The 288,358-nt window shown below is 36.8% G+C and overlaps 1 protein-coding gene and 1 pseudogene across 5 annotated transcripts; both read right to left on the bottom strand.

The window, feature by feature from the left end:
* Positions 1 to 71,058: 71,058 nt before the first annotated feature.
* ALCAM (activated leukocyte cell adhesion molecule) lies at positions 71,059 to 281,208 on the bottom strand. 5 transcript variants are annotated; one of them, XM_004769104.3, is made up of 16 exons: positions 280,613 to 281,207; positions 234,622 to 234,714; positions 128,071 to 128,171; positions 124,022 to 124,241; positions 117,628 to 117,692; positions 116,317 to 116,404; positions 115,682 to 115,864; positions 105,533 to 105,660; positions 103,803 to 103,935; positions 99,737 to 99,849; positions 97,527 to 97,662; positions 97,286 to 97,419; positions 94,278 to 94,410; positions 92,394 to 92,432; positions 91,984 to 92,101; positions 71,059 to 71,174 (listed from the first exon to the last, which is right to left on the bottom strand). In XM_004769104.3, the coding sequence occupies exons 1-16, from the start codon at positions 280,683 to 280,685 to the stop codon at positions 71,087 to 71,089; spliced, it is 1,845 nt and encodes a 614-aa protein (XP_004769161.1). In that variant the 5' UTR covers positions 280,686 to 281,207; the 3' UTR covers positions 71,059 to 71,086. The 5 variants fall into 5 exon arrangements, with proteins under 5 accessions (XP_004769161.1, XP_004769162.1, XP_004769163.1 ...); XM_013064868.2 differs by lacking the exon at positions 71,059 to 71,174 and adding an exon at positions 83,865 to 86,606 and having other exon boundaries at positions 280,613 to 281,208; XM_004769105.3 differs by lacking the exon at positions 92,394 to 92,432 and having other exon boundaries at positions 280,613 to 281,208.
* Positions 275,639 to 275,778, bottom strand: LOC123394662 (annotated as a pseudogene).
* Positions 281,209 to 288,358: the final 7,150 nt, after the last annotated feature.

Raw genomic sequence — 288,358 nt, 5'->3', positions numbered from 1 at the left:
ATGTGTATAAATACCTATTTGTTACTGTGTATGTGAAAAAAGAAAAGAAAAAAAATTACAGGACAGCATACCATCTCTCCACAAAAGCAAAGCAGATACTTGGTCGATTCAGTGAAAAGCCAATAAAGCAGGGAAGGGGAACAAATAAATATTCTCACAGGTTAAATCAAAAGCAGCTGTTTCATTGTGAAGCTCCAACATGTAACACAGAAGCACTTTTGGCCACCAAGCTATTAATCTCTGAGAGGCTATAAACTTGTGTTAAGGACGCCGCAAATCCAGCTTGAATATACTTTGCTTTCCACATTAATGGCATGTAAGGGCACTTAGGTCTCTCGTCATCACTTCAGTGCCTTGAGGAGACCAATGTTCTCACTCTCTTCTCAGAGGACCACTACACCACGTCCGTGCGTGACTTGTCAATCCTTTGTGGGATTAACCCCTTAAATTAAATTCACTTGGAGCTGAAGATTGGAACGAGAGCACTTGTTTCCCTTTAGAGATCATACGCTAGCATTCCACCTGGAAAGTGCACAAGTATGCAAAAGTATTCAAACCCTCCAGTATTGATTAAGATCTGTTCTGATAGGACTACGGAGATTCAAACTGCGCTTTCCTCAGGAGAATGGTCAGGATTTGATAAAACATTAGTGATAGAATTCTAAATCACAGCGTAGATTAGATATACCAGTGGTCAGACTCTGTTTTATGTTCTTTAAACTCTACCATCCTAAGATTTTACCTCATGCCCAAATTTCTTCATCTACAATGAAAAATATATGCCACAGGGTACTGTGAAAATCTACACTCAGTTTAAAGGACTTTCAATGGTTACAGTGATAGTCTCTACATTTTTTAAAAAATATTTATATTATTAAATTCTTAACATATTTTACAAAGATCAAGAACTGGGACTCTCTTTCATTGTTTACAGGCTCATTTTTCCCCAATTTCCCTAATGCATGGTTTTCATATATAGTTTCATCTCATCCAAGTTCTCAGCAGTTCTAAAATCGTGTGTGTGTGTGTGTGTGTGTGTGTGTGTGTGTGTTTAAGGGAGAACGGCCCCCAGAAAGAATTGTTCACCCATTCTTCACCCAGAAGTCATTATACCATGATATCACCATGTTGTTCGCCCCTAACTTCAGAAGTCATTAGTCCATGATATCATTCTACTATTAACGTCTTGTCATATAAAGACCCAGGAGAAATGTTAATCAAATTGGTGACTGTCAGTTTGGTTTTTGACCCATATAAACAAGTCATATTATCTCTCTGGGCCCATTTCTGCATCTACAACATATCAAGTGTAGACTGAATTTTTCTATAGATTATTTCAGTTCTAAATCTATACAGAAGGAGAACACCAAGATGGCAATATAAACGGCCTCTGAGTCTCCCTATTCCCATTGATGCACTGATTATGCCATTACACATGGCTCATTTTTCTCTGGGAGAATTCCAAAAACTAGATAAGTTATTCCTATAGAGCAGACAACTGAGAAAATACCTAAATACCTACATCTAAACAGGTAGGACAAGCTAAGATGCATTCTTGCCATAAACCCCACACCAGTCATAGCATCATGCAATTCAGAGGGAACCCTTACCCTGTAGCTTTACCCTGAAGAGTAAAGGAGTTGGTAAAAGGGGACAAACTTTTAGTTATGAGGAAGGCCTGAGGATCTAATGTGACAACATTTGGTAATAATGAATTGTATAATTAAAATTTGCTAGAACTTCAGTGGTCTTATCAAAAATAAGGTAAATATGTGAGGCATGGCTGTGTTAATTGTAGGAACCCTTTCATAGTGTCTATAGCAAATAATCACACTGTACACTTAAAATATACAACTCTGTTTGTCAGTTATACCTCAAACCTGACAAAAATAGAGATGTGAAAATGTAAATCTAATGGGGGGGCAAATATTCTATATAAACTACTTCATCTCTTGATCAGAATTGTGAAGACAATCAAACCTTATATTTATTTGAGGTTAAAAGCTTGCATTTCCTTTCCACGAGAGGACTCTTAGGGCTATCTTAATGACACATGAGTCATACATACCTACATCCGATTGTTGGTACCCCATGAATGATAACGCAGAAGCAATATGTGTGAAGCTTCTTTAGATGAGGGTATAATTTCAGTGGAACTCCAGTAATGTAGGAATTTGAAAGCCAACAAAGTTTAAGACAGAATTTCTGGGAGACTTCTGCATCAGCTTTCAGCTCACTGTGCTGCTGTCTTTGGTATATTATTAGGGAGATTAACTTTAAGCACTTACTGGTTTAGTTCTGAGCAAGATGACTGACCTGTGTTTCCATCAGGGCAGTGGGTTTGCTATAAATCCCCAAGTCTTAAAATCTGGAAGCCTAGAGATAAGCAGCCGCTAAGGGCTTTACATTCACTCGTGTTATCTGAAGACACCCACAGCACACACTACAAAACCTACCCACTTGAAGAAACCTTTAAAGCCCATGTGCTAAATGTGAACTTACTTGAGTCATTACTGATGAGCTATTTTCATCGATGGGTAGACCTGGAAGGGCCCTCAAGAGCTCACTGTGTTCATCTTCCTGACCTCATTGCTTTGTCCTTGTCATCCTAAGAGATACACACACCACGTGCAAGCCAGACCCGAGCTTGCCTGGATTTCTATCGCTATTCTTGGTCATTTCGTAATATTCCTTCCACCTTTAAAGGGGTGTTCAAAGCACTCAACATTAGTTATGTAAATTGAAAACAAAGAAACATTGACATATTGCAAGACTATCCAACACTGAGGTCATATGCAAATTTTCCATATCTATTTAGACACAATTAAGTTTCCCTTAAATTAAAATAGATATTCTGGCTACCTATAATTCAGATATTGTCAGTGGTGGTGTTCAAACTTCAGCACAAGCTAGGAGTACAACACGGTGCCAGCTACAATCCCATGCTTCATGTTTGCAAATACAACTTCTACTGCTGAGGGCCCCAAAGAATTTCTTCTCTCAAAAATACCTACCTTAGGGACTCACTGTCTAATGGGATGAAATGTGTGCATTAGCCTAACAAAATTCCATAAAGATCTTTACTGGAAAACTTTGTTAGAGACAAATTATCATAAATTATTTCTATTAATTTTATAGATAGATACACAGAAAGAAATTGGGGATATGCAGTTCAAAACTGGTTTAATGGAAGAATACCCTTCAATTCTAGCTGTGTCATCATTGATGATTCTTCACATGACAGTGAGAAAGATAAGGCACTATAAGTGACCTTGTCTCCTTGGCTACACAGAAAAATGGTAGTACATCTCTCATTTATTGAAAAGAACTTGGGAAAAATTAAGTAAGCATGATCTTTTGAAAGTTCTGAAAAGGTGACTCAAGACCAATTAATAATAACATATTGAAAGATACATTACTTTGACCACTGCGAATGAGTGCACCAGTGCGCAGTTAGTAATTCTGTCTCTAAAGTGAAGAAAGGGGGCTTTCTTTTTTTTTTGCAAGCCATTTCCTCATTTGAGGCATCCTCCCTCCCCTGAAATTAATCAGCACGCAGCAAATCTGCTCTTTAGTCAGTGTTAAAATTGTGGCTGCCTGCTGTGCCTGCCGTCTTGACACAGCAATTACAGTGCAAGAACAAGACATTATTATCAATCTCTAGATGCTGAAACAGTGACATCCACCAAAAAAGAGAGTAAATCAGAGGAAATGGAAGAAAAAGACAGAGAGACAACTGCAGAGAGGGGAAGGGAACTGGGGAATGCAAGAAACAGAGATAAAACAAAGCTCTAGAGGAGAATAAAGATATTAAAAGAACAGAGAAAATATGGCACCCCAAATCCACTGCTGGATCACATTTTATTTTCAACAGGGACATCTGTCAGATTCAGCATACCTGATTAGCATTAGCAAATAAAACTTAATAGAACTCGCGAAGTAGGATGTGAGTCTGCGGTTTATCGTCCACCGTTAGAGATTTGAGATGAGAAGAGGACGAGTTTCAAGGGAAAAATGTCAAGTAGGGAAGGTCGTTTGGGAAGATCTGTCAGTTCTTTCCATGTAATTAAACATACTGAGTGTTTACTTGATGTCCCATATTATATAAAATAATGGAAATGAAACACTGTCCTTACCTCAAGAGTTCATGGTGTGGGGCTAAGGTGGGACACAGTCATAACTAGTTAGAATAGCATGAGTCAGGTATCTGTTTCTAAGTGTGAACAGCCTCCTTCCTGCTGCAGATAGGCGGATAGGCACTCTCAGAGCATCTACCGTCACCCATCTCACAAAGCTAGAGGTCCTTTTAACACTACTCTTATTGACAATCCCTCATGCTCTGGAATTTTCTTTGTTAGTGCTCATGTCCAAGAACATTGATGGAAATTTCTGCAGAACCACTGCTCTCTAACGACATGAAAGAAACTCATGAATATAATCTAGACATTAAACACAGGGATTTTGGAGTCAGGCAACATGTAATTAAATTGCTGGACTGCATACTTCCATCACCTTTGACAAGTTACTTATCCTAAGTATTTTTATCTGTAAAATAAAGGCTGTTGGATATACTTCACAGCATTGTTAAAAGGATTAAATGAGCACATAATAAACACTTAAAATGTTAACTTTACCCTGGGGCAAATAATACATTATATGTTAATAAAAATTAAAAATTAAAAAATGTGTGCTCTCTTCGGCAGCACATATACTAAAAAATTTTAAAATGTTAACTTTAATTTCCTAATATGGGGTTGTATTAGTTTTCCAGGGCTTCCATAACAAAATTCCCAGACGAGGTGGCTTAAACAACTGAAATGTACTTTTGCACACTTCTGGAGGCTGATAGTTCAAGATTGAGGTACCACCAGGCTTTGTTTCTTGTTTTGCAAATAGCTGTCCTCTTGCTGTTTCCTCACAGTGTCTTCCCTCTGTGCACACGTGATCCTGGGGACTCCGTGTGTCCAAACTTCCTCTCTTGTACATAGAGCAGTCAGAGTGGATTATATCCCACCCACAAGACCTTATTTTACCTTATCACCTCTTTAAAGGCCCCATCTTCAAACACAATCGCATTCCCAGGTACTAGGAGTTAATGACCTCAACATAGGAATTTTGGGAGGGACACAATTCAGTCCATAACAGGGAGACTAACATGCTGAAAGTAAATTGATACACAAACACATTAACACCTGTGCAACTTCATCCTAGAAAATCTAGAAATTTTTTCACCCCAAGTGCTCCATCATGTGCCCTCCCAATCAACACTACCTTCTCTTCAAGAAATAACCATTATTTTAACTTCTTTTAGGATAAATTCTGCCTGTCTTTGAACTTCATATAAATGAAATCATACAGTGTGTATTCTATTGTGTTTGGCTTATTTTATTTAACAATATATCTATAAAATACATCCAAATACTTCTACCTAGCACTAGGTTCTTCTTTTCAGTTGCTATATGGGAATATAATTTGTTCATTGATCTCATTTGGATTATTTTCTGTTTGGGAGTATTATGAATAAAGCTGTTACAAACATTCATATGTCTCTTAGTGAACGTATGCATTCATTCCTCTTGAGTGAATTTGGTTATTCAGAGTTACATTGCTTAATTTACAAACAAATGAAATTTTCTAGGTAGTTTTCCTTCTTTTAATTTCAGTGTACTTAGAAAACATACTCTGAATAATTTTGATTCTTTGAAATTTGGCTATATTTGCTTTGATGCCAGTGTATACACTATTTTTATGAATATTCCATGTGTACTTGAAAAGAATATTTGCAGTTACGTAGTACAATGCTCTTTAATTCTAACTGATGCCAATGAAGTCAAGTTGTTTAGTCCTCTGTTTTCATATTTTATACATAGTTACTCATCTTTTGATCATTAAAATCTTTAGCTAATTATGTTTTTTCTAGTTTCCTTTTTGTTTTATTAACTTCACGTAGCCTGCAGCTATGGTATTAAATGCATATCAGTTTGGGCTGTTACAGATTCCTATTGAATTGACTTTTATCATTATGAAATGTCCCTCTCTCTGATAATATTTTTTTCTTAAAAAATACTTTCATATATCAATAAAGCCACACACACTGTCTTTTGGTTAACATGTTCATGGTACACTCTAAAAAATACTTTGCCTTCAGGGGCCCCTGAGTGGGTCAGTCAGTTCAGCATCTGATTCTTGATTTTGCCTCAGGTCATGATCTCAGGCTTGTGAGATCTATCCCTGTGTCAAGCACAGCACTGGGCATGGAACCTGCTTACGATTCTCTCTCTCCCTCTCTGTGCTCCTCCCCTCTCCTCTCTCCTTCCCATGTGAGTACTCTCTCTCTCTAAAATAAATAAATCTTTTTAAAAAGTAAAAACCATTCTTTTTCCACATAAAGATTAGCTCATCTAAATATATAGTTATCTTATTAGCCAGTGTGGCTATCTTTGTCTTTTAATTGGAGTGTTTACTCCAGAGAATTATAATTACTCATATCCTTAAATTTAAGTCTGTGGTCTTGCTGTTTGTCTCCATATGGTTTTGTTTATGTGCTTGTTTTCTTCCCTTTCTTTGCATAAATAAAACTTTTCAAAATTATTCCAATTTTTCTTCCATTATCAGCTTTTAATACAATCTTTTACTAGTCTATTGGTAGTTAACAAAAATAATTTAGAGATTACAATACACATCTTTTACAACTATTGAATATTTAAGATTAAATTTATCTGCCTTAAAACTGAATTTCTCAGGGCACCTGGGTGGTTCAGTTGTTAAGCATCTACCTTTGGCTCAGGTCATGATCCCAGGGTCCTGGGATCAAGCCCTGTGTCAGGCTCCCCACTCTGCCGGGAGCCTGCTTCTCCCTCTCTCTCTGTCTGATGCTACCTCTGCTTGTGCTCATTCTCTGTCAAATAAATAAGTCAAACCTTTGAGAAAAATATTGACTTTGTCTTTGACTTGCTTTTATAAAGTCCAGGTATCAACTATTTTTTTGAACATATTAATTGCATTCATTTTAAAAATTCTTTCCTGAAAATACAAATCTATTTTTAAAAGTATTTAGAGGTCAGGTGGATGACTTATTCTTTTGAAGAGTAGTTTTAGTCTTTAATAGGCCTGGCCTATTTGGGTTTTGTTCTTCCCCCTAGGATATGATCTTTCAGGGTGGGCCTCAGGGAATGCCTAAGTGTTTACCAGGCCCCTCTACTTGAACAGAATTTGAGCATCCATCTGTATCTCCCATGTAGCACTGAAATCTCTATTCGGCTCTTCAAACTCTAGGAGCTGCTATCTTCTGGGTTTTGTAAAACCTTTCTGTATGTTTGTGTAGTTTAGAAGTCACTAACCTGAAGGGAAATTAGACATGGATTTTTATCCTCCCTTCTTTATGGCTCCATTCTCTCTGGGACTTTCACTCCTCTGGCAGGCCTGGTGTCTTTCTTTTCAACCAGGTTAAATCAGTGCTTTTTGTCTGTGCTCTTTTCCCCTGCTTAGTTGCTCTCCAATGTTGTCACCATCACTGCTGTCATCAATTTCATCATCATCATCATCAACACATACACACACACACACACACACACACATTTCTTTTTATTGACCAGTGGGCTGATTTAATATCACCTACTCTGCGATGAGCAGAACAGGTACTTACTGTTGGTCTATTATCTTTAATATATGAGTGTAATTCTCTCTAGTTTAGACTTGAAGTTTAATAGTAGGTAGACTTTCTTGTTCTGGTTAAATAGTGTTAATGAGTGTGAATTTCTGATACTAAGGCAATTCTCAGGGAAATTCTTAGTGCTTCTGGGAATAATATAGACAGATATGACTACGGGGATAGTGTTCAGGTGGAACACGAAATAGCTTCTCACTAATCATATATCTAGGGTTTTAAGAATGTGTACAGCCAAGAGAAAGAATGAGTAATGAACTGGAAAGAGCAGGGGGTTGGTAATTATGTGGAAAATGCATGTCAGATAAAGTCCATAAAGTAAATTAAACATCCATAGAGTACCCATGTATTAGGTATTATACTAAACACAGCAGAACTGAAGGATATTTATTTTGGGACATGTGGACCCAAAAGTTAATTATACTTTTGAGAAAAAAAGATTAAATGGAGAATTATACAAATTGAAGTGCTATGTAGTGTTTAAAATAGCAACAAGACTTCTGAAAAATGTACAAAGTAGAATGTATATATTGAACCTAAATTTATCTCCATATAAAATAAGAAAAAGAACAAAACAAGCAGCATATTTAGTTTCAATTATCAACAGAATAAAAATCTTAAATCTCTGCACCTTACAAAAACTAAATAGGGCCAAATTGCACTTTACCACATAGGGTGACATGAGTTTTCATGCCCTAAATAAAAAGATTATGGTTCAAATGGGAGTTTCTCCATTTTTCTTTTTGTCCTGTTATCAAATTATAGGGCTAGTTGGATGCTGGTTAGCAACATTTTAGACTTGGAGGGTCCCAAGAGGGTTTCAGGACATGTCATTTGAAGTAGGATTAAGACTTAATTCCACTTATCCGTGGCTGTACCACAGATTTGCTAAATCATAATCTCAAATTATTTTCACCAAGCTCAAAAAGTGTTTCTGACAGAACCAGGTTTACAAACCAGTGTTTTAAACTAACAGTTATATTTTATCACTTTTTAATTTGTGCAGTGCATTCAAAAACTAAATATAAAATACCCCTGCAGGTTCAACATCAGTAAAATATTTTACAAAAAAAAAAAAAAAATGTAGTGAGTATATTCCTTCCAAGTGAAATAGATAATTTCAAAGATTAAAGAAAAGTTAGGAAATCTTTCTTGCTCATTATGGCTCTCATTTTTTTTTAAAGATTTTATTTATTTATTTGACAGAGATCACAAGTAGGCAGAGGGCAGGCAGAGAGAGAGGAAGAAGCAGGCTCCCTGCTGAGCAGAGAGTATGGCTTTCATTTTTATATGAGATTCTTATGAGAAGAATTTTCATTTTTGATGCTTTAGAAAATAATATAGAATTTCTGGTCAGGCAATATAACTGCCTAAGGAACTGAAATATTTTCCTCCTAAAAGTAAATAGAGATGCTGAACACAATAAATATTTGGAATTCATAACAGAACTTGCAAGAAAGAAAAGAAAATCTCAAGGTGCAAAAAACAAATAGTGAACTGAAAACCAAGGTAGTAAACATGTGAACTTTAGTTGTCACTGCCCAAGGGGCTGTTATTCTGAGTCACGGAGGGGAGTCTTTCATTAAGCTCATGCAAAGAGAGTAGACAGGGCCATGGGCCCTTACAAAGTAGGAGCTAGAACTCCTACATAAAACTAGAATCTCAAAGGGCCAAATACTCAGCAAAAGGCAGATTAGAAAAGTCTGCACGTAACACAACGACTTGAAAAGAAAATTCATTCACATGTCTCAGCTGAGACTCTAGAGAGAAAACAAGTATCCCTTGCAAATTTGAAAAGCCTTTTTTAATCCCTCATATTTAGATATTGAAATGACAGTACCTTTGAAATGATAGAGTATAATCTTTAAAGAAAAAAAGCACAAAATATATGTATTTGTTGAGGTGAAACAAAAACTAAAAACCACAAAGGTAAAAAAAAATAAAATAAAAATTTTAATAAGGACCAATTAGACATCTAGAAACAGAGACCAAACAACTGAAGATGGAGCTGACACACTACTGGGAAATTCTTACAGGCTGTGGAAGAGAAAGCAAGTGCAGTAGAAAGACAGGTCCCCTACAAACGTATAGGTAGACTAATAGAAAATTTTGACTTCTGTTTCAAGCAGAGACGACAACAAGAACATGACTTAGCCTCCTAACATAAATAAGACTGTTTGGAAAAAACAACTGTTTTCAGACATTGGGCAACAGGCAGTTTCCACACGATGGATACATCCAGAGAGACACTCAAAAGTATGTGGCCTCTTACGCAGTTCTGAAATTGGAGCTCAATGGCCAGGGAGATCAATGCAGATGAAATTTGTAGACAGAGTACCAGAAATGGAGAAAGCCAGAAGAAAAAGTGCCTCAGATATCTGTATTGGCTTCTTTTTGAGTCTTTACTTAGGCCTATGCCATCCACACATAGAGTATAACGGCAAACAGGAGTAAAGAATAACCAAGGAGCTTTAAGGAGAGCGATTGCCAGTGCGCACAGTGGGTAAGGGGTTATTTGAGTAGAAAGAGCCAGAGTGGAAAGTCCTCAGTGATCATTAAAAGTAAAAGGAAGCCCAACGGTCTTCCAAGTTAGACAACAAAATCCAGACCTTCAACAAAGTAATCAGCATAATGTCCAGCATCTTTTCAAAATTACTAGAAATGGGAAGAAGCAAGAAAATGTAACTAATAGCCAGAAGAAAATTCATTCAGTGGAATCAGATACAGAAATGTCAGGGAGGATTGAACAAGTATAAAAGTATTTTACAGTAGCTATAATTTTGCTTATTTTTGCATTTAAAGGGAAATACGGATAAAATTAGAGAAATGTTAGACATTATCTGTTTGGGGGAAGACCTTTTGAAAGGAGATATTAAAACCAGAAAACGTAAGGTATATAGTATGTGTATATGTATGTGGATGGACACACACATAACTGTACTATTTTCCCTTCCCATTTTCAGAACTATATGAGGAATAAGGTTCCTGAGATGATCAAAAGATCATTTTTATTACTGTATAGTTGGTTAGGGAATATAACTTTATTCCTCAGCCATTTTGCTCTCCATCATGTGAGATACTGGCTCAAAGAGTCTGTGCCCCTATGCGGGAACTTGGGACAAGGAGAATGAAAGTTCTCAACAGAAATTCATAAATCTGATGACATATAATAATATAAACAATCACAGACAACAAAAAGATATCTTCAGCGTATGTAACTAGGGACATTATTCCCAAATTGCCACAATATATTTTCTCTACTTGGTTTCAGATTATAACTCTTGTGCCTGTGGCAAGAAAGTAGCTGAACTTTTCTGGAGGTCCTCACCTTGACTCCCTGAGGAACAGAGTAGTCTATATTTTCTTCCCAGTTCCTTTTTCATCTCACTACTTCACAACTGTCTTCCTCAGATCATCCAGTTATCTTCTTTGATTTCTCCAGTGAGGGAAAGAGGACAGGAGACACAGATCTTTTTGTTTGTTTGTAACTGATTCTACCACAATTTCCAACGAGTATGAATAAGTAAGTATCTTTAAAAATCTGCAAAAACACCTTCTAAAATACTACCACCTTAGGGTAGTAAAATAATGTTTTATTCTTAATTCCCCTCCCCAGATTCCTTTATTTCCATCAATAGAGACCAAGAAGGACCCTCATTTTCCACCAGCTACGGTTCTTATGGGATTATATTTAATCAATGACTTCTCTCTACTGTTGCAGCCATTTACCTACACATTCCCTTCTTAGTATGTTAAGTCCTACATAGATAAAATTCTCTCTCTCACTACTGCTGCTGTAAATCTTAGTGACTTTAATATTTAGGTTGATGATTCTTCCAACACTCTGATCTTCTTTGGATCCGTTATCTACCTCAGCTATTCATCCTAACTTTGTCATTGCCTACAAATAAAACCTCCATAGTCTCAATTTCATTTAGAATGTTCTCTGACCATCATCTCCCTCTAGTAACGTATCTCCTGATCCCTCAACCCTACCAGAACCTCTAATCTTCTGATCCTACCACCTTTTCCTTCTCTCTCATACTCTTGATGGCCTTTCTCATTCCATAGCTAAATTCTAGGCCAACCATTATAATCCCTTCATTGAACTCATTGTCCATTCCTTTACCCTTCTCTTAGCATATTTTCTAGGCCATGCTAAACCCTGATTAAACTTAAACCCTGGTTAAATCAAATTCTCTGCTACTCCATGCTTATAGCATACCGCCAAACACAGCAAGAGAAAAATACAAACATGCTGACTGGTCTCACTTTAAAATCATGACCACAAACCTCAAGAGGCCTTTAACACTAGCCAGAAACCCTACCACATCTACTCTGGCCATTTATTCTCACTGTTGTCTAGATAATTACTTTACATACTTCTTTTTCTCCTCAAAGATCCCAAACCTCCTGCCTGAGGAGACAGGAGACAACTCTCAGTTGATAATTTCTCTTCCACTTCAGTGAAAAAATGAGAAACGTCAGCCAATCAGTAAAAACTCCCTAAGATTCCTACTACCATTTCTACCTACCTATGAGCATCTGCACTCTTAGACTCTGCCTCCCCACCTGACAACATAAGAGAGCTCCCTTTGCCCCTATGTGAAGTCCACCCCTCTTGCCAGTGGTGAAGTATGGAGCAAGAGCACAAATGAAAGCCCATTCTGTGTGTGTGTGTGTGTGTGTGTGTGTGTGTGTATGGTATGGATACACATATATACATTATATAGTGTGTCTGTCTATCTAAAAATGGTGGTGAGGAAGATACCAATATAAATAAAAAAGGAAATTTAAGTGTAAAAGATAAGATACTTATAGTAAGAAAAAGTAGCCACAGACTTATTAAACATATGCTATGTCCCAAGCACTGGGCTAAGGTTTTACTTATATCATCACATTTACTACAAAAAGTAATGCATGTAAGGAAACTGAGACTTTGAGCACCTAGATAACTTGCCCAAATCACACAGCTACCCACACACAGAAACCCACACAGAGTGGGTTTTCCCCAATGATGATCTGACCCCAAAGCCCATGCTGTAGTCACTGTGCTATAAGAGAAAAACACCATTATCTCCTGAGTGGAGGGCCCTAATGAATTTTCTAGACAGTCTCATTTCCAGATGGTGCTTTGTAATGCATAGCTTCATGACATTGAAGCAGGACCTGATGTGTGGTTTGGCTTTGCTGGGGCCTCCTGGGGTTCACCCCCTGTCCAGTGTGGCATGGCTGTCTTTTGCTAAAGTCCTGCCTGGACGGGCCCCAGGGGCAGCAGTATTTCAATTATAGGTGCGCTGATTCCTAGGTGTGTGTTTTCTAATCAGGTATAAAGTGCTCTGGGATTCCTCCAAATGAACAGTAGCCTGTAAGTGTAATTTGCTGTTTCACTTGCCCTACGGTCAAGGAATTAGCTCAAGCGCCTGAATCAAACATCACTGCCTAGACTTCTAACCATCTCTCATCACTAAACAGTAGTAGCTTCAACTACACAGAACAGGTATCCTAACATAGTTCAGTCTGCCACCAGGGTGAGTCAAAGCTGCACCTAAGTGACACTTCCTCCACCCTGCTGGAAAGCTGGAGGTCCGTTGAGGTGCTAGATCCCCATCTTGAAGGTTCTTCAGAACTGATTATAAACCTCTCCTTCCATGTGCAGTGACATCAGGTTGGTAGCTTCACTTTAGGAATTACATCAGGAGAATTCACACTCTGAACACAAATCCTACAAGTCAAGGCTTCCCCTGCTTCTAGAGCTATTTTTACCATCTCACCACTGTAGAAGTCCCAAAATTTTGTAAGTGTCTCCGGTCCTGCCAGAAGGAATGTTATATATGAAGTATAGGACAATTAATGTAAAGGTCTATGGTCAATGTTCCTATTTATGAAATAGGGAACTCTAGCCAGGCTCATTCTTGTGGATGCACCAAAACAGGTGCCGGGAATGAACTCAGTGCCCTTCAGAGCAGTCCTTTCTCAGTCTACTGGCCTTGTACTTCCGGGGTACAGACAGAGGTGGAATCACTGTCAGAATGAGGGCCAGATATCTTAACAATCTATAACAGAAATTGTAGGATCTTAACAACACAAGACTCCACATATAACTCAAGGCTGCAGGGCAGGTCCTTAGCAAAAAGTCTTCACAAGGTGGTCTCCACTCCAGAAAATTTTTTCTTTTGTTTCTCATGAGAACACTTAAATTCTGTCTCTCAGCAAATTTCAATTACGCAATACAATCTTACCAACTGTAGTCACTATGTTACAATCAGATCCTCAGAATGAATTTATAAATGCAAGTTTGCACCCCTTTATCAACATCTCCCTACTTCTACCCCATTCCCACCCTGAAGCCCTGGAAACCTCCATTCTATTCTCTGTTTCTATGAGTATGCTATTTTGGGGCATTTTGTTTTTTGTTTTTGTTGGATTCTAAATGTAATTGACATTTTTCAGGACTTCCCTTTCTCTCTCTGGCTTATTTTACTTGGCATAATGGCCACCAAATTCATTCCTAATATCACAAATAACAGGCCTTTATTATTTTTTGAGGCTGAAAAATACTCCATTGTGTGTGTATACATACACTCTATTGTGTGTGTATGTATACACACAATGGAGTGTATATATAACATTTTCTTTATCCATTCAATAACTGATGAGCACTTAGATTGTTGCATAACTTGGATATTGTTGATAATATTGATAATGTTGCAATGAACATAGGAGTTATTTTAGTAATTTCATTTCTTTTGGATATATACCCAGAAGTATAAGTGGTGGCTTTACTTTTACTTATTTGAGGAAACTACATATTGCTTTTCATATTGGCTGTACCATTTTATATTCCTGCCAACAGTGCATAAGTGTTCCCTTTTCGTTACATCCTGTCAACATTTGTTATCTCTCGTCATTTTTATAATAGCCATTCTAAAATATGTGAGGCAATATCTCCTTGTGGTTTTGACTTGCATTTCTCTAATGATTAGCGATGTTGAATATCTTTTCATGTACTTGCTGGCCATCTGTAGGTCTTCTTCAGAAAAAATTTTTCAGGCCCTTGGCCAATTCTTTAAATTAAATAGCTTTCTTGCTATTGAATTGTAGGAGTTCCTTGCTTATTTTGGATATTAACCTCTTATCAGAAAAGAGGTTTGCAAATATTGTTTTCCCATGTGGTAAGCTCTCTTTTCATTTTACTGATAGTTTCCTGTGCTGTACAGAAACTTTTTATGTTGATTTTTGCTTTAGTTGCCTTCACTTTTGGTGTCAAATGCAAAAAGTCATTGCCAAGACCAATGACAATGATCCTACCCCCCCCCCCCGTTTTCTCTCAAGAATTTTATAGTTTCAGGTCTTATGTTCAAGTCTTTAATCCATTTTGAGTTTATTATTTATGACATAAGATAGGGGTCCAGCTTCATTCTTTTGCATGTGGATAGCCAGTTTTCATAACACCATTTATTGTAGGATTACCTTTCCCCATTGTAAATTCTTGGGGCCTTTGTCAATAATTAATTGATTACATATGCATGGATTAGCTTCTAGGAATCTCTGTTCTATTACACTGGCTTTTTTTTTAAATGCTTACACTGTTTATTACTATAGTTTTATAATATACTTTGAAATCAAGATATGTGATGCCTTTGGCTTTGTTCTTTCTCAAAATAGCTTTGGTTAGTTGAGGTCTTTGTGATTCCATTAAGACTTTAGGATTTTTTTTTTTAAACTTCTGTGAAAAATGTCATTGAAATTTTGATAGGCATTGCATTGAATCTGTAGATTGCTTGGCTAGCATGAACATTTAAACAATATTAGTTCACCAATCCATGAGCATAAAATATCTTTCCATTTATTTGTGTCTTCATTTCACTTTCATCAATATTTTTAGGTTTATGTGCACAGATCTCTTATCTCTGTTGAATTTGTTCTTATTCCCTTTGATGCTACTGTAAATAGAGTTTCTTAATTTCTCTTTCTGATAGTTCTTTGTTGGTGTATAAAAATAGCTAATTTTTGTTATATTAATTTTGTATTCTGCAACTTTACTGAATTTGTTTATTGCTCTAACAGGTTTTTGGTGGAGTCTTTAGGGTTTTTAATACATATAACATCTACAAACAAACAATTTTACTCCTTCTTTCCAATTTGGGTGCCTTTTATTTCTTTTTCTTGACTGATTACTGTAGCTAGGACTTTCCAGCACTGTGCTGAATAGAAATGGTTAGAGTGTGCATTCTTGTCTTATTCCTGATCTTAGAGGAAAAGCTTTCAGGCTTTCACCTTTGAGTATGATGTTAGATGTGAGTCTGTCATATATGGCCTTCATTATGTTGAGATACATCACTCTGTATCTAATTTGTTGAGTTTTTATCATGAAAAGATGTTGAATTTTGTCAAATGTTTTTTCTGTTTCTATTGAGACCATCATATAATTTTTATCCTTCATTTTGTTGATGTTATATATCAGATTTACTGATTTATGTTTGTTGAAACATCCTTGCATTCCAGGGATAAATCTCATCTGATCATGGTATATTATCCTTTTAATGTACTGCTGATTTTTTTTTATAATATTTTGTTGAGAAAATTTTCATCTATGTTCATTAAGGATACTGGCCTGTAATTTTCTTTCCCTGTGGTGCTTTGTCTGGCTTTAGTATTGTGGTAATGCTGGCCTCATAAAATGGCTTAAGAAGTGTTCTCTTTTTGGGGAGAGTGTTTAAGAAGGATGGAATTAATTTTTCTTGAAACATGGTAGAATCCATCAGTAAAGCCATCTGGTCCTGTCTTCCGTTTGTTGGGAGATTTCTGATTACAGATTCAATCTCCTTACTATTAATGGGCCTGCTCAGATTTTCTCTTTTTTAATGATTCAGACTTGATGACTTGTATGTTTTTATGAATTTATCTCATTCTTCTTGGTTATTAATTTGATGGCATAAAATTGTTCCTAGTAGTTTAGATCCTTATTATCTCTTATTACCAGTTTCAATGTCTCCTCCTTTATTTCTGATTTTCATACTTCTGATTTCAGTTTTTTCCCCCACCTTTAGGTTGTCCAGATGAACATTTACCTTCTCAAAAACAAACAAATGAACAAAAACAGTTTAGTTTAATTGATCTTTTTTTTATTTCTTTCTTATTTCTATTTCATTTATTTCCACTCTGATCTTTGTTATTCTCTCCCCTCTACTAACTTTGGCCTTGTTTTCTTCTTTTTAAGTTTTTTGATATTGAAAGTTAGGTTGTTTGAGATATTTCCTTTTTCTTAAGATAAGCATTTATTACTATAAACTTTCCTCTTAGAACTGCTTTTGCTATATCCTTTAAGTTTGATAATGTTGTGCTTCCATTTCCATTTATCTCAAGATATTCAATTTCCTTTTTGATTTTTTCTTTGACCAACCAGTTGTTCAAAAGTTGTTGTTTAATCTCCACAGATTTGTGAATTTTCCAGTTTTCCTCCTATAAATGATTTCTAGTTTCATACTATTGTGATAGGGAGGTGCTTGACAGGATTTCAATCTTCTTACATTTATTGTGACTTGTTTTTTGGCTAATATATGATCCCAAGTTCTCTGATCATTTATTTTGCTTGCTCTTGTCTGTCATGGAGTCTCTCTGTAGAATTTTTCAGTTAAATTACTATTTTCTTTAGTTCTATAATTTGTTTGGTATTTTAAAATATGTTTCCATGTTGAAATTCTTTTTTTTTTTTAAGATTTTATTTATTTATTTGTCAGAGAGAGAGAGAGAGAGTGAGCACTGGCAGATGGAGGCAGAGGGAGAAGCAGGCTCCCTGCCGAGCAAGGAGCCCAATGTGAGACTTGATCCCAGAATGCTGGGATCATGACCTGAGCCCAAGGCAGCTGCTTAACTAACTGAGCCATCCAAATGTCCCCCATGTTGAAATTCTGACTTTGTTCATGTATTAATCTCCTTACCTCGGTGATTATTTTTATGGACCATTATTTTGAATTCTTTATTAAATGAGTCACCTATCTCTCTTATTAAGCCTCGTTTCTAGAAATTCATCTTGCTTAAAACATATTTTAATTTTTCAGCTTTTATTAACACTATAGGTTTTTGCACATTAGATAAAACAGGCACTTCTATATTAACAGACTGCCCTCTTATAGACAAACCTCATCAAATCAGCTCAGATTGAGTTCCTCAAACCTTTGTTATTGAAGCAGCTGTCATCTTTGTTATTAGTGGCATCTAGAAGCTGAGGACATGCAAGACCTGTCAGTTTTCCAAAGGTGTGGGAAATGCCCATATGCCTGTTCAGGTTCCAGGATGACTACTAATTGCCTGACCCTTCCTCTTTCTGTTGTAGACTAAATAGAAGTTCAACTTTCAGACAGCTGGGAAAGTCAGGAGATTAGATATGTAGTCTAGCCACCATCAGGGAGAAATTTGGAGCTGGGTGATAGATTTGCCTATGCACTCCATGTCGAGCCAAAGAGAAGACTCTGAATTTGCTTTTGTGCCCAAATAGAACTGCTTCTTTGTTTTCTTTCACCTCTGGAGGCACATGAATGCCAATGCAGTCAGATCACAGCACTCGATGATTTGTGAGCCAGTGAGAGTTGGGTGACAGCCATAAGACTTGGGGTGTAAGACATGTACACAAGCCACTTGCAGGGAGTGACTGGACACTTGGTTTTATTTTTAGAGCAAATTGGTGGAAAACAGCAAGGAATATGCCCACCAGCTCTATCTTGTTCCTAGGAGGATCCCAGTCTTCACTTGTAGAGATGATAAGCCAGAACCTTAGGCAGCATCTGGGAAAGCATACAGTCATATCTCTTCCAGGGAGAAACTGGGAGGTGGAAATTTTAGCCTACTCCATCTGTGCTTAGTTCACGGAGGACAGCTACAAGAATTTTTTGTTTGCCCATTTGAAAATTGCTTTTTTGTTTTTATTATGGTCATATAGGACTTTTGAAGGCTGAGTCCTGCTGGGTATTGGTGCTAGGAGACTTGAAGGTCTGTTCCTCAGGTGGCTGTTTCGGAAGTTGAAGCACAAGATGTGTGGACAAGCTCATTGAAGGGAGAAGGTGGAATCTTGGTTTTATTGTTACACCAAGCTAGAAGTAAAGGCAAAAAATGGCAAATGCACACTGGCATTTGAGGCATTGACAGGATCATAGTCAACACCTATATGCAGGCTCATTAGAAACCAGACCTTCATGTAGCAGCTTATAAATTATTCAGTCAAATACCTTCCAAAGACTTCCAAATGGCTGTTTTTGCCTACTCCCTCTGCACTGAGTCCTGAAGGGAAATAGCCTCAGCCAGTGCTCATGGGCCCACTAACAACTGCTTCTTTGTTTCCTATGGTTCTGTGGTACTCATGTATGCAAACTCCACTGGGTTTCAGAGGTGGGTATTTGGGGGCCCATTTCTCAGGTGTCAGCCTTAAAAGTTGAGGCTGTACATTGAGCAATGTATAGAATTGTCAACTTGCTATGTTGTATACCTAAAACTAATGCTATATGTCAACTATACTTCAACAAAATAAATAGTTTTGAAAATTGGGTGCTCTAGATGTATGGTCCAACACTTTGCTCCTCAAGGAGAAGCTGGCAGTTGAGGTTTGCCTCTCAATTTTATGGCACTGTAGCAGGAGTGGAGTTTTTGGTGAGACTATATCTTAGCCCTTTTCTTATTCTGATGTGAATTTTTCTCAGTTGCTTAATATAGAAGTCACTCAGCTTGTTTCTGGATTTTTCACAGAGGGAACTTGATAAAGATGAGTGCAGTGTGTATAGCTGTATATTTTGGATGTCCATGGAAGGAAGGAAATTTAGGATCTTCCTATTTTGCCATCTTTTCCAGTTTTGATAAAAATTCAGTAAGGGGTCACTCAACCTCCAATCCACCATTCCATTACTGTGAGATGGGAAAGGACTCTATCTTCCAGAGTTCCTTGCAACTTAGATTCTTTACCTGAATTCAATTCTACCTGTTGGATGGACTAGTTTTAGATTTAGAAGACTTAAGAGAGAATGTTAAGAAGTAAGGTTTAAATGTCTATTCTCTTCATTAAAAATAGAGCTACCCTATGACCCTGCAATTTCACTATTGGGTACTTACCCCAAAGATACAGATGCAGTGAAAAGAAGGGCCATATGTACCCCAATGTTCATAGCAGCAATGGCCACAGTCACCAAACTATGGAAAGAACCAAGATGCCCTTCAACGGACGAATGGATAAAGAAGATATGGTCCATATATACAATGGAGTATTATGCCTCCATCAGAAAGAATGAATACCCAACTTTTATATCAACATGAACGAGACTGGAAGAGATTATGCTGAGTGAAATAAGTCAAACAGAGAGAGTCAATTATCATATGGTTTCACTTACTTGTGGAGCATAAGGAATAACACAGAGGACGTTGGGAGATGGAGAGGAGAAGTGAGTTGGGGGAAATTGGAGGGGGAGACAAACCATGAGAGACTGTGGACTCTGAGAAACAAACTGAGGGTTCTGGAGGGGAGTTTGGTGAGCTTGGGGTTCTGGGGGTTTGGTGAGCTTGGTGGTGGGTATTAAGGAGGGCATGTACTGCATAGAGCACTGGATGTGGTGCATAAACAATGAATTTTGGAACACTGGGAAAAACAGTTCTATTCTCTTCTTCTTATTATTTCCAAATCCTGAATCAGAGCCCCCAGAGTATTATGTACTTATTGCGCTAGTGTTAGCCTACAGTGAATTAACGCTCTCGTGAGTCAGTCCTATATATATCTAGAAATCATTTCTATAGACAAAATACAGAATATACATCTTAAGCCCTTCAAATGCTGTTCTGACCACCTAATTTCTGAATTAAACTTTTTCTTCTGAATATAAGTGGTTTCTATTTCCAGCACTAATAAAATATTTGAAGCAGGAAGTTAACACTGGAGAATGGATTTCTGAGGTTCTCTTACCTAGTTTGGATTAAAGGCAATAATGGTGTAATACTGTTGGAAAATGGAACACACAAAATAGACTGAATGAAATGACAAAAAAAGTTAAAATTATCATCCAATATCAACAGGAATAAAGGTTAGGCTTTGTTAGAACAAAATAGCTTTCTAAAACGGGTCTTGATAAAGATGACTATAGTGACTATAAATTGGACTGACAGCTTATTACACAGATGTAGATGAAGAATGGGGAAGAGAAAGAGAAAGAGGAAAATAAGAAGGGAGAAAAGAAGGAGAAAAAAGAGAAGGAGACACAGAGAGAAAGAGAGAACAAAGGATAGAGGAGAGAGGGAATGTCAAAGAAAATGAAATCAAGGTTTAAATTCTTAGTTTAAAGTATTATCAAGAACCAAGAGTCCAACCTAAAATGATATCTTATCAGGATGATAAAGCTAAAAATCAAAGGCACAATCTGATCATGTAGGCTGAATTAAATAGAGATGGAGGTAGAGTGTCATCAAGCCTCTTATGTAATTTAGTGCAATTTTTCATAAAAGATTGAATTCTTACCATTGGAATGAATATACTTAGGTGGATTCAAAGGACTCTGAGTTCTCATGTCTAGTCCTCCCATATTGGCAGAAGCAGCCCTTCATTCCTGTCTTATAAGGCTGATTTCCTTTGTTTAGAGATCCTGTGAGTCCTCAGATGAAGTGTTCACCTTGCAAGCAAAAACCAAGTTTAATAAAAATAATTAAAAAAAAATCTTCTCATGATAGTGACTCAGACTTACTGCTTCTCAGGATAGTCAGATCCCACATGCCTAGAGGATGCAAGCAAATTCCAACATGGAATGGGAAAGTTGTACAGCAGAGTGGATTTCTACAAAGAATGGATTTTAAAGGTCCTAAAGAAAAAAGGACCATATTTTTATATTAAGTCAAATTTATCAACATGTATACATTCACCAGAGATTTTGAATTCAGTGTGCTAGCTCAAATATCTGGGAGTGCTCTGACCCAAGACTGGCTTATATAGAATGATATAAACATTCCAGAACATTCTTATATTTACAAAAAGAGCAATATAAAAGCTCAGGAACATAGTAATGAAGGAGTAGATTTATTATGTATAGCTTACTCATTCAAACAGTAATTATGTCTATAGGAGGAACTGGAAAACACACTGCTCACCAAAGCACTAAGTAATGCATAAGGCAGAACAGCACCAGATTATTATTAAATAGTAGATAAGTTATCCCTTGTGGACTCACACACTGAGGTGGGAAATGCTGCTATATAATGGCCCAACTTATTTCACTGATGGATCAAAGAATTATGATTTTATGTGTGAGGTTTCCCAATTCAGACATAAAGACACATAGAGATTAACAGTGAAGAAATGGAAAAGGATCTGCCATACAAATATAGCAGGTAGAAAAATCGGGATAGCAATACTTAAACAAAATACACAGACTTTAAAATCAAGACTATAATAAGAGACAAGGAAGGACATTACATAATGATAAAGGGGATTCAACAAGAGAATATAACAGTTTTAAATATCTACGCTTCCAATACTGGAGCAACTAAATATATAAAGCAAAGATTTGACATAAAGGCAAAAATTGACAGTACTACAATAATAGAGGACTTTAACAACCCAGTTACATCAATAGACAGACCATCCAGGCAGAATATCAACAAGGAAACAGTGTCTTTGAATGACACGTTTACCAGATGGACTTCACAAATATATATAGAACATTCAATCCAAAACCAAACAGAATAAAATTCCTTCCAAGAGCACCTAAAAGTCTCCAGAATAGATTTCATGTTAGACCATAAAACAAGTCCCCAAAAAGTTTTTAAAAAATGGAATCATATCATGTATCTTTTCTGACTACTCTGATATGAAACTAAAAATTAATCAGAAAATAAAAACTGGGAAAAATACAAACATGTGGAGGCTAAACTATATGCTACTAAATAGTTATGGATCAAGAAAAATCAAAGAGGAAATTTAAAAAAAATACATGGAGGCAAATGAAAATGAAATACAATGGTCCAAAATCTTTGTGATGCAGCAAAAATAGTTCTAAGAGGGAATATTATAGCAATATAAGCCTACCTCAACTAATAAGAAAAAGCTCAAATAAACAATCTAACTTCATACCTAATATAGCTAGAAAAAGAATAACAACTAAAACTCAAGGTTCATAGAAAGAAAGAAACAATAAAACCAGAGCAGAAATAACTGAAAGAGACTAAATAACAGGAAAGACTAATTTAAAGATCTGGTTCTTTGAAGAGACAAAATTGATAAAGTTTTAGCCATATTAATCAAGAAAAAAGACATAAAATGAGCTATGAAAGAGGAGAAATAACACCACCATAGAAATACAAAGGATTATAAGAGAATACTACAAAAAAAAATTTCTGCCAACAGTTTGGACAACCCATCATAAATGGATAAAATCCTAGAAACTGTCTCCTGAAACCGATTCAGGAGTAAATACAAAATCTGAACAGACCAATTATTGGTAACAAAACTGAATCAGTAATCAAAAAATCTCCCAAACAGAAGTCCAGGACCAGATGGCTTCAGAGGTGAATTCTACCAAACATTTAAAGAATAATTATTTATTTTTCTCCTCAAATGATTTTTAAAAAAGGAAGAGAAAAGCAAGCATCCAAATATATTCTACATGGCCAGCATTACCCTGATAGCAGCACTGGACAAATACACACACACAAAACCACCTTAAGGCTAATATCCATGATGAACATAGATACAAAATCCTCAATAAGTTATTAGCAAATGGCATTCATCAATGCATTTAAAAAGATTTTTCATGACAATCAAGTGTGATTTATTCTGGAATTCAAGGGTTCAATATTTGCAAATCTATCATGATACACCCCATCAACAAATAAAAAAGGATAGCAATCTTATGATCATCTCAGTAGATGCAGAAAGAACATTTCACAAAATTCAACATCTGCTCATGATAAAAATTCTCCACAAAATACATTTAGAGGGAGGAAGGGAGATGGCAAAGGAGTAGCAAACTGAGATATCATTAGGTCCCAGGAGTTCAGCTAGATAGCTATCAAGCCATTCTGAACACCTACAAACTCAATAAGAGATAGAAGAGAAGAAGAGCAGCAACTCTAGGAACAGAAAATCGACCACTTTCTGGAAGGTAGGACATGCGGAGAAATGAAACTGAAGCGACAGAATGATAGACCATGGAGGGAGGGGCTAGCTCCTGGGAAACCATGAAGCAGCAGAGCACAAAATCAGAACTTTTAGAAGTCTGCTCCACTGAGGGACATTGCTCCAGAGGCTAATTGGGGGTGGCGCCCTTGAGGGGACAGTGTGGTCTCAGAACCGGAGGGGTCACAGAAAGATGGAGATGGCTGAATGTGGCAGAGATGCCAGGTATTGGAGCAGGGAAGGTGACTACAGAGATGGGGCTGAGCGGTGAACTCCCAGCTTGGGGTTACCTTAAACCGTGATCCAAGGCAAAGTCGGGACACTGCTCTTCAAGCAGGGACCCCACAAGGGGCAGATCTGGAGACACCCCCTCCTTCCTCCTCTTGGAGGAGTGGAGTGGGAGCATGTGGAAGGAATATACCAGGTTTGGAGACTCTAAATGGGACCATGTGCCAGAGACAGAAACACTTGGTAACAGGCCGGGTGAGCTCAGAGTGCAGCTGGAAACCAGGGAGATGGGAGGGACTGATGGCTTTTCTCTGAAGGTGCCCTGAAGAGTGGGGTCCTGAGCTCTGGGCTCCTCTGGGTCAGAGATTAAGAGGCTGCCATTTTCATTCTCGTCCTCCAAAGCTATATGGAAAGCATTCAGGGAACGAAAGCTTCCAAGAGCAAAACTGAGCACATTACTTAGCCTGGCCCCTGGCAAGGGTAGTGAAATCCACCTTGGGCAAAGACACTTGAGGATCACTGCAACATGCCTCTCCCCCAGAAGATCAGCAAGAACATCCAGCCAAGACCAACAAGAACTTATCAAAAAGAATGGCAGAATTCAAGAGCTAGGAGAAAGCAATACATAGAATTCATAGCTTTTTGCCATGATCCTTTAGTCTTGCAGTGTTAAATTTTTTTAATTTTATTTTTTTCTTATTCCATTTTTTTAACTTTTCACTCTTTTAATGTTTTTAAACTATTTTATCTTAACAGTATCTTTTTTAAAAAAACTTTTAAATTTTTCATTGTTATGGTCATATTTTATCCCTTCATTGTATTTAACCTTATTTTTTGTATACTTATAGTTTTTTTTCTTTGAAATTTTGGGATACAGGGCACCTGGGTGGCTCAGTTGGATAAGCAACTGCCTTCATCTCAGGTCATGATCCTGGAGTTCCAGAATCCAGTCCCACGTCAGGCTCTCTGCTCGGCAGGGAGTCTGCTTCTCCTGCTGATATCTCTCCTCTCATGCTCTCTCTTTCTCTCATTCTCTCCCTCACACTCTCAAATAAATAAATAAAATCTTTTTAAAAAAATGAGAGGATACAATTTCTTCTAATAGATCAAAATATACCTTAAATCTAGCACATGACTTTGTTCTACTCTCCAGCCTAATCACATTCTCTCCTCTTTTTTCTTTTTCCAACCAAATTATCTTATCAATTCCTTTTTAAAAATCTTCTTTTAAATTTTCATCTTTACAGTCATATTCCATCTCTTCATCATGTTTACCCTTATTTTTATATATATATATATATATATATATATATATATATATATATATAAGTTTTACTTTCTTTAAAATTTTGGGAGGAAGTTTCTTCTAAGAGACCAGAATACACCCAAAATCAAGGGGGTGGCTCTGTTTTATTCACCAGTCATATATATTTTTTTTTCATATTTTTCTTTTTTATTTCTATTTTTCCCCCTTTCTTCTCCCCCCAGTTTCAGGTCTCTTCTGATTTGGTTAGCATGTATTTTTCTAGGGTCTTCCCACTCTTTTAGTATTTTATTCTCTCGTTCATATATTCTTATCTGGGTAAAATGACAAGTCGAAAAAACTCACCACACAAAAAAAGAATAAAAGACAGTACTGATGGCTAGAGACCTGGTTGATATGGACATTGATAATATGTCAGATCTAGAGTTCAGGATGATGATTCTCAAGGTCCTAGCTGGACTCAAAAAAGGCATGGGGGATTTTAGAGAAACCCTTTCTGGAGAAATAAAAGAACTAAAATCTAACAAAGTTGAAATTTAAAAAGATATTAATGAGGTGTAATTAAAAAAATGGCGTAATTAAAAAAAAAATCCTTACTGCTAGGATAAGTGAGGCAGAAGAGGGAATTAGTGATATAGAAGACCAAATAATAGAGAATAAAGAAGCTGAGCCAAAGAGAGACAACTACTGGACCATGAGGGTAGAATTCAAGAGAGAAGTGATACTGTAAGATGAAATAATATTAGAATAATTGGGATTCCAGGAGAAGAAAAAGAGAGATGGGCAGAAGGTATATTGAAGCAAATTATAGTAGAGAATGTCCCTAATATGGCAAAGGGAACAAAAATCAAAATCCAAAAGGCACAGAGAACCTCCCTCAAAATCAATAAAAATAAGTCCACACTCCATCATCTAAAGTAAAACTTAAAAGTCTCAGTGACAAAGAGAAAATCCTGAAAGTAGCTTGGGACAAAAAGTGTGTAACATACAATGATAGGAATATTAGATTGGCAACAGACTTATCCACAGAGACCTGGCAGGCCAGAAAGGACTGGCATGATAAATTCAGAGCACTAAATGAGAAAAATATGCAGCCAAGAATACTACATCCAGCTATGCTATCAGTGAAAATAGGAGAGATAAAAAGCTTCCAGGACAAACAAAACATTAAAAGAATTTGCACACACCAAACCAGCCCTACAGGAAATATTAATAGGGGTCCTCTAAGTAAAGAGAGAACCTAAAAATAATAGACTAGAAAGGAACAGAAACAATATACAGTAACAGTCACCTTACAGGCAATACAATGGCACTAAATTTATATCTCTCAATAGATTGGGCTAAATGTCCCAATCAAAAGACACAGGGTATCAGAATGGATAAAAAAAACAAGGGCCATCAATATGCTGTCTACAAGAAACTCATTTTAGACCCAAAGACACCTCCAAATTTGAGGGGGTGGAAAACAATTTACCATGCTAATGGACATCAGAAGAAAGCTGGGGTGGCAATCCCTATATCAGATAAACTAGATTTTAAGCCAAAGACAATAATAAGAGATGAGGAAGAACACTATATAATACTTAAAGGGTCTGTCCAACAAGAAGAGCTAACAATTTTAAATTGTTGGGAGAAGCCAATTATATAAACCAATTAATAACAAAATCAAAGAAACACATTGACAATAATACAATAATAGTAGGGGACTTTAACACCCCCCTCACTGAAGTGGACAGATCATCCAAGCAAAAGATCAACAAGGAAATAAAGGCCTTAAATGACACACTGGACCAGATGGACATCACAGATATATTCAGAACATTCCAACCCAAAGCAACAGAATACACATTCTTCTCTAGTGCACAAGGAACATTCTCCAGAATAGATCACATCCTGGGTCACAAATCAGGTGCAACTGGTACCAAAAGATTGGGATCATTCCCCGCATATTTTCGACCACAATGCTCTGAAGCTAGAACTCAATCACAAGAGAAACATTGGAAAGAACTCAAATACATGGAGGCTAAAGAGCATCCTACTAAAGAATGAATGAGTCAACCAGGAAATTACAGAAGAATTGAAAAAATTCATGGAAACAAATGAAAATGAAAACACAATGGTTCAAAATCTGTGGGACACAGCAAGGGCGGTCCTGAGAGGAAAGTATATAGTGATACAAGCCTTTCTCAAGTAACAAGAAAGGTTTCAAGTACACAACCTAACCCTACACCTAAAGGAGCTGGAGAAAGAACAGCAAAGAAAGCCTAAACCCACCAGGAGAAGAGAAATAATAAAGATCAGAGCAGAAATCAATGAAATAGAAACCAAAAGAACAGTAGAACAAATCAACAAAACTAGGAGCTGGTTCTTTGAAAAAACTAGTAAGATTGATAAACTCCTGGTCAGATTTATCAAAAAGAAAAGAGAGGGACGCCTGGGTGGCTCAGTGGGTTAAGCCGCTGCCTTCGGCTCAGGTCATGATCTCAGGGTCCTGGGATCGAGTCCCGCATCGGGCTCTCTGCTCGGCGGGGAGCCTGCTTCCCTCTCTCTCTCTCTGCCTGCCTCTCTGCCTGCTTGTGATCTCTCTCTGTCAAATAAATAAATAAAATCTTTGAAAAAAAAAAAGGAAAAAAAAAAAGAAAAGAGAAAGGACCCAAGTTAATAAAATCATGGATGAAAGAGGAGAGATCACGGCCAATACCAAAGACATATAAAAAATTATAAGAACATATTATGAGCAAATATACAACAGCAAATTTGACAATCTGGAAGAAATGGATGCATTCCTAGAGATGTGTAAACTACCAAAACGGAACCAGGAAGAAATAGAAAACCTGAACAGATCCATAACCAGTAAGGAGATTGAAGCATTCATGAAAAATCTCCCAACAAACAAGAGCCCAGGGCCAGAGGGCTTTCCAAGGGAATTCTACCAAACATTCAAAGAAGAAATAATACCTATTATCCTGAAGCCATTTCAAATGATTGAAACAGAAGAAAAATTTTCAGACTCTTTCTATGAAGCCAGCATTACCTGATCCCCAAACAAGGCAAAGATCCCACCAAAAAGGAGAATTTCAAACCAATATCCCTGGTGAATATGGATGCCAAGATTCTCAACAAGATCCTAGCTAATAGGCTCCAACTGTACATTAAAAAGATTATCCACCATGACCAGGTTGGATTTATTCATGGGATGCAAGGGTGGTTCAACATTCACAAGTCAATCAATGTGTTAGAACAAATCAATAAGAGAAGAGAGAAGAATTACATGGTCCTCTCAATTGATGTAGAAAAAGCATTCAACAAAATACAGCATCCATTCCTGATTAAAATGATTCAAAGTATAGGGATAAATGGAACATTCCTCAACTTCATAAAATCTATTTATGAAAAACCCACAGCAAATATCATCCTCAATGAAGAAAAGCTGACAGCCTTCCCTTTGAGATCAGGAACATGACAAGGATGTCCACTCTTGTCACTATTGTTCAACAGGGTACTAGAAGTCCTAGCAACAGCAATCAGACAGCAAAAAGAAATAAAAGGTATACAAATTGACAAAGAAGAAATCAAATTCTCTCTCTTCACAGATGACATGATACTTTACATGGGAAACCCAAAAGACTCCACCCCCAAACTAACAGAACTCATATAGCAATTCAGTAATGTGGCAGGGTACAAAATCAACGTACAGAAATCAGTTGCTTTCTTATACACTAACAATGAAAATATAGAAAGGGAAACTAGAGAATCTATTCCAATTACTATAGTATCAAGAACCATAAGATACCTGGGAATAAACCTAAACAAAGAGGTAAATGATCTGTACTCGAAGAACTACAGAATACTCATGAGATAAGTTGAAGAAGACACCAAAAGATGGAAGAGCATTTCATGCTAATGGATCAGAAGAAAAAATATTGTTAAAATGTCTCTAATGCCTAGAGCCATCTATACTTTCAATGCCATCCAGATCAAAATACCACCAGCATTTTTCAAAGAGCTGGAGCAAACAATCCTAAAATTTGTATGGAACCAGAAGAGACCCTGAACTGCTAAGGAAATGTTGAAAAAGAAAAACAAAACTGGGGGCATCACATTGCCTGATTTCAAGCTTTACTACAAAGGTGTGAACACCAAGACAGCATGGTACTGGTATAAAAACAGACACATAGACCAGTGAAACAGAGTAGAGAGCCCAGATGTGGACCCACAACTCTATGGTAAATAATCTTCAACAAAGCAGGAAAAAATATACAGTGAAAAAAGATAGTCTCTTCAATAAATGGTGCTGGGAAAATTGGACAGCTATGTGTAGAATGAAACTCAACCATTCTTTTACACCATGCACAAAGATAAACTCGAAGTGGATAAAATACCTAAACATGAGGCAGGAATCTATCAAAATCCTGGAGGAGAACATAGGCAGTAACCTCTTTGACATCAGCCACACCAACTTCTTTGAGGATTTGTCTCCAAAGGCAAAGGAAACAAAAGCAAAATTGAATTTTGGGGACTTCATCAAGATCAAAAGCTTCTGCACATAAAGGAAACAGTTGACAAAACAAAGAGGCAGCCCATGTAATGGGAGAAGATATTCACAAATGACACTACAGAAAAGGGGCTGATATCCAGGATCAATAAAGAACTCCTCAAACTCAACACACACAAAACAGACAGTTATATCAAAAAAGGGGCAGAAGACATAAACAGACACTTCTCCAAAGAAGACATAAAAATGGCTAACAGACACATGACAAAAATGTTCATCATCACTAGCCATCAGGGAGATCCAAGTCAAAACCACATTGAGATACCACTTTACACCAGTGAGAATTGCCAAAATTAACAAGACAGTAAACAATATGTGTTGGAGAGGATGTGGAGAAAGGGGAACCCTTTTACACTGTTGGTGGGAATGCAAGTTGGGGCAGCCACTTTGGAAAAGAGTATGAAGACTCCTTAAGAAATTAAAAATAGAGCTACCCTCTGACCCTGCAATTGCACAACTGGATATTTACCCCAAAGATACAGATGTAGTGAAAAGAAGGGCCATATGTACCCTAATGTTCATAGCAGCAATGGCCACAGTCACCAAACTGTGGAAAGAACCAAGATGCCCTTCAATGGACGAATGGATAAAGAAGATATGGTCCATATATATGATGCCTCCATCAGAAAGGATGAATACCCAACTTTTGTTTCAACACGGACAGGACTGGAAGAGATTATGCTGAGTGAAATAAGTCAAACAGAGAGAGTCAATTATCATATGATTTCACTTACTTATGGAGCATAAGAAATAACACGGAACACACTGGGAGATGGAGAGGAGAAGTGAGTTGGGGGAAATTGGAAAGGGAGACAAACCATGAGAGACTGTGGACTCTGAGAAACAAACTGAGGGTTTTAGAGGAAGGTGTGGAGGGTGGGGTAAGCCTAGTGGAGGGTATTATGGAGGGCACATACTGCATGGAGTCCTGGCTGTGGTGCATAAATAATAAATTTTGAAACACTGAAAAAAATTAAATTAAATTTTAAAAAATGAAGTCTCTCCTGCCAGTTTTCATTAAAAAAAAAAAAAAAAAAAGGACAGTATGGTCCAGGCACAAAACCAGACACATAGATCAATGGAACAGAATAGAGAGCCCTGAAATGGACCCACAACTCTATGGTCAACTAATCAACAAAGCAGGAAAAAATGTCCAATGGAAAAAAGACAGTCTCTTCAACAAATGGTGTTGGGAAAATTGGACAGCCACATGGAAAAGAATGAAACTGGACCATTTCCTTACACCACACACAAAAATAGACTCAAAATGGATGAAGGACCTCAATGTGAGAAAGGAATCCATCAAAATCCTTGAGGAGAACACAGGCAGCAACCTCTTCAATCTCAGCCGCAGCAACATCTTCCTAGGAACAACGTCAAAGGCAAGGGAAGCAAGGGCAAAAATGAACTATTGGGATTTCAACAAGATCAAAAGCTTTTGCACAGCAAAGGAAACAGTTAACAAAATCAAAAGACAACTGACAGAATGGGAGAAGATATTTGCAAACGACATATCAGATAAAGGACTAGTGTCCAGAATCTATAAAGAACTTAGCAAACTCAACACCCAAAGAACAAATAATCCAATCAAGAAATGAGCAGAGGACATGAACAGACATTTCTGCAAAGAAGGCATCCAGATGGCCAACAGACACATGAAAAAGTGCTCCATATCACTCGGCATCAGGGAAATACAAATCAAAACCACAATGAGATATCACCTCACACCAGTCAGAATGGCTAAAATAAACAAATCAGGAAATGACAGATGCTGGCGAGGATGCGGAGAAAGGGGAACCCTCCTACACTGTTGGTGGGAATGCAAGCTGGTGCAGCCACTCTGGAAAACAGCATGGAGTTTCCTCAAAATGTTGAAAATAGAACTGCTCTATGACCCAGAAATTGCACTACTGGGTATTTACCCTAAAGATACAAACGTAGTGATCCAAAGGGGCACGTGCACCCGAATGTTTATAGCAGCAATGTCCACAATAGCCAAACTATGGAAAGAACCTAGATGTCCATCAACAGATGAATGGATCAAGAAGATGTGGTATATATACACAATGAAATACTATGCAGTCATCAAAAGAAATGAAATCTTGCCATTTGCGACAACATGGATGGAACTAGAGCGTATCATGCTTAGCAAAATAAGTCAAGCAGAGAAAGACAACTATCATATGATCTCCCTGATATGAGGAAGTGGTGATGCAACATGGGGGCTTAAGTGGGTAGAAGAAGAATCAATGAAACAAGATGGGATTGGGAGGGAGACAAACCATAAGTGACTCTTAATCTCACAAAAACAAACTGAGGGTTGCTGGGGGGAGGGGGTTTGGGAGAAGGGGGTGGGATTATGGACATTGGGGAGGGTATGTGCTTTGGTGAGTGCTGTGAAGTGTGTAAACCTGGTGATTCACAGACCTGTACCCCTGGGGATAAAAATATATGTTTATAAAAAATAAAAAATTAAAAAAAAAAAAAGAACTACCATATGATCCAGTATTTCAACTTCTTGGTATATATCCTAGGGAACCAAAAACACTAAGTCAGAAATATATTTGCACTCATATCTTCATAGCAGCAACATTAATACTATAGTCAACCATGGAAACAGCCCAAGTTTCCATCAAGGGATGAATGGATATAGAAGTTGTGGTATATATACACAATGGAATATTATTCAGCCATAAAAAATGAGAAAATCCTACCATCTGTGGCAATATGGATGGAACTTAGGGCATTATGTTAGGTGAATAAGACAGAAAGTTAAATACTATATATTTCACTTATATGTGGAATCTAAATGAACAAACAAAAACACCAATAAACAAACTCATAGGAAAAAGAGATCAGACTTGTTAGCAGAAGGTGAGATTGGAGGAAAGTGGTCAAAAGGTACAAAATTCCAGTTGTAAGATAAATAAGTAGTTGGGATATAAAGTACAACACAATGACTATAGCTGACATGACAATATGATATGTAGGAAACTTGTTAAAGGTCAATCTTAAGAGTTCACATCATAAGAATTTCTTTGTTGTTGTTGGGGCACCTGGTCAACCATCTGACTCTGTTTCAGCTCATGTCATGATCTTGGGATTGTGAGATCAAAACTTGCATCTGGCTCCATCCTCAGCAGGGGGTCTTCCTGGGATTCTCTCTCTCTCTCCCTGTCCCTCTGCTTTCCCCTTTCCCCAACTCTAAAATAAATAACTTTTTTTAAAAAGAATTTCTTCTTTTTATTATATCTATAAAAGATGAATGTCCCCTGAGTCAACTATGGTAATCATCTCACAATATATGTAAATGAAACCATTATGGTGTACACTTTAAACTTACATAGTGATTGTGTCAATTATTTTTCAATAAAACTGGCGTGGTGGGAGAGCAAAATTGAGGTGTCCCTGAGTTAGAAGCAATTCTACCTCGGACTATAGTTAGCTCCTACTTGAGAGTTGACAGCTTGCTGGCTTGCCTTATAGATTTCAGACTTTCTGGCCCCCATAATCAGGGAAGCCAATTCCTTGAATCTCTCCTCTCCTACTGTTTTCACAGAGGACAAAAATCACAGGAACCAATAAGCATGAATGCTGTAATAGAAATCAAGTCCAGATTGTTAATCAAAATGCTTTAATAATTGGGAATCATTGGCAGTGGCTTAAAATATTTGGGCAAAGTCTGTTGTTACATAGGTTTTTGTAAAGCAAAACAACAAAAAAAGCAAATAAAGCTATCAAACTATAGATCTGGCCAGTGTACATGTAACTTGAATTGCTATCACTACAATGAAGTGTCAGTGCCTTTCACCTACTTCTTAGACCTGTTTTATTTAGAGATCTTTGAATCAAGAGATAACACGTTCCTTTGACATTGTCACAAGTATATAATACAAAGTTTCTTTACAGTATTCTGCCAAAAGATCCTGCTCTGCTTCTCATTACTAGAGTTACCATCAACTAGAAAAGGGCAATATTCAGACACTGGTTCTGGGGGTTAGAACTCCACTATGAGAAAAGTCAAACTGTTGGCTTAGGAAGTGGAGTCAGGAGAGAAGTAAAATTTCAGCCCGAGTCTATATCAGATAGGCCTAGTGACATTGCAAATACACTCAGTTAATTTTGTTTCTGAATGAAATATATATATATGTATATATATATATATACATATATATAATCATATTTTAAATTATAACTAGCAGAATCCCAATATTGACTCACAGACCATTGGATTGAAGGGTATTAAAATAGAAGGAGCATATTTGAAGCCCATGAAATAATTCTCGTCCACTAAACAAAATAATGAATCCTAGGGAAATTTTAGAAATGAGTACCAACATCAATACCTTGATAAGATATAAGGGTGATATGATTAATTAAACTGTATCCCCCAAAAAGATACATTGATGTCCTAACAGCCAGTATCTCAGAATGTGACCTTATTTGGAAATAAGTTTGTTGCAGATATAATTAGTTAAATTAAGATGGCATCCTACTAGTATAGGGTGGGTCTGTCATCCAATATGACTGGTGTCCCTTTAAAAAGGGGAAAGAGAGGGCGCCTGGGTGGCTCAGTGGTTTAAGCCGCTGCCTTCGGCTCAGGTCATGATCTCAGGGTCCTGGGATCGGGCTCCCTGGGATCGGGTCCCGCATCGGGCTCTCTGCTCGGCAGAGAGCCTGCTTCCCTCTCTCTCTCTCTCTGCCTGTCTCTCCATCTACTTGTGATTTCTCTCTGTCAAATAAATAAATAAAATCTTTAAAAATAAATAAATAAATAAAAATTAAAAAAAAATAAAATAAAATAAAAAGGGGAAAGAGAGACAGAAAAGAGAAAGCCATGTTAAGATGCAGGCACACAGAGGGCGAATGCCATGTTACCATGCAGGCAGAGATTGGAGTGAAGCATCTGCAAGCTGAGGAATGTTAAGGATCAATGGCCAACAGAAGTTAGAAAGAAGCCAAGAAGATTCTGCTCTACAGATTTCAGAGTAAGTATGGCCCTACCAACCTTGATTTTGGACTCCTAGCTCCCAGGACTGTGCAATGGTAAAATTCCTATTGTTTTTTTCACCACTCAGTTTATGGCACTTTATTATAGTAGACCTATGAGTGGTAGTGTTCCTTTCACATCTTCACTTAACTTCCTTGTTTCATCATTGAAAAATGTAGACAGGTCTTCAAGAATGACATTGGAATATCCTAACAAGTTAAGCGGAAACTTCAGTTGGAGCTGACTTACCAGCCATGAACACTTGAGGCAAATCAACAAAGCCTGTAGTAATGGGTATGAAGTTATCGAGATGGCAAATAATTTTTTTTGAAATTTTATTTATTTATTTGGCAGAGGTCACAAGTAGGCAGAGAGGCAGGCAGAGAGAGAGAGAGAGAGAGAGAGAAGGAAGCAGGCTCCCTGCTGAGCAGAGACCCTGATGCAGGACTCGATCCCAGGACCCTGGTATCATGACCTGAGCTGAAGGCAGAGGCTTTAACCCACTGAACCACCCAGGCGCCCCAGCAAATCATTTTTTAATAATAAACCAAGACTATCAGAATCCATTTGCTTTCATCCTGCAGAGCCAATGGTATTTTTTTAATAGTCTTAATCCATCTGTTAATTTTATGGTTCTCTATCAGAGGTCAGTCCACAGGGATTTTCCCAGAACATTACACCATCCACTACATTAAAGGTATCATGCATATTGGACCAGGTGAGAATACACATATCTCAGGAAGAAACATGCATACAAGATACTGGCAGGTAAACCCCAACAAAATTCAAGGACATGTCAGTTCAGTGAAATTTCTGGATGTCCAGTTTTCAGGCATGTTATAGCCTTCAAAGAATGACAATTGCTGCACCATGTTCTACCAACCACAGAGAAAAATTTAAACATTTAATGGGCCTCGGATTTTGAAAGCAACAGATATTATATCTGGATCTGCTGCTCTGACCATTCATCACATAACGTGCAACTTTCGATATGGCCTACTGAAGGCCCCACAGCTGTCCTAGGTTGCCTTACAAGCACTCTATCACTTGAGGCTTAACAGCCAGTTGACCTAATGGTGCTTAAATTTCCCGTGGGCTATTGGAATGCTAAATGGAGCCTGCCACAAACCTCCATTTGAGTGTTTCAGAGTTTTGAGCAGTAAAACACTCTGTTCAGCAACCGTGGACGCATAGTTTGAGATTTAGCTATGGATTTGAGATCCAGCTCTGGTTTGTTTCTGGTCCTGGTAGACAATGAAGAAGTCAATCGTCACAGAACAAGTGACCAGGAACTTGAACTACCCACCTTACCTGAGGTGTCATCTATTCCACTAAGCCATATTTGAACATGTGTGACAGCAGCCCATTGTCCAGTGGCAGTGCTATGTAGGGGATCTAGCTCAAGTAGCTCCTAACAGCACAAGAAATTTGCATAAGCAGGCGACTGATCCTTACAACGTGCTTCAACCTGGGGTACCAATTTCCTTTCTCTCAACCAACATTTTTGTTCCATGAGAAAGTTTCCAATGACAGGTTGACTGAAGAATCAAAGCTGGCAACCTGCTTTACTGATGCCTCTTTGAAGATTCGGGAGATTTGTCCCTTCATTGTTATGTCTCTTGGTAGACTTGTGCTGGAGTAGGAATTGTTTATATTTTTATATTTTAAAAACAACAGAGGGGCACCTGGGTGGCTCAGTGGGTTAAAGCCTCTGCCTTCGGCTCAAGTCATGGCTTCAGGGTCCTGTGATCAAGCCCCACATTGGGCTCTCTGCTCAGCAGGAAGCCTGCTTCCTCCTCTCTCTCTGCCTGCCTCTCTGCCAACTTGTGATATCTATCAAATAAATAAATAAAATCTTTAAAAAAATACAGAGAATCCCTTCTCAGAGTTCTAATTTGAGCCATAAAATACACATATAAACTGATCACTAACTTCTGCTTTAAAGATAATATTTTGAATTTGTTTCTATACTTGAAGATGGGAGAGCTAACATTAAGATGCTTGACTTTATCAAATTCATAGAGCACTCACAATGCTTAAGAAGTCAGAGACATGTGGGAGAATATCAACCTTGGAATAAAAGCTTAAAATCAAAATATGAAATGAAAATCATCAGGAGAAAATAAGAGGGATGCAGAAGTTAAGCCAAATGCCACAAGATGTTCAAAGTACACAAGGGCAGTTTGGCAGATTCACAGCTGTCTTGAGGGTAAAATAAAGGGAGCTGCATGACAAAGTAGAGTTGACTGGGGATAAAAAACAAACAAATAAACAAAAAAACAAAAGTATGCAAAGAACTTATGAGAGGTTTTTCAGAAGAGAACAGGCAGGCAAGTATTTGAAATCTGGGGTTAGGTTGGATAGGACTATGTTTACTAATAAAGAGAATACTTGCAGAAGTCTTCAAACCTTCCCAAAAGAACTGAACTTCTAAACATTTTCTTTAAAAAAAAATAAAAACAAAAAACTATGAATTCTTTCTGGGATCCTGATATTTAAGATATATAAAAGCAAAGACACTCTGATTGAATGGGAGCAATGTTAGAAGCTGAGGGCTCCCTTGCTTGGCTCCTCTCCACCCTTAAGCTGCCCCTGGTTTGAAAACCATCAGTGTTTATTCAGGGTTTTATTGAGATCAAGATCGCAGCTGCATTTAAAAAAAAATAATATTGACTTTAAATGGAAGACAACCTAATTTTCCCCCAAAATGTATCTGAAAACTATAAAAAATGGTAGTTATTAGTTTCTCTCCTATAGTTTTGACAACTTTTGAGGTTATAAAACTGTCTCCTGACTCATTTTTTGCAGTCTCAAAAAGGTCTCAGTGTGATTCGAGAAGCACAGAGTCATATGAATGCTTAAAAAAAAGGGATAAAATGTTTGTTTACCAATTATAGCTGGGCCCCATGGGGACTTAAATGTCTTATCCTACACCTACCTTGAAGCAGAAATCAACACTTCAGTAAAACCTGTAGCCGTTTCTAAGCCTTTGTGAAATTAAATTTGCTTTGGGGGATTCCATAAAGATTTTGTAGAAAGGAAGAGAGGGGGCTACATTTGCATGCCACACAAAAATACTTAATATAATTCCGTATTAGACAACTCAGTTCTACCTTCATTTGTAGTCATGTCATTTCCCCCCCACCCTTCTAGAATCCAGCTTTTTGAGCTCTCTTGGCTTCCTCCCTTCCCCTCATCCCTACCCTCCCGTCTTGCTAGATTTTGACCTTTTCTTTTTCCCTTTGGTACAGAGCAACTGAACAGTCATTCCCAGCCTAACCATTTGCTCAGCAAGGAATACAACCTGCCTATACTCCATTCCTCTGAGAAGTCAGTAAACAGCTGACTAGTTTTCCATCACAATTTTTTCTATCATATTTCTAACTTTGCTTCACATAATTAATGTAGCAAATTTCCACTGACAACAAGTTACGGGGTTTTTTTCTATCTTATTTTATAACCCTATCTCTATCTATGGCCTGTCCATGACATATTATGGCAAACTTTCTAATATTGTATAGATTGGTCAGGAAAGACTAGATGATGTTGCAACAACACAGAAATCCAAAATTTCAGTGAGAGGAAAAAAAATCACAATCTATATTTCTTTCATTCTACTTATCTAGTGTGAGTCAGCTGGGGTTTTGTGCCTTTTTACCATACTCTGGAACCCAGTCTGATGAAGAAACCAGTATCTCAAACACCAGCAGCCACGCTGGCAGAGGGAAGGAGAGCTCTGTTAAGGGGGAAGGGGAGGCTCTGAGGGCAGTAATTGAATGCTTAGGCTCAGAAGTGACATGGCTCTTCTTTTCATACCTCATCACCTGTCCACTAAGGGGCCAAAAAGCACATGAGTCTATGTACTCAGAAGGTGGGAAGCCAGAAATACTTGTAAATATCACTAATGATTACCACATTGTGTTAGTAATTTCCCAACCCACCTCTCATTTTCCTCCTCCACAAAATGCAGACGTCTAGTCCTAAGGTTTTGGCACTATCTGTCCCTCACCCACTTATTTCTTGCAATGATGCATTGCAAAAACACTTTTTTTCCTACTCTGCCATCCATATTACTTCCTTTTTCACTTCTCAATCTCCAGTTTCCTTTTTCTAGGTAATATTAACAAAATATTTTAACCCTGAGGTTGAAATGTGGAATTTTGCCAAATTTACTCCAAAATGTGGTTTGAAAGTTTTCCTTAATGTCAATTGTCAGAAAATAACCAGCAGATGCTTTGTCTCTTCTCTTCAACTATTCCAAGGAATAAGACCTAGCCAGATAAAGATTTTAGATAGAAAACAAAATTAATCTTTGTCACTTGCATCAGTTAGCCTATTTGGGAAGGAGCAGTAGTAATTCATGACTGGGTTATAGCTGATTTTTTTTTTTAAGATTTTATTTATTTATTTGACAGAGAGATCACAAGTAGGCAGAGAGGCAGGCAGAAAGAGAGGAGGAAGCAGGCTCCCGCTGAGCAGGGAGCCGGAGGCAGGGCTTAATCCCAGGACCCTGGGATCATGACCTGAGCTGAAGGCAGAGGCTTTAACCCACTGAGCCACCCAGGTGCCCCTATAGCTGATTAAAAAAAAAAAAATCCTACTTAGAATATAGGTAATTGGAGGCTGGTATAATTTATTTCCTTTTATCTTGGCATCTAATGCTGATTTGCATATAGTAGATGGTTCTAATTTCAGTTAAACCATACGATAATACACTGGTCAGTTGCTTTTTTTTTTTTTAAAGACTTTTTTTAAGATTGTATTTATTTATTTGACAGAGAGAGAGAGAGAGAGATCACAAGTAGGCAGAGAGGCAGGCAGAGTGAGGGGGAAGCAGGCTCCCTGCTGAGCAGAGAGCCTGATGCAGGGCTCAATCCCAGGACCCTGAAACCATGACCTGAGCTGAAGGCAGAGGCTTAACCCACTGAGCCACCTAGGTGCCCCTGATCAGTTGCTTCTTAGAAATGTTTCAGTAGGCCAGAAGCAAGGACTTTTTTTTTCTTTTGCAACGACCCCTTATTTGCAATTACTGCTAATACTCTAAAGCATAAAATGCACTTTCACATAGAACTTTATACTTAATTGTCACAACTGTACAAGTGTGTAGTATTTTGTCACATTTTAAGGTACAGGAACAGATTCTCAGATGAATTTAATTACCTTCCCAATTGTAAGTGACAAGAGTTGTCAGATAAACCTGCAACAGGAGCTGTTTTCTCAATATAAATCCAGTATTTTTTTCCATTCATCTATTTGTGAAGATTTTTTTTATCTAGGTCAATATTTTTATTTTATTTATATTTATATTTTTATTTATTTTTATTTTTTATAAACATATAATATATTTTTTCCCCAGGGGTACAGGTCTGTGAATCACCATATTTGTGAAGATTCTTGAAGCCAGACATTGGTTAAGATCAAGCTCAGCTGCATAGACCAACAAGAGCAGTAGCAGTATTCGAAGGGTCATTTTACTTATTTCTCTGTCGGAAGGTGGGAAATCTTGAGCTGCTATGGTACTCTAGGGAATCACTAGGGACCAAGATTTTATATTCCTTCCCTCACCCTCCCAGAACATGGCCATGATCCATTCTCCATACCACCTTAAAGCCTGAGAGCACTGCCGGGTTTCCAGTGTTTCTAACCATCATAACTTCATCGAGGGTAATAGGGAGAATGGCAGAATCATGCTCAAAATGAGTGCTTCCTGCATTTCTCAAGAAACAAGAAAGGTCTCAAATACACAAACAAACCCTACACCTAAAGGATCTGGAGGAAGAAGAGCAAAGAAAGCCTAAACCCAGAGGGAGAAGAGAAATAATAAAGATTAGAGCAGAAATCAATGAAATAGAAACCAAAAAAACGGTAGATCAGATCAATGAAACTAGGAGATGGTTCTTTGAAAGAATCAGTAAGATTGATAAACCCCTGGTCAGATTTATCAAAAAGAAAAGAGAAAGGACCCAAATAAACAAAATCATTAATGAAAGAGGAGAGATCACAATCAACACTGAAGAAATGAAGAAATACAAATAATTATAAGAACATATTATAAGCAACTATATGCCAACAAATTAGGCAATCTGGAAGAAACATATTCATTCCTAGAGATGTATAAACTACCAAAACTGAACCAGGAAGAAATTTTAAAAACCTGAACAGGCCCATAACCAGCAAGGAATTGAGCAGTAATAAAAAAAAATCTCATCTCCCAACAAATAAGAGCCCAGGGCCAGATGGCTTCCCAAGAGATTCTACCAAATATTTAAAGAAGAATTAATACCTATTCTTCTGAAGCTGTTTCAAAGAATTGAAATGGAAGGAATACTTTAAACCCCTTTCTATAAGGACAGTATTACTTTGATTCTGAAACCAAACAAAACCACACCAAAAAGGAGAATTACAGATCAATATCCCTGATGAACATGGATGCAAAAATTCTCAACAAAATACTAGTCAATAGGATCCAACAGTGCATTAAATGAATTATCACCATGACCAAGTAGGATTTATTTCTGGGCTACAAGGTTGGTTCAATATCTGCAAATCAATCAATGTGACACACTACATAAATAAAACAAATAATCCTCTCAATAGATGCAGAAAAAAAATTGACAAAATATAGCATCCTTTCTTGATTGAAACTCTTCACAGTGTAAGGATAGAGGGTACATACCTCAATTTCACAAAATCATCTCTGAAAAGCCCACAGTGAATATCATTCTCAATGGGGAAAAACTGAGAGCTTTTCCACTAAGGTCAGGAGCACAGCAGGGATGTCCACTCTCACCACTTCTATTCAACACAGTACTAGAAGTCCTAGTTTAGCAATCAAACAACAAAAATAAATAAAAGGTATCTGAAACAGCAAGGAAGAAATCAAACTCTCAATTTTCACAGCTGACATGATACTCTAGGTGGAAAACCCAAAAGACTTCACCCCCCAAATAGCTAGAATTCATACAGAAAATCAGTAAAGTGTCAGGATAGCAAACCAATGCACAGAAATGAGTTGAATTTCTGTAGACCAACAATGAGACAGAAGAAGGAGAAATTAAGGAATCATTCCCATTTACAATTGCACCCAAACCCACAAGATACCTAGGCATAAACCTAATGAAAGAGGCAAACGATCTGTGCTTGGAAAACTATAGCACACTCATGAAAGAAAGAAGACAGAAAAAAATGGACAAATGTTCCATGTTCATGGATTGGAAGAACAAATATTGTTAAAATGTCTATGCTAACTAGAGCAATCTACACATTCAATGCAATCTCTATCAAAATACCATCAACTTTTTTTCGCAGAGCTAGAACAAATAAATAATCCTAAAATTTTTATGGAACCAGAAAACCCAAACTGGTGACATCACAGTTCCAGACTTCAAGATCTATTACAAAGTGGTGATCATCAAGACACTATGGTACTGGCACAAAAACAGACACATAGATCAACGGGACAGAATACAGAGCCCAGAAATGGACCCACAACTCTATGGTCAACTAATCTTTGACAAAGCAGGAAAGAACAGCCAATGGAAAAAAGTCTCTTCAACAAATGGTGTTGGGAAAATTGGAAAGCCAAATGTAGAAGAATGAAACTGGACCATTTCCTTATACCATATACAAAAATAGACTCAAAATGGATGAAAGACCTCAATGTGAGAAAGGAATCCATCAAAATCCTAGAGGAGAATAAGCAGCAACCTCTTCAACCTCAGCCACAGTAAATTCCTGCTAAACACTCTCCAAAGGCAAGAGAAACAAAGGCAAAAATGAACTATTGGAACTTCATGAAGATAAACTTTTGCACAACAAAGGAAACAGTCAACAAAACCAAAAGACAACTGACAGGATGGGAGAAGATATTTACAAATGACGTATCAGATAAAGGGCTAGTATCCAAAATCTATAAAGTACTTAACAAACTCAACACCTAAAGAACAAATAATCCAATCAAGAAATGGGCAGAAGACATGAACAGACATTTCTGCAAAGAAATCCAGATGGCCAACAGACACATAAAAAAGTACATAACATCACTTGGCATCAGGGAAATACAAATCAAAACCTCAGTAAGATACCACCTCACACCAGTCAGAATGACTAAAATTAACAAGTCAGGAAACAACAGATGTTGGCAGGATGTGGAGAAAGGGGAACCCTCCTACACTGTTGGTGGGAATGCAACACAGTACAGCCACTCTGGTAAACAGTAAAGAGGTTCCTCAAAGTGGAAAATAGAGCTACCCTACACCCAGCAATTGCACTACTGGGTATTTTCCCCAAAGATACAAATGTAGTGATCCAAAGGGGCCCATGTACCCCAATGTTTATAGCAGCAATGTCAACAATAGCCAAACTATGGAAAGAGTCCAGATGGCTATCAACAGATAAATGGATAAAGATGTGTATATATATATATATATATATATATATATATATATAGTCTTTCTCTGATTGACTTATTTCACTTAGTATAATACCCTCCAGTTCCATCCATGTCATTGCAAATGGCAAGATTTCATTCTTCTTGATGGCGGCACAATATTCCCTTACATGTGTGTGTGTGTGTGTATGGAGGGTATTATACTAAGAGAAATAAGTCAATCAGAGAAAGACAATTATGATCTCACAAAAACGTGGAATTTAAGAAACAAGGCAGAGGATCACAGGGAAAAAGAGGGAAAGATGAATCAAGATGAAATCAGAGAGGGAGACAAACCGTAAGAGACTCTAAATCATAGGAAACAAACTGCAGGTTGCTGGAGGATGGAGAGGTGGAGGGATGGGGTGACTGGGTGATGGACATGGGGGAGGGTATGTGTTGTAATGAGCCCTGGGTATAAGACTGATGAATCACAGACCTGGACCCCTGAAACAAATAATACATTATATGTTAATAAATTGAATTTAAATTTATTTAAAAATGAGTGCTTCCCAACTCAGATCTTTTTCTTTTTTAAAGATTTATTTATTTATTTATTTATTTGAGAGAGAGAGAGAGATCACAAATAGACAGAGACAGGCAGAGAAAGCGGGGGGAAGCAGACTCCCTGCTGAGCAGAGAGCCCAATGCAGTGCTCGATCCCAGGACCCTGAGATCATGACCTGAGCCGAAGGCAGAGGCTTAACCCACTGAGCCACCCAGGCGCTCCCCAACTCAGATCTTTTTAGGAAACATTCTCTGAAGTCCCCAACATTTCCACCCACATTTCACTGATCAGAACTTAGCATGTGACCACATCTCATGCTAGGGGCTATTGGGAAATCTGGAGACTATATTCTTTCATTCTGAGAGTCAGTAAACCCAAGGGAAAAGTCAGGGACTTGTCACTAAGGAGGACAGGAAGAACAGATGTTTCAGAAGACAATGGCAGTTTCTGCTACAATTGCGTAGTCGATTTCAGTTGGAATTCTCTCACCATCTTCAGCCTCTGGTAAATAATAACTAAGAATTAAGATGAATTGGTGGTATGGCATTTTATCACTTCAGAGATGTCCCTCTCCACATACCCTCTCACATGTGTCTTACTGTCAACAGAATAAAATTGGGGAGTAGAAATTATTATTACTTGTCAACAGTCATAACAGCTCCTGATTCTGCTTGCCTTAGTTTGTCAAAGGCTTGCAGGAACCCCATGACCCAAGCCACTCCATAGGCAGGACGGAGCTCCATACCCTGCCATGCTTGGACACAACAGCTTATTTTATTTGCTCAGCAATTCAAAAAAATTTCTTGAGTGCCTAAGGCCAATGACTGTACTGGGCCCTAAGAATAGTTGCATTTTTATGGGTCACTTGTGACAGGAAATTATATAAAATACCAGAAGTGCTGATTGTGAAGGGAAGTAGACGAGGGCATGGGTTAAGGGTGTGTCTGTGGGGAATAGGGGACATTGTAGAATCTAAAATCACATTCTGGGATAGGGGATATTTGAATGGCTCCATAGTTGAAGCATACGCATACATGCCCATGGGCATACACAAAGGAAGGACATTCCCGTGGGAGGAGATTTAGGATTAGGGTATTCTCAGACCCAATTTCTGATCCAGTGACCCAAGGGCTGGACTTCCATTAATTAGGTTACCTTATCACCAACACAATTCTCTTTATCTGCCTGTTAAATGTCTACAAAGTTCTCTGTCATCAGGTTCAGTCTACTTGCCAGGACACCACATTTGTCCTTGCTGGACTTTCTTGACATTTCAAAGGCTATCTTTTGAAAACACCAGTTGTCATTTGCTACCTTTCACTATGCTCTTGTGCTGCCATGTCCCACCTGCCTCATTAGTCTCCCTCACCCTGTGTCTGAGTCTGACTTCTTAAAATCTGTCCCCACCCAAAGTGTCTGTTTTCTCATTACAAACCTTTCTACGCTATTAAGTTACTTATCTTCTGATTTTGTCCTAAAGTTGGCCTCTGGGATAACACATAGTATGCATTTTAAGCCTTCTTGTGTCTGTACTTTTAGATAGTAACTTACAATTGCTTTGAAGTATTTATTTCCAGACATGCAGAGATCTTCTAATATAAGCATCTATGTGCATGCAAAAAATTGATCAGTATGATTAAAGAAGTCCCATGAAAATGTTCTTATAGTTCTATGCTTCTTCTATGAATAAAATGAAACCAATATTTCACCAGTATCTTGGTGTTTGCGGATTTTTACATTTATGAATTATTTAAAACTCCATGAATAAATGGATAAATGTTCCATTCTGCTATCTTCTCCACTACAATCTCCTTAACACCATTTTTTCCTGATGATCATCCAAAGTTTTGATCCTCATTATCTCTTCTATAGACTAAAGGCAATCACTTTTTAGATAATCTCATTGTTCATAGTCTCTAATTCTCACTTATCTTAAAATAGACTAGTTCATATTTAGGAGATCATTGCTATGTTAATTCCACTAGATAACAGACCACCCCAAAACCTAGTGATTTAAAATACAACCATCTGTTTAGTTGATAGACTGAGTCAGCTGAGTGGCTTCTCTGGTCTGATCTCTCCTCTGTTTGAAGTCAGATGGCAAATAAGTTTGTGGCTGAACGGCTTAGGATGATGGCCTCACTGGCTGTCAGCCATGACTACCAGGGACAATTGAACTTCATGTCTCATTTATAGATTAGTCTAGGCTTCCTCACATGGCCATTGCAAGCTTCTAAGATCAGCAGGTAGGTAAGTCCCAATTTGTGTTTGTCAGGCTTCCTAATGACCATAATCCACAACCAGTCAATGATCAAGCCTGGCTTTGGGGGAGTAGAGAAATAGACAAGGTCTTGCTGGGAGGAGGTGCAAAGTCACACTGAAAAGGGATTTGTACTGAGTGTTTATAGCGGCCTTATCATGATTATAAAAAAAAAAATTGGAAGCAACCAAAGTGTCCTTTAATAGATAGATACACGAAATGTGGTATATATTCATATAGTGGAGTGTTCTTTGGTGATGAAAAAGAATTGAACTATCAAACCACAAAAAGACATGGGGAAATGTAAATGCATATTACTAAGTGAAAGAAGCTAGTCTGAAAAGGCTATATACTGTGTGGTTCTAATATGGGATATTCTTGAAAAGGTGAAACTAGAGACAGTAAAAAGAAATCAATAAATACCATAAGTTTTCAAGAAAAGGAAAAGAATTAGTGCAACACAAGGTTTTTAGGGCAATGAAACCATTCTGGAGGACACAAATGGTGGATAAAGGATATGCATTTATTAAAACCCATAGAATGCATAAATAGAGTGAACCCTAATTTGAACTATGGATTTCAGGTAATAGTGATTGCCAATACTGGTCCTGTCCCAATACACATACAACACTAATGACGCCATTAATTAGGAGAAACCATGTGTGTGTGTGAGTAGAGGAAGTGAGAGGAAAAGGAAAAATTGTTGCTTCTGCACATTTTTTTTTTAAATCTAAATGCTTCAAAAAAATTTTTTTTAGGAAAGGGTGGTGTGCATAGAGAAATGAGAAGAATTCATGATTGCTTTTACAATCTACCACATGTCAAAGACCATTCAAAATCTGCCAAATCTTACCCTCCAGATTTATCTCAATTCATTTCCCCAGGCCATCTCGTTCAATGGCCTAGAAACCCCCCAACAGTTTCCACAAATACAACTGCATCTCTACCCCCAGGTGCATTTTCTGATGTTCTTCTCTTAGCCTGGGGCTCCAACCTCCCCTTTTCTCTGTACTGAAGTTCTTTTCATTTTTTTTTTAAAGATTTTATTTATTTGTCAGAGAGATAGAGAGAGCACAGGTAGGCAGAGTGACAGATAGAGGCAGAGGGAGAAGCAGGCTCCCTGCAGAGCAAGGAGCCCTATGTGGGACTCGATCCCAGGATGCTGGGATCATGACCTGAGCGGAAGGCAGCCACTTAACTGACTGGGCCACCCAGGTGTAGAGAGAGCACAGGTAGGCAGAGTGACAGATAGAGGCAGAGGGAGAAGCAGGCTCCCTGCAGAGCAAGGAGCCCTATGTGGGACTCGATCCCAGGATGCTGGGATCATGACCTGAGCGGAAGGCAGCCGCTTAACTGACTGGGCCACCCAGGTGTCCCAGTTCTTTTTATTTCTTTACCAGACTTTTACTTTCCCCACGATTTGTGCCCATATCCTTCAGCCAAAAAGAATCCCTTCTTTTGGGGCGCCTGGGTGGCTCAGTGGGCTAAAGCCTCTGCCTTTGGTTCAGGTCATGATCCCAGGGTCCTGGGATCGAGCTCCGCATCAGGCTCTCTTCTCAGCAGGGAGCCTGCTTCCTCCTCTCTCTCTAAAAAAAAAGAATCCCTTCTTTTGCATTCCAACCACACCTTGCAAGCGGATTATTGATCCTGTTAGCCTTCTATTATGCTCAGTTTTCACATCTGTTTCTAAATATGGGCTAGTCCTTTGTCTTAATTTTCTTTGATTCAACTATAATGCTAAGTACAGTGTAACGCACATAATTGGAACTGAGTAAATGTCAATTGGAAATAGTAATTAAGTATGGAAGAGATCTGATAATTTAATCATGACCGTTGTTTTCTTGCTTTTGTTTTCCCTAAGTAGTTTGGATTTCCTGGTCTTCTTTCACAGCTAATGACCCAAATGCCATTCCACTTGTAAAATATAAAGAAGAATATAGGAAGAAAGTTATTAAATTATACAAATGATAATAGCAAATGATTTCACATAAAGTATGTAGTAAAAAGCAGAATCAGATCTATGGCATATAAAGAATGGCACATTTAACTTATGGACTGTGAAAGAAAATATATACAAATTATTAGCTTTTAGAGCCAGATTTCTACTATAATCAACAATTCTAATATTATAAACATTGCATTAGATATTATTTCATATGAATTTGGTAGTACTGCACCATTTAGGGGAAAATTTTTTCTTTATTACTATGATAACTAGAAACAGTAGGGATTTGAGTTTCTCAATTTAATTGACAAGCAGATTGCCTTTGCCAAGTATTGAGCTCTAATGGTCTAAGGTCTGCTCACTTTTCAACATCATTTCTGTGCAATTGAAATAAAATGATCAATTAGTCTTTTAAGCACAGCATCTGTGTTTTGAGGGCAAGTTGAGAACGGAAGTAAAAATCGATTTTGTGGATGAGTCTCAGAGGAGTACTGGCTCATTCCCTTCTGGAAAGTTCCCATCTCTGAGCAGAAGGCAGCTGCTAGAATTAGGGCAGAAGTGTAAGATATGTGTACATTTACTGCATCACCTATGGTGAAGTTTTAAACTGGTAACAACTGACATAACTGAATTTGAATCTAAAGCTCTATTAGGTGAGAAAGACATAAGTGACCTAAAGAGTCATGCCCACTAAGCGTTACACACCTGGAAGGGAAAGAAAGCCAGGACCCTGACTGCATGAGGGACCTAACACTGCTTCCAGGAGAGGTGAGCAGGATTGTGATAGGAATGGAAGAGGAGGAATCTCCATTGATGGGAAACTGTCTTCTCCACAACTAGGTAGCATCTTCACATGATGCCCTCGGTTTTGTAACCTGTTCTTGTCAGTACAAAAGCTTGTAGGAATGGGTTTAGTGGGTACTAGTTAGAAAACAGCTCTCAGAAATACACGCATTTTAAAGTATATACATAGGACTGAGAATAAGTCGTAATCCGCAGTATCAAGAATCTTAGGTTAAAGCACGTATCCCAGAATATAGGAAAAAGTAAAACCATAATATGTATAGACCCAACAATCAATGTCTCATGTAACATAAGACACAGCAAGTTGGAAAAGCTCCATGGATTCACTGACACCTCAAATTCTAGTTAAAAAGATGCTCTTGGGGCGCCCAGGTGGCTCAGTGGGTTAAGCCGCTGCCTTCGGCTCAGGTCATGATCTCAGGGTCCTGGGATCAAGTCCCACATTGGACTCCCTGCTCAGCAGGGAGCCTGCTTCCTTTCCTCTCTCTCTCTGCCTGCCTCTTGCCTGCTTGTGATCTCTCTCTGTCAAATTAATAAATAAAATCTTAAAAAAAAAAACATTAAAAAGATGCTCTCCTCTTGTTTAGTTTTCAGGGATGGAGCTTAGAGCTCATCAGATCCATTCCATTGCTACCAACAGCAGCCCAAGTCCTGGGTAACCCATCCCCTTCCAAACACATGTCTTGAATCTTAAAAAAATTCTTTACCACATTTCGTTGTTTTGACTGTTAAATGAACACCTCTTGATAAAATGCCTAGCCCACGGAAACCTCATAAAAAGTGTACTGCTGTTCCCACCGCCACTGCGGCCGGGAGTGGGGGAAGGGGGGAGTTCCACGGCAACACATCGTCTACACGTGAACAGCCTTGCATCCTGGGGCGGTGGTGGTCTAATGCAGAGAGCCGATTTTGGAATCCTATCAGCCTGGGTTTGAAATCACTGTCAACCAAAAGGGTTTGGCTCACTTGCTTAACCTTCCTGAATCTCCACTTCTTCCTCTGTAAAATGGGGCAGTAACACTGACCTCTGGATTGTTATAAGGAAGTGATGGAAGTAGGAAGACGGAGGGGATTAATAAGCGGCCGTGCCTTTTGCCATTTCCTCCTAAACCTCCCCTGTGGGAGACACTACTCCAAACAAGAGGTCGCAGCTTTGGAATAAGTGGGTGGTAGCCCCAGACGTTCCTTCCTGCTCGGAGTGATTGATGGAAACCCGTTATCTCTCCCGGAGCAGCAGCCGCCGTTGACGGCCACACAAGTGCTCCCTGAATGTGCCGTTAGCAGATAGGGATGCTTGATTGCCCACATCAGCTGACCGTTTCTCTGAAGCAGTGAGAGACCAAATAGATTGTGTGAACCCGCGCTGCCAACCAACTCAGAATACGGTCCTGGATGGATACGAGGGCAAACACCTCCTTAACTACTCCATTTCCACCAACTTCGCTTGCTTACGCCGCCGCCCTGAAATTCCATTCATTATAATGGCACCCCTAAAATGTCCCAGTATTTTTCTTTTTGCAAGTGTTTATTTAAATTCCAGTTAGTTAACATCCTAAAATGCCCCGCTTTGGGTGTTTATCTCTAAAGCCAGTTCGATCCCTAAATGTGTTTTGCAAGTTTCCTTCCAGCCACTCTCTAGTTTTAAGCGATTGTATTGCTTTTTATCTTCTTCCACAATCCTCTCTCCCGCTATTTCCCACCCAGATGGTGGCCGTGAGGTTTGAAGTGATCACAAATGTGAGTCTGGAACTGGTCCTTCTCCAGAGGCAGAGTGGTCTTGGAGGAAGGGCGTGAGTTTTACAGGATGATACAGTCCTTACCATCTTTCTGTATAGGACTGAGTCGGTTAAACCTCACTTCTCTCAGCTGTGCAACGAAGACAATAAACATCAATTCTTTACCGGCATGCACTCAGTGAATTTATGAAGGGAGAAAGCCAGCACAATAATGTTCACTTTTCTAATGCTCTCTTTTTTTTTTTATACACAGATTTGCCCAGTCTATCTTCTTGCTCCACATTCTGTTAGAAAAGCTTTCTCTAAACCCAGTGTCCACTGCAACTAGCCTTGTCACAACTCCAAAGCAGCAGTGGGCCAAGGGCTGTGGACACAAGTCCAGCGTCTGGTTCTAAATCTTTAGTGCTCGGTGGTGGGGCTGGAAGAATGGAAGCTTCCTGGGAAGGAGAAGTACTGGACTGCGCTGGTCCCGCCTTCTGGGGGACCGCAGGTGGCCTGGCCTGACAAGAACATTTTCTGGGCACCTCATGGGCTCAAAACAGCTGATTAGGCTCCACGAGGGATGACAAAGGAAGATGGGCCTCCTGCCTGGCTGCTCCGCCCGCCAACTGCTTTAGAAGTCCGAGAGCAGGCGAGTCAAGGTTAGCTGGAAGGATGTCACACCACAATGTGTTCTACTCGAGAGGAGCTAATTTTAAGCTGCCAAGTATTCTGCTAGCAAAGAAAATATGCATTCCTGGAGTAAGGGAATTGGGAGTAAACCAGATCCAGTGCCCCCAGGGGGACTTGTAAATCACAGAGCTTCTGAACAACCTGAAAACCCCACTGAGAACAGAGAGCGTATATATACGCCAGTCACAAAGGAGCACAGAAGCCTTTTGGCAAACCCAGGGAAGGTAGATTCTGCGAGGTTGGCTCAGAGAGAGGACAGAAATGTAGGACAGCACTTAAGGCACAGCCAGCCACTAAGCCAAAGGTCCTCCTGTTGTCGTGACTCAGTCCTTCTTAAGTTTTCCGATTTGTCCTCTGAGGCTATTGCCCTATCAAAAGGCCAATCTCTTCTCTCACTAGAGAGGGGCTGGGGAGGGCAGGGAAGGGTTGCAGAGGCCGCAGGCACAGGCTTGTTTAGCCCTGCTGGGGCTTCACTGGCAGGCCTGAGCAGCCCTGGCGGGAGCAGGCTGTTCCACTTGAGATAACGTGGAGTGTGATTCCCCTGCTGTCTCAATTATTTGTAAAATGCAAACTTGCAAGGGCTGATTCCTGTGCTTGTATTTAGGGAAACAAAAACAAAAACAAAAAACCCAAGCCCTCCCACCCAGTCCTGGGTTTTATTCTCACAGTCCTCTTCTGTGGGTTTCACTCTGCACCAGGAGAACTAGATTCTTACAGAAATGAAATCGAAGTGGGAAGATTAATCTAGGTGGGTTACTTGGCAGTAATTTTATACCAACGTTTGAAGGTGGACGTGTGACAGACATTTCTAATTATTTATAATGACATTTTTATTACTCTCGCTCTTTTCTCCTAAAGATTTTTTCTGAATTCGGCGTGCTGTAGAATTCTATTGCTAGTCATCACAGCTTGTTTAAAAATGGGGTGAGGTGATATGCAAATAAGCAATCTAAAACTCTTCTTTTATAGGTATATTTTATACATATATCCATTACTTTTATACTGGCAAGAGAACACACTTTCCTGTTTCAGTTAAATCACATGTAAAGGCAAATTTCAGTGTCATAACTTAATAATTAAAACAACCAATAGTCAATACTACTTAAAGCAATGTTAGTATGGGAGAAGGAACTCCGGATTGAAGTGAAAATACTAGGTTTAGCTTAGCTGTACCACTTTAGAAAATATTATTTAACCTTGCTAGCTCCCATGTCTTTAGATATAAAACAAGGGTGATGTCTCCTTGACTGAATTGTGGTAATAAGAGCTGAATGTGATCAAGTGCATGAAAGCCACCAGGGGAAAGAGATTGCTCTTTAGTGTTTTCTTGGATAAATTGCATAGAGAGACATAGAGTGGCATAGAGTTGGCAGAACCAAAGGACGGTTTTGAACAAAGGTTCATATTTGAGGATAAGGTTCCAAAGATGGCCTCCTATAGGAAGCCCATGAATCCCCTAAAACGATGTACAAAACTTCTGAGCATCCATGTATGTTAGGATTCTCTGGGTTGCGGGAGATGGAAACCAAACCCATACCAGCTTATCCAAAGGGGAGCTTGAAACAAGTACAGGTGGAAGGCTGGGTACCTTGGGAACAGGTGAAAAGAAGGCTCGGAATATGGCTCAAGTGTTCACTCTACTTAGTGGATCTGTTTCTTCCTTTGTGGGTATTATTCTCATGTATACGGCTGACTGGCCTCTTCAAAAACACATTAGAAGCCATGGATTCAGGAGATTACATCACCCATAGTAGAGAGAGACTGAATGGTCTCTCTCTCCCCACAAGTTGAGAACTCCCAGGAAAGGGCTCGGTCCTTTCAAGCTAGATCATTCTAGCTTGATCAGAACCAATCACTAAGACCAAGAAGCAGAGTATTTAAGGCACTGGTGGGGACTACATTATGTCAGCCCAGGGGAAAAAATTTTCCCAGGGGAAGAGAGGTCTTGGTGTGTTTCTGGGGAAATAAAATTCACATATATGGAATATTTTGTGGGAATTCTTTTTCAGATTTCTAAATGTTTTCATTCACCATAGAAGAAACACAGATGTGTAGACTTAAGAATTAAAAGGAGATTTCCTCTTGTGGAGGTATCTTTTGACATGTTTTCTTAAAGAAACCCAATGTTTCTCTAAGTATATAAAAAGTTTTTATTTAACTTCAGTCATAGGATTAAAAAATGAATGGGAAGTATTAGTAATCTTCATCTCAACAAATTACTGATATTCTAATTGAAGTGTAAAGACTTTAAGTAATTCTCAGTGTGGAACTTAGGCTCTCAAAACGGCTTATACCTGTAAATAGATGTTAATTTAACACAACAAGTATTTGAATACTTATTATGTATCAGATTTGGCCTAGACAATGTCGAAATAGAGCTGACAAATTAGGGAAAACATCCTTAGTATTTGTGATGGTTAGTTTTATGTGTCAATTTGGCTAGGTTATGGTGTCCAGTTGTTTGTCAAACATCACTCTGGAGGTTGCTGTGAAGGTATTTTTTAGGTGTGATTAACATTTAAGTCAGGAGACTGAATAAGTCAATTAACCTCTGATGTGGGGAGCCTCATACAATCAGCGGAAGGCCTTAAGAGCAAAGACAGTTTTCTTAAAGAAGCAATTCTGCCTCAGGACTGCAGCATAGGAACCTTACCTGTTTCCAGCCTACAAACTGTGGCAACATTAACTCTTCCATGAATCTCCAGCCTGCTTCGTAGATTTCAGACTTTCAGAACCCTTACAATCATGTGAGCCAATTTCTTAAAGTAAGTCTTTCTCTCCACAGCTATCCATACCCAACTGGTTTTGTTTCTCTAGAGAATATCAATTAATACAAGATCCCCAAAATAGAAGTGTCTAAAATTGAGAAGAAAAAGCGAACAACACAAGGATAAAATGAGCCAAAGTACAGCCAAACTACATCCTCCAATTTGCCTACCTTCACATGGACCTTGCCCAGCTGCTGAAGCCCTATGGAGAAATTAGAACTGTAAAGGCCAGGGAGGGGTACCATTTATACCTGGGCTGGTGGTGGTGACGGGTGGGGCGGGGGCAGGCAGAAGCAGCACATCATGCCAATGCGCCTGCTCAAGATTAAGGAGGAGGTGTGGCCCATGGAGAAGCCTGAGGTGGTGAAGACGCACCTGCCTGTTGTAATCATCCTGCTGGACTTGGTGAGCAAATAGTTGTCATCTGCAAGAGCAAGAGCCTCAGTCTGGTGAAAATCAAGCCCGAGATGACTGGCCAAATCTGGGCAAATTCTCCATCACCTATAAGCCCAGGCCACTCACTTGTCTTGCATCTTCCCCATCAAGTAGCCTGCTGGGCCAAGAAAATCACGGACTCCCTATGCCCACCTGTTCATGCCAGCCCCCCAAAAGTGACTATACTATACCTATTCACAGAAAAAAAAAATCTGACAAAAGATATTTCATATTTCATGTTTCTTGACATTAGAGAATTTGCATTAAAACTAAATTCAGATGTATTTCTTGCATATCATACCACTTGATTGTGGAAAAACATGACTTATGCATTTCTGGGGGAATAAAAAAATGATACTACTCTGTGGAGGGGTTCCTTTGACTCGGCAATTTCAATTCTAGGAATATATTCCAAATATACATTGGTAAAAATCATGAAGTGGAGTGTGCACAAGACTATGTATTGAAGGTTCGTTAGGAATATCAAAAAAATGTGAACAATGGAAGTATTCACCCAAAGGGGATTGATTGAGTCAGCCATGGTGCAATCACAGAATGGAGTACAGTGTAGCTGTAAAAAGGAGGAGGCTGATCTCTACATACATGCATGGAGTGGTTGCCAGCATGCATTGTCAGATGAAAAAAGGCAGAATACTATTTAGTATATGCTATATTCTGTGTAAGTGCAGGAAATATGAAGATGTAAACTTATATATGTGTGTGTATATGTATGTATCTATCTGGAATAGATACTGTTACATGTATTTATTTATATTTTCAAAAAGAAACAATGGAAGGATAACTTTAAAAATTCACTAATAATAACTACCTATCAGGAAGGAAGCACATGGGGTAGTGGAGGAGATAGGATTAAAATATGAACTTGTGGGGGAATCTGGGTAGCTCAGTGGGTTAAAGCCTCTGCCTTCGGCCCAGGTCATGATCCCAGGGTCCTGGGAGCAGAGATCCTGATCTGGGGCTCTCTGCTCTCCAGAGAGCCTGCTTCCTCCTCTCTCTCTGCCTGCCTCTCTGCCTACTTGTGATCTCTGTCTGTCAAATAAATAAATAAAAATCTAAAAAAAAAATGAACTTGTGTTATAATTTTGACATTGGTGCCATATGAATGTTTTATGTAGCTGAGAAAAAATATACTAAATAGGAGGAAAAAATTTAAATTGAAAATGAACTGAGGGGTGCCTGGGTGGCTCAGTTGTTAAGCATCTGCCTTCGGTTATGGACCGAAGGTCGTGGACCCAGGATCCTGGGTTCAAGCCTCACATTGAGTTCCCTGGTAGGTGGGAAGCCTGCTTTTCCCTCTCCCACAGCCCCTCTGCTTGTATTCTCTCTCTTGCTGTCTCTCTCTCTCTGTCAAATAAATAAATAAAATCTTAGAAAAAAAAAAGAAAATGAACTGAAACAACTTATGTCAACTGTTGATTATATAACAACACAGAGACAAAATTACTTAAGGTCAAAAAAAGCTTCAAGTGACTACTTATTTTAAAAATACAACAGTTATATTTAAGATAAAAAAAAAAAAAACAGGTAGTTTATGTAGTGAAAGAAGGAGTTTTTCAGTATGAAAAGGAAAAAAGAGTGCCTGACTGGCTCAGTCAATAGAGCATGCAACTCTTGATCTTGGGGTTGTGAGGTCAAGCCCCACATTGGGCATAGAGCTTACTTAAAGGGGCGCCTGGGTGGCTCAGTGGGTTAAGCCGCTGCCTTCGGCTCAGGTCATGATCTCAGGGTCCTGGGATGGAGTCCCGCGTCGGGCTCTCTGCTCAGCAGGGAGCCTGCTTCCCTCTCTCTCTCTGGCTGCTTCTCTGCCTACTTGTGATCTCTCTCTGTCAAATTAATAAATAAAAGCTTAAAAAAAAAAAAGGGAAACCAGAGAAAAAAGTACCTATATAAAGTACACCAAAAGAAATAAAAGCCTGCTATCTTAAATTTGAATTGGAAACTCATTTTTTTCTCTTACAAAGTATACTTATTTCCTGACTCTGCCACAGAAAAGGTCTAGCAGCAATAAGAACTCATGTGGTCTGTAAGTGTGATTTTCCACTGAGACATTCTAGGGCTCTTCATGAGATAGCTGACTTCAGCTCAACCTGGGGCAGAAATCAGAAAGATGAAATTGGGACATCTTATTCTGATAGGATATAAGGAATTTATCCAGACCAATGGTTTCATATCAAAAGAAAACAGGGAAAAAAAAAGAAAAAGAAAAAGAAAACAGAAACCAAATGGAAAAGGTTCCCTCCCACTGACCTAAATTAGGACAGTGTATCAAAAAGAATAATGACTACCATGAATTGGAGCGTACAAAATACGTAAGAATCTATGAGCTTATTAAAATTCTTAGGAATACTCCTTGGTCACCATTTGGAATTCATTAGACCTAGTTTCTCTAAAAACTGATCAAGGAAGAACTAGATATCTGTTCTTCCATTCCTGTGGAGACCTTATTTTAGGGTAACCAAGTAATTAATGTGTGAACATTCTTCTCTATAGAAGAATCTCCTCTGATACATGCAGAAAGAATAATAGAATTAGAAAATGGTTATTTTACAACCATTAATTTATCACTGGAACTGAGAAAAGATTAGCAGTGGACGTTCCACCATTTGTTAAATTTCAATAGAAAACCTGGTGATAAGCACCTTGAACCCAAACCTCATCATCACTAAAGGACTACCACATAACAAATATTGGCGAGGATGTAGAAAAATTGCTACCCTTGTGGGTATATAAATGGCACAGCCACTGTGGGAAACAGTATGGGGATTCTTCAGAAAGTTAAAAATAGGGCTATTCTATGCTCCAGCAACTTCACTTCTGGGTATGTACTCAAAAGAATTAAGATCAGGGACTTGAAGATATATTTGTACACCCATGTTTATAGCAACATTATTCACAATGGTTGAAATTTGGAAGCAACCCTGGTGGTCATTAATCAATGAATAGATAAAATGTGGTATTAATATACAGTGGAATATTATTCAGTCATAAAGAAGGAAATTCTGACATCCTGCTACAAAACGGATGAAACTTGAGAACATTATAAGGGAAATAAGCCAGTCACAAAAAGACAAATAGTGTATTATTTCTCTTATATAAGGTACTTAGAATAGTCAAAACCATAAAGACAGAATGGATAATAGTAGGGGTTGGAGGTTGGGGGAAGAATGGGGAGATGTTGTACAATTTTATGAGATGGACAGAGTTGTGGGAATGGATAGTGATGATGACCTCATAACATTTAATACCACTAAACTTAAAAATGCTTAAAAATGACTAAGACGGTAAATTTGATGTTATGTATATTTACCATAATGTTTTAAAAAGTGAGACTACCAGATATGTGCCTCCCAGTGTGAGACAAAAGAAACTACATATCACAGCCTTTAAGAGACATTTGCCTAATTAATTGCACCTACATCTACTCAAGCATCCAAATTTAACTACCAATTTACAGGGAGTACAGGGCAACAAATGAGTTGGATTTGGAATGATAAGCAGGATTTGATAGTATGACAGGAGGTGGGGGGAGGAAAGCATTAGATGCACGCACTAAACCACAGGAGCAAAGAAGGAGCAAGTAGTTCCCACGGGCAATAATAGGCATTGAGCTGTATTCTGGAAGACCTTGAAAGTCCGGCCGTGAGATGTATAGACACGAGCAAATAAAAATAATGGCAAATGCTTATGAATGCTTTCTAGAGACCAGGCGCTGGGTTTCTTGCACTCGTTTACTTCCCATAACAGTCTTTTTTTGTGGGAGGCATTATTTTTATTGTTTCACAGATGAAGAGCCTGAGTCTTAAGAAAGGTTAAATTACTTCCCTCGAGGACACCCAAGTCCTTACAAGTAGGGAAGTTTCCAAAGGTTCAATGTCATTGTTTTCTTAACTGTAGAATAGCAAATTCATGGACGAGTATTGCTTATATTGCTCTAGCTCATGTAAATCACTCTGTGATTTGTCCTTGGCTTATTTATTTATCGCAAACTATATTTCATTGATTCAAATGCTACCCATTTTAAGACTTATAATTATTTTATGTACCAGGAAAGAAAAATGCTGTCAATTATACTATAGCACAATGCTTTATCATTTAGAATTTTTATTTGCTACCTTCTGAAGGAATTCCTATAGTATTATTTAGACATTCATTTTGAATTATATATCACTATACATAAATCAATAATATTAGCAAACTATGTTGGCTAGGAGGTCCTAAAATTTCTTACCAGACTAAGAAGTAATTTTCCACATTGCTCTTCAATTCAGTCATCAAGGTCTCTGTTTGTCCACACATTTTCCTTTGTGTCTTCAAGAACCAAAATAAAATCAAAGTCCTTTGGTGCTGGACTTTTAAGTCCGTTTGGGCTGTATCATTTTAAGTCAATGATACAGAGGTAGCCTACCTCTGAGTTCCATTTGGAATTTATTCAACCCATTTGGTTCCTACCTTTCCTACCTCCTCCTGCAATTCTTTGTATCCTGCGGGTTCAAAGAATGTTTCTGATTTTCCTCCAATGTCCTGAAATTTAATTCTGTCAGTTTCAATGCTGATGTTTTTCACATTTTCTTATAAAATGACAACTGTGTCATGATTGCTGCCAGGCGAAGTAAGGCGTCATTGGGCATAACTTAGATCTTGATTACAGAGATGTTAGATTGTGAGAAAGCAAAATGCAGGACTTGGGTTTGCTGAATATGGTAGTTACATAAAAAAGACTCCCTTGACGGCATGCGCTTAGGGAGACAGATTCTAATAAGAGCAGCTAGTTGAGTGTCTGGCTTTCAATCCTGTCTTTCATGACTTACCTGTTGTGTGTCCAGCGGCCGTCTATTGCCTTCTGTCCCTGTCCTCCCACTGCCCTCCCTTCCCCCCTCCTCTGCGTGTTTATTGAGTATTGATCATGAACGGGACATGAGTATGGGTGCTCAGAAGTCATTAGAAACTGAAATGAGGATCTCAGCTTTATGCAGTTTGATTTTGGTCTTAAAGAAGAGGAGCATTTGATAATCACAGGGGAGGGAAAGACATTTTGGATGAATGGACTATCACAAGTAAGTCAACAAAGTTGAAATAAAGATGTATTTTTTTCACCACTGCCAGTGTAGGCTCCTTAGAAATTACTTTTCTAACCTTCAAATTCTTTATTTGCATATAGCATAAATTGTGTGTGTGTGTGTGTGTGTGTGTGTGTGTACGCGCATGAGTTTTTGTATGAGTGTACGGCGCTTTAAAAATCACAATATGGATGGAGTCATTCTCTACAGAACGTCACGTATTCTTCAAGGTGAAGAAGAAAAACTTCTGCCTAAAATGATGATCAGTGAAATGCAAAAAGGGCAACAGCATGGAAAATGAAACATAAATGACATTTATAAAGTGATCTTGGTTATATTTCTCTAAGGTGTTGTTTGCAGCCTAGATGACCCTCTGATTTAGCACAGGAGTTCTTGGTTAACTACGTTGCCTTTGGAGTTCCTCTGCTGTCATTCATGTGCATTATAGATTTTATTTTTCCTCCCTTAAATCCACAGAGAATATGTATCATTCCCAAATGCACACAGTCATTTTTGAATTTGAAATATTTCCTTGGATTCTTCCTATCCGAACAAATCTATTATTTTGTACAGGGAATATTTTTCCTTTGCTTGATATCACAGACTAAGGAGCATATCACTTTCAGCAATTTAAATTTAAATGAATCAGTGTGCTCGACTTGATTTGCGTCTGCTCCTTCACAGCCACATAACAGTAGTTTGCATTAATCAAATTAATAGTAAAGGGGTTAAAATTGCTAGCTTCTAAGGGAGGGACATGTCAGCGGTATTAAAAGTTGAATTTGGAATGATCGTCCTTGCATGTTAATTATTAGCTGCCTGAGATGCTGAGGAAACTCAAGAAAATGGCACTCTAACCATGTGTTACTTTAATTCTGGAGAAGATCCTTTAAAGGATGAATTACATTGCAATGTACTTTTAATCAGACCATGAATTAATTTACATCAATGACCCCAAATCCTTTAAATCTACGATCACTGGCAGTAATTGGAAGGATTCTATGAGGCCGCTTAAAAAGTTTCCTATCAGGACAAACAGAAGATGGATTCGTTTACAAAATCGGATTTGTAATTGTTTACAATAGAAAGCTCATCTCATTAGATGTAGTGGTGATCAGATAATTTGCGTCATTCTGTATTTGGCAGTGCGTGTGTAAGACCCACAAAAAGGGAGAAAAGTGAAATGAGATTACCCCTAACATAGTTCTTGCCTACAAACACCTGGTTGCTTCCAAGAGCCTAAACAATCCATTTATGGACTCCGCAGTGCAAATGATCGTTTTTCCTTATTAAGCTGAGGTACACACGTTATAAAAGAGGAAAAATTAGCAATTGTCTTGGTCATTGTATTGTCCACTCAATAACTCTCAGTCTACAGAAGCAGATACTCAAAAGGAAAAAAACTTATTTTGTAGTTTCCTACAAACTACAAAGGTAGGAAGGTTTCTTACTTGCCGATGGCCTTAAGGTCTCCGGCTTCAGGGGATATTTAAAGCTGTTTGTTTCAAGTTTTTATTACGATGAGCTTCTCTCCACCATAACGTCCCAGGCCACAGAGGGGCAACAGGCTGAGATACAAAGGCAGCAAGTAGCTAAACTGACGGAACCGAAAGAGGCGGTGTGACCTCCGACAGCACCCCATCCACCGTACCTACACGGGGCCATGTCTGCGCACATTCTTGCTAACTGCGGCAGAAAAGGACAAAATAAGATGAACGCTGTATGTGGACTGCCCGCTCCACAGAAGGCACTGTGGTCCCGTTGCTTTTGTCACACCCTGACCCGGCCATCTACTCCGTCGGCGAGGGTTTTGGTGTGATGTTCAAGGCCTCGCGGCTAATAAATTGCAGATCCCATTTGGAAATCCATGTAAGGTCTACTCGTTTCTGAAGACTGTAATTTTTCCATTAAACCAACAAGCACACTTGTCCCTCAAAAATGTCTTATGCCATTTGGGGGACACAAAAAAACAAAGTACCCCCCTCTGTGCTCACACCACTATACCTGCTCCATTGCACCCAGGATGCAGTGGATAGCCAGCACTTGCATGGCTTGCAGGAAGATTGGGTGAGGGTGTATGTGTAGGTGTGTTTAATAACATCTCCCTGATTGTTTTGTAAGTAGCCCCATCCATATTTCCTTCTCCTTACACTGAAACTTCCTATTGAGCAATTGCATAGGTCTAAAGAATTTATGCCTAAAATGTGAAAACATAAGAAATAGGTTAATGAGGACGCCTGGGTGGCTCAGTGGGTTAAAGCCTCTGCCTTTGGCTCAGGTCATGATCTCAAGGTCCTGGGATTGAGCCCCGCCTGCATCAGGCTCTCTGCTCAGCAAGGAGCCTGCTTCCTCCTCTCTCTCTCTCTCTCTCTCTCTCTCTCTCGGCCTACGTCTCTGCCTACTTGTGACCTCTGTCAAATAAATAAATAAAATCTAAAAAAAAAAAAAAAGAGAGAAATAGGTTAACGAAAGCAGTGAGAAAATTTCTGCTTTCTTTTAGGTTGTTGCCCATGATCTTTTAGATTCACTTTCCCATTTAGTGCCTCAGCACCTGAGAGCCTGCTGATTTGTATGACTGTCCTAATGACCAATGACATGAATTACTGAAAACCTAATTAGGCCTTTTGAGCTGAGAATATTTTTAAAGAGACTCTGACATTTGTGAGGAATGTGGTGTCAGTGGAATATCCAGTCTGAATATAATTCCTAATTTGGGGAAAGGTATTGGCATGTAATTATGTGGGCATACAGAAAGAGCAATTACAAGAACCTGTCTTGAATGCTGAACTTTCACAACAATGAAAAAGGACAAATGCAGACCAGAGCCAGACAGAACACATAATGTGTCCCATCTGCCAAGAGACTTGTGTATGATTCATAGAGTTAAGAAAGATCTCCAAATAGCTACCTGGCAGTACTACAAACAATTCTTACATGTCAACACCGAAGTATACGTAATAGCATATAGAGGGTCTGGGGGTCCTGGGTAGTGAATGCTGGCCCCAGGGAGCTCTGGAAAGAGAGAAACATTTCCAAAGCACTGAAGTCTAATTGTCACAGCTCTAATAAAATGTGTCTGGCTTTTTGTGGAAGGACTGTTCTTGATATTATCCTGACCTAATAAGCCAACAAGGAAACTCAGTTGCCCCTGAAGAGGTATGCCAGTTATCTCTTGTTGCCTAAAAACATTATCAAAACTCAGTGGCTTACATCCTGCTCTGTGTGTCCTCAACCTCCTTCTGGTATTAAGAGGCTTGCCTTAACTTGTCCCTCTCACAGCAATGACTGAGCAATGACAGCGTAAGAGGGCAAGAAGAAACATGGTAGGCCACTCAAAGCATAGTCTCCTAACTACAGAAGTGTCACTTCCACATGATTTTATTGGCTTTTATTTTATGTGGCTGAACCTAATGTCAGGGGTGGAAAAAATACGGTCTGACATTTTGTGGGGAAAACTGCAAAGACATATGCGAAGTGTATGGAGACAGGTTAAGGGCAGAGAATTAGGATATCTAACACAACAAACAGACCACAAAAGATACAGGAACAGGATGTTTTTTGCAAAAACATTTAACTTTAGGAAGCATCTTCTCACATATAGAGTGGGATGGAAGGAGAGGGCCCATACTGTGCTACAGCTTGAGTGGCTTCTAAGAAGAAAATATGAGCCAAGGACAAAATCAAAGACTGTGTGAACTGTGACTGACATGCTTCATCACACAAAGTCATCTTTGAACAAAAGGTCAGTTAGTTGTAATTACTGACATAGGTGCTTTTTTTCTGAAAACTTAAGTCCTGGGGAACCGAATCATAAATAAACAGCACTCTGTGTCATTCAATTTTCCAAACTTTCAAGGCTCCGGTCAGGTCCATCATTTCTTTTTTAAAAGATTTATTTATTTATTTAATTGACAGAGATCATAAGGAGGCAGAGCAACAGGCAGAGAGAGAGAGAGGGAAGCAGGTTTCCCGCTGAGCAAAGAGCCTGATGCGGGGCCCGATCCCAGGACCCTGAGACCATGCCCTGAGCCGAAGGCAGAGGCTTAACCCCCTGAGCCACCCAGGTGCCCCTGGTCCATCATTTCTAAATTGTAATGTACACTATTTTGGTAAAGCCCATTTGACTTTGCTCCCAACTACTGGGATCAAATGCTTGGAAAATCATTTTAAAGGAGAAATTGAGAAGCAGATTTCCTAACCCCCAACCTGTATCTACATACACACCCTACTTCCAACAGTAAGAGTAGGACACAATGGAGCTGAACCAGCAGAAAGTGCCTCCCTGCCAGTTTCTCTTCAGTGTTATGCCAAGAGTCACTGGGCAATGGTACTGAAGGGATTCATGTAAATTTTACTCCATCTATTTTGCAGAAATTCCACAAAGACAACAACAGCATTAGTATCGATAAATCTGCACAACCCTCTGATTGCACACATTGCATTACCATCAGGACAAGAAAAAATATAATGAGTTCCGTGGTGTTAACTGTGAACTACATAGTTAATATTTTAAAAACTTAATTACATTTTATTACATTTAAGAAAAATTAAAAGAATGAGAGTGGGGTGTCTGGGTGGCTCAGTTGGTTAAGCCTCCTATTCTTAATTTCAGTTCAGGTTATGATCCCAGGGTTGTGAGATCGAGCCCCATACCCTGTAGAGCTCTGTGTTCAGCAAAGAGTTTCCTTGAGATTCTCCTCTCTTTCCCTCTCCCTCTGTCCCACCCCCTCTAAAATAATGAAAGAGTAACAATGACACTACTGACAACTATTTAATTGTATTTATCTGGAAACATACTAGTTAGGAACATGGGGTAAGGGCTATCTGTTGCTCTTGTGGTGTTGCCAATGTGACCAAAAACCCATCATCTTTTAAATAGCTTATACACAACTATTATGTAGGAAAAACAAAGCTCTCTAAATTAAGAAAAGTCACAGAAGATTACTCCCGCAAATGAACTTGCTAATGTTTTTAAAAATAATCTATGCTCTTGGAATCAAATTCTACAATAGGTAATGTCTATTTGACTTTTGATACAAAGACTATTTTAAAGTTTTTGATGAATAAGCTAATCAATCTAAGAACAAGTAACTTAGTGTTATTGCCAACAATGTAGAAACCAAAATTTTCTGAGTAAATTGAGTTTTTAGTAACAGTTCAGCATCCAAGGAATGACTCTTATATTTAGACATAAACCTCTCCTTAACAGAAATATTCCATTTCCTTAACGAGCCATTCCAAGGAGAGTGCTGTGAATCAATTTCCAAGCAGTAACTACATCTTATTTCACTAATAATGTGGTTTTCTTACTGATGAGAATTCAAAGAACATATAGGACTGTGCAAATTGTAAGTATTATTTCTGTGGAAATGAACATCTCAGGTGGTATATGAATCAAACCATCAATTTAAATTGCTAATTGAAGCTCAATTTATCCTGACATACCTGGGAGAAAATAATCAGAAAAAAAAATTTGCAGGAGAAGTTGAGATTTCATTTTGATTATCTCACAAATAGTCCAAATTGAGTTGTTGCCAGCTTCTAATGGCACATTTTATCAAATGCTATACCTTCTGGAGACCACAGCTTCTGCTCTCTGATAATGCAAATTGTCCCAAAGAATCTACTAATTTATTTCAAGTCTCTGTGATGTCGAGACCCTCATTTATTTCTCTGTAGTATAGACTTTATACAATTAAGTTCACTCATACAAATTTCATTGCAACTGTTGAGTGCACTATGTGCTACTGTACCTGTTTGTTACACTTATGAGTGCCTGTCATCAAATATCATGATTATTTTAACCGCCTAGCTGCTATTTAAAAAAATTTTGTAGTCCTTCAGAAAAATCGGATAGAAGAGCCCACAAGGCGTGCACACCCATGCACATACATACACATAAGTAACTGACATCTTTTCTCTCATTCAGCTGCTCGGCCATCACAAGGTGAAACCTTCTCCAGAGCTAGCTAATAAAAAGGAACAAGATAGATAACTGGAGAACGGAATCTGCTTTTGGTGCTGTATGCCGGCGGCCTCATTCTCCAATGCCTATTTGTGCATCTGAGGAGCATTTATAAGGGAAAATGAGAGAAGAACAGATTTGGGGAAGAAAATTAGATTACAATAAGGATGATGACTAGGTGAAGACAGCATGCTTGGGAAAAAGGAGCTTCTTTTCTGACTTCGTATTTCCCCAATACAATGTGTTTTTAAAATATTTTTTATGAGGAGCCCCTGGGTGACCTAGTGGGTTAAGTATCTGCCTTTGGCTCGGGCCATGATCCCAGGTTCCTGGTCAGCGGGGAGTCTGCTTCTCCCTCACTTTCTCCCTCCAGTTCCCCCAGCTTGTGCTCTCCCTCCTTCTCTCAAATACAGTCATATTACTTTACATATGATTGACATTCGTTACTTAAGGGAATCAAGTAGGTCATTTAATATAAATCTATCTTTTTGGTACCCTCCCCAAGCACAGAGGGAGGTTTGTTCTTCTAATAGAGATAATAAACAATACAGCGACTAGCACTTGGACTTGAGCATAGGTCTTGCTTCAATCGCCCCCCGACTGTGATCGCAGATAAAGTTACTTTGTCTTCATCTGTAAAAGGGAGACAGTGCCTCCTGTGGCAGGATGTTGAGTGGATCAAAATGAAACCATGTAAATAAGACATGAACAAAACACCTGTCTCATAGTACGTAGTGTATGACAGAAATATGTGTATGCTTAAAAATGTAATGTGACCCTTTCATCACATGTATATGTGCAATGTATGTCACAACACCTTTAAACAGATGCTTTAAACATACACATATATAATTATGTCTAATAAAACATCCAATCACCCAAATACAGTTGAAAAATTATGTATTGGCCTATTATATGATTTGAACATCTGAGAATAATTCTTTAAAGATGATATAACCCTTTCATGTATCGGTATTTCCCAATTTTGCATTTTATGAAAAGACGCATTTATTAAAGAAATGTGGGGACTACAGTAGACTAGGACGAGCATGACCTTTAGAATCAGGTGAGGTTTAATATCCAACTTACCAAATAAATGTATTTGAGAGTTATGGAACCTCTCTAAGCTTTAGTTTTCAGCTATTAACTGGGAGACTATTTAATACTATTTACAACTATTAAGGATTAAATAAGATAATGTAGGGATGGCCCTAGTACACAATATTGGCTCAATAAATATTGATCTCTTCCTCTGAGGTATACACGGCTGGCTTTATCTTATTTTGAAGGGAAAGCATTTTTATGAAAGTTCATGCCTAGGTAATTCCAAAGGGCAAGCTGAATGGTGTGTTAATGGTGGAAGTGAAGAAATAGGAGTGTCCTCTTAATTAAGTTTCTAGGACAGCCACATGTGAAACCCACGAAAGTACACTCCTACCACTGAAGACAGAAACACATACATTACAGAACCAATCACTGTTGAAATCTAGATAAGGGGGTCTGCCAATTTAAGATAAGGGGGTCCGCCTGACATAATAGGAAGGCGCAGGTGATTTTATTTTGCTGCATTCCCTGCCCGGAGCTATGAAGAGTCACAGTGAGTTTTGGCCCCTCTTTAATAAAGACAACGGCTTTCTACACATAGACAGCCTAGTTTAGACAAAAAGAAGACGACTATGAGAGAGATGTGAAGACGTATTTCATTTTTATTATCTTTTAGGCATAGACGGGTATGTTAATCCATTTCCACATACAATTCCTGTAATCACAGATAGGAAGTGAAACTTGAACTGGCAAAACCTGTCTCCTTGTTGCCAAAGAGTTAAGCTGGAGAGATGCAACCTCAGAAGTTGTGGATTGTGCATTATCTTCCTTCCCAGCCTCGATGTGCGTCCGGCTGCCATTACGTAAATAAACCGCTTTTTATTCAGGCATTGATTCAACAGTGATAATGCTGTCCGCTTTTTCCCTGGCAAACTTTCTGCTTTCCGTCCAGAGCTCTGAGTTTTGAAGGTTCTGCTCTCTAGGTTCTGACAGCTGATTCTGGACTTAGTTAACTATAGCAAGTGGAAGCCAAGAAATAATTGTAGTATTACCCTCTCTGTTGTGACATTGCTTCTTTCTGTAAATATATCTTAGGAGTTAGACTTTGAATCTTTGATCTCCCACACCAAAAGAAAAAAGAAAAAATATTTAAAGGGAAGTAACTTCATTTTAGTGTTCATGGTTTATTGTGGAAAGCAGGTGTTTAAAAATTTTAGAATTTCTTTAACAAAATTCTAAAGAGAAAAGAAAAAAAAAGAAATCACAGTATTTACAGAGATAACAGAATGGCTGAGCCATGCAGAACAAATAACTTTGGTTTTTCCCCTTTCACTTTGGTTTAAATATTGACCAAGTTTCAATTTTTTTCCTGCCAAATAAAACTTCAATAAATCTAAGTTTAGAGGCAAAGTAACATATTTTCTTTTCCCCCATAATATTTTATACAGCATTGAGTCTAATAGGATATTTTATGTATTTAATCCATATCAATGCACTACAGGAAGCTTTTATTAAACTGAGTCACTACTGCTCAGAACAATAAACAGTTTACTAAATGTACAATTAACATGTGTTTCTAAATAATGCAGAAGTGGCCAAATATTATTCCCAATCTCCTTCTGACTTTATCTTCCATTTATTTTAATTGCCTTCATAATTTTGTATCCCATCAGTCTAAAAAAACAAACACCAGTTTTCCTTTTCCTCCGAAAGAATAGTTTTTTACCTGGAAATCTGATGTTCATTTTTTTTTTTTCCCCTGTAAAGTTACGTAAATCCTGGGACAAAAATGGCTGTGCAGAGTTCTCCCAGAAACCAGGCTTCTGCTTGAAAGAGCAAAGTTTAAAAGTCTAGTCACAAGTAGCTATTGGCCTTTATCCAGTCTACTTCAAAAAGTTTCCAATTTATACTACCACCCTAAAAAGTTCCTCAAGCATAAAACATGTTTATAAAGTTACAAATTTGAATGTAACTAAAGATACATAGACATTTTATTATTACACTTTCATGTACTGCTTGATAAATTATGTACCAGTTAAAAACACTAAATTATCTCAAGGTGCATTCAGTATCTGTAGCGTAGTTAACAAAAACACACACGAAAAAAATATATATTCTATATTCTGTGGAAAATAACACAGCTTTGATAATGACCACTGTTAAAAATCTCCAATTCTGACTGATATCTTTTTTAAAGGAAATAGGTATAATTTTAAGGCAGTGGATAACCCAAAGGATTTAACACCAATTTTTAATTAGTGATTTACATTGTGATCTGTGAAAATGGGAATGTTCTCCATGATTTTTCCAAATGGTCTCTCACACATTGTTTTTTTTTTCTTTTGACAGAAAATAATTTATTAGCAGGTGTCTCTAAAGGTAAGTGCTACCCAAATTCTGTGTTATGTCTTGTTTAGAATAGGCAAAATTGTCAGTTTGGGAGTACCATTACTGTGTATCTGCGTCCATATGCATGTGTGACTTACTTCCAAGAGTCACCGGGTGGCGCATGCGCAGAATCAATTCATCTGCAGCTTATCAGGCTGACTCTGCCTCTCCCTCCCTTGTGATAATAAATCACAGCTTTCGAATAGAACAATGTGTGCGTCCCCAGTCTTCGCAAGCTGCCACCTTTGGGATTTAGGTGCTTGCGAGAAAATTTGGGGGCATTACCGATAGCAATCAGAATCAGAAATGTACCTGCTCAGATTACCCATATAAACAATTGAAATAAAAACATTACATTATACATCAGATTAACAGCAACTCCCAGAACAAAGCTTACAGTGTATAAAAATAGCTACGTAAAAAATTTACATAAAAGGCAAACCAAAAAGAAATCCTCAGTGCAGACATTTACAGAAAAAAAAAAATCAAACCAAACACAATATATGACCTATTATCATGGCTGCCAAAACTTGTTTTTGTTTGTAATTTCATTTCATTGTTTTACTTGAGATAATTCTCTAAAATCCTGTGACAGCTTGGTAGAATGAACTGCTTAATACTTGAACCATGAATTGCTGTCAATGTCTTTGTATATGTATTAAATACAATCCACGTTCATGCTTCAATTGGTCTATATAGTTTTTTTCTCTGAAATGATGAAAAAAAACACAATTTAGTTAAGTTACCATAGTGATCATTTTTCACCATCAACAGATGCTTTGTACTAAAAGTGTTAGAAATTATGTTACAGGAGCCTTTCATAAACCCATCTGTAGTCTCAGGCATTGTTGTAGCTCTTCTACAGATAATTTTTTGGAGTTGCTGAGTGTCTTTATTTTTGTGAAAATTGCTGAATTCATATGAAGATTAGAGGGTTTTTCAGGAAAATATTTCATTCTGTAGGTTTTGTCTTTAAGCTTAATTTTTCTTTGAAAATTCACTCTATCTAATTTTGAAGAAAATAGAAGGCAAAATCTATGTTTAAAAAGGACTGAGGAATAAACTCTACAGAGGCAGGAAAAAAAAAATAATCAGGCAGGGATGTTGCCTACTTGGCCTCCAATGGACAGCAGGATGAGGGGAAGGAACCAAATTCTTACTTCTTTCACCCAATCCATTTGAGGTCCTGGTTTTCAGATTTTAAAAATTTCTTATTGCAATTATTCTTTTTTTTTTTTTTTCCTGTGTGCATCCTTCCAATTATAATTCTTTCCCATACTTCCTCCCTTGGGTGACCCACTCAAATCGTTACTTGTGCTTTACTTATAATGAACCAAAGTTTCACTGTGGTTGTTGGGGATTTTTACATCAAAGGAGCAAGCTACAGCAACAGTTATTCTCAAAGACACACAAAATCATTTGTTCAAATGGCTTCTCTTTTTGGTTGGCTCAAGAGAACATAAATAAAAATGAAAAGCTCAAAATCCAAGTGGCAATACCATGGAAGGCTTCTTTCTCAGACTGTCTTTAAAAATAATACTCATATAGCTATTACATATAAATATATGCAATATATGTAGCATTAATATATACATTATACACATACATATATGTGCACATGTAGATACATATATGGCAACACACATATAATATACATACTATCTGCAGAAGTGTTTAAGGGTCTACACAAATTTGTTAGGCTTCTCAGGAAAATAGTCTGAGAAATGGCTGCATATATACACGGACACCTGTAAGTATTAAATCCCTAGATTAAAATTTTTATATTTAAAAGTTACTCTAATTGCTTTTTAAAATAAATTTGAAGTAATAGAATTAGCTCTCATCCAAGCAAAATATCAATTTATAAAATTAAGCTTCTTTGCGCTCAGCAAAATTTTTGGCCTTAGAATACAAAATGCTAATTGAATGTTACAATCTCAAGATTGACTTTAATTATTCAGAGGATAATGGTTATTTTTTGGAGGTTGGGGAGACCGTTGAGATTCCATTCTAATGAGAACACCTTTCTGACTTACCACAAAGTGTCCTCTGGAGGAACTCTCCTCCTGTTTTGAAAGCTGCAATTCTGTAGTGACTTAATGTCAAGGTTTTACCTTTTCTCTCGTGGGATATGTGACATTCGCCTGGGAATTACTTCTAGAAACCTCACACAGCCTACCCACCTGGACAACAATTAGAACAGTTTCTCTCTTAGGCTTCTGTTTTGTGATTGTTTTCTTCTAACTTTTTGTTTTCCTCCAGATTACCAAGGTCCTTGTTAACATGTTTTGATGCAGTCCTGTAGGAAGATTAAATAAATATCATTATGTTGACACATGTGAATTTAACCTTGTTTTTCTTCTTAATTTTAGGGTTCACATAATGTATCTCTGAAAAGCAAACATTTTACATCTAATACAGGCAGACCACTATAGCGAACAATTCCACAGCGGTGAGCCTCGACTGGAACAGAACACATTCCAGTGCAATTACCTTGGTAGCGGAGTTGCATTAAATATATGGTAGGAGAAAAAGCAATTGATTATTCTGAACACAGATGATACATACTTGGTCGCGTTGTGTTTTTGTCTGGGTTATTTTTCTCTCTACTTTCTGGGAAGTAATTATCATTTAATAATCAAAATGTTCCTTTTGGGTAAAAACATGCTGCAAAATTTTTCCGAGGGAGTTTTATTAGGGCGTTTCCCTTTTAACATTCCCTATTATGTATCCAGATTGAACTAATGTCCTATATCTTGGTTTATCAATTGTTTCATCAAATAAAATTATTTATTTATTTATTTGACAGAGAAAGCAAGAAAGAAAAGTGCATGCACAAGCAGGGGGAGAGGGAGGAAGCAGGCTCCCATGGAGCAAGAAGCCTGACGTGGGACTCGATCCCTGGACCCTGAGTTCATGACCTGAGCCAAAGGCAGACGTTTCACCCACTGAGCCACCCAGGTGCCCCTGTTTTATCAAATAAATCAAACGCAAGATTAGAAAGTGATGCAAGTTTATGACAGAACTTTGGCAGCAGAAGCTAGAGCACCTCTAACATCGTGGTTCTCAAACTGCGTCCCTAGACCGGCAGTATTAGCACCCCCTGGGGACAGGACGGAAGTGCAAACTGAGGCCCGCCACAGAACAGTGAAAACAAAAACTCTGGGGAGAGGACCAGCAGCCTGATTAACAAGACCTCCCGGTGGCTCTGGAGCAAGCCACGATTTGAAAACCAGTGCCCAAGTGGGTGCCACGGTTCCACATGACTGGGTTCTATCTTTTAAAAGCTGAGATCAGCTATATCCCGTGGTTTGGGGATGACTCAGGAGAAATCCTGACTGTATTGCAAAAGGATGCATTGGAGTTCTTGGGTGAAACTCTCGGTTAAGTGTCTGACTCTTGGTTTTGGCTCAGGGTCTTAGGAGTTGCAAGATTGAGACCCGGCACTGGGCTCCACACTCTCCGCTGTCTACTTCAGATTCTCTCTCCCTCTTTTTCGGTCTCTAAAATAAATAAGTAACTCTTAAAAAAAAAAAAAGCGTACCATTTCCTTCCTTCCTTCCCTGCCTTCCTCCCTGTTATACGCATGTCAGTGGAGCTGCCCGGATATGGTACTTCAAGTTAATTATTACTGCCATATAATCCCTAGTAATATTACTATCTTAATATATATATATATATATATATATATATATATACACACACACACACACATACACACACATATATTTATCTCCAGATGTGTTGAGGAAGCTGAGGAGAAAACTCCATTTTTCCCTTAAAAGTATTTTTACTATTTAAAAAAATCTTTTTTTACTAATTTCCCCCTAAAAGTATTTCTATTATTGAAATAGAATTCCTTAACTCATTTGCTAAGAATCACAGCTTTACTAGAAAGAGATAAGTAATGGTATATGATATATGTACAAGTGAGATAAAGACATATGGCTTATTTAAATTGGGACACTCGTTATATTTAGCACAAGTTTAATTTGTGATTTAAAAATTCTTAGTTTAGCTTAAACTGCAGCCTTCTAAGTCCATTCATAAGGCAGGAGAGCAAGTCCAAACTCTGCCAACATGACTAAGTGCTAAAATGTGTAACAGAATTTTACAACAGACATTTAAAAATGTAAATAAGACATGCTGTAAGTTTCATTTTATGTCTTGACTTATATCATATTATCACATAAATATTTTCCATCTTGCAGTAAAATGGTACACCACGGTGAATACAACTTCCTTCCTTATCATAAGTATCTTCCAGGCAAAAGCAAGAATGAAGTAGATGGCATCGCTCTCTCTCCCATATATTTTATATGAAAATATATAGTACATAATAAAATACATAGAAAATAATTTCCTATGTAAAGTATAAGATACATATGCTGTCTACATTATATGTATCATATTATGTGTATCACAGATCATTTGAGGTTTAGTCTCTTTGGCTAACAAATTACTTAATGATAACATAAAGTTTTAGTAACTTCAACCATAAAATGGACGGATGGTGAATTAGGATGTTCTCTAAGGACTCTTTACAGAGCTTTGACTTTCTATGATCTATGAATCATTTTCTTTTTAAAAATAAATCTGTGAATCCTTTGGAGGTGCCTGGGTGGCTCGGTCAGTTAAAGTGGTTGCCTTTGGCTCAGGTCACGAGCCCAGGGTCCTGGGATAGACCCCAACATTGGGCTCTCTGCGCAGCAGGGTGTCTGCTTCTCCTTCTCCCTCTGCCTGCAGCTTCCCCTGCTTGTCTATCAAATAAATAAATAAATAAAAATCATTAGAATAAAATAAAATAAAATAAAATGAATCCTTTAAAATATGGTTTCGTTGGGGGTGCCTACGTGGTGCAGTTGGTTAAGTGTCCTACCCTTGGTTTAGGCTCAGGTTGTGCTCTCAGAATTAAGATACTGAACCCTGTGTTGGGCTCCATGCTCAGCGTGGAGCCTGCTTCAGATTCTCTCTTTCCCTCTCCCTCTGCCCTTCCCCATCGTACTCAGGAGTACACACACTCTCTCTTTCTGTCAAGTAAATAAATCTTTAAATAAAATAAAAAGTCTGATCGAAGACTAACATCCATACAAGATAATGTATCTATCATAAGCATACAATTCAATGAATTTTCAAAAAGTGGATGCTTGAATGTCACCAGTACCCAGCTCAAGAAACAGAAGAGTTGCAGATGCAGAAGTACCCCCGTTATGCTCCTTTCCAGTCACGACCACCTCTCCAATGGTTACCACAATCCTGAAGTCTCACAAGAAAGCTTTACCTGTCCTTTTAATTTGTATATAAATGGAGTCATACCACATGTATTCATTCCTGTCCACTTGTCATTTAACTCAAACTAATGTTTGTGACCTTCACAGACAATGTTGATTGTAGCTTTAGGTTGTTTGTTCTCATTGCTACAGAGCTTATGATTGGGTAAACACATGATGATTTATTTCCTTATTTTACTCGTGATGGGCATTCTTGTTCTTTGCAGTGTATTACTTATACATAAGTTAGATCTTCCTTATGTGCCCCATGTTTCTTATCTCTCATGTGTCTTACTTATTCTTTTTTCCTTTCTGCCCTTCAGTCTAAGTGTTTTCTATTGATCTGTATTACAGCTTACTTCTTTTGAGTTCTGCTATGGCTAGTTTGCTTTTACTTTTTTATATTTTAAAAGATTTTATTTACTGATTTGTCAGAGAGAGAGAGAGCACAAGCAAGGAGAGTGGCAGACAGAGGGAGAGGCAGACTCCCAACTGAACATGGACCCCAACGCCGGGTTCAATCCCAGGACCCTGAGATCTGACCTGAGTCAAAACCAAGAGTCGGCCACTTAACCAACTGCACACCCCAACAATCTGCTTTTAAATTCACCCACCAGAGGCCTATTTTCTAATACTATATTTTTCTGGTCTAAATGTCAATTTGATTTTAAGTTATTTAGAAACATAATTTAATTCTTTTTCATTCATCTCCTTTGTCTTTTCTTCCACATTCAATATATTATCTATAGTTACTTTAATGTCCTTGTCTATTTATTAACTACAAAGTCCAAATCATGCATGGGTCTGCTTGTCTACTTTTTCTCTTGATTATTGATTATATTTTCTTGACTATTTTCACAGTTAGTCCTTTTCATCTCCCAGGACACCATCTATATAAATGAACTAGAGCAATGCCACAAAATGTCATTTTCCATCACTTAAGGTTTCTCTTCTCCTTTGTTAAGCAGATAGGGTGGGGACCAATCCAGTTCAGGATAGGCTTGAACTAGGTTAAGGCTCAGTTGCAGTTTTAGTAAGAGTCTACCTTTGGTTCACCCCTGTTCCTAAGGCTTGGCCCTCTTAGGCTTCTGATTAAGATACTGGTATGTCTCCCCTTCTTCAATCCTTCTACACAGGAAGATCCAGCTCTTCCCTTTGGAGAGTCTCCACCCAGATCTCAAGCCATCTGTCCCACGACAGTTCAAGATGTAGCCAAACTCTTTCATCTCCTTGACTTGAGAATAAACTCCTTGAGAATAAACACTATGCTTTATTTCTATTTTACCAACAGCATATAATATACTGACTGAATATGGCAGGCAACCAAAGGACATTTTTTTTATTGAATTGAATTAACTGACCTCATTACATCTCATATGCATTTCCTTATGATACTAGTGTTCACCAATATAAAGTCCATACATACCCAGCTGCTTTTTTACAGAAGGTAAAATAGAGAATACTATGTTGAAATGACAGTACTTGAGTGATTCCTTAGTCCAGTCATTTCCAATAAAACTGAATAATTATATACAGAATCACATACCTTGATTATTCTAATAGCTTCTAACTACGTATTCTAATAAATACTTATATATTCTAATAAATATCCAGAAATACGTGTTTTTATAAATCAGTAAGCTATCGTGATCATCAAGGGAAGCCACATGAGTCTCAAAGCATCTTCTCTCTTTTCCTTTTATTCTCCTTGCCTTCTCTCACCTCTCTGATTTTTCCTCCGTCTCTAGACTTTTCCTTTCACTATCTCTCTTTTTTAAAAGATTTTATTTATTTATTTGACTGAGAGAGACACAGCGAGAGAGGGAATACAAGCAGGGGGGTGGGAGAGAGGGAGGCAGGCTTCTCTCTGAGCAGGGAGCCCAATGAGGGGCTCGATCCCAGGACCCTAGGATCATGACCTGAGCCGAGGCAGATGCTTAACAACTGAGCCACCCGGGCGCCCCAACTATCTCTCTCTCTTGCTCTTTCTTCTTTCAAACGCATTTCATTAACCACTGTTCTTTGCCTTTAACGTGAAAATTCCAACTTGTTTGGAGCCACTAGTTAGAATGACATAAAAAGGTCAATATTCTATATGCATATTCTAAAAAGGAAAATTTTTTAGGTTTTTAAATTTAAAAATTTAGCAATGTAACAAATCAATTTTGAAATTTTGATTTTTTTCAACTTTCTTTGTACCATATGACAAGAAAAAAGTTATGTTAAGGTTGAGGACATAATGATTTCACAACTTTGAAATAAAGTATGGACTAGTAGATGCTCTGGTACCATTAATCAAAAAAAAACACTTGTTAATCCTTACATTATATAACAATTATAAACTCTCAGAAAAATAAAGAATAAACTATTCGACTGCACTTGAGAGTGGCAAAAAGAAAGTAGAAAGTGAAGGAAATTTGATCCTTATACTAAGTGAGCTCTACTTTTAATTTTTCTTCAAAAGTCACTTCCCAGCTGGTGAGACATTGGCTAACTATAATAAATACTAAAAATAAAGAGGAAAAATCTCAGAAAGAAGAGAGCCCCAGAGTGGTGAGAATCCCAAACATGAATTTAAACCACAATAAACACCTTGGATGATCCCTAAACCATGTGTGTAGAGGAGAAAAATTTCACTTAGCCAAGCAGAAAGCAACAGCTGGAAAGCTTAAAGATGTGACATAGACTTTACTACTATCTACACAAAGAAACATAGTTTGGAGTTCAATTGCACCAAACGAAAGTCTTTAATCTTTCTCAGAAAAGCCAACCAAAGACCATGTGCAGAGTCTAGTATTCAACCAAGACAGTCATGCCATATAAAATGTAGGTGTCACCTTCACAAAATTAAGGAAATCAGCCAGAAATTTAATTGTCTGCTGGGAAAAACAATCCATATCCTTTAGAAGAATACAATGGAACACAGAATCTCTACAACATATCAACCCCAAAAGATGAATATATAATTCTTAAAGAAGTTATCATACATATGAAGAATAGAAAAGTGTAACACAAAGTCCAGAGCATGTCTTTGGATGACAAAGATTTCGGAAGCAGCAGGAAATAACTTCAAATCAGTTATTGTATTACGTATTTAATGACAGAAAGACAAATGTGGTGACAATGAGAGAACAGACAGAAATCCCAGTGCAAAAAAGTAAACAAAAATAATTCTACCACTTAAAACTATAATGAATAGTTCACTGAATTGTCTTATCAGATTGGAGGTAGCAGAAGAAAGTCTCAGTGACTTGAGGACAAAAAACCCCCATAAACTGTGCGTTAAGCTGACAGGGATAGAAAGATCTTCAGCAACCTGTAGGGCAATACTGAACACTCTAATGTATGCATAATTGGAATCCCAGAAGAAGAAGCTAAAGACAATGCGGCAAAAAACATATTTGACGAAACAATGAAAAATATTCCCAGATTTACTGATGTCCGAGAAAAACACACCTAAGTATACCATAATCAAACTAACCAAAAGCAAATATAAAGAGAAGGACTTAGAAGTATTAACAGAAAATCTGCACAGAGGAACAATGACACGATTTAATCAAGGAAAAAAATGCATAGCAGAGATAACAAATCACCTTTAAAATGCTGAAAGAAAAATGTCTCAACCCAGAATTTTTTTTATTAAGTTCAATTAGCCAACATATATTACATCACTAGTTTTTGTTGTACTGTTCCATGATTCATTAGTTGTGGAAGGAGCCAAGATATAACTTCAACAGATCAATGGGTAAAGATGATGTCTTTCAGGGGTGCCTGGGTGTCTTGGTCGGTTAAGCATCTGCCTTCAACAGGTCATGATCCCAGGGTCCTGGGACAAGGTCCCACATCAGGCTCCCTGTTTAGTGCGGAGTCTACTTCTCTCTCTGTCTTTGCTCCTCCCCTCTGCTCCTCCTTTCTCTCTGGCACTTTCTCTCAAATAAACAAATAAAATCTTAAAGAAAAAAAATGATGTGTTTCACATATACAATGGAATATTACTCAGCCATCAGAAAGGACGAATACCTACCATTTGCATCAATGTGGATGGAACTGGAGGGTATTATGCTAAGTGAACTAAGTCAAGCAGAGAAAAACTGAATGGGAACACAGAATTTTATATTCAGTAAAAAGACCTTATGAATTAAGACAATAAAGACATATTAGGGGCGCCTGGGTGGCTCAGTGGGTTAAAGCCTCTGCCTTCAGCTCCGGTCATGAACCCAGGTTCCTGGGGTGGAGCACTGTATCGGGCTCTCGGCTCAGCGGGGAGCCTGCTTCCTCCTTTCTCTCTCTCTCTATGCCTGCCTCTCTGCCTACTTGTGATCTCTGTCTGTCAAGTAAATAAATTAAAAAAAAAAAAAGATATTAAATTGGATGAAGGAAAACTGGGAGAAATCCTCACTAGCAGACGTATGGTAAAAGAAGTATTAAAAAGGAACTTCTTCAGTTGAAGGGAAATGACACGATGTGGAAACTAAGATGTACAAGAATGAATACAGATTATTTCCATATGTGATAAAATTGAAGTACTATTTAACATTTTTTTATAAAGACAACCAATCATTTAATGTGAAATATACAGCATTGCACAAGACCCTTGAAACATTGTAATTTCAGGGACACCTGTGTGGCTCAGTCCATTAAGCATCTGCCTTTGGCTCAGGTCATGATCCGAAGGTCCTGGGAGAGTCCCACATTGGGCTCCTTGCTCAGCAGGAAGTCAGCTTCTCCTTCTGCCTGCCACTCCCCTGCTTGTGCTCTCCCTCTCTCTCTGACAAATAAAATCTTTAAAAAAAAAAAATTGTAATCATTTAATTTCTTCCATCCATTTTGTTATTGCTGTCATATCCATTATGACTGCATATATTACAAACCTCAGACTATAATTATGTGAAAGAAGTTTAATACATTTATAATGCTTCAAGGATTCTTGATTATTACATGAGTAGATTGTTGTAAATTAAGAACTTTTATTTTTTTTAAAGATTTTATTTATTTATTTGACAGAGAGATCACAAGTAGGCAGAGAGGCAGACAGAGAGAGGGGGAAGCAGGCTCCCTGCCGAGCAGAGAGCCTGATGTGGGGCTCGATCCCAGGACCCCAGGATCATGACCTGAGCTGAAGGCAGAGGCTTTAACCCACTGAGCCACCCAGGCGTCCAAGAGCTTTTATTATAATTCCTACAGCAACCACAATAAAAGAATATGAAGAGGTATAGTTAAAAGACCATTAGAGAAATTAAAATGTAATATTAAAACTTATATAAATAACTCAAAGCAGGAAAAGAGAACAACTAGAAAACAAATAGTGAGATGGTGGTCTTAAATGTAATTATGTCAATACTTAAGTCAAGTGTAGCTTGGCTAAATCCTCCAATTAAAAGGGACTGTCAGACTGTACAAGCAAGCAGAGTAACTAAATGCTACATTCCAGGGGTTAAATTTTTTTCTAGAAGGTACAGATAGTAAATATTTTTGGACTGGTAGGCCATATAGTTTGTGTTCCAACTCTTCAACACTGGCCTTATAGTGTGAAACAACACAAACAGTATGTAGAGAAATGAGCATGGTTGTGCTACCACTAAAACTTTATTTACAGAGTAAGGCAGCAACTCGAGAGCCATAGTTTCATTAATCGTATTGTATATGAGATATACTTTAAGTATACAGAGATAGAAAAACTAAAATAAAAGGATAGAAATTAAGGGTTGCCGGGGGGAGGGGGTTTGGGAGAAGGGGGTGGGATTATGGACATTGGGGAGGGTATGTGATTTGGTGAGTGCTGTGAAGTGTGTAAACCTGGTGATTCACAGACCTGTACCCCTGGGGATAAAAATATATGTTTATAAAAAATAAAAAATTTAAAAAAAAAAAAAAAAAAAAAAAAAAAAAAAAAAAAGGATAGAAAAAGATATACATGTAAACAGTAAGCATATGAACGCAATATAGCTATATTAACATCAGGCAATGTAAAATTCAACACAAGGAACATTATAGAAGTAACGAGAAATTTCATAGTTATAACAGGTGCAATACATAAGGCAGTCATAACAATTGTAAGCGTATGTCATTAATGAAAACATAAAACAAAAACTGACCGCCTTAAAAGGAGAAATAAATAGGCAAATACACAATCTTATTTAGAGAATGTAATGCCCCCATTTCAGAAGCTGATAGTGGACCAAAATCCCATATACACAATCATGACAAAGTAACTAGTACTGAGCTAGCACTAGTACCACAAGTGTACTAGTGAAGTGATTTCATATATTTTGGAGAAAAAAAAATCTGTTAGGATATGAAGATATAAACAAACTATTATCTACTTTAATCTAACATAGAGCTATAGAACATTGTATCCATCAACCACCTAGTATTTTTTTTCAAGTGCCCAGCTAGCATTCACCAGGTAATACCATATGGTTGCATGGTAGGCCAAAAAACAATAGGTATCAATGCATTTCAAAAGACTTAACAAAACAGAAGTCAGAGAAATGTTTGGAATTTAAAACTGTTTGGAGTTACATGACTCCAAAGAAACCACAAAGGAAATCCAAAAACATTTTGAGCTGAGTGAATATGAAAATACAACACACTGAAATTCATGGAATACAACTAACACAATGCTGAGCATAAAATTCATAATTTAAATGCTTTTGTTATGAAAGTAGGGCTAATATCAGTTATCTAAATTTTTAATTGACTTCATTAAATTAGAAAAAAAAAGAAAGTTGAGAACTCCAACTGGAAGAGAATAGTAATCCTAAGAGCAAAAAGAATGAAAATTGAATTATAAGCAATAGAAATAAAAACAAAATAAATAAGAAAGTCACTTAAAATTTTAAGAAAATGATTAATTCTTCAAAAAGACTGAGTATAATGGAACAAAATACAAATTCACAATATTAGAAAACAAAGTGTTATCACTACAGACTTGGAATTCTGGGTATTTTTTCTTTTTGCAAAAATGTCAACAACTTGAAATGAAATGGACATTTAATATCCAACAATCAATCAACATAATTTATCAGAATAAAAAATAAAAGAAAACAGTATGATTTTTTGTACAAATAATGGTGATGTAATATAGATGTAGAAAGAGCATTTGAGAAAATTCAACAGTAATTTGTGATAAAAACTCTTAGTAATCTAGGAATATTTAAAAATTTCTTTAACCTGTAAAAGGACATTGTGTAGTAAGGAATTTGGCCTTGCCCCAAAAGCAGTCCGGGCTTTGTCCTCAGTTCCGTCTGGGCTTTGTCCTCAGTTCCGGTGGAGATCATCTCTAAATAGAATACTATGAATGCAAGGAGTGGCTTTCTTTTCCTGGTGGGTCTCTTCAATCACAATTGAGAGCTTAGGCTGAGAAGATGTCTTAGGATAGGTCCATCAACACCCAATGGCCCAAGGCTGCCCACACCCGAAAGAGCAATGATATGGTTTAGAGCTTTAGGTCATGTGATATCAGCCTAATTTCTAAGGAAGGATGAGGCTGGAAATTTGAGTTTAACCATGGACAAGTAGTTAATCAGTAATGCCCTATAAACAAGCCCCAGTAAAAACTGCACAGCCAATCTCAAGTGAGTTTCTCAGACTGGCACTACTCCATGCTTTTGCCACACACCAATGCCAGCGGAGTAACAGGTCCCTGAAGACAAAGGAAACTCTGTATGTGGAATTCTCCCACACTCTGCCCTACACTTCTCTTCCTTGGCCAATATCCATTACTTGTAATGAACATAAATGTGAGTATGTTAGGTTCCAGGAAACTCTGTATTTCTAGCAATTGATCAAACCTGAGCATGGTTTTGGGAAACCCTCAATCTCAATTGGTTATCAGAAGCGAAGGTTTTCTTAAATGAACTCTAACTCTGTATCTGGACCCCTAACTCCTTCCATCTGGGGTCAGAAGTCTTGGGCAGCCATGGCAGTTGGAATGATTGTACCTAAGTCTCACACTCTGGCTAACTTTGGATAGGCACATATGAAAAACACAGAGCCACTATCATACATAATAGCAAATATTGAGCAGTTCCCTTCTAAGATTAGAAATGTAAGGATTTCAACAGTTCTGTTCAACATTGTATTGGAGGTCTCTATGAGTGCAGTAAAGTCAGAAAACGAAATATAAAAAGCATACAGAACGGAAATGAAGAAGTAAAATTATCTTTATTTTCAGATGAAATGATTATTTATATAGAAATCTATATAACAATCTATAGAATTAACAAGTGAATTTAGGATGATGGTTGTACAGATTTCAACAACAAAGTCATGTTTTTATATACTACTATAAAATATATATATACAAAATCATGTTTTTATATACTACTATAAAAATGGAAAATAAAAACTGAAAAGTAACTGCACTTATAATTGCTGCAAAGGACATAAAGCATAAGAATAAATTTTAAGACAAGTCAATATCTACATTAAAAGTTATAAAATATTGCTAAGAAAAAATGGAGAGTAAAGGAAGAGATATATGATGTTCATATATCAGAAGGCTAAATAAGAGGTCAAATTTAAGATTCCAATCTACTCAAACTGATCTGTAAATTCAAAGCAACCATAATCCCACAGAGCTCTTAATTTTTTGGTAGAAATTAGCAAGTTGCTAAAATTTATATGAAAATGCAAAGAAATAAAATTGCTAACACAAGCAGAACACCAAAGTTGAAAGACTTACATTACATTATTAATAATAGTAATACTACTATTATTATTACCATCACTACTACTACTACTACTGCTACTACAAATGTTCCAAGGCCAAAAGAAAGTCCTTTTAACATATGGTGCTAGAATCAGTTAACAACTATATGTATAGCAAAAGCAAAAATCATCCATATAAACCACCTTTATCTTAAATGTATCATATCTTCCAATGTGTAAAGTTTCTAGAAAAAGACAGGAAAATATCTTTGCCATTTAGGGATAAGCAAAGATTTTGAAGAGTGAGCACAGACAGCACCAAACATAACAGGAAAAAGTTCCTACATTTTTCATTAAAATTAAAAACTTCTGCTCATTAAAAAGACAGCATTAAGAAAAGAAAAAGAAGCCATGCCACAAACTAGGGCAAAACAGTCAGAATATATCTATAACAAAGGGCTTTTATACCGAATATGTAAAAAACTCTTACATCATTCACAAGAAAACAAATACCAGTAAAATCCTTAAGTAAAAGACCTAAATAGTCATTGCACAAAAAATGATGACCAATAAGTACACAGAGGTTAAAATCATTAGCTCTCAGAGAAATGCAAGCTAAAACCAAAATTAGATATAATTTCACACCTCTTGGAATAGCTAAATTAAACAGAATGACAAAATGTAGGCAAGGATGGAGAAGAACGGAAACTCTCAAACACAGCTGGTAGGAATTAGGAACTCAACAACTACTTTGAAAAGCTGTCTTGGCAATTTCTTATAAAAAATATCTTACCCTGTGACCTAGCAATTCCATTTCTAGATATTAACCCAAGAGAATGAAAACATATGCCCACAAGAATGCTTGTATAAGGATGTTTTTAGCCATATTATTCATAAGAGCCCAAACTGGAAACTATCCAAATGTTCATGAACAAGAGAATGGATTAAAATAATGTGACATATTCTAACAGTGGAACACTACTCAGTAATTTCAAAAAATGAAACCATTAATACATGTATCTCAGGAACATTATGTTAAATGAAAGAAGCGAGGCACAAAAGAGTACTTTCTGTATAATTCCATTTATATGAAGTTCAAGATTAGGCAAACGTAATCTCTGGTGGTAACAATCAGGATGGTGTTGCCTAAGGGAATGTGGTCGGTGGGGCTGAATAGAGAGAGTCCAAGAGAACATTCTGGGGAGAGGGGCTGCTCTAATTTGTAACTGCAGTAACGGTCACAAGGTGTATTACATTTATCAAAACAGATTTAATTGCACATTTAAGTAAGCATATTTTACCTTAATACAAGAATATTATACTGAGCAAAGCCAAAGAATATATGCCTTGTACCAGCAACTGAAAGAACCGGGCAAAATATATGGTGAAAAACTGCATACCATTTGCATTTCACTTTCTATTTACTTTCTAGGTGGGTTTATTGGTCTGGAGATGGAGAGTAGCTCCTACGGTTTCATCAGGTTGTATTAAACGGAAGGAGGAGGTATCAAGGGGAAGGGAGGCCTAGAATTACCTCTAGGGCAGCTGTATTTAGGGTAAATCACAGGATCTTTCAACACATTTGTCCAGGTGAATCAGGCTAAAGATCACTGGTCACAGTTTGGAATTACAAAAAGAAGGGGTTGTTAGGATAACAGGAAGTATTTGTAGAGTATGTTTGTTAAGCGAGAGCTGAGTAACTTCAAACGAACTGTTTTTATTTTAAAGTTTACCAAACCAAACCAAACAAAACAAAAAACCAGTCTAAGAAATGGTAAATGAAAAGCAAGTATCTCCCTTCTTTTCTTAATCCCCCTCTCCAAAATAATAACTGCTGGCACTCTCATAATGCCTTAATGTGCCAGGCAGTGTTCTAAGTGTGGCACAGATATGAAATTATTTCAGCCTTAGGATATCTCTGTATTCCAGTGAGGCTAATAAGATTGCTTGTGACACAGAGCTAGTAAGGAGCAGAGCCAGGATTAAACTTCAGGGGTCTTGCTCAGAATCCACGCACCAGGTTACACAAATATGCTAAGTATTAACCACTGTGAAATGTACTAAATTGAAACAGAGAAAGTGTGGCTGGTGGAGAAAGAGGTTATCACTGAGTAAATGTATATAAGACTTACATGAATTTATTACTTTTTTCCATTTTTATTATAGAGACCCCACTCTCTCTAGCAGGGAAAAGCCTTTAAAATTTATTCTGATTATTTTGGCTTGGTTCGGAAATTGATAAAATGTTGACTTTATGAATGTATCTTTTTTAATTTTGGAAAATTTCAGAGCTTTGAAAGAGTTACAGAGGTTAGAAATCCATCTACTAATGGAAGGGAAGACAAATGTATTTAAATCATTCTCTTTAGCAAAATTATTTTTGGGTTCATTGATTTGAAGGACAAATTTAGGCATTTATAAAAAATGAGTGCTTGGGTCAAAATTTTTATGGTTGTCCTAAACTTTCTTCATTTTTTGGCTTTTTTGTAACTTTAAATAGGAGAGAAAATTGTATCACAGAATCACAATAATGCTGGAAGAAGCCCTAGAGGTCTAATCTGTGAGTCATGGACTAAGTCTTGGTCTTAGGGTTAGTGGGCCTGGTTCATGTGTCAAGTCTAAGCCTCAAGTCCTTGGATAAATGCCTCCTCAGAAGCATGCTTGCTCATCTATGAATCGAGGATAACAGGATCTGCTAAACAGAGCTGCTGTGAGGGTCAATGTGATGGTGTCTAGGAAAGCCCCTTGTGGGTTACATAAGTTAATCAAACTGAAGGGAGCCGTGTAGCTGCTGCCCACGGGCACAGAGCTGCTAAGTAGCAGAAAGGAGTTCAAACTTAGGTCTCAACTCTTTGTAATGTGTTATTTCCATAAGTACAGTGCCTATTAAGTGTTCAACTTGCTTTCAAATAACTTTTCAGAAGATTTCCCAACTTTTTGGTGGTATTTCCCTCAATATGATAGATTTGTTTTGAGATCTCCTTTGAAGAAGGTAGGCAGGCGACTAATAATGGTGGTGTCAGCAAAGCGTGCCTTCATTTTAATACTTCGAAGTTGCTAAGACACTAGATCTTAAATGTTCTCACAGCAAAATGAGAGGACAATCCTGTGACAGGAGGGAGGTGGTAGTTAATGCTCTGGTGGGAATCATATCGTGATACATAAATGTATCAAATCAATATGTTGTGCACCTTAACCAGTGCTGTATATCAACAATATCCCAATGAAAACATAATTTCGTGGGGGATGCAGGAGACTGGCGGAGTGAAGGAGGGTGAGAGTGGCAGGCACCAGCAATACATCACCACCTTGGGAGGTTGTAACATTTGAAAAGACAGAATGTTGTAATGGAATTGTACAGTTGAAAAACAAAAACAATACCCACTTAAAATAATTCCCACATGAAAGAGTTCATAAAATCTTAGGTGTTCCAAAAGGAGGTTTATGTATAACAAATTGGAAAACCCTAGTTCTAGAGAGAGCAGGAGTGACCATTAACACTTCCTAGGTAGAGGGACATTTTCTGTGATTTCTCATTCACAGCATGCCTGGCAGATACCACAAAAGGGCACCAAGGCTACCAGTATTGAGACTGGGACTTGATCGTAGGGAATTGCCACTTTTAGCAAACTGGCCATCGATACCTATGCAGGTAATCAAGGTCATCTCCAAGAGTACAGTTATTTTTCTTTCTTCCCTGGTCACAGCTCTCCGCCGAGTAAGCCTCCTCCTGAGCCAAGCTTACTAAAGAGTTAGAGGAGAGGAGGGGTCCAGTCCCTGCATCTCAGAAGAAGAGTCGTCAGCATTTTCTGCGTTTGAAGAAGGAAAAAAAGAATAAAGCGTTGGTCTTATTATTACTGCTTTCCTTTTGAGATCCTTCGAATCTCTAAGATACTATAGGAACTCTCCACTAAAATAGGGAACTCTAAAGTCCTCAGTAAGAATTGTTAAAAACGGCCTTTCACTTAGGCCAACAGTGAATATGGGGACCATCCATTACATAAAACAAGTGGGAATTAAAATAAACACAAAAATTCTGAATATGCACAAGAACAGGATGCCACCTACACGCATTCAGCCTCAGAGTCTAAAGTGTTTCCTTAACCTGGGTAATGCTGGTATATAGCACGTAGCCTGGCTCAGAGAACAGGGAAAGAAGGGAAAGAAATGCATGTATATAGGCAGCTAGAAATTGAAAAAATTGAAAACATTTTATTTTGAAGCAAGCCCTTTCCTCTGGAAACATTTCAGGTACTATCTAGCAGGAGAGGGGAGGGTCATGGATGGCTGATTCTGCCTTTTGAGTGGCCAGTGACCTTGTGATTGACTGGATGGGGACTCTACCATTTCTACATTATCTTATTTCCCCTCTAGTTTACTCTGTTGTTTACAGTTGGATAGAATAATGGGGCATTTTCTTTTCTTCCTGCTTCTGACTGCCTGCTAAACTATGGGTAGGGAAAGAGAAAGAACCCAGAATTTGGATTATCCCAATTTCTAATACAAGGAGAGAGGCCACATCAGTCCCGCACATTAGAGCACACCCTCCCATCCCCTACACTATATTAAACGTTGACCAGCAATCAAAGTCAGAGATGAAATTTTGATTCCAAAGAAGTCTTGAGGCAGCAAAATATATTTGAAATTATATGGGATATGGAATAATATACTGCACACATTATCTTGAACAGGTTAATTTCCCAGAGACTTGGACACCGTGAAATAGGGTTAATTGCATTTAACTCATTAAACTGTTGAAGATTTGAGTTAAAAAAAATAAGAAAAAAGACTAATAGGTGCTTATGTAGTGATAAATGAGGAAGGTCAAGAAAAATGTGCTATAGATGGTGCTCAAGCACTATTTTCTCAAATTATTCAGTGGGGAGCTGATTTTCCCTCACAGGAACATATACTAAATTTCAGAGAGGTATTGACTGGAAATAGAATTCAATTAAAATCAAATTTCTTGCAAGATCTTCTTCTATGTATCAGGAGATACTAATGAGAAAAATTCCAGAAAGGCTTAATAGCGTTGTTAAGAAACAAATAATATTGTTTCCTGCAATTTCAGGCTTATAGTTAAGTCCTCTTTAGTCTTTTTTGCCAACTTAGGACCATTTCTGTTTTTTTCTGAGACAGTAGTGGAATAATACAGCATTACACAAGGCAGAACCGACAGGATATTTGTGAGTTTTAGAGTTACATAAAAATTTCATGAAAATAGTCATGAATTCCATAGTTGCAAAAGATAAATCTCTTGGTAAGTTTCTAAGATTCACACAATGTATATTTTGAGACAACAAATATCTGGTTGGCACTCACGTCCAGTTTAGTGGTAAGAAATATAGCGGTCAGGGGTCTCTTCAATGCAACCAACCTGGAAATTATGGTTTTAATAAATGCTTAAACAGGTTCACAGTTACATCATGCTGCCTTTGTATTTTTCCTTTATCTTTGGCTCTTTGAATTTTCATCATTATTATTATTATTCCATTATTTATTTCATTATTTCATTATTATTGTTATTATTATATAGTTATTGTACTACAAGATATGCAAGAGAGGATTTGAAACTCAAATAGTAAGAGGTAACATCCTGCAGAGCTAAAAACAATGTTCTGAGGATAGGATGGAGAGAAATGGAGAAAATAACAAAAAGTAATAACTGAATCAGTCCTAGTTTTTTAATGTTCTTCCATCTGTTAACAACTAGACATGAAGCAGACTTAGTCAATTCATGCTTTATGTCTGGAACTGTGAATTAATACCCTAGGTATATGGTAAATGATCAGTCATCCACTTTCATTATCAAAAAATAGCCAATGTAAAGAAAAAAGCTTCCAGTGAGAATCTGTATGATTCCAAGCAACAGAGGAATCATAAGACCTTCTCTCCAATGAATATACCAGATCACAATGCCAAGCACAACTACTAACATTTCTTGCTGCAGTTCTCCATAACTGAAATAGATATAAAAATATGGAGAGTTCATACCAATGGAATGGGGAATGCGTGTTAGCTACATATCACTAGGTATGTTAACAAATGCACTCTTAAGTTCCACCTGGACATAAAAGATTGTTTCTACCCTCTCCACTGACTTTTAAAAATGCCAATGCAAAGAACTTCCCCAAATGTTGTTTAAACCTCCCTGTTCTGTGAGTTGTATCACTGAGGCTTTTAAATAAGATTTTAACTCGTAATTTTTGTTCACAGTGTTTGTCATAATGGTGACTTACGAGATCGTTAATGGTATTATTTTGCAAGATGGTAAACATAGGAATATACATTTGGGGGAAAACTCTGGACTACATCTTTATTAATAAAACTCTCCTACCCATGTAAAATAGTGATGAATTAGCTAATGACAGTAATGAAAACCTCATACTGATTTGAAAAATTGAAGTAGAAGAATAGAAAAAAAGAAAGAATAGAAAAGAAAGTATACCACTATACCAGATCCCAAAAATGGCCTTAGCAATTCTTAACTCGAAAGTTCTTGTTATAAAAGTGCACTTACTCTGGACACAGGGATTAATAATAACTCATCTTGCAAAAATGCTGGCTTATCTCAGAGGGAAATAGCAAAGAATAACCCATCAGGAATGCAGAACACTTAGCAAATCTTAAGTTTCACAAATTTCATAAAAACACTTTAATGTTTGGGATGAGAATTGCAACTTATTATTTTGGTTACAAATAATACTAACCCTGGCAAAATGGATGCGCTTTTCAATTAAGTAACAGTTACTCAGATGAACTTTCAAGTCAGATAGTAAAATATGCACTTAATTTAATGAGGCACTTTAAAGGAACTCCATGATGTATCAACCCTTGGCCTAAAGGCACTACGAAGCCAAGTGTCCAGCATTCATTTATTCATGATTTTAATTTTGGGGCACCATATGATAACAACCAACAAAGTAACAACAAAAAAATCCTACACACACAATTTTTTCTTTTTTTATTCATAGAAGGATAAATGGCATCTAATGAGATCCTGGCAATTAGAATATGGTGATTAGGAACATTCGGGGTGTTCCAAAAATTTAGCATTTATTTGGTCATAATGTAGAAAACTCTGCTTATTTTTCAGCTCAATTCCAGGATACAGAGGAATTTCATTTTTATTCTTTTAAGAAATGAAACTACATTGGAATGCATCAGAAATCCTAAGTAAATAAAATGGAAATACCCCAGAGCCCAAGCTGTTAGATTTGTGAGTACCTTATAGTGGATTATAAAGAGAGAATAGGATTTTATTCTCTCTTTATAAGAAACTTATACAAAACTTAAAATTCTATTAAATATTAACATATTAAAAGATATTGTCTCTGGGCAACTGCTTGCCATTTCCTTTCAATCACATGGTACAGGCAGTCTTCTAAATTTTCCACAGAAACCACGGACACAAGCCCACATGAAGTATTGGTAGGTAAAATGTTCACTGAGAAAAAGAACACATTTGTCACCAAGCGACAGGGTGATGGAGGAGTGAGGTGCTGAGATCAGATGTGACAGCACCCCAGTGTAAGAGTGGATGGGTTCAACTACAATACACACCAGGAACAGGTTTCTACCTTACATGACTGAAACACGGAGAAAAAGGCACAGTGTGAGAAAATCAGACCTAGTGATTAAGCACACAGATGCTAAAACAGCACTATCTGAAATAAAATACAACTTCGACCCTTGTGAACCAAGTAACCTTAAGCAAGTCATTTAATCATTCTCCGCCTTCATTCTTTCAAATGTAAAATACGAGTAATAACAGTATCTACTTCAGAGATGAGCTGCAGGATCAAAACAGAGCTCAAAAAAAAAAAAATTAAAAATAAATTAAAAAAAATTTTTAAAAACCAACCAAACAAACAAACAAAAAAAACCAGAGCTCAATATGTGCTCGTACGATGTGACCTTGAAAATTTCTGAGCTATCGCTTTTACTTTCGAATATTACTTTCTTTACTGAAATTGCTTTCTTTTCGGAGTAAGATCATGGGTCTTATTGAGTCTGCTTTTTCTTTTGATTTTCTTTAAAGTTAACTTACCTGACTTGGTGAAAGGGGTGGTGATATCAGACATCAAGAAATTACAAAATTAAGTCCAAAGTTGCCACTCGCTATCCACATCCCCTTGCGAAAATCAATTTCCTCAGGTTTGAAACCAATGGTATACCGCAGAATCACTAAGGAAACTTTAAACATGCAAATGCTAGGACCCCAACTCTACCCACTCACAACCAAATCTGGGGTCAAGGCTAGGGTGATGAGGAATATTAGGCATGTGTTTATGTCAAGAATCATCACTGGTTAATCAGATTTTCATTATAAACCATGGTTAGTTAATTTGTAAAGTTGGTTGCACCTGTATTATTTATGACTAATAATTTTTTTTTTTAAGACTTTATTTATTTGACAGAGAGGGAGAGAAAGAGCACACAAGCAGGGGGTGCGGCAGGCAGAGGGAAAGCTCTCTGCTGAGCAGGGAGACCGATGTGGGACTCAATCCCAGGACCTGAGCCCAAGGCAGATGCTTTACAAACTGAGCCACCCAGGGGCCCCTACAACTAATAATTTTTAATCTAAACACCATCCAAGTATTTTTTAAAGAAGTCCTGGTTATTTTGTCTAATTTTCTTTTTAAACTGCAGACAAAATGATGACAAATTTTTCTTTTTTTCCTGATTTAGATCCTTTCATGGACCAATGTGACTTAACTAGAGCAGAGAAGTGACAAGATAATACTACCTCAATGACAGTTTCCCTGTTGGCCAGACCCATCACCGCAGACACCTGGCCATTCCCGCAGGAGGGACTAACCACTTTTAATTCATCTCCACCATCCTCAGCCACATGGCTTAGAATAGCTGACCTTTTGGAAGTATACGCTTTTTAAAACACCCGCTAGGCATGGAAAAGGAATCAAATAATTGAATTTAGACTACAGACTGAGAAAAATAAGGGGACACATGTGAAATCACATCTCAATTCAATTATCTGATGCCGTCAAAGCAGTCACTGTGAACTAAGGGAAAGCAAAACATAACGATCAGCCCGATTGGGGGACATGCCTTTCCTATTACAGAAATCACATGCCCAGCTGAAGTGAGCTCATTAACACACTGTATTAATAATTCTCCCAGTGGAAGTCACTGAACAAGTCAGGTCTTCCTTCCTTAACTTACTTTGATTTCTTCATGTACAGCCAGTAGACCACACCAGCGACTAGGGCAGCGAGGAGGAGACCAACCACGATTCCCACAATTAGTTTTGCCTGGTCATTCACCTTCTCTCTGTTTTCATCTACAACAGAGAAGAAAAGACCATGCAGTTACAGACACTGCCAAGGATTTCTGAGAAGAAGTCAATCTGGCTATTCTTTCTTGTTAAAAATAATTAAGGCTCACTACTACTCTGAGTAACATGCAAACTTGTGCTTTTAAAAGATAAAATTTTTAGCATTCTTACTATCTTGTCTCATTTGCTATTTTAGTTCAAGTCAAAATTGTGGCAGCTAAGAAATTACTTATACAATGACACTTCATAAATCTTGAGCTGATAGTCAAGGAAGAAGAGTCGGCAGCGTAGTACCTACCACTTATCTCGTCTGCCTCATCGTGCTCTGGAATACTTACTGAAATGAAAAATGTTAATATGAAATTAAAAACAAAATTTGTTGATATATGAAAGTCACCTTTACCATTATAGTATGATGTGATAATACTCAAAGATAAAATATCTATTCTACAGCTAAAGCTAGAAAAAAAAATTTACATTTAATAGAGCGTGAACTTCCCTACAAAGAAATTAATCTTGTTTTAAGGAGAGTCGTTAAAACTGCAAAGGTATTAATCTACCATAGAAAATTTCACAACTGACAAGCTTTAGTGTTAATCTGAAATCCATATTAATCTCTCCACTATTTACCACCTTTTTATAGAACTTTTTTTCTTTAAGAGAAACAAGTTGCCATATATCAAATCTATAGTGCAGTGTTTCTCGACTTTTCTTGCCTTGGTGGCAAATTCCTTTTTATCCTCTAGTATCAGGGGCCTGACTCTAGAGATGGTCTCGCAGTCGTGGGGGTGGAGGTTAACACGGGACGTCTCAGAGGCAAAGAGGCATCATCTGTGATGTTCGCAGAAGCCCTCCAAATGATGTGGAGATATCACGGTGATAGCATCATGCTCCTGGCCCGTTTTAAGAATCGCCAATGTGCTGGATCATCATCTTATATTACATTATATAAATAGTCTTCTATAGACCTGTACCAGAACTTCCAGTGCCATCTGTCAAAATGCAGATTTCCAGACCCCTTCTCATACATACTATGTTGGAATTTCAGGAGGTGCTCCCTACATTTGAAAACAACTGTATTAAATGTTCATCAAGCCACTGCAAGATCTAGAAGCCACTACTCAATAGGTTAGAATAAAAGAGAAAGTTGTGTTCAGGAAGAAAGGATAAGTCCTCTTTCTAGGTAGGACAAATCAGTACTCGCTAAATTTAATTTTAAGAAGTCAATGCACCTATTTTAGAGGTAAATTTGTTTGGTTCTTTTCTCCGGTCACTCCATCAGGCTTTTTTATATTCCAGTCGTATTCTGTGAGGGATCATTATCTTTACACAATTATTTTTTCCCAGCTCCAGCTACTTCCTAGGTGGTATACCCCTACCCTGCTAATGTCACAGACAGGAATCGAACTGACTCAAAGGTGAAAGTTTGGAAGGTCAGTTAGCATCCTGTCCAGAACCAAGCCTCATTCCAGGACCTGTCCTGACTGAAAGCTTACAGAGCAATTGGAACAAGGACAGAATTAAATATTGTGGGTAACTTCTTATTAAATGACAACTGTTTTTGGAGAGCTGCTCAGCATGTCAGATTTCTTTCTTTTCTAGGATAATTTCAGTATCTAATTTTTAGCCATGACTCAACTATGATCAAAAGCACCAATTCTGAAACTAGATTTCATAAATTCTATTATCAGTTTTCCTACCAATTTGCTAAATGACTGTGCATGTGGCATTCCTATTCAAAATTAAGGTAGGATAAATACCACAAAGAATTAGAATTCAAAATAACAGATTAAAAGGAATTAAAATTTTACCCAAACTAAAACTGTAAAAAATGCTTGAAGATAATCTTTGAGTTATCTCTATTCCGAATTATAACATGGATTAAATAACAATAACTCGGTTCTTATCCTCTGTTGCTCTTGGGAAATATTCCTACCAGAAAAGGTCTCTGACCCATAAAACATGAAATGATTCAACTGTCAAGACAAGGATAATACAGGATGGACACCAGAACAAAACAAAACAAAACAAAACAGAGCCTATGATGATGATACCAGATGCAAAATAAATACATAAAACTTACCATAATGCAGTACAGGAAGATGGAATTGAAGATTTTAAACTAATGAAGAATAACTTCAAATTTTCTTACTTTTTTTAATGCCAGAAATGAAATACTCACTAGCAGAGACATTCAAGGAGTTTACTGTTCTCTCCAGCTGGTTTTCTGCTGTGCAAGTTAATGTAACATTCTCTTCAGGGGAAATGATAATTTTACTATAATACCTGCCATTGATATAAGGAGATTCCTCTGTCTGGAAAAGAAGAGGGAAGATGGGTTTAGGAAAAGAAATGGATTAAAACCTTGGAGAAGAGTAATACTGAGTGAAACAGGGGAGGTGCTTCACAGTGCTACCTGGTGTTCAAGGGCAGATGTAAGGTCATCGATAAAAACAAATTCAGGCTTATATCCACAGCAGGCAGGAAGATTAGTGAATCCGTAACTGATTTTCTGTTTACGCTTCTATTGTAAATTCTAAAAATTGAATTCATTAAACTCTTCTCTCTTTTTTTTTTTTAAGATTTTTATTTATTTATTTGACAGAGATCACGAGTAGGCAGAGAAGCAGGCAGAGAGAGAGGAGGAAGCAGGCTCCCCACGGAGCAGAGATCCCGATGTGGGGCTCGATCCCGATTTGGGGCTCGATCCCAGGACCCTGGGGTCACGACCGAAGGCAGAGGCTTTAACCCACTGAGCCACCCAGGCGCCCCTAAACTCTTCTGAGAGATTCTCATGTTAATTAATATTTTGGCATCATAGTATTTGTCTCAAAATAATTAGTGATTATCTAATCACCAATTTTCTCTTAATAAACTTAAGAATTTAATTCTTATTTGTAAATTATATCATTGTTTTTCACTTCAGGGGCTACCTTAAACCATTATATCTAAGTACTTATATATGTATGATTTGCTCATGGGAAAAATCAAACAACTTTTTCTCACTTTCCAAGCTAACTACGGAGAATGGGTTATTTTTCAGTGACTGGTAAGTTCATTTGGTTTTTGTGAGGTCTTAATAAGGGCAATCACTGCATTTAATTCCTCCAAAAATAAAAAATATTCATTTTCTTTTCTTTTTCTTTTAAGTAATCTCTACATCCCACGTGGGGCTTGAACTTAAGAACCTTAAGATCAGGAGTCACATGCTCTATCGACTGAGCCAGTCAGGTACCCTTAGACAATTCACTTTCATCTCTTCCCCAGAACTTGACTCCTAAATCCAACTGTACTAAAGCAAACATGTACCAGAGCTATTTTCTGAGCTGCATTCTGCACACCATGCCTACCTTTGTTCTTTATTTGCTTTCTCGTCAACTATATGAGGAGGGCCTTGAGGAAAAAAGATAGTCTCTGGCTTAGGGATACTGTCTAGTCCCAGGGGCAGAAGTGCTTAGAGGCATCAGTAATTATAAAACAATAGATTCACCATATGATTGAGGAGGGAACAAATAAAAGATTATGGATAGATCAGCACAATCCTAGAACAAGAAAAATAACATATCACCTAGTGGGCCAGAATCAATCCTTCTCCTTGACAATGAAGAATGGCATTGTTATTTTTATCCTCATAGTAAGTTCACATGCTATTTTTCCATATCCCACTAGTATTTTTCACATGACTTTCTCACTGAGTCTTTGCTTTTGTTTTATCTCTGTAAAATATACATACTCATTCTAAGAGTGGCCTTTTAAATCTTTGTATCTGTTCATTCCTCAAATATTTATTGTGTGCTTATTTTTCTATTTCCCACGCTTGTATTACCAGTACCCAAAGGTTATTTTTGCTACAATTATTATTTAATTAAACTAGAGAGCAAAAAGGACAGAATAGAAAAGAAACAGTCATTTTTTGAAGATTTATTTATATCACAGAGTGTGTGCACACACAGGAGCAGGGGATGGGGAGAAGGGAGAGGGAGAGAATCTCAAGCAGACTCCCTGCTGAGGGTGGAGCCTGACTTCACACAGGGCTCAATCTCACAACCCTGAGATCATGACCCGAACTGAAACCAAGAGCTGGACGCACAACTGACTGACATATATTTGCTTCAACTGTGTCCGCTCCTTTGGGGAGCTTCTGTACTCGGGAGTTATGCATCACCCACAGGTGTGAAAGAGCCAAACTCCACCTTGCTCTGCAAAACTATGTTGTATAAGCTGGACCAGCAGCCCAACTTCCCCGTCAGAGCAAGAAATTTTAACTTCAAACTAAATGCAACTCTGCTTTATGAATGCCTTCCTGGATTATCAACTGGGCCTAAAGGTGGGGAGAAGGCAGCACAGAGGATTCAGATAATCAAATGGCCCCTCCGGGTGTTCCTGAAGAGTCTTTAACTGGCTCCACCGAGAAAAGGAACATGAAGACTATTGTAGAGAAAAATGAATTAACAAGTATGTCAGCAACCTGAGCAAACTAGCAAGTGAATGAAAGATCGTTCTGAACCCCTAGTGACAGGCCAGATTCTCTCTCTTCTTCTTTTTTTGCTTTTGGGATGGTCAAGAAGAAAATTATTGGTAGTCCCTAAGTTCTTAGCCCTTTACTATTACTAACTATTACTAAAATGTCCAGACAAAGTTACAAATACTAAAGTTTTGTTTAGAAGGAAATGTCCTAGACACTAGATATTTAGCTAGCCTAACTCTGGCCCTATCCCTGGCATACACAATTTAGACCATATGTTCACAAACGGAGACTGTGTTCCTCACCACCCCCCCAGGGCCCAGTTTGAGGAAAAAATATCCCTTAATGTGCTTAAGTAAGCAAAGTAATGGAGGCCACTTATACTCAGATGTGTAAGTTTATGATGCAGAAAAGTGTATACCTTAATGTTTTAATCACCCGAGTTTCAGAAACTAATGACCATGGAACAACACCCAATTTACATTCTTCTAAAAACAGATACTGACCACAACATAATGATTCTTCCATTCTCCATGGCCCTGGGATTTAAAGTTTCTTTTTGAGCCATGTTCTTTCCTTTGGAAAAATTAAGAAGTTAGCAAAAGCTTCCTCTGAGAATAGACTGCCAATTTCATGTTGCTAACAAGCTAGTCTACAGCTCAGGCACCTCCGTAAAAGCCCACTTTGGGCCAAGCGCGGCATGTAAGAAGAGGACAAATACTTGCTTGGTTTATGACGCTTCCGCTGCCGGTAATTGTCCACTGTATAGCTGGCTTCGGAAAACCTTCCACATGGCAGATTATTGTTTTAGACAGTCCACTGGGATCAGTTTTCTTTGTCATTTTGATTTGAGGTTTTCCTAAAATATCATTAGAATTAAAATAAGATGTTACACTAAGATCATCAAGGAAACTGAATATCAAATTCTCAAAGAAAACTCTGCACGGGTGCTCCAGTGTTTATTACCTTCCACTATGAGAGTCAACGACTCTCTTTTCTTTAACCCTTCCACGTCCTGCAGAGCAGTTTCGCAGACATAGTTTCCAGCATCCTGATAATGGAGACTAGAAAATGATGGGCTTGATCGAAGCCTGATGTTGTCCTGAGTAAACAAAAAGTTAATTATTTCATATGGCTCAAATACAACTTCTTCATGTATTTATTAGATACTCACGGAACCCGAAACCTGAGATTCTTCTTCCAGATCTAAGGAAAATGCAAGTTCCTTTTTCTTCAGACACTTCCAAAAGTAGTTTTATAGTTTTGTAGTTTTATACACTCAAGAGTTTTATTTCAGACTCTTTCATTTACTGAATTTATAATGTGGAACAAGTTCATAAACTTTGGAGACTCAGTTTTCTTCTTTTTGAAATGGGATAATAATCTTAACATACTGAATTGTTTGAGGACTAACTATGTAAGTAATATAATGTGTTCACATTCAGAAAGTTCTCAGCTGATAACAGCTACTCCTTGTAAGTCCCCGTAGATGAACTAGTATTGAAAGACAGTGAAGACCTGTGCTAAGTTACCAATGATAGGCATAAATGTCAGAAAGCCATCTGATGGGATGTATTTACCAAGACCGGGGATCCATTACAGGGCCATGGTAGTTATGACAAAATGTTTTTAAAGAAATCATTACTAACAGCTTCCTATTCTAATTTCTATGAACAAACGAAATGCAACATTTAATTTAAAAAAAATCACTTGTTATACAGAAAATAATGGTATTTAATGAAACACAATTCTAACATCATGTGGTCTTTCCCCACTATGAATTTTTCTCCACTCCCCAACTACTAACCAGTAGTAGCTAGACCACCTTGATCAACACAACACTACTAACATTAGGCATTCAATTAACAACAGTGACTGCAGTTAATGTAGAAACTAGTTTAGCCAAGTAAACTTAGTCTCTCTAGTCCTGTAGTGAAACAATTAAGTGCTTGTATGACTTCTGAGTAGTCTGGTTGCCTAGGACTAGTCTAGCCCTTTAACCACAGACTACTACAAATATATCACAGTAAATATTCAGTCTACAGAGTGACATTTTAATTATCTGAATGAAAAGAAGGGTGAGGAGGCTTCAATTAAAAGAGAATAAAATAAGGAACTGCACTTTAAAAGCAAAAATCTAGTCAGAGAGGATCTAGTGTTAAAAGTGATCAAAAGCAATACAAAACAATGTGTATTTTCAGCAAGAAGAAATTCTAACAATACAATTCTTCACAATTTTTTATAAAGATAATTCTTGTCAACTCCTATGTGAAATGGTTTATGTGTGTTTTGTCAACATGGGCACTGGGTGTTTAGATATACTAGCTGAGGACATAGTAGTGGAATTACAACCTTTCCCTTTGTTGATAACCTTGTCTCAAATCACCAAGTACCAATCCTACCAACTCACTCTAAAAAGGTAACAATGACTAGGTTCTCAGTAATGGCCTACACTTCAGACAATTACAAGACTAGAGGCACTCACTCAGGAAATACTGACCAAGCTCCACTGTGTTCCAGGTGTTCCACTATGGCTCAAACGGTAGCTCTACTTTCAAGGTGCTACGAATTCAATGAACTCACGTTCAGACACGTAAGGTCAGTTTCAGGCTGAAAGTTACGTGATCAGAGCATGTATTTATTAAACCCAGCAAGGCCTGAGTTTGAGTCTAACTCTGCTACTTAAGAGCTTTCTGATTTCTCTTGCCTCAACTTCTTTCTGAATTATGTGGGGAAATAATAAATATCCTGCATATTTCACAGGGTTCTTTGTAACTGTCATGTGAGGATAATGTGGGTTAAAACACACTGAAGATTGTTAAGCTCTAGAGCATATAACTGTATACATGTGTAAGTCTGTGAGCATGTGTGTATGTGTAGAATTCACATAAATACATATAAAACAATGTAGATACACATAAATCAAAGTCCCAAAGTAGATACACATTAATCAATGTCCCAAAGTATATTTCAGACAATCAATTATGGATGCCATACTGTTGCTGGGTACCTCTAAAATTTTACTGTGACATCATTTATATGATTATAATATAGAGAAGGAGAGCATGAATGTGGGTGTATAAACATATTTAGATAGTTAGATGTCCAATTAAATGCAAAAGAGTCAAAAAGGAGTCAGTCCAAACAGTGTAATATTATCAAGAAATATGACTTACTTTCATCCATACCACAGTTGCATTCCTACTAGCAGATATTGTGCATGACACAGGCAAGGCATCACCGATCTGCTTGGTCACTTCCCCACTTGGGTTTAAGGACAAATCCAAATCTGTGAAGCAGAAAATCTGCTTGAAATTCAAACTCCAGGAGAGAAAGTCAAAATATTTTGAAGAAGAAAAGATGAAAGACCCCCCCCCCGCCAAAAAAAAAAAAAAAAAAAAAAAAAAAAAAGAAAAGAAAAAAGAAATCCTTATAACAGTCTTCAAAATTCAGAACTGATTTATGTGACCAAAATAACTGAACTGTAGTGTAATCAGTCCACTTTTTCAAGCCATGTTTGAGACCAGTTTGGACAGGGAAATGGTCAATCTAACTGATTATGCATTTATTTGCAGTTAACATGACTGATGTTTTGACTGCATAGAAGTATTCCCCTGGGGTCTACTACCTCAAGAAAAACAATTCTTAAATCATTTCTGGAAGAAAAGAAAGATGATGACTAGGTAAATATTATAAAAAGAGTTGGTAAGGCATGCCAGAAGAAAATTAAGTATATTTAGACAGCAGGTGATAATCTGAAAAACCATGAGGTAGTCTATCCGTTTCTTCAGAGAGAACGGACTATGGTAGTTAGATTTTTTTTAATGCAATTCTATTTCTTATGCAGCTGAAATTTTAAATAAGATCTATTGTTAGGTACGCTGGCAGCAGGCATCATTTTTTAAAAACAGAATAAACACATCTAAGGAGGTATAATCTTTCAGATGGAAAGCAATTTCTATAAAAATCTTACTATCGCAGTATGATCTGTATGAGGAAAATCTAATTCAACAGAACAAACATTTATTGTGCAGCTACTAAGTTGCAAGCACTGACAAGATACAGAGATGGATATAAGCTTACGATTTACAATTTTTGAGGTAGATGTAGTATGCATGTAATAAGTGACTCTGATACACAGCAGCATGAAATCCGCATCTACTAGCATCCATGCTATAGATCAGAAGTTCAATTAGTATTTGTTGAAAAACTAAAGAAAGGGCTACAAAGAGAGGTAGAAGCAAAGACTTATGGGAGTATAGAGAACAGAGCCCAAGTGCATTACACAGCAGTAATAAAGGCTTTGTATATGCAGCAGTATCTGCTTGTGGTCCTTGACAGTTGAGAAAGGCTTTGATAAATGGAGATACAGGGAAAACTTCTGCCACATAAACAACGGCAAAATGCTGACAGAGCACGGCAGATTGCACCACCGTGAGTAACCTAGTATGAATGGTTATAACACATGAATGATAAGCCTACATAATTAGTGGAGGCCAGACTCTAAAGGACTGTGTTTGCCATGCTATGAGTTGAGACTTTCTTCTACAGCACTGGGGATTTCCCACTGCACCCCGTGCTTCTTGGTTTCACATGTTAAAACTGCCGTCGGTCGATAGTTGGCCAGCATCATTTTTAACACTTGTTTTTCCTGTTAGACTGTAAGAACCATGAAGGCAGGACCCTTGAGTTGTCACCGTCCATCCACAGTGTCTGCCCCATGCTAGGCTCTGGAAAACAATGACTGGATGTAGGAAAGAAGCCTTCCTTCACACAGTCTCAATAATACTAAAATATCCATTATCATATAGGAAGTGGAGTTTCCTCAGAAAATCTGGATTGGTTACACTTAGATGAAAACCCTATGCAGGGAGAGTCAGAAGCTTTTGTTAGTCGGACAGTTAACCTGCCAGTGAGAGGATAAAAGAAGTGATTTTAAAGGCTGGTGATGGACTCTGACAGTTCTGATGAAGAGTCTATCTGTGCATGAATTGGCAGAGGAATAGCAGACGCTTCCTCAGCAACTCTGGGTCTGTGGGCGGAGAGCCCTGATGAAGGGTCTGTTCTGCACACACGTGCGAGTGGGACCTGGTGCTTCTCTATCCACATTCCCTTTCGTCATCTACGGAAAGGAGACAAATCTTGTTTTCAGACAACAAACAAGCAATCAAGGATAAACGGGAAAAACCCAGAATTTTTATGTTTTCATTTCATGTAATTCAGAGTAAAATCTTCTTTATTTGCAATCCTTATTTCAGCCTTTAAAGAGAAATACAGGCCTTAAAGCCTGATGTTTTCATCTACCTTTCAAAACCAAAAAGCATTTAAATCCAATTAAGTGCACTGAAATCCAATTAAACTGTTAACATACTTTTGTTTAATTTTGTTTTTCTTTATCACAGCTGATCACTGAGATACAATGTGGCTGTACCACATTTGCCTTATTACTCTGCCAACTATCCCTCCATACCTCATCCACCAGTGATACAAATAAGGGCCTTTTCCTTTCTTTTAGGGTCCTGAGTAGCCGGCATCTCTTAAACATAAGCTTACTGTACCATCTCCAGGCACTGGATTATTGGTTATTGGTCCACAGATCTCATAGACAAGAATACCAGAGAGTTATTTCACAGGAAATTCTATCAGTTAGTTGTATTCTCTTACTTCCCTTTCTTTCTTTCTTTCTTTTTTTTTTTTTTTTGGTCATGGAACAGTCTGGAAAAATGGTCCCAGGACTGACTTGTCTTCAGAGAAAAAGCAGCATTGTTTTAATCCCGAGAGATCACTGCTTTCTCTCTAACCAGTTTCTGACGGCAGACACACTCAGAACTATACAACATGAATATGGTGCAAATAGAGAAATGGCCTGGCAGTGAACATTTCTTAACAGTCTGCTATTTCTGTAGGGTTCCCCAGAGTGTGCTCCCAACATCAGAAACTCAAAAGCAACCATCTGGTTACTCTATTCCCCAGTGTATCTCCTTGTACCGCCCTCAAAGTTTTAGCTCCTATCCTATATGTTTTCCAAGCATTATAGGTAGAATGAGAGCTTCAGAACCATTTCTTCAGAACAATTTCTAGTCTCTTTCCATTTTGAAAGAAAGAAGTCTCTCGTACTCAATGGGATTAGAGCACTTCGTGCCGAGGGAAACTTCATCCCGACGGAGCATGTTAAGAGGTGCTACTGGGTTCAAAGGACTTACTAGAAAGTTTGGCCTACACCTCCAAGCAACAATGACGTTTGCTAAAGCACTCTGTAAATTCTAGTGTCACTGGGGAGCAGTTCAAATTAGTCTCCCCTTTCCACAATGCATCAGGTATATAAAGAAATGTTGGAAATTACAAAATTAAGGACGTGAGGTACTCTTTCTGATGTACCTCTCTTTTTTTTTAAATCACACTAAAGTATAACTTTTGGATTATTTGGTGATCAAAAGTAGGTTAAAAGTTAAGAAACACATTTAGGGTGATTTTTTTTTTTTAAGATTTTTTATTTATTTATTTGACAGAGAGAGATCACAAGTAGGCAGAGAGGCAGGCAGAGAGAGAGAGAGAGAGAAGGAAGCAGGCTCCCTGCTGAGCAGAGAGCCTGATGCGGGACTCGATCCCAGGACGCTGAGATCATGACCTGAGCTGAAGGCAGCGGCCTAACCCACTGAGCCACCCAGGCACCCCATTTAGGGTGATTTTGAAGAGTTTCTGTTTCTAGAAATCTTCTATTCTTCTATACAGAGGCCAATATTAAATGGCTTTTAGTGGTCTCTACTTCTGCTGCTTCCAAAGGTTGAGTCTACAGTAAGACTCTATGTTGCTTGGGTTTCGGTGCTAATGTTATTCTGTAATAATAATAATTAAAAAGAATACTTAATCTACACTTTTTTTCTAGGCCAAGTACAAACCTTGTGAACTTTAAGAATATCTAAATATTTTCTTAAAATAAAAAATGAGTAATTTAAGATCCACATGAATATTCTGTGGATACCACAGAATACCACTGAAGACATTTAGAAAGAAGATAGAGGTTTACCACTCTCGAAGTTGCACTTATTAGATCCACTCAAGATTTCAATATTGCAGGGCAAATCTGGACCGAAGCTGAGTTTGCTCTGATGCACTCCAGTAAGTCAATTGAAACCACGCTACTTAAGAAAAATACAGTTGCGATTTATTTGAAAAGACAGCCAAGTTAGACTGTTAGAGGCCTTTCAAGCGAAGTTGGTAATGAAGAATAAGGTCACTTACAGTGAACGGTGATGGCTGTTGAAGCAATCATGCTTTTTTTGTCTATCAGGGAGCATCTGTAGTCTCCTGTTGCATTGCGCCTCACATCTGTCAACGTGTAAGTATTTGAGCTTCTTATTCCTTCAGGCTGTCCCTGTTGATAGAGGTAAAATGTCAGATGATTATACTTGGGAGCTACAAAGAGATGAGTTGTATTTCTTGACGAAAATACCATTTTCTTATGTAAGAGAAAAAAAGGGAAAGTGTTCCTATGATGGGACAAATGAGAGTAGAGTTTGTGTTATCTGATTGCTGGAAAAATAGCTGCAATTTTGGTTCTAAGGAAATTGATGAGCTAATAAACATGATATTGATGATATCTATTCTATTGAGAGCATCGCTGGAATTTAAGAGTTAAATCCGATTTAAAAAAAAAAACAAATATTTCATTTTATATTTATGTCCTCTAATTCAACAAAAAGATTTCAGGCAGCTTAAAGAAAACATGCCACATATCCAAATAAAAAGGAGAGGAGAAAAAGAAAGGAAGAAAGGAAGAGACGGAGGGACAGAGGGAGAAGAAAGAAGAAATTATTTTTTTAAGAGTAAAGAAAAAGAAAAGAATTAATAAACGAAGAGTGAAAAGAATATAGATGAACTAGGAGTACATAGTAATAAAAAAACTATAATCATCAGATATTGTTATAAAGCTAAGACATAAATTTGCCTGTCCTCCCTGAGAGCCAAGGTAGAAACATAGTTTCAGAAGTTTATTTGCATGGGAGAAAAAAACAGTATGTTTTTGAACGTACTGTTCAAAGAACAAACTATTACTTATCGGGAGAAACAAAGTTTTCTACCAACCTTTCAGTCTAAAAGAAATCAGCTGTTATTAGTCTTCTGAGTAATGTAATAATGATATTCTTAAATGCTACTGAGAAAGGCAGTGGGTAACATGTGTACATATAACCCATAAGTAAATACAACATATGGTTGTATATGGCTTCTATCAATGGAACTTTAGGTCATACACAAACCTAGGGAGAGTTCTGGGAGAGCAAACAAGTGTCCTCAACAGCTCTTTCCTCGTATGACTCCATACTACCATGATATCTAGGACACATCCTAGACGAATGTTACAAATTATTTTCTCTATATATGATTCCTTTCAGTTATCATATTGATAAAAGTTGAGGAGCTTGCCCTTCAAGACCATATGCCATGGGAAGATACACCCCCTAGCTTCATTGTGTAAAGCTAAATATCATGTGCAACAGAATGGTCCTATTTCAGAGGTTCAGAGATGTGTTCAGAAAGGCACTGTGGTAGATTTAGAATCTACATCATTGCTGTCATCATTCTTCATTTTAGAGTTATCTGTTTTTTTTTTTTTTTTGAGTTATCTGTTTTTGAAGAACAGATTCTTACAGCTTATCTAGATAGTGAAAACTAGAGTTTTTGTAATTATGGTTTCCTATGATAAGCTTTTTACCTTTTTTCCTCTGAAATCTCCTAGAACTGAGAAAAAAAGGCAAGATTACTGGTAGCTGCCAAAAAGAAACCAAACCAAACCCAACAAACGTAGGACAACCTTTCAGAGGACATTCTACAGGTGTTCTTTGTCCCCAAGAATAACACCTTTCTCTCTTAAGCTGCCCAACTACACACAATTCTTAATATGTCAGCCAGTGGCCACACGACAGGACAAAATGATAGTAGTCTAGCTCAGGTCATAATCGGTAAGCACTTACGGGTAAGTAAAACAAAAATTCCTCAGGAGGAGGGTTACCATTTCCCAAACACTTAAGAGTGATGTTATCCCCTTCTTTGATGGCATTTTTTGATGGTAGCACTTGTATTGTCACTTGCTCAGTAGGATCTGCAAGAGTCACAGACACAAGTTAACCATTTTCATCAATTACCAAATTACTCTGTACATACAATATAAATGACTAAATTATACACAATTTTCTCAAGAAGCTAGTAATGGTAATTACTTAAATATATCCTTTTATAGAGGGATTGAAGTTAATAGCTACTTGCTTTACCAAGTACTAATCTTGGTTAGAGAAAACTACAGAGACCTTGTTACATAAAAGCCAATTTCTTCTTAGCAAAATGTCTTTAGCTGAGGTAGGAATGGCCATAATTATTTTATGTGTAAAAGACGAGTAGGAACAATCTCACTGCATGATTTCATTATAAGGGCATTTAACTATATTATATGAACCCCATGGTTTGGAAAGACTGGATCAGCTTCCACAGTAGCTAAAACTATTAAGTACCCTACACTCCTCTTACATAATAATACCTTATATTAAATAAAAAGAGACATGACCTAAGCAATGCCGGCAAGATTTCTGGCACGCAGGAGAGAAGATCCTATTTCAAAAAGATGAAACCTATGAACTGAAGACCCTTAAAACAACCAACGGGACTGTAAATATACTATAATTCCATTCTGCTCATTGGAGCAAAGGTGCAAATTTCATTTCACTTGGTCACTTTTAAGGAGAAAATAGGGCTAAAGGGTATTCTTTAGTAGAGGCTACTACTAACAGTAGAACACTAAAAAAATTAAAGGCTAGATATGAAGGACGATATCCAGCAAACAGAAAATAAGAGGAAGGGGTGTTGGCAGTTATAAATGACCCACTTTCTAATATAGCTTGTTATATAGCTGGATAATAAGAATAACAGAATAAGAGTAGAATAATAATTTATGAAGACTTACTTTGTTATTAGCTAATAAAACAAATAAGTAGTAAATTCAGAGGTTTTTTCCCTATCTCTTGCTACCATTTATGTATCTTTTTAATATCCAAATGCAGAAAAAACATAGAAGGGTTGATTTAGATTGCTTTGCTGCCTTTTTTTCCATGCTTGGGTCTATTTGCCCAGAATGTTCTGAAGCTTAACAGTGACTGGTTTAATACACTTTTTGTTAGTTTTTCTGAATTTCCCCCAAGGTAGTTCCCTCTTAGTGGCTCCCAGTAAAGTTGGAAGGTAAATAAAGTCTGTTTTTCATCCCCCGCTGGCCTTCCATTTCTACGCCTTCTTCACTCTTTTATGTGGCCCTTCACTACTCTGGCCTGTTGCGTATCACTGCAAGACTGCTCAATCAAAGCTGACACCAGAACAGCCAGGATCACAGTCTGTCTGACTTCCTGCTTTATTGCAAAACTTGCCTTCTCTGTGTCCCCTTTCAATAGCTCTGTTCTGCATTAGAGAATTGAAGAACTACACTGAGATCAGAGAGATCTGAGTTTTCACAGTAACTTTCTGGATGTCCAACTAACATGCCTCAAATAAAATTAACCATCTCTTGCTCTCCCGTTGCCCTGGACTTTTTCTCTGAATTTTACTCTGTCTATTAGTAAATCATTCTGCCAGGTATTCTGGCTTTTTCTCATCCACTCTGTCACCATGTGTGAATGATTAATACAATTAATACTGTGTTTTGCACCTCATTCTCTCCTTTTATTCCTACTAACATTTCCATTGTCCAGGCGCTAACCTATACCTGAAACACGGACAGTCCCACATTCCACTCCATCATATATATAATATATAAATTTTATACACACACACACACACATATGTATATATATACACATCAAAACTGATTTTGAGGAAATATATATATATATATGTATATATATATATATATATCAGTTTTTTGAAGTAATGCTAATTTCAAAGTAATGCTTTGAAGATTACAATTATATGTGATGACTGAAATAAAAATTTCCTAACCTAGTACCCATGACTGCCTTGAACTATTCAGGTAAGAAGTATATCTTACTACTCTCTATATACCACTACATAATAACCGAGATTCTATTCAAGTTTTCTTTGTCCTATCTCCATTTATCCTCTATCCACTCATGTATTCATTTGTTTAGTTAATATTTATTTTGTGCTGGCACTAAATGCCGAAGTTATAAAGTTGAAAACAGCATGGCTTTCAATCGATTTGTAATGACATCAAACAATTAAGAAAATAACAACATAAAAATTGGATATGATGTTATCACTGATAGTTTATAGAAGCATGAGACTGGGAAGTGTCTGGTACAAACTGATGCTACAGCTGGAATTTAAAGAATAAATAGGTGTTTGCTAGAAAACGAAACTTTGGTAGTGACAGCAAATGAATAGTCATGGAAGTAATAGTCTAAAGGAGGAATCTGGAAAACAAAACAGGATTATAGAAGACACAGTGAAGTGATGAAGACTGAGACATAGTGCAGGACCATGGCTACAAGGGATCTGAAGCATATCGAAATTGGGAGTATAAAGACAAAAGAGGGAAAGAAAAATCCTGATCATGAAAGCAGACCCAGGGAACTCAGTGACTCCATCAAACATAGTAACATTTGTGTCACAGGAGTCCCAGAAGAAGAAGAGATAGAAAAGGGGAAAGAAGGTTTATTTGTGGAAATTATGAAAACAGACATCCAAATCCAGGAGGCACTGAGAACTCCCATCAAAATCCAACAGAAGGTCAACGCCAAGACACAGAGTAGTTTAATTTGCAAAATATAGAGATAAAGAAAAATCCTAAAAACAAGATAAAAAGTCTCTAATTTACAAGGGAAGACCAATACGGTTAGCAGGAGATCTCTCCACAGAAACTTAGCATCCAGGAGAAAGTGGCAGGATATAATCAATACACTAAATGGAAAAAATCTGCAGCCCAGAATACTCTATCCTGCAAGGCTATCATTCATAATAGAAGGAGAGACAGTTTCCCAGACAAACAAAAACTAAAGGAGTTCAAGACCAATGAACCAGCCCCACAAGTAATAGCAAAGGGGACTCTTTAAGTGAAAAAGGAAGACTAAAAGTGATAAAGACCGGAAAGGAACAGAGAAAATCTCCAGAAACAACAACAAAATAGGTAATAAAATGGCACTAAGTTCATATCTGTCAGTCATTACTCTGAATGTAAATGGACTGAATGCTCCAATCAAAAGACATAGGGAGTCAGACTGGATTCAAAAACAAGGCCCATCTATATACTGCCTACATTTTAGACCTAAAGACACCTGCAGGTTAGAGTGAAGGGATAGAGGAATATCTCCCATGCAAAAGGATAGCAAAAGAAAGCTGGAGTAGCAATTCTCGTATCAGACAAACTAGATTTTAAACCAAGGTCTATAACAAGAGATGAAGAAGGGCACTATATCAAATAAAGTGATCTATTCCATGAGAAGATCTAACAACTTAAATATTTATGCCCCCAATGTGGGAGCACCCAAATATACTGAACAATTAATAACAAACATAAAGGAATTTATTAATAATAACACACTTATTGTAAGGAACTTTAAAACTCCACTTATATCAATGGACAGATCATCTAAGCAGAAAATCAACAAGGAAACAATGCCTGTGAATGACACACTGGACCAGACAGATTTAACATATATTCAGAACATTTCATCCTAAAGCAGCAGAAAATACAATCTTTTCAAGTACACATGGGACATTCGACAGAATGGACCACATACTAGGTGACAAATCAAGCCTCAATAGGCACAAAAAGACTGATATCATACTATGCATTTTGCTGATCATAAGGCTACGAAACTTGAAGTCAACTAGAAGAAAAAATTTAGAAAGAACACAAATGCATGGAGGTTAAAGAACAACCTACTAAGGAATGACTGGGTCAACCATTAAAGAAGAAATAAATACCTGAAAACAAATGAAAATGAAAACATAATGATCTGAAATCTTTGGGATGCAGCAGAAGTGTTCATAAGAAGAGCGTACATACCAATATAAGCCTACCTCGAATACCAAGAAAAATCTCAAATATGCAAGCTAACCTCATACCCAAAGGAGCTAGAAAAAGAAAACAAATGAAGCCTAAAGACAGCAGAAGAAGGGAAATCATAAAGATTAGAACAGAAAAAAGTGATATAGAAACAACCAAACCAAAAACACAGGAGAAAAAAAAAAAAATCAATGAAACCAGGAGCTGGTTTTTAATAAATATTAATGAAACTGACAAACCCCTAGCCAGACTTCTTAAAAAAGAAAAGAGAAAGGACTCAAATAAAATTACAAATGAAAGAGGAGAGATCACAACCAACACCACAGAAATACAAACAATCATAAGAGAATATTATGAAAAATACATGCCACCAAGTTGGGCAATATGGAAGAAATGGATAAATTCCTAGAAACATATAACCTACCAAAACTGAAACAGGAAGAAATAGAAAGCTTGACTAGACCAATAACCAGCAAAGATATTGAATCAGTAATCAAAAATCTCCCAAGAAACAAAAGTCGAGGGTGAGATGGCTTCCCAGGGGAATTCTATCTATTCTTCACAAACTAGTCCAAAAATAGACAAGGAAGGAAAACTTCCAAATTCATTCTATGAGGCCAGCATTACTCTGATTCCAAAACTAAAAAGATTCCACTAAAAAAGACAACTACAGACTAACAACCCTGATGAACATGGACACAAAAATTCTCAACAAAATACTAGCAAATCAAATCCAACATTACACTAAAAGAATCATTCACCATGATCAAGTAAGATTTATTCTTGGGTTGCCAAGGTGGTTCAATATTTGCAAATTAATCAATGTGAGATACCACATTAATAAAAGGCATGCTAAGAACCATATGATCCTCTCTCAACAGATGCAGACAGAGCATTTGACAAAGTACAACATCCATTCTTCATAAAAGCCATCAACAAAATAGGGATAGAAGGAACATACCTCAACATAATAAAGGACATAAATGGAAAACCACAGGTAATACCATCCTCAGTGGGGAAAAACAGAGTTTTTCCTCTAAATCAGAAACAGCAGAGATGACTACTGTTACCACTGTTATTTAATATAGTACTGGAATCCCCAGCCTCAGCAATCAGACAAAAAAAAAATTAAAAATTTTTAAAAAGTGAAAGGTATCTAAATTAGCAAGGAAGAAGTCAAATGTTCACTGTTTGCAGATGAAATGATAGTTTATGAAAGACTCCACCAAAAAAATTGTTAGAACTGATACACAAATTCAGCAAAATTGCAGGATACAAAATCAACATGCAAAAAATGTTGCATTTCTATACACCGATAATGAATCAGCAGAAAGAGAAATCAAGAAATCTACCTAATTTACAAATGTACCAAAAATCGTAAGACATCAAGTAATAAACCTAACCAAGGAGGTAAGAGATCTGTACTCTAAAAACTGTAGAGCACTTATGAAAGAAACTGAAGATGACACAAAGAAATGGAAAAACATTCCATGCTCATGGATTAAAAGAACAAATATTGTTAAAAAGCCTATACTACCCAAAGCAATCCACACATTTAATGCAATCCCTATCAAAATATCACCAGCTATTTTCACAGAGCTAGACCAAACAATCCTAAAATTTGTATTGAACCACAAGACCCAAAAAGCTAAAGCAACCTTGAAAAAGAAAAGCAAAGCTGGAGGCATCAGAATTCTGGACTTTAAGCTACATTACAAAGTGGTAGTGATCAAGACAGTCTGATAATGGCATAAAAACAGATACATAGCTCAATGGAACAAAAGAGAAAACTCAGGTATGGACCCACAACTATATGGTCAACTAATCTTCGACAAAGCCTCTTCAACAAATAGTGTTGGGAAAACAGACAGCAACATGCCCAATGAAACTGGGTAACTTCCTTACACCATACACAAAAATGAACTCAAAATGCATGAAAGACCTAAATGTGAGACAGGAGACAGGAAACCATCAAAATCCTGGAGGAGAATATTGGCAGCACCTCCTTGACACTGGCCATAGCAACTTCTAACTGGATGCATCTCTGGAGGCAAGGGAAACAACAACTACTGGGACTTCAACAAGATAAAAATCTTCTGCATAGCGAAGGAAACAGTCAAGAAAACTAGAAGGCAACCTACAGAGTGGGAGAGGATATTTGTAAATGACATATCTAATTAAGGGTTAGTATCTAAAATCTATAAAGAATCTATAAATTTTAACACCCCAAAAACAAATAATCCAGTTAAAAATGGGCAGAAGACATGAACAGACATTTTTCCAAAGAAGACAGCCAGAATGGGTAACAGACACATGGGAAGATGCTCACCATCAATCATCACCAGGGAAATATAAATCAAAACCACAATGAGATACCACCTCGCACCTGTCAGAATGGCTAAATAAAACTACACAGCAAACAAAAGATGTTGACGAGGATGCAGAGAGAAGGGAACTCGTACACTGTTGATGGGAATGAAAACCGGGACAGCCACTCTGGAAAGCAGTATGGAGTTTCCTCAGAAAGTTAAAAATAGAACTACCCTACAACCCAGCAATGGCACTACTAGGTATTCACCCCCAAAACACAAAAATACTGATTTGAACAGATACATGCAGTCTGATGTTTACAGCAGTATTAATAATCAACAACACCCAAATTATGGAAAGAGCCCAAATGTCCACCAACTGATGAATGAATAAAGTAGCTGTCATATATATACACAATGGAATCCTACTCGGCCATAAAAAGAATGAAATCTTGCTATTTGCAATGACATGGATGGAGCTAGAGAGTATTATGCTGAGCAAAACAAGTCAGTCAGAGGAAGACAACTGCCATATGATTTCACTAATATGTGGAATTTAAGAAATGATAACAGATAAACATAACTGAAAGAAAACAGAGAGGTAAACCATAAAACAGACTTCTAATATAGAGAACAAACAGAGGGTTGCTGGCGGGGAGGTGGAGGGCAGTTGGGTTAAATGGGTGATGGGGATTAAGGAGTGCACTTGCTGCGACAAAAAACTGGTGTTGTATACTAAATCCTACACCTAAAACTTACATTACACTGTATGTTAACCAACTGGAATTTAAGTAAAAACCTGGAAGAAAGAAAACAACGAGCGTGAAGATTAATCCAAGAGATCTGGGGAGTTACTGAAGAACTGTAATCATACACTAACCTAACATGGTTTCACATCTGTTTTTAAAAAGGTATTTTCAGCAGCAGCTTGGAGGGCAGTTCAGAGTGAACAGAAAGGAATATTATTTTGGGAATCACAGAAATACGGGCCATGAAGAATGGTGGCATATTCGAAGGCAGAATCGGATAAGCATAAACATAACAAATCAGATTAACATAAAGGTCAACATAAACATAAAGATCAACATAAAGAGCTAGATTCTATCAAGTTTCATTACTGATTGGAAAGGGTAAGGAAGGATTAGGGTAGGAGTGGACTAGGGCACCTTCCTCCAGATGAACTGACCAAATCTCTTTCCTCTGAATGTATTCTCTGTCCTTTCCGTTTAGCTCCCTCCTTCTCCACTTTTATGTGATTTTCCAAGTGTGGTCCTCATATGAACAGTGTTAGCATCACCAGGGAATCTGTTATAAATGCAAAGTGTTGAACTTCCCCCCACAACTACAGGGTAAGAAACTTCAGAGCAGGGTCCGGTGATTGGTGCTGTAAGACCTTCTGGTGATTCAGATGCAACAAAAGTCTGAGAATCACTGTCCTTGGGTATCTGAGCTTTCAGTGCTATTCACTGAGCTCTGAGTGTCACTTACCCCATGTGACCTTGCACTGACAATTTCCTCCCCCTGTAGGTATCTCATTGCTCTACTGGAGCTGTAAACTCTTTGAATGTCAGGACCCTGTTAACCACTTTGTATCTTTACCAGGAAGTCCAGCACTGCATACATTGTGGCTTCTCAAAAGCTGTGCCAATGGGGCGCCTGAGTGGCTCAATGGGTTAAGCCACTGCCTTCAGCTCAGGTCATGATCTCAGGGTCCTGGGATCGAGCCCCACGTTGGGCTCTCTGCTCAGCGGGGAGCCTGCTTTCCCCTCTCTCTCTGCCTGCCTCTCTGCCTACTTGTGATCTCTCTCTCTGTGTGTCAAATAAATAAAATCTTAAAAAAAAAAAAAAAAAAAGCTGTGCCAAATGCACCCCCCCACAGTAAAATCATTTCCTTCTCATTCATCCAAGGACTTTTCTGCTTACCCGGCTCTTCGTGCCTGATAACAAACATTCCTGTTTTTTTTCTGAAGCCACTTTCCCGGTCCTTATTACTCATCTTGATGTTCTTTCCTATCTTGTATCCTGCACTTACACCAAGAGAGTTTATTTCCAGTTCAACATTTTTGAACAGACAGAATTCTGCCTTTACTTACAGAAATAATAGCTTGATTTTAGATAAGTTGCACATAATGAAATCCTTTAAGTCCTTACTTTAAGTCAGTATAGAAGTTGAAACTTAGATACAAAGTTTAAGGCACAACAATCCTTTATTGTCAGGGCAAGTGGATTGTCAGTTTTGTTCTTATATAAGGTTCTGCAGTTTATGGAACCAAAATAAGAATGCAGAGGAGATTAAACCCTACAATGGCTCAACTGGCATTTCTGCTCTTTCTTCAGAATACACGTAGAAGTATTAGGTTATTCTACCATATATGGCAGTATTACAAAAAGTTTTGATTCTTTTTTTTTTTTAAATAATCCTTCTAAAATTTTTAAAACAGCATCTCTCCAAAAATAGTATCTCTAGTTCTATGCATCTGTAGTAATAATGATCATATGTAATAATAATAATAATAGTACTTAGTAACAAGAACTTAATGAGCAATATAGGATGCTATTTTAGATTTGTGATTTCCCTTAATCTCCATAACATCACTGAGTTATTTTTTCCATTTCAAGATAAGAAAACTGAGACCTAAAGCAGTTACCTACTCTTTTAGAAAGGCACAGAAATTGACTGTGTTGTGCCTGGACTATCAGCCTGTTTGCTCTAAATCTTGGCACCTGTCTTATGGGAAAGAGAACAGCATGGCAGAAAAGGATTCTAAACCAGTCTCTACAACTAATTTAGGGCAGGTCTCTGAGACTCACTTTACTGCTTAGTAAAATAAGGAGTTAGATTAGATGATCACGAAGCTTCCTTTTTAGTCTAATAGCCTATGTTTCAAATCTATGAAATAAAGTTAACCAAAATGTCTGGAATAAAACATCCTATGTAAACTTGTACAATTGATCTTATTAGTTTTTTTTTTCATTAAAATGGAAATCCCATAGCGAGAAGTCCAATCAGTCATGAGCTTCTATTCATCTGTCCTTCATTCAGAAAATAATCAGATGGCATTTTGAACTTTTACAAAATTCATAACTTAGGGTGCCTGGGTGGCTCAGTCGTTAAGTGTCTGCCTTTGGCTCAGGACATGATCCCAGGGTTCTGGGATCGAGCCCCACATCAGGCTCTCTGCTCAGCGGCAAGTCTGCTTCCTCCCTCTCCCACTCCCCTTGCTTATAGTCCCTCTCTTACTGTCTCTCTCTCTCTGTGACAAATAAATAAATAAAATCTTAAAAAAATATTCATAGCTTGTAAGGACTACCTGAAGGGACCACACTGAGTTAGAGGTCTTGTTTTTAAGGAACTTAGTGTCTAGCAGAATCCAGAAGAGATCTTCAGAAATGACAAAGTGAAAAGTGAAAGCTATCACAAGACAGAGTAAGCATTTATTCTATAGGATTCCAAGGAGAAATAAATTATTTGAGTACTGCAGAACAGGAAAGAAGGATTGAAGGCACAGTCCAAAGAGAATGTGGATTAGGAATTGAAAGACTAATAGCATATGAATACTCTAAGACATTAAAATTGCATAATTGTAGCGGTGCCTGGGTGGCTCAGTAGTTAAGCGTCTACCTTCTGCTCAGGTCATGATCTCAGGGTCCTGGGACAGAGCCCGCATCAGGCTCCCTGCTCTGCGGGAGCCTGCTTTTCCCTCTCCCACTCCCCCTACTTGTGTTCCCTCTCTTGTCTCTCTCTCTGTCAAATAAATAAATAAAACTAAACAAAACATTGCATAATTGCATACTGAGTTACTTACAGTAAATATCAAAGATTGCTTGTTCAGACTGAAGTGTTTTCTGACCAGATGGTCCATAATACGTCACAGAGCAGGTAAATGGCATCTGTATGTCAGCCTTGGTTGCCTTGTACTCCAGGGATGAAGTCATGGTATAGAGCTGAGTTACCGGGTCCATTTGCTTTTTAAAAATTAAGACCACCACTGAAGAAAGTAAGAACACTAATGATAGCACCTTTCATTGGAAAAATCACAATTCTTAAATGTCACAACACCTTGATAAGTGGTTTTGTCCTTACTATATTTAACAGGAGAAAAAATTGACATGTACCGAGGTAGAATGTCTTTTCAGAACCATGAAATCAGAGACACAGACAGAAATAGAATCCTGGAATCCTATCTCCCACTCCCTTTAATTAACTTCTAGAACATGCCATATACAGAAATAATTCTTCTCTGCTCTTGATTCTTCTGCACAAGGACTAAAATGGTGTTTTAAAAAATCACTTAATGACTTAATGGTTACTGAAAGGAACAAAGCATAGAACCATAGATCAAAAAGGCCAATGCATTTAGATGCAGGGCAGTCTAAGGAATGCCTAGAGGAGAGAAGGTCAGAACAGGTCATCGGAATTTACTGCCCACTTCTTACCCACCTCCTTCAAGGGGTTGCAGCACTTTTCCATTCCTGTACCACGTGATGTTGCCATCTGGGTAACTGTCTTTTGAAATGCAGTCTCCCAGCTGCAAAATGAAAAGGAAATGTTGCTACCTTGGTTGCATCAGTGGTTGTCATTTTGAAAGTGTTGGACTCCTCAGGGGGTGCAGCTCTTCCAAAGGTTTCCTGACCCATTTATTATCCAAGCACTGACTGGGGACTGAATACATGCTCCCTTGCATTAAAAACAATGCCTAGTACTTAAAATTATGATCTCGCTCATTTAAAAACATGCAATAGATGCTGCCACTATTAATAAAATCACATTTGTCCAAAAGCATTACCAAATTCATTTTGACATTATTCGTTTTTAGTATTAACTAAATTACATAACTACATTAACATTGGCTATTCCCATGGTTCATAGATCTCAGCATGCAAGAATCATTAACAGGATGAAAGTGGGGCTGCCTCTCTGGTTTCATACTAATTAAAGTTCAGATACGTATATCTACCAAATCTGCAATTCCCACCACTTTTCTTCAAATGTGTTATGACTTTAATATTTAGCATTTATCAAATAATATTACAAAATAAGACAATGTGATTCAAAGAACTTTTCATTTGTTTGTATTTTTTTCTTCACAAAGGAAAATTTAGGTATTTTACTTAGTGAAATAAGATCATTAGTCAGTTGATGTGCCTAAATATAACCTCCAACTTTGTCTCCTCTAGATACAGCCTCTCTTCACACCTCTTAATGTGACTGTTCAAATTTGATCTTCTCATATCTTTACTTCAACTTTTTAATAGTTTAATCTGCCAACAGAGCAAAGTCCAAATTCCCTCCATGACATAAGGCTTGTTATAATCCAGCTTCTCTTTACTTCTCCAGATTTATCTTTTACTGCACTCTCTTGCCTACTGTCTTACCACACAAAGTTTCAGTAACACAAATAACGTGATGTTTCCTAAAAATGCTATTCTTCACATCTTATTATTTCATGTTGTCAGAAAACCTTTCAACCCTTGGTATGGAGAAAATCTACTCATCTTTCATGACTCCATTTAAGAGTTCACTGAAACAAGAAAGACTATACCTTTTCCCTTCCTCTGCTCACCTTCTCCTTCTTTCAGAAATGACTACATCTTCCTCTGTATTTCCCACTCTAACTCAGGCAGACTTTCTGATTGGTACCTGCAACACTGTCAACTCCACAAGAACAAAGTCTATCTTATTTGTCCTGGCATCTGAGGCCAGGAGAAGACATTGCTAAGTGAAGGCAATGAATCAAACGCAAGTTCTTACCTTTTTTAGCTGCTCTGTTTCAAGAAAAGGCGCTTGGCTTACAATTTCAGGTTTGGATGGTTGCTCTAAAGTCAAACAGAAAAAGGTTTTAAGTACACAAGAAAGAACAAAAGGACATTTGTGATTTGAATTATAGAAAAATAATTCACTTATTCAAAGCAAACACATTCCCATATAATCTGTAATTAAGAAATCTGGTTAGCCTACTCCTCCACGTATTTGCTTTATTATATTAAGTACTATTTTAAATGCTTATTACTCCTTTGAATTAAATATTTGTAATGTCTTCTGAATGCTTCATAAGCTATAAATATGGATTTGATAGTGAAATAGAGGTTAATATATGAAATATGAAAATGATTATTAACTGATTATCATGTGTACTTTCCACTTACTAATAACTTCCAGCTACTTAGATGAAGACCTGAATCCACAAAGGGTACTTAATAAAAATGCAGATTTCTAAGCCTCCCTTGGCCAGAAGTAGGGACATCTCTAGGGACAGTCCTATAAATCAACTTTCTAAAACAAGCTCTCTACAAGATTTCTAGGCACAATGAAGTTTAAAAATCATGGTTCTAAAATCATGCTAACTAAAAAGAGTTAAGGGATATAAACGTTCAAGTTTTCTGTGTATCTCAAACCTTATCTTTAAAGTGAAATCACATTATGAAATTATAAATGTAAGGAAATCCTTCAAATTTGGAACAGAGATAATAGAAGTATCTCAAATGTAGGAAGTTCTAGAAGCATCCATTCTAAGAGAACTTTCAGGAAGAACTAGTTAAAAATCACAGCAACAAGGCAGTATTCAAACTTATTTTAAGTTATTTACTCTTCGCTGTTAGTTATCTATCCCTGACAGAATTTTTACTTTTTAATTAGCTCTAACAATTAGTCTCCAGAAAATGGATATTCCCTCTTTGTCATTGATTTTTGTGAATCTCATGGGGGCAAAACTATTCTATTCTCATATAAACAAATAAAGACAACAGGTTCTTCTTTCACTCATCGTCTCATTGTAATACCATCTCCAATACCTTTAGTTTCTATTACCAAAGGAGACTAAGTTGGCTTTTATACAGTTATTATTTGTTTGGGATTCTGCTATCAGACATGTTGCCTACCCAGACCATTATAGAAAATAAGGATGAAGAAGAAAGTCTTTGGAAGAGCAAAATGGCTATCACCAAGACTGTGTAAAAAAAATATGTAAACTTCTTCATGTTACTATTGAGAGTTCATTTCCTTTTTACGTGATTGTTTTATATTAGAAATTGGAACAATGAATAATAATAGTAATCTTCCTATGTGTTCAACTTATGCCCTTTAACTACAGGAGAGCCAACTTACTATTAATTCTAGAAATATTACTCTAATTCAATTTGCACAAGATGGATTATTTTCTAAATATACCTACTGGAAACAAAACACAAGAAAGATAAAAAATAGAAAAAAGAAATACAGAAGAATAGAAAGGTGTAACAGAGACAGTTACATTATGACAAACAAAAAGTGACACCTGTTTTCCTGACCGTTAGAAAAATGACCAAAAAATTATTAAATCTGACCAAAAAGTCAGGATGAATAGCAATTTCTGTGAAACATATGGTAGGAGGTTAAAGCCTTCCACATTATCAGTAAGCACTGGTGTTATCACAGTTTTAATGTAATGTCATTAATGTTCACAATTACAACTCTGAATTCCTGATAGAACATTAAATTCTGTTCTGAATTTATGTTTTAAGACAAATGTCTAAAATGTTTGAGAGAGGGATATATCCAAAATATTTAGGCAAAATAAAAATTCTCAATGCTTTAATAAGTAAGACAAACTTCTCTGGGAACTAAAATCAAGTATTTCGTGAGACCACTCTGAAAGCATAAGAGAGGTAAGATATTTAATTAATTTATGTGGTCAATCAAGAGTCAAAATTAATAAGAGAAAAAGAACAAATGGATTTTTGTTTCCCCTTCAGTAGTATCTATGCCTAGAATATAAAAAGAGGTTTAAAAAAAAATCATCTGAAAAAACTGAGGTTCTTCTTCTTCTTTTTTTTTTAATTGAGTCTTCTAATACAAAATGTAGGTGGGGCAGTGTTGCTAAACTGCATTACTTTCAGGTTCACCAAAATTATTTATCAAAACAGTTGGGCATGTACTTCCTCTTAGGCAAAATATATATATTTCTCTGCTTTGTAAACCTTATGATGTTTTATTCTTGCACATAAGATCATAAATACTTGGTGTGTTACAAGTTTTGGCCCTTACACATGGCCATGTATATATTCTTTCCATAAATATTTTCTAAAATTTATACTTATTTCCATAAAATGAAGCTGTGGAAAATCCAGAAAAACCTGGTGAAAGAATGCTTAATGTTTAGACTTCTTCACAGTGTAACTCATCTTTTTATTTGGAAGACAGTCACCATGGCTCTTGTGGAAGTGATGAGAATACCTACTCCAATTCCTTGAGTTCTTTTCTTCCAAACTTTTGTTTCAAACCCACGAGATATTTTATATGTAATTTTCTTTTATATTAGTTTGCAACAATCAATGGGTATTAGTTGGAGGACCATAAAAGAGGACATGTACTATTTTAGCAAAATTGCATATTGATTCCAAAGTGTTTAAAAAAAAAAAAAACTTCATATGAATTATGCCTTAATATAATTCAGGGATTCATAACCAAGTATAGAATTGAAAGGGAAAGTCATAGTACAAATTTATTTGCATTATTAAAATAACTTTATCAAGGGTATCGCAGCCAGATGAGAATGTAGTGATGAAGGCCAAACTGCTCTCTATCACCCACAACGTACAGTGTTCTTACCAAAAACCACACACAGGAGAGCTTTTGATAGGGGAGGAAGGCAAGAAAAGAGAGGTTCACTGGTTACATTGACTCATGAAAGCTCCTCTCAGTACTTTGTCATTCATTACCTCTTATAAATTCTGGTCCACTTTAAGTAAACAACCGTTAGCATGGAATCATAGTTTACTTCCTCATGAGATGGGAAAGGTAATTTTTATATTTAAAGAAGCGGAATAAAATAGGTCTCATTTGTTAAATAGGTCATTTTCTGCTTCCTTCCTTAAAAAAAAAATTCCTTGCAGGCTGATGAACTTTCACACGGAAGGTGAGAGGAAGGATGCTCGGTTCTGATAAAACTCTGAGAACAGTGACCGAATGAAAGCTCTAATGTAACTGTGTGAAGTAAGTCAGCACTGCCCGTCACTAAGCGAAGAACCAGTCCAAGTGTACAGTGTACAGTCCCTATGTCACGGAAACAGTTTTCCTTTTAACGAGTGGGTTTACAGGTTAGCCTACATGGTGGTTTTCAGATGCTTTTTTAGAGCTGGAGTCATTTTCCTTTTCTTCCCCACCCCAAATGAATGATCACGAAAAAAACCTTTGAAATATAGCGTGGGTGGGATTCTAGCCAGCAGAAGCAAATGCCTCCCCCTCCCCTGTCCTCTTCAGCAAAACTCCTCTGGAGGATCTAGGAATCAGTAAGAAAACGACCCTCAAATTCAAAGCATTTCTATTACTGTTGATGAGAGAAGCAGCCTTGGACTAGTGAACATCCTCAAGGTCAGAAATCAGCAACACACCTAACAAAGCCAGGTCTTCTGATGACCAGTCAGGGATTTTTCTGTTCCACCACCGACAGCCAGCTGGCAATCTGGGTACCCATTTGATTTCCAAAACTTTTGCACAGTGACTGGAATAAATCTTTGAGAACTTTAAATTTAAAGGCTTGACTGGTGTTTCTGAATGTTTTTATTAACTTCAAACGTGCATTAAATGCAAACACCTTTAATTTTGCTGCCATTCAATTCTTTTTTTTTAAAAAAAAAGCTGTATTCCTGGCAATAAAGAACATGACTTATTTGAACCTCAGGTGCTTTATGGACATAGCTGTTGTATCTGAGGTATAGTTTAAAGCTAAACAAATAAGCCTACAGCGGAGGGAGCAGAGTCATCGGTTATGGCCTCCAGTCTGAATAAGAACAGTCTGAGTTTGCCCATGAGGATGGCACTCTGCAGCAAGCTGAGCTGGGATTAGCTCACGTCAACCATACTCGATTCTGTAGTACACAATGCATGTTGCTAGGTGACTCGACAGAAGGAAACAGAGCACTGATTGATGAGCCTAGTAACTCTTAAGTGACTGCAATATACACATGCACAGAATAAAAGCCTCCCTGTCACAGCTGCTGTTGGCTTCACAAAATGTGACCCAAAGTAAATTCATTATTTAAAAAAAAAAGTAAAGCCCCTATATGCTCTTGCAAATGCTTTCCTTATCATGAGCTGTGCCATTCATTTAATTGGACTTGGAGGGTTCCATGGTTTTTAGCATAAAACGCCATTTTCAAGAGTGTGTAACTTGTCTATTTAAATTCTCCCTGGCCCAGAGCCTGGAATGCAAATTCTGTTTCTGAGAATCACTTTGTTTTCAACAACATTCAACAGAGAAGGGGTAGGGGGTGTTGCCAGTATGTGGGGTGTGAGTTTGTTTTTCACAATCATAGAAATCCCCTGTATTCCAAAATATCTTACAAATTTTTATCAAAGCAGACCAACTGGATTTTTTTTCCCAGATGGCTGTATGATATATTCTTTAGGTGTACTCTGAAAATTGTCACAAATTATTCTTTTAAAGGAAACAACCTGGATTTTCTCAACTTTCTTGTAGACTAGCTTGATATTTGAGAATTTTAACACAGTGAGAAAGAAACCTGGCAATGACGAAGCCATACACATAACCTTCGGGGTGCTATGACTTAATCTCTACCTACTGTCATACATTCTTGTTGTGAACTTAGTATTTATGACATCAGGGCCTAATTCAAAAAATTGTATTGGTTGTTCTCTTTACAGAAAGTGTCCCTAGAAGTGCACCATCCATCTTCCTAGTAACATCAAAGTGAAATGAAAGAAAAAAAGGAAGGAAGAAAGAAAGAGAAAGAAAGAAAAAAGAGGGGCCATTGGCAAATAAAGGAGGCAGATTATTTGGGGTATTTAATGGAAGGCATGACTGGTAAACACTTGGAATTTGGTGTGATTCATAAAATGACTAAGAAGGGTGGATGGTTTCTGGAAAGTGCCTTCTAAGCTGAAAGGTAATCAACTGAAACATGTAATATGCTCTTACAATGTTCTTCTGGAGAACAAAGGTTTCTTTTGATAGTACAAGAATTCTTTGAATCCGTGTCAGGAGCCCATAGGAGCTTTGAAATCTATATAAATACTTAAGGGACAGTTCCACTTAGTTGCATAGGCTATTACAAGAGAAATGGGAAAAATCCACGGTTGTTTGCTATAGTAGCCCTCTGGGCTGCTTTCTTCCCTATTTATTTTAACAATTTCTAGGTGCTGCCATGTTATCAGAAAGCAGAGGGGGAAAAAACTGAAAAGTGAGACCTTCTTCCCTAGTTAAAAAAGACTGGCATTCTGAAACTTTTGAGACCTATTTTCTCCCTGTAATTGCTAATATATTATGATGTAACAGGAGGTGGGATTTTTTTACCTGAATATTAAAAGATAAAATGTTTAATTAGAACTTCTCAAGTCATTCATTTGCATAGCTATTTGCACAGTAACATTAACTATATGTTATCATTAGGCAAAGTAACTTTGCCATAATGACTACAGTAATTACTCCAAGTTTCTTCTTCTGACTTCTCTTCTTCCAATCTTACTCTACTTCTTCCCCCTGAGGTATTCCACAGATGCATTCAGGGTGTGGTGAGCTTTTTTATTTGGGGGCAATTTTCTAAACCAAAACACTTTGAAGAACTAAAGCAACATTATTAAAGGCCAGGATATATGTACATGTGTGTGTGTGTGTGTAATACTACATACACACATATTTTGACATACACACGCACACACACATAAAAAGCTTAGATTTCTAAGTCAAAAGATGGTTTGGATTTGCTTATAGTTATTGTTTAATATGTAAAAATATTATTTTTATATGGGTCAGTCTGATACATACGTGTGTATTTGCGTGACATGCATGATTATATGTATGTATCACATATCTACGTATATCTCATAGACTATTCATTTGTACATGTCAGTGAAAGTAAAAGACCACATGCCAGTTTTCACTTTGTGGTACTTCGTATCCCAGGAAATGTTACCCAACAAAACAACAGAGAATGTTCTTTTAGTTCCTCGCTGCAGAACTCCTATTTGAATTTCAGGGGTTTTGTTTTCCTCACTGCCAGCATGCTTGAGCAGAATGAAGATCGTCAGAAGTCCTCTCACAGAGATGCCTGCCGTGGAGACACTACAGAGCATTCACTCTTCTTGCTGAAGAACATTTTCTAGTACCAGCCATCAATCCCACTTAGCAGTTACACTGCAGACTACTTACTGAACACCTTGACTATTGTAGGTGCCTCAAACACGTTGTCCTCAGTTACTAGCATGCACACAAATCTCTTTTCATCACTGATCCTTGCATTACTGATAGACAAAGTGTAGTTTTCTGAGAGGCTCAATCTGTCTCTGTATTCTGGTACATCGTCGTACTGCACACTTTTCTTTGTAGAGGACCTGAAGGCAATAAATACTGGGGAGCCATCGGGCTTTTCCTAAAAATTAAAATAACAATACATTTTAAAAACAAGCATATTCAGATGTTTCAGGATTACATCCAGAATAACAAAACTTCTTGGCCATATTCTTCCACCAATATTTATAGTTCTGTCCAAAAGGAGTAATTTTGGATATGAGCCTCATTTAAGTCTTTGTTTACAGAAAATGACTCTTCATAAGAGGAAAGGCTCTACGTTCTTAGGTATCAGTTTAAATATGTGAAAATGGAAAGACAAAGCTATTGGAATCTGAGCTTCTCTTGCATCAAAGGACAGAATTAGTGACTGTTCTGAAAACAAGAAGGGTTGGCATTGTATCTAATTTAAAAGAAAAAAAATAGATGAAAACAAACACACAAATGCACAAATGATATTCAGCTAACCATCAGAGCAAGCATACATGTGGGCTGCAAATACTCAGAAGTCCTGGGCAGTTATCCTTTGCATATTCATTACTTTAATCCACATATTTTAAACGTCCACACCTTTCAGTTTCAGCCAAAACTGACAGAGCTGACCTTTACTCATAACATAATTTAATGAGTCTTCATGGAGGAACAGTATGTGCCCTTATGAAACAATCATGTCCATTAAGCAACAGAATCAGATTAATCACTAAAATCCATAGTTTTGCTATCTGAGTCATAAAACTTAGCTCAGAGAGCTTTCATATAAAAACTTATTATCAAAATAAAATATAATCTGGCATGGACAATTATGCCAAGAGCCCAAGACTTACAATTCATCTCTTCCTTTGCTCCCACAAAAATTCTCTTAGCTAATAAGCAATTTAATCTAAGATAGAAGCCAATTTCTCTTCTACTTACCTCACAAGGTCTTCGAGAAAATAAAATATGATAAAACATTTTAAAGTGCATGGCAAATTCCAAGGTACTACGGGGAGTTACATTTTAAAAATTATTAATATTTATTACTTTTATGGACTAAATGTTTGTGTCACCACCAAATTCCTATGTCGAAGCCCTCCACCCCAGGGTGCTGATATTTGGAGGTGGAGCCTTTGAGAGGTCAGTATGTTTAGATGAAGGACTAGAATGGTGCCTTTATGACAGGATTAGTACCCTTATAAGAAGAGGAAGAAAACACAGGTTATATGAGTACATAGCAAAATGGCAGCTATCTGCAAATCAAGACAAGGATCCTCATGAAGAGACAAATTTGCCAGCACCTTGATCTTGAACTTCCCAGCCTCCAGAACTGTGAGAAATAAATAGTTGCTGTTGAAGCCCCTAGTCTACAGTGTTCGGTTATAGCACTGCAAGCCAAGACAATTACTAAGCTAATTTTAGAGCCCAAAAGCTTTAGTTGGTTGAATATCTGAATACATTAATAATATTCTCCTTAAATTTTTTAATTTTGTCACAGGTTTGCAATGCAAATCCTTATTCTAAATCATTCCTTCACTGAGGGAAATATTTTAAACCAGTCCCATATGTTTCTGTATTCATACACTTATGCAATAAATAATAGTTATTAACCATATGCCAGGTACTTTCCTTGGGTTTTCAACGCAGTAACGGATTTAATACTCCTAACGACCCTGTAAGTTAGAGTTGTAATATCAGATTCATTTACAGATTACACAGTGCAGACAGAAGCTGGTTAAGTAAATTGTCCAAGGTCCCAGCTAGCGTAGGGGACCTCAGCAGAGCAAAGATTGAAGCTTTGCAGTGTGGCTCCACGATGACTTCACTACAGCACTCTTCGTAGCTGTTAGCTGCCCCTTCTGTACCAGCACTGGGGCAGATGCTGAAGAAGAGGCCAGGGTCAAGGAGGGCCCGTGCTGTGATGAGCACCAGGAGTTATACACGACTAATGAATCACTGAACGCTACATCAAAAACCAGTGATGCCCTACACGCTGGCTAACTGAACATTAAAAAAAAGAAAAGAAAGAAAGAGGTTGGGGGGGTGAAGTGTGGCAAGGATCACATGGAACCAGGATCTCCATTCACAGGCAGATGACCCTGCAGAAGGGGAAAAGCCAATCTGTCCTTCCTCTGTGTCTGGCCTCCTTCACGCTTTCTACACCTACCGTTTGTCTTTCAGCTTTCATTAAATTAGAGCTTGCCGACTCTGCCTACAAATCGACACTGGTTTTAGAGCCCCTGGTACTTCAAATGCATCTCATCTTATTGCCGAAGCTCTTTGCTTTAATTAAGCATTTGAAAACTGTCATTATAATGTTTCCACCTCCACTGTACTAGTTCAGTTTGGGTGAAAATTACTCCCTGAATCATCAGCGGGAAGGTCTACGATCACGATTTTTCAACATCTGTGTTCCACTTATTTTGGCAGTAGGTTCGACTCAACAGGTGAAGCAGGTGGTAGTCTCGCTTGGAGTTTGAGGGGTGTGAACAGACCTTGTCCTCACAGGCCTTAGCTTCCTTTTTCCACTTTTATAGTAAACCAGAAATAGTTCAACATTCTCCAGTGTGAACAGGTATCAGCAGGGGAGTACAGGGAAGTGCTGAGCTGCCTCACCTCCTTCCTCTGCTGTCACATGTCCCCCCCCCACCCCGCACACGCGCATACGCTTAGAGCCCCACAGCCAGAACAAGGACCATGTGCCAAGCACCCCGTCAATACTCTGCTATGAATTACTTCATGTAACCCTCACACCACTGAGGGAAAACTATTCTTATCATCCCCTTTTCAGAGATGAGAGAATGGAGATTCATTCACTTGTCCAGAATCTGACAGCATGTATATGGTAGAACATGTTGGTCTGACTTAAGAACCCACATTTTGAAAGACTGTGTTCTACCCCCAGCTTGGGTGCAAACTAAGCATATTTCCCAAAGTGTGTTCTGCAGTAGTTAAAAAAAAAAAAAAAAAAAAAAAGAAGAAGAAGAAGAAGAAGAAGAAGAAGAAATGAAGCAAGCTTAGACTATCTAGAAGGCATCTTAGTATATGAAAGGCTCTGAGAAATACTGTGATAAAGAAAGTTTTCAAATATTATTTGACCATCAGATTTTTTTTCCCTATTCAAATACCTTTTAACATTTCAAGGAACTTGGGAAAAACTGCCATTGTATTCAAGGAAGCATAAGTCTACTTCAGGGTCAAAACTATGTGAGTCTCATGTGATTCAGCATTAGGAAACTGGGCCAGAAAGACACCTTTTTTGGTTTCTGTAATTAAAGTGAAACACCTTATCAGTCAATGTTACCTAGCCACCCAAATCATCTATCAGGTATCTACCCTCCATTTCTAGACCCATCTGTGCCTCCATACCCGAGAAAGTATGATCTCCCATCTGTAAGATAGGAGTAAAGTGAACAATGTTAAATGTAAAAAGGACCAGCCACATCAACGTAGTTCTAAGACAACACTAGAAACAAACTTCTAATGCTGATGACTAATTCCCAATGAATATTTGGGTACTCTAGCAACTGGTGTATTTTGCCTTTGCAATAGCCACACCAAACAACACGAGTATGTGGAGAAAGGCTGCCAACTTCCACTAAGCTCTGTTCTACACACGACTGATTTTACTCTGAAACTCTGCTTTTTCCTGTGCCTCTAACATTTAAGGTTCTATCTTTCAGACTAATATGATCTAAGAATTACGTGTTTATTGGCTTTATTTTAAAATAGAACTTCTTATGTAAGATTTAGGTATTACTCTTTTGAGATATTCAACACATAATTCTGCCTTCCTGCATTTGTATCCACAGTTGACTATTGCCATTATGTTAATTTGAAATTCACATTTACTCACAGAAGGAGTATTACCTCAAAAAACAGAAACAACAACAAAAAGCTAGAAGTAATTAGCCAAGTCCAAAGTAGGTTACACTTACATATTTCCATTTGCCAAACATGAGATTCTGAGGTACATCGAGTCGGCAAGGCATGATAATAGTATCTCCATATGCTGAGTTTACAGTATACCATCCAAGGCCTTTAGGAAAAAGAAAAAAGAAAGAGAAGATGTTAAATGTTTTCTTGAACTAACTAAGCAAATAACTTCAGGATGTGCATCTTAATGAAGATTTCCTATTATAATTTTATCTTAAATGACTATAAAAAGTATGAAGCTAGAACGTATCTCCTATTTAAATATCAACAACTCTTATTTAGCTATTAAACCTTTGACTGTCACACATTTCAAGTTTACAGACCCTCTATTTTACCAGTGAAGAGAAAACTGTGTGTTGCAAAGGAACATAGTGGAATGTGAAAGTATATTTTTTCGTAAGTATATATGCCATAGGAAAAAAAAATGTATGTTACATTTCAGAGACAAGTGGGACTACACAAGGATTACCATGTTTAAAATTCTCAAAATGAGTTTTAAATATATTTTTCATTTGAAAATATTGTCAAATTTATCTTCTGGAAAAATTTTTTAAAACTACTAAAAATTAAACTAATACATGTAAGACCACAACCAAATTTTAGGTATAAGTAGGAAAATGGCTTACTTTATACTAGCAATGTTTAATATATTAGTTTTAACTTTAATTATGCATAGAATATTAACAAGACAGGAATCTGAAGTATAAGAATTCTTTGTAAGGTGTTTATCAAGTGGTTATCTTGAATTCTGGGTAGACAATCTAACTTAAACCATAATTTGCTACTAAGGTACAGAAAAGTTCCTGGTCTTATTTCATTCTTTACTGAGAAAAAATGTAGATTGCAAAAAAATTAAAATGTCATAACCCCACAACTTTTGCATATGTATGCAACATACTATTCAAACCTGTAGACATTCATGAAGTTTAAAAAAACTCAGGCATTTAACTTGACAAGAGTACTTAGGAAATATTTCAGATTTTTTAACCTTATTTTGCTCACACTGGTTTTTAAGATTAAATATGTTTACAATTAAATATCTATTAAGAAATGTCATCACTGGATAGAGTGTGAACGAGCTAACTTAATTTGAAACTGTAGTGGGGGGGCGGGGAGAAAGATATTTTATCCACCAGGTGGTGCTGAAGTGCAAAGCTAAGGCCATTTGAAACACAAATACCATTTTATGACTTTCTGAGAAAACAAGACAGTGGACACTTTGACTGTTACCCATCAATCACAATGCATAGGAAAATTTCATATAGGGATAAAAATCATTACCTTTGGTAAAGAACAAAAAGGTAATAAAATTCCTTTTTTAAAATCCTGTCAACTGAAGAAGGTACTTCCTTTAAAGCAATTTTGCCACAGTGAACAAAATCATTACAAGAAACACAAACTTCATGTAAATATGCCTCAGAACAATTAGTTTCCAGCATTTTTACATTGTTAAAATAAAGAATACAAAGTGTAAGCCATGATAATGTGCTTTTCACTGGCTATTGAAGACAAGTAGTTTTCCAGAACTGTTTATCATATGTTCAGTATTATAATAAAAATTACCTCAATAGCTTTTAAATTGTTTAGTGTTTCCCAAACTGTAACTTTAATTCCTTTTACCTTCAAACCACTGCAGCACATAGACTATAAATAAAGACATGGTCTCTTCAGCCTTGTTAAAATACAAATTGTGAGGGTTTAGATATGTGGTTGCAGATATGCAAACTAATGAGAATTAAAAGTTACTTTATTTCTCAATATAGTACCTGTTTTCTATAATGCTTTGTATGCTAAATGTGGAACTTTTAACATGTATTTTAAGATCCGTTGATGCACTGCACTGGCATAGGTATGCCAACCCAAGAAAACAATTTTGTAATTTAATGTTTTTTCACCAGTATGTGCCAACTCACTTGAATATATAACAACTCTAAGATGATCCAGACCTATAATTTAAATTATGGCAGGACGCACCCCTCTAATTATCTCCTATCACTTGTAAAAGCACACCTTCTTTTGACAATCGGTGGTACTCCCATGGTTGGTCAAGGAGTGAGAACAGTTCACACTCTAGAGCTTAGGTTCCAAGGAGGTGAATCCTTTGCTAGGTACACAGGGAAAACAAGAAAATTCTTTATGCAAAAAATGTAATTCTTTACTATTTCTTACTGACCCTTTTCCTTTTCTCTTCCTTACAGAACTTTAATGTGCTATATGGATACCAAATTTTGTAACAGATTTTAAAGATACAGGAATTTCAAGTACATCGTGTATTATTAGCATACTGAAGTACAACTACAACAATAAAGGGACCATATATTCTTATCTTTGTATCCCCAGAAACAATGCTTGGCATCAAACAGGCATGATATTGGATTTCTCACTTGAATGTTCTGAAATCCTTTCCATTTTGATTATTAAATTAACATCTTTGAAAATCAGGGAGGAGTTGGTACCATTGGAACCTCGGGAATTCTTTTTTTTTTTTCTTTTTTAAAAGATTTTATTTATTTATCTGACAGACAGAGATCACAAATAGGCAGAGAGGCAGGAAGCGGGGGAGGGGGGGGGTTGGTGGTGGTAAGCATTCTCCCTCCTCCCACCGAGGAGGGAGCCTGATGCCAGGCTCGATCCCAGAGCCCTGGGATCATGACACGAGCCGAACGAAGGCAGAGGCTTTAACCCACTGAGCCACCTAGGCACCCCAGAACTTTGGGAATTCTTATTCCTACCACATACTCTAATAAAGGCTGTCCTAGATTGCCTCTGATACCGGAGAACATGGATTTACGCTTGCAGGGCACTCGTTTCTGAAGAGAAACAAACACAAAGCAAACACCTTGTAAGAGATCATGGAGTATTTCTCTCTACCGAACTTTATTATTAATTTCAGGAGAAATTAAGGATTATCTGTGCTCTGTGGTTTACGAATGATCATGTGAAATGCCTTCTTTTTTTCTTACGGTGATGACCACAAAGCAAAGGGTTGTTTTGCAAAGTATTTGAGAATTCATGAGTTGGGTCTTTTAATGACATCTTGAGATCCCAAATTAGCCAGAACAGGACTCTGCATAAGAAACCTAAGGGAAATAAGAAATGTGACAAGCCTAAGGGCAGCAGCTAAAAGGCCAATGGTTATAGACAGAAGCCCTGGTCTCTAGTCTTAGGGCACAGAGGATGATAATCAGTTGGACTCCTAGGAGTCAAAGATATGAAATTTCCGAAATAACTGTCAAGTTTGCTATAGTCATCAACGTTCCTCTCTTCTAAGCGTATACCAACTCCCACTTTCATCTGGGAAAAAGACCAAAGGCTTGAATCTGTGGTACAGCTAACATCCCTAACCCTGCAGAGATAAAATGGCTACATAACCACTGTGATTTGGTGATGAATTAGCATCCTGATTCCTACAGATGTCTCAGTCTTTGAGATGAAGTGCCAGTGAGACCCAAAGTACCTGTCAACACAAATGGTTCTGTTTACACTTTTCACAGAAGCAAAAGATTCTATCTTGGATTTGCCAAGTCTGAATTAAATTTAACTCACTAAAATTCCCCTGCAATTTTCTCCCTGCAATATTAGTTGGTTAAATTATTCATGTTTTTGTAGACTAGAGATTATTGGACACTATTACAAATATAGAATGATCACGATGTCTTTCCTCAAAGCTAAATATAAAATATAAAAGGAATGAGTGTGGGCACAAGTGTGTGCATTTCTATATTGTACATGTTATATCTTTGTGTATATGTATGTATCATAAGATATTTTAAACTGAGCTAAAAACCTTCTGTATTAAGTATGTTCTATAAATGTAAGGTATTATTATGAATTATTAATATTGCTGTTGCCATCAAAATGTCCCAACATAAAATAAAATGCAAAAATGTGTTACACTCAAGAAGCAGTATGTAATTATTTAAGAAGTTTTTTAAGGAAGAGTTAATAACTACAGATAAAGAATAATAGAACTAAGAAGGTTATATAGGAGAATTCAATAAAAAACACAATGGGAAAAGCACAGCATAAGAAAAATCTCCGGGGCACCTGGGTGGCTCAGTTGGTTAAGCAACCGCCTTTGGCTCAGGTCATGGTCCCGGAGTCCCGGGATTGAGTCCCGCATCAGGCTCCCAGCTCCATGGGGAGTCTGCTTCTCCCTCTGACCTTCTCGCCTCTCATGCTCTCTCTGTCTCTCAAATAAATAAATAAATAAAATATTTTAAGAAAAATCTCCAAGCCCAATAATTCTGACATATCAAATCTCAGATAAGTGATCATAAATACAACATAGCTTTGTTATGCATTTTGTACAGCAAATAATTTAAGGAGGCACTGAAACAGACTCTGGTATAATTTTTGAAATTAGATGAACACAGTTCATTTCTAAGTGAACTAATAAAAATTTAATTATTGTGCCCATATTGGTGAGGTATACTTTTTCTGTATAAACTAATTCTTAAAGACTATCAAGTTCAGAGTAATCATTCCCTTTGCATTGCTGATATACAGACATTTTGAATGGAGGTATCTTAAAATTCAGAACCTGCCACTACATTTCAAGCAGAACAGTAAATAATATAGAAAAGAGGAGGAGAATTATAGAGTCTATTTTCACATGCTGTAGCTTAGCCTGGTTAATTATTTTTTATTGCACTAACACTTCAATATCATCCTCATCCTTCGAAGCATTGTTCTAAGCTCTGTAGCTCTGTTAGGTGACATAGAAGCGTTATTCACAATCACAACTGGCACAGAACTTAGGACATAAGAACTAAATTACAGTTCTACAGAAATTTTGGAGAAATTTATTTGTGCAGAGGAATTGCTGGGGAGGAAGCAAGTAGAATTGAGAAAGCTATCCTTAGAAATGACTTTCATATTTATTTGACTGATTTTGACAGGTAAACATGCTAGTGTCCCTATGAGCTTTTTTCTTTTTAATGAATTAAGACATACAGAATTCTAATTAAACATATAAATATTTTGTAACATCAGTTCATAGCTGTGTTTCTCAACCTCATCACTAATGACATTCGTAGTGCCCTACTCCCAGCTATGGCAATGAAAAGTTACTAGACAGGACAAATGTCCCCTGGAAGGCAAAACTGCCCACCAAACTTCCATCTAGTTGAAACTGCTAGTTTAGATCTTCAACTACTGGTTTTCTGTATTCAATAAAATTGGTTTCTGTTGATCATTGTTGTAAAGTAGAATCTCAGTATAGGACTAAATAATCACTCAATATGAACAGAGGGACGGAGGCAGAAGTGGCACATAATAACACTTAGCTATTATCAACTTTGTTTTCCTCACAGAAACACATTATATTCAACTATGATAGGGAGATTGATTCCTGACTCTGGGGATTTGAGATCCAATCTCTTCACAGAGATTACAAAAAAATATTCTATTTTAGCAAATCTACTTCATGTATTATGATCAAGCACAAATTATACATACTATATATATTTTCTAAGCTATATGTACTATATGTATTTTATTTAATGTGATAAAATATCTATTGATAGAGGGTGAACTAGATACCTTTTTTTAAGATTTTATTTATTTATTTGACAGACAGAGATCACAAGTAGGCAGAGAGGCAGGCAGAGAGAGAAGAGGAAGCAGGCTCCCTGCTGAGCAGACTCAGCCACCCAGGCACCCCAAACTAGATACCTTTAAAGTGTCTTTCAAACCTGTGACTTTATGACTCAATGAGGCAAATGTACTTCATAATTCCTCCTATCGTAAATAAGAATTTACGATTTTTGTGAAGGTCATGTGGTACATAACAAGTAAGAAGTGAGACTGAGGGAGGCTGAGAGAGACAGATACAGGGCTTATAATTCCCAAGTAGGGGCACCTAGGTGGCTCAGTGGGTTAAGCCTCTGTCTTTGGCTCAGGTCATGATCTTAGGGTCCTGGGATCGAGCCCCGCATCAGGCTCTCTGCTCAGCAGGGAGCCTGCTCCCCCCTCCACCTCTGCCTGCCCCTCTGCCTACTTATGATCTCCCTGTCAAATAAATAAATAAAATCTTTAAAAAAAAATAATTCCCAAGTAATTTAGAATTGATGGCGACAGGCTAAGACATCTGATGGAATATGTTATTTGGGGAAGTAGACAAATATGTTATTTGGGGAAGTAGACAAAAGTGTTTTCCTACCCTGCTTTTCAATTTCTCTTCAACAAATGGGTACTTGGGGACCGAGCTGGGTTTTTGCTGGACCTGCAATAGGAAGACGTTTACTCAAAATTTGCTTTCTGGGTGGTCTTTTACTTGTGCCACATGCCACGATGTAGGTGTAACTATGTAATGCCTATAGACAAGAAAAACGGTGATTCTTTCTTTCTCTTTCTTCCTGTGGTTCCTCCAATTCTATACATGGATTATAACCATAAATTGTTAGGCCACTGTGGAGTAACATTTAGAGGAGAAAGGGCCATCTTACTAAATTATAAAATACTTCTAATACCCAGGAATATATATTTTTTAATATTTGTGGGTTTTTTAAAATTTTATTAACATATAATGTATTATTTGCTTCAGGTTTGTGAATCATCAGTCTTACACAATTCACAACACTCACCATACCCTCCCCAGTGTCCATAACCCAGCCACCCTATCCCTCACTTGCCCAAGATTATGTTTTAACATATGTGCTCTTTACTTCCAAGTCTGGTATATTATAATGCTTGAAATATCTATCTTTTTAGGAAACTAGAGGTCAATATAATGACTTATGTCCTAGAAAAGAGTTCTATAAAAACAGTAAAATTTTAAAAATACAGTATTGGTATTTGCATGCCTGTACTGAAAACTGTCTTCTCAATTTACCATTGCCTGATACTTCATCACACTAGAAGCCTGGAATAATGTATGAGGCTGGATAAGTCACTGTTTTTCCTGATTAACTCAGGCTTTGCCCCATCTCTGCCTCATTTTTGTCATTGTTCCTTGGGCCTTGGTTGAATCCATCCATATCCTTTAAGGCCTATCTCAACGATCACCTATTTATACATACAATCATTCATCAAAGTATTTATTGAATACCTACTAGAGGCAAAACGTTAGATGTTCTTTATGGGAGGAAAATATATATATATATAAAATACCAAGATATATACTATCTATACTACCAAGATCTATTCCTTGAGGAACATGAGCTGCTGTAAACTAAGTGCTGTGGGAATGAGAGAAGGAATCCCTGCAATGAGCTCGAGGATATCGGTGAAGGCAGGTAGTTTCATCTGACCTGAACACTGAATGAACCTTTTTTAGATAAGAACTACTTCACTAGGAAACCTGGGTGGCTCAATCAGTTGTGTCTACCTTCAGCTCAGGTCATGATCCCAGGGTCCTGGAATTAGGTCCTACATCGGGCTCCCTCCTTGGCAGAGACTGGGCTTCTCTCTCTCCCTCTGCTGTTCTCCCTGCTTGTGTGCACTCGCTCTCTTTCTCTCTCTCCCTCTCTGTGTCAAAGAAAGAAATAAAATCTTTTTAAAGAGGAAAAAAAAAAAAGAACTATTTCACCAGCACGTCCTAGCGAGGGACCATGTAGAGGCACCGAATGGCATTTGGCTTTCTCTCCTATAGCAAGCTTCCTTTTTTTTTATTACAGTAATTTCTACATAGTAGATCTTTGATCTTCATAAGGAACATGTCCTGACTGGCAGTTTTCTCAAATTCATAGAGGCACATAAGATTGCCCTAATAAAATGCAAGAAACTATTAGATCTACTTTCTCTTCACTTTCATCACCAGCACTAACATTTGGATTCCTCTTGAGGCCACTTTATTATAAGCAAAAAGTTTAATTAAAAATGACTTAAAAGCGGGGCACCTGGGTGGCTCAGTGGGTTAAGCCTCTGCCTTTGGCTCAGGTCATGATCTCAGGGTCCTTGGATCTGCCCCCGCATCAGCCTCTCCTCAGTGGGGAACCTGGTTCCCTACCCCACACCCCTGACTGCCTACTTGTGATCTCTCTCTCTCTCTCTCTCCCGCTGTCAAATAAATAAATAAATAATCTTTTAAAAAACTAATTTAAAAGCCAGTAGAAGTGATTTATGTTGTGAACCTTTATTTTTGTTTTCTGAGAAATACTTCATGAATTTTCAATGGGTAAATGTAAAGATTCTACTGTGCTTATTAGAATTTAACTTGGGTTCCACAAATGAATGTTAGGGCATGGATGACAACTCTACAGTTACTTTAAAAGTCCACAAACTGTGGGATATGAAAACATTTGTTTTTATAGAAAGAGAATTTAAAGCTTTCATCAGATGGTCAAAAGTAAACTTAAATAAAAGATAAACTATTTAAGGGCACCTGGGTGGCTCAGTGGGTTAAGTGTTTGCCTTTGGTTCAGGTCATGATTCTGGGGTCCTGGCATGAGTCAGGCTTCTCGCTCTCCCTCTACCCCTCCCCCTACTCATGCACTTGCTCAGGCACTCTCTCTCCCCTGCAAAAAAAAAAAAAAAAAAAAAAAAAAACTTTTTAAAAAAAATAAAATAAAATGCTTAAGGCTTATTCTAAATTGAAAAGAATCTGTAGAAGCCCAATTTGATGGTATCTGTAAAATTAAAAATGCTAATACCCTTTGATCCAGTAATTCTACTGCTGAGAATCTATTCTATAAAAGTTTTTGTACAAATGCACAAATGTATACAAAGTTAATACAGCATTATTTTGAGTATTAAAAAAACTGGAGGGACTTAAATGTTTGCTAATACAGAAGCAATAAAGTATATATCCATACAGTGCTCTCCTTGACCCACTGAACACAAGTGGGATCCAAACACACTATTCTTCTCTCTATATATTTCAGTATTTATAATTTTTATCATTCATTCATTCATTGACTATGGAGTACCTTCTCTGTGCCAAGCACTGTTCTAGGATGGGAGACCAGCAATGTGCAAAAACTAAAGAAAATAAAAAACTGTTCTCCTAGTGTAAGTTCTAAACATATATATGTATTTATTCATGCATTTAAAAGCTTCATTTCTTTTTGAAAAAAGGAGAAATTACCAGCTTACTTCCTCCACTATGCTGCAACATAGCTGAAGGAAAAGCCTACATTTTTCTCATTTTGAAACTTGTTGCAGCATCATGAACATCACTGGAGTTCAATAATAATGGGTAAAATAAAGCTCTACTGTACTACATCGAAAGGAACTCGATAAGATCATATTCTTAAAGCCCATATTCTTTTCTCTGCATTTAACATTCCAGAAAACCACATACTTTTCCTTTAAAATTCCAGGGAATCCATTGATGTGGAAGTGAGGGGTTTTGTAGTGTTTTGAAATCAGTATCTTAAAATTGCCCCCCCCAATGCTATTTTTACTTTAAAAACTTTTTTTTTTTTTTTTTTTTTTTTTTTTTTTTTTTAAGATTTTATTTATCTGACATAGAGAGAGATCACAAGTAGGCAGAGAGGCAGGCAGAGAGGCAGGCAGAGAGGCAGGCAGAGAGAGAGGGAGAAGCAGGCTCCCTGCTGAGCAGAGAGCCCGATGCGGGGCTCGATCCCAGGACCCTGAGATCATGACCTGAGCCGAAGGCAGAGGCTTAACCACTGAGCCACCCAGGCGCCCTACTTTAAAAACTTTTTAATGGACTATAACATACATGCAAACCAGTGTACAGATCTAGATTTACATTTGAAATGTGACTAAAAGCACCAGGATTTAGGGTTTCTTTGGCAACTCTTCTCACGCTCTGTCTCTGAGGGTAAAACTGGGATTTCCACACATCTGTCCCACAAAGAACCCTCTGTTTTACCAAGTCATCATTCCCCAGTGATGAGCTTTCCATGAGCCTATGGGGTCTACGCCAAAATGTTGAAACATTGGTCCCTTCGTGGGGACAAAATGAAATAAAAACACTTCCTGCTCTGAATGTGTGTGATGGGGGGAGGGTATAGAAAGACTATCTTGAAACTGAAATTTTTAATTTTATATATGAAAAGAACAATGTTCTGTATTTTATTCTTATACCACATAGTTTACTCATTATAAAAATTAAAGCATCTGTATAATGAATTATTTATGTTAGTTGAAGTTCACAAAATTGACTATTCTTTCCTTTCATACTTCCCCAAATTACCTAGGACTTGAGGTTTTGTCTTTAAGATGCTTATAAAAGGACAATCCTCCACTCATACACATTAGTCAAGACAATGAAAAAAACTGGTAACATTTTCTTTTCCTTTGGCTCCCCTCCTCCAATTCAATTTCCCTTATTAGTTCCTGCATTGCCTGTGTCCATCTTTTGAGGACATCATTTGGGAATTAGCTTAACTAAAGGGGTGATGGAAGAAACCAATATTTGAACACTCCTCCAGGTTAAAATAATGCAAAGGAAAGATGAATACATTTATGCTCCATTGCTCTGAACATTTTCTCAGCATGAAATTCCAGGTTTAACGAATTCAGAATATCAGTTCTATTTGAATGGTAAAAAGTAACATTTTTCTGTGCATTTTGTCATATAAGTTGTATTGAAATTGTGAATACAATTCAATTATTTTAACAAGAACAATAACTGTACTGTATTCATGAAAACACTATCAATAGAAAAACACTATCAACAGGAAAACAGGCACTACGCTTCACAAAAGACCTTAATTGCATCATCTGAAGTAATGGAAACTTTTGGAATTTAGACTAGAGTCTGTCTTCAGAGAGAGTTCATAATTATTGTGACAGAATAAATTTGTTTTCTGCAAATAATTTAATGCCATGACAACAAAAAATCTCTTGATTTGAGAAAATAAAAGCTGTCCTTGATAACACTTCCAAACCCCCAAACAACAAATTCCTAATAGCTTTAATATTCCTCAAATGCCTTAGAAAAAAATGTATCAGAAAGACTTTTAATCAATAAGATCATCATTGTTTTCACAGACAGCTTCTGTTAATAACAGCAGTGTTAATTGCATTTCTTTAGCATTTCAATTAATATTCAACAGTGTTGGATAATTTTATTTTATAATTGAGGTGCTAAATTAACCAGGGATAGCAAACAAATTGTTAGGGCTACTGAATGAGCAGAGTAGGTGACTTCTGTTTTTTGGTTTTGATTGGCTGAGTGACCTAGTCCAATATGGTTGCTACTGGTGTACTCCACATCAAGTCTCTAACTGGGTATCAAAAGATATTTACATAGGTTTAAATAGGTTTTTGCTCTTTTCTTCACATGAATCCCAATTAGCACTGTCTATGTCTCCTGAGGAAATATATTTGTACAATCAAACATGGTAAGTAATAAGGTTAAAAAGCTATTAAATAGGTTTTCCCACAGATTCGGTACAGATTGCTGGCTGATTTCCGAGGTTTAGATTTGTGTAAATTTCATGCTTTTAATTGAGATCTCCCCAGAGGGGCTGTAATATAACATAAGGTCATAGGGGAAAAAAATGATGGCTTTTATGGCATGGTTCCCTTTTTTAAAGAATTAAATTGTGTAAGACTGATGAATCACAGTGCTGTACCCCTGAAACAAATAATACATTATATGTTAATTAAAAGAGAAAGGAATTAAACTCTTTACTGGAAGATCTAGTCTTCCAGTTTTGAGAAGGAAGGAGAAATAGAAACATTTGTTCAAGGTAATTTTTAAAAGAAATTAAAGCCACAGGAAAGATGAAATTTTAAAATAAAACAAATAGCTGCATATGCTTAGAAAATCAGCAGAATCTGTTCTTTGAAACTGAAATCATCTTCCAGCTTTGATAGATCTTATGTCACCTTAAGGACCAAGTAAGCGCACAAAACAACACCCATTATAGCTTGCCAACGGTGAAAGCTCAATGAAATAACTCTGGAATGCATAAACTTAGACAATCCTGTCTTCTATTAATATTAACAATAACTTTTCATATATTCCATTTTCCCTGACAGTCATTATTCTTAATTGATGAGTGGGAGGAAAAGTGGGAAAGAGAACAAGATAATTTAGGAAGGCAATGGGTAGAGATGAAAAATATAGGAAGCTGTATTGAAAAGTAGTTTTATCATTTCTAATGGTGTCAGATGGAGGCATGCTTTAAATATCTTATAAAATCTGGACCTGAAGTTGCCTCCAGCTTTGAAACTTTCCTTTACTCGCAAAGATTTTAACTCACTGAATGCTTTGCCTTGGAGAACCAGAGGCTTACTGTGATTTTAAAAATGTGCCCACACTTAGGCTGTGATTTAGGAAACGGTAAAATGACCCCCAGAAGAATTACTGGAAGACTACCTAACATGGACAAAATAATCCCCCCAAAACAAGACAAGACAAAACCTAGATCAGAAAAACAAGTTCTTACAACAGAAAAAATGGCTCTTCTGTAGACTGAAAAGGTGTCTGCATTCAGCAGCTCTTCTGTGGTTGTTAAAGTTTGCATCATGGTTCACCTGCTCCTGTTTCAGCTTCACATTCTTATTTAAGCGTCAACAACTAAGTAAGTGCTTCCTCTTTATATCCAAGGGAAACCATGAAGTGTGATGGACATGAAAACGTACCTCACAGACCCCCAGCCACAGTAAGAGTAACTTACGAAAGAACTCAACTGCTGTGCTCCGAGATCCATCACCAATTGTGCTGAGGTCACACTTTCCCTGGGCTGCTGCGGGCTCAAGACTGAGCAGAGGAGGGCTACTAAAGACAGGCAAGGTTCTTGGAGACAAGGGACTCCTCTGAAGGCTAACTACAGCTCAAGGAATTCATTTCCCTGGTGAAACTTCCTTAGACTACACAACAGTGTAAAATGTGTCCACCAATCTTCCTTCTGTCTCTCGTTCCCCTAATGTCAGATTCTCATTGCATTCTGACGATTTTCCCCACCCACCAGCTCCTTCCTCGTTTTTTTCTCATTTAGGTGTTTCCCTTGTACAATCCTTACATGTTCAATCTATTTTGATATCTGCTTCTCAAAAGATCCTGGCTAATACATGGGAGAAATGAGGCAGAACATAACTATACTGACTGACCCTCTGACATTAGTAGACTATTGGATTCAAGAAAATTGGGATTTTGGTATGGAGGCAGTTTTTAAAAAGTATACTTGATTTAGTAAGGGGTTAGCTAAGTTAAAAATAAAGTCATGTTAGAGCAATAATATAAATAATAATGGACTTTTAAAAAAATTTGCTTACTTATTTTAGAGAGAGAGGAAGCTTGTGTCAGTAGGGGGAGGGGCTGGGGGAGAGACTCTCCAGCAGACTCCTGCTAAGGGGGGAGCCCAACACAGGGCTCAATCCCCAACCCATGAGATCATAACCTGAGCTGAAACCGAGTCAGATGCTTAACCCACTGAGCCACCCAGGTGCCCCAGTAATGGACATTTCAATAATGCTTTGTAGTTTGCAATATTCTTTTTTTTTTTTTAAAGATTTTATTTATTTATTTAACAGAGAGATCACAAGTAGGCAGAGAGGCAGGTAGAGAGAGAGGAAGGGAAGCAGGCTCCCTGCTGAGCAGAGCCTGATGCAAGGCTGATCCCAAGACCCTGAGATCATGACCTGAGCCAAAGGCAGAGGCTTAACCTGCTGAGCCACCAGCACCCTGCAATATTCTTTTATATACATTGTGCACTTCTACATTTGAGTCTCATAAAAGTTCTTCTGTATGATAAGCAAGTAAATCTGCAAGATGAAGAAATATCATGATGCCTCACTTTACTGGTAAGATACTATTCACCCAACAAAGCCAAGAGAGTAAACGAACATGACCAGGCCAGCATACAGTGGAGCCAGAGTTCAAAATTAATTCTCAATTCATGTTCAAGTCTCATGACTACAGATACATAGAAAATGATTATAGGTTTTTATTTCATTTTATACTGTGGCTAATTTGGGAATATTATTTGAAAGGTATTAAAATGTTTTCTATATTTAGACTTAAATATTTAAAAATCTATAGACTGGAGGGACTAGAAAGAAAACAAATGAATATATATGACCATCTCTCTCAGTGTGATGTTATGCAGCAGCTGACCATTTGTTGCCAGAAATAAACCGAATTCCGTCCATGATAGCTCACCTAATTCTCAAAATAACATAAAAAACTGCAAATAATTGAAGTGGTAGACATCTTACAGATAAGGAACCAGAGGTATATTAAGGTCCTTTAGTGTAGGATGAGGCATTCAGCTGACAGGCGGAAGAGCACTTCACATACTCAGAACAGTAATAGATTACCAAGAAAAACTGATTGGATGAACAAAATGAAAAGGTTGGGATTCATGTCAAGTACTTCTAACTTAAAAACCTGCCTTTGCATTAAAAAAAAAAAAAAACTTTTCAGAATTATAACTTTTAGGTGAGTTGAAAATTTAAGTTCACAAAATACTTGCACGTGAATGTTTATAGCAACTTTATTCATACTTAATCAGTTTTAGAAATAACCCAGATGTCCTTCTGTAGGTGAATGGATAAACCAAACCAACTATGATACAGCCATACAATGGACAATTACTCAGCAACAGACAGAAATGAAGAAATGAGCTATCAAGACATGAAAAGACTCAAACGCACAAAGCTAAGTGAAAGAAGCTAATCTGAAAAGGCTACATTCTGCAGGATTATGACAGAAAAGACAAAAACTATGAAGATAGCAAAAACATCAGTGGTGGTCAGAGGTTCGAACAGAGGGAGGCAGGGACATGTAGGAGGAGCATAGGGGATTTCCTGGGCTGTAAAATTATTCTGATAATGCTGAATGCAAGTTATTATACATTTGTCAAAACCCATAAAAAGTACAGCACAAAAAGGGAATTCTAATGTAAATTATAGACTTAGAGTTGATATAATAACCTATCAATATTGACTCATCAATTATAGCAATGTACATTAATTACATCCATGCAAAATGTTAATAACTGTTAATAACTAGAAACTAGGGGCTGGAGAGAGTCGAAGGAGTATTTGGAAACTCTACTTTCTGGTCTATAACCCAGAACAGATAAAAACGTACTCTTAAAAAAACTGATGCACATAGTTTCTTTGGTCTATGATATATGCACTCTATATTTAGACTATCTTACCTAAATTCCCTTGCTTATGGTAGAGGGAAGGACATAAAAATCAATGGCAAAGCTTTGCATCCAACAGCAAAGGTGATCTCAGTCTAGGCAGCTGAATCCCTGGGCAGATATCAGCGGGTGCTGACAACACCAAGACCCCTGCTGAACAGAGTGTCCTGGATGGCTGTGTGCAGCCCAGCAACTGCTGTCTTATGATTTTGTTTCCCACATATTCCCAATCCCACTGAGGTGCTAACATATTCGGTTCATCTTTCCATTTAAAAGACACAATGTCTTTGATCATTTGTTCATGGTTACTGCTCAGGGAGATAATGACACTCAAAATTCCCCTAAACTGAATATTATATTACCTCTTTGGCTCTGCTATTTTTAACAGCTTCAAAAGACCATAATGTCATTAAGGTTAAAAAAGGTTCATTGTTCCTATACATTAAAAGATTGCCAGGTTACAGAAACGAGCTCTAAGAGTCTCAGCAAGGCTTTAGTCTACATCTTTGGTTTATGAATCTCATTTGAGTTCTATTAACTGAAAGTACTCCTAAAGCTTTCCCCTTCCGAAGTAGTTAATTAGAAAACAAACAAATAAAGCAAATAAAAAAGACTGAAATATTAAGACTGTGTTACTGTTTGAAAATCCAAGGGTAATTTTCAACTTAGCTTCCCTCTGAAGAGTCCTTTAAGTCCTATTTGCCCTAAGTCTTATTTAGCCACAATTCTGCCTCTCCGTGTACACGAACAGATGATAAAGAACATCTCTGGAATCAACTTCAAAATTCTTTTTTTTTTTTGAATCATTTCTGAATTGTCAGCAGCCTCAACATACAAATATGATTAATGGTACATGTTCAGTCAGTAAGTATGTATTAAATACCTTCTAGGTAGAAACAATATGGCTTTACAGTTTGTTATTCAGAAATCCACTGATTCTGGGTGCCTGGGTGGGGCAGCTGGGTAAGCATCTGACTCTTGGTCTCGGCTCAGATCATGATCTCAGGGTCATGAGATCGAGCCCCACGCTGGGCTCCATGCTGGGCTCCATGCTGAACGTTTGGTCTGCTTAAGCCTCTCTCTCTCTGCCCCTCCCCAACCCTTTTCTTCTCTCTTTCTCTCTCAAATAAATAACCGACCAATTCTTCTGATTTTAAAAAACTGGAAGCTACTCTACAAAGGAAATTCCCAATACAACATCTTACCTAACAGTTTTCACTCAAGGAAAACACATATGGTTAATGAAAACAACTGATACACATGTACTTCAGAAAGTTATCATTATGGAAGTGTGCTACTCATTCTAAAACTTTTGTAGCTTTAAGACAATTTATGATGATGTATATGGAAAAGCCAGTGCAATCTATTGACAGTGGAAAACTTACGTGCCTGAAGAACAGACTATAGTAAATATGGGTTAAGCATTTATTCAATACTATTGATATAAATGAGAAACTGTAGGGGGAAAAAAAGTGTATGCTAAATATCAAGAACCACAGGGTGTGTCTCTTTAATATCAAATAAGTATTTAATTATTGACCTTTGTAAAACATTCCTGAATTTTTTCTTAAATTGTTCCTTACATAATTCCTTGTTTCTATAAACTTTTGAAAATAAAATTTTTCTTAGTCCAAAAGTTTCCGTTTCATATTAATTCAAATACACTGGACATATAGAGCTATTGATTAGCTACAATATGCCAGGTACTATATCCCTACCAGGCATACAACTATAAATAAGTTACCTATCCCACAAATAGTATAAAATAGTGGTCAAGGCATGGTCTCTGGACTCCAGCTTCATGGGTACAACGCAAGCCCTGGTACTAGGCAGGTAGGTGACTTACAAAGAGTTATTTAACCTATACGTGCTCATGTTTCCCAACTACTAGATGGCAGGCAATTATAGGATCAAGCTCATAGGGGTACTATGAATATTAAATTAATAAAGTGTAATTGCTTAAAAGAATGTTTTTCATTACATTAAGAACTCCATAAATATCACCTATTATGAAAAGATGGTCAACATCACTATCATTAGGGAAATACAAATCCAAATTATGAGATATCACTTCACACTTCCTACAAAGGCTATTACTAAAAAGTCAAATATAAAGATTAGTGAGGATGTAGAGAAAATGGAATCCTCATACACTGTTGGTGGGAATGTGAATTGGTACAGCCATCATGGAAAATAGTATAGAGGTGCTCAAAAACTGAAAACCAGAATTATCATATGATCCAGATATCCCACTTTTGGTTTTATATCCAAAGGAAAGAAAGTCACTATATCAAGATATCTGCATTGCAGCATTATTCACAGTAGTCAGAATATGCAAACAATCTAAGTGTCCACCGATAAATGAATGGATAAAAAATATATATGTATATACACACACACACACACACACACACACACACACTAGAATGTGATTCAACCTTTAAAAGGAAGGAAATCCTGCAATTTGTGACAACATGGATGCACCTAGACATTTCACTAAGTAAAATAAGTCAGCACAGAAATAAAAATTATGCATGATGTCACTTGGATGTGGAATCTAAAAAAAGCAAAAGCAAAAAATGTTGAACTTATAGAAACAAAGAGTAAAATGGTGGTTGCTAGGGTTTCAGGTGGGGGAAGCAGAGATGGTGTCAAAGGGTACAAACTTCCAGTTGTAAGATAAATTAACTTTTGAAGCTTAATACATAGTATGGTAACTATAATTAGTAATTATGTATTGTATACTGGAAATTTGCTAAGAGAATAGATCTGAAGTTTCTCATGCTCCCCCCCCCACACACAGGGTAACTATGTAGGGTGATGGATATGTTAATTAGATTCAGTGCAATGTATATGTGTATTAAAACATCACATTGTACACCTTCTATATATATACAATTTTTATCTGTCAATAATACCCAATAAAGCTCAAAAAGGTTAACTATTATATTTCTTTGGCTTTTATTTAGTGGAATAAAAGAGATTATGTGCTAAACATAGAAGGAGAGGAGACACTGTTGAATAAGTTGGAGAAGGCTTTACCCAGAAAGGACATTTATATTGATCTTTACAGAGCAGGATTTCTTCAGGTGAAAAGAAGAATGAAGGAACTCCTGCAAAAAAATATTGAGAGCAAAAGGCATGATCTCATCTGGCCAGCATGGCTGAGGTTTAGGACATGTGACACTGAAGGAAATCCTTCAGTGGAAAGGGAGCTGCGCAGGTGAAACTTTAAAAGCCCTTAAACAGGAGCTTAAAGACTTTGGACTGTATCCTGTAAGAAATACAGAGGCAATAAATGGTTTTTGGTTTTGGTTTGATTTAAATAAAGATGGCAGGGAAGTGGTCAGATCTTTGCTATTGGAAATTTTTAGCAGTGGTGTGGAGGATAACCAGCCAGCAAAGGTACTTGGGAAAGGTAACCCTTCTAGAAGTTAAAATGTTTAGGTTATGTAATCATAGTTAAGTAGAGCAGGAGGGACATGAAGAAACAGCATGGGAAAGAGGAGACCTTGCCAAAGTGAAAACAACATGAGCTTCTGGAAGTTTGCTGCACTGTGCAACTACAAAGTTCACATTTCCCAAGATAGCTAAGTACATTGCTCATAGGAAGAACAGCCAGCTAATACTTAGTCTCCGCAGAAGCACGTCACACGGTATGTGTGAAGCACCCACTCACTGGGTAGATAGGAAAGCTGCCTTTTTCTGTTAGCTCTTTGGAAAAGCTTGAGACCAAGTAAGAAGAGTCCAAAGCAAGTATTAACTGGTGGTGTGAGGTGCCTCGTTTTCTAAACACAAATTATTAATTTAACATGCATTTGGGGCTTAACACAAGTAAGCCCCTCTCAGAAAATGCTACAAACTACAGAAAGAGAAAAGCTGAAAGCTAGATGCTAAAGTCTTCAAGAAATATTGCTGTTTTTTCCCCCTACTTTTAAGGATTTGCTACCAATCTGAAAGAAAGCACAAGATTAAATATAAAAGAAAAATACCAACAATATTATGCTTTACAGTAACCACTAATTTTTCTTTTTTAGAGCAGTTTCTGAATTTATTAGGGACTCCAGAAGTGTTTCCAAAGCTCTGATATGAAGTACAAAGCCACTGTGCTATTGTTTAAGCATTCCAATTCAAGTGAGAGTGTGACCAAAGATAGTTGCCAAGGACTATTGCCACTCCCTTTGATTACTAGTGAATTTCACCTTTGACTTGATACACAATGTCCTTCCTATACAGGGAGAGAGTGGAAAATATTACTTATATATCTTTCGACTATCTCTTTCGAAAGTTGCTGGTAGCCAGGAGTTCAGCCTCTGGTGTTCTTGTCTTACTTTCCCTGCTGTACAAAAGGTGAGTAATATGTGCTCTGGTCTGCCTGGAAGTCAATCCATCCCACTAACCTGCAACTGCCTGGCTAATGGCCTTTCTCCTATTCACCATTCAGTTGCTTTTGTGAGTTCTCCTTAAATGCCCTGACTCTGGGAGACTATGGCTTCAAGCTCCCGGAATCATGGACTGTCATGTGTCCACCAAGATTTTAAGCCTTAGAATGTCTGCCATTGATGTTATGTAACAGATGGTAAGATATCTTTAGTAAAATCTCAGTAACAAGGATCAGTTCTGTAACTCCTCATTAAGAGAATACCAGAATAAAAAGACGTGACTTCTTGCTTCATCTTTACCTCTAAATCATTGCAACTTTGCTTTCTTGGACCTTAGTTTATTCACATATAATAGGATATGGGCCAAGGCTTAAATATTCTAAGATCCACATTTCCCAATATGAGAAAAGCATATAGTTAATTTTCAACTGGGATGCAAAGTCATATTATTATTATTATTATTATTATTTTTTAAAGCAGACTCCACACCCAGTGTGGAGCCCAACGTGGGGCTGAAACTCACAACCATGAGATCCAGATCCCAGCTGAAATCAAGAGTGAGATGCTTAACCAACTGAAGCATCCAGTGACCCTGATGTCATATTACATTTGAATCTGGACTGGCAAAAGCTTAAAAAATACGTCAGATTTCTTAATTTTATTTTATAGCTTAATTTGCTGTTGGAGTTTCCAATGAACATTTTAGTAACATGACAACGAATAAACTTTGGTTTTGGTTTTTACCTCCATATCCACTGGTAAGTGTTTTTAGATGGACCTCGAGTTTGCTTTACACTGGCAAACCACTATCATTTAAGAATTATTAAAAATTTTTATTACTTTGCTTCAATGTGTAATATGTTTTGAGTATTAGCTTATACCGTGTTTTAGATCTCTCCCACAGTACTATCATAATGAGCTCATGAGTTTAAAAACATGTCGCAGACAATTCTGAAGTAGTCAAAGAACCATTTTGTTTTAATATGGAACAAAATGAGTTATTATTATTTTATCTTAATTACTTCCATTGTGGATAATAAAAAATTAACTGCATTTAAAAATTAGAGTAATATTTCATGTATTCAAGGCTATTTAGATATAATTTTCTACATAACTGAAATCTAACCCCTTATGTACCATGTATATTTTTAATTTAATTTTTAATTTAATTAGTAATTCTTACATGGAAAACGTTTGTACTGCATTGCCTAGTCTCCTGACTTCAAATCAAATTATAACTAACATTTATATAGTGCTTAAACATGTGTTTTCCAAGTCCACCGACTCTTAAACCAAATATCATTCAGAATATAAATGAACTTTTCTGTGATAACTCAGCTATTTTTGTAAGTATATACTGTGCTGTAACTCAGAGAGAAGCTCAGGAACCACCGAAGTGACTAGACCAATTTGCCCATATACTAAACAGCCTCACCCCAACAGGATTTTGCAATTGCTGTGTTTTGTTTGAAATGATTGATCTTTTCTCTCGGAGTTCCTGTCAGCTGTCACTCCTGTTAATGGGAACAGCTCACACATGCACAGGACTTCAGAGCCTACAAAGCACTTTCCCAGACACTGTTCCATTTTGTGACTGCCTTGTAGTCCCTTTCCAATTTGCCACTGAAGTGCCAGGCCTTTGAAAAAAAGATGATCGAACTTAAAAAGAGATTCTACTTAAAGAGTAAACAGTCTCGGAATGTGGACCCCAAGGAGTTTCCTTAAAAAGAAGGTTTAGTTCATGGACATCAGCATTTATTTGAGCTGCTCAGAACCTTTATGTTTCCCAAAGGTTCTTGGTTGGCCTCTGAAAGGTTAAAGTTGGCAGGTAAGAAGCTTCAGGCTCAGTGATATATAGCTGTTATTATGCTTTTATAAGGAAATGTCCAGTGATTTAGAGACTATACATTTGAATGCAAAAGAACCTTAAAGATTATTTATTGCTGGTAACTCATCATTCAACCAATGAGTGAGACTGAGGAGCAGATAATTTTTAGTGTTAATGGCAGAACTGACTTAAGGAAACAATTCTTCTGGCCCTCAATCCAAAATTCTTCTTAACATCACACCATGCATTTGCTCTATATTACCTTGGTATTTTTTAAGATATGGAATTTTTGGAAGTTTGGAAGCTGGGTGCAAAAATACGATGAAGATAATATATTTCAAGTGCATGTATTAGGACATGCAAAGCAGTATGAAATAGAGCGATTGCCTTTCCCACTATTGAACAGTAAATACTGTATCAGTATTTCCTCCATAGTTTCTAAAGTTGGAGAAGAATTTTAAAAGACATACTGATTTTTTTTTTAATGTCATCTAGACTAAGCACCACACACACAAAGGGTGCATCTTGCAAATACAGAATCCTAAAAGGAAAAGAAAGGAGGGAGTGATGGATGAAGTGAGCATAAAGGAGGAAGGAAGGAAGGAGAACTAGAAGAAAAGTTAGTCGTTCTTTACAATATTAATCTTAAGGAAACATGGCAACGTTTGTATCCCAAGAGCCTTCTCCCATCCTAATCTAAACTATAATTTGTATATGGTTCAGTCAGCATAGATATTTCAATTCTAGCTGTCTGGCAGCAGGGCAAGGATGGCTAAATTGGTCACTTATATTGTAAATGATGGTGTAAGTCAAAGACATTGTTTCCCCTATATACTTCACTGTCAACTAACCAAAATATTTCATATTTTCAAAATGTGAAATATTTTGAGTGAATGATTTGACTAGATATTTAAATCCTCTTAGGGGTTGAGAATAGGGAAAAATGGTTGCCTATTACAGTATTTAGTTCACTCCCTTGTTTGTCAAATGAACACACTGGTATAGAAAAAAATGGAGCAATGACCTTGACATTAAAATAATTCATTTGAATAACATCATGAATAAGAGTTGTCTGCCTCAATTTAGCTCTTTACTACCTAACCACCTTGCAACATGTTTATCCTTGACAACAACAAAAAAGTAGAGTACATCTTCTCCCTTGGTTAGGAGAAATTGACTTAAATATTTGCAGATCTATTCTCATGACAAATTCATGATGCTTCACAGACTTGGCCTGGGGAGTAGAATTCTGGAGAATAACTTCTACTGTCAACTAATAGGAAAACTGTGCTGGTAAATCTAGTATACCATCTAAGAAATAAATTGGGAGAACTTAATTGGTTGGAGTCCTAAATAAAACCTGTCACAAGGACCCTGAGTAGACTATGAGTGAAGCTGATCAACACCACCCTGACCTTCTATAAATGGGCTCTGAGAACAGAATGACTGTTAGGTAAGGTAATTGGAAATAAGAAAAGATAGCAGGTATTGTATTAATTTAAAAGACAAATACTTGTTAGTATAGCAGTTTCAAAAATCCATTTTTTTTTTCAAAAATCCATTTTAAAAAGCAGTTCTCCCTGGGGATTGCTAGAGTTAAGTGAGGCTGAAGTGCTGATGACTGTGCAAGACAGGAGTCGCCATATTTGAACTTGCTGTTCTCCAGAAATCACATCCGCTTTCTGCCAGAGGATCATAAGGAAATGTGTTTGATTCTACTTGCCGTCCCTGCCAATGTTTACCCTACTTAATCAAATGCATTTACACAAATAACCAATTACATCAACCATCTCTCCGCCCCCAGAGGATTTTAATCAATGAACAGAAATTAATTGGTAGGTAGAAGGGCAGACATAACCAAATTTATAGAACACATTTTTAAGGCAAAAAAAAAATCCTTTTTTTAACAAGATAGGATTAAAAGTCTTTTTTATGCATGACTGGAAATCAAAGCTATATTAAAGCTATGTGAGATTTTTGGCTGGGAATCTGGAAAGAATTAATAAAACATACCTTCTCACTGGGCCCATTTGCTGAACTGACAATAGTATAGTATGAGCAAAAACCTGCATCATTCCCATGTTCTTTCTTAGCTAAAATTTAACATTCTACTATGATCTTTTGTCTTAACTGGTAATTCACTTATCAATCTTTACTCTCTTCTTACCTAAAGAGGGTATGAAAAAATACACACATTTTCAATTGTTTTCTAAGTCTCCGATACTGAAGATAAGGGATCTCCATTCTACATGGCTTTGAGAATTCTAGTTTGCTTGTATTTATACAATGATTTCAACATTTCTATTCAGCTGGTATATTTTAACTAATTTTATGAACTTAGAAGTAATTTTCTCACATTACACTATCACAATTTATTGTCATTCATTTGTGTAAAGAAAGGTGAGATATGTTGTGCCCTTCCTATTGCTGAATATATACATAATCTTGAATATATATTAATACAATTCAACACACACTCACATGCACACATATTCAAAAGGTTGACAAATATCATGTTAGAAACAAGTTTATCAAACTTAAGATAAACTGCATCATCTTTCTTCTTCTCTTCTAGTATTGAGAACCTAAGTCCTAAGTTCCTTAGCACAGTATTCACACATTTAATTTTCAGATAAGTTATGCTAATGTCTTACATTTTAATTTGTCTGACCAGAAAGTACTGAATAGTGAGGCAGACTATTAACAGAGAATGGGGGGAAGCCCAGAGGTTTGGTCTTCACATGTTTAAGTTTGAACCCAAGCACCATGACTTCATAGCTGTATAATCCTAAATACACTTTTAACCCCCATGTCTCTCTACTTCACAATCTGTAAAATGGAAATAACTGTACCTTTCAACATTAAGCAGATAATGAATGTGGGACATCGATCACGCTGGCACATGGTAGGTATCCACAAGAGACAGTTCAATTGTCCCTTTCAAACAGTAAGAACCAAGAAAATTCTTTCTGGCAACATATGAATTCAATGATCATATCTTCCAAATGAAAAACTGGGACATAGTCTGTCAAGGATGAATGCATTTATGGTGACAGCAGAACAGAATATTTGAAACTGGAAATGTCACTGTAAAACTCTGATGGGTGTTTATCATACTGTGAGGAATGGAGACATCTGGAGAGCATCTGAGTGCATTTATTTTTAAAAGAATTGTATTTAACAAAGTTTGGTGTCTTCACTTAAAAGGTAGGGTTAACTAACGCACAACATGTCTAGACAGTAATTTTCTCTGAAGAAAACCTGCATTATTAACATTTCATGTTAATGTAAACTTGGTGGTGACCAATTCTGATAATATCCAGATTCAAATATAAGAGAGAGGAGAAAAGAGGAAATATATATTTCCTTTTTAGTTACTAAGAACAGAAAGCATTTTAAAAAGCCTGTTTGGGTGATGGTGTTGAAAGTATTAACTTCTCTTCCCCTTACCCTTTATCCTTATAAAGAACCTGAAGTTAGTTATTATTTGGAATGGCTGGGGAATGCTTTTCCTCATTCTCTACCTCCTTTTCTATTTAGTGTCTAGAGAGAAATCATTTCTAATCTTGAATATATTCTGTGACCTTTTAAAAGTCCCATTTTCCTAGTGAAAATGATTCATTGTTGTTTAAAGAAAATAAAAAGAAAACACCTTCAAGTTGTCTGGGTTTAGGTGGAAAGTACACTTTATTTGAATTCTTTCCCTTAAAGGATACTATAAAACTTTCTCTTTTTTATTGATTCAATTCAAAAATAGGATAGAAGACCTTTTCCTTTAGCCACTAAGAATAGTTAGAAGACAATACAGGGTGAAAGAGGAGATGGAAAAAACTTATTCAGGGCATCCATGTTTGAGGGCTAATCTTAACTACATTTCTTCATTGCTCTCTGGTCTCCTCCTTACACTTCAGCAACACACACACACACACACATAGAGTGACCCACAGATTTTTGTTAATTGGACAACTAGAATATCTAACCTCACTGAGTGGGGTGACAAGTACTGCCTTCAAAAGGACCTTGTCTATTAATAATAAATTACCTCACAACTTTACTTAAAGAGAGCCTTATCTATCTCAGTCACTGGTCTGTTAATATGGTTAAAAACCAAGAAATGTTAAAAAACCATATGAAGAAAGCAGAAGGAGAGAGGGCATGCAGAGTGATGTCTGTGGTAACTGGTATACCAAGTCTAACAAAACCAAAGACAACAGAAGCTACAAAATATATATTTCCTCTTTAGTGACTGAGAACAGAAAGCGTTTTAAAAAGCCTGTTTGGGTGATAGTGTTTAAAGTATTAACTTCTCCTTTCCCTTTATCCTTATCCTATTTTTCTTCTTTCTTTATACATACAAAATAAGAAGCAAAGCTCTTTGTAAATTCTTCGAACAAAAATGGCTTTTCTTAAATGTTTATGCTTTTGAAAACTATTAATCCATTTCAATGACATTAAGACACAATGTCAAACATAATAATATAAAATATTGTTATGTAATAAAGATATACCAGCAGTGTTGCACTACTATACAAACTAAAATCATTGACTATAAAATCATTCACTTGATTTGCAGAATTTAAATAATACTTCCCAATGTGACAAACATTTAATGTTGAGAAACTGCAGTGCACTGTTGGACTTTGTTGTTATGCTGTGCAATACTTCACATGTAGAAGATCTTTTCTGATCATATTTATTTTTTCATAGATTCCTTAAGATTTTATGATGGAAAAAAAATCGGGTATCTTCAAAATCCACATAGTTTAAAAAGGAGTTAAAGGGAAGTTACTAACATTTCTGCTAAACATTATAAGCTCATCATGAAGGGAGGTATTTAGGCTTTAAGAACAACCAGTTGTTAGAAGCTAAGAACAAGCAAGAGAGAGAATGCAGAAATAGTTTAGTTCTCCTTTGTATAAAGTTTATATGCATTGTTTAACTTAAACATATTCTATAATTCTGTGATTTTCTGTGCCCTTAACTTTTCCTGTGCCTTTACGTAGAAGAACCCCCCAGTTAATCATTTATTTGCAGCCAAAGGGTGTCATGGCCCTTTGGTCTTGCTTGCTAATATTAGACACAAACTGGTTCTGCATACTTTCTGTGTAAAATGTATTCTACCCTGCTTGCATACTTTGAGTACAAGCTCAGGTTCTTCATACAAAAATAAATTCTTACTCATGTAGTGTTTTCCTTTTTTAAAACTTTGGTGTCTTCAGGAAGGAAAAATAAAACAAGATAAAAATAGAGAGGGAGACAAACCATAAGAGACTCAACTGTAAGAAACAAACTGAGGGCTGCTGGAGGGGAAGTGGTATGGGATGGAGTTATTGGGTGATGAGCTTTAAGGAGGGCACTTGAGGTAATATGCAACTGATAAATCATTAAACTCCACCCCTGAGACTAAGAACATACTGTATGTTAACAAAATAGCATTTATATTAAAAAGTTTTTTAAAAAGTTTAGGGTTTTCACTCTTTTACTGTCTGAATTTGGGTCTGTCTTTTTTTCCTTTTTTTTTTCTTTTAAACAGGACTCTTTCTTTCACAGATTTACCCTTCAGGTTTTTTTCCCTCCCTTTACAAAACAAATTTCACCCTGTTCATTTCCCCCTCTTCACACTAAATGTTCTTTCTTGACTGTAGATCACATCTGAGAAGACTCTGTTAACAAAACACTGTGATAACTACCAGCTCCTATGTGGCTCCAAGGGCTTGAGGAATCAAAGAAGAAATGAAAAACTAAATTACTTTCTGGTTGTTTCATCTTTTGTACATGGAGTGTACTAACAGGTGCAGTGGTAAAGAGATCTCATAGCTCAGATGCCACCAGACATGGAGGAAGTGTTATTTTGATGAAGAGGATGTAAAATGTTCCAAGTTCTCAGGCAAAAAAAAAAAAAAAAATGAATCAATCACTCTCCAAACCTGGATGAAGAAGAGAGAGGAAGGAAAGATTTTGAAAGGAGAAAAGCATTAAAGGACCAAAAAGAAGGGAGGCATCTGAGAACAGCAATAAGAAAAAGAGAAGATAAAGAGATAGGGGCATCATTAGCATAAAAAGAAAGCATTGTGGCCTGGCAAACTGCCATTAAAACATGTCTTTTTTTTTTTTTTAAGATTTTATTTATTTATTTGACAGAGATCACAAGTAGGCAGAGAGGCGGGGGGGGGGGGAGCAGGCTCCCCGCTGAGCAGAGACCCTCCACCCATGTGGGACTCCATCCCAGAACCCTGGGATCATGACCTGAACCGAAGGCAGCAGCTTAACCCACTGAGCCACCCAGCCGCCCAAAACATGTCTTTTTAAAGAGGGATCAAACCCTTTTGTCTTCGTAAGTTAATTAGTTGTTTACGGAAAAGAAGGAAAGGAGGAAAGAAAGAAAGAAAGAAAAGGAGAGAGAGAGAGTTAAGGAAGGGAGGAAATTTTATTACCAAACAAAAGATCCTTTGCTACATTCTAAATTATACCAGATTAGTGATGCCATGTTTTGTTCTTCTCGTAAAATACTAGCAAATCATTCTAGTTACGAGAAAAGTAGAAGCTGATGACTTTAGAAAGAGACAAAACACTAACTTTACATAAAGTATGCAATAAATTTTTTTCTAAAGGACCCCCAAATCCTCACAAAGATACCCACATTGGCCCTTCTTCCCAGCAGAAAATTGTTAAGAAAAAGAGAGAGAGAGAGAGAGAGAGAGAGAGAGGATAAAGAGAAAATGGCTCATTCTACAGTAGGGGGAGTGGAACAGGAAACTCTTAAATGGCTTTGACATACAGGAGGATTTAAAACACATCATCTTTAGTCAGACAAAACAGTCTTGGGATCTAATGCTGGCTTTATCATTTACAAGCTGTGAGCTTGAGAAATCACTCAAACACCCTAAACCTCAATTTCCTCATGTGTAAACTGGGGATAATAATAGTCTTTATTTCCTAGGGTCGTTGTGAGGCCAAAATGAGTTCATTTAAATGACCATGGTGGAGAGCCTGATACATGAGATTTTTTATTGTTGCTGTAACAAATTACCACATAGTGGCTACAAAATAAGAATTTATTATCTCACAGTTCCTGGAGGTAAGACGTCTGACATAGTCTCACTGGGCTTAAATCAAGGACTCATCAGGGTTATGTTCCTTTCTAAAGGCTCTGTGGGAGAAACCATTTCCTTGTTTCCACTGCTTTCTAGAAACCGGTAAGTATATTTCTCATCTTGGGCCCTTTCCTCCATTTTCAAAGCCAACAATATTACATCTTTTCCTCAGGGCAGCGCCAAAGCTTTTCTGCTTTTAGCAGCTCATGAAATTTAGTTAGACCTACCTGGAAATCCAGGATTATCTCCCCATCTTAATGTTCGTAACTTTAATCACATCTGCAAAGTCCCTTCTTACCATGGAAAGCAACATATTCTCGGATTCTGGGGAGTTGGATGTGGACATCTTTGAGTGGGGTTAATATTCTGCTTATCCCAGCCTGGTACCAAAATAACGTTCCATAAATGTTATTACTTTCTTATTGCTATCATTATCACTAGAATTTTGTTGGCATTAGTGTGGTCCTACACTTAAGAGACTCTTATAACCTAGGTATTATTTTGTGACCCTGACCTCCAATACATGTCCACACTGCTCATTTGTCAGATGAAGAATCGAGAACAAGAAATGGGAAATGACTGATGTGCACAAGGCCAACCCACCCAGCTGATGCTGATTTTCTACAATTCAGAGTTCCTCACTCAACTCAGTGCTTCCCCCACGTGACAGTGTTGAGAACAGTAACCTAAAGTGTACACCTAATATCTATACTTAATTTGAAATTATTTTGTATAGAACCTCAAAAATATCAAACTGATTACTTAACTTGCAAAACCAACAACACTAGAAAAATAAAACATTTTTTCAGCTTTATATAGAAATATTGTTAAAATATATTAGGGAGAATACTTATAATTGCTAAGTTTAACTGAAATCACATTACAATTGAGATTTGGAAAAAAGTGAGGTTTTAGAGCACATTATTCTATCTTAATGTTTCTCTTTTTCCCTTCTTTTTCTTGCATTTTTTTTTCTGTTTCCTTTTTTCTATTCCTGCAGTTCTGACTATGCTTCTTCAGTAAGAAAAATTAACACCTCAAGAAGAAAACAATTTATTTCACTTCCAATTTTTAATAGCATTATATCATTAATTTTTTAAAAGATTTTATTTATTTATTTGACAGACAGAGATCACAAGTAGACAGAGAGGCAGGCAGAGGGTGGGGGGAAGCAGGCTCCCTACAGAGCAGAGAGCCTGATGTGGGGCTCAATCCCAGGACTCTGGGATCATGACCTGAGCCGAAGGCAAGGCTTTAAGCCCACTGAGCCACCAAGGCACCCCTATATCATTAATTTATTATTTCATTTTACTTCTAAGAGTTTCCATGTTGATTTAAATAGGCTACCCACCAAAACTGTTTAAAATATTCTGGGTTATAGTTTGAAAATATTTATAAATATAAATAGAGGAAAATAAACACAGACTGACTAGTGATACCTTACAAATCTAACTTAAGTCCACAGTTCTATTTTGGTTATATAAATACTTTCTATAAGGACACTTGGGTGGCTCAGTGGGTTAAACCTCTGCCTTAGGCTCAGGTCATGATCTCAGGGTCCTGGGATTGAGTCCCACATGGGGCTCTCCGCTCAGCAGGGAGACTGCTTCCCCCCTCCCTCTGCCTGCCTCTCTGCCTACTTGAGATCTCTGTCAAATAAATAAATAAAATCTTTTTAATAACTAAATACTTTCTATAGATAAATCTTGGCAAAACCATGTTTCTATTCTCTAACACAAACAAATCAAAGTATGATAAGGCATATCTCTCATCCCTCCAATAACCTTATAAACATCACTTTTTAGTTTTTCCTCCAGGCAAACCTTTTCAAATTTTTATACATCTGATGCATAGCTGTATTAAACTTTACTTGAATAATGAGAAACATCGTTAGAAAAGTTCTACCAATATCTAAAGTAATCATTTTTGATCAGTACTCCTTTTTATTAATTCTGTATTCTCCCCTCCCCTTTAGAACCCCATGGTAAGAGGTTATTTCATCAAAAGAATAACTGGCATTATCTGACCAAAGCCTATTCAGCAATAAATTTAGCTATTTAAAATATACACAGGTGATGCAATTTCTGGTTTACATGTAATCAATAAATGGCAAAATAGATTTCCCACAATGTCCCAACCATGTTCAATTTATCTTCTCATAGCATTGTTATATCCCTCAATAGACTAGTGTTCTGAGTACAAACACAAACATACATGTCTCAAAGTATGTATTATTCTGTTACAAATTGTCTTATCTTTGGAGAATTCTTCCTTATTGGTTTGTATTCAAATTACAGATTAATATTAGGTAGAAACTGTAGATATTGGAAATTCATTTTTCATTTAGGGGAGCCCATGCATGGCCAAAGATAATAGTATCCAGAAAGGTTAGTGCCAAGAACATCCAAGATTTACTGAGTTCAATTCAGTCAATGATGATGAAGGAAGCAGTCCAAGGGAAGTATATTTTTAATTTAACTGTACATGGAGAGAACATTTAGAACCAAAATCCTATATATATATATAGTATATAGAATCTGCTTTCATCTCAACCATTCCTCTCAACAAACACTCTCCCACAACACACAGGCACATCCAGTTACATCTCAAATAACAGAATATACACAGGAAATAAAGAGCCACAGGATACAAGTGTGTACTTAAGAAAGAACAGTACCTTTACTCCCATTTTTGAAGGTACTACAGGCTAAGAGGATTTGGTGTCACAAAGTAAACCTGAACAGATATCTTTATTTCCCGGATTTCTTTCATTAAGCATTAAAATAATTTTATCCAACGTGGTCACTTGGCATTACTTGTCTACTATTAAGGCATCAACTGAATGTTTGTGAAAGGGTAGGGATAGAAGAAGCTCAAACATTTGGTATTTAAGAAATGTGAGATAAGAAAAACTTGACTACGATGCCTAAATAAGGAAGACACTTATGACCTAGAAACTCTCCATAAAGAAAACTTTCAGAAGAGAGGCCACTTGCAGCCTGAGATATATTTTTGAGCCTCACTTCTCCAAATTCCTTAGTTACTTTGCTAGGGAAACAAAACATGTTAAAATGTCCATTGTAATCAGATCTGAGTGGTCGAAACTGATAGCAGCAGCACTAACTCTAAGTGCTACTGGCACAACGACTGGAATGTGAAAAATAACACAGGTGAAAATCATTTGGTGGTGACCCAACTGAGTGAGTTCAAGTGATGTATGGGAAAAAATACCCACATCATTTTTTTTAACAGTAATAAGTCTTTACACTATGCCAACACAGTCTTCAGAGAACACAGTTTATATTCAGTCCAATAAAGTGGATTGAATGATGCCTGAAGGCAGCATATAAATGTATATATTTACACTGACACTTGTATTATATATTTTTCCCTGGGGAATGAAATGTTCTGGATGAGAAAATTTTCAAGTTAACTAAAATATAGCCATTTAATTATAAAATGATATTAACAATGCATGCTTTGACATTTTGGGTGGCAATTTTTCCAAAATGCATTGAACACTCCACTGATTTAGCCATCCAACTTGGTAATATGTTGCACATAATCTATCCTATTTTTGACGATATGAGGGTCGTAACTATTGCCCTTTATTTAAGAGAATGAATCCCCTCAGAGGCACTGTGTGGTTTGAATGTGCTGGACCACGCACTAAGTGCCTTTTGAATTGCTGTGTTTTTGTAAATTCTGATTCTTTAATCTCCTTCATCACTGTCAACCATCTCTCTTTAGTATGCCTGGTTTAATGATTCCCCTTCTTGTCCTTGCCACATCTAAACTGTCTTCCACTAAAATGAACAAAATCATTAGAGGGAATCAGAAAACTGAGATGGAAAACCTAGGCAGCCTTAATTTTCACATAAAAACCTAAATCAGTAGACTCTTTTTTTTGTTTTCATTATCTCAGTCCTGGCAGTACTTTCTCCTCTTTGCTTAAGGGATAAATGTAGAGCTAATTCTGGATGAGTATCACTGTAAAAATCTGCTTAATAAAATATGGTATACATGGATTTGCTTTTTTCACCTTAAACCATCAGAGTATAATATGGGGGGAAAAAAGTGGTACTTACTACATGGGAGCTGGTTAGAAATAAAAAGCTCAACACTACTGTCATCCCCAAGACCTACTAAATCATGATTTTGACAATATCTCCATATGGTCTTTATATACATTAGCTTTTTTAAAAGATTTATTTGTTAGAGAGAGAGCGCGCGCATGTGCACATGCAGTGGGGAAAGGGCAAAGAGAGAGGGGGAAGGAGTCTTAAGCAGATTCTGCACCGAGCATGGAGCCTGATCTGGGGCTCCATTTCATGACCTGTGATCATGACCTAAGCTGAAACCAAGAGTCAGACACTTAACCAACTGTACCCCCCAGGTGCCCATATTCACATTAAGTCTGAGAAGCACTGATTTACAACATAACACTCTCCAACAATTACTTTCATTACTGAGAAATCAGGATTTCCTGTTCTTGAATCTGAATTTTTCTGTTTAGTGCTGATCAGTTTACCTTCATGGAATATCTTCATTATATGACATACCCTTAGCAAAAATTTGGTTATCTTTGTGAAAAAAATCTAAGTTTAAATAAATTTGTTGTGGATAAATAGATAGCAAATAAATTCAACTCAATTTAGAACCATGAATAATGGGTTTTTATCATTGGGTTCAACCTGCTCTTTTCCTTTTGCAGAAGAGAAAACTGCAGTCCAGAGAGGTGAAGTGATTTGGTTTACCACAATAGTCAAGCATTAATATGATTTATTCTATCTTAATCACACATCCACAGGTTCATTGATGGTAACTCAATTCTTTTTTTCTTTCATTTTTTTCTGCTTTGTTTTCTGCTGATATCCATGCACTCGCTCCTTTTCCACACGTCACTGTCAGAGCGATCTACTGGGTTTATTCTCCCTTACATGTCACTCTACATATCTTTATCAAGACTTGGGATAGGGTTCCCCTTAATTTAAGCCTCACACTTAGCTACTTTGCTACTGGGCCTGCGTCTAAATTAAAGTTTTACTCATTTTCCTCTGCAATTCTGGTCTCCATTTCTGCCTAGATTAACCATCCCATTTAGGTTGGTGGCCCTCAGTGCAAGAAGCTCCCTGAATTTTGCTGGTTCAGTCTAGGAATTCTTCTTAAACCAGCAACCTAATCTTTCCCTGTTCTGTTACTAGCTCTCCTGAGGTAGTCTTGTTCTCCACTCTGTGCATCTTTAGTCTCCTCTCTGGGGTTAGCATAAAAACACTCAATGCCACCTCCTCCTCTGAAACCATGCCTCACTCTTAAGAACAAGTACTAATGTTAGTACTCATGGCAAAGGCAAGATTGTGAGAGAGCATGTGTTCTAGTGGAAGAAAAAAAAAAAATTAAGAGCTCTTCTGTTTCCAGTGTCCCTTTCTTGGGACTTGCCAGAGCTCTTAGATTGTTTGTCCTCTTTGCATGGTTTTTCTCTTATTCCTCCTGTGTACTAATAGGGGAACGTAAGCGGGAACACTTCATTTCCTTTTCACAAGCCTATGACATAAAGCAGGGAAAGGGGAACAGGAGTTGACCCCACAAATTAGATTTTAGTCTGGGCCTCATGTTAGATGTACACTCCATTAGGCAGAAGTTCAGCTCAACTAGACAAGAGCAGAGATTGCAGAGGGACTTAAGTTTAAACCCTAATTAGTAATAAAAAGTTTTCATGGACCTGGAACCTCCCTTAGGCATACCTTTCTATGTGGATCTGTGAGATGAATGTGATGGGAAGAATAAAATGGGAGGAGGCCCTCTTTCAATGGGCCGTCACAATTTTATGGTTAGATTTTTTAAAATAGTTATTCCATTTACAAAATATATTGACTCTTGAATCTTAGCTGGCTTCCCCAAATGAAAGCTTTCCTTTTTATAGAGCTTATAGATAAAACTCTTGCAAAACTAGGCAAAAATCTTCTTCTTTCACTAGTAACCTATTTTGAATCTTAGCCTAGCATAGCAACTAAATAAATAAATATGTCTTGTACTCTGCTCAGAGAGATAGCGCAAGAATAATTCACTGGTAAAAATAACCTAATTTTTAATGCGCGTGTTTATTTAAATCCATCCGTTTTAAAGTTCGACTGCATGCTAACCAATTGGAAAATTAACGTTGAAAGATAAATGGAAGTTATTTCCTGAAGCAAGTTTTCCATCTGTAATGCCTTTTAGGAATGCCTTTGGATTGGTTAATTGTCAGAAGCTGACCTTCCTAAGTGCCCAATACCTAGTTAATCAATTTAACTATATATATACATCCTGCCCTGTGATAAATTATATAGTCAATCAACAGTGCAATTATAACAGATGCATATTTGCCAAGATGCATGAAATGAGAATTCAAAATGATGTAGAGCACATTCTCCTTTTCTTAAAAACAAATGCCCATTGTCCCTAATATGGACTTTGTCATACAATGTGCTCTCTTTCTACTCCTCTCCCCCTTGAAGAATTACTGAGTTACAGCTTAAGTGTAATGTAAGGACACAACTGATGTTTGTTGAATGCCAGTTTGGAAGGTAGAAAATATACTGGGGCTTAAAAGCTGGTATACTAGTCATACTCAGAGAATAGCAATTTATGTGAAAATTCAGTAAGTGCCACAACATCTCAAATAGCTTAGCAGAGTAAGCGACTGTGCATGAAAGCATTTTTAAAAAATCAAGCTGAGCTTCAGAAGTATCTATCACAATATTAAGATCTTCATTCTATAAACTGGACTGGTGTCTCTCCCAGTAGGACCGTCACTGTAATGACACCGCTCGGTAGAATGCTGCTTTATGAAGCATGGGAGGATCAGTGATTTTATTTAAAAACATTAGATTTAGAAAAGTTCAGAGTTGCTACAAATAGATTAACTCTTTCAATGTTTCAGTTAAAAGATACTGAAACAAGTATTTAATCTAAAAAGGTTTATAGGCAATAACCTTCTAGTAAGAAAACTTATCTTGTTATTTTGGCAGCTGATTAACGATCAGGAGAAGCTAGTCTTTGCTTCACTCAGGTTTTTAAGAATAGTTTTTTTTGGTAAAATGACATAATTGGGCTAATCTGTATATCAGAGACAAAGCTTAAATTCACACACCATTATTTTGATTCATAAAAAATTGTGCTTTTCTTAAAATGCCTAAACATGTTGTCATTAACATTCATCATTACTCAGTGATAAATACTAAGTTCAAAAACATGAAATAGCCTTTTCTGAGGTTAAAAAAAAATGAGCACATATTGGCAATTTCATAGTTTGACCTACGACCCAGGTTGGTAGATCTATCATTTCATTAGTACTATGATTATCATTTAATAACCCAGAGAGCTGGTCTGCATTTATGTCTTTATTGAATGAATGAGTAAAGGGGGATAGTTGGCATCTCTCAGTTTTTTTTTTTTTTCCTCTCAGTCTTCTTATATACTTAATCTTATATTGCAACTTTTTGGGTTAAACTATTGATTTAGTTTGCCTTTTGCATTCTGGGAAGCATAGACGCAGGTGGAGTTCTTCTGTATTTTTTTTGGTTATATGCAATGGTCTTATCATGTACCTCTCTATTTTTCTTCTCTTTCTCTCTCCCCTCCCTTCTTCCTTTCCCTCCTTCCCCTCACCCCGCCCCCCACAATGCACACACACACACACACACACACAATGTAGTCCTCCTATCTGGGGCCTCAAAAATAAACTAGATTATCTAAGATTCCTTTCAGGACTGTAATCACAAGATTTCTTTCAAACTTATACCCAAAGAATACTCAAGGCAAAACAAAAGTTCATTTTTGACCAGGAGCAGTCTCTGTATGATCAATGAAGCCGGCAGGTTGGACACACCATCTATAGGTTTCTTTTTATGCCACATTAAAGATACAAGATTAAGTTTTGTCAGAACATCGACTTTTATTTTTATCTCCATATGTAAACAAAGTTTATTTTCATAAGTCAATATTTAACTGTTAAAAACTGAACAATGAATAAAAAGTTACATTTTAATTTTTGAGCAAATATTTATGGAACACTCAGTAACGCTGAGTATGTTTTCAAGATTTTTACCTTTATTTGGCAAAGAACTCCTGCTTGGTTTTAATTTTGCTTATGGGCCCAGTGAAAAGTATTTGCTTTCCTAAGGTATAAGCACATACTGGTTCACTGGCCTCCCAACTGTTTCCCTGGCTGAGCAAAGCTTTCATTTTGGTGGCACATATCCATGACAGCTGTTTATTCCACATGTTTCCACTGAAAGCACATTAACCTGAGTACCTGGGGATAATTATCATCATGTATAAAATGCCTTTGGATGTTAACAATTCATCTTCTTTCCTCTCCCTTGATTGACTTGACCCTGGTATTACTATGTACCAAACTCTTTGGGTTGTCATGGTCCTGATAATTCAAAGTCATCTCCATTGCCTTTAGTTAAGAAAGCTAGAGACTGGGTTGGCATTTTTCAGTTAACTGCACAAAATTAAATAAATAGACCTTTTAAAATATTTCCCATGAAGGTATTATTAATAATGACTAGTAATAATAATGTGATTCACTGACCTCTGTTCATCTGGAATCATTCAAATTTAATATTTTTCCCTTTGGATATGGGTGTGTCAATCATGTAAGATGCATTTGGGATAAATTTGTGAAGGAAAACATCACCAAAACCCTCATTATAGATTTTCTTGATTTGGTTTCCCAGTTGTCATATAAGGAAAATAACTCATCCAGTAGAACAAAAAGGGCAACAGCCACCCTGTAACTTTCCTATTTACATGATTTTAGTATTTTCTTAGATGGTTGATTTTTCTAATATACAATATGAACTTGACATATGATGGTTATATTTGTCTTTTATTCCCTCAGGAATTGCTTTCAACTATGAGTGTTTTGCTGCTTTTTTCCAATGCTGTATGTAAAATATTAGAGGGAGCTTTCACATCACTTTATTGAATTTCTAAACTTTACAAATGAAAACAGATAAAGAGGCATTGAGACTTGTTTAAGAACTCACAGCTTGTTAGAAAGGTACTTGTAACTTAATTGGGTTTGTAAAATCCCAGACAGGCTACGCTCTGGCATTCAGTATATACCAAACTGTAACTCTATAATAAAAACTGCTCATTGTTGTGTGTAGTTCATTTCACCCCTTTCACCACAATGTAACTGGTGGTAAATGTACTCTATAATACACATTCCTTGCTTTCCTTCTACTCTACCCTCTCCGGGTGATCCTTCTATTTATCCTTTTCTGCCTGGCCATTTAGGTTCTATGAATTGCATCCAGTTGTGGGGATCTCTCCAATTGTACATAAAGCCCTGACCAGGCTCCTAGGATCCAGATCCATATTTTCAATTGTTCACAAGTCCTCTTTACCTCACTGTTTCAGACACCTTAAACTTAATATGATTCAACCTGAATTAATGATTCTCTTAATTTCCTTACTCTATCATCCATAAGCTTCTCCTCTTGTATTTTCTACTTGATTACTAATTCAACAATCTATACAGGCAATCAAATTGGGCAACTGGGTGTCACTTCAGATTTCTCTACCAACCTGAGCTCTCTGTATTTAATCAGTCACAAAATCATCTTAACCTCTTGCATGGATAATATCTGTCATCTGTCCCTTCCTCAACTTCCCCATTCTACCATGACTCATTGTAATGCCCAAAACATAGTAAGTGCTCTATGAAAATTTCCTGATCTATTCATTAATAGAAAATTCCTGTTCTATTCATTAATAGAACAAGAAAGAACACATGAATGGTGACTAAGCCCCAGTTGCTACCCTCATTTAGCTCATTGTCTAAAAAAGAGAGACAAAAAGATATTTACTTAATAAGTGCTATGGTCCAGGAAAGGTCATATATAAAAAGAATTTTATCTAAGCTGGGCTCAAGAAAGTCTACCTACAGTATGAAATGAATAAATCTGTTTATTCATTTACATTCTACTTAGGTTTTCTGTTCATTTCTTTAGCTTGAGGAGCGGAAGAAAACTGGATGACTGGTAACAAGGGAAATTCTGTGATTTCCACATAGACTAATTTGGTTTTTCTACTCCTCAGGAAGCCACAACTGCTTAAATGATCTTGGGTACAATTTTTCCTAAAGGACTTCAGATCTCTGTTTTACAAAATTAATGACTCAAGAGAAAGACTTGGCTCCAAACTTCAGTCACAAATCATGAAACATGGGATTTCAATCAAATAGCAGATTGCCTTGTTCAATAAGCTGTTGTATGAATTCAAATGACTCTTATGTTTTAATATAAAGTATGGGCCAAACAAACATACTAATAGCTATAGTAGGATCACATTCAGTCTCAGCCTCCTGCTGAACTCTGCTCCAGTTCTGAGCTTGTCTCAGTTATGTGGTAACACTCAAAATGAGCAGGGTTTTCCAGTGGTCTCCCTAGATTTATTTGTTCTGATATGAACCAACTATGCACTAGTAAGAATAATGATAATCGTCATCTTTGAACTTTCCTTAATACATTCTCTGCAAAACAAATTGCCCTTGAGAATTTATAAACTTTCTTTATGATATGACTTAACATCAGTAAAAAGTGATCAAGTTTCACCTAGTATTTGACTCTTGCTTTAAAGTTTGTTTTCCATTACACTTTCTTTTCAGGGTTAATTAGTCTATAGTTTTAAAACCTATCAAATAATAACCTTATGTAGCCTTTAATTAACCAGATATGATTCAGAAAATAGTGAAGAAGCCAACAGATTTAACTCTCATTTTGAAGTTAAACATACAATCTGTCTTTAATAAATCAAACAATTCAAATAACATCTTTATGATTTTATAAAGACTAAGAAATACCTAAACAACAGACAAAGGGGAAACATGGCTTTATTTTTTTCTCCATCAAGAAAATACCTCATCCCTAAATTTGTGCCACTCCATGTCTTAATTCACTTTATGAAACAAATGGGGAAATTCATTAAACCAAAATTCTGCTCTACTGGTCCCCTTTAGTAAAAGTATCATTTAAAGTCTGCAATTTAGTCCAGACTGCTTACAGAATTAGTCTTCCTGAAAAAGACAAGAATAACCTACTAATTCAGATTATCATCTTTTCACTTACTTTTAAGTTTTCTTAAAGCCTAACATTACATTTTTCAGTTGGTAACCTATAACTTGTGCTTGAATGCTCTGTCCTTCAGAAAAAAAGAAAAGCCATCGTGTCCATCAGTGAAAAATGAACTTCCAATTTTTTCCCAGTATGGGAAGTTGAACAGCATTAAGCTAAACAAGCTAAGTCTGCTCTGGTTCCCCTTGCAATCAGTGAGTAATGTTGAAAAGGTGATTATGGGCTATAGTTATAAGCTCAGTTTTTGGTTTGGGAAAACAGAGTATGTTTTCTATAACTGCCAAGTCTAATGGCATTTGCTTTGTTAGCCCCATTAAGCAACCTGAACTCACCAATTTTCTCTTTACTTTCTGGCTTAAAAATACATTCCATGTTCCACTATCATGGCTGCTGATGGTTCCTATTGTTGTAAACAGTGATAGTAAAAAAAAAAAAAATGAAGAACTTTTTACGTCCCAAGGTTGTGCTATTCTCAGCCTCTCTGGGGGTCAACAGATAGGGCAATGAGAGGAGTTATGCACTGTCACAGCCTGAACAAAATCTCATCAATCAGACAACAGGATTTCACTCTCTGGTGCCTTCCTCCACCAGAGTGGAAACAAAGGAAAGAATCCCCAAACAAGCAATTCTGTTGAATTACTGTGTAAGACCAGGGAACAAGTGACAGCACTTGTATCTCTGGTAAGCATTTTCCAACATAAATAAATGGTTTCAGAAAATATATTTTATGTGAAATTTTATTTCATAAACACAAGAGGTTCAAAATAACTGCACACAAAAGTTGAAAAAATCTAAAGTCAAGCTTTATTCTATGTACGGAGAAAAGAAAATTCCTCACCCAGATGAGATCTTCTTTTGAAACATGTTAGCCCAGTATGCCCCTTCAACAATCCCAGATGACTACCATGTTCAAGCCATGCTTTGGAGGGATTTGGATCTGAGCTCTGTGATTTTCTGGTAAGTCAATGGCTCAGAATTCTGCTCCCTTCTCAAACCACTTCTTAGGAACTATTTCAAAGATTTCACAGTACACACACACACTCTCTCTCACTCTCTCATTCTCTCTCTCTCTCTCTCTCTATCTCTATCTTTCCAGCAACCAGAACTTTAAAAAATATTAACTAGACCAGAAATTTCAAGTCAATGAATGAAAAAACTTTCAAAATATTCTTACGTCTGTTTTTTTTTTCCCCTAGATGTCTTTGTTTGTTAATATATTATACCAAATTGTGTATATTCCTATCATTAGGATGAGTAGTTTGGGATGTAAAGAGATTATGAGTAAAAGCTGACCTTCTATTTCAGATTGTATATGGTATGGAGTAGGAATAGACTAGCCACATGAATAGAACCATCATACTAAATGATCTGCTTCAAAGATTTGCAGATACAGACCATAGGTGTGATTGGGTTTTAGGGAGTCAATACACACCATCTAATTTCATAAGGAATGGCTCTTTGATCCAAATTCAAAGAGACAGATCACTTCAAAACAGGTTTATGGAAAAAAATATTCACATGTTAAGAGTGAAGATAAGAAATTACACAGTGGGGGCGCCTGGGTGGCTCAGTGGTTTAGGCCGCTGCCTTCGGCTCAGGTCATGATCTCAGGGTCCTGGGATCGGGTCCTGCATCGGGCTCTCTGCTCGGCAGAGAGCCTGCTTCCCTCTCTCTCTCTCTGCCTGTCTCTCCATCTACTTGTGATTTCTCTCTGTCAAATAAATAAATAAAATCTTTAAAAAAAAAAAAAAGAAATTACACAGTGGCTATTTTAATATAAGATAATATAGATCCAAACAAAAGTACTGCTAAATATAAGAGAGGTATTTCATAATGGTAAAAGAATTAATAAGGCATCAGAATCATAAATGTGTTTGCTCCTAATAACAGACATTGGAAGTACATGAAGCAAAAAGTGATACAATTAATAGGGCAAAATAAACAATTCTATAATTATAATTGGAGATATTTAATATCCTCTCTGCAACTGATGGAGTAACTACCCCCCAAAAAAGTAAAGATACAGATAATCTAAACAATACTATCAACTACTTTAATCTAATTGGTATTTAGATAACACTAAACCTAGCAAATATAAAATGTACAATCTTCAAGGACACACATTACTAACAAAATAGACATATTTGTATCATAAAATAAGTCTCAAATGTAAAAGTATTAAAATAATAAAAAATGTGTTCTCTGATCACCATGGAATTAAATTAGAATCAATAAACAATAAAATATATAGAAAAAATATTTGTTACTTAAAGTGCTAAGCTTTAGTTATTTATGAAAGATTTATGAATAAAGTGACCTTTCCAAACAATACATATGATGATGTTACTCTAGTATGCTCAAGTACTTACAGAACTTAAGAGCTGAAAAGAGCCCAGAGGAAAATAAAAGACTAGGGTCTCCTAAGTATCTTTAGGATATTTAAATATGTGGGGTCAATGAGCTAGTATTTTCTTTCAGAATTTGTATTTTTGCTTTAAGAAAGGGATATAACCCCCCCCAAAACACCTATGAAATGGCTTACCTATTTTTGCTATACTTTCAAAAAAATTTTTTAATTTTGCAAAATTCATTAGTCTTTAGCATTATTTTTCATTGATTGTACTTATTTGTAAATCTATTTGTTGATATCCAATCAATCTTAAAAAGAAACCTGTTAAATATGTATGTTATGTTGTAGAGTAAAAGAAGAAAGTCTTTATAAACTATTAATTCACAATTTAAAATACAGTAACTGGACAATTTGCAACCTAATCAACAAAAACAGTTTTACTTCAATTCCTTAAGTGTGACTAACAGAGAGCTTTAAAAAAAAATGTGATAGTTAAAACTCTAAACAAGCTATTTTATTAGGCATAAAATCAAACACTGTATTTGTATTGTTTTAGTTTTTGTAACATTTATCTTTTTGAAATCTAAACAGAGAAGAATTTTATTTATTAGGTAATTATTAATTAGTTATTTTTAAATTATTAATTAGTTATTTTTAAATTATTAATTAGTTATTTTTAAATTATTAATTAGTTATTTTTAAAAGTAACCTCTATGTTACTTACATATGAGGCATTACGTCTCGAGTTAGGGATATAACCATATTCTCTGCTCTAATAAATTTTATATTCTAGTGGGGAAGTAAGACCATTAATACAAATATAAAAACAGCTAACTACTTAATTACAACAGTGCTATGAAAGTTGGTGATATCAAACATGTAGTAGATAGCCTCCAGGGACAAAAAATGGAACTGAATTTTGAAGAATGGATAAAAATTAGCTAATCAATGGAGAGAGTTTTGAGTAGAGACAAGACTACGTTTGGTTGAGAGACCCAAGAAAAAGCCTGTCAATGGAGCACAGGAGAAAGGGACTAGGGTCTGCCAATTTAACAGGCAGTTAGCTGAGTCGGGTCCACCAAATGAAGGGTTTTTTTTTCCCCCAGGGGCCATGGAGAGCCATTTGAGGCATTTAGACAGGGCTTTTAACATGAAAGGAATAGTAGATATTCTGGTTTGGAGAATGAAAAGAGGACAGCATAAACAATGACTCCCAGGTTTCTGGCTTATGCAACTGAATGGATGGTGATGGCACTTGCTAAAAAAAAAACCGGTGGGGGGGTAAAAATTTGTGGAAGAATTACAGAGTACTTATTGGGACAAACTAAATTTTGGTGGAGTGCTATGTGACACTCAGAGGAAGATTTTTAAGTATATAGCTGGACAGATACAGAAATGGGTGTCAGAGAAATGTTTTGGTTTTGAGGTGTAAATTTGAGGATCATTAGCACACATGAGACAATGGGAGCCATGGGTGCAAATGACGACGTGAGAGAAACAAAAGAACTGGTACAGATAGATGCCACCTGAGGCTCAAGGAACTCCAGCATATGAAGTATCGACAGATGAGAAAGTGAGCCAGCAGAGGAAATCCAAGGGTAGGAAAGAAGCAAGGGCTGTACAGTGTGGAAGGCAAGAAAACAGAATCTGGAGGAAGGAACCGTCAGTAGCTTGTAATTCACCAGAGAAATCATGTAAAATGAAAACTTAAAAGGCCCACTGCATTAGGAGTATAGGACTCTGGAGATCTTAAGAGAAATCTTTGAGGTTTGGTGGGGGGAATGCTAAAGGAGGGCTGAAGCTTGAAGAAAAAGCAGACCCTGAACAGAAAGGCATTATTAGAAATGAAGAAAATGAAACTGATTATAGATAAACATTTACAAGACGTTTGGCTATAAAAAAGGAAGAGGAGAAAGAAAGTGGCAGTGTAAAGAATGGAGGAAAGTAGGGTTATGGAAATACATTTTCTAAGACGGAGAATTCTGAGCACGGCGATGATGGCAAAGATGCAGTTCAGGGGAAGAGAATATAGACATAAGAGAGTGTGAAGTTTCTGAGAAATTGAGAGAAACTAGATAAGCGTTATTTAAATTTTTAGAGTTAGTCCAATAATCAGAGACAACATTTCAGAGGAGTTTTCTCTGAGACTTATTCAAATAATCTGGTATTTTTGCTGAGCATGAAATTTATAAAGTAGTTATATTTGATGCTGAAAAATTTAACTGCCAAACTCTGCGTGTGAGTGTGTCGTTAAGTCTTATGTATTTAAAGTTTATGCCCCAGTTAATGAAAAGTTATAGATATGTTTTATCTACTCAGATAAAAGGCTATTTTAAAGGGAAATGCTAACTTAACCAGCAAATTAGTTTCAAGCAAATACACAACTGAAACAGATGAACAGAACACATATTGCAATTTAGTATCTTATTTCTGTAGATTTACCTGAGTGATTTCTCCTCAGAGCAACCAGAGTGTTTTTTTTTTTCATTCATTTTAAATTTTGCTGGCATACAAGCTAACCTCACAGGAAGGATATTATATAGGGTTACCTGTATAATTTTTAAATGTATTCATTGAGGAAACTATAAATTTTAAAACTTCTGCATTAATAGACTTTGCTTGGTGATTTAAATTCAAAATCCAGGCTCCAAAATATAACCCCTTCACCTATTGACAATGTAATCAAATACTCTCAAGGACACTGTAGGTTAAAAAATGCCTTGCAGGGTTTTTAGCCACAGTAGGGGGCTAGGTAGGTGATTCTGGCTGTATCTACAAGAACATGGCAGAGCTATTCTAGCTGTATGATTAGATGACTCCACCAGCCACACGGTTCCACACAGCTGCTAGATAATGAGACATTATTTGCTCTAATTGAGCTGCTATGGGGATGATCTTCAACTGGCCAGTTGAATCAATGGACTGGCTGGAACCTGGAAAGCATTTAATATGTTACACAAATAAAGAGAAGTGGGTAGCCAAAGGAGACTTAAAAACAGTAATTTTTATAAATGCACTATAATAAGAAGTGAAATATTATAATTTAGAATTATAGCCTGTCTACTGTCAATGATCTCAATGTTCTTCCTATCAAGGTAGCAGACAGATTATCACTTAGTCCCAAATATGAAAAGAGAAACTGACTTTTCTGTTTTAATTTTTTTAAAGATTTCTTTCTTTATTTTAAAGAGAGAGAGCATGAGTTGGGGGGAGGGACAGAAAGACAGAGAGAGACAAACAGACTTCCTACTGAGAGGGAGCATGAGTCAGGGCTCCATCCCAGGACCCTGAGATCATGACCTGAGCTGAAACCAGAAGTCGGATGCTTAACCGAGCCACCCAGGCGACCCAAAATGACTTTAAAAAGTAAAATGGTAATAAAACTTCTCTTCTTTTTTTTCTTTTTTTAATAAGAAAAGTCTTAAGTCTGAATGTTTTCATTTGTCAGTGAAAACAGAGCCACCTAGCAAATGAGACCAATTATGAATGAAGTTACATATGGTTGCTGTAGATCCCTTAGGTATTAACCTTATGTTCTGGTGAAATTTTAACAGACTGACCACACTCTCACAAAATGGGAGAAAATACATTCTCATAAAATTTTCCATATGATACCTCAATCTAGTCTAAGAATTGCAGCATGGAACAAACAGGAGTACATACACAAACACATGAAGCTGCATCATGAACATCGCAGAGAAGAGTTGACATGCAGCATACACACTAACAATTCAGTGTCTAATTACATCTTTAATTCAAAATTATGAGAGGGCAAGTTACAGAACAGCATCGAAATTCTTGTAACAAACTCTACATAATCTATTTGATGTTGTTGGAAAAACAGCATATGTTTTGGGTAATTGCTAAAACCTCAAAGGATACCTTCCCAAATTACTTAGAGTGAAACCAAATGCAATAAAACCTAACCACTACCTGTGGTACTGACAGGACTGCAGGTACATATCCACAGTGATGGAGTTGGTAATTAAGTAGTCAATGACACTTAAAACCATGGCTTCAACCTTGAGGGCAACCCTTCTTTTTTTATTACTATTATTAGCATATAATGTATTGTTTGTTTCTGGGGTACAGGTCTGTGATTCATCAGTCTTACACACTTCACAGCACTCACCATAGCACATACCTTCCCCAATGTCCATCACCCAGCCAGGCCTTCGCTCCCACCCGCCCTCCCCTCCAGCAACCCTCAGTTTGTTTTGTGGAGAGGTTTTGTGAAGTCTCTTATGGTTTGTCTCCCTCCAGGCTTCATCTTGCATCATTTTTCCCTCCCTTCCCCTATGAGCCTGTCGTTTCTCAAATTTCTCATATCAGTGAGATCGATCATATGGTAACTGTCTTTCTCTGATCGATTTATCTGGTATGACAGACATTTGAAGACGGCCACCTTAACTTTTAAGGAAAAACTGTCTTGTTCCCATTATTATTAGCAGTCCACATGGGCTAATAAATTAATTGACCTAAATACCATTCCAGGGCTACAGTAGGAGAGGATGGTGTAGGAGATGAAATGTGCCATAAAACTCTATGGATGAGAGTCTTATAAACACGTTTCTTTTTTTTTTTTTTTCAATTTAATTTTTTAAAAATTCTTAATTTCTTATTAACATATAATGTATTATTAGCCCCAGGGGTACAAGTCTGTGAATCACCAGGTTTACACACTTCACAGCACTCACCTTTGGGAAGGACATACCTTCCCTAATGTCCATAAGCCAACCACCCTCTCCCTACTCCCCTCCCGCAGCAACCCTCAGTTTGTTTTGTGAGATTAGGAGTCTCTTATGGTTTGTCTCCCTCCCAATCCCATCTTGTTTCATTTTTTCCTTCCCTACCCCCCAAAACCCCCACTTTGCCTCTCAACTTCCTCATATCAGGGAGATCATATGATAATTTATAAACACATTTCTTCGCCCTAATTTGCTTCAATGAGAAAATGTAAGCATATGAGAAAAGAACTTAGTAGGGCCATATTGTAGGATTTCTGAGCAGTGGTGGAATGTTCATCTGAGATTCGTGATCATGCACTTTATATCACACTAAGCATAATCGTTGTATACTTTTTCTCTAGTTATGCTCAGTTTGTATGTAAGTCCAGGGTAGGTAGATAGCTGAATTTATAGGTATTTGGAGTTTGCTACTTAAGAAAAAGGAAAGATAAAAGTTGTAATTTCTAAAGATCTAATCACAATTAAAGACCATGGGTTTGAAGCTGGGAAAGGAGTAAGGACCAGAAAGAAGAAGGCTGACAGATCTTCCTATTGTCATGTCAAGACTTTTTGAGTAAGGTAGAGAAATTCAGTTAGAAGGACATGTCATTGTGGTTAGAAAATGGGATTTTTGAACCCAAGATTTTAAATGCGCAGCAACTGATTATGATATAGTACAAAGGTACCTATGTATAGGGATCTGTGTTAATTGGTAGGGACAGGGGGATAACCAAGATAAATGTGCTATTTGTCCACATGAATTTTACATTCTTTGCTTAGTCTACACGAACCTCAATTTTAGACATGTGTAAGTTATAACGTAACATAATGTAACAAAGTGTTGCATATTTCAAAATGTAGATGGATATTAATATTTCAATTTCTAGATAACCCTGTTTTAAGCATAAAACGTCAAGACAGGGGTGCGTGGGTGGCTCAGTTGTTTAAGGTCAGACTCTTGATTTCGGCTCAGGTCATAATCTCAGCGTTGTAATCATAATCTTGAGCTCTGCATCAGGCTCCATGCTCAGCACAGAGCTGCCTGTCCCACTCCCTCCCCCATTTACATGCACACACACTCTCCCTAAACAAATAAATAAGTAAATAAATATATAAATAAAATTTTTTTAAGTGCCAAGATAAAATTTTACAAAAAGTGAGGTTGAGAGAATCAATTATCATATGGTTTCAACTTATTTGTGGAGCATAAGAAATAACACGGAGGACACGGGGAGATGGAGAGGAAAAGGGAGTTGATGGAAATTGGAGGGGGAGATGAACCATGAGAGACTATGGACTCTGAAAAACAATCTGAGGGCTTTGAAGGGGTGGGGTGTGGGAGGCTGGATGAGCCTGGTGATGGGTATTATGGAGGACACATATTGCATGGAGCACTGAGTGTGGTGCATAAACAATGAATTCTGGCACACTGAAAATAAATTAAAAATAAATAATTAAAATTTTTAAAAAGATTTATTTATTTATTTGACAGACAGAGATCATAAGTAGACAGAGAGGCAGGCAGAGAGAAAGGAGGGGAAGCAGGCTCCCTACTGAGCAGAGAGCCCGATGCGGGGCCCGATCCCAGGACCCTGGGACCATGACCTGAGCCGAAGGCAGAGGCTTTAACCCATTGAGCCACCCAGGTGCCCCAAATTAATTAATTTTTTAAAAAGTGAGGTTGTACCACTTTTCTCCATTGCTTAGAGAAGAAAACAGGTAAGTAACCCATCAATTTAATGGTATGCTGCAGTCTTTCCTAACATTCCTAAATATTAATCAAAACTATCAAAACAAAGTTTTATTATGGATGTTTTCATAAGAAACTGAAAATAACCTTCAACACACAGACTACAGACCCAGGAATTTCAGAGAATAGCAAGTAGATTAAATGCCAAAAATCTATCCCTAGGTATATCATATTCAAACTTCAGAAAATCAATTTTTAAAATCTTAAAAGATACCAAAAGGAAAAAACACTTTACCTATACAGGAAAAGAGGTAAAATATTAGGCTTCAAAGAAACTTTTATTATTATTTTCATTATTATTACTATTGTTATTAAAATATGATACTTGAAATTTCAGCTGACCAATTCCAGTACTACTTTTGTAAGTTGTCTTACTGTAACAGCCTTCTCCCCAGAAAACAACTAGTCTAACATTAAGTAGCATTCATGTAGTTCTCACACCACCAAATTTGTCTTGCTGAAGTTGTCTCCTTTTATTTATACCCATTTTCCATTTGCTGACCTTTTTATAGGATAACAATCAGGCTTTTTACAGCCAAGATGTTCTTAGAAAATGACATTTTTCCTTCTCATAAATTTCCTTTTCATAGGATTTTTTTTTTATCTTTTCTAAACAGTTTGGCCAGGTAAGATTTAAATTACAGCTTCCAAAAGAGAATTATTTAATTGTTGAACAATAAAGAATCTTATTCCCCATTCTATCAAATTTGATCTGTTCTATGCTAATAAACTCTTCCAAGCAATATTCAAATGAAACAAAGATAAACCAGTAAATTGACCTACATATATAAGAATAAATGGCTTTCTTATTTTCTTTCTTCTCCTTTCCCTAAGTCCCATTCTTTTGGGAAAACAGCAAATTAACATCAAAGTAAGTATAATAAATATTGGTGAAGGAAGATGCAGAGCAGAAGATCTTGAGCTCATCTAGTCCCATGGACACACCATGCATGGCAATTAACTCTGAAAACAACCTAATGACTTGCAATATGTATCTCCATAGCTAGATGTAGAGAGAAGTCCACATCAAAAATGGTACGAGAGATGGAAACAGTCAGGTACCAGACCCCAGTGCAACTAAATACAAATAGAAGAGACATCACTAGCACATCGGAGTGAAGGGATTAGACCCCTTACAAGCACACCCACTCCAAGACCCACAGTGGGGAGACAGTCCCTGAACATCTGGCTTTGAAAACCTGGGGAGGGGGGAAGCTAAACTCCAGGGACTTTAAAAACCAATGGGGCTCAAAACCAGGACCTTTAAAAACCAGCAGTGATTAACTCCAGGAGAGCTTGAGGGCAATAGGAAACTGGGTCCAAGCCTTTCAAGAACCAGCACACCAAATAACTCAGCCCAAGACACAGCATAGAAACAGTAGTCTGAAAGTCTGGAGGAGATTTATTGACTAATTTTAGGATGTGTGCCAGAGAGGCTAGAGTCTACAGAAGCTTTCTCAGGGAGCAAAGGGGTTGGTAAGCACCACTTTTCTTGTCCTCCCCTAGTCCAGATAGCCTGACACTGTGGGACCCAGTGCTAACACTCTCCATCTACCTTGCTAGTATCCAGTGCCCTGCCTAAGCATTCCCAAAGCAGCTCCCATGCCACCACACCTGAAGGCAGCCCTGGCTGAAACTGAAGCCCCTGGGAAGTGACTCCTGTCCTCGGGAACAGGAAAGCTAACCCTACACACCAGTGTATCCATAGCTACCATAGCTGAGCCTCTCGGCTGCACAAGGAGCAAACTCTGTCCAATAGTACCCTACAGCTGTCCCCAAAACTAAGTGTAGATAGACAGGCTAAGTGCTAGGCCTGCCCACCAGCAAGCTTGTATCCATTGTAGCCGACCCTCTCAGCAGGCCACACAGGGGACAACAGCTGAACACCAGTGAACCACAGCAGGTGAAGCAGGTCTTTGCAATCAGCTGAGGTAAGGTCCAGCCCTGCCCATCAGTGTACCCATGGCAATCATGGTTCAGCCACAATAGGAGGGTGCATGGAGTCCACATGAGAGACATTCTTGCAGCACCTTGCTCTGGTCACCAGGGGGAGTTGCTCTACAGGGGGATTACAGGGCTCCTTCTCTCAAGACTACTATTTTTCAGACCAGAGATATAGCTGACCTCCCTAATACATAGAAATAAATACAGAGAGTTACACAAAATGAGGAGATAGGGTTATATGTTCTAAATGAAAGAATAAAACAAAACCATAGAGAAAGAGCTAAATGAAACAGAGATAAGCAATACTCCCAGATAAAGAGTCCGAGGTAATAGTCATAAAGATACTCACAGCACTTGAGAGAAGAGTAGATGAATTCAGAACCTCAAAAAGAGATACAGAATTTAAAAAAAAGAACTAAGCAGAGCTGAAGAATTAATAATTGAATTGAAAAAGACACTAGAGCATATCAGTAGCAGATTAGAGGATGCAGAAGGATCAGTGCTTCAGAAGACAGGGTAATGGAAAGAAACCAAGGTGAACAGCATCTATTTTATATATGCATTTATATCTATATGTATGCTGAAGGAAATCTGCAACATCATCAAGCATAACAACATCCACACTATAAGGGTGTCAGAAGTTAGCGAGAGAGAGAGGTGGGCAAAAAACGTATTTTAAAACCTCATAGCTGAAAACTTCCCTAATCTGAGGAAGAAATAAACATGTCTGTTCAGGAATCAAAAAGAGCCTCAAACAACACGAATCAAAGGAGGTCCTCACCAAGACACTTAATAACTAAAATGACAAAGACTAAAGATAAAGAGAGAATCTTAAAAGCCGCAACAGAAAAGCAAATAGTTACATGCAAGGGAAATACCATAAGAACATCAGTTTATTTTTTTGGCAGAAATTTTGCAGGACAGAAGGTAGTGGCAAAGTGCTGAGAAGAAAAACTTACAACAAGAACATTTTACCTGGCAAGGCTATCATTCAGAATTGAGGCAGAGATAAAGAGCTTCCCAGACAAACAAAAGTTAAAGGAGTTCATCACCATGAACTCTCCTTACAAGAAATGTAAATGGGATTTCTTTAAGTGAAAAAAAAAGGCCACAAGTTGGAAATAAAAAAATAATGAAAGGAAAACGTTTCATTGGTAACAACAAATATAACGTAAAGCCAGTAGATTAATCATTCATAAAGTCAGTAAAAAATTTAAAAATAGTAAAATCAATTATATCAAAAATATTAGTCAAGGATTATACACATTTAAAAATGCAAAATATAACATCATATACATAAAACATAGAGTACACAAAAAATTAGTGCTTTCATAATGTGTTAAAACTTAAGTGACCCCCACCTTAATATAGACTGCCACATACACAAGATGTTGTATAAGATCCCCATGGTAACTACAGACCAAAAACCTTTAATAGATATACAGGAATGAAGAGAAAGGAATCCATGCATAACATTAAGAAAGCCATTAAGCCACAACAGAAGAGAGGAAGAAAAGAAAAAAGGGACAGAGAAGAACTACAAAAACAACCAGAAAACAACTAACAAACTGGCAAACCGTACATACCTATAAATAATTTAAGTGTAAAAAAACTAAACAGTCTAATCAAAAGGCACTAAGTGACTAAGTGGATAAAAGCAAGATCCATCTCATCTGTATGGTTCCTACAAGAGCCTCACTACAGACCTAAAGACAAATATAGACTAAAAGTGAATGGGCAGAGGGACAGCTTGCTGGCACATTAAGCATTTGGCTTTGGCTCAGGTCATGATTCTAGAGCCCTGGGATGGAGCCCCATGTTGGGCTCCTTACTCAGTGGGGAACCTGCTTTTCCCTCTCCCTTTGCAGCTCTCCCTGCTTGCACTTGCTCTTTTTCTCTTTCTCTCTCTCCCCCTGTTAAATAAATAAATAAAATCTTAAAAAAAAAAAAAAAGTGGATGCATAGAAAAAAAAATACTCATGCTAATAGAAGTAAAACAAAAAAATGGGTAGCAATACTCATATTGGACAAAAAGGACTTTAAAACAGAAACTGTAATAAGAGACAAAAGAAGGTCATTACATAATGGTAAAACAGTCAATCTAACAAAAGGATATAACATCTGTAAATATTTAACACCCAAACACGATCACCTGTTTAAAACAAAGATTAACAGACATGAAGAGAGAAATTGACAGTAATATAATAATAGTAGGAGACTTTAACACCCCACTTACATAAATAGATAGATCATTGAGACAGAAAATCAATAAGGAAACAGTGGCTTTGAATGACACATGAGATAGATGCACTTCACAGATATATACAGAACATTCCACCGCAAAACAAGAGAATACACACTTTTCAAGTGCACATGGAACATCCTCCATGACAGATCACATATGAGGTCGCAGAATAAGTCTCAATAAATTTAAGAAGCATGTTTTCTCTTCACAAAAGAATGAAATCAACTGCAAGGAAAAACAACAACAAAAACAACAAAGAACTGGAAGAAACACAAAGACGGGGAAGCTAAATAACATCTTAGTAAACAACCAATGGATTAATGAAGAAGCAAAGGTAAAACCACAAAGTATCTGGAGAAAAACACCATTGTGTTTTCATTTTAATTTTTCTCCAGATACTTTGTGGTTTTACCTTTGCTTCTTCATTAATCCATTGGTTGTTTACTAAGATGTATCTTTGGGATACAGTAAAAGCAGTTCGGGAAGAAATTTATAACAATACAGATCTACCTCAAGAAACAAGAACAATCCCTAATAAACAGTCTAAACTTACACGTAAAGGAGAAAGAAAAAGAAGTAACAAAGCCCAAAGTTAACCGAAGGAAATAAATAATAAAAATAATAAAAATCAGAGCAGAAATAAATGAGATATGAAAAAATAGAAAAGATCAATGAAACCAAGATCTGTTTCTTTGAAAAGACAAACAACTATCAAGAAAAAACATCTATCAAGAAAAAAAGATACAGTACTGAAATAAGTAAAAAATGAAGAAGTTAAAACTGATACCACAGAAATACAAAGGATTATAAAAGATTGCTATAAAAAGTTATATGCTGATAAAAATTATATGCCAAGAAACTGGACAACCTAGAAGAAACATCACTTTCCTGGGACTGAATCAGGAAGAAACTGGAAATTGGAACATATCAATTACTAGTAAAAAAAATAATTCAATCAGTGATCAAAAACCTCCCAACAAACAAAAGTCCAGGACCACGTGGTTCCAGAAGGTAATTATAGCCCCTCTATTTAAAATATTTAAAGAGTTTATTTTTTAAATATCTAAATAGTTAATACCTATCATTCTCAAACTATAAAAAATAAAAAAAAGAAAGGAAAGCTTATCAATACATTCTATGAAGCCAGCATTTCCTTAATGCCAAAACCAGAAAAAGACACTGGGGAAAAAAGAGAGAGAGAGAGGAAAGAAAAAAGAAAATTACAGTCCAATATCCCTGATGAACACAGCTGCAAAACTCCTCAACAAAATGTTAGCAACTGCACACAACAATACATTCAAAAGATCATTCACCACAATGAATAATGATTTATTCCAAGGATACAGGATAGTTCAATACTCACAAATCTATCAACATCATACACTGCTCAACAAAACAAAGATAAAAATCATGTGATCATCTCAAAAGATGTTAGAAAAAGCCTTTGACAAAATTCAACATCCATTCATGATAAAATCTCTCAACAAACTAGGGTTAGAGAGAACATACCTCAACATAATAAAGGCCATATATGAAAAATGCACAAATATGATAACACTTAAAGGTAAAAAACTGAAAGTTCTCTCTGTAAGGGCAAGAACAAGACAAGGATGGCTACTCTTGCCACTTTTACTCAACTTAGTACTGTAAGTCCTAGCCACAGCAATCAGACAAGAAGTTAAGTTAATTACTGGTAAAGAAGTTAAGTTATTGGTAAGAAGTTAAGCTATCACTATTTGCAGATGACATGATACTATACATAGAAAACCCTTAAAAACCCCACCGATAACTATTAAAAGTAATAAAGAAACTCAGTAAAGTGAAAGGATACAAAATGAATGCCAAAAAATGGGTAGCATTTCTATACACTAGTAAGAAAATAGCAGAAAGAAATTAAAAATTCTTTATATATGAATCATACAATGCTCATAAAAAGGGATGTTCTGATTAACTTTTCTTATGAACTTAAAGTAAACCTAGGAGACAAAACATTTTTAAAATTTGGGGTGCCCGGGTGGCACAGCTGGTTAAGCATCTGACTCTTGGTTTTGTCTCAGGTCATGAACTCAGGGTTCTGGGATCAAGCCCCATACTGGGCTCTGAGTGCTCAGCATGGAGTCTGTTTGTGACACTCTCCCTCTGCCCCTCCCACTCATACTTTCTCTCAAAGAAATAGATAAATATCTTAATTTTTTTTATTTTAATCTTTCTTAAAAATCTTTTGAAAATGATCTAATCCCTTCCCTGACTTATTAAGTATAATCTGCGAAGGAGAATGTACATGTTTGATGAGTTACATCATGTGACCTAATCATTATTATGAATAACAATTCTCATTGTATCTTTCCGGGATGACTTGGGAGTCAGAACTGATTATATATAATCTTTAAGAAATGCAACACAAGATTCTCTTCTGCATAAATCCTGTTTATAACTTGCTTTTTTCCCCTTTTTTCTTTCAAATCTGAGTATTACAAAATTATGATAAACTAGAGTTAGCCTTTTTATAATAAATGTAAACTTTACATACACATGCTTTGATTTTCAAAATATGAATTATTTTCATATTTAATCTCTAAATATTTGTTTCCTAACTTCCCGTAAGATGGCTGCTTATCCTATTAATTATTCATTTGACACAAATACAGATATGCTTCAGAGATATTGTATTCAGTTTCAGAACAATGCAATAAAGTGAATATGGCAATAAAAGCAAGTAATTTGGGGGGGGGTTCCCAAGCATATAAAAGTTACGTTTACATTATATTATCGTCTACCAAGTGTGCAATTATACTATGTCTAAAAAAATGTACATGACTTAACTTAAAAATACCTTTGCTAAAAAATATTAATGATATCTGAGCTTTCAGTGAGTTATAATTATTTTGCTTGTGGAAGATCCTGCATCAGTGTTGATGGCTGCTGACTGATTAAGGTGGTGGTGGCTAAAGGCTGGGGTGGCTGTGGCAATTTCTTAAAATAAGACAACAATAAGGCTTGCTGCATTGATTGACTATTCCTCTCATGAATGATATCTGTATAGCATGAGATATTGTTTGATAGCATTTTACCCAGAGTAGAAGTTCTTTCAACACTGGGGTCAATCCTGTCGACTTTACTTCTATTTTATCAATTAAGCTTAGTATTTATTATCATGTTGACAATCTTCACAACTTCACCAAAGTAGATTTCATTGTAAAAAACCACTTTCTTTGCTCTTCCATAAGCAGCAGCAACTCATCCATTCAGGTTTTGTCATGAACTTGCAGCAATTCAGTCACATCTTCAGGCTCCACTTCTAATTCTAGTTCTTGCTATTTTCACCCCATTGGCAGTTACTTCCTCCACTGAAGTCTTGAAGCCCTCAAAGTCATCCATGAGGGTTGGAATCAACTTCTCCCAAACTCCTGTTCATGTTGATATTTTGACCTCTTCCCACAGATCACAAACTGTTCTTAATAGCATCTAGAATGGTGAACCATTTGCAGACGATTTTGAGTTGACTTTGCCCAGATTCATTGGAGGAATCACTCAATCTCTATGGAAGCTATAGCTGTATGAAACATCTTTCATGATGTTTCATAAGCTATGTAGCTTTCCTTGAAAGTCAAAATTACTCCTTGATCTATAGACTGCAGAATGAATGGTTTATTAGCAAGAATGAGAACAATAAATCTAATTGTGTATCTCCATTAGGGTCCTTGAGTGACCAGGCACATTGTCAATAAGCAGTCAGTTTTGAAAGGGTTTCCCACCCCCCACCCCCGAAAAGGAGGTCTCAAAAGCAGGGTGAAAATATTCAGTAAACCATACCGTAACAGCACACTGACAGCTGTGCTGTCATCCTGACTTTGTTGTACCATTTCTAGAGCACAGGCAGAGTAGATTTAGCATAATTCTTAAATGCCTTGGGATTTTCAGAATGGGCACTGGCTTCAACTTCAAGTTAGTTCCTACAAGAGAATCAGCTTGTCCTTTGAAGCTCTGAAGCTAGGAACTGACTTTTCTCTAGCTACTGAAGTCCTAGATGACATCTTCTTCCATTAGAAGGCTATTTTGTTCTACATTGAAAATACGTTGTTTAGCATAGCTGCCGTCGTTAATGATTGTAACTAGATCTTCTAGATAACTTGCTGCAGCTCTAAATCAGCACTTGGTGCTTCACTTGACACTTTTATGTTATGAAGTCAGTTTCTTTTCTTAAACTTCACAAATCAACCTCTGCTAGCTTTTCTTCTGCAGCTTCTTCTCTCTCAGCCTTCCTAGGACTGAAGAAACTTAGGACCTTGCTCTAGATTAGGCTTTGGCTTGGGGGACTGCTGTGGTTGGTTTGATCTTCTCTCCAGACCACTAAAATTTTCTCCATATCAGCAGTAAAATTGTCCTGCTTTCCTAGGTGCTCACTGAGGTAGCACTTTTCATTTTCTTCAAGAACTTTTCCTTTGCTTGCAGGTTTACCGTTTTAAGCAAGAGGGTGGCTCAGTTGGTTAAGCAGCTGCCTTCAGCTCAGGTCAGGATCCCGGCGTCCTGGGATCAAGTCCCACATGGGGCTCCTTGCTCAGCAGGGAGCCTACTTCTCCCTCTGCCTCTGCCTGCCACTCCGTCTGCCTGTGCTCACTCTCTCTCTGACAAACAAATAAATAAATAAAAGCTTTTAAAAAAGAAAAGAAACGAAACGAAACACTGGTGACGCTCTTTTCTCTTGCCCCCTTCCCTTCAATGGACCACCATCACACACCCACACCCACACCCACACCCATCCTCCTGCCAGCATCACAAAGGTTGATTTGTGATTGAACCTAGAACTTGACCTTCTGAGTTGAGGTTTTTTGAAAAAAAAAAAAAAAAAAAAACCCTCTCTCAGCTTTCACCAACTTTCTTCACAAAGCTTAACCATTTTTAGCTTTTGATTTAAAGTGAGAAATGTGCAACTCTTGCTTCTCACTTGAATAATTAAAGGTCAATATAGGTATATGAACTGGTCTAATTTTTATATTGTGTTTCAGGGTCTAGGGAGGCCTGAGAAGAGGGAAAGATGGCAGACAAGCCAGTGAGTGGAGCAGTCAGAATATACACAATTATTAATTTAGTTTGCCATCTTATATGTGATCACTGATCACAGCTCACCATAATGATATAATGAAAAAGTTAGAAAAACTGAGAAAATTACCAAAATGTGACACAAACACACAAGGTGAACAATGCTACTGGAAAAATGGAGCCAATAAATTTGCTAGAGGTTGGGTTGCCACAAATCTTCAATGTGTTAAAAAAAAAAAAAAAGTATTTGTGAAGCAAAATAAAACAAGATATGCCTATGAGTTCACCATTTACGGCATGGAAGAACCTGGAATAAGGGCTCTTTCAGGTTACAATTAAGTTCTTTCTCATCCTGGTGAAAATATAAAGAGCTTTTAGGATGAGAAAGGTTATATACCTTCTTAATCTGAAGTGTACAGAGATGGAATGCTTATGTAAAGGTAAGGACAGGAAAGCTACATAGTAATCTGGGTTTTTCTTAGAATGATTTTCAGTTTACCTATGTATTAATGATATTATTAACGTAGTTTGTATAAAGAGATATTGAATTTTGGTACCTGGTTCCTGCTTTCTAAGATTTTAGAGAGCAATTAAAAATGCCTAATTTTCAATTTAGATAAAAATTATAGGCATAAATTAGACTTCATTTTTTAAGTACTTACCAATTATCAACCACAGCCAAATATTACATATATATATTATGTAAACACACAGCACACACACATATCTAAACACAAAAACATACACATGCATGCATATATATGGCATTAATAAATTCATAGTGTTTACTGAGACAATAATTCATTCTATATTTACAGATATGAAAACTGAAGCTCAGTGAGGTTCAAAAGCCAGGGAATTCGTAAGTTTATGTTCCAATATGAGGTAGAAATCACATTGCCAGCTGGAACATTAAAAAAAAAAATTCTTTCAGGACCAGAATTAGGTCCTAAAAACATTGCTAAACTCAGAAAATATCAAATAAATTTGACAAATACTAAATGGTAGCATTCTAGAAGATGTAATAGCAGTTTAAAACCTGTAGTAGAGTTCTAATTCTAGAGTTTCATACAGATCAACTTTCCTGCATATAAAAATTCAAACTGACAGGGGCACCTGGGTGGCTCAGTCAGTTAAGCGGCTGAGGTCATGATCCCAGGGTGATCAGGTCATGATCCCAGGGTGCTGGGGTCGAGCCCCACATCAGGCTCCCTGCTCAGGAGAAAGCCTGCTTCTCCCTCTCCCTCTGCCTGCCTCTCTGCCTACTTGTGCTTTCCTTCTCTCTCTGTCAAATAAATAAAAAATATCTTTAAAAAAAAAAATTCAAACTGACAAATTGTGAAATTAAATATTGCACATATCTTATTTATTCATGTAGCTCTCAGGCCAGGGGACCTATACAAACCAGAACTTTGTTTGAATTCACCCAGTGCCATCTTCTGTTTCTTAGTTCAACTGGCAACTCCTCTCTGCTTTCTGCTTTCTTTGGTTTCTCTCTGTTTCTTCAAGTTATAAATAATAGTAAGACCCAAACTGGTTTACTAATTGAGTATGGGGATACAATAGCATCTGGAGACTGAGGAGGAAAAGTCTTAGAAAAGAAAGACCTGGATGAAGGAGGGAGACTAACACTGTATATAAACTCTGCCTAATACCTAGCAGAAACCCGACCTATATACCTAAACTTCGGAGATTCTAAAAAGCCCAATTAAGGCTAAAATATCTGAAAAGAAATTTCAGTTACTACCCATAGCAATGGATATGAAGTTTGGAATAAACTGCCTCATAAAACAAACAAACAAACAAACAAATAAACAAACACATTCTTCAGGAGAATAAAACAGGATCCAGAGTCTCTACAATGTATTGCTCACACATCCAGTATATAATTCAGAATCACCACATATATAAAGAAACAACATAATGTGGCTCACATGTAATGAAAAGACAATCAAAGGAAACTGGCTCTTCTGAGATTCAGACTCTACAATTAGCTCGCAAGGATTTTAAAGTGACTATCATAACTATGCTCGAAGACATAAACAATTATGCTAAAAATCAATAAACAAATAGGAAGTAACATCAATAAATAAGAAAGAACCAAATAAAATTATGGTTTTGAAAAATATCATATCTGGGACGCCTGGGTGGCTCAGTTGGTTGGACGACTGCCTTCGGCTCAGGTCATGATCCCGGAGTCCCGGGATCGAGTCCCGCATCAGGCTCCCAGCTCCATGGGGAGTCTGCTTCACTCTCTGACCTTCTCCTTGCTCATGCTCTCTCTCACTGTTTCTCTATCAAATAAATAAATAAAATCTTTAAAAAAAAAAATTAAAAAAATAAATAAAAAAAAAAATGAAAAATATCATATCTAAAGTAAGAGGTCAGGGTGGACATACAGCATTCGCTTAGGTAAACAGCACTTTTTCAAACAAGCCAGATTCACATTTTAAGTATAAACACATTAAAAAGCTGAACTAAATATTATTTTTATGTGCTCTTGGTAATTGTTTATGGTCTTGTTCAACTCTGTTAGTGAGGAATTATTTTTCAGAAAGGTATAGTGACGGCAAAGTAAATTATATTAGTAATTTTTCACCTGTACTACCCATCATAGATATGGAACCACAGCCTTCTCTCCATGGGCATGCTTATTTGTGGGTTCACTTTCCTGCAATGCTGACAGGATGTGAAAATCAGATTTTCTATCCCTTTATGAAAAATTAATATAAAGGAATGGATGCTGGTCAAATTTATAGATACACTCCGGCCATTAAAAAGAATTCACTATATGATATTACATGAGAAGGGTACAAAGTAGTCAGAGCTATGCTATTAGATCTCTTAGCATTACTATCTAACCAACCAAAGTTGAGCAATCAAACCTCTTGTTTTTATTAATTGGCAATTAAAGCTGTTTTATTACATATTTTATAGGTATCCTGGTCTGTAACAATGGCCGAGAAGAAGGGTAGTAAAGCGAGGAGTTTGCTAAAACGTATCTATTTCTTGGCTAAGCTTCAGATACACATTCAGTCTGAATCACTCTTCTTCTTCTAAACCTGCACTTTGTGCTCCTATCACACCAGATACATTGCTCAATAATGAAATTAGCACATTCTATTGTAATCGTCATTTTGTTGCCCACATGCCACAGCATACTCAAACTTCTTGAGAATGGGTATAATTACTTTCCTTGCCACAGGCAAAATTTCCACATTGATTCCTACTTTCAGACCTCAACAAAGCTGAAAGATTAAAAAATGAGAGATGAAAAATGAGGAAAGAAGTTTTACAAGACGTCTGAGACAGTGCTAATCACGAATAAGATTTTAAAAACCACAGGGCTATTTTGCAAAATGAAATTCCATTCATAACCAAAATTGTAACTGAGTACTGCAGGCTGAGTACTGCAACCAAGTAAGTTTTCTCATTTCAGAATGAGGGCTTGAAAATCATCTGAAATTTAAGTTAATAAGAACGAATATAAATTTGTAGAAACCACACCTCACTCACTATTGATAAATTTAAGGTATCTTTAAACCTGACTGAACATCCTAAAATAATTGCCTAATCAAAAATGTGTCACAAAATATTATGAGGCCAGGGGCGCCTGGGTGGCTCAGTGGGTTAAAGCCTCTGCCTTTGGCTCAGGTCATGACCCCAAGGTCCTGGGACCAAGCCCGCATCCGGCTCTCTGCTCAGCAGGGAGCCTGCCCCCTCCCCTCTCTCTGCCTGCCTCTTGCCTACTTGTGATCTTTGTCTGTCAATTAAATAAAAAAAAAAATTATATATATATATATATATATATATATATATATATATATATATATTAGGAGCCCATTAGCTAAGAATGTCATCTTCTAGTAAAGATTACAAAATGAGAATTATGCATTAATAAGGAATATTGAGGGGCGCCTGGGTGGCTCAGTGGGCTAAAGCCCCTGCCTTCGGCTCAGGTCACGATCTCAACATCTCGGGATAGAGCCCCGCATGGCATTGGGCTCTCTGCTCAGCAGGGAGCCTGCTTCTTCCTCTCTCTGCCTGCCTCTTGGCCTACTTGTGATCTCTGTCTGTCAAATAAATGAATGGAATCTTAAAAAAAAAAAGGAATATTGAAAAAGGAGAGTTAAACAGTAAAAATTTTTCCTATGTGCTTACCACAATCAGCACAGATGAGGCTTTTTAAAAAGGATTTATTAATTTATTGTAGATAGAGAGGAAGTACAAGCATGGCAGGAGGGGGTAGAGGAAAAAGAGAATCCTAAGCAGACTCCCTGATGAGCATAGAGCCTGACATGGGGCTTGATCTCACAAACCTGACATCATCCCACATAGATGAGGCTTTTAAAATTAAGGTCCTTGGGTGTCTGCCTTCAGCTCAGGTCATAATCCCAGGGTCCTGGGACAGAGTCCCACACCAGGCTCTCTGCTCAGTAGGGAGTCTGCTTCTCCCTCTGCTTCTGCTGCTATTTCTCTTTCTCTCTGTCAAATAAATAAATAAGTAAAATTAAAAAAAAATAAGATTAATGACTAACATTAGTTGTCTATCTAGAAATATTCCTAGGTTGAAGATCAATTCATTAAGCTATTACTAGAAAAAAATATTGCCCTTTATGTAATTCTATGTTCATGAAATAATTCTTTAATTTGTAGACCGACTTTCTGAAGGAATCTATCCACAAGTGCAAACTTTTATCAGATACACATTTCTGTTCTCAACAGTAGTGAAGGAAAAAAAAACAGTATTTACCAGGACAGACAATCTGTGACAGATTCCAGGGAGGTTACCCTTCTCATATATAGCGAATGTATGTCTCAGAAGAGTCCTGAGTAAGTATTATACTCATTTAACGAACAGAAAAATTAAATTCAGAGGGATTAAATTATATCTCTGAAATTACACAGATGTTAAACAGTGAGGATGAAAATTAAACCTTGTTCTATGAGAATCCAAAGTCCATGCTCTTTCTACTCCACTGCAAATTGATAAAATGCCATTTTGCTCCACAAATCAGTTTCTGATGAGCTTGCTTAGTGTAAATCACTTCTGCAGAGCCTACACTACTCATTCACCCTCCATGGGACTGATAAAATCAAATGTCTAACTCATTCAAGCTGTTGATACTAGACCCTGGATCTACTGCTGGAAAAATCCAAAAGCCAGGCTTCTAGCATCTAAGGCTAGAAGTCAAATATCTGCTTGCTCACTTGACCTGGATCTAGACAGAATCAATTCGGGTTATTTGTCACTAATTAATATGTGCTGAAACAATGTTCTAAACATTCAGGGTGTATAACCTTTTCATTCTGCGTGTCTCAGGGATAGCAGAGGACAATCACCTCTTGATTAAGCTGGATGGAGAAGTTAACCTTTGAGCTGCATCCCGGCACATGAAGAAAGAATGATTTTGATAACTAATGGAGCTGGGAAGAGACAATTTTTTTTAATACAAAAAGAACAAATGGATATAAGAAAAGCACTTAAGTACTTCTTACACAAGGAGCAGAATATTTAGAACATATGCAACCTTAATAAATGAGTAACCATTAAATAAAAATGTGAAGATGGCACAATCTTAAAGAATGTTTTTGCCTGATCTCTGGCCCCTGATTCATGAAATGGCTGTAATTTGCACTTAAGAGTATAGTCACCCTGGCCTTTTCTTCCATGCTTTTTGGAGAACATTCAAGATGGCAAGAAAGGCATTTTTTAGGTATAGAAAGCACTGAAAATTAGGAAAATCTGGGTCTACAAGGGCAGAAGCTCCCCCCCAAAATGTTGAAGAATTAAGAAAGGATAATCACTGAACAGGGATAACAAGGCAGCTATCATCACATTCTTTGAATTAGAAATCATGGACCAAAAAAATAAATAAATAAATAAATAGTGGAAGAAAATTTTTTAAATTAGATATCAGGGACTGTCCATAAAGAATGTTTTCAGTAAAACATGAATGTAAAATTAATGTCTCTGGAATAGATAGCAATTTAGAAACTGGCATCACTTTGATTGTGAGTGAAACCATTGTAGAGCTGGGTTTTGAAAGACAGCTGCCTTCTTCCTCTATTCTTCCTGGTATTTAAAGTCAGAATCTATTTACCTCTTTGGTAGTATACAGTAGTCTAGATCTCTGGGCAGGTTTAATCTAGGATCCAGGTATTTTTTATGATTAGAAACTACAAAAATTTCATATATTTTGGAAGGATTTCATCAACAAATGCATTTTTATGTTCATCTACAGTAACAGTAGGAGTAGAAACCAAAATAAAAAATATCCTAAACTTGCTGAAGGATTATTAACCATGCTATCTTCAAATAAACATGTTGCCTCTTTTAAGCTAGAATAAAAAATTCAGTATAAACTGCCAATAGCTACTCCCAGACATTATGCTAAAAGTGGTCACAAGCTTCGAATCACAAATAACCAGTGGGTGTAAATGTCTCACTCAGAGTAACCGCCATTCCCTTCATCCCTACCAATTCTTGACAGATGGATGGATAGATACACATACACACACACACATACTCTCTCTCTCTCTCTCCTCTAATTATCATTACATTTTTTATTATCTGTTGAACCCATCTTGCCCATAACCAATTCTGGCTAAATCATGTCTTCTGATTCCCTCGAACCTTCTCCTTAGTGGCTAGTAATTTCCCAGAAAAAGTAATGTAACGGTGTTGACTGACACCATTATAAATTCAGGTTTACATATTTTCTTATTATCTCCAGCTCAGGAGAGACATGTTTCTACTCTTGGGAAACCACACACCTTACACCCTCTATAATCTTCCAGCTCTTTCCCTACACAGGTTCTTCTCCTTGAGCCCATGAACAATATAAATAAATCTCCTCTACTTTGACAAAACCTTTCTGGCCTCTCCTAATGACTAGGTGTTAGCATTTGTTTCTCAGTTCTTTCATTAGCAAAATTTCCTAACTATGTACTGTATTATTTCATGTATAAAAAAAACTCAAGAATAAACGAAACTAATCTGTGATGACAGAAATTGTAATACTGTCCTTGGGCAGGCAGTAGGAGAGACTGACTGAAAAGGGACATGAGGGAATTGGCTGGAGTGATGGAAATGTTCTATATATTGATTAAGTTGCTGGTTGCACTGCTGAATGCCTCATTAAAACAGAGGGTTAAGCCTCTGCCTTAGGCTCAGGTCATGATCCCAGGGTTCTGGAATTGAACCCCGCATCGGGCTCCCTGCTCAGTGGAAAGCCTGCTTCTTCCTCTCCCTCTGCCTGCTGCTCTGCCTACCTGTACCCTCTATCTCTGTGTGAAACAAATAAAACCTTTAAAAAAAAAAAAAAAAACTCATCGAATTGTACAATTAAGATCTAAATGCAAATTATGTCTCAAAAATAATTCAGAAAGTATAGCATGTATTCTCTGGTATTTCCTCCACCAAACTACTCTCTTACACTTTCATTTCTTGTTAACTATATCCACCACAATATTATTTTGTAGGTACTTTTCCAACAACAACCAGAATGCACATATTAAAACCCTGTTAGTTGGGGCACCTGGGGGGTTAAGCCTCTGCCTTCAGCTCAAGTCATGGTCTCAGGGTCCTGGGATGGAGCCCCACATCAGGCTCTCTGATCAGCAGGGAGCCTGCTTCTCCCACTCTCTCTGCCTGCCTCTCTGCCTCCTTGTGGTCTCTCTCTCTGTGTCAAATAAATGAATAGAATTTAAAAAAATAAATAAATAAACCCCATTAGTCAACAAATGTAGTCACCTCTTCTGGGAAGGATTACTCCTAGGTACAGCTTTTTTATTTATCTTTTGATGATAAAATACAGTTTCCTATAAAGTAGAAAATATACTCTTATTAATCCAAGGGCATCAAAAGCAATGAAATTTATTATCTGTCTTACTGTGCCTACAATTATGAAAATATAAAGAAAAGATAATCCCTCACTCAAAGATAGCTATAATCTCTTTGTGGATTGAGATTTGCCTGCTGTGGGTAACCAAGAGTTCCCTATACATATTAGTTAAACAGAAAAAGTTTCCTAAGTAAGTACTATTTTTGTTTTTTTAACTAACTAAAAGACCTATACACAGAAGTTTTATGTTTGGAAAACAGGATTATGTGCAATATGAACAATTACTAAATCACTAAATGTTTCAATTATTGCTCTGTTACACTGAATTCATAGAGTCAAATATTCCTCTAAGTATAAGGTTTCAATGAAAATTTGGGTTAAAAAATTTTAAATTTACTGCAACTTTATAATATTATACTCATGCATTTAACTATTTTAGAAATGACTGTTTCATGTACTCCCTTGCACTGATTATTGAGGTTAACAGATTGACTCTTTTGAGAGTAGTAGATATTCTAAAGGCACTAAATATGACAAAAAAAAAAAAAAACCTGCACATTTTGTTAGCTTATTTTAATCTTGCTTATAGTGAAAAACATATCTGTGCAATAGAAAAACCTTCCTTAGGAAAAATGCAAATTTTATAAATTGCCAATGATCCAGATAAAGTAATTTGCAGTCCCTGGGAAATTGCTATTCCTTCTATTGACTTAGTGATTTCAGGGAAAATATTTAAGTAACAAACAAAATCCCCCCAAGTTTCTAAAACTGCTTTTTGAATCTCTGAATCCATGGCCTTAATATTCCACAGTTACATATTACAATATACTCACCATAAAAAAATTTAGTACACATCTGTGTTATCTCTAAAAGTCAACAAAGGATTTTTTTAGGGTAATTGCAAATTTTAAACTTCAGGAGAATTAGGCTAGCCTTGTGATGCAGGTGGTATCTCAAAACCCTCCAAACTCTCAATTCTTGAAGATTGCAAAACAAAAACCTTAACAAGAAAGTTTCATGTTTTATCAAAATGCCTTAAGAAGAGTGTATGGAGTCATTCACTATTGGAAAATTCTGTTTTTAAAGTTAAATAACTTAAAGATTTCTGCACCTTTATCTTCTTACCATATAGGCTTACTGGACACAGAAACAGACAAATGAGGAAATATATTTGTGAAGATTAAATTCCATCACAGCAAGCAGTAAAACGTATATGAGAGAGCCAACATTAAAGAAACAACTACCCTAATGGCTGCTGCCCGAGATAACGTTGTGCTGACACAGCAGAACTCAGACTGAGGGAGGTGAAATATTAACTGAAATTCAAATACTGGGATGTTCCTTTTGGATATATAGTTTTTAATCAAAATTATTAAGTGATATTGATTTGTATTCTTTTTCATGATTGAAATATGGCTTTGTGAAAGATATGCAACAAAGTAAGGTTCAATTGCATTATATTTGTTATGTAGTGTATCAGCTCTGAAGAGCAGTTTTAAAAATAATATCCAAGATACAGATTTAAGATGGTTATGCTGACACTTTATTTTTCTTGTACATATGGATTTGATCTCTCTCAATTCTCAAGTTAAATTTAAAGAGTGCACAGCAAATATTCTGTGTGTCTTGGAAATGTGCCTGGGTAAGAAGACTATGAGAAACAGATAGAAAGGTTAGGCCAGCAGTATATTTTTGAACTAAATGTCACCAGGCAATACAAGCTTTGTAAGTACATATTTTATATTAAACTACCTAGACTTTAACTAATGCTTTGGAAATGGCTTTCAACTGTTTGATCATGTTTTAAGAATGAAACTGAGTTTGAAACATCAAAATAGACTTCAGTTAGCTTTATGTTCTGTAATATACTTTTATATGGACAATGAACATGAATAAATTTTTCCCCTAGTACTTATTCATATTCATTGATTAACAATGTGATTATTTTTATATCCATTGTATTTTACACTGCTAAATCTGAGCCCTTTGACATATACTTCAACTGTAAAAACAGGTTATCATATTTTTATCCAAATTTTTATTTAAATTCTAGTTATTTTACATAGAATATAATAATTAGTTTCAGAGGTTATAGAATGTAGTGATTCATCACATATATTTTAGAGAGTATAAAGGCATTTGTTGAAGCTGGAAAGATAAGTAACCTTTATACTTATACATGCATAGTATTTTTTCATAAAATGAAAAGTTATATATAAGCAAAGATTTGGAGGGGGGGAGATATCAGTATTGGCCTCTCCAAAACAGTTATTTTTTTTTTTTATTCTCTCTGCTTCTCTCTCTGAAACTCTATTACCTCCTTCTCAAAGGGCATGAGAGGCAAGAATGCAAAATATAAAAATATTTTTATACTGATTTTAATATTTGTCCTAATGATAAGTATTCATGTGATGACTCTTGAATGGGCTGTATTCATTAACTGACCAAGTTATTATGTTGGCTTGGCTACCCATGACTAATTTCTTATAAACTGTTGAGGAACTGAGATTATTTTATACTCATTTGCATCTAGAAATATTTGATATGAGTATTTGACACTTAATATAGAATCTCATATTCAAAATATTTATTTTTGGTTATACTTTCCCAGCATTATGAAAGTTCTCAATTGTTTCCACTTCCTTCTAGAATAATTAAAATGTACTTAATATGACTGTTCATGTGACCAATTTGTTAATAAAGTTGGATTTGATCTGTGTCCATTTGTAAGAGAGAGTATGTATACATCACATATATACAGCACTGTTGTCCAGAGCCTGGAGTAGTGCTTGGCATATAATCAGTATTCAGCAAATATTTACCTAATTTATAATTACCTCTATTTTTCCTAGGTCAAGACAAGAGGTGCTAGAGCATGGTAGAGAAAACAATGGACTAGGAGTTTTAAAAACGGTTCTAGTCTTTCTTTGTTCCCACTTAGTATAAGCTATTTACTGTCCCCAAATTATCATCTCTACGCTCCATACCACTTTCCTTGCTTCAAATACTTTCTCCCTTTCTTATTGCCACTGATAGGCACCCATTTTCCAAGGTTTAGATGAGGTACCACATCTTCACATGATTCTGTTTTAACTTCAGCCAACACTGATCTCTTCTCGTCTACACTTACAAGTTCGTCAACTGATACCTCATTCTATTTAACATCTAATTATGTAATGGCTTATACTATGCTTGAATTGCTTAACCTGTTAAAGTCTTCATTCCCCAATAAAAGTGCAACCCAGAGATCTCAAAATTTGTAGCTGAATTTGTATCCTGTGTTTTATTTGACCATCACAAAATGTCAGTGTTTGGATAGTTACAGATATTCATGTGAGATTTTATGTACAACAACAACAACAGAAAAGTAGTTTTCTAGTTTCTCTCGGAAAAAAAAATAATAATAATAAGATCTGTATTCTTGTTTGGCAGTGATCAACCAGAGCTGAATGGCTATCACTCCTTTAATCCAGGCACACATTTCTATCAGTCCCCACCTCGCTTGCTTTACTTATGTTCTCTCCCTGGAATCTGTGCGGCATGTGAGATTTTTAACCCCTGCATGATAGTCCATGTTAATATATCCACCCCAACACCCACACACACACCCTCCAAACTTACATGTCTCTAAAGAGACCTGAGGTTTCCTTCTATATATCTGACGCATTTCATATGCAAGCTGTTAAAATTTCCAAAAATTACCTAAACTGTCAACTTCTCTTCCTGTTTTTCCTGTTTTTTTTATATCTATAAAGTGGGTTTCGATGAAAAATGATGTCAACCTATTCCTTCTTTACTTATATCTTCACTAATGGCATGTTGGACAATTAGAAACTGAAAAGCCATTTTAACTTCTTCAACAATCTGTATGCGATGGTTTCCCAAGTTCTATCAAAATTATTGACAGAAACAACATTTAGGATGGTAGAACAGGGGTTAATTTCCTTTTTCCCATTTCTAAGTCTGCATTTGGTGAGGTGGTGCCTCTGTGTGAGGGTACCTGTCCTTAAAATTAACAGAGCCCCAATAGAAGACTCCATTTAGCTTTGACTTAAGGTTGTAGAAACCAGAGTCAATTTACAGTCAACAGTAAAAGAGTTGTGTTAGAGCCCAAATTCACTTTCATGGAGCTTGCAAAATGGTACTTGGAAACATTTACAATGATCTAAGAGATGATTGGTGAAATATTTTGGCACCAGCAAGTCTGGCATGCAGCCCTCAAGACAAGAAACATTTCAAGTTATATCCTACTTGACTTTCTCTATTAGAAGCACTGTATGTGAGAGAAACAGGAAATCTGCACAGCACTTTTAAAGCAATGTGGTGAATTATAAATTAATGAGGCTTTAGTATGGGAAGGGAGTAACATCTGCAGAAGAGCGGATTTCATAAAGACAAAAGGGAAAAAGGTTTCCCTTAATAAAACATAACCTTTCTGCATGCACAATCAATTCTCAATTAGTCATACCAGAGAGAGTATCCACCACAGACTGTCAAAACTGCCTCACTTTGACTCCTTCCTTCCCACCGACACTGTTCTCTGTTATGGTCTCCTCGCACCCTAGATGCTCCTTGAATTAGTATTTCCAACAATTTCCTGCTATCTCTTTCTGCCATCAAAAAATTCATTCGACTTCTGTGGAGCCTCTATTATATGGTACAGCTTTGCCTCCCAGTTTTGTGCTCCTTCTCTGCTCAAGCATAATGCTTAATCAGAGTGGGTGAGAAGCCAGAGGAGAACAGGAAGTAAGAGAAGAAATGATTTCCCTAGGAAGTCCTGCAATTCCTTCTTTGTACCTCTTTAATGAGCCTACAGCAATGAAGTCATCATTTTGGAAGTTCAAACAGACTACAGGGAAATTTACTGGAGTGATTTTAAAATTCAATTCAATAGTTGTGGACTAAGTGTTTACTATGTGCAAAGGCTTTTACTAGGTACCATAGGGGAGAGAACTCCCTGCCTTGAAGAGGCTTATGATCTAACTGGAAGAGAAAGAAGACAATTTTACAAATAACCATGGTTTGGATCATGGTAACACCATCAATTTATTGCCCATCTAAAGCAGGCAGGTGGCCATTCTGCAGCTTCTTAAGAAGATGTTAACTGGGGTGCCTGGGTGGTGCAGTGGATTGAACGGCTACCTTTGGCTTAAGTCATGATCCCAGGATTCTGGGATCATGTCCTGCACTGGGCTCCCTATTGAGTGGGGAGCCTGCTTCTCCCTCTCCCTCTCGCTCTGCCTACTTGCACTCGTTCTGTCAAATAAGTACATAAATATTTTTAAAAAATAAAAAGATGTTAACTGAACATTCACTATTTATCAGATGCTGTGTAAATCCCTGGGGATACCAAGATGAAAAAGCAATATCCCTGGTCTTCCTAGCCAATTAGGAAAGTAATTCAAGGAAATAGCTACAATTATGATTAAAATGAGGATCTAAGTTTAGAAAGCAGATAAAAGGGAAAAGGAAAAAGGTTTCCCTCTGCCCAGATATGGCAGCAGTGCAAGGAAGTCCTCACAGAGCAGGAAATACATCTTGAAGGGCAAGGAAAGAAGGGCATTTTACACCAAAGTACCAGGACATGCAGAGGCTTAGAAGTAGGAAAGAACATTCTGCATTCAAGAAGAGTCTGAAGTTCTGAAGGGTAAGTGTACTTTCAGGACCTGCCTAGGAAGATACTAGAAGATGAAGCAGGAATGAAATATGATTCTGGAAAGCTTTTATATGTGTTTAAGTGCTTACAACGGTGCCTGGTACATAATACGTGTTAAATTTTTCTGTGAATCCATGAATGAATTAGGAGTTTGACTTTTATCCTAAGGATGTTAGATATTTACAGAAGGATTTGCACCTGGGAAAAGTCTCTAAGAGGTGAGTGTAATGGTTGGATTGGAGGGGTTGAGATAAATGGTAAAGAGACCAGATACAAAATTCCTGCAGAGTTCACGTAAGACAGTATGAGCCTCAAATAAAGGGACAGTTGAAAACTGGAGCAGGCTATTTCAGAAGTGAAATAGCATAGCTTGTTGAATAACTGGATATGAAGGAGTAAGAGAAAACTGAAACATAAATATTTCAGCTTTGTATTTGGATAATTCAGTGGATGTGGTAAGCTTTATCTAGATAGGAAATCCAAGAAGAAAAATGGGCTTAATATCCACCTTAGTTAAGACATGCTTAGCAAAAAGTTCTCAGGCATCAACTGACATACTATTATTTTCATTTAGATAATTTAAAAATCAGCTTAAATATCTAGTTTACCAATACAACTTAAGCTAGAAGCTGAAATGTTTGGGTAGGTTGGTGTTCACAGAATAGTAAAAAGTGATAGCCAACAGCTTAATCAAAGCAAGAGACAAAAATAAAATTAAAAATTAAAAAAACAACAAGGACACTGTTTCTAACATGCTTAAGGATATTTAACACTTCTCTGCATAGTGGAGTAGAATCCTGGGTTGGCCCACATATGCGTGGCTTTCTTACAAAAGTCAATGGTACACTCAGTTTCACTAATGGGTAAAGCATATGGCTCCCCACTTAAAGGAGCAGCAAAGAACTACTGCACTCAAGGAAATTTCTAGAGTAAATAACCTTGAACTTGTTACTGTTTAAAATATATCAAACGTTTCACTGAAATAACTTAAGATTATATGACTTATGATCAAACCATTCTTCCAAAACTTATTTTTGAATTAAGTGAGTCCCCCTCATTGCAGATGTTAGGCTGCAATGTGCTGATTCGACCATAAAGTTATGCTTTTTTTTGTTCTGCTTTTTTCTGAACAGCATGTTCGGTCAAGAAAGCTGTAAGAAATAGCTTTAAGAAACTAGCATTTATAACAATATGTCATTTAGAAGGTTTTATTTGCGGGGGGGTGGGGTGTGTGCCTGGGTGGCTCAGTCAGTTAAGCATCTGCCTTTGGGTTGGGTCATAGTCACAGGGTTCTGGGATCAAGTCCCGCATTGCACTTCTTTCTCAGCGGGGAGCCTACTTCTCTCCCTCTGCCTGCCGCTCTGCCTACTTGTACTTGTGCTAGCTCTGTCAAATAAATAAATAAATAAAATCTTTAAAAAAAAAAAAAAAAAAAAAAAGAAGGTTTTTTTTTTTTAGCATAATACCATTCAAGATATATTTATTGATTTATAATTTTCCAGATGCTGTGCTAAGTTTTGGAGATTAAAAGATGAATAATACATAGGCACTGCCATTAAGGGGCTTTGAAAACCATTGTGGACAAAGATGATTAAACAAATCACTATAATACCATAAGCACCATGATAGCAATATGTCTCAAATGATAATATTACAGAGGAGAGGCACCCAACAATGCCATCCCAGGGATGGATGAGGGACTTGTGAAGTGTTTCAAGTCAGCTAAGGAAAGAGTGGCAGGACATTCCAGGCAGAATTAGAGAACATACAGGAAGACACGGAAACTTTAAAAGTTTTTCTCAGTACCTGATTCTGATTCCTCTGTACATCCAAACCTGGACACGTGGAGCACATGTGACATCTCCCCATTTTTGCAGGCCACTAGTCACTTGTACCTTCCTCTAGCAAATGGACAGCATCTCATAACACATACTTGATACTAGTATCATCCCCAGCCACATCTTACTGGTTTTAGTGAATTCATTTGTGTTCTGATATCTTTGCTTTCTTAACATTTTTAAAAGTCTTTTAAAATATATTGTATAAAAAGCAGTAAGTCCTTCCTTTGGCATAAACAATAAAAGAGAGTGGGGTGCCAAACTGGACTTTACTGTATTCACAGTAAGAAGAAACGTAACACCTTCCTACACTTGAATGAGTTTGGTTTGACTGTCCATATGTTTGGTTTGATATCCATATGTAAAATACAAACAGGAGTCCAGGGAAACCCCACATAGTTGCTGGACAAGTCTTAGTCAAGCTTGAATAAACAATTACTACAAAAACCATGAATATGCTATTGCTGAAAGTGCATAGAGAAACAGCAGGAAGGGATTATTTGTTCCCAATATTACACTGAAATCGTTTAAAGGGCATAAATTAGTGAGTGACCAGGATCTATTTGCATTTTGTCTCTGGCAATTTGTGACTTTTTTTTTTTTAAGATATTATTTATTTACTGAGAGAAAGAGAGTAAGTGAGAGAGAGAGAGAGCGCTCGCACAAGCCAGGGGGAGAGGCAGAGGGAGAAGCAGACTCCCCACTGACCAGGAAGCCCAACACAGGGCTCGATACCAGGACCCTGGGATCATGACCTGAGCCCCTGAGCCGAAGGCAGATACTTCACTGACTGAGCCACCCAGGTGCCCTAACTCAATATTTTAATCTCTTCTTGGAAAGCTAAATGGACCTATGAGAGAGGTAGTGTTGGGAGATCAGAGTTGGCCTAGGACATTGGGAAGACAAAGAACACAGTATGAGATCTGCATACCAATTTTGGTCCGAATTCTACCAAAATGCTTCTGCTTCTGTAGAGCAAAAGGGAGTGACACTGAGATATAATATGGAGTCTCAGTCAGTATCAAGAGAAAAGAAAGAGAAGGGAGATTCCAAGTGTGGGGAGCAGATAAGAGAAAAACCTGGGAACCTGTGATTTACTTGATGGGTTATCTCAACAATTACTTGGGAATGGCTACTCTATGTTGTGAACAGAGCAACTTCAAACCAATTACTATCGGATAAATATTCACAGAACTATTATTCGGATGATTATTGATAGCATTTGGGAAGCAATAAATAGTGGCCAGTAGGCAGTAAACATGTAGAACACTAATTTGGGTTCAATTAGCACTATTTTTTAAATTCACCATTTGGAAAAAGACAAGAAAACAATCCATTTGATGAAAGGAGAACACTGCCCTTGAGACAAACAAATAATGCCACCATTCTCTTGATGATTTTTCCTCCTCTATTTCTCATTAGTTTCAATGCATTAAAAATTTCTGACAAATGTAAATCCTCTAAGGCTGATTGGTTTGACTAACATAATAATGAAAAAGTAAGTCAGCCACTTATCAACCTTCACCTGACATTGACATAAATTCTTTACGTGGCACAGTTCCTGGGTTTTGTCATTTGAAATGGGGCGAGGAACTGCTAGTAGAATGAATAGGGTTGCAGTGCAACAGATTAATTAAGCAGCTCTCAGGAATGATATTGAAAGGTAACTGATTAATTGAACATTGAAGCCATCTAATCAAATAGAAGACACAATAAATATGTTTCTTCAGAGATAAATTATGCCCTGATTAGCATATTCATTTGTACAGTTGTTAACTCTGTATGTGCTGTTTAAGGTTTGGACAGCTAGAAATAGCCACCTGCTACAGATTCTCTGTAGTGTCATTCTAAAAATGCCTGGTGAATATGCCTGTATTCCTTCAAGATTTGAATAGTTTATTAAACAGCAAATTTCCGTTCACAAAAAAAGGTGAAAAATCCACCAAATAATATTATTCCACACAACCTGCAGCAAGGCAAACCATGCAACAGTATTGAAGATGAATCAATAAGAATTTATTTCATGTTGAACCCAGGGTTTAATAAGAAAGAGAAAATACACAGTCATGAAAATATTAATGTCAAAGATTCACAAACCTATTCATATATGAAATTATGTTCTTTTAGGTGTGAAAACATGATAGTGGTGTTTTATCTTTTGTCTTTTGTTTTTTTATATGAGCCTATGGAAAAGATGGCCAACTCTGAGATTTCAGTATAACAAAGGGTATATCTTAAATCTGGGCAACTGGAGGGCAATAAATTCAGAGGGCCTGAAGTAGCTCATTTGTACTTAAATGGTCTTCTCTTTTGCTTAAACTGAAGCCCTGCCCCCAAGTTTTGACACCCGGGCAGGATCCAGTTGCCACAGCTGTGCAGCTCAATGAATAGCAAGAGTCTGCTCCCTGTGCCTGTGGATGCTCATCATCAAAGGGGGTCTGTCACCCTCTAGTCCGCAGGCAAGCTCTCTGCCAGCCTACAGGAACAGCTTTATGGGGGAAGGGCAGGAAATCTCTAAGATAAGAAACATGGCCTTGTGAGCATCTGAACCCAGGAAGCTTCGAGTCCTAATGCAGAGTCCTGATTGATTCCTGTGTCAATGACTTTCTTACAGAAATTCAAACTCCACCTAAGGAAGAGCTCTCCAGGAAAGAGGTCCTGTGAATGCCTCTACTGCCACAGATGTCGTGGAAAATTGGATGGAGCCATGGTTACTCATCTCTCTAAGTTGGAATTAGCTAACATGGCAGTATCACGTGTCAAAGCAAGATGTTACAGAGCTGTTGGCTGAAAAGGGACTCAGGAGATTACTGGAATTGCTTCTTTAATAAAGAACTGCAAGCGACTTTTTTCTTTTAGCTTGAAGGAATTTAATCAGATCAGTCACTTACCAATAATATTATACTATGTAAAATTTTCTATGTTACTTATTTCTGCTTATGAAACTTCAACTTTAGAATTTTATAAATTTTAGAAATGTATATTTAGCATATATATTTCTATATACTTATAAGTTTATCAATATGTAATTAAAAGAAATATATATGGATACCTGTATGTGCATGTGTGTGTGTACATACAGAAAATGCTTTAAATTGATCACAAAAAGTAGGTCTCTGAATTAGAACCAAAATGCTTTCAGGACTCACTAAAACACTAACAGTTCAACTTCAGATGATCTTTAAATAGCTGACCCCCTCCACCACCAAAAACAAAGCATCTCCTATTCTACTAGAACTTCAGGATTACAACTGCTTTTTGTGGGTGGTGTTGATGGCTCTCTGTCAGGGGTTAATGTTAAATACATCCAACTGCAGAAATCTAGAGATCTATATAAAAAATAAAATAAATTCAGAATTTTCCAACAACTCCTTGCTCATATTTTTTGTCTACTCCTAGAACATTATAAAGACAAAATTAAATACATCCTTTAATTCTATTCAGGTACTTATTGGTAACAATATTATAAGGAAAAATGAATCCTATTCCACTGCCAAATATCAGCATTATTTGATAACAAAAGCAAAAACACTTGTCAAAAATGTGCTAGAGTTTTCAGAATTTTATTTTTTAAAATTATAAACATAAATTTTTCTCTCTTTCAATGGACAGGTGGCAATTTACCTTTATATAACTCAATCTCTTTAAAATTCTGAAATTTACTCCTTCGCTGAAATTAAAACTCTTCACATCTTTCCCTCTTAGCTAATCCTTTCAAATTTCAAAGATAAAAATTATCAGTTCATGTATTACTTAACCAATATTTACTGTATATAACTATTTAGAAATTGTAATGACAGACTATTTTATAACTACAATGTTAATTTCTCAATTTTTTTTTAATGTTGTTCTTTGAACTCATTATAAATACCACTATTACCTTTTAGGCTAAGATATATGAAAGTCACTTAAGTAATTTGTTTAATATACAATATGTCAATGAAACATTTGGTTGTCTCCTGAATGTACTTGGAATATATGAGCCATTAAAAAAAATTATATATATACATACACACACACACACACACACTTAGCATAAGCATGTATATGTATATGTGTGTATGTGTGTGTGTGTATATATATATATATATATATATATATATATATATGTAACTTTTTTCCAGGAATGCTTTAAATATTTTCAGAGGAAAGACCATTTTTCATATTTGCTAAGATAAAACAGTAAAACAGAACTGGTGTCATAATTTATTATAATATAAAACTACATCAGTGATTGCTTACCTAATTGCCTATCTTTTTTTAAAAAAGAAGATAAAAGGACAGGAAGATAAAGAGCATAAACACATTTTAAAGGTATATATAAACTAAAATAACATTACTAAGCATTTTGGTTCTAATTGTGAAGATAAATACCTTGTACAATGGAGTGTCCTGATTTAAACAGTTACAGCACTTTTAATAATTTTTTGATCTTTCAACCAAATTTTAGAAAGTATTTTTGGGCTTTTTGAACTGATATTACATTGTGCTTGGCCAAAATTTTTGTTCACTTACAGAAAATAAATCACAATACTATCTTAGAAATAAACATGACCACTTCTATTTTGAATGCACTGTAAAAATGGTGTACCTTGCTCTATGATGAACAAGTCATGCTGTTCTTACAATTTTTTTAAAGGCTCTGTAGGAAATTAGTGGTAGTTTAGTTTTATTTGAAAGGTATAAAATGGGTTTAGCAGTTTATCAATGGTATACAATTACCCCAGATTCTCTTTATCATATCAGGAATGTTATTAAATGTCCAGTACATGTTTTTGTAATTGTTGACAACAGTCCTTCAAAATTGGGTATGGATCAAATGAAAGTAGGCATTAAAGAAACATCTGACTTTTCTCTCTAATACTGTGAAAGTAATAGAGTTTTGAATTTAGTTCAAAGAATGAAAGCTATAACCGGTCTGATATGAAATTATGCATATCAGCAAGTTTATATGCAGAACCATTTGAAATTTGTCTATGCCTATTTTAAATAGCAAAGAAATTTCATTTTATTTTTGTCCAGCATTTAAGGCCCAAGCCTACATATATGTTTTATTACAATTTTAAGAAAAAGTATTTTAAATTATATATGTATTATATATAATTTAAATATATAAATATATAATATAAATATAAATATATAAATAATATATAAATATATAATTTAAATATATATAAATATGTCCTAGTTATTAAAAGACTATTATTTTGGGGGGGAAACCCAGTTATAGTTTTAATTAATGAATATTAAATTCTATTGTATACCTCTTAGTATTATTCAATGTATTTTAGATAGGCATGGTTTAATTCACTGGTTCTCAATATTTTCTCAGCTTTTAGAAAGCTTATTTGTAGAACATTTTCCACTCAGAAACACTGCAGGTGCACAGTACGATTTTCAACACAGAAGTAAAGGGAACAGGGAGGAGGCATATCAGATCAGGAGACAGGAAATTGAAAAAAAAAAAATCTCTGAGGATCAGGGTTTAACCCCCACCAGGGGGTTGTCTTCATGGTATGCTTGTCTTCATGAGAAAATCAGTGATTAAATGGATAATGTTTCAATTTTATTTTCCAAATAATACATATAATATTTTAATTGTATACTTGATATCTTAAGAGTACACTCCAAATAGGAATGAGGGAAAAAAACGTGAAAGAATTATTTTTATTAATGTAATTTCTACCTCTTTTAATAATAAGTTTTTATGTATTAAATGCCTCTTCCAACCTAAGCACTTAGAGTTAACTTATTTCAAAATGAACTTTCTTTAAAACAAAATTCTTTGGGGTGCCTCGGTGGCTCAGCTGGCTGTGTATGCTTTCAGCTCAAGTCATTGATCCTGGGGTCGTGGGATTACACCTTGTGTTGGACTCCCTGCTCAGCAGAGAGTCTGCTTCTCCCTCTCCCTCTGTTCCTCCCCAGTGTTTGTGTGCTCTCTCTCTCTCTTTCTCAAATAAATAAAATCTTAAAAGAAATTTAAAATTTTAAAATGTTTAAAAATCCTTTTTCCCTCAATTAGATATTTTTCTCCATTATTCAAAGGAATTTATTCCCTTATAGTGAAAGAAGAAAGTTTTACAAGTTACTTAGCCAACATCTCAATATTTTAATATACTTTGAAAATAATAAAGCTCATTCTACTTAAGCCCATGGTGTCTCTGGGAGTTAGGATGGCCCTAGGTATGCCCTGATACCTCACAATCAAGAGACAAAAAAAGGAGTATAAAGGCCCAAGAGAAATTAGTATTAGTCATATTTTAATCCCATTTAATAATAAAAAATCTCATCCAATCTCAAATCCAGCATCAACCCACCTCTAATCTTTTCCTTTTTCTAATACATTCACAAATACACACAGAGAAAAAATATACTGTTGTGTGTTCAATACCCTTGGTTATTTTTTAAAAGCTGATGAAGAGAAAGCTTCACTTGAGTAAATAATGACAAGTAGGGCTTATGTATAAAGTACTGAAGCTTGAAAATAGATTCTAAATGCCATTCCAAAGGAACGTCAATAACGTACATGCAAAGGGAACACCCTTAGAATAAATATATTGCCATTCAGGGTGACTCCTTAGGACAAAGCATTTATTTAGATATTTGAGTAGAGTTAGATTTCTTAAAATGCTGATACTGTTAACTCATTATTTTAGTCATAACTTGATATTGAGGAGAAATGCTAAGTCTTTTATGAAACTTGTAAGGTAAAGAGAATTGGTGCCTGTTACAAGGGGAAAAAAAGTTTTACAGAAGCTTAGATGATCTGTGGGAAAACAGACATTTGAAGGTGAGTTGTGAAGGCACTGAAATACTATTTCATTTATTGATCACAGGATTTACAAGAGGCAACTTGGGAAGGATGCATGGCCAAGGTCAGCTGCACCTTTAAATGTAAGTTCACACTTTACTGATGAGCTACAGCTCCATATGTTTCCTACTGAAAATCTGTGAAGCCTTTTTCCTTCAATTGATTAAAAGCAAAGAAAAGTTGACAAGGGAACTAATGAGCTATACATAATGAAATAGATGACAATGTTCTCTTCTAGTCAGTCTTCCTTTTTATAAAAATAAATGGGAGCAGAAACCTTACTCAATGCATTGTCACAGATGCTGACCCCACTTTGGCTATTGTAGTGTAAGGGCCAAGGGTTGGCCACCCCAATATGGCCACTTAGGCCAGTAGATTATGCCATGCTGAAAACAATTAAGGCTCTAAAGACTCAGGAAGAAACCCTGATTCCTACCCCTGGAATCCTCACAATTGCTTAAAAGAATTTAGAGCTACTCCAGGAAGAGAACTATCGCCATAGATAACTACAATATATTGGATATACATGTGGTAGATGGGAAGGAACCTAGCAAAGTTCCCTTGATTAAAGTCCTCTCTCTGTCCCATTGTTTCTGAATGGCCCAGCAAACATTTGTTTACCAAACATTTACTTATTTTTATCTTCCTGTAAATTCATTCCTTCCATTTAATGTCCCAGACTTAACCCCTTCTCTTTAGTACAGGATGACATATATACCTCATTTTACCTGACAGTCTTTAGAAACTCCTATCTGTCAGTTCCCTGGATATATGAAATTAAACTTGATTTTCTCCTATTAGTCTGCCTGATGTCAATTTAATTCTTAGTCCAGCTAGAAGAATCCTAAAAAGAAGGTAATTTTTTTCCTCTGCAACAGAAGCAACTACATTGTTGAGACTAAAGAAGGATAGTTGGATCAAAGTTAGGCAGGGACATTGGCATCCTTCTCCCTCACCAACTTAAGAGGAAACCACCCTTAAAAGGGTTTCACACCACCCCGGAAGGAGCTCTCCACCCTTTCCCATGTGATAGATATTTGACAAAAACCTCATGGGGTGACAGACACAAGGAGGGTTAATCAGATTAAAATAGCCAGCCAACAAGTCCATAAAAACCCCTGAACTTATTAGAAACTCCAGTGGCAACCCTCTTGGGTCCCCTCTCTTTTTGGGAGCTTTGTGCTATCACTCAATAAATTTACTATCACTCGATAACGTTCCTTTGCTGCCCACCACTCTTCATCTGGTCTACCTCTTCATTCTTCAAAGTGGGATGACCAAGAACCACAGGCACTAAAGGAAAAGAAACCCTGCAACAAGACCATTTAGATACCATAGTTAAATAATATGTGTAAACATGAAAAACAGAACCAATGCTAGTCCTGGACTGAAAAATGCCCACAGGAAAAGTCAAATATTTAGAACTTACATCTCCTTTTATTCCTGCTTGGTCACAAAGTGTCATAGGCTTTGGCAAATGTTCAAATGATATCTGGACTTCTGTTTATTACCCAGTGATTACGGTTGCTGTACAGAACGAAGTCAAAAACTTGGGTCTTTTTATTTTACATTAGCTCTGGCATCAGGAACTTACAACAAATGATCTTGAAAGGATTTTCTAAGTTATACATCAATACTAGATGAAAATAAAACAAAGAAAGTTTCTTCTCAGTTCTTTCTCTATTTTACCTTCACATTTCTCTTGTGTTTCAATGCCCTCATTCTGTTCCCCAAGCAAATATACCAAGACCCAAATGGCCATGACTCCCAAAGAAAATTACGCCTCTCCTCTACTGGTTGAAAAAAAAATATGAGACAACATAAAAAGGAAAGCAATTTGTTTGGTTATCTGATGGAGGTAATTTATGCAGAAGTGTGAATGACTTAAATTTCCTGCCTGACTTGCTTTTTTTTTTTTTTTTTTTTTTAAACAAAGGGGATTATTAACATAAATGGATCTTGATTAGTGACAGGAGATGGTAGGCATAGTAGCTCTTTGCTAACTTTCCCCAGGGCTTATTGGAGATAAGAGGTCAGTAACTTGACAACCCTTTAAAAACTGTACCAAGTTTTTTTGTTTTTTTTTTTTTTGTTTTTAATTGAAAGTTACTAATTTGCTGGTCTTCAGCTTAGTACTGAAAGCGGAGACATACAGGAGGTATTCTCTAGCCCCTAACCTTGAGCAGCTGTCACATGTACACGTTTTTCTCTCAACCTATACCCCTCTTCCCACTACAACCAGCAAAAATTAAGCAAAACAAAATACAGCAGATCTGAAAACACCTGTTCTACTCCAGAATGGACAGTAGATAATCAAAAACTCATTTGCATAAGGCAAATGGCTTATTTATTTTTCTTATCACAAGTACTACCTCCTAAGTGGAGTTTTCCTTTCCTGTTTCCTGCTCTCTTGATTTTCCTGCCCTGAGGTTGACTTAGGTGCTATTCCATATAAATCCACAGCTAAGCAACTCCTCCCTGTGTTCTCTCCTTATCTGTTCAAGAGTTTTACTGTGATCACTTTAATCTTCATTGATTAGTAGAGCTACTTGCAAATACTAAGTGGCCTTTACATACTGTGCAAATAAATGATGTATATAACTGATATTTTCCCTATAAGAATAAAATACTACTGTGTATCGAAATAATCTTTAGAAAGAAAAAGCTTACTCATGTGTCACAATAACATATTATCTTTTTAAGATTTATCTATTTATTTTAAAAAGCATGAGCAAGAGGGGCAGAAGGAGAAGGAGAGAGAATCTCAAGCAGACTCCATGCTGAGCACGGATTCCCATATGGGGCTTGATCTCAGATCCTGAGATAAGAATCTGAGCCAAAACCAAGAGCTGGATACTTAAGCAACCAGACAATGTTATTGGGTACCATTCAGGCACCCAATAACATATCCTCTGAATTCAAGATAAGCCAAATGCTGTACTCTAATAAAAAAAATTATGTCCTAATTTGTACTAAAGTAGAAATAAGGATAAAACAATCATTACTGAAAGAAAACTATGCAAGTTTTGCTGAAACTTCAACTCAGCAAGTTGATGAGTTAGTTCTAAGGCATTAACATTTGATATTGTTTATCTGTACGAAGGCAACAGTGGAAAAGAACACCTTCTAAATTTTGTCATTTTTTTTTTTAAGATTTACAAATGAGACTAAAGACTAAAGGATAGCACTTCAATCAACCATAACAGTGCTTTCTGACAAAATTCATTTAAAAATTTCTGCTGTTAAAATATTGCTAGAGGGCGCCTGGGTGGCTCAGTCATTAAGCGTCTGCCTTCGGCTCAGGTCATGTTCCCAGGGTCCTGGGATCAGGGCCTGCATCAGGCTCCCTGCTCATCGGGGAGCCTGCTTCTCCCTCTCCCATTTCCCCTGCTTGTGTTTCCTCTCTCACTGTATCTCTCTCTGTCAAATAAATAAATAAAATCTTTTTTTAAAAAAATGCTAGAATCACTTTATTTACAGGGCTAATGACCAATTATTGAGAAATTATTTCTAAATGTTTTATTTTATAATCATAAATCAAGGGAAAGACCACGATAGTATGTTTCACTTGCTATTTTGAACTTCTAAAGCTAAATAGGAAGTAATTACCATCTTTAAGATGGCCCATGCTATAGGTTGAGGGTTTTTAATTCAACATATTGATTTATGCCTTGAACTAAATAAGTAATGAAGTGAGAGAAAAGAAATAGCATGCACCTTCAGAAATTACTGAATGTAATGTAAGGATTTGAAAACAAAACTGCAAAGATGCTGAAATAAAATAATTTTCTTTTCAAGAATAAATAGTATCATATAAAAATTTATTCTTAAGAAATCTTTTAAAAAGTACCTGAATATTATTATTAAAATTTTTAGAGTAAAAAGTAAAATGTAATTTATTTTTATTCATTTCTTTCCATCTTTGTTTTTATTTTTTTATTTTTTTTTTAAGATTTTATTTATTTATTTGTCAGAGAGAGAGCGAGCACAGGCAGACAGAGTGGAAGGCAGAGTCAGAGGGAGAAGCAGGCTCCCTGCGGAGCAAGGAGCCTGATGTGGGACTCGATCCCAGGACGCTGGGATCATGACCTGAGCCGAAGGCAGCTGCTTAACCAACTGAGCCACCCAGGCGTCCCACCATCTTTGTTTTTAAAAAAAGAATTAGAAGTGATGCTATCCACGTAACTTTATCTAGTTTTCCTTTTACTTACATCACTTTCATTAACATGTAATCACGGAAACCTTAACTTATACATTTCCTATTTTATTTTTTACACAGTAATTATTGATATGCATTTTCTTCTTACGTAGATGTAGAATAAAGAAGAAAACTAACAAAAAGAAGGTGGACACAGGCGCCTGAGTGGCTCAGTCGGTGAAGCATCTGTTTTCAGCTCAGGTCATGATCCAGGGGTCCTGGGATGGGAGTTCCAGCTTGGGCTCCCTGCTCAGTGGGGAGCCTGCTTCTCCCTCTCCCTCTGACCCTCCGGCTTCTTATGCTCTCTCTCAAGTAAATAAATAAATTCTTAAAAAAGAGAGAGAGAGAGAGAGGACACTGTTCCACAAATTCTGCTAGGAACTTTCACATAACTAATTTTATTTAAAGATAAACTCAAAACAAAGAAGGAGAATTACTGTTACACACAAAAACAACACATATTATTTCAGACAAAATAACTAATATTACAACTAAGTTGTAATATTAGGATGATAATATATTAACAATATTTACTTTTTAATGATATTCACAGACTAGAACTGTGAAAACATGCCCATAACCACACTTTCATGATATAGCCGAACATTAGCTATAAGAACAACATTAAGCAATAAGAACAACAACAATAATACCAAGTTCTGCGACCACAGGGACTCTGCTCTGTATGAAGCAACTGTACTTTTTGCCCTGACCTTCAGCCTGGAAGACTCCTTCAGGAAATACAAAACAGATCACAGAAGTTACTCACTCTGTCTTGGGACTGAATTCATTCTGAGCTCTGAATACTTGTTTCCAGAATGTAGTACACCTGACCTTTTAAATTCTAGATCAACACTTACTCCAGCTTCCCATTTTAGAATACAAGAAGCTCAAAATTCCACACTGAGCCTAAATCCTTCACATCCCCAACACATCCCCAAAAGCCATTCATTTGTGTTACTTGTATTATGACTTCTCAACAGAATCATAAGTTCATATTAAAAAGAGACCATTTCTTTATCCAGATCATAGTAAGTATAATTTATTAAGTACTTACCATGTGGAAGATAAATTCCATGATTTCTATTATAAACCAAAAAAAAAAAAAAAAAAAAAAAAAAACCCACACACACACAAAAACCAACACAAAAAAACCAAGCAAATAAGATGTTTTGTTTTTCCACTTTTTTTTTTTAAGGTTTTTATTTATTTATTTGACAGACAGGAACCATAAGTAGACAGAGAGGCAGACGGCAGGGGGGGCGGGGGAGGAAGCTCCCCACTGAGCAGAGAACCCAACATGGGGCTCAATCCCAGGATGCTGGGATCATGACTTGAGCCGAAGGCAGGGGCTTTAACCCACTGAGCCACCCAGGCTCCCCTGTTTTCCCACTTTTATTGATAATGAAACTGAGGTATACATCAACTGCACAAGGCTCTCAAGTGATCTATGTGATCTGGGATTATACATGTTTATAATAATTAATAAATAACTAAATAAAAACTCTGAGACCTAGGGATTCTAAAATTCTTTTGTTTCTGACTACTGAGAAGTACAAATTCTCTGTCATTCATCCTAATTTCTTCATTCATTACTCTAGGTACTAGCAAGCACAGAGCCAAAGTCTGCTTTCAACATTTGGCTGCTCACCATCTGAAACTCTCCAACCATCTCACCCTGGCATGAAGAACAAACACTTTCACCTATTTTGCAATTGACTTATAACATCCCAATTCTATATACCTTGGTTGGTAATATAACATTATCTGCATATGTTTTAATGTAGTGTCTTTAGTACATGAACAGTTCATCATACAGACAGGAGTTTGACATTTTTCTCATTAATCTACACTTGTCAGATAGTTAAGGACTGATGTAATATCTAAGTACTGAGAATCTCAAGAAAATAATAAAGCCTATTATATTTAATAAAATGTATGACATAGTTTAGAGCTTAAAACTCCACTAAATTTTCAGAGGTTTGTAACTATTATAAACAACAATCTATTGTTAAGAGAATAAAATACATTCCTTAGGATCTGTCCTTAAAATTATATTGGATAGAGGTGAGAAAAGAATTAAGTAAGCAAATGCAGTCTTAAATCAAACTTAAGTCCAAATAATTCCCATATCATGAAGTGTATTACACTAATTATAATGGACTGAATGTGTGTCCCCAAAATTCATATGTTTACGCTCTAACCCCCAGTACGATGGTATTAGGAGATGGAGCAATTAGAACGTGATTAGGACATGAGGTAGAGCTCTTATGACTGAAATGTGTCCTTATAGAACTGAAGAGATCACAGAGTGCTCCCTTGTTCCTTCTGCTCCGTGAGAACACAAGATGTCCATTTCTGAAATAGAGAGTGGGCCCTCACCAGACACCAAATCTACTAGTGCCGTGATCTTGAACTTCCAGAACTGTAAGTGATACATTTCTGTTGTTTATAAACCACCTTGTCTATAGCATTCTGTTATTGCAGGCTGAAGAGACCAAGACACCAATTATTTCACCAGAGGTCAACATACAACACCATCTCGCACACCAAAATAAGCAACACAGGACAAGGACCTTTGTTTTGTTCAATTCTGCACTCTCAGTGTATAGAACACATAGTAACACCCAAAATATAGCTGTTGAAAGAATGGTGCTTTCCTTTCTGACTTCTCCTTTTCATATTCTTTGACTCTTTACTGAAATGGATATCTACTACTTGAGCCAGCCCAGCAGTCATTCACTTTTCTGAAAAAGTAACTTGATTTCACTACATCCTCACTCCCCGCCAGTCCCCAAAACCATGTTAATTCAAGCAGGTTGACATTGTTGCCACTCCTAACCTCAACAGGCTCCAGAGAGAAGTACACACACAATTTGGCCAATATTAAGAGTCTTCCAATTGAACCATACAAATGGTGATTTACACGAGGCAAAGGAGATTCAGCTAAAGAAATCTTACAGAAACTATTAAGACGGAGCTTTTTTACACTACAGTTGCTGAGAGGATGCACTATTGTTCTGGCCACCTTAACATACCATGGCAAGGAAGCTGTCCAAATGAAATCAAAAGAACATCAAGCCAAGAGAGCTCTAGAGTCCAAGACCTGAAGCCAGTTTTAACGCATTATTCTGAACTTGGGTGTAATCCAAAAAATTTCATTTTTATAAAACTCACTTGACTTGCATTCCTATTATTTGCAACTGAAAGAATCATAACAAATATATCCTCCAATACCATTGCATTAATTACTTGATTACTTATTCTCCCTATACACAGAAGAAATTAATAGTACCATGCTGATGTTGAGTCATGAAATAGCCATGGAAGAAAAATAGTGATAGTCATAGTATACTCTTAGAAATGTCCAGCGGGGGGGACGCCTGGGTGGCTCAGTGGTTTGGGCTGCTGCCTTCGGCTCGGGTCATGATCTCAGGGTCCTGGGATCGAGCCCCGCAGGAAGCCTGCTTCCCTCTCTCTCTCTCTCTCTCTCTCTGCCTGCCTCTCTGCCTACTTGTGATCTCTGTCAAATAAATAAATAAAATCTTTAAAAAAAAAAAAAAAAGAAAGAAATGTCCAGCGGGGAAAAATAAAATCAACATACAAAAATCTGTTGCATTTCACCAATAATGAAGCAGCAGAAAGAGAAATCAAGGAATTGGTCCATTTACATTGCACCAAAACCCCTAAGTTACCTGGAAATAAACCTAACCAAAGAGGTAAAAGATGTTTACTCTGAAAACTATAGCACATTTATGGAAGAAAATGGAGATAACACAAGAAATAGAAAAACATTCCATGCTCGTGGACTGAAGAACAAACAATGTTAAAATGTCTATACTACCCAAAGCAACCTACACATTTAATGCAATCCTTATCAAAATATCATTGGCATTTTTCACAGAGCTAGAAAAAAACAATACTAAAATTTGTATGGATCCACAAAAGACCCCAAATAGCCAAAGCAATCCTGAAGAAGAAAAGCAAAGCTGGAGGCATCATAATTCCAGACTTCAAGCTATATCACAAAGCTAAGGTCATCAAGACAATATGGTACTGGCACAAAAACAGACACATAGATCAATGGAACAGAATAGAAAACTCAGAAATGGACCCACTATATGGTTAACTGATCTTTGACAGAGCAGGAAATAATACCCTATGGAAAAAAGATAATCTCCTCAACAAATGGTGTTGGGATAACTGGACAGCAACATGCAGAAGAATGAAACTTGACCACTTTCTTACACTATATACAAAAACAAATTCAATATGGATAAAGGGCCTGTGACACAGGCAGCAATCTCTTTGACATTGGCCAAAGCAACTTCTTACTACATATGTCTCTGGAGGTAAGGGAAACAAAACAAAAGCAAAAATGAACTATGGGGACTTCATCAAGATAAACAGCTTCTGCACAATGAAGAAAACAATCAACAAAACTAAAAGGCAACCGACAGAATGGGAGAAGATATTTGCAAATGATATATCTGATAAAAGGTTAGTTTCAAAATGTATGAATAATTTATCAAACACAACACCCAAGAAACAAATAATCCAGTTAAGAAATGGGCATAAGTCATAAACTGACATTTCTCCAAAGAAGACATACAAATGGCCAAAAGACATGTGAAAAGATGCTCAACATCACTCATCATCTGGGAAATGCAAATTAAAACTACAATGAGATATCACTTCACACCTGTCTGAATGGTTAAATGTAACTACACAGGAAACAACAGATATTGGCAAGGATGCAGAGAGAGGGAAATCCTCGTACACTGTTGGAGATAATACAACCTCATACAATCTGGTGCAACCACTCTGGAAAACAGGATGGAGGTTCCTCAAAAAGTTAAGAATAGAACTATTCTACAACCCAGCAATTGCAGTACTTGGTATTTACCCAAAGAATACAAAAATACCTATTTGAAGGGGCTAATGCACCCCAATATTTATGGCAGCATTGTTAACAATGGCCAAATTATGGAAACAGCCCAAATGTCCATCAATTGATGAATGGATAAAGCAACTGTGATATATGTATATAATGGAATATTACTCAGCCATAAAAAATAATGAAATTTTGACATTTGCTACAACATAGATGGAGCTAGAGTATATTATGCTAAGCACAGTAAGTCAGTGAGAGAAAGACAAATACCATATGATTTTGCTCATATGTGGAATTTAAGAAACAAAACAGATGAATAAAGGGGAAAGAAAAAGAAAAGACAAACCATAAAATGGACTCTTAACTACAGAGAACAAACTGAGGGTTGCTGGAGGGGAGGTGGGCAGGGGGATGGGCTAAATGGGTGCTGGGTAGAATGTTCAGTCTGTTAAACTCAGATGCTATGATGTTTAACTCAATTGGTTAAATGTTTGCCTTGGGCTCAGGTCCATGATCCCAAGGTTCTGGGATCAAGCCTGTGTCGGGCTCTCTGCTCAGCAGAAGTCTGCTTCTCTCTCTGCCTCTCCCCCTGCCTTTGTTCTCTGTCTCTTTCTCTCTCAAATAAATTAATAGTCAAATAAATAAATAAATAAACAAATAAATAGGTGGTGGGTTTCAAGGAGGGCATTTGTGATGAGCACTGGGTATTATATGTAAGTGATGAATCACTAAATTTTAGTCCTAAAACTAGTATTATACTATATGTTAACTAATTTGAATTTAAATTTTTAAAAACTGTCCAGCAGTGTTTGTGTCTTCCTTTTAATTTACTCAGATAAAATTTCAGAAGAAAGAATAACATTTATTTTGGTGCCAACAACAGCTCTAGATGGTGTATTTTTCTGTGTGACCTGCTACTGGTTTCAGCACTGCTGACTATAAAACTGAAGTAAGTGAAACCTTACCTGTGGAACGTAAGGAATAATATGAAGGACATTAGGAGAAGGAAGGGAAAAATGAAGGGGGGTATCAGAGGGGGAGACGAACCATGAGACTATGCACTCTGGGAAACAAACTGAGGGTTTTAGAGGGGAGGGGGTGGTCGGGGGATGGATGAGCCCAGTGATGGGTATTAAGGAGGACGCGTATTGCATGGAGCACTGGCTGTTATAGGCAAACAATGAATCATGGAACATGACACCAAAAACTAACGATGTACTGCATGGTGACTAACATCACATAAAAAAATGAAATTAGTTATAATTAATCATAACTTTGTCTCAATAGCAGATAACCAAATGCATGGTTTAAAAACAGAAAAAGAATGCTTCATATTTTAGAAATAATTACAATTTACTATATCATATAGAAACCTAAAATGGCTTCAGCAATTATCAACACAATATGCTTTCATTTTACAGTTGAGGGAAGCTAGAGGACGTGTCTAATGTCCTATCCTGGCTAGTAGCAGAGGCAAGAACTACAATATAGCAAACCATACTATGATCTTACTTATTCATATACTATAGTTTATTTCCAGAAACTTCCTTTTAAATCAAATACACAAGAGTTTAAAGTATTTATGTAAGCTTAGAATGCTATTCACATGCAGAAGACTGGTTCACAATTTTTGCATATATGTATTATCACTTGGATGAATGATAAGGATTTTCATAGTGTGCTCTATGAACTAAGAACCCATTAAACAATGATTTCATTATTACCCTCAAAATTCCAACATAAACTTGTACAAGAGTTATGAAATAAACTGCTTCATTTCTAGAGAATTAGCTATCTTTAGGTCAATGGAACTTAATTTATCTAATACTACTTAAGTGTCCTAACAAATTTAATCTATTCCTACATACCAGGAAGAACAGGACTATGAATTACTTTAGTAATTGCCCAAGAGGATTAAAGGCCAATGTAGAATACATTTACATATATTAAGATATGAAATTTTTAGTGATGGAAATTCAAAATCTGAGACAAAATATTCTCCATATTATATTTTTTGAAATAAGGACAAACCATTTTAAATTAAAATCTGATTTAAAAGAAATGGATCTTAGCAAAGCTAACTTTTAAGTAGAAGCACATTTCAGTCATGAACTATAAAAAACTAATACAGTTAATTAAGATGAGATCTTATATATTTGAAAGTTTTTCCAAAATTATGCTTTGTGTTTCTTTTCTATCACTTCAGTATCAATCATAAAAGATATTTATAGTCATATGAAATAACCAGAGTATGTGACAAATAAAAAGTGCTTTCAAGTTTCTGGATGAAAGGCTTTGTGTTAGGGCAATCCATTATTAATTCCATAAATACCAAAGAATTTAAAAGTGAAAGTCATTTCATGGGGAGAATAGATTTTTAAGTTGATATGAATCATAAGGAATTCTTAATATCAAAAGAACCTGAGTCATGTTCTAAGACCACTCCATCCAATAACTGAGACCCTTCCATATATCCCCACTGGCTGGACAATGAAATAAATGATGTTGAGGGAGAGAAATGAGAGTATAAAGAAACACTTCCATTGTTCTCACTCAGTCTTCTTTCTGGAGCACTTTTTCACAATGGGATACAGTCTACCAGGTAGATTTGCTCATCATAGGCCCATCAAAAAATTTAAATACATGGTCTACAGGCCAATTTTCAGTGTGTCAGCTAGTCTGGGAGTGTGCATGTATTTCTTACCATGATGGAAGCAATGTCAAGCTCTGCTGGAGACCTAAGCCTTCTCCTTAGCACTGTCTAAACAGGTAAGGAGGAATGTGGTGGCTTAGAGACAACTCTTGTTCACAGATTCTGTGCAATATGATACTCAGGCTCTTGGACTGAAAAAACCTGGCTGGGATACCAGAATGTTTCACTGAACCAATTGGAAGATCTGATTTGAAAACTGCAAAACGAACATCAACTAAGCCTGTTTGTCCCTTACTGATTTTGCTGTTGAGGACCTGGCATCATCTAGGATATCCTGTGACAAGCATGTGGCCACATTAAAAGAATTAAACTAAGAACAGTTCTTAGAAATGTATATCACAGAACTGCCTGATTATTATAGCCATAAGCAAGAGTTTTTCATTGTCTCTGGAAAGAGGAAAAAGTGATATTTAAACTGAAGTCGAATATTTGCAATCCTGTTTTCTTACCTATGTAGATATTTCTCAAAGCTCAAATTGTTCTGAACAAAATTCTCCAGCTTCGTGTGTATGTGTGTGTGTGTGTGTGTGCGCACATTCATATATATGAAAACCTTTTCCATGTTGGTATTAATGGGGTAGATTGATTATCAAACTAATTAATGTATGCCCCTGTTAAGTTTCAGAGAACGGGATTAGGACAAGAGTGTATATAAATCCTTGTTTGCGCTAGTCCTTGGTTTTGCTTAGACTCTGAGGATGAATTTCTTCCTAGGATACATTTTCCTAAGCCTGCATTTGCCTACAAAGTGATTGTATATGATAGATAACCTAAAAGTGAGAATAGCATCCCAGCATATGACAAAAAACTTCTTGAAAGGTAGCTATTTGGATGTCAGGTAATAAATAAATGTAAATGTGTGTTATCTTGGAAGTCAGTGATATCAGAAGATTAGTAAAGGCTTTTTATATGTGAAGCACTGTGCTAGGTTTGACATTTTATATATCAACAAATTCTCATTAAAAATCATATGGGATAGACACCATACTTCCTTTTCACAGATAAGGAAACTGAGACTCACAGAGGTTAAAAATCCCTGCTAAACCAAAAGAGAGAATCAGGATTGCAACCCACGGATGTCTGTAGATCTGAAGTTTTATCTTTTTTTTTTTTTTCCTACAAAGTGCTGCCTCAAACATAAGCAGCTTCCTAAGGGAAGTGTAATAGAAACTGCTTCTTTCAGGACTATATTTAGCATATAAGATGTAAACATAAAAGTTTATGTTTAATTATAGGTTATACATTATTTTCAGATGGTTTTGAGAAAAGCACATTTATTTCAGCTTGTTTTACTTCATTTTTTCTACAGAAAAAATTAGGATTTGATATGCATGAATTCTTAAAGGCTTATCTTAAACAAACACTAAACCAACAAATTTGCAAGCTGTATATTTTGCAATTGTCAATAACTATTTGAAAGATCATTTCCATGGAGACCTCTTTATAAGTAAGAATTTATCCTTTCCTAAATATTCCTAAATATCTACAAATAGATTATTCATATGTCTAATTCTAGCATAAATGTATACGGAAGAGATTTATCGGTTTAGCTAATTCTTTCATTTTATAGACGTGTTCCTTGCTATACTTCAAGTTTTACTGCATGAAGTTCTCATTCATATTGGAAATACACCCCATTAAAAAGCACTTGTTCAATAAGATTTCACTATAATCCAAGATGTGTGTGGAATTGAAAAGCAAATTACCATCTTATACTTTTAAATGATTTGGTTGTCGGTTTGGAAAGAACAGCTTTTGAAATATGACAGTTAATGATAATGCTGTACTTTTACTTACTGTCACAATTCATAACAAAAACAGGGTGGAAGCGTATTTCAGAACCAATAGACACACACCCAAGAGAGTTTAGACATTTTCCCTTGTATAGTTAGGTATGGTAGATTGATTGCTTTAATAGACCTATGCTTTATCCCTTCTTTATACACACATACCATGTGACTTTGTAGTTCTTCTAAGGAGGCACAATCTCTTTCTCCCCACTTCTTAAATTTGGGCACAGCTGGTACCTTGCTTTGGCCACTGGAATGAAAGCGGCTCGAGGCTTTCAGAGGCTTGAGAAAAGCACTTACATATTTCTGCTCACTCTTACCTTTATCCATCACCATAAGAACATACCCAGGCTATCCTTCATGAGAAGCAAAAAGTGGACCAGAGCTTTGTGTCCCCAATTATGCCCCGTGAGGCATAACTAGGGACAGCTGATCCACGCCAACCACTTTCCCGTCCCTCCCACACCTGCCACATAAACATATCGGTGAACCCAGGCAAAACCAGCCAAACTCGTCCCAGATCAGCTGAATCCCACAGACTCATGGGCTAAATGAATGTTTATTGTTGTTTGCTTCTAAGTTTTGTTGGTTATTTATAATGCGCCATTACGCAGTAATATGTAAGTTATATACTATGTCTCCTTTCATTTTCTTTTTCTTTCCAAGGGCATAAACAGAGATCTGTAATTAAGGATTAAGTTCATCTCAAATAAAGTACATATCTATTTCTTAATTAGGAAATAGCCCTTGAGCATATTTCTACATTTAGGTTCACAATAAATTATCATGTACTGAGCATTTACTATGTTTCTGGCACTGCGCTAGAAACTTCCAAATCTAAATAAATAGTTCAAAAGATACCGTTTGAAACTGTTCGAGCAACTGAATAGAACAGTAACAAACTATAATCCAAAGCATAAAATAAATATCCACGAGTCCACAATTAAACAAACAAAAAAAAATTAAAAAGGGAAAATAGATAAATCTCCCATGCAGAATAATTCCAAATGATTTACATCAATATTCCACCCTCAAGGAAGTGAAGCATAAATACCCACTTCTAAAGTATGGGCTGCACACAGTGCCTTCCTTCCAAAGATTACACTACAGAGAAAGGGGGAAAGAGTTATACAGTGGAGAAATCTGACAAATGCCACTCAACCAGGTGATCAAGGTTCACAGCAGCAGTAATAAATCATGTTGAGAGTATTAACCTTTGACATAAGAACTGCATTTTGCCTGTGTGGTTCTCCTCTCCAAAACCCTTAACTCCAATCCCAATATTATCATAAAAAAAACATCAGACGAATCTCAGTAAAGGAATATTCGGTTAAATACGTGACCAGTGCTCCTCAAAACTGTCAAGACCATTAAAACAAGAGGGGGAGGAATCTGGATAAAGTCACAGCCAAGAAGAGTTTAAAGAGACACGATGACTGAATGTAATGTGGCATCCTGAAGTTCCAGAAAAATGGGTAAAAATTCAGACAGCTCAAATAAAGTGTGAACTTTAGCTAGTAATTATGTAATAATTATCAGCTCACTAATTGTGCCACAGAGCATACTAATATGTCAATAATAGGGGAAACTGGGTATGGCGTGTATAGGAACCCTACCTTTTCACAATTTTTCTACAAACCCCCAAATATTCTAAAACTAACCTTTCATTTAAGAATACAGTGCCCATTAAGAAATCAATAAAGTATGCATTTTTTGGTAAATTATCATTCACTGTTGTATTGCACAGAGCAAAAGTTTTGGTTGATTTTAAACAACTTTTTTGTTTATATGTTGTTGATTTGCTTTTTTTTAATCTTTCAGGTTCTATCAGACTTTCAGGCATAGTTTTTTACAAAATCAGTAAATCTGTAATTCCACAAACAGTATTACAGAAAAGTAAATTTTAACAGAGTGCTAATTTAATTTAGATCATTAATAACATATAGTATCTCATTCTGAAAGATAAAATAGATTTTGTAGGTTAGAATAATATGAATTCTAAAATGAATTTAAATTACTAGATTGCATATTATTTTAAGACTATTCTGAAAATAAAATACAAATTGCACAATCAATTGATTTTCCCTATCATTTTCTAAAACTACTGTCAAATATCACTTCTTGTCACACTTTTTTGGAAAAGATTAATGGTAGGATCACGGAGATACCAGCTGTTTAAATACTCTTTTTATTTACAATGCTAGCTTAATAAATAACCAATCTGCCTAGCAACTATAACCTTTTTTCAGCTAAGAAACTTTTGTAGAGTTCCCCTACATATAGAACATTCTATGCCATTATCCTTAATAATTTAATATTATAAGACAAGTGTTTAGTGCAGTGACAAAAATAACCATTAGCTCATATGCCTTGTGGCTTCAAGAAAATTAAGGATATCCAATGGGCTTTGGTAAAGAGGTCTAAAAGATTAAAGAAGCAGGTGTAGAAGACATTTAATAAAATATGCCTCTCATTTTTATCCCTTTTCTGTTTGGTTTCTTGGGAATCTCTGTTTGGCAATGAACTGCTGTGTATTTGCTTCAGGCAGATGCTTTTATTCTTCTCATCTACTGAGGTGGCAACCAAAGGAAGGGTGGTAGAAAGTATGATTAAAACCTAATATTAAGTTTGAAAAAGCAAAATAGACTTTTTGCAGATAGAATTATAGTGTTGAACAATTTAAAATGTTGGTTTACCATTTACTGGCTGAAATTGAGCATGATATGAAAGCAAAGATGACAGATTCCAATGGTAGGTTTACATGGAACCACACTATGTTGGATTTTTTTTTTCTGTAAATAAGAATACCAACATAAATTCATTAAAAGTGTTTCTTTTATGCCCAGTGTGAAAGTTTTATTGATGATAATTAGAGAAATATAAGTTACTAAGCTATGAAGATTAAAGATTCCTTCCTTCCTTTCCTCAGGGCGTATTTATGCCAGTTCCAGTCTGGAGACCAACCTCAGTGCCCTGCTGAGCTGCTCCATTTTCTTGCATGCCCTGGTGACCACATTTTCCACTTTAATACAATTTCTTGGTTAACTGTATCAGATGCTAGTAACAGTAATCTTCCTTTGCTTGGCATAATGGATCTACAGACCAACCAGCTGTCTTTCATAAATTAACTTTGAAAATACTTAGTTAAAATGTTTATCAGAAATCAGGACTATAGGGACGCCTGGGTGGCTCAGTTGGTTAAGCAGCTGCCTTCGGCTCAGGTCATGATCCCAGCGTCCTGGGATCAAGTCCCACATCGGGCTCCTTGCTCCGCAGGGAGCCTGCTTCTCCCTCTGACTCTGCCTTCCACTCTGTCTGCCTGTGCTTGCTCTCACTCTCTCTTACAAATAAATAAATAAAATCTTTAAAAAAAATAAATAAAAAAAATAAATAAAAAAAAAAAGAAATCAGGACTATACTTTCTAGTCCTTGCATACTGCTTAATATCTAATTTCCTCATTAACAAGATTAGGAGAAAATTAAATAATGGTGTCTGTATGCACATTCCTAGTACTCATCGATAATACATGCATTACATGCAGTACTTTAAAAATATGTACAGAATACTCACCTGATCTCTTCCAGTGTCTGAAAACATGAGTATCACAATATTCTGGAAAGAACATTTGGAAAAAAAAATTTTTTTTTCAGGTAAGAAAAGAATGTGGTTCAAGGATGTAAGGGTGAGAATTTAAGGTACAAGTTAGAAAGAAAACTCTTGATATGAATGGCTTTCTTTTTAGACTTTATTGTTTCCACTTTCATTAAACCTTAAGGGGAACATTCTGTCAATAGGGCCTTTTAACCCTGGAAAATCTTTTGGTCAAAAACCTAAGCTTCTAATTCGAGGTTTGTCTCATATTTACTCAGTCATGAGGAGTTTACAAAGGATATGAATAGTGTGATCGCAAAAGCACACAGCAACTCCAGGTCTTTTTAAGCCTTCAAATATTTAGTTCAGATACTTCAAGATTACAAATGAAGGATTTTTAAATATCTTTCTTTTTTAAAATTCTTGTGGGCAGTGGGGAGGGAGGAAGAAATACATTATTATTTCAAGACAGCATTTGATCTCCCTCCTATTTTATTTTATTTCTTTAAGATTTTATTTCTTTATTTGACAGACAGAGATCACAAGGAGGCAGAGAGGCAGAAAGAGAGGGGGAAGCAGGCTCCCTGCTGAGCAGAGAGCCCGATACGGGGCTCGATCCCAGGACCCTGAGATCATGACCTGAGCCGAAGGCAGAGGCTTAACCCACTGAGCCACCCAGGTGCCCCTCCCTCCCTCCTATTTTATTTTAAATGATATCTTATGTTGTCTCTAATCTTGAAATGCTTTGTCTGGAAACTTGTGTATCATTTGCAGACGTTTTCCAATGGAAACAACTTAGTGCACATGGAGTTTCCAGAAGAGCCCACAGAAGCAAGGTAAGGGCTGATGAAGAGTTGGTAAGGAGAAGCCAAAAAAGAGTTAACAGTCACTTGTGGGTTAGGTTATGCTGAGCCAAAATGAAGTCCAGAATGCATTTAAGAATCTGATAAACTATAGGCCTACCCTCCAAACCCTCAAAAACACTCCAAGCTTTGCCTACATTTCTATGAAGTAAAAGATCATTGTGAAGCACCGGAATAAGGATAAGGAATCTCAGGGGTTAGGAGCCCCTGTTCTAGAGAAGGCATTGGACGAGGCAGGGAAACAGATGAAGAATGGTGGATACTGAAGAAGACTATAGAGTTTTCAGGTCTCCAGATTCCCCTTCATTTCCTTCACCACTTGAAGGCACTCTTCAGCCTAAGATGTTAAAGCTGTGGAGACAAAGGGCAAGAAGTGGCAGCAATGGAAGTTTTAAGGTGACCTAAATTAGGGTGCCTTTCTCCCCTCACCCCGCTCTTTCTCTGACTCCCAGCTCTTCCTTCTTCCCTCTCTACCTCTTTACTAGAAAGCTGCAATAGGACCAGGGACAGCTGAAGTTTCTCAGTAAAGGAGAACAGCCAACGGGAACACTGCAAAAGACTGATAGAGATTCCCTTTGCCAGCCATTCTGCTCTCCCAATTACCCTGATTTCTCTCTCTCTCCCCACATCCTATCCCCCTTGTATTTTCTTTCCCTCCATTTTCCCAATGTGCAAGGAATTACTAAGAACTAGAGAAGGTCCTTTGGAAAGTATGGACAGTGGTGACAATAAGAAAATGATTTGCTTCTGTCCCCCTTTCTTCTCCACTCCTTAAGGATCCCATCGAGGACAGGACAATTCCATCTGCTGTCCAAGAGGTAGCCAGGTCTCCGCATCTCTCCAGGAGATGTTAGAGAAATATCCCAATCACTGTATATAAAGTGCAAAACTGCCTATATTTTGTTACACTGTGTTTTTATTTAATCAATAATAAAAACATTAAAAATAAGTTTAAAAAAATTCTTTCTAATGATTCTTTTTTGCTGTTAATCCTAGCCATATTTATAATGTGGGGGGTGGACATTCATATGCTAATTTACGTTTTGTATTTGAAGTGAGTCATGAGTCTACATTGCCCCGACCTCCTTTACCATAATCAAATTCAGTTAACAACCCTGTGGAAAATCCTTTTCAAAAACGTGAAATGATATACATTTTTGTCAGCTGCTACAGTCTTTCCTCTATTTTTGTTCATCCTAAAAGATTAAATGTAAATAATCATCATTGTCCCAGTATATATGTCCAGAGATTGGATCTAACTATAACTGAATTCTGGCAGGCTTATGAACTTTATGGTATTTTGCCCAATGAGATCAAAGTGTAATTCAGAAGAATCTTGGTTGCTTAAGCAGGTAACAAGCTAATCTGCATAGCTGGAAAGCAAATGAATGTTTTTTTTTTCATGTCAGTATTGAGGTTGTTTTTTTTTTAAGTCTGTATTTTTTATTGCTAAGGTAATATTAAAGAACGTAGGTGCCAAGGACCTTCAAAAATAAAATGAGTATAGAAACATGATTCCTTCGATTTAACACTAACTATAAAAATAATTTGCTTTATTTAACCTTCTAATTTTGAAAATTAGAAAACTAAACCAGAGAGCTTAAATGCCTTGCCCAGGGTCACTCAGCAATTAAAAGTCACTAAATATAGACTGAAAAAAATACCCTCTCATTCAAATTAAGTTTCCAGTTTATAACCTTAAAAAGAGGAACATAGATAGGACAGCTCCTACAAAAATAGTAAAATAGAGCTTAGTTTTGCTATGATCCTAGGGCTAGTGTTCCCTTCAACTGGAGAAACAGATCTCCTACTTGAAAAGAAAGAAGTCTTCCAACAATCTCATTTTGAAAGAGAGACTCCTCATTGTCTAAGAGATGAACAAATCACCAACTGCACAGAAACTATGTAAGACTGTTGCCCATGTTGGGAAAGAATATTTTGCCATTCCAATTATCATGTGCTGGAAACTCCAACTCTACAGAACCCATGCGCATTTAGGGTAAAAGTATCAAAACTATGCCAGCAAAAACATCTAGTCGCTACAGTGTTAATCTTTTTATCATGTACATATTAGTGGATACTTAATTTTTGCATACGTACTATAAGGTACTGCATGATACATTGAAAACATAAGCTTAGGGGCGCCTGGGTGGCTCAGTCCTAAGCATCTGCCTTCGGCTCAGGTCATGACCTGGGATCGAGCCCTGCAGCGGGCTCCCTGCTCTGTAGGAAGCCTGCTTCTCCCTCTCCCACTCCCTGTGCTTGTGTTCCCTCTCTGTGTCTGTCAAAAAAATACATAAAATCTTTTTTAAAAAAATAAATAAAATAAATAAATTTTAAAAAAACATAAGCTTACAGCTAATCAGAAGCTAATTAAAAACTTTACACAATAATTTTCTGTGCTTGCTTTCATGTGTAGTTCTGCAGGAGTAATTATATGATTTTTACAGTGTAATCTATTTAATTTTTATGATAAATTATTCTTTAAATCATTGCTGGAGAACAAAAACCAGTTCTCCAGAATCAGAAGTATTCAGCAGGGGCGCCTGGGTGGTTCAGTGGGTTAAAGCCTCTGCCTTCAGTTCAGGTCATGATCCCAGGGTCCTGGGATGGAGCCCCATATCAGGCTCTCTGCTCAGCGGGGAGCCTGCTTCCTCCTCTCTCTCCGCCTGCCTCTCTGCCTACTTGTGATCTCTATCTGTCAAATAAATAAATAAAATCTTAAAAAAAAAAAAGTATTCAGCAGAAGCACTAAAAGTGCAAGAGTCCTCTAATGGAAGCTTCGCCTCTGATAGACTGAGAAGGCTCACTCTGGAACAGGAGGGAATACTGGTTTCCCTATTCTGCTCAAACCTAGCTAGCTGCTACACACACACACACACACACACACACACACAGGTCAATGTATCACCAGTGTGTCACCAAACATGGGTCTATAGGACAACCCAAACTTAAGTAAGAACTCAATTTTTTCAGAGAGACTATCACTTATGCTAAAAGAATTGTAGAAGATTTTAACAATCATGAAGAACAGAAGACTGCAAAGGTTCTGAATTTTAGCACTGATTCCTTCATTTTATCGTTAAGATAACTTGAGGTATCGTTGAGCCTCATTCTTCCTAGCTCTAAAATGAGACTCAAAGGAGCTGATGCTGCCACCCATAGATTGGAGACAGTCCCATGAAACAAAGAGTAGTGACATGGAAAACACCAGGGTTCAAGGTCCAGCTCTTAGCACAAGGGCAAAGGCCTAGCAGTTTTGATTTGTTCATCCTAAGTGAATGAAACAGTCTCCTGGGTTAGAAAGTAAATTATGCTTTCCTCTTCTTCACCTATCATAGCCAGTCTATCAACAAAGCTTTTGTTTCTTTGAAATGTCTATGGTATTCTGCATGGTTTCATTGTCTGATGCCATTTTAGTCTGGCTGTCACTTCACATCAAGATTCCTATAAAGTCATCCTCACTTCACTTGCTAACCTTGTCTTTAAAAAAAAAAAAAATTGCCTTTTCCTGTCACCATTAGGAATATCCAAATGTTATCAATGCCTTCAAATACCAGCCTTAACAAATCCCAAATTATAATGCCAGTATTTTAAGATATCCTCTAAACTGCCCTTACAACTACTCAATATTATTTATCCACAACTCCAAAATCAAGCAGCTAATTCTTTCATACTGTACCGTAAAAATTCTTATTCCTATAGAGGCACGTTTTTGCTCTGAAATGCCTTCTCATGTTCAGCGTAATATAAAGAACACGATTTTGGATTTAAGAAACTCTTGATGTTAATCTGAATTCAACACTTAACTAGATACGTAATTTAGGATAGCTTGACTCCTTGTAAAATGGGAACAACTACTCAACAGGCTTTCTGTGAGGATTAAATGACATAATAATAGTTAATAATATATACATATAATTTAGTGAGAGCATACTGTGGCTCAGGCCCCATTCTAACATTGCTACAAGAACCCTATGAAGTATAGAAGATACTATTTCTCATGCATGAGGGGACTATGGCATGGAAAGCTAGAGCAATTTCCTAGTACACAGTATGTGGCTTCCAAGCTCGCACTCTGAACTACTAAAAAAATGATGTATCTAGGGGCACCTGGGTGGCTCAGGTCATGATCTGGGAGTCCTGAAATCAAGCCCTGTGTCAGGCTCCCTGCTCTGTGGGAAGCCTGCTCCTTCCTCTCTCACTCCCCCTGCTTGTGTTCCATCTCTCGTTGTCTTTCTCTGTCAAATACATAAATAAAATCTTCAAAAAAAAGTATCTAAAACAGTGTACCTGGTAACCAGAAATGTTATGAATAAATAAGCAATCTGAAATTTTAATAAAAATTCATTTCTGGGGCGCCTGGGTGGCTCAGTGGATTAAAGCCTCTGCCTTCAGCTTGGGTCATGATCCCAGGGTCCTGGGATTGAGCCCCACATCGGGCTCTCTGCTCAGCGGGGAGCCTGCTTCCTCCTCTCTCTCTGCCTACTTGTGATCTCTCTCTGTCAAATAAATAAATAAAATATTTTTTAAAAAATAAAAAAATAAAATTAAAAAAATTCATTTCTTTGGGAAAAAAATTACAAGTTATATTTTCCCCCAACTATGTCAATAAGGATAGTTCATTTGAGTCAATTTAAAACAGTCACCACGAATCAGTTACTGAGTATGTAATTAGGCCCTTACAGGCTCTACTTTCCCTTTCTGAAAAGTGCATAAACTCTTCACTATGAGCTCAAGGTTTACTGAAGTGGTGACTGCTTCAGACTTCAGAGAGTTAAGGACTTTTTTTCTCCTTTATATTATTGAATGAGAACAGCACCAAACTAGTAAAAATAAAATGATATGTTTATATACAATGTTTTACTTAAATGTGTGACAATACGGGGCTACCAACTAAAATATTTTGATGAATATTGGGCTAATACAAATCTTGGTTATTAGAGAAATAAATATAGTCCTGACAGAGAATTAGACAGAAGCACAATGTACAGAATTTAGGAATATACCTAATCAAGTGCTGTTGTCTTTTTTCTGAAAGAACAGTTGTTTTAAAAAAAAAAATACCCAACAAGATGTGATTAAATACTTCCTACAATTAAAAAAATTATTCAGTACTGAAATCCTAGGATACCTGATTCAGCCTAGTGTGTTTATTAAATCTTTGTCCATTTGTACTCCAATGAAGGAATATGTACATAACTGAGACTCCATAGAGAACGCTAACAGTCACTTGTCACAATATTTATTTTTTTCACAGGCCTTAAAAAACATTACATATTTTTATTCAAATTGGGTATTTGTGTATGGGAGTGGGATTTGGCAAAGAGCCAACTATACTATAGTAAAGAACAAAGGATAGTATAGTACAATGTTGTAAATTATCACGATAAAGTTATTATTCAAAAGACCTTTTGATTCGCCATCTATAATACAGAAATAAAGATCTTGTACAACCTTTCTATTTCATACACCTTTTTCAAAAATGCACTAGCTGCCAGCTGTTGCTTTCATTACCAACAGTAGAAACTTATATTAGAAGAGTATAGTAAAACTATATGACCTACTATATACAATATTGCAAAGTGGGATAGCTGCCATATTTAACAGAACTTGTACAACTGTTAGTTATGAGTCTAATAATTCTTGGAAAGTGTATTCAATTATTGAACTAGACATTCCCTAGACTAATGACTACTCCTGCTCTTTCTCTATTACTACTTTCCCCAACTCAAACACTTTGTATCCCACTGACTCTTTGGGAAGTGACTAGAGAAAACACAAGCGGGTCTGGCATAATTTCTTAATTCTCAGTGACTAGAACACCAGTCGTTTGAAAAGCTGTTTTATCTTATTACTGTTTGATATTCTGCTCCATAATACAGCAAAGAAATTCAATACTTACCATAATGATAACATCCAGCATTTTGCACACATTAAATGATTGCTATATCCCCCATAAAGGAAAGAAAGACACTATTTTTTCCATTTATCATTTGTGGTTTGGAAGAGTGCATATTTTGCCTAAGGCTATAAAATACCTCAAAGGAAAATCAAAAAGTGAGAAGCATTAATTCATTAATCAGTCTCCATAAAGTACACTGATCCAAGTAAAAACAGGAAAGTCAACACATTCTGACTCAACTGCAACACCATTCCACTAAAAATAATGTTGAAATTACTAGTTGTTTTAAAGTACTGTCACCCTGCAAAGGTCAAAATTGCTCAAACTGAGGTCCTAGAAGTGGAATAAAACAATCTATACTCATCAAGCTTTTCACTCAAAAATAAACAAAAATCTCCGAGGAATTTTTTTCAACTAGAGCACTTATTTGGAGCTCCATTTTAAATGCCACAGATTGGGCAAGGTTGTGAAAAACCAGGATTTCTATGGGTGACTAGTCCTAATCCACTTTTCAGAGTGGCACATTTCTAGCAGACACCATCCCATTTTTAGTCCTTCATTAGGCTAAAGGAGGCTGACACTATTTAAAAATAGAAAAATAACTCTTCAAGTTATCAATTTTACTGGCATTTCATGATAAAGGTTTATTATAAATAGGTTATGTGGTCATTAAGATCTGGTATTTTCAATGTTGTGTTCAACACAAAGACTAAGTTTATTTTTTATGGACCTCAAAAGAAACAGCACAGATACTATTTTTTCTACCAATTCCATAATCTGTCTCCTCATTTTTATAGGTTTCTCTCTTACATTTAATTCAACCAGCTAGAATGTTAGTGGTGACTACTAACTGTGTAACCAGAACCATTTTGCTTATTCTCTCCAAAGTTATTTTTCTCTCTCTCTAAAGTAAAGCTAACAAGTCTTACTTCAGAGTGTTACCACTATTAAGGGAGATAACATAAGTAAAACACCTAACATCTAAAAATATGTTTTATGTAGAGTCTGAGGAATATAAACAAATGTCTACTTAGTCATTGGCTCACAGGTTACCAACCTGGGGGGGAGGGGGAACAAAGAGGCTCCAGATTAAAGTTACTACGAATCCATCACTGATTTCCTAGCTTAAAAGACAGCCAAATTGTGCCTAAAACCCCTGACTCCATACTCCCACAGGGATGGTAAATCTCCCTCCTTTTACCCTCCTCTCTCCAGCCCAGACACCTTCCACACCTCCACCAAAATATATTGCTCCCTCATCTATGTTCCCATAGCAATATCCCCATTATAATCCTCTTTCCCAATGCATTGTAGTTAGTTGTGAATACGTGTGTCAGTCACTTCAGCAGTACTATGAGTGCATCAAGGGAAAAACCCCGTACCTGCTTCTGCTAGGCCCTCCCTAAATGACTGGCAAACTCAATGCCCCAGGAGAGGCATTAAGAAATCGGTGCTCTGTGTACTAAGAAAGACTGTTACAACAAAAAATACTATTTAATGAGACACGTAATTTCCAAACTTCAAGTATATAATTCCAAATATTCTCATCCAGCAAATCAAATCATTCAGCTCCCAGGAGTTTCGTTTGTAGCTAATTCATTCTGACTGATGTTTAGACACACTATTTCTTTAAGGCAAACATTCTTAGAGCCAAAGCGGTTCTTTTATAGCGGATACCAGCATGTAGAATTCATCCTTGAATTTCTGCTAAAATGGTCTTCTCAATATTTTGCAATTAGAACTGAGAATTATAATAAATGACATGACACATCTAGGGACTGAACATTTCTGGAGCATTTTATTTTTTTAATTTTTTTTGAAGAAGAGTGTAAGTGTCGCATCAGAAGCCACAAGTATTCTACATACAGCAAGTTGAACAAGAGAAATCTGCCCCTTCTGGAGCAAAAAGAAAGAGCAGACTTCTCATTTTCCACATTTGGGTCCTGAGTTTCTGGTAACTCTTTTCTAGGTTGTATGCTCTTTGTGGAATGACAAAACCTCAGGGACTTCAGAGAGCACAGCCCCAACTCAGCTCTTACTTAGCTAGTTCTTCCTGAAGTACAATTCGTATCTGGTGTTTGAGAGAAGAGGCCACAGAGATGTGTGAGCTGTCCCTTCCTCTCAGAGCTTTAAGCTCTATTATATTGCCTTTCCTCCTTTCAGGGGTAAAGTCACTTTTGAAAAAGGAAGAAAAGCAATAAAAACTCTCCTCACAAAAATGCAAGGGATTAGATACCAGAGATTTTTCAAAGAATTAGCAGACACTGCAGCCTACGTATGGAATCGATACAAAGAAGTCCTGTACTTACATTCCACTGGTCATCAGAAACACATATGCATCACATCGTTTAGATGTCCATAAGCACGACTTAAATTGAGTTACATGTAGATGATCTGTCCTAAGCGTTTACTGAGAACCAATATAAAAAATGTTCACTTGAAAAATATATTATATACATGTATACAATGGGTGTGCATATATACATATGCATATATGGCTAAAATCATGCATTCATGATGTTTTCAAAGTATTCCAAATAAAAAAAGGAACTACATCCTCCTTAACATTTGAGCTAAATATGCTCTCTTTACGTGAATCTTTTTTCCATTTATTTTAAAAAATAGAATCTACATAATTGTTTTCTTTCTTTCCACTAGATTCAAGAAGAGTAAGTCGTATGAAGTTCACAGATGCCTTCTACAGGTTGGGCACTGCAGAAAGTATAACATAGATCTAATTTTATTTGATTACTAAAGTAACACAAAAAAGTAGGCTTTGTCAATCCTACTTTACAATGAGAAAACTGAGGTGCAGGGAGGTTAAGCAGTTTGCCCAAAGTTACTTAACTGGCATATGGCAGAACATTTCAACACATTAAGGTTCTTTCAAGGACAGCATGTTACCTAATGACACAATGAGTGAACAAAGACAATTACTACCTCCTGGGTATCCCTGGTGCTGCGGACCGAATTGTACCCCCAAATCCATGTTGGTGTCCTCAATCCCAGTGGGACTGAATTTGGAGATAGGACCTATAAGGAGGTAATTAAGGTTAAATGAATTCATAAAATTGAGGCCCTGATCCCACAGGATTACTGTCCTTATAAAAAGTGATATAATAACCACAGAGCTCTCTCTCTCTGCCTCTTTTTCTCTCTGTCCCTGAATTAGAGGACAGCTAGAAAGCAGCTATATACAAGCCAGGAAGAGACCCCTCACCAGGAACCAAACTGGCTGGCATCTTCATCATGCACTTCCTAGCCTTCGGACTGTGAGAAAATAAATTTCTGTTGCTTATGCCACCAATCTATGGGATTTTTATCATGGCAGATCAAACAGACACACACCTGGCATAATAATACCTACTTTTCTTTCAAATCATTTCTGATCTTTTACCCTATAGGTAAAAGGTAAGTGTTAATGTATATGTATGCAAGCAACTTAAATTCACCTTCATAAGTGGTGAAAAAATAATCACAAGAAATGGAAGAAATGAAAGGAAGAATGAAAAGAAAAAAATGGAAGAGAGGAAGGAGAACATCCAACAGTGGCTCTTTCCAAGAAGCTAGCTAAATCAACTGTCTATGCTAAAACTGGAGCACTTACTTTTTAGGGAATTATAAAAAGTATTTAATATTTGCTAATCTTTCTGACTTTAAAATACAAATTCATATTTGTGATTCTTTAAAAATTCAAGAAAAAAGCTTTTGTATTATGTGTACACATATAAAAAGGCTTTATCTCTTTCTCTGCCCCATCCATCTCCAATGTACATAACCAGATGGTTAGAACAGTGCCAATAGCCATGGTAGGCACACAGTAGGCACACAACAAACATTCAACTGGGGGAATAAAGTTGAATTTACCTTCACTATGTGACCTTCTTCACAATGTGAATCATGTGTTATTATACTTATTTGCATGTCATTATTATTTGCTCACTTCTCCAGGGAAATTTAATTTTTCATAACCACCTGTTTATTTTGACTACAACATACATTTAAGTCTCAGATCGGTAGCAACTACTTCAACTGGAAAAATAAGACTCTTTTGGGACCACTTATAATTTCTAGCATGCTACATTAAAAAAAAATTCATTACAGGAAATTTTATGACCATCAACTTTAAGGCCTAACAAAATTCAACACTTTATATTCATTTTCTCTCTTTACCTCTGGACTCTCCCTGTCAAAATAGCCCTTGAAACATCACAGAGTTATTGTGCTCCTTGTTATGTAATCTGTTGCACCACTTTGACCAATTCTCAAGGCAAATGTAATACAGCTCTCTTTTGACTTATTACCTCATTTTCCCATTAGTGCTCCAGAAACTTTAGTGTTCCCTGACCTGTTTTTTTTGTTGTTGTTGTTTTCATTTTTATTAGATATACCTTATATAGCCCAAACTTAACTACTTGTCACAATTTTCTGAAATAAGGATTGAAAAGAAGCAGTGCCAATCTGAATGTGACTCAGAAATCAAGTTCCCTATTGAATTTAAACACTTTCCAGAATTATTGCCTAAATTCAGTTTCTTTGGCCTCATTGTAACCTTCAAGGAAGTAAGTAATAATTCAAATATTAATAATTCAAAAATTTTATTTCACATTTTTGAGAAATGGGGGGAAAATTACTATTTTTGTGTATATATAGGTATTATATGGTAATTTTTTATCTTACAGCATACTCTTTTAAAGAATTACAAAAATCACAGGTGTGTAGATGTACTGGAATTTGGGGGAAAGGGGAAATAATCTCAAAAGAAAGAATGTATCAACTGTTCAAAGAAACACAGAAGTAGAAACTGATAAGAAAAGTTTATTTGTAAGAAAGCAAAAAAAAAAGGTAGAAATGAAAGAGTAGAAATGTAAGAAATGTATAAGAAATGTAAGGAAAGGGGCGTCTGGGGGGCTCAGTGGGTTAAAGCCTCTGCCTTCGGCTCAGGTCATGATCTCAGGGTCCTGGGATCGAGCCCCACATAGGGCTCTCTGCTCAGTGGGGAGCCTGCCCCCCCCTCGGCCTGCCTCTCTGCCTACTTGTGATCTCTGTCTGTCAAATAAATAAATAAAATCTTAAAAAAAAAAAAAAGGAAGAAAGAAATGTAAGGAAATGTTTTGGGATTTGGTATAAAATAACAGAACTTGGGAAAAACTCCATTTCCAAAATTAACATTTTTTTAAAAAATTTTTTTGTAGAGTGAATACTTAGGAAACTGAAGAAATCAAAGATACAAGGGTGCCTGGGGGGGCTCAGTGGGTTAAGCATCTGACTCTTGATTTCAGCTCAGGTCATGTTCTCAGGGTGGTGAGACTGACTCCATGGCAGGCTCCTGCTCAGCTGTTTCTCTCACTCTCTCTCAAATAAATAAATCTAAAAAAAAATAAATAAATCTAAAAAAAAAAAAAAGGAGAAAAAAAAGAAGCCAAAGATACAACTGAATACATAAAATATCAAACACTAGTTTTTGTCCTAAATATGGTTTTATAACACTGAACCCCTCATTTGTATTTTGGTTACAGCTTTCTAATGCTAAAACCCTACAAATTCTGAGGCAGATGAGCCTTAATAACATCAAATTAACTTAGTAGCAAAACCAAGCCAAACCAACCAAATGAACAACAACAACAAAACCACACACACACACACACACACACACACACCAGATAGGAAGAAAAAAAAAAAAATTCCAATCCATGCTTTTAAAAACGTTTGCTCTATGAAATGAACCTGAACTGTCATTAATTTTTTTAATCTCATGGTAGTGCAAACTGATTGAAGGAAGCACATCTGCTTGACTGAAGATTCAAGAAGAAATGGTGTCACACTCAATCTCTCAGCTGTTTCTTCATGGAGAATTAACTTCAAAGCTTTTTGAGCATTTAATTCTCACTCTAAAGCTAGCCAGTGTACACAGCACCCCAATGTGAGAAATAAAAACTTAATTTTTAAATGGATAGCTGAAGTTTATATTTTAATATTCTTAAAACCAAAAGAGTTACCTCTTCAACCCCTTTATTCTGTTTTACCTTTAAAAAAAAAAAGAGAGAGGTTTTCAAAACACACCTGATTTGCATTAAAGGTGATACACAATGAATGTAAAGATTTCTATGAGAAAGAAAACAAAGCCACACACCATAGAAGGAAATGAGAATGAAACACAACTCTTCACTCAGGGTGAGTCAGCACCAAAGTACAATATAATCAGACCTCTTAAATTAATCAGGGAAAGAACAATTTTTTTTTGTACTTTTTAACCACTAGAGCACCTCTTCTCCTTGAGTTATAGCAAAGAAAATAATACTCATTCCTGGAAAATAAAAGGTAGGGTAATAATTCCTCCATTCCTAGAGACACTAAAATGGTTCATCATCACTCACTCAAAGAATACTGACAAAAAGAGGGAGGAAACTGTGTTCTGTATGTCCTAGGAGAATATACAATAACAGGGCATGAATGTTTCACACTTCAAAGTCACTACTACTACTTCAAAAGAGCAATTCTAAGTATAAATGGGAAAAAGAAGAAGTAGCATTTATAGAAAATACACAATGTTAAATGCTTTACATATGTTACCTTATTTAACTTTCATAACTATCATGAGAGTATAATTATCTCCCAATTTCCTGATTTAAAAAAAACAAAACAAAACTTTCAACATCTTGTTCAAGGTAACAGAGTTTGCAAGTCATCAAGCTGGGATTTGAGCTCAGATCTGAATGATTAAAATAAATCTATTATCTTCTCACTATACTTCATTAATTTCATCCAATATTTTTTTAAGTTAAATATCCATTACTCGTCTTGTTATATATTTGGCTAAAGGTGGTGAAATGGAACTGTCACTGTTCTCAAGGAACTTAAGAATCATCTGGAGAACACCAGACCTGGAATAAGTAAATACAACACAGTGAAGATAGTGGAAAAATTCTAGAGTTAATAATAGGTTGGCAGGGGTAGAGCGGAAAAGGGGGAAGGTAAGAATTTCTTAGAAAAGTCACTAGACCTTAAGGATACAAGTTAATCAGGTGAAACAGGACCTTTAGAGACAGAGGAGCTAGTGTAAGTCAAGGCCTTGGGTAGGAGAGGGGTAGACAGAGTTTTTGGGAAATACAGCAATTTCAGTAAAGCTGAAACTTGGGTACACAGGAGATGAATGGCCCTAAAGAACACATGGTGCTGGTCTTTCTTATCACTCATATCAAGGATGTTTGATATTCTGTAAGAGGTTCTGAGATGTTACTGAAATATTTTAAGCAAAGTTAATATGATCAGACTTGAATTCTCAAGATCTATCCAACTATAATGTAAGAATAAATTGTAGGTCTACAAGAGAAATGCAGACAATGAGTTAGGAATCTATTTGTAGTAGCTCAAGGAAGAAATAACAGTGGCTTAAATTAAGAGTATGGGTATGTACAAAAATGGAGAAAATGTGTTGAGATGCAACAGATATCTAGGAAATAGAATCACAGAATTTGTGGTTTGACTATGGGACATGACTGATGGAGATGTGTCAAGGATAATTACAAATACTGGTCTAAAAATTGGTTGGATATGGTACCACTTATCAAGGTTGGGGCCACAGAAAGAGGAGAAAAAGAGGCAATTTCAGAATAATAACACTGTTACTATTATTAATACTAATGATAACGCTTAACCAATTGTAGAATCCTGTTGTGGCAGACACTGTGCTAGGTGCTTTATGTGTGTTATGTAATTGTCTTACAACCCACCGCCTTCTGAAGTAGTTATTCCCTCAGTTTTTTAAGTGGAAAAATTAAGAACTGAAAAGTTTAGTTAACTACACAGCTGGACAGGAGGTAAAAGAAGTATCAAAGAGAGATTAAATGCTGTATTTGGAAAAAAGTTCAAGGGATGGCCGAAGTCTCCCTTTAGCGGTCTAAGGTCCTACAGTGACATCTTAATGAATTTATTCTCCAATGGAAATCACTGGTAAGAAGAGTCCACACTATGTCCTTGAAAAAGACAGAGCAAGGTCAAGTTGGGAATGACAGATGGAGCAAAGAATCAGGAGCCAGGTAGAAGCTAATAGAAATGGGCCAAATTTGGAAACAAGCAGGAGAGCTGGGAGACTACCTCAAAGAGCATTACCTAGCACATCTACCTTGTCTGTTGGCAGGTAGATAGTGGAAGCGAGTGTGCTTGTCTTAAAGAGATACAGTGAAGAATACAAATAGGAAAATATTAAATAAAATAATAAAACAAAACATACCCTGAATTTAGGCCCTGAAATATCTTAATATTATTGACCATATAACCTATAGAATTACAGTAAAAACCATAGGATAAATGTTCTCTGTAATGTCTACTGGTGTTCATTTATGGTGGCATCAAAGAAGAGCTACTGATAAAAATATAATGAAGATACATCTTTGGACATGTATTTGTAGAGATGATTTAGAAAGATAAGGGGGGGGCTAAAACAAATATCATGGTAGGAAAAATACAACATGTAATTCTATCAGTAATAACTAAAAGAATATACATTCAAACAAAACTGATTTATATATGGCCACTTTGATTCAATATACTCAGTTATATTGTTTCCAGAAGAGAACCAATAAATGTTTCCATGGCTGGCATTAATGTGGCTCTGAGGCTAATCAGCAGGTTGTTTTCTTAAGGGTTTATCTGCAAACTATTGTCATTGGACATAAATTTTCAGTTCCTATGCAAAAGTGGGTTGGGGGAGGGGGCTTGATCTCTGCTTATCTTTCACTTGACACAATCTCTGCCTTTTCAAAATTTACTTCCAAAGCACAGACTTAGAGACATCTATAAGATTTATTTGTTTCAGGACAACCATATGGTTCTGTAGTTCTTCTTTCCAAAGAACTTTATCTCAACTAATTAATCCTTAAAATCTCTCTGAGACCAAAGTGATGAAGACAAGTAATTTATGTTGACTAAGAAAGAGCAAATTTAGGCACCTTGCCCAGAGTCTCTTAGTACATAAGCATGGAAAAATGGACATCCATCAACTATTCCAACATGCTTTCTAAAGAGAACATGGCAACATTTTCAGGTGCTTAGCTTGACAGTTCACGCAAAATAGTACTTTACAGAGAAGTCAAAACTATCAGAGCTGACATGGATCCTGCTGCTTCTCTATCTCACCAGCTGCACTCACACTGCTTGCAATCAGGGCAAGTTTGCCTCGTGCTCCTACCCTTACCATAGCTTCCTGAATGTTCTCCCTCCTTCCATTCTCTCTCTCTGAAAATATTTCTTAAATACAACCATCAGACTTGCCTTTCTAAAACACAAGTTGGCTCTTCTCATTCACATGGTCAAAAAGTCTTGGATGTGTTCTCAAAATTAGCTCCATGCCACTCCGTCTAGAATTCAAATCCATATTCAATGTAATTACAACTTCAGTTTGGAAACTTATCTCCCATTACACTCTAACTTAGTCCATTTCTTACAAATAAACACAAATACACACACACACACACACACACACATACAGACTTTTTTTCCATTTCTGCAAATATACTCTTGAGTTTTCTCAAAGTTGAGTCTTTGTTCAAGTTGTTTTCTAGAACGCCCTTAAACTTTACAGCAGTCTTCCCATCCTTCCCAGATCAACCCAATTCATTCTAGTTAGAACAAATCTGTATGTTTCCTCCAAACTCATGGACTTTGTGCACCTCCTCAAACATTATTACTGCTTATATTACTGTGTTTTTGTCCATCACTGGATTTTAAGTCACTAAATAGCAGAACTGTATCTAATTTACATTTATCCCCCTCATCAACATTGGACATTATGTTTTGCATATAGTAGACATTACATTTGCTAAACTGAACTGAAAAAATGTTTGATAAATAACATCATAGCCCAAGTCCATTTTAGGCCTAAGTAAATTTAATGATGTACTATACCACCATTTTCCTCCACTTAATGAGTGTGAAATTTCAGCCAAATATATTGCACATTCTATTTTCTAATTACCTTTCTTTGGTGTTACTTCAATAAAGAGACTACAATTTAAAAGAAGCCTACAATGATCAAACACATGGTGCAAAAAGGAGGAGCTACAGACACACATCTATTCAGTATTAACCATGTAGATACTTGACATTGTTACGTGTATAATTTCAAACAATATATTAGTTAAATATCAATTCTCTCATTTTACAAATGACAACTGAAGGTCAGAGATGGGATAGGTGACCTCTCCTGTGCCCAGCTATTAAGTACCACAGCAGGAACTAGAAGTCAGATATGTCTGCCTATAGAGTCTAGACATGTTTTAGGTTACAGCACAAATTCCCAGTTCTGCAGGATTGAAATAATGTAAGAATGTGTACAGAGGAAATGAAGAAACTATTTCGTATCCTGATTTATATAGCAAATTTGTACATAAATTTAAGACTAGAATTACTATACAAATATACCATTTCTATAACGGTTAAACTTTTTTTAAAGATTTTATTCATTTATTTGACAGACAGAGGTCACAAGTAGTCAGAGGGGCAGGCGGGGGGGGGGGGGGGGGGGGGGAAGCAGGCTCCCTGCTGAGCAGAGAGCCCAATGCGGGGGCTGGATCTCAGGACCCTGGGATCATGACGTGAGCCGAAGGCAGAGGCTTTAACCCACTGAGCCACCCAGGTGCCCCGTAACTGTTTAACTTTTATACTTAATCTAAAATTTATGGTGTTATCAGATGTATTTTAAGTTATATAATTACAAAATATAACCTTCACTGGCATATTAGACATCAGTCACTGCACCAAGCATTTAAGTCACTAATTAATTTAAGAATAAGGTAAGTGCTATTATTATATACATTTTATAGATGAACTAATGGAAACTCAAAGATGTTATTAAACCTATCCAAGGTCATAATGCTAGCTAGTGGTAGAATACTGATTTAGAATCCAGCATGCTAGAATGGCAAGATACATTTCCTAACAATATTCACATATTCATATAATCTAGGCAAATCTTAAGCATCTGAAGATGTTAAATTTAGATAAAACCTTTTATTACTGCTTTTCATATAATGAGGAGTATATATGCATGATTATGATCATTTGCTTTAAAATGTTTCGTTGGAGACATTCTAATTAATATATGCATTAACATACCCATCAGCTCTTATTGAGTACCTAATATAAAATATTAAACATATTGGATGAACATTAATATATAGTTCATATTTTTATTCACATTTTTCTCCTAACGTTTTCCAAAATTAGGGGGATAGGGAAATTTTTTTCTTAAGCTAAACAAAATCATTTGTTTTCTGCTCATGTTGATTTCTGGTACAATATTTAAGTCATTTTTCATCAGAAGAACATAGCACTTAAGATTGTAAGTCATCTCATGTACAAAGGAAGTAATATGACACTTTAAAAAATATAATTTTAAATTGAAGTTCACTATTTCCCACACATAAAAGTATAAGATTAATAGCTTGTATGAAAACAGGTGCTTATTGATCATTAATTTCATGGTTTTAAGTTCAAAATCACTCTACTTTGTTTTACCTCTAATAGTATTACTATGGAAAAGAATTGTTGGTTTTAACTTTGACGACTACATTTCATATTAACTATAATTATACAATTCAAGCATATCTCCCATAGGAATTCACAATGAGAATAAAACACACTTATTTCTTTTTTTTTTTTAACAGTTTTATTTTATTTTATTAAAACACACTTATTTCTAATGGTTTGTGACCTTCACATTATTTTCTTTTACCACAGTCTTTAACGTTGTTAAAGTAGAATGCTGAAAGAAACTGAAGTTCTAATTATTTGGACACATAGATCTCTTTCTTTCATTATGAGTACTATTCCAAGACATTAAAAATTTATGAATTACTTTATAAAATCATAAGTCTGAAAGGACTCTTGAGGTTCATCCCTTCTTTCTCCAAATTTTATTCATATTATCCTATACTGATGGCATTAGTCCTGACATTAAATATCTCCGGGGAACAGATTCCATTTCCTCTTTCAGCAATCTGTTTCAGCTCATGAAACACCCTTGCCACTATGAAATTTTTCCCTTTGATCCTGTTTACAATATAAGTTTTCATGTGTGATTAAGTCATTTCTTACACTTTTTGTTTTCAAGGTAAAATATGTTTTACTCCTACCTTTTAGGTAATACTTCTCTCCTAGGTTATGACACCCCCAAACACAGAGGACTATAGAGCTTTCTACAACGTTCTGCTCTTTAACATCAGAAGCCATCTATGCCACATACTCTGACTCACCTGAGAACTTCCGCTGCCTGAAAGGCAGCATCGCTAAGAAGTCCTTTGGAGATGCTGACCAACCAGCATCTTTAAACTTGGAACACTGCATACCAATTTTCCCTTTGGCCCTTTGCTGTGTTTGATGAATAATGTTCTCATGCATAATATCCCACAAAATGGGAACAGCCCATGTTATATGGACTATTGTGAGAACTAAATGAGTTAGAATGTGTACGGAGCTTAGAACCATGCCTGGCATACAGCAGTCAATAAATAGTTAATAAATCTTAGCTATTTCTCCTGTTGCCACTGATATATTCTTACTGCTCCAGTTACTGTTGCTGCTGCTACTACTACCTTTACTATTACTGCGACTATTAGTACCACTACTATTACTATTACTTCTATTACGTCTCTGATTCCTCTCCTACTGTTACTACACCCTGATGAGCTTTCTTCTACCAAGTGGGGCATTCAGAGTGAACTGGAATGCCTTGGAGGGTTGGGGATCACCTCTTCCCAATTCCCATCTCCCTTTGATTGCCCAGTTGAGCAGGGTTCTCCCAGATCATAAGACCTCTAACATAATGATTACCCACAATTGACAAAGGCAGTCCAACAAATTTATACAAATCAGGGCCTCTAAGGGCTTCTGGCCCATCATCCTTCCTGAGATCTTTGTGACAGTCTGTCATTTTGTAAGAGCTGCATTAACATTCTTCCATTAACATGAATAATTGAAAGTTTGCCTAATAGAAATATCCTTCAATATTATATGATGTTTACCAACTCCATTAATGGTTTAGAAGTATTGTATGCAAGTACATGGAAAATTATAAAGAGAAACCAAATATTAAATTACACTAAAAGGCCTATAATGGGAAATATTGTTTTTCTCTGTAAGTTGATGTCAAAGGAAAAATTCGAAAATAATTTATTTTTTCGTAACAATTTGTATTTTCAAAGTGTCCCACAATCATTTTAATATTTATTCCTCAAACAAATCCCCACGGGGGAGTATGGCATCATCAAACATTTTTTCACAGATGAAAAGTCTAAAGTGTGGATATGAAGCAATTTAAGGATGGGTCAAAATGTGATTAGATTTCACACTCTCTGAGTCGCTAGCATGCTGTTAAGTGAATTGAAGCCTGCCTGCCTCAGGAAGGTAAACAGAATAAATGAGTTAGCATTCAGATTTACAAATAAACCAAGAGTGGACCATAAACCAAGTTAGTAAAGCCTATTTCCATGGAGGCACAAACAATACTGGGGTACACACGCACATACACACCATACAAACACACACATACATGCACAAAGGAAAAATAAACACTAATTCTTCTGCCCTGATTTGGCTCTGAAGTGAGTCTCTGGTGGATTTTATGGTGTTCATCACAGCAGACACTACCTCCTTTCCTCCAGCTTAAGACAACTTGCTTTTGTAATTTCTTTCCTTTTTTTTTTTTTTTAAGATTTTATTTATTTATTTGTGAGAGAGAAAGAGTGAGTGCACAAGCAGGCAAAGGCAGAGAGAGAGAAGCCGGCTCCCTGCTAAGGAAAGAGCCTGGCGCGAGGCTCGATCCCAGGACCCCGGGATCATGACCCAAGCCGAAGGCAGCAGCTTAACCCACTGAGCCACCCAGGCGTCCCGCCTTTGCAATTCCTAACGCAGCCTGCTCAGCGTGCCTTTTCCATTGTGCTAATTCTGAGTGACCCAGCCTGGCAACCTTGGAGACTGAAATTGCAAATGGTACTGCTGTTCAGGGGGCCCTGTTACAACATCAAAGGTGACTCTGAGGATCAAACAAAGCCAGTAGTTTAAAGTTACTAGTGCCAAATTCAAATTCATATAGGTATTATTATCTTAAATATATGGATCAGTCTGGTCTAAATCCATTGTTATCATATGGCACCTGTTGGCCAAGTATGACTCAATCACCCACTTACTGGATACATAGGAAGTACCTGGTATGACACATTTCTTGACAGAAATTTCCACTGAGTATAAATGAAATCACTAGATTATCTAGGAGTAAGTTATTTTACTTTTTTTCTATATAAGAGGGGAAGTTTGGCAAAGTTTCAGAAGTATTATTTTTATCATCTTGGTGTTTGTCATTATTCACTATCCCAGAATTGTATAGTTGTTGCTGTTTCTCTTTTCTATTTTTCTCTCTCAAGAAGTTGTTTCTGGGGCCCGTGGAGCGGTTCAGTTGGTTAAGTGTCCCCCAAAGCTCAGGGCGTGATGTAGGGTCCTGGGATCAAGCTCTGCATGGGGCTCCCTGCTCAGCGAGGAGACCCGCTCTACCTCTTCCTCTGCTCCTCCCCCTGCTTGTGCTCTCTCTCACTCATGTTCTCTCTCTCAAATAAATAAATAAAATCTTTAAAAAAAAAAAAAGAAGAAGAAGAAGAAGTAATTTTCAATCATGGCTACCCATTAGAATCTATTCCAAACTTTTTTTAAAAAAATACTGATGCTGGAGGCCTCAGGCTTCTTATTTGTCTTCAGTGAGACTCAGGTATTAGTATTTTTTCCAAACTCTCAAAGTGCAGTCTTGAAAACCACTGATCTAAAGGCATTTACTTTGCTTCAGAACATCTAAGTCACCTGGTCCTATCTATTAATGAGAAAGGCAGTGGTTATTAAAAGGGTTATAAGAAGGGAGTGGCAACTTTACATAATTTCTTCTACCTAGGATGCAGAATACACTCTTTAAGAGTTGGGATGATTTTTTTATAAATTTTTTTAGACACATTATAAGATTGTTGAAAGCAGAAACTATGACTGTCTTGGTTATCATTATATTTCCAGGTATAGCTCCTTATGAATAACATAATAAACCCTTGACAAAAACTTACTAAAAAATGAATGAACAAACAACCGTATTGGTAGCCACCATGAATGTACTAGAAGCAACGCTTATTTCTAATGACAAAGGTATTTGAATAGTATCTTCCCCTGAAAATTCTGTCCTGTTCCTCTGCTTTGCTGCTCCTGTAGTCCCTGAAGGAGCTTCCCAGGTAGCCGTATGCAGAAGTCAGCAAGGTTGATAAGTCTCAGTGGCACTCCATCAAATACTAGATACAAATTACAGAGAGATGACTCATATCTCAATTTGCCATTTAATGTCTATTTCCAGTCACCTCTATTCAACACAAAAGGGAATCACCACGGAGTAGGATGTGGGACTTCCTTGTGAAGCCAGCAAACATCCATGCTTACAGCAATTCTTCATTACACTCTGATTAAGGTTCTACTTCCACGGGAAACATCTTACACGGGCTGTAAAATTCTGACAGTTCAGAGACTGCTCCTTTTTCCTTCATGGTAGTTTGCTCTCTTTTCTTTAATAATAAGAGCCTTTAATAAGAGCTCTCATTAATGAGTGCCCAATGCATGTATAAAATGCTTTAACACACATTTAAAAAAATTAATGATCCAAACAACATCATAAAAAGGTATTACCTTCCTCATTTTAGAGATGGGAATAAAGGAATCTAAGGCTGAAGTAACTTCCTCAAAAGCCCAAGGCTAGCCGATGAATGGGCAGGAATTTAATCCCAGAGCTTAGTCTCTGAGCAAGTTTCTGTTGTCTTCTTGCTCACCCAACAAATCCCACCACTACCTCCACTACCTACCACCATCCTGTCTTCAGAAAATCTTTCATTTGATTATTTCTTCAACTCTGTCTAGGAAAACTTCTTCCTCTATATCAAATGTCTGAGGGCATTTTACTATTCATCTCTGACACTGTGACTGAAAACATTAAACATTCTTATTATCATTGTATTACTCTTCTGAATCTATCAAATTACAGAAAATATAAATGCAAAGGATACACCACGCTGGGGATAGCCACAATGAAAAACAGTATGGACAATGCTCAAAAAATTAAAAATAGAACCACTATATGATCCAGCAATCTCACTTCTGGGTATATATCCAAGAAAATGAAAACAGGATTTCAAAAAGATATTGGCACTCCTCTCTTTACTGTAGCATTATTCACAATAGCCAAGATATGAAAAGTAAGTAAAACAACTTCTCTTAGATAATCTAGTGATTTCATTTATTCTCGGCGGAAAATTCTGTCTTAAAATACGCCAATTCTAGAGAGACGTTTTGTCATATAAGTGTATGGATGGGCCTGGAGGGTGTTATGCTAACTCAAATAAGTTAGACTGAGAAAGACAAATACTGAATACTATCACTTATATGTGGAATTTTAAAAAGACAAACTCAGAGGAACAGGGAGTAGAGTGATAGTTGCCCAAAGCTGAGGGTAGAGGAAAAGAGGAGATGTTGATCAAAGGGCATAAACTTCCAGTTTTATTTATTTTTTAAAAAATTTTATTTATTTATTTGACAGAGAGAGACATAGCGAGAGAGGGAACACAAGCAGGAGGAGTAGGACAGGGAGAAAGCAGGCCTCCCACCGAGCAGGGAGCCTGAGATGGGGCTGGATCCCAGGATCCTGGGATCAGGACCTGAGCCAAAGGCAGAGGCTTAAAGACTGAGCCACCCAGGCACCCCCAAACTTCCAGTTTTAAAATGAACAAGTTTGGGATCTAATGTACAGCACAGTGATTCTAGCTAATAATACTGCATTACATACTTGAATATTGTCAAGACTAGACTTCAAATATTGTTATAATAAAAAATGAATGATAACTATGTGACAGGATAGAGATGGTATAGTTAATGTTACGGTGGTAATCATTTTGCAATTTATAAGGTTACATATCAGTTATATCTAAATCAAGCTAAGAAAAAAAAGAGATATGCTTGAATAGTCTATTACCAAAATGTTCTCCTTCACCACTATTTAATGAGTAACATTAAATTTTTTTATCTTAAATTTTTAAAAAATTGTAGTGCCACAATGACTATCCTTTGTTTCTGTTTATTATTTACAAATTAAACATTTAGAGCAGACATCTAAAATAAGTTTCCAAAACCTAATAATAAAATATCTATTTTACCAACAGCAAATTAGAAGATTTCAGGTATCTATAGACATTCTGTAAGGAAAACACTTCATCTTTTCACTAATGATCCAAAAGAGAGATACTTACTTTTTCATTCTTCCTTTATACTTTTCTATATACCTAAGTTAACTTTATCAGTCTTCACAAAACAATGCAGTTACTCCTTTTAACTATTATGCTTTTAAGTTGAATGAACTGAAAACAGGAGTAAAGACAACATGACAGATTTGATATAAGAATAAGAATAGAGACACTGGTAAGTCAGTAAGAAAAGCAGATGAAGGTAGTAGGAGATGAGGTAAAGGGATTTAGGACAATGTTTGCTAATGTTTGCTACCTTTAAAAAACAGTGTTTACACAAAGGGATACAGCCTGTCTGCTAAACAAGTTAATTTTCAGCAGTGAGTAAGAATACTCTGTATTCTTAGGCCAATGGCAACTCTGCTGAAAGAAAGCCAAAGTTTTCCAAACAGACTGACCCTTGTTGTCTTTGTGTGAACTGACCAGCTCTTTCAGATTTTCTAAGGAAGGCAAATTTTCATGGTTTGGGTGGTCACAAAAGTCTAACCTGCAAGACTGGACCAAAAGCACAGAATTATCATAATACAGAGATAGTTATAAGATAAAGAAATTAATATTAATGACAATAACCAAATACAGTCTTTTGTTTCTTTCATTCCACTGTCTTTCTTTATACTGAAATCTGATAAGGATATTAAAAGAGTTGCAGACATAAATCTACTTAGGTCTAATACGTGTATATATACACAATAATATATACTTACTACAACTAAGTATTTTTAGCTACTCTAAATTATTTTAACTAGTAATTTGGCATATGGATAATAACTAAATTAATATTCAGACATAGTATTATTTTTATTTATTTTTTCAGATTCATAGTTTAAAAGTGAAGATGAATATTGTAAATATAGTAACAATGACTATCCTAAGTCTCTGAATGATAACAGACATCCAATTTCCTTTGAAGTTAAAATGCACAGAACAAAAATAGTCAGGTCAGCAAATACATACTGAAATGTATTAGGTACTATGACAGATACAGAAATAAGGCGACCAGTGTCCAAACTTTTTATCTGAACAATTTCTGTTGAATCTAAGATCCATTTATTTTTGTAATGGAAAAGACCATCAAACTCAAGTAACACTTTTTTTAAATGATAAAAGTCTACGGCTATCTGTGTTTTAAGGGCATTTCAATATGCCTTGTAAGAAATTCACATTGGAAGCTGTGTATCTATGTACTTTGGGTGAACTGCCCAAAGTTACTTAAAATTCACAAGGGAAAGGGTTGAGAATCAGAACAAAATAAAAGGAGTGTAAAGGTAGTTAAAAAAAGGGGGGGGGGGTATGAAGACTAGAAGGCCTTTCCGCTGCTCTTGGCAGGAGAAACAAAGTGGAAGGCAATCTCCAGTATTAAGAAAAATGCAGACATGAAATAACAGTAATTAAAAATTGGTAAATATTACCAGCTTCTTTATAAATACCTCCTCAAAACATGCTATGTTTAATGGTTTAGGGTACAAAAGATATGACCAAATAAAGAACCATAAAAGAGGCTTTCATGCTAGGAAAATAATTTATACAACAAACACAAGTGTAGTCATTCCAGCTGGCATGCTGCTATCCATCTTAATTATTGCAATAAATGAACCGCTGGCCATCACTTTTAAAAGACTATGGAAAACTGGACGGTTACCAAAAGATCAGAAAGAAAAGCTTTATGTTGAAATAAAGTGATGATTAAATTAGAAATCAGGCCATATGCTGATTATACATTTTTATACATTGGGATAAACAAGGTAGCTTTGTCTTTGAAAGTTACATCTATCTGACCTTGTAAATTTCTTGATAGTCTGATAAGCACCTATATAATTTCTGCACTATCCCCACAGCAAATTGGATTTATAGAAAACATTTTTATTGCTGGAAGTTTAAGTACAAAGGGGGTCCTGCAGTGGGCATGGGTGGACAGAGGGTAGGCCTGTAGTGGGCATGGGTGAGCAGAGGGTAGGCTGGTGGACAGACAGCATTGCCTTGCTCTAGCACAGCTGTTCTCAAAGTGTGGCTCCAATACCAGTAGCATCAGAAACATATGGGAACTTGTTAGAAATGCAAATTTGGGAGCCAAAAATACTGAATTGGAAACTCTAAGGGTTGGGCCCAACAATCTACATTTTAGCAAGATCTCCAGGTGATTCTAATGTTGTGTCCAAGTTCCAGAATGACCATTCCATTGACATGAATGTTCATGGTACTATACTGTGTTCACTGCTGTAACCCCAGCACCCAGCCTAGTCCAACAGCTAACCCAAAATAATAAATACTTGTTGAATGAATTAATTAAAAAGAAAATTTTTTCTTTCTTTTTTCTTAAAGATTTTATTTTTTTATTTGACAGACAGAGATCACAAATAGGCAGAGAGGCAGGCCGAGAGGGAGGAGGAAGCAAATTCCCTGCAGAGCAGAGAGGCTGGTGCGGGGCTTGATCCCAAGACCCTGGAACCATGACCTGAGCCGAAGGCAGAGGCAGAGGCTGAAGTCACCCAGACGCCCCAAAAGAAAATTTTTTCTTAAAAAAATGTTGCTATTTTTAGTGCTGGCAAATAATTTTATTTATAGAAGAAAAGTTAAACTTTTTTAAAGGCTTCATTAAAATGGGTGAATTCTTATTCAAATTTAGAGTCAGTTGATTTGAAAAACAAAATATTCTTTAAAAAGGTATTGTGAAAATCATTACATAGTAGTTTTAAATTTATGTATGGGTAGATTCATATATACATGTGTATAAAAGATATGCTTTATTTTTCAAAACCATTGTTTATAGAAAATGAAAAATAAAAACTTGAAAAAAAATAATAGGATTTGTATCTGTAAACTGTAAACTTATATTGCCAGTTAACTAAGGGAATAATGCCAAAAGGAAAATTTATGAATCTCAAGGGAAGAGTAATGGCCATCATCATTCCTCAAAGTACAATTTTCAAAGACATGCTTTTATTATACTTTTTGTTTGAATTATAAACGTTAGTAGAAAAATGAGAATTAGGCAAAGTAATACATTTGCACTCTAACATACCGTTTGATAAAGCCTCACCAGAAAATGTTACTTAAAAAAATTAATTTAATTCATCTGCAGTAGGAAACCTGTCACCATGAGCTAAAAATTGTCTGCTGAAGGCCAACAAATAGAAAGTTAACAAACACTTTAACGCACCCAATGATATGCATATCCTTTTTATAAATAGTATTTCACATGCTAACATGTAACAAGAGAATTGCTAAGAAAGGAATCCAGAAGCCCTGATCTTTGGAAAGAAACGGTAACCCATAAGGAGATCATCTATTTTCCTGGATGTCATGTATAGGGTAAACCATGCCAACAATCACTGACACCATGAGCATCAAGAACAGAGGAAAAGAACCAAGGAAAGAGAGGACCAGGCAGTGGGAAAATATGATTCCATGATATTTCATGTTTTAGGTAACCAATGTCCAAAACTTTATTAAGTCCACAACAATTCTACTTAATGACTCAACTGTTACTAATGCCTTTATCCATTGTTTGATTTCATCTTTGAAGAAGCAGCCCAACAAACTCCTAGGCAGTCTTCCATTTCTTGGTTCCTCCATTTCCTCCAACTTTAACACTTTGCTCAATCAAACCCGATTTGTTTCCAAGTTTAGTTCTGCCCTTTTGGCTTGCTCCTTTTTTCTGTTGGGCCCCACACATATTTAGATCTCTTCTTCCAAAAATCCTCAAGAGGATCAAACCTCTTATCTTCTTAACCTCCTATTTCTCTCCCTATGATCATCCCCTACTCCCATTCTTTGTCTGCACCATACTTTAATGACCTGTGCAGCAGCTAAGTCCTCCTACACTTTCTGAATACAAATACTATATCCTATTCATCTTTATCCAGCATAATAGCTATATGCAATGGCTTGCTTATAGTAGACATCCAATAAATCCTAAGGTAACTGAGTTAAATTAAAAAGTGCTATAGTAAGCACATGATATCTTGCCTGCCTAGTCCCTTCTGTTACCACAACTAAAGTTTTCTAGAAACTGCACAGGAATCTGCCAACTTCCCCTTCTACAATTAGAGTTGATTGGTCCTAAGTCAGTCCCTGACCCAAACTGAGCCAATCAGAATTTTTTCTATGCAAATCTGAAATCAAAACAAGGCAAACAATGATCATTTATGAGTGGAAGAAAACTAAATTCAAAAGCTATAGACCACCATATGACATTATAATCAAAATACAACAGTCTACAGAAAGACAGAAGGCATGTAAAAAGAAAGAACTGAGAAATAAAAGATAGAAAGAACTGCAGCATTCATGCCTTTGATTCTAATTAGTTCCCAAATCCTGAATTCTAGCTATATTACCTCACAAGGTTATAGCGACTACATTATTATAAAATACATTATAAAAATATATTACTATATAAAATATATCACTATATAAATAGATTATTAAATAAGATATATTATATAAAATATATATTATAAATTCCTCCTTTTTGCTTAGGCTAGATTCTGTAGACTAGATCCTGAATGTCACTGGAATAAAATATCCTAAGTAATACAGGTACCAAAATCATGGGTCATATCTAGTTTTTGCTTATAACTTAGTAAGAAAAAAGCATATTTCCAAGGGAAATAATCTAAATAGAAAGCTAATAGGGAAAAGTCACTTGAAATCATATAAAATAAAATGCATTAGCATACACAGAGAACAATTCAATAAGAATGTATATCTACATGTAAGAAGTGGGAGCCTAACTGTTGCTTTAGGAGCCTAACTTTTGCTTTGGATTTCTCTATTTCTTTATTCTCCAAGGACAAATATTTCTAGGTATTTATTATACTGACAATGTATGGACAATGTATGGAACATCATTCTTAAAAAGGTCCACTGAATACTGTTCCACCTAAAACGTAAAATCGTACTTCCTTGTGAATACCAACCATATTTTTTAGTGAAAAATATGAAGGGGCCAGAGTAATCATTACAATTTTTTAAGAGCACAAATCCTTTGTCAACTGGCTGGCAGGAAGGTCATTTGATAAAAGTATAAGCTTTGGGTTTAATATTTGTGGCATGTGATACATACTTTATTTAATATGCTTCCAATTATAATATTATCAAAAACTCTATATAAACCATGATCATTATTACCTACTCTGCATTTGTTTCACCAATTATAAATGTATTTTCCACATTAATGGAAAGGATAACTACATAGGCCAAAACTTGACCAGCCCTATGATAAATTCAAAAAAAGCAAAGGCAATCTCTGCAAGCTGAATTATTAAATTATTTTCCAAACTGTAGTCATTGGCTTGCCACACTTTATATATGGCTGCAGTTAATCTTAAAATGAAAAAAATAAATCATTTCCCAGACTAAATAAAGACTCACGGCAATAAATGCATGAGTTCCAGGAGGCCGCAGAGCTGCATAGTTTTACGTATACTCAACGTAACTAAGAAATAAGAAAAATAATTTTCAGGAGTACCTTGTGGAATACATTTTTTAATGTCTTGCATTTTCTTAAGAACAGTGACAACTTTTCTTTTTCAAGCTTATATTTAAATTCCAATTAGTTAACATACAGTGTAACATTCGTTTCAGGAGTACAAAGTAGTGATTCGGCCTTTCCATACCTCACCCAGTGCTCATCATCACAAGTGCGCTCCTTCATCCCCACCCCCTCTCTAACCCATCCCCCACCCACCTCCCTTCTGGTAACCATCCGTTTGCTCTCTAGAGTTAAGAACAAAGGGGAAAAACCTGACAATTTTCTAAAAATCCTCTGGGACAAAAGTTGGTTTTCAGAAGTCTGCCTAGGTTGAAGGAGTCAAAGAAAATCTCTGAGGCCTTTAGTAAAAAGCAAATGGCAGCAAAGAATCAGAAAATGTTCTTGAAGATGGAATCAGGGACTTAGAAAAGCCTAAGCCATCTGTGAGCGAGAGCAGTGGCTTTCTGACCATGACTGTGTGTGTCTGCAACAAGAAACCAAAAATGTTTCAAAGTGTCAGTGTTTCCCTTTCTCACACATCCAGTTAGGTACTGACATCTCCGATAAGCACAGACATAGGTAAATGAGTCAAGTGCTATGGGCACACATGTGAGAAGTAAAAGAACTAAACCCAATCAACCTATGGTCCCAAACCATTCTGTACATCTTAGTGGGTTCGATTATCTAAGGATTACTTTTAATTCTTTTCAGTTTTAAGTGTTTTACATGCTCTTACTACACTTAATGAAATGTTATGATACCCTAGATACTGATGGAGCATTCCTGGGGAAATGGACTGGAACTATACTGTGAAAACACACAAAGCCGTTTTGTTTGCTCCTCAAGCTGCAGGATTACTACTGCAGTCGGAGGGGATTCATAGTGCCCTTCATAAACTATTCATCCCAATTCATAAATTTAAAGTACTTTTACTTAAATAGGTCTGGCTTCAAAGCTTGACAGTGAGGTCAATTTAAATACTCTGGAATTGTTGATTACTTCCAAGCAGGTGTTCCTTTTTTTTTTTAAATTTAAAACAAACAACAAAACAACAAAACTTTCACTCCTTGTATTAATTATAGTATTTTATTCTTTCAGTCATTTCTTTTAAAACATGTTTACATATCTTTCAAAGTCTAATCTCCTTTAAATTAGCCCTCTACTAGATGTAAACTAAATCTCAGATAGAAAGGAGGACCTAGAAATCAGAACAATTTAGATGCCTATTGCCAGAATACAATCTAAAAGTAAGACACCATCACTTGGACTGTCAGAATCTAAAAGAATCATTTTATGAGTGATCTAAAAAATGCCAGAGGTAACAGTTACAGGTAGACTGTGGCTAAGGGGTGTCTTTTTAACATGTTTTTTTTAATCAATCTATACTTAAAAAGAATCAGCCTTGATGTTGCAAAGATTTCTAGAGTTAAGTCTATCTCACAGAACTTAACCCTGATAAATTCCTCCATGGCAACTCTAATGAAAAGATAAGATCTAATATTATTCTACTTCTCTGAGCAAGCCTTAAATTAGAGTAACAAAAATATTTTACTTGTAGATATCTGTGCTTTGAAACATTCTGTGCTTGAGAAAAATAGTTTGGCAGCAAGTTTTCTATATTCTGTGTATTAGGTTATATCCTTGAAAATCTCTTCAGGCCTAGCATCTACTTATGGGGTGTGAAGTATTCAATTCACCAGGCAAAAAATAATAATATAATTATTGTCTTTTAATAATACAATTAATATTGGCTATATCCTCAAATTTAAAATTACCCATATTTAGGTAAGCATAAAATTAAAAATTTGGATGAATAAATTCCAAATCATGAAGAAATCTTACATGCATTTTCACAGAAATGAACAGTAGGTTTCTTTTGTTTTGTTCCTCTCTATTGTATTTTTATTTATAATGCAGAAATACAGTTCTAGAAGATTCCAGATTTTAAATAATCCCAAATCTAGAAAATATGTTTCATTTATGTAATATATTAATATAACGTATTTTATTTGTAGACATGATTACAGTAATGTTTCCTACACACTGGTTCCCAAAGTGTCTCTAATTAGACATCAGATTAAACAATGTTAAACAAATCTCTTTACATCAGGAATAAGCAAAGTTTATTTGTATTGTGAATTCCAAGAGTATGTGTAAATATACACCATTTCACAAATGAATTTGATCATGGCTTCATTATTGGGATCCCAAGAATCTGAGAAACAATTCTCTGGGACTACTATGCCACCAGCTGCTAAAATAATCCACTCCATTAAACAGAGTTCAATAACCTTTGTATTAAAAAATTATTACTAATACAAAACTTAAATTCCTTTCATTGTGTAAGTTTTCTTCCCATATTTACTTGCTTGCATCACAGGTGTAAATCTGTTAACGATATGTTTGAGCTATCTTTACAAGTCATCAAATAGGCTTACAATTTTACATTTGCAAATCACTTCAAAACACCAATCAGTAAGCAAACTCTGCAATCTCATCTTAAATGTGATTTAAACTTAAATGTGGACTGATATTTCTTTAAATGCTAATAAACATGAAGGATCATTTTAATTTCAGTATGCTCGTAGGCTTCCTATAATAAATCAGAAAACTTTCATGTGCCAAAGGAAGGGAAAGAGAAGCAAGAAACATATAAAAATGAGTATAATTGGTTCTAAAATTTCATAATCATGGATAGCACTATATGTAAATAAACGTCCTTATTTCTTGATTCAAATAAGTAAGTCACTACTCGGGAAGTGTATCTCTTCAACAGTTCTGGCAATAGCATCACTGTTACAATTAGTTTCCCCCTAGTAGTTCATTTAAAAATAATCTGCACATTATAAATTAGTCACATCACAGGAAGAATGATCTAGTTAAAAAAGAGTATGTAGTTTTTAAAAAAAGGTTTCGCTTCTATTTCCTATCCCCACTCTCTCCTTTCACAGCCATTCAAAGCTTCTTGTGTATTTTTCAGGATAAAGTATCAATGCATACACAAGCATGTTAAAGGATTATGTCTGTTTAAATACATTTTCATGCAAATGAGCATACCATATATATTGTCCTGCAACCCCTTTCTTCTTGCTGTTCAACCTTATAAATAAATAAAATCTTTAAGTACACATTTATTTGAGTGAGAGAGAGAGAATCTCAAGCAGACTGTACTGAGCGTGGAGCCCAACATGGGGCTCCACCCCACGACCTGAGCTGAAATAAAAAATGGAAGCTCAATTGACAGAGCTACCCAGGTGCCCCATCCACCTTATACTTTTAATAAAGAACAGAAAACTGTAGTGGGATAATTTTCCACTTTACATCGTAATTTTTTTCCTCTTTTCAATTATACTTAAATATGTGTCATATTTGAGCTTTCTCTTGGAAGATACAGTATATTAAAATGTTCAGTTTAGGGGCACCTAACAGGCTGAGCCTGTTAAGCATCTGCCTTTGGCTGTAATCATGTTTCTGGGACCCTGGGAGTGAGCTCCACACTGGGATCCCTGCTTGGCTGGGAGTCTGCATCTCCCTTCTGCTTATGAGCTCTCTCAGATAAATAAATAAAATCTTTAAAAAAAAAATTCAGTATAAGATGTTGACAATAATGGCAATAATAATAACAGTTAACATTTTCAAAGCCTGTACACTACTTGTTAGTCATTTTGCTAATCACTTTACAAAGATTACCTCTCTGAGTTCTTTCAACAAATGTCTGCTATAATTACTATTACTCTTTCCATTTTACAGATAAGATGAAGATAAGGAAATTGACAGATATGGAAATTGTGCACTTAAGTAATTTATTTCAGTTATTCATTCTTCCTCTTTTCTTTCACAAAATCCTTAATACAATCATTTAATTTATTGTCTATAAATCTTGACTGTAAAGTTTCAGGACTTTGAGCTCTCAAGAACAAAAGACCCACACTGTGGTTAGAACCATCTGGAATCCAATGACTAAATTCAAAATATACCCATTTTATATTTTAAAAGAGAAAGGAAGAAAAACTTGATTTCTTAAACTAGAATAGAGTTTCCTAAACTAAAATAGATTTTCCTAGAATTATTTCTATAATCCAATATTAAGCTAAGATTTACCTTCAACATCCCAACACTCAAAGATCATAGAACATGTGAACCAAGTAAGTTAGTTTCTTCCTATCACTTTACAAATAAGAAAAAGCAAAAAAAAAAAAAAAAAAAGAAAGAAAGAAAGAAAGAAAAGAAAAGAAAAAAAGAAAAAGCATTTATCAACACATTTATTATCCTTTCATACTCATCTCTAAATTGAAAGAGACATCAGAAAGTCTCTGACTAGAGTATGGAATACATATAAAAATCTCAGACAGACAAGCGGCTATAACATTTTGTAACACTATCAGAGAGAGCAGTTTCTGAATCTTGTCCAAAAGTAGCAAATTCAAGGTCAAGGAACCAGCTTTTTCCTTCAGTAGTTGAATCCTGTTTAGCTTTTACAGTTAGAGGACAGCTATCTATGGAGATAGGAACTCAAGGATCTGTACCCTCATCACAACTATTAATTCACCTCTCCCCTTCCTTCTTCAGACCTTTCTTCATAGCATTCTACAAGGTTTATCAATTTTACTGTTTTTCTCTTAAACCAAATTCAGCTTCTCTGTATCTTTATTTAAAACAGGGAGACTGAAATGAAATACAATACTGCACTCTTTTTTTTTTTTGAAGAGTTTATTTATTTACTTGACAGAGAGAGATCACAAGTAGGCAGAGAGGCAGGCAGAGGGAGAGAGGGAAGCAGGCTCCCTGCTGAGCAGAGAGCCTGATGTGGGGCTCGATCCCAGGACCCTGAGATCATGACCTGAGCCGAAGGCAGAGGCTTAACCTGCTGAGCCACTCAGGCACCCCAATACTGTACTCTTATAAAGTTTGTTCAGTGTTGAGTAAAGTACAAGTTGTGTGTCTCTTTGTCTATCATAATTTCATACTCTGTTAACACTTGCCTATATTGTATTTTTTATTTCTATGGCTCAATTACGTTATTTATGGTCTACTGTGACTGGGAATCTCAATCTGGAAAATGTTACATGGCTAGCTCTTAATTGAGCATACTGATGAGAACAAAAGAAGAATAAAGTACACAAAAAGAGACACTACAAACATCACTTTTATTTGGCAGTGGAATAAAATCACACAATACTCATAATCACATGGAAGGACGCCCACTCAGTTCTAACCTAATAACGTCACTGAATAAGCAAAGAAACAGAAAACAGGAATAAGAAGTGACTAACCAAAATTTCAGGGCTGCTGACAAAAGCAGAACTGAAACCTGGGGGTCATATTCCCTCTCTGGTCATCTGCTTCATTGAGCCAAAGCTCACTGGAGGTCAGACCTCACTGAGAAGAAAAGCTCCTGGTCCTGGTTACTGCTATTGATTCAACAGTAATAAACCAACACTCACTATTAAATGTTTTCCAGTTTAACCACAAAATAATAAGTTAGTAGAGTGTGTAGACTGTTTGAATAGGGCCTGTTTTCTGTAACTTTTTTCATTTTATTTTATTATTTGTGAAGCAACTATATTGAACAATGTAGTTATGTGGTTAAAAAGTCCTCACTGATTCTGTTGTAAGAATTAATGTTTACTTTTTAAAAGTTAAGTAGTACATTTTGTATCCTGCAACATCCAACGAGAAAAAGCTAATAGATTGTGCAATATTTCCGGAAGGCAAAGTAAATAACTAAAAAAAATAAAAGTAAAAGATAATCTTATGCTTGAAATTGTTTCTGGGTTCTGTTTGATAGTTTCTTGGGTTCTGTTTTGTTTTTTTTTCTTTCTGTCGGTGAAGAAGCCTATTTTATTTTTATTTCCGCCTGCCGTTCCTATAGCAAACTCATTTGGAAGCTCAGTCTGTTTGACTACTAAATATTGCTGTGGGAATGTAATTACTTCTCTCTTACTCCATTTCTCTTATGGAGAAATCTCTAAATTTCTATTTTTAAAATGAACCTGTATAAAAAGAGGAGTCAAAACTCAAAATTCATCAGTTTGAAATATCATTAATGCTTAATATAATATTAACCACAGTGAGATTCAAACTATTGGGAAAATCCATGCTTACTGCATGACTTGCTCACAGTACCTTTGATGTTTGCTTTTCAAATTCAAGGATTAAGTTCAGAAGGATAGCATTCTAAACATTTGAGACTATGCAGGAAGAAGGAAATATACTAATCATTTCATAGTTCCTGAGTTAGATCTTTATGAGAAGCGAGCAAACTTTTCATAAATGTGCCTAACTTGATAGGAAAAAATACAACATACTTTTCCACATGAATTTAATTTTTTTAAAAAAGGCCAAAACTCACTGACAAAGCAAGTAAATATAAATATATATATTTACTTTAATGTGATGACAGGCCAGGTGTAGGCTGTCAGGAAACAGTCAATATCCAGGAGTAGGGAATATGAGGAAAGGAGTAGAAAAGGTAGGCTGTGAGGATGGAGGGTGGAGGGTGTGAGGTCTTGCAAAATGGGAAATAATGTCCCTAGCCAGTGAAAAAGGATTTCATTGGGCTCTATTTGTGAATAAACCAAGGAGAAGAACTGGTAACTAAAACCAAATTTCTAGTTTATGGCTGTTCTTGAATATTTCTATTCCACTGGCCCATGCGTGAGCCAATGAGCAGTTGATTCCAAACAGATGCACGAGCACCTGTTGTAACCAGGCATTTTACTGGTTCATCCTTGTCTTCCTAACTCTGCTTTTCCAATATCCATTTCTTGTTCTTTCAAATCTATTCAGTCATCAGACTTCCCTTCCTAGAACTTGAGTAAACACCCACTTATCTCTCTCTTAGACTAATTTCTCTAATTTTCACTTCCTCTACAAACTTGGGAAGTAAACTCTATTCCAGCCCTAAACCCACAAATTTACCACAGTCACACTGACCCCTGGATTTAGAGTAGATCACCCAATAGTGTATTAATAATATACGCTCCATCCCTCCATGGGAGAGGGATTTCAAAAACACGGTCTTCCTACATTCTCACTGGCTCAGGCATGAACCTGTAGAGATAAGACTTCTGCACTCCCCACAGATCTGAGTACACACACATACGCTCCGTTGGAAACTGAAAGGCACATTGTATATTTACTTAATTTTATTATTAAATGAAATTCCTTATCATTACTTAACTCAACTTCTGTTTATCTCTAGAATTCAGCAAATTAATGCCATTCAGATTCCTAAACTTTGATTAAGAACCATGTATTCACACTGTAGACTTTGACAAGCACTGCTAAATTTGGTCAATACTTCCCAGGACTTCAAGAGAGCTTTGCATCAAAATTTATCTGTAAGAAGTTGCTACACAGCCATTGCTCTTCCAGCTTCAAGATAAGAAATTTAGTGATTGTTACTAGCAGGAGATCCAAACTTGGAATTACTAGAATGTATTATCACCTAGGTATCTCAACAAAGCAGAAAAAGAATAATTGTTTTCTAGCATAATGCTACTGATCCACATAAATAATCTGTGGCAGTAACTTTTTTTTTTTTTAAATCGCAATTTCCCTTTCTCATGCTAGTTTCCAAGTCTCATCTTTCTCTTCTTTCTGTAGAGAGGCCCTCTCATTTCCTATTGTACCTTCCTCAGCAGAACAACCTGTCCTCTTAAACATCATCCTCTCCAGTTACAGAATACTTATTTGTCCTGTGATCACATCCTTTACCATAAAACTTAACTTGTTAAACCTATTTACACAGAATAAAATAAGGCTTGTTGATGATGAAAATTATTTCACCACATTTCTCCTGGACCCTGTTTCCACTCAATTATTTATATACTGTCTTATATGTTTGTGGGAAGATTATTTTGTTGGGTCATATACTGTTAATGTTAAATCTATACTAGATGCCAAGAATCCAGGGGTACTTGGGTGGCTCAGTGGGTTAAGGAACTGCCTCAATCCTGGGATTGAGTCCCACATCAGGCTCCCTGCTCAGCGAGAAGTCTGCTTCTCCCTCTGATCCTCCCCTCTTCAGTACTCACTCACTCTCTCTCTCAAATAAATAAAATCTTTAAAAAAAAAAAGGAAAGAAAGAAAGATTCCAAGAATCCAGGCAATATTTGTCATAGGAATGGATAACATTTTTTTTAGTGGTTAAAAAAAAATAATAATACTGTTTTCTAACTGTCATGTAGACTATGTGATTAATGCAGACCCTTTACAGATCACTGATATGATCCAACCAGTTTTGTATATTTAAAGAAAGAGAAAGTTCCATTTTCTTGGATTTATTTGACAATACCTTTACTCTGACTACGTTTTGATGCATATGTCATATTGCATTCGAAGTCCTATACTGAAAAGGCTAAACGTGAGATTTTATTTTATAATTCAAAAACTAAAAAAGTACAGTTGTCAAATGTAAAACTGGCAATACAAATACACTGATAATTCTTTTGTGAAGTACTATTATACATGTAGTATAGAAGGTTTTCAATAAATGGGACCTGCCATTGACATTGTGCTGGATTTATTTTGGTTTATCTGGGTAAGTACTCTTATAACATATTAGAAAAATATAACAATTCCTGGGTGGGAACTCAGGAGACAACTTGACTATAAGACTTAAGAAGTAAAAAATTCCAAAAAAAAAAAAAAAGTAAAAAATTCTTAAAAGAATAAAACCAAGATAAAGATGCTAAAATTCAGGGGCACCTGGGTGGCTCAGTTGGTTAAGCAACCGCCTTTGGCTTGGGTCATCGTCCCGGAGTCCCGGGATCGAGTCCCGCATCAGGCTCCCAGCTCCATGGCGAGTCTGCTTCTCCCTCTGACCTTCTCGCCTCTCATGCTCTTTCTCACTGTCTCTCAAATAAATAAATAAAAATATTAAAAAAAAAAAGAAGAAGATGCTAAAATTCAGAGTAACTGGGAGGGATACAAAGTAAGGCAAAGAAATAAATCAAGAACTCTGACTGAACAAAGCTTTAAGGAAAAGGATTAAAAAAATTAAAATTATTTTGCCCAGTGAAGAAGCATCAGACTTAAAATTATTAGATTTTTCAGCTATCAAATATCATCAAATAATGAAATACAGACATAACCCCAATTCTGAACATTTTAGATTAAAAACAATGGCCTAGTTCTTAAAATGATATATTAGTTGCAAGAGCACAAGTTTTGTTTTGCAGTAAAAATAAAAGATTTCCTTTTTTTTATGAATATGTCTTGAGTTCGTGTCTGAATTTTAAATGTTTTTGCAAAAGTAATACCAGACTTTCTCCAAATTATCTCTAGTATTTTACTGTTAACAGCATTCAAGGGATGACTCACAATACACAAGTATTTTCTGCAGTACAGAAATATTGCCTGCATGACTAGTTAACACCTTCTCATGAGATCTTTTCTATACTCTTTTTCGCCATATTCTGGAAAATGTCCCGATCCACAGGTTTAATCTAAGAATTAAAAATAAGAGAAATAGGGGCGCCTGGGTGGCTCAGTGAGTTAAAGCCTCTGCCTTCAGCTCAGGTCCTGATCCCAGGGTCCTGGGATCGAGCCCCACATCGGACTCTCTGCTCAGCAGGAAACCTGCTTGAACTGTATTCTTAAGTCCCTTTATCTATTTTACCCATCCCTTCCCTCCACCTCCCCTCTGGCAACCACCACTTTGTTCTCTGTATTTTAAGAACCTGATTTTTGGTTTGTCTTTTTTTTTCCTTTTGTTCATTTGTTTTATATCTTGTCCACATATGAGTTGAAATATCATGGTAATTGTCTTTCTCTGACTTATTTCACCTAGCATTATACCCTCTAGGTTCATCCATGTTGCTGCAAATGGCAAGAGTTCATTCTTTATATGTCTGAGTCATTTCCATATAGATATAGATAGACAAAGATATATACACCCCACATCTTGTTGCCCTCATCTGTGGATGGACATCTGGGTTGCTCCCATATTTTTGCTGTCTAAATAAATGTTACAATAGACACAGGGGTGAATTTATCTTTTCGAGTTAGTGTGTTTGCTTTCTTTGGGTAAATACCCAGGAGAGGAATTGCTGAACCATATAGTAATTCTATTTTTAATTTTTTGAAGAGCCTCCACACGGTTTTCCACAGTGGCTGCATCAATTTACACTTCCACCAACTGCGTGGTTTCCTTTTCATCACATCCTTGCCAACACTTGTTATGTCTTGTCTTTTTTATTCTAGATGTTCTGACTTGAGTGAGGTGATATCTCACTGTGGTTTGCATTTTGCGATTCTGTGACTAGTGACGTTGAGAATCTTTTCATGTGTCTGTTGGCCATTTGTGTGTCTTTAAAATGTCTATTCAGGTCCTCTGCCCATTTTTTTTTTAATTGGATAATTTGCTTTGTTTTGTTTGGTGTTCAGTTTGTAAGTTCTTTATATGTTTTGGATATTAACTCTATGAGATATATCATCTGCAAATATCTTCTCCCAATCAGTAGGCTGCCTTGTCATTTTGTTAATGATTTATTTCACTGTGCTTTTTTATAATAAAATGCTCTTTATTTACATAGGTTGACTTCACTTTTGTTCCCCTTGCCTGAGAAGGCATATCTAGAAAAATGTTTCTATGGCTGATGTCAAAAAAATTATTGCCTATGTTTTCTTCTAGAAATTTTATGTTTTGTGTTTATGAATATGTCTTATTTAGGTCTAATCAATTCTTGAGCATGGTTCAAGAAAGTGGTCCAGTTCTATTCTTTTCCATATTGTTGTCCAGGTTCACAGCAACATTTGTTGAAGAGACTGTCTTTTCACTATTGTATACTCTCACCTGCTTTGCTGTAGATTAATTGACCATTTGCGCATGGGTTTATTTCTGGGCTCTGTATTCTGCTCCATTGATCTATATATCTACTTTTGTGCCAATACCATAATGCTTTGATTACTACAGCTCTGTAGTGATCTTGAAATCTGGGATTATGATACCTCTTTGTCAAGATCGCTTTGTCTATTCAGCAGCTTTTGTGGTTCCACACACACTTTAGTATTACTTCTTCTAGTTGTGTGAAAATTTTGTTGATATTTTGACAGAGATTGCATTGTATCTGTAGATTGCTTTGGGTGGTATGGGCATTTTAATATTGGTTCTTTCAAACCATAAGTATGGAATATCTTTGGGTAGATACTAACTCAATTCCATTTCTCTTTATACTTCATTTGCTTAGCTTGAGTAGACTATGCCAAATATTGTTTTTGTGGGTTTTGTTAAAAACCGTAATTCAGGAGACTTATCATTCTTAAATTTCTAAAAGCAACTGAAAATTTATCTCACTCTAACTATTTCCTATTCACATAATACTATATTTTCCAATTTTAAATAAGTTCCATTAGGGTCCCTGAGTGGCTCAGATGGTTAAGCATCTGCCTTCGGCTCAGGTCATGATCCCAGGGTCCTGGGATCAAGTCCCACATCCAGCTTCCCTCTATCTCTGCCTTTCTCTCTCTGTCTCTCATGAATAAATAAATATTTTTAAAAATCTTTAAAAAATCAAGACAGGAAGAACTTTCATTAATCAAGATTTCCAATTTTTATTAATCCATTTATTCAATCAACATATATGTTCTGGGGATATGTTATGTATCAGCAGACATGGAGTTAAAAAAAAAGATTAAAAAGACATAGATCCTGCCTACCAGATCTCAAAATTCTCTAAGGGAAGAAGGGCAAGAATATATATGGGCAATAAGTGAAGTGAACTCTGAAACTACAGAGGATAGACACTTTGCAAAAGATCAGGGAAGAAATTTTTGGAACAGATGGAATCTAAGCTCTGTTCTGAAGGACAGGGATACTAGTTACTCAGACAAAGAAAGGGCTATGGGAGAGGGTGTGACAGACAGAGAGTGTTCCAGAATAAGACAGTGACAGGGAACAATATACCCATAGCACATTTAGAAGTATGGCTGGGGCATGAAATTCCAAGAAAGATTGTGTTGAAAATATAACTAGAACCGTTAATGCTATGCTAAGTATTTTGTATTTTATACTTATTCTAATGGGGAGCCACAGACTTATCTTAAGCAGAGGAAGAATCTATCCATCTTACATCATTTTGGTGGCAGAGAGCAGAAGAGATTAGAGAAGGGCTAGACTGAACTTTGAGAAATACATTAGACTATGCTTATTTTTATACTTCCTTAAAATATTAAATCACCATGCTCTCATTTTACTCTGAATCCACAGAGTCTACATATACCTGCCTTTTAAACACACATGCTTTCATAATCCTAAATTACTTCTCGCCTACTTCCACTAATGACCTACTTCCACTAATGACCTAAAACAACAATATGTTCTCAGACGCTGTGAACAACAGCCTATAAGGTGTCTCATTTTCACCTTTAAATTTACCTTTAAATTTAGGTTTCAACCTCAGAATTTCAATGCAATGATGTTTCATTATCAGATGAGAATTATGTCATAAGTAATATGGTACTTCCAGTTAGTGGATAAAGTCTGGGAATTTGTGGATGTCTTATTTGTGTTATAAAGTGAGTAGATTCAAGGTTATACCCAAAAAATAATATGATGTCACTATCATTCATGTGCCATTTCTTGAATGGGAGAAAAAAGGTGTAGTGAAGAAGAGCTATAGCTGGCAATTTTATAATTTTGAATAACCTGAGGTCTCTCTTTTTTATGTCCTCATGGGAGTAAATTGGATTTATAATCATATTTTGGGTAAGGTGGAAAGATTGAGATTAAATAACTGAATAATACTAACAACTTATAAAGAGTTTATTATCTGACAATCACACTGTTGAATGGGCTTATCCCTACCCCACAGGTTAGGACAGAAGGGTTAAGCCATTTGCCCAATGTTACCTGATTCTTAGGTGGGAAAGAGAAACATGGGTTTCAAAACCACAGAGTTTGGCTCCAGAGCCATATTCTAACTCTAATCTATAATGGAAAGTAAGCACAATAAGACAATTACTTACTTGAAAGAATCCTTAAAACTAAGAATAAGCTACACGCCTGAATCCCTGGGTTGCTCTCTTAATAGCACAACTTATTTCAAGACGAAATGTTTAAAAGCTGTCTCTGTGCTGGCAATTCTTAAAAATGCCAAAGAGCTGGGCCCTTTCTTTAACTTACAGCATTTTTAGTAATAAGTTAGGAGAAATAATGTGTGGGATTACACAATATTCTGTAGAACAAAAAAATAATTCCCATTTTGAATTTAAAAAAAGGGATTATCATTTTAAATGTTTTTTTTTCCCTTAATTGGAACTCCAATAAGAGTTATTCCTTACCATCAATTCAAACTTATACAAATTTCTCTAAATGAATGTATAATTTTGGATCTTAGCATTTTTAAGCTTCAAAGATCTTAGAAATCATATGATACAATACTTCCATGACAAAAGGGAATCTCATAAAAGGTAAATTAATTGTCAGAATCACAGAGAGATAATGGATCAACTTAGATTAAAAATATAGTTGGGGTACTCTAAATCAAGCGGCTAACTGGGAAAATAAAAAAAGGGAGAAAGATATAAGTATAGACAGGTTCCATGTAGAAATCTATAATCATTTGGTTAAAAATCTAGGCAGAGCCATCAAAAAGGATGAATACCTACCATTTATATCGATACGTATGGAACTGGAGGGTTTTATACTACGTGAAATCAGTCAGTCAGAGAAAGGCAATTATCACATGGTTTTACTCATATGTGGAATATAAGGAACAGTGCAAAGGATCATAGAGGAAGGAAAGGAAGACTGAATAGGAAGAAATCAGAGAGGAAGACAAACCATCAGAGACTCTACCCTGGGAAACAAAATGACAGTTGCAGAAAGGGAGGTGGTTGGGGGACGGGGGTAACTGGGTGATGGGTATTAAGGAGGGCACGTGATGTGATGAACACTCGGTGTTATATGCAACTGATGAATCATTGAACACTACATCTACATCTGAAACTAATGATGTACTATATGTTGGCCAACTGAATGTATATTTTTTAAAAGTCTAGGCAGTGAGGAAAAAAAACAGCTATTTCTCCTCTCCTATCCAAATATATAGACATTTCCACGTAATAGAGAACACAAAAGTAGTTATCAAAAAATTCAGTATTTTTTCATTGGAAATAAACTTTGTTCTCCTTTGATGCCTTGCTATATATTAGAAGTATGCTTTACAGGAGTATAACTAATTTCCTCTAGTGATTTATTATCCAAAGGATACAGAGCGCTAAAAACTAGGATTTTAAAGCATATATTATTTGTAGAAGCACTTCTGAATCCCATTAATAAGGAGATTACTCAATTTCTAAAATATCATTAATATTCAAATTATAGATTCTTAATAATCTCACTATTAAATTAGACACCACCAGATAATCATAATAAATAGAAGCACCCTACAGTGTTCATAAAAGGAAAGTAGTGGAGCTCCCTCTATTGATTTATAGTTGAGTAAATGTGCCTTGTATATAAAAATCTTAATTTTATCATCAAAATTATATAGTAATCATAAAATTATAATAGTAAATTACAATAGTAAAATTTTTTCTTTTTAAGGTCTAATAGGTTTAAATTATAGAAACACATATACAATATCAATTTCTAAGGATAACTTTATAAACTACAGATGTCCTTATAATTTTAGAGCATATATTCTTTCTTAATAGTTTTGGCTTGCAGAGATCACATTTAAGATTATAATTTTCAATTTGTGGAAGGTTTTTTGTTTTGTTTTCCTTGAGTTGATAAAACTGAAATTGTTTGACAGATATTGGGACTATAAAACATTCTAACAAGAATATGAAGTCCAACTTTGTTATGGAAGTCTCCCAAAATGCACGTAGATGGAACTGAAATATATCTTCCAATCAGGAAATGAGGTATTTTCACATATTTTTTGGTGTGAATAAACTGACATAATTATATGGTTACTAAAAAATGTGATTCATAACAATTATCGCTGAGAGTCCACTGGTGTCAGGCAGTGAGAAATGCTATATACTCATCTGATTGGAATATCCATATCAAATGAACTTGGTAATATTGTTATCCTCATACTACAAATCAGAAAACAGAGACAAGAGCTAGAAAATCAAATTAATACTCAGTTCCACCATCCAAGCCCTTGGACTCTGGTGCAATAGGACCTAGGCTATGTATTGATAATCTGTGAAATCTGTGAGCACTGACAGTCCATAAAAATTAAGCAAAGAATTATTTTTTAAAATATCATAGAGGTGGGGCGCCTGGGTGGCTCAGTCGGTTAAGCCTCTGCCTTCGTCTCAGGTCATGATCCCAGGGTCCTGGGATAAAGCTCCACATTGGGCTCTCTGCTCAGCAGGGAGCCTGCTTCCCCCTCTCTCTCTGCCTGCCTCTCTGCCTACTAATGATCTCTGCCTGTCAAATAAATAAATAAAATATTTAAAAAAATATATCATAGAGGTATAACCATACTATCTACAATAAAATCACTATTCAGGCAGTTCAAATCCTTTCTAACCAAATATTTTGGATCGATTCTAAAAAATAATAACCTCTAAACTATACCCTGAAATTCTACTTTTTTATTGTTTTATCATTTATTTTAGGAAAGAAACATACTTCTTATTAGCAAAGAGAAAAACAACTGAGCAAATGCAGGTTTTGTTTTAATAAACATATACTTATTTGTCATTCTACTGTGATAAGAAAAGCCATTCTATCTCATACTAAATAGTCATTTCCAAAAGAAAATTTCTATTTGAGAACTAGATTACCATCCACTACGGTTGGGTTGAGTAAAGGATTAATCCAACAGAGTAAATGCAAATATGTATTTCATTTTACTCTTAGATCTGATATTTATTATTCATATTTAAAGCATTATTCATATTTAAAGCCAAGCCCATCTCTGCAAAAAAAAAATATAAAACCTATGTCTTATAACCAACACAAGCATTTTTCTTCAAAGTGTCATACCTACCACCGGGTAGAGAAAGTGCTTGCAAAATAAGGTATAAATGCCACAAGCTGAAAATAAACTAAATGCTAGGCAGAAACTGCTTTGTTTTTGAAATTACAGTTGTGCATATGAATATTAATTCCATTATGAATATTTGTTACTTTGTTTAAAAAACATTCTCAGCACATGCTCATTAAAAACTCTGCATAGACACATTGTTATATTTTTTATATAGACATGGCAATAAAACTATGTCTTACTCTTTTCTGTAAAAGCTCTAAAAATTACAGGGTAAAACATATTTAATGACACTAAATTTTCAGATGATACTTTTTATCCACTAGTAAGCAATTCCGATGAGCCTGTTAAACTTGTTGAAGATTGTTTAAAATACGACTTACTTAAAAATAACTGAAATCTGTTTAGTAAGACGCATTATGAAGGGTTTACGAAATGGCATTGGTTAATTCACCTACACAACGTATATCATACTTACAATGAACTAACACAAATATTTGGGAACCATCTGTGTAACATAAAACAATATCAACTATTCTTAAGGCTCACATGCTATTGTCTCTTAATCCACTGCTTTAGTTAATCTGATCCCACAGAGTATGAATCTTCCAAAATGAAAGGAAATATGAACTTAAATTTAAATAGTTTATGTTCTAAAAGTTAGCCATCTTATGTGGAAAGAGCAATGATAATAATTCATAATAAATGTACTTCTTTCACCCATTTTCAGCCCTGATACATGTGTCATAAAGCTAAGCACCGAACTATCTAAAGGTTTTGCCTAACATGTGAGCATGTGTGTGCCTATTACTCCTGTAATTCTCATTTTTCCCATTGTTTTAAATAAATAAGAATCAACTTATTATCCTGTTGGGTTTTTTTGAAGTTACACTTTCTCCATAAGTCTATACTATTAATATATGGAAGGGGCATCCCCATGTGCTCTTGTTGGGATTTTAAATATATACACTCTTTTTTAATTGAGAAATAATTAATATATACCACTGTATTCATTTTATATATAATACAGTGATATATGTATATATTGAAAAATGATTATCACCTCATTACCACACAATTACAATGTCTTTCTTATTATAAGAACTTTTAAGATCTTCTCTCTTAGCAGCTTCCAAATATATAATAGAGTATATACTCTTTGAATTGTAATTTTAGAATTTTTTCTAAATGAAAAATGCATATATTCTTTGACTCAGCAATTTCACATTCAGGACATTTCCTACCAATGTAACAGAACATATGCACAAGAACACGTATTAGGATGTTCACTACAGTCATGTCTGTAACAAAAAAGGCTGGAAATATTCTACAGTTCCAAGAACCGGGGAAATGGTTAAATTAATTATGGTATGTACAATAAAATCCAATATACCTTCTCAAATGAAGTAGAGCTGTATGTGCTGATATGGGATAATCTCTTATTCTTCAAAACGTGCTTGTTAAGTAAAAAAGGAAAGGTACAAAATGGCATGTATAATATGTTCCCACTTGATTTTTTTAAAGGTGGAAGTATATACGCAAATATTTGCTTGTATATAAGTATTTGAATAAGATCAAACAGATCCTCTCTGAACTCTTCAACTGGTGAGTAAATTAGGGAAATCATAGTTAAAGTATTCAAAAGACTTCAAAGAATTCCTGGTGACTTCCAGGACTTAGAAGCCATGTTCCTTCCCATGTTGACATCATAACTCGTGCTATCCTCTCAGCCCATACCTTTTTGCTTGATTATTCCTCAACACATACCTCAGATGTTACTTCCTGAAAGAACCTTTCCAAATTTTTCCTGAAGTCCAGACCAAATCTGGACATTCTGATATAAAATGTTCTTTAGCTGTTCTTGTAGTACCTAGCAAAACTTCTAGCAAATTATATAATTAGTTGACTGATGTCTATTTCCCAAAGAGAACATAATTTCTTGGCTTGACAAGACCTTAACTGTCTAGTTAAGTCACTAGGTGTCTGTCTAACCTAGACAGTCTAACCTAGTCACTAGGTTTATTGCAGTATCCGAAACACCAAGCACAATGCTTTGTACATACTGAGCACTCAATAAACATTTATTGAATGGTGTTACACATGGTTAATTTCTAGAGTTTTTCTAAGTTTTTATTTTAATCCCATTTAGTTAAGATACAGTGATGTATTCATTTCAAGTTAATTTACATGAGTTTTAATCTTGGACTGAATAACAATGTGACACGCAGGCAAGTACCTAAGTAATTTTAAAGTCCTATAGCTCCAAACCTTGAATCTATGAGTTCAGACATAAATGAAACTAAGAACATTGTTGTCTCAAACAACTAGCTAATTTGCTACGGAATTTTAGGTAATCTTTTAACTTGTGGCTTCATCTATTTCAGCTGTCAAATAAGAAAACTGAACCAGATGAACATCTATGGCAATTTCTCTTTTTTTTAAATTTTTTTTTAAATATTTTATTTATTTATTTGACAGATTGAGATCACAGGCAGGCAGAGAGAGAGAAGAAAGCAGGCTCCCTGCTGAGCAGAGAGCCTGATGCGGGGCTTGATCCCAGGACCCTGAGATCATGACCTGAACTGAAGGCAGAAGCTTTAACCCACTGAACCACCCAGGCGCCCTACAATTTCTCATTTTTTCCAACAATACCTCTTCTATCGCATTTTAGTTCTAACCATGATTTGCATGCCTTTAACCCTTCAACGCTGTGCGTACTCTCTTCCACTCTGTCCCTCCCTCTCTCTCTTCTCTCTCTCTCACACACACACACACATACACACACACACTCACACTTTCCATAATTTTATTTCAGGAGAAGATAAGGGTTCAGCCATAGTATAGTGCTTTAATTGACAGTGCTTGAGTCTCTATCATCTCTCATATTTCTTGCCGAAGGAGCTAGAAGAGGAAGATATAAACAATGAATATGGGGCTACGTAAGGATACTTGCTGCTGTCACATCACTCACTGGTTGATTGACTGCAAAAATGATACTAATTCTCTCTCCTGGTCTTTATCCACACTATTTGCCAAGTGTTTTTTTAGCTCCTTCCAGTCAGTAGGAGGAGATGACTTCCCCATTCTTGAATATGAGCTGGACTTGGGACTTGTTTTCACCAACTGACTGTGGCAGAAAGGATGGTTTGCCAGAAGAAGCTTTCCATATTTCTGCTTTTTCTTAGAACCCTGCTTCCACCAAGAGAACAAGCCTAGGGAAGCCTATTAGAGAAGAGTCGATTTTCCCTGAACTACAATCAGTGAACTCCCAGAAGCAAAGCTGCCTAGCCTGACATGGAGCAGATTATAGTAAAATGAAGATGTCTAACTAAAGTAAAAAAAAAAAAAAAAAAACACCCAACTCTCCAGACTAAATTGCCAGAATGCAAAATAATGAAGTACATAAAATGGTTGCTGTTTAAACCACTACGTTTTGGAGTGCTCTATTACACAACCTAGTTATTTGATGTACTATGGTTCAAAAATTCGGTAAGACTAGCTACACATGCTTTTATGTTTTCTTCTTGATTTGGAAGTAGGTAAATTCCATACCCATAAATCCCCCACCATTAGGGAAAATACTTGGGAATGTGCTGACAAGAGTTTTAGCCACCGTGACCAATGTCCTCTCCCTTCATTCTGCCTTATTAATGAGGACAAAACCACAGCATCCCTTACTTTGTGTGCTTAGATAATATTCTCTCGACCTTTCCCACTGCCACTCCCTTTGGGGGTTTTCTGAGTATCTGAAACATTTATATAGATGAACCAAATAACACATGGATGCCTAATTAGAAAGCCTTGGCACGAACTGCAATAGGCATGTTGTTGGTTGCCCCAAGCCAGTTCTCCAGTTGTAGCTGATAGAACTGTAGTTTACATGTACAAAAAGACTTAAGTGTTTCCTTCAATTGCACAGCTATCCCTGATAATTATTTTTAAATCCAAATAACAGTGGAGCTACTGAGAAACTTCAAAGAGAAACAGAACTGGAATTGTACAAATGGCTGAGAAGGGCTTTCAGGATCAGACTGAAACCAGCCTTCCCCGGTAAGAAGTATTGCTCCCAGGTGAATTTCCAACACCATTATTCTCTTGGTCTATCAGGTCAATTTGGTTTCCACACCAAACCATGGGATCCTTAATGTTTTACATCCACTGCAATAACCTCACATCTCTCCTATACTTGATATTAACGGGGTTCTGTGACCTCTTGTTGATATTTCATTGTACCTGATAAATTTTAAAAAGTTAGAAATATGCACTTTGTCAGGATGAGAGTACTTATAGTTAAGTAGTCTAAGACAGACATATCAACAAGCATGCCATTAATAATCATGATGGCTATATAATTTGTCCTCCAAATTGCACTTTTGAGGGTGAAAAAAGGTATCATTAATAACTGAATCAGGACATCAGGATAAACAGGACTGTCGTGTGTATACTGGGATGTATGGCTCACGAAGTAATAGAGGAGGAAATTTTAGGGGGGAAAAGTATTGGGGCAGGGCTGGCTAACAAGCCAGAGAGGGTGGATAGGAGTCTCATTTCTGATTATTCTCCTGAGTTTAGTTTCATTACATTGCAATACTATAAATTCTTAGACACAGACATGTTTATTGAAATACTTAAACTCAAAGACAAATTAAGTAATCCTTCGATTAGAACTGCTCTGGATTGGACTGATTTGATCATATCCTTGAATGTTATGGATAACTGAGAACCGACTAGATAAATCTAGATAAATAAGAGAGTAAGCACTAAAAGCTAATTTCATTCTTGGAACATACACTACAATAATGGACTATGATAATAGGTTATCATAAAACAATTACTGAATATCACAGCACATTCAGAACTAGTCCTAGCTGAAATATATAAGATATTACAACTAGTAATAAGATGGGGAGAAAAGCATATAAATTTTGTTATTTAAACAAAGAAATCAACTGGATGAAAATATCAATAACTCCAAATATATAATACTTTGTACACTATAAGGATACTTGCAATAACTGTAGGATTTAACCTTATCCAACAGACAATAATATCCTCTTCTTAAATATAGAAGATATATGTTAGTCTTGACTTTATTCTTCACAGGGAAAATTCTGCCCCAAATAAAAAAAAAAAGAGAGAGAGAGAGAGAGAAATATAAATGAATTTTTCCAGTCCTTTTCATTTCTTATCGAAAATAAAAAGGAGCTGATATCCAAGAGTAAATAAAGTCATCACCCACCACTCTCAAAGAAATTTTCTTCAATATTTCACCGAATTAGCTCATTTCCTAATATGCCATATACATTTAAACTGATAAGAACAGATACTACACTTGATCTTAGCCAAAAGGCCGAGAAGCGATGCCATATACATTTAAGTATAAGAAATGAAATGGGACTTTGTGAAAATCTAACAATGAAGAATAAAATTGACTTTGAGAAAAGTTAAATTCAAGTTTCTATGTGTACACCCTATTTAAAAAAGTTGTTTGAAGATTTTATTTATTTATTTGAGAGAAAGCAAGAGTGAGAGAGATCACAGAGGGAGAGAGAGCCCAATGTGAGGCCAGATCCCAGGAAACTGAGATCATTACCTGAGCCAAAGGCAGATGCTTAACCTACTGAGCCACCCATATGCCCTATACATACTATTTTATCATAGCAGCACCTGTGTTGCTTTCCTGCATATTTGGGATATATATGCATGTGTCTGCTTGAGTTAACAGCTGCTGAAAGCTGGTTCTCTTTGGTGATGTCTTATGCTAAATAAATGGCCAGAACAGAAAAAAAAGGTGTTTAAGACTATGAGACAAGGTGATTATAAAGCATTTAAGATACTGTATGACAGGAGCGCCTGGGTGGCTCAGTGGGTTAAGCCACTGCCTTCGGCTCAGGTCATGATCTCAGGTCCTGGGATCAGAGTCCCACATCGGGCTCTCTGCTCAGCAGGGAGCCTGCTTCCTCCTCTCTCTCTGCCTGCCTCTCTGCCTACTTGTGATCTCTTGTCTGTCAAATAAATAAATAAAATCTTTAAAAAAAAAAAAAGATACTATATGACAAAACACTGCCATCTAACACCAAGTAATGCTGACAATTTAGTGCTCAATTTTACAAAGGCCTATGTTTAGTGACATGAAAACATAAGGGGGAAAAAAGGAAAAGAAAACAGATATTTTACCTGACTTTAAAAAGTGGTCAAGGTGATAATTAAATCTAACAGTGTTTTTCCACGAAAAATAAAATAGAAGTCTTAATATAGCATGTTTTCGTTGAAAAATTCAAAATGCTGAGCAAGGGAATTACTAATTTCATCAAAATCAGAACCATACATTAAAAAGGAAGAAAATTTACAAATGGGAAATAAGAAGGAACAGAAAAACAGCTTTCCCAAAATCAGAACATTCTTATATGGCATAACTGAAAACCGAACATGAGTGCTGACTCCAATTAAAAAAAAAAAACAGTAATTTCTGGTAACACATAAAACTATGAAAGTAGGTTTTTCTCTTTTTAATAAGTTAACAGGAAACAAGCATTCTCTTTCAAAATTCTATTTAAAAAGATAAGCTAGACTGAATTTTCTAAAAAGTCCAAAAAAGTTTGGAATTGTGTCACAAAAATATTTTGGAATTGTGTAGATATTAAAACCATAGGAAAACTTTTGTTTTCTATTTCCTTCTATATTGCACTTAAAACCACCTTGCAAGTCAACTGTTTTGCTTAGGGGCATCTTTAGGGTATGTATACACACAGGCTTTGTCACATGAACATACAAACATCAATCATCGCTTACGTTTCATTCTCGGAACTGCATATGTAGTTTAAACAGAGGCAATCTTCCTGGAGGGATGGGTTACCCTAATGGAGTTTTCTGAGACCTAATAATCTTTCCCACTGTTAGGGTCTCTTTTCCCAGGACAGTGAGAGACAAATTCCTCTCTATCACACTTTTTTTTTTTTTAATAGCCCTGTTCAGGCATGAAGGACTAAGCACAAGATATTATAATGGATTTATACAAGTGGGAAAAAAGATGGAAAATTTGCAATTGGGTTCCCTAGCAATTTTCTAGCAACACAATTTATATGAACTGTATCCATTCAGTCTGTCTGAAAGCATTAGAAAAATACAATTGGATAATGACTCTGCCTTGCCCAAATCAGCTTTTTACCTTAGGTCATCAGAAACAGTTTTGAGCTAAAGAGATCTCAGAGAATAGATCTTTAGTCCACTGTTTTACTTACACATGAGACAGCAGAAGCCTGAAAATGGGAAATAACTTGCTCAAGTGCCCAAAGGTGAATGATGCTGAGCCAAGCCTAGAAAAGCAGTTTACTGAAAAGAGTACCCCATTAAGTTGTAAACTGCTATTGGATTAAATAAATCATCAAGGAAAAAGCAATATTTACCAGCAACTAAGCAGTTTGCAGTTTTTAAATTAATACATTTTAGTAGTCCCAGATCAGGCAGTCTGCAAGGACATCATTTGAGTTGATGCTTTCCCCAAGGCCTACTGAGGTAAAACTGCATGTGTTGAGAACACAATATCCAACTGGGGCAGGGGTGGGGGGCGGGGAGGCCTTTAAGTGTGCTTATGTCTTAGAATTAACCTTGTATCAATGACAAATTAAGAAAAATTCCTGAGGGCTCGAACACAAATTACCCAAGAGAAGAAACAGTCAACTGCAGGGGTCCCACCTCCTTGAAAATAATCAAGGAAAGCATTTTTTAAAGCAATACAAAATGTCACCACAGGCTGACGCTCTTTCTACAGGGATAATGAGATTCTTGTTTCCTCCGATGCTGAGCACTTAACTTCAATTGCCTTCATCTCCGAATTCAGTTTCTGTGGCTCCTGCATATTCTCCCCTCCCTTCAAAACAGGTAACATGTCGTGCCTACACCATTCAACGACTGTGTAGCCACTACAGACCGAAAGACCTGAAGGGGCAGTTTCACAAACTCGAATTTTTGTTCTCTAGGTCTCGACACACACTACTAAAAGTGCTCCGGAAATGAAGGGCAGCAGGCGGGTAAGTCAGTTAGTCGCTTTGATGAAGCCAGCCCACGGGCTCTGCAGCCCTACCGGGCTCAGCTATGCAGAGGGCTCCGAAGGAGGCGCACTTCCCTTGCAGGACTTGAGTATGGAAAAGGCGCTTTTAAGTGCCACAACCCTTTCTTTTAAAACACTGTGACACGCACACAGGCCAGCCCGATAAATTCAAGGAAAGCACTGATCTGAGAGGCTGAGGTTTCTGACCCTCAGATCGGCCGAGGTCGGCCGAGCGCGGCAAGAATACTCCCAAAGCGCTCACTGGGTACTGGCTGGAGACGCGAGCTTGTGGCTCCAAACGAATCACGTAGAAGGAATCCTGAAAGGGGAACCTGTCCCTTTTTAGCAGTTCAGTGTGAGGAAGAATCTGTCCCCCGAGGTGGCTCAACGGAAAATAAATACCGGAGCGACCGCACGGAAAGGGGAACTAGGCGTGTGCGAGTGGTCCCGGGGTGTGGGTGTAGGTGAGACAGCCCTCTCCAAGTGACGAGAGGGTTAAACTGAAAACCAGCGGTGGGAGGGTGGGATCTTTGCTTTTGGCTAACGACCTCACCCCTTCCACCCTCTTCTCCCCTGGGCTCCAGAGTGAGTACCCTCTCCTCCCACATCGGACAATGGGACCTTGAAAGAGTGAAATACACAATGTGCCAAAGTCGGGGGGAGGGGTCTCCCATTCCCACCACCGGGTGTTCTTACCCCACCCCACCTGCTCGAAATCCGGTTCTACTCGCGTTTCACAGGCTCCGCCCCAGAGCCAGAGATCGTCACAGATGCCTCTTTCTCTAGCCTCAGAACTGCAGGTGAGCTCATTACCTCACCCAGAAATGTAACTTTATCATAAAGAGATCCGGAGAGGGGGCCCCCCTCCCCCGCACCACCACCACTAGCAAACCCAGTAGCAGCAGTTCACAAACACTTGTGATCTTCGGATTCTAGCCCCCAGCCTCACTTTCCCTCTCTTCCTGGGAGAGATCCAGAGGCTTTCAAACCTGCGTTTTTGGCCTCAGTTTGCCAACAGCTGAAGGGATGTGCAGAAATTAAAGATGCGAAAGGGAAGTGAATCTTTCTTTAATAACAACTAAAGAAAAGGGCACCAGAACAAACAGAAGCCGAAACACACACACACACTAACCAGGAAGTAGGAATTTTACTTGCAAATGTCTACGAAGGGCTGGAGATAAAACTTCAAAAGGAGAAAAAAATTCCAAAAAATTCTCAAGTCTAGCGACAAAATGAACCTGACGCTCCACCAACCGAAGGCGAACGTACAAGATGCCCCGTAAGGACCAACTCGCTTCAGCCGACCGGTAGGTCTCAGGGTGACAGCCCCAGGGGCCGTCCCTAGAGCAGGAAAGGGATTCCCGACTATATATTTTAGTTATTGGGGATTTTGCCTATTTTTCTTCCGAGGCTCAGTACATAACTGAAAACTGAGGCTGAATCACAGGTCCTAAAAAATCCACAAATCGCTCACTAAGGTCTCAGAACCCTGGATGCTAATTCCAGTTGAGGCTGTGTTCTCTGCCTACCACCACCCACCCCTACACTCACTACCCACCCAGACAATGGGGGAGGGGGCGTTCAAACCAGGATTTAAGCTATAGGAGGTTTTTAAGGGAGTGATCAAAGTCCTCCCTTTCTCTTCCACCCCTCCCTCCTTCACCTCCGAGGGAGGGGAAGTTACCGGGGGATTTAATACGAAAAAGTGCGGGCAGTTACTGCCACCGAGCTAAGCGAAAGGAAAACTGCCCCGAGCGCAGTGACGTGGACTTTGATATTCGGAGACTGAAGGAATTGTCAGAGGGCACGGGCTCGCCGCCTAGGCGGGAGCCGCAGGGGGAAGGAGAGAGATCCAGACGAATCCTGCCCGCGGGGCCCTGAAGCCCCAACCCCGGCAGCACCCAAAGTTCCTGGAGATTTACCCAATGCCCCCCAGTCCCTGCCCAAACTTGAGCCAACCGGCCGGGCCCACACGTGCGGCACAGGTGACTGAACCCAGGGCCAGCCCGGTGCCTGCACCGCCGTCCCCGTACCTCCCCCCACACGCCCGCGCGCACTGCCCCCGAGGTGCGAGGCCCTGGCCCGGAACGTAGAAAATTACCCCCGGCCCACGTCGGCCTGGGGCTGCCCGGAGGCCCCTGCTCACCTGGCCTGAGAACGGCGGCGGAGATCAAGAGGCAGAAGACTAGACGGCAGGAGGGGCCCGCCTTCGATTCCATATTCCTCCTCCTCCTCCTCCTGGGGCCACCGACAGAGTCCGCGCCGCAGGAGGGGGCGTCGTCCTCGGCCCCGCGCAGCCCGCGAGCTCGCAGGTCCGAACGCAGGGGCAGCGGCTTCTCCCAGACCCACCGCCCCCCTGGGCTGTGGCGCGCCGGACCTTCGGATCTCCGCCGCGAGCAACTTTCCACCACGCAGTGCCCCAACTCTTCCTCCCTCCGCTTCAGCCCCTGTCCTCGGCCCCTGGGCTGCTCCTCCCGGCACCGACGACCCTCTCTTCCCCGGAGACACTTGAGTATTTCGGAAAGGTGTCCGTGGGTCTTTTAGGCGGGTCTGTTATTCTCCTTCTCGCGGGGTAAGAGTAATAATGGTAGTGGCAGTGTGCGTCAAAAGCCCGGAGCTAGGAAGGGATCGCCGAGGGCAACCGGGGAGGCGAGTCCAGGCGGTCTCCTCAGGTGGCAGAGCGGTAGCAGCGAACGCGGCGGCGGCGGCAGCGGTCTTCGGGCGGCTCTGCGTGGAGGGACTGGAAGGCGTGTGTAAGCTGCCTTTCTCCTCCTCTCTCCTCCCCCCGCGTCCCTCCTCCCTCCTCTCTCCTCCCCTCTTCCCCGGACGCGGCGCCGTGCAGGTGGTTGGAGCACCGACCTGCAGCCTAGAGGCGCTGCAGGACCGAGTCGCAGACCGAGTCCAGCTCCGGCGCTCCGCGGGGGAGACGCTCGCCGGATCCCGGCCCCCCCCCGAGTAGGAGGGGCTTTCCCGTAGCTCCGCCCCCGGGGCCGCGCGCGCCAATAGAGAGCAGACGCCGGAGCCGCGCGCGCCCCGGAGGGCCCGCGGGACAGCCTCTTTCCAGTAGCGTTACCCGCGCCCTCTCTGTGCGGACGCTCATGTCTTGGTGCCCACCCAGCCTCGACAGGGTTCAAAAAAGCGCTTGTCCCAGACTCCCATTCAGTGGCTCGCTCCTCGGGGATTTTTCGGCGGTGAGGTTGCAGCTCCATCTTCAATGAAGAGTGGTGGGCAGGACGGTGGGGGTGGAGAATTCCCGGGGCGGGGGCAGGAAGAAAAATCGAGAAGGGGTGGCAGAGGTGGTCACTCGCCTCCGGAGAGTGAAGTGGAACAGCTACTGGTCGGCCGGGGGCAATCCAAATAGTGGGCTCCTCCGCCAAACCCACCTCTCCAGCATCTTTTGAAGGCAGATCCCTTGAGTCGACTGCCCAGTACCAAATAGAAAACATTGACTCTTTCCCGGGGGAAATAAATGAGAAATTTCTAGACTGTACTTCGTCACACGGATTTTCCCAGTGTGTCTACTTGCCAGAGCGTGGTGTGTTTGGTTTTTTTTTTTTTTTTTTTAAATTTTTGAATTAAGCGGCGATTTTTAAGTTACAAACAAAATCCTCTCAAGTTACTCAGATGAAAAGCCAAGCTCCTCCTCGTCCGCTCCAGAAAGCCGGGCATCCCAGCAGATGGACAGGCTTCTCTGGCAGTTTCTAAGGATTGAACCGTCTCCCAGGCGGAACATCGGGAAGCTGTGTCTTTTTCAGATCAGACAGAGAGAGACCATGGAGGAGTATTTTCCTCTGGAACTCCGCGGTAGAGTTGCCGGAGCCCTAAGTGGCTCTAAATCAGGGATGAGGAATCACAGCTCTCTTCCAGGAAGCATGATAAAAGCGTGGTCCCTGAACCACTTCGCCAGGGCATTAAATAGCCCTTCGTGCATCACAGGGTCACTCACCCCTGCATGAGGCTAGTCTCCAGCAGAGAATGCCAACTGGTAATCGTCACATAGGCGCTTTCATCAGCGGCTTCAAGTCACCAGCTAATGAGGGTGAGGGGAGTTGGAGGCCAGAGAAGCTTATTAAAACAAGCATACACATGCGAGCTCACACACACGCGCACACACACACTCACAGTGATCTCTGAATTCTTTTATCTTTTTATGATGGAAACTATTAAGCTCCATCTTCAGTTGTGATTTTTTTGTCAAAAGCCTGCCTGTCTTGTCTTCCCAGTTCTCTTTATAACAACAAGATTTTAAAGTAGAGCTCTTAACATTTTCCCTTTCAAAATAAGTAGTTTTTCCTGCTTCGATTTAATATCAACATTTTATTTGCATCTTGTGAGCCAATAGGAAGGCTAATGCTAGGAGACAAATGCCTTTTAATTCAGTGTTTCATAAGCTAAGTTTGAATTGCTGGCATTCCGAAGGGATCTCATAGAATTCCTTTAGGAAATTGTTTTTCTCTTAACAGAAACTTTCAAGTAGCTTCTACTGCAACAAATCATTCCTAACTATATAGTCAACATGGATCCCCCACTCTGTCTACCTGACCCTCTTTGCTTTGGGGTGGGTGTTTAAACATCTTAATCTCTTTAAAAAAAAATGTAGATAAAGACAGACTGACTTGGGCTCTGACATTCACTAGCTGCACGATCTTGGATGGTCAACTCACTTAACCTCTCAAAGCCTTAGTGTCCTTACTTGTAAAACGTAACTCTTAAGACTAGTGAGGATTAAGTGATATCACACAAATAACTGGCTAGGTATAATAGAAGATGCTCTGGCTTTGGAGAGTAGTCAGAGTCTAGTTAAAATCTCTGCACTGCACTTAACTCAGTGACTGACTTGGAACAAAAGTCAGTCTTTGATAAAGTTTGATGACATAGTAGAATATTAACTTCAAAAGTATACAGTGAGATTGGATCAAAACATTTTATAAATTAAGGATATTTTGCACACCCATGCAAATGTATGGAATTCTGAAAGCAACATATATACACACACACGTGTGTATGTATGATACGTATTTATTTGTAGAGCCCCTTTTACAGAAGAATATGTCCTAGTTTAGGAAAATGCCTGGATAAGCCTCTTGTAACAATAACTCCAAAGGCTATTAGTTATATATAGCTGAGACCACAAAAGTGATGGTCATGCTACTCTATATTAAACAACATAATAAAAATTAAAATAGGAGTTACAAAATAATAAAAATAAATAGGAGTTTAGCAGGGGAATGAAGGGAAAGATGCTAAGAGAGAGGAAGGGAAGATGAAGGCCAAATCATAGGAGTTTGGAAATAGTTGAAGTCCTGTAAATATACTTTAGTTAAATACTTTACTTGAGGTCCTCTAAATATACTTTAGTTAAATACTGACAGTTACTGATCACTTACTGTATATTAGGTTATTCTAAGCAACTTACATGAACTAATGAAATAACCACCCCCCTCAAAAACTGGTGCTGTTGGCTTCTTCATTTTGCTTATAAAGAAACTGAAACCTAGAGACATGAAGGTCACATAATGATTCAGAGTAATGGTAAAGCCTCTTCTCTACCCCAGGCACTTTGATTCTAGATGATTCCTATGATATTTACCAGCCAGTTCAGTCATGCATCAGAGCATCATAATGGCTACTTTTTACTACAAGAGGTCAGATAAATAATATTCAGCCAGAGGAAAACATATTTGATTTTAGAGCTTCATTCCTCTCCACTTTGCTCATCATTATCCACTTTGCTTATCAGAGATGTCTAACAATAAATTTATGACTTTTTGGGGGGGGGCTTGATTTGGATATAAATTTCCTCATTTTCTGAAAACTTTAATGAAGTCTCCTCCACTCAAACACATTTTTCCTTGGGGAAATTAACTAATCAGGCAGTGCATCCTATCTGTATGAGTCAGGTAAAGTGCATATGAGATGTCAAGGCCACTTCTAGACTGAAATAATTTACCATAAGCAAAAACTCAGAGTTAAGAAACCTTAAGAATATAAGCCTCACAAAATAATGTAGTGAAGAGAGTATTTGTCCTTCAAAATCTAGGGAATGGAGGACTGGATCCACCTTATCTTGTTCTTTTTTTTTTTTTTTTAAAGATTTTATTTATTTATTTGACAGAGAGAAATTACAAGTACACTGAGAGGCAGGCAGAGAGAGAGAGAAGGAAGCAGACTCCCTGCTGAGCAGAGAGCCCGATGAGGGACTCGATCTCAGGACCCTGAGATCATGACCTGAGCCGAACGGCTTAACCCACTGAGCCACCCAGACGCCCCCACCTTATCTTGTTCTTAACAGGAAGAACTTTTCCAGCTGCATCTGGATCACAATTGCTTTTGTTAAAACTGAGAATACATAGAATTCCAATGATATTTACCAGTTTAGTCATGCATCAGAGCATCACGCTGGGTAGTTCTTACTACAAGAGATAAAATGAACAATATTCAGCCAGAGAAAAACATATTGCATGTTACCTAGAACATGAGAAGAGTTTTGCATCTTCATTATAAAAAAATCATCAGTCAGGACAGTGTTCAAAGCAGTGAACAGTCTAATCTCTAATTTCCTACTTAGAATGCATTGAGATAAGAACTTAGAACTCAGGACTTCTAAGTCTCAGTCCAGGATCCTTTGCCCTGTATTAAAACATTAACCAACAGTATGTGACAACATAGTCAGAGAAGGCATGTGAACATTTGAAAAGGTGAGATGATTTTTTGTTGTTGTTCTAGTGTAAACGATTTCCCACTGGAAATGAAATTTCACCAAAGATGGTATTGGAGACTGGTGACGTTTGTTCCTACCACTTCATATCACAGTGCTCTGTGTGCCTTCCTAGTTTTTGAACAAAACATGTATGCAGTTCAAGGGCATACAACAAATCTAATTCACTTTCTCACCCTCCACCTCCCCATTGGCAAGTACACATTTCTAGCTAATACTTTGTAAATACAGGAAGCACTCTATAAATATTTATGTTTGAATGATAAGTGATGAGAGAGAGAGTTGGGTTTGGGTTTTTTGTTGTTGTTGTTGTTATTTTTGTTTTTCCACAGAACATAAACCTTGAAACAAACTTATACAGGAGAATGATATAAGGAGATGAAAAGGATTTCAACTGGATCTTAAATAGACTAGTATGATTCTGGTAACAGTTCCAATGTGTAGTATTTTTCCCCATACCACCAATCAATTCTCAGACACTAGTTGGATGTCCTACAATTCAACTCAATTCTGACAGTATCTACCTGGAGATAGCCATCAGCCAGATATAAGAGATACATATGGCAAGGTGTGTGAGAAGGAGAGCAGTACTTTTATGCTTTCTGAGTGCACAATTCTCCCCAAATCTCCACATAGTCAACAGCCTAGAACCTCTTTGAACACTGTCCTTTCGGTTTTTGTGGAGGCCTTATTATATAGGTATGACTGATTAAATCATTGCCTACTGGTGATTTGACTCAATCTCTGCGCCCCATACCCCTTCCAGAAAGGGTGGGACTAAAAGTTCCAACCCTCTAATCACGAGGTTCAGTCTCCTAGCAACCAGCCTCCATCCCTAGATTACCCAGTGGTTCTCTCATTAACATAACAAAAGATACCTTTACCACTCTTATCGCTTAAAAAATTCCAACGGTTTTATGAGCATTGTGACTGGAATTGGTCCAAGACCAAATACATATTTATTATAAATCGCAATATCACAACTAGGCAGACTAAAGTTTAGGAAAGGCAAGGGAAATGAGTCAACTCTTAGTCACCCTAGTGAGAACTTTGAAATATAAAGTGAAGAAACTTAATCTATGGGAGGAAGGAAGTGATAAAAACTATTTGACATTAATGGAGAATAGAGCCTAAAAGGCCCTGCCTCTTTATTTACAAAAAGGACAGAGGGGAGAGGAGGGCAGCATGCTGAGAATAGAAGTCTGACTAGTAAAATTTCTAAGTGACCAGGCAGGAGATGGGCAGGGACCTGGGTTAATGCTCTGATGACAAAGATTGAAACAGAGGGTTAAATTGAATTTATATTAGGTCTAGGAAGATCTGACTATTTTAAAGAGTCATAGAGATATTGCAGGTGTAAAATAAAACTTTTATTTCTGGACCCCAAGATTTTTTAAAGTCAGTAGTTCCTAAAATCACTCTAGATATAGATTGGAGGATAGATGGGTATTCATCCTACTAAGAAATAGTCCCTTGAGTTTTATTAATCTCAGTTGTTAATAGTAATAGCAGTCACTGTATTGATAAATTTTGCAACTCATATCCTCAGTAATGCTAGCTAATAAAGACTTATCCCTGGAGCTCAGGAGGGCAAAAACTTCCAAAGCCTATGATAAACACTATGTTCTTATTTCAGACTGTAGATTGCTCAGCGTGTAGGTACAAAAAGAAATGCACAGTTATTGCAAAGTAGAAATCCACTTGGTCATTTGCCTTCTTGTCTTAGGAGGAATGGAGAAAAGAGTCTGGCTAAGCTATTTAACCAGGAAACTTAGCTATAACTATAAAATGAATGCCAAAAACTCTTAGTGTATCAAACTCTCATAACTCATTAGTGATTTCAGTAGGTGCATAAAATTTACTCAAAAAGTAGACTGGTTTATTTTCACCTTATAACTTGAGAGTTTCTCTTCAGAGTTCTCTGCATATTTTCAACTTTCAACTGAGATAAACAGCTCTTTCAGTTTTGAGTAAGTAAAATGTGACTCAGAGCGTGGTTATTCAGATGCTTGATATGTTAAAGGAAATTTTAACTTGAATGATTCTCATGAAATTTTCCAGAGTTACCCCAACTTGTTTTATCATGTACCTACTAGCATTGCAGACTATTAAAATTTCATTCAGGAATTTGAGGTGGACATATAATGACTATAAAAATGTGAAAACAATGTATATTTGATTTTTTAAAACAAACAAATCACCATAGATTTAATGGATTTCTGGAAAGCCAAATTAAATTTATTTTATTTAAATTAATTAAAGTTTCAATTTATCCATATAGTTTCCCTTTAAAATAAGTAAGATGGCTGACTTTAAGGGACGTATCAAGAAGAAATGCTTAGATAAACATACAATCCTGAAGGAGTGATAATAATTAGGGGAGAAAAAAGGCTTAATAACATTGAATAAAGGTTTATTGATTATGCAATATAAGAAAGAGTCTTAAAATTTTAATGCTTTTCAGAGCCTCACAAGTAATTTAGTTGAAGAGTTTTCAATCTTTATTTAAATATAAATCTTTTACTTTCAATGTAGGCTTATTCTGAAGTCCAAATTCCTATTTCTCCCTTGTTTAATCATTCAGACCATGGTGGTCTCCTCACTGTTCCTAAATATACCTGCCACATTCCCATGTCAGAGACTTTCTGTTTCGAATCCTTGGAAATTTTTTCCCACAGTTATTAGTGAGACTTACTCCATCATCTCTTTCAAGGTATTTCTTCAAATGTAATCTTCTTATTGACTTGAGCAACTATAAAATTTCAACCCCAGAGACGCCTGGGTGGCTCAGTCAGCTAAGTAGGCTAGGCATCTGACTCTTGATTTGGGCTCAGGTCATGAACTCAGGGTTGTGAAATCTAGACTCCATGCTGGGACTGCAGCCTGCTTAAGATTCTGTCTCTCCCTCTCCTACCCTCCACCGCTCTCTCTCTTAAAAATAATAATAATAATAATAATAATAATAATAATTTTTACAAAGTAAAATATAAATAATTAAAATAAAATTTCAATCTCCAGCCCCAAAACTCTATCTCCCTTTTCTGCTTCATTTTTACTCCACAGACTCTATTACCGTATAACATAATATATATTTAACTTAGGTATTTTGAACACCAAATATTGAATATCGTCCTCTCTGTGCCAGACTGAGAGTTCAAGAAGAACAGAAATGTA

The sequence above is a fragment of the Mustela putorius genome, unplaced genomic scaffold (assembly GCF_011764305.1).
Source record: "Mustela putorius furo isolate JIRA1106 unplaced genomic scaffold, ASM1176430v1.1 tig00003834_pilon_pilon_pilon, whole genome shotgun sequence".
NCBI lineage: Eukaryota > Metazoa > Chordata > Mammalia > Carnivora > Mustelidae > Mustela > Mustela putorius.
This window is presented reverse-complemented; position numbering and strand designations above follow the sequence as displayed.

Coding starts and splice junctions, on each gene's coding strand:
- ALCAM (XM_004769104.3), bottom strand. CDS start 280,685: ATGGAATCGAAGGCGGGCCCCTCCTGCCGTCTAGTCTTCTGCCTCTTG. Junction 116,405..117,627: donor AAACAGAGCAGCTAAAAAAG/GTAAGAACTTGC, acceptor TTCATTTTGCAG/CTGGGAGACTGCATTTCAAA. Junction 71,175..91,983: donor CTGTACATGAAGAAATCAAA/GTAAGTTAAGGA, acceptor ATCTTCCTACAG/GACTGCATCAAAACATGTTA.